Genomic DNA, 288,358 nt, shown 5'->3' with positions numbered 1-288,358 from the left:
AGTGAGGATTCCTATATGTGTATTTTGAATATCTGAAATTTCAAATACTTAAAAGGCTTCAGTTCCAACATCTTCTGTACATTAATTTTGTTCAATAGCCTAACATAATAATTCCCAAACGAAAGCTTAGGTTTTGGGTGTGGATTGTAGTCTGGTGAAGTAGTTTGGTGTTAGTAGTAATAGGGAGAAATGAGAAACATGCATGAACATCAGCTCAGGGTTACAAGGAACTCCTTAGCTGCTCAGCTGCCTTTTTGTCTCTGGAATTAGGCTTATCATAGTATTGAGCAGTGCTTTTTTCTGGGGGGACACAGGGCCGGCCAGGGATAGCTCAGTTGGTAGAGCATGAGACTCTCAAATCTCAAGGTCGTGGGTTCGAGCCCCACATTGGTCAAAAGATTCCTGCTTTGCCAGGGGTTGGATGTAGAAGACCCTCATTCCAACTCTACAATTTTATTAATCTATGAAGGCAAATCATACATTTAAACATTATAAAGGCTCATGCAGTTGCCCTTGCCTGTCATATACAGTGGTACCTCAGGTTAAGTACTTAATTCGTTCCAGAGGTCCGTTTTTAACCTGAAACTGTTCTTAACCTGAAGCACCACTTTAGCTCATGGGGCCTCCTGCTGCTGCCGCGCCGCCGGAGCACAATTTCTGTTCTCATCCTGAAGCAAAGTTCTTAACCTGAAGCACTATTTCTGGGTTAGCGGAGTCTGTAACCTGAAGCGTATGTAACCTGAAGAGTATGTAACCCGAGGTACCACTGTACATGCCTGTGGTTCCCAAACAAATGCAAATAAGCTTCGACTTGCCCCCTCACAGCCTCCTCCAGAACAAGATCTCTGGAGTATTATAACAGTACCTAGCCCAGACCCAGAATGCTTTACAGCACAATCCTGCTTTTCATGTTGATTCAGAATCCTGCCCCCCCCCCCGATAAGGCTTTAAACATCTGTAGTATTGTAGTTTGTGTGTGTGTTTGAAGAATAGAAAAGGAATACTTCACTCGACTGTTTCATCTGTAGCAGAAACCCTGGAATCCATCTTCCCAATGTTGGGAAACATCCATTTACAGTAACGCTTTTGAATCGAAGCATCTTGATTATAAAATGATTTTTTTTGTGGATGATTTGACAGCTGCTCTTACAGCTGAGACTGTAGACAGCACCCTCCCCTTTTTACTAGCATTTTCACCATCACAAAGAAAGGGAAAGTGCCTGTTTGTTCAGTTTATGACTGACAGTTTTATAGAAGTCCAGAGAGATATCTTTCCGCTCCTGGTGGTACTTAAACATGTTACCAAATCGAGGGTTGCCAATTCTACATGTGTGTATAGATGCTATTTTATTTTTTCAATAGTAATAGGCTACTTAATCATAAACGTTTGTAAAACAAATACAAAAACCAACAATGTAAACAGTGAGTTATTTTGAATGCAATTTAAAACTGCCGGAAATGACAGAGTGACTTGAAGTAAAATGTGACTAAATCACCAGCCCTGGAATGCTTGGGGAAATAGAAGTTTTTAGCATGACGACACTTGTCTGATGTCAGCTGAGAAGAAATTCCATAAATGGGTGCCACAACACTAAAGGCCCTGCTCTGTGCCACTGCAGGTTGTGCACATTCACATATTTATTTCATAGAATCATAAAATTGTAGAGTTGGATGGGACTCCAGTAGTCATCTAGTCCAACTCCCTGAACTGGGATGAGGGAAGGAAACGAGCTTGGATATGGAAATTCTGACAAACTATTTTGTGGTGTCTTCAATTACTCAAGTTGAATAAAATGCCCTAGCTCATGTGTCTTTATTTACAAACAGGCCAAAGTTATAGCAGTGTAAAAATGAGCTACCAGTTCACCTCATCCTCTGTGTGTAATTAATAATGGATTCACGGTCACCTTTTTAGGTGAACCCAAGCTTTTCTTGTTAGAAATATCATTACTGCGGAATATCCAGCAGCTATAAATCTGTGAAGATAGCAGAGCTCTTATTAAAAGTGCATATGGAAATTAAATTTCAAGTATCATATTCAGATTCATATATATATATATATATATATATATCCTGCTACTGTTCAGATATTCTTGAAGACAAGTGGATGAAAATTTGCTAAGAGTAATGTAGTGCCAGCTACCGCTATTTTGTATGAACCAAATAACTTTAATAGAGAAATGATACTTGAATGATAGTTCCCTTGCAAATATCCCCTATCACAGTCACATTAAGGAACGGCAGATTACTTTCTTTTAAGGATTAGATGCCGTGAAAACAAATCTCTGAACGGAAGACCTCATTGGAAGAGTAATACAGAGTTGTTTTCATCATTTGAAGGATATTGGAAAAAACACTTAAATCTTTTCTATCAAAGACCCCGGCTGTTTGTTAGTTCAGCTCAAGATTAAGCAGATGTCTTGTCTGCTACAAGCTAGTGGAATTGTGTTTTGGTAATTCCTTCTGAGCCAGTTGTTCAAATGTATTTGCAGTTCAACTTGTCCTGTTAAAGGGCACCTCTGTTCTTTGCTGCAGGTTCTTAAAAACTGACGTTCCTACTTTTTTTTTCTTGAGGTGCCCCCACCCACAAATAAGTGAAAGGGGAAAGGCACTACCAAAAGAACAATATTATTTATTTATATTGACTACCCTATAACAAAAAGTTCTCAGGTCAGCTTACAATTTAAAATACTTACTGAATTTTCAATAACTATAAGAGTAGCAACAAAAGTAGTATATGACGCAACATAAAAACAGAAAAATTGGGAGATAATTGGGATGGTTGCACAGGTAGGCATAAGCAACAGTAAAATTAATACTGTACCACATTTGTATAGGAAATGATACATTTCCCTGAGATTGTACTATTTCATAGCTTTCTGAAAATACCTGGGACATAAATCATTCAGAGAAAAGCATATTGAGGGACAAACTAGATGCAATATGGGAGATTTGTGAATGGATCCCAGGTGTTTCATTTTTAGACATATTAATAATAGCCCTGTAGAAAATGGGACTGGAGGAGGAGGTATTTTTACCTGTTCTTCCTATGTTATTTATTCTATCTAAATTATCCTGCTATTTGCATGTGGAATGTTTTTGGTTTTTTGCAGGTATTATTTAGGCATTTGTCATATTCATCCCCTATTCCACTGGTTCCCAATTAGCCGGACCCCCTGTTTTTCAAATCCAAGCCATGGACCCCCTATTTTTGAAAATGTTGATATCTCTGTAGTATGTTTTATTACGTGAATGGTGCCACTATACCTTCCAACATGTCCCAGCTCAAAACCAGGACGAGTGTCTTCCGGGAGAGTCACCTGACCCATGCAAGAGTATGGTTCCCCAAACCACACATCTTTGGGTGCCGCAATCTTGTGTGTTTGGGGGTGCTGTACTCTTGTGTGATGTTCGCAGAGTATCCTAGACTGTTGGCTGAGTATGTGCCACAGACCCCCTGAGTGAGTTCCGCAGACCCCCTGGGGTCCACAGACCACCAATTGAGAACCACTGCCCTATTCAAATAGTATGTGTTACCTGCATGCTTTAGTTCAAGATCTCCATGTGAACATAAGTTTCTCAAGCACCATTTCCCATATCTTCGAAGCAGCCCTGCTCCAATTTTTAATTTACAAGAAAATAACTGGAGAACCAGATCGCATTTCACATGCCACATCTCATTTGACCCTTTGATTTCAATGAGAAAGTTAAATGTGTGCTGACCCGTCTCCCTTGCAATCAGTGGGACCTAAAGGAGCCCCATGGTGGCAGAATTGTGTCGTAGGTTTTAAAACTTTAGTATTAGATCCCCTGGTAATCCATTTCGTTGTTTCTCTCTCTCTTGAAATCTATTGGCCCAAGAATGAATTCAGACTTGAATGAGCCTTGTTCTTCTAGAATCATAGAGTTGGAAGGGACCCTGAGGGTCATCTAGTCCAACCCCCTGCAGTGCAGGAATCTCAGCTAAAGCATCAATGACAGATGGCCATCCAACCTCTGCTTAAAAACCTCCGATGACGGAGAGTCCACTACCTCGCGAGGGAGACCATTTCACTGCCAAACAGCTCTTACTTTCAGAAAGTTATTTCTGATGTTTAGTCAGAATCTCTTTTCTTATAAGTTGTTGTTACTCTTGCAAAGCAAGTCACTGTACTCCTTCATACAGTATTTTCTTTTATTGCATAGAAACAAAGTCAGAGAAGGAATCAAGCTGTTCACCAGCGGCTCAGGAACTGATGACAAGACTGGGATTTTTACTGGGAGAAGGGATTCCAACGTCTGCCCATATCTCTGTGGAAGAAAAGCGCGAAGCTATGGTATGCTAATGGAAACAACTTGTAAACAGTAATCTGTTAAAACTAGAGATGCCAGCAAATACTGTGCTTTCAATATATTTAATAGCAAACATGCTAATAGACAACAAAAACCACTTACATAAATGTGTACACAGTGCACATTTGTAGGAAGCACTGAAAGAGAAAGAGCTTTGGATTAATCTTCACTGTTCCAAGGAAATTCTTTATATTGGATGGGGTTGTGAGAAAATCATGGAATGGTTATTTTTCACTTGCTGCTTCAGGCAGTTGCGACTTGGAAGGATTATTTAAAAGCAACTTTTGGATTTTCTCCTAAGGTAGGGGAACCTTGTCCTTGCCGATGTTGTTGAACTACAACTCCCAGCAGGGCCAGTAATCAAAGCTGATGGGTGTTGTAGTCCAATAACATATAGAACGCCACATGTTTCCCACTCTTGTCTTAGGCAATAAAGATCACCACAGTGAACTGAAGATGTGGCTTTTCGTTTGATCAGTATACAGGGAAGAGCTGAAAATCTCCCTCTTGTGAAAATTCACAGCAGATCATTTTTCTACTTTTGGCCTTGGGAATCAGATTTCAGTTTTGTTACAACATTTTCTCTCGTTCTGTTGTCTAATGTAGCAGCCATGGCTCACTCGCTTGTACCCATCTGTTTTTGCGCATGTGTATTTTTAACTGAATGCCTTTTGTCCCATAGGCACTTCTGGCTTGCGCATTCCTTACTGCTTGGTTTATGAGGCATAAGAACGTGGGAAATAATCTGTATGACTCTCGCGAGATGCTGAGAGGAGACAGTGCGTTCCGTTGTAGTACAGGAGGGCACCTATTCTAGGAGAATTCTAGCCACCTGTGACAAAAGATTTTAAACCAAATTTTGTCCACACATTTCCTTTTTGAATCTGCAGAGAAGCATATTTGATCATTATCCCAAACAAGTCCTGGGTTTTGTGTTGCAGCCTCTCAACAAACAGTGTTCCACGCATAAGGCTGTGAACTTTACAGGTCCAAGTTAAAATACTAAGGGCCCATAATCTGCTGTTGTCCTATTGCTGCTGCTTCTTTCTTGAAAGGGGCTTAATGAATCCTCTTACGATGCAGCCTTGGAAAGTTGTGTTAACTTTAGGCTTGTTTGATTTCCTGCTTAGTATTGATTCCGCCATGGACGGATAGCGCTGTGCTCTGTGCATTCATCCTTCCTTTCCTTCGTTTTCTAGTGCACCATAGCTAGCCAAGGAGTCAGTCCCTGCTCTACCCTGACGAGCAGCACCACGTCGCCAAGCACCGACAGCCCCTGCTCAACTCTGAATAGCTGTGCTGGCAAAACAGCGGCCAACAAAAGTAGTCCCTGTGGGACCATTAGCAGCCCAAGCTCCACGTTGGAAAGCAAGGATAGTGGAATTATAGGTAAGCAGTATAACTCCTAGCAATGCACTGACTTACTGCTGTCTCTATTGCATCTTGCTTCTCTGCATCAGCCGATACAGCCGCTAGGCGTACAGTGAGTTTGCTCTGAAACTCTCTTGTGTTAATTTCTGTTAGTACTTGGCTTCAATTCCAAAGTCTCCATGCTCCAGAAATTTTTTAAGTGCTCTTTCGCTTGAAATAATTTTGTCATTCTCAGTAGTTCTTTTGTGTCTTTCCTGTGGGCATTTAGTCATGGGCTGGGAGAGGGCTGGAACCCCGAGTTTCTTCACTGCACTACAGTGTATATTTGCTGGGGAAGTCTCCTGGGCAAGAGAATAGCAGTGCTAATGGGATGCAGTGATTAAGAGCAGGAGCAATTGATCATAAAGCCTCCGGTCCACATTTCACTACAGTCATGAATTTGTTGGGTTGCTTTAGGCAGTACATTTATCTCTCATCCTTGAGTACAATACTGATTGAACATGCAGGGTTGTTCTAAAGATTTACTGAAATAATGCATGTGAAGCATATAGAGAACTTTGTTAAGGACCAGGAAGTGTTTTTATTATGCTACCATTTGGGGGAGTGTTCCACCCCTTGTAAACAAAGATCCCTGCCTAGAAAGTTTTCGGTTTTTTGTATCATTGCAAACAGGTTCATGACACAGTGTTCCAGTGTGGGGAGAGAAGGCAAACTTGGTGTGGGGGGTGTGAGTGAAAGAGCCACCGAGGCCATTTGAGTTTCAATCAACAGTAACGGATCTATGCTGTACTCCAGTTGGCAACACAGATACAGAGAAAATCGCAAACCAAACACTGAGAGGCCCAAGTGGGAAAATAGGCCTTCATCTGTTACTGGAAGGACCACAGAGATGGTTCCAAACAACTTTCTCCAAGTAGGCTGAGGTGCTGTTACTAAAAAGGCCTGCTTCTTAATAGCCACCCAACACACTTCACTTGGTGGGGCATTTGGAACAGGGCCCCTGAAAAAGATATTGAGGATCAGGTGAGGTATATGCAGGAAAGGGCAATATTTCAAATAACCTGGTTCCAAGCCATTAAGAGCGTTGAAGTTTAAGATCCACACTTTAAATTGGGCCTGGAAATGGATCCACAGCAGTTAGGGTGAAGGAGGTATGCTAGTGATGGCAAACATCGGAAATATTTGTGAAATGCTTTCGGTTCTAGACCAAGAAAGGCTGATAAGTTTCATAATAACTGCAGTTTAATGATGGTGTTATGTGGAGGTTTGAATGATTAATTCATAACTGGGAATGAAAACTAGAACAGGAGAAATCAAGCCCCAAAGAGCTGGGTAAAATGAAGACTTGAGGACACATGGAAGAAAACCGCTGGGAAACCCATTAGCTAGGATGATAACGGATCTGGAAATTGTGCGCCTTCTGTTCTCAAGGCTGTTGTGAAAATGTATAGAATTTTCTGTTGTGCAACATGCTCGTCTTAAAGTAAAACACTCCCTCCCACGCATTCCCCTGCAAATCCTGAAAGACAGCATTTAATTTGAAAGCTAGCTTGTACACATGCTTTGCAAATTTGTCTTCATCTAAAGGGGGGTGGGAATGGAATGGATATTAAAATGAACTTGTATCTTACTAAGTATCCTTAGTCCCCCAAGTTATTTATAGATCTAATCATTCTACATTCATTTGGAAGGATTTAAGTGTGGAGGGCGTACGTACTGCATTTCCTAAAGCATCTCTTAACGTACGTGTGTGTGTGTGTGTGTGTGTACTCAATGTGTGCATGCAAATATATGAAGAGTATTAAATGCTCATTCAGTATACAGTTTGGCGAGTATTATCTTTTGTGTAACTGTTTTTGGCAGACTTTGCCAAACCGTGAAAATAGCTTGTTATTCCATGCTACTTAAGTAGGCTTCCATTGTAATTTCCATCCCTGCTACGTTATTCTGGGCCAGTAGGTTTTTTGAGTGGAGAGCTGCCCTTCTCCTCCCTCTCCTTCACCCGCACTTTCTGCTGGGTCAGGCTTTTATTCTTCTCTTTCTTTCTTTTTTTAAAAAAAGTTTTTATTGCCTTAGTTGAAATTGTCTCTGCCTCCGTTGACATAATGGGGGTGAGGGCAGATTTTCATCATTTGCGGTGAGCTAAGTAAGAGAGAAGTCTGGGCTAGTGGCCAAAATGAGGACGGGGGAGGCAGACTGGTGACATTCTGTCTTTTCGCTATTAGAAACTGGAGTGGAAATCTTTCCTGGCCCTCCCACTCCCCTCAATGAGTAAATCAGAAGGGACTCTTAGTTCATGATGCATCAAAAGTCCCAAGTTTGCCCCCTGCCTTTAATCAACGCTAATCATTTGGCCATACAGAAGCACACTACAAGGCTTTCATCAAAATCCTTACGACGTTTTACATTATTTAAGTTGTCAGTATTCTTAAAGCAAGGAGGTCATGCTCTGAGAGACATACCTAGTTGCAACTAAGAACATGAACAGTAGTAGCTGTACTATGATGCCCAATGAATGTTTTTGTCTCCTCGCTAAAACCAGCCCAGGAAACACTAATTTAGTGTGCCTTGTAGGAGGAGCTCATCACCTTATTGAAGTTTCAGTCTAAGAACACTGCAAACCAGTTTATTATTCTAGCATTCTTCCCGTTAGAATTCATTGGTTTCCTTTTTATTTGTTTTTAAGCGACAGTAACAAGTTCATCTGAAAACGACGACCGTAGTGGATCCAGTCTGGAGTGGAGCAAAGACGGAAGCCTCAGAGCTGGTGCACACCAAGGAATTATTCATGAGCGGAGAACAGATAATTGCTCGCCAGTTGCAGAAGAGGAGACGGTGGGGTCTTCAGAAAGTCTGCCAAAAGTGGAAGCATCTTCTGGAGATGGCCCTGTGACTTATACTCAAAGCTCTGGCTCATTAGTAATGCCTCGGCCCAATTCCGTTGCAGGTAAGGAGCAACCAAAGGGAGCAAGGGTTGTGTGTGCTCCAGCCCTTTTTTTAAATACATACTTTTCCTGTGGCACTGTTCTTGTATGGACCAGTTCCCATCAAATTGTGTCTGATCGCCACGTAATGGAAATGCAAGCTAGAGAGCCAGCACTGGTTAAGGGGAGTGCATGAAATTTAACAGAAGTAATTTTTAGAAGCAGTTGAAGCACAAAGGTCTGCGAAGCGATTGGGATGTTGCTGTGCAGAGACAGTGTAGTGTTCTTTGTGCTCATTGCTTTTTTATGTAAAGAGCTATATAAGTCCATCGACTTGAAGGATTATAGCAGGAAGCACTCAGCCTCTATATTAAGCTTTTAAATGCATATACAATGATGCAGACATGGGGCAGTGTCCAACTAAATACTTGAGCCAGTACAATGGGATTTCACTCCTTGTCTCCCACACACATCTGACACCATCTCCAAATCTGTTCCAGGGGGTTGGGTGCATGGGGGGGGGGGGAGACAGGGAGAACATTCCATTGTGCATGGAGAAATCCTTGTGCTGATGGAACTTTCACCATAGCATTGAACATAACCCATAGGGATTATGTTGTGTTGCTACTGCTTTGATGAACACAGTCCATTCAGAGCCCCATGATATTTGCACAGCCATATTCCATAGACACTCATTCTTAAGTGGCAGGAAAAAAATCTGGAAAAGCTCCCTATGGATCTTTGGTAGTAAGACCATTATTAATAACCCAAACGAATTATCTGCTGTATGGAAGGTGCTGATTTTTAGTTATTCTTCGTAGTCCCTGTGCAGTCCTGCACTTGGGTCTCTGCACAAAGCATATGTATAACTTTCTAGAACTCTTTAGTCAGAGACCAAGTTCTGCTGGCTATCCTATTGAGAGATTTGTCCCTGTCTGCAAATACCTTGAGAGAAAAGACAACTACCTGTCTACTTAGCTTTCTTCTTCTGAGTGACCTCTGTTTTTCTTCTTCAGTATATTTAGGGAGTTTTCACTCCATTTCTATTTTTAGATGGAATGAATTCCTTGTGGAGGCTCAACTGGTTGTTATTTAAACGGAACCACCCCCTTTTTCCAATGCAAATGAGATCTGGGTGGATATTGAGACGGGTGAAACTTAGTCCTGTGATCATGGCATTCTCCTTCAATGGCATCTCAGTGATCAAGGGAATTGCTATGTTCATGTGCAATTGCCTACAGGTGTACAATATGTGTACACTTATATGAAATATTAGTATATAAAGCCCTAACCACTTGGGATCAGTTTACCTGTGAGATTGCCTTACCCAATATGTGCTCACTGAAGCACTTCAAGCTGCGGAACTGGTACTGTTACAGATGCAACATAATACTCATTCCACATTTGTAAGAAATCAATCTTTTAGTGTGGCAGCAGCTACACTTCGGAACTCCCTTCCTGTTGACATCAGACAGGCGCTTTCTGTACTGTTTTTGGTGCCTGTTCAAAACATTTTTGTTTAGGTAAGCCTGTCCAGATACGTAAACTTTTAACGTGTATTTTAATCAGTCACCAGCTTATCACTAATTTTAATTGTTTTTGGGGGTTTTTTGACATTCATTTTATTCTGTTTGTAAACTGCTTTGAGGTTTGTCTGGTTTTTGTTACAATCAAGCAGTATATAAATCTTCAGAACATTGATCAAAATGACTGATTTGACTCAAAAGGGCAAATACCCTAATAAAAAGAATGTGGGGGGGGGGGTTGGGGGGGAATCTTCTCTAGATTTAGAAGATCACTCGGGTTACTTAAATATTTGCTAATGGCTGGGTGCTGGAATTTGCCCTTGCCATAAGGACCCAGACTTTGTATTAAGGTAGTCATACTAGAATGCAGAGAGCAGAGAGCCCCGTGTCCATATTATTGTGGAAGGTCTCTTCAGCTCATGAACTTTTGCTTCTGGTTTTATATCGGACACATTTTTAAGAAATAAAATTTAGATGCAGTAGCATGTTGTTTTCTTCTAGATGAACTTCCCTTTTAAATTTCATCAAGGGAGTGAAGCCATACTAATGTACTAACAAAGTAAACAAAATCCATTTGGGTGTCAGTTTTGTGGAAATCTGCCAGGTATGTGGAGTGGTAGGGTGCATGGAAAAGGCCTAAATGGGAGAAAACCCCCATTTCAGTACACATGTTCTCAAAACAAGCTAAAGTAATGTAGACAGTTCTGCAGCCCTTTCCAGGTATTGTAAAAGTATGGTATTTTTACACACACACACACGAATTTCAGCCCCTATTTCCTTGCATTTTGGTGGGTTATGTTGGGGAGATTTTCCTGGTTGGTTATGATAAATATATCAATAGGTTTGTTCCATGTGTCCATTGCATAGGCTCACAGGGCTGAAGAGACAAGCCACTTTTTAGTTTAAAATGCAGATCATGCCTCTAAAAACATCAGCAAAACTCCTGGCTGTAGTACGGTTCTCTTCTACACATCAGTTTTGTATTAGGACTACTGTTTCTAACTTCAGCTCTCTTTCTGTGTCGCTTGTTAATGCATTCTGGAGATGACCGATTTATTTTTCAGTACATTTCACAGCCTCTTAAATGCTTTTATGGCTAGTCATGTATATATCTTTGCAAAAAGGGAGGCTGAGACTCTTGCCATTAATGGGTGATTGTTGATGTTCTGGATGCTGTGAAATACTGCACAAAGTGCTTGCTTGTCTCCTTCCAAGATTTGGACAGTGTCTGCTTGCAAGATTTGGGTTGCCAATAACTCTGAATGAAATCATTGGGGCAGAAGATTCATGCTAGCTACCTTGCTGTGTTTTGACATGGAAATATTGAAGCTTTAATAAATAAATTGGCTGCCAAACTGGTCATAAAAATTCATCGTGACCCTTGTCCTCTCTTATCTACTACCCAACAGTAAATCAGCAGTTTTAAATCCTTCTGAATGTTGCCCATATATAATATATATATACATCACAAAGGAGCACAATTAATTGGAGGACTGGAACCTTGAGACAGGCAGTTTATGGTGAAGGGAGGATATTTCAAAAAATTGTCTTTCTTTTGAAATACAAAATCACACACACTTTAGGGTTGTTTCTATGCACTGAGTTATTTTCCACTGCATAATGTTTTCGTTCGTATAAGAATTTCTAAGAAACACTGGAAAGTGTCCTGAAAAGTTGATATTTTCAATGTTTAACAATGGGGGGAAATATTCACATGAAGCATAATCAATCATTAGCATTTTATGGCCATAGGGTGTAGTGATTAACACATCCAAAGGAGAGGGTAAAGTAAATTAATTTTTAACTAACTTGAAGCTTATGGCAGCTCAATGCTGTGTTTTTTAAAGTGATGGGGCTGCAGTAAGAGCTAGTGTGGCATTGCAAAGGAAAAACTCTACTATGTTTGTACCACATTCTGTCTCCCATGAGTTCAGCAGAGCATTTTAAGTTCACCACAGTTTGCTTTGTAGAGGTACACTTTCTGCTGTGCACCTCTGCATTGTTCCATGTTACTCAGCTGTGACTGGCTACTGTTTTGAGACATAATATTGAACCTCCTGCAGCCCATCCATCTGACAAGGTTCTTTGTTGTTACAGCAACAAGCTCCACCAAGCTAGAAGACCTGAGCTATTTGGATGGTCAGAGGAATACACCATTGAGGACCTCAATTCGCTTACCGTGGCACAATACTGCTGGAGGGAGAGTTCAGCAAGAAATAAAAGGTATTGGTAAAGCATGAGACTCATGGGCTCGAACCCCACATTGAGCAAAAGATTGGTCTAGATCAGCCTTGTGGTTCCCTTCCAACTCTACGATTCTATGAAATAAATAACTACAGTGGTGCCCCGCAAGACAAATGCCTCGCAAGACGGAAAACCCGCAAGACGAAAGGGTTTTCCGTCTGCAGAGGCGCTTCACAAGACGAATTTCCCTATGGGCTTGCTTCGCAAGACGAAAATTGACGAAAATTTTCGGGGGGGTTTTTCGCTCCAAAACCCCTTTTTCTGAATCGCTAAGCTGCTAAAAGCATTTTAGCAGCAAAACCGCTAATCCCCCAAGCCTTAAAAAGCCATTTTTAGCCCTTAAAATGTCAATAGCGCTAATAGCGCTACTCCGTCAATGGGCTTGCTTTGCAAGACGAAAAAACCGCAAGACGAAAAGACTCGCGGAACGGATTATTTTCGTCTTGCGAGGCACCACTGTAATGTTGTGTTGACCTGCTCTGGAGATGGCATTATTCCCTAATGAAAGATGCAAGTGTTTTGGTGCTTGCTTAGTGGAAATTAGAGGCTTGTCTGCCTTTATAGAACACTTTGAAGAGTTCCTTAATTAGCAAATATACTTGACCAGCAGCAGCTCTCCAGAGATGTGGAGCCCATTGGTTCATCTAGCTCATTGTTTTCAACACAGATTGCCAGTGGCTTCCCAAGGCTGCAGATAAGGGACATACTCAATCCACTACTTGGAGATGTGGATTGAATCTGGGGCCTTCTGCATGCAGAACAGATGCCCTACTGGTGAGATACAGCCTCTCTCCCAGGACTCACAGAACCATTATGTCTGATCAGCCTTGATCAAAGTGTCTCCAGAGTACGGTGTGATGGCTTTGGGGACAGTGGCAGCCCCAGGACATTTAGGGTGGGGAAGGAGACAGCTCTTCCCCTTCACATTACCCAGCAAGTCCTACAGATTTGGAAGCAGAGAATAAATAATTCCACTCAGAGCATTTAACGTTCTGCTCAAGTGGGACATGGTGTAAGGTAGGGTGCATTGCCTTAACTTTCTTGCTTGCCTTTTGGTTTTTTAGAAGCAACATTTCCCCAGGACTTTACTTTGGAAGCTGGCTGTGTCTTATAGGATGCCTCCACAGGCTTACCTTTATTATCTCAGAATTTGAGGCTCTAAAAATATGTACTTATGCAGATTTTTCTTTTTAGTAGCCCACACTCTTGCTGTGTATGAATCTTGAATGGAAGCCATTTAAAGTTTAGAAGCTGATTTTATGAAATCAGCTGTGTGCTTCTGCTCTGATGTACTTATGATTCAAGGCTTTGTTTACAATAAATTGTTCGAAAACAGATTAGTTGCATTTTCTAAAGTTTTGAGTGCTTTTGCCTTAAATTGATATTTCGTTGCTTAAAATATTGTCTTCTAACAAGTTTTTTCCTTTCTCTCAGCACGTTTTGTCCCCTATAAGCCTCAAGACATTCTGCTTAAGCCACTATTGTTTGAAGTGCCAAGCATAACAACGGACTCTGTGTTTGTCGGAAGAGACTGGCTGTTTCAGGCAATAGAGGAAAAGTTGAAGAATAATAAAGAGCAGGCAGAAACCAGGGGAGCTGTTGTTGTTGGAAATGTGGGATTTGGGAAGACGGCTATTATTTCAAAGCTTGTGGCACTTAGCTGTCATGGAAGTCGCATGAGGCAGATTGCTTCCACCAGCTCTAATTCTTCTCCCAAAAGTAGGTTTAAAAACAATTTTTGTAGATCATTTTTGCTAATTCAGAAAAGTGTAAACAACACTGTATTTGCATGCATATGTGCTACACGAACTGCCAAATAAGTTGCATTAGCTATTCTTAACATTGGTAGCACCTCTTCCCCACTCCCAAGTTGCTCTCTTGGTAGACTGTGGAAATGAGCTGCTTGGTTCCTACAAGGGGCCTATTGGAGGTGTAAAGGACAGGGCCTCCTTGGTGGTAGCGCTGCCAATGTTATGGAATGAATACCCTTCAGAAGATCCATCAGACTCCTTTAGTTTTGGCGGTAAAGATGCTAAGGCATCTTTCGAAATGTGTTAGATGTAGGGTTGAGAAGAGCACCATTTAACCCTCTATCTTGGAAAGGCTATTCTCTGCCCCCACTGTTCTTAAATTTTGCTGTCTTACATTGTTCTGTTTGCTGATTTGCATTTTATTTTACTCTGTTGTGCATATGGTTCCAATATGTTCACCACTTTGGGACAAAGCAGACTATAAGTAAACTCTACTAATAATTGCAGAGAACTTCATGTTTCAACAGATACTCAGTGTGTGATTAAAAATCAGCTGCATTTAAAGTTTTGGGTTTTTTTTATTTGCTGCTGTGGCTTAATACAGGGGTAGCCAATATGGTGCCCTCCATATGCTGCTGGAGTACAACTCCCATACCCCCTGACCATTGGTCATGGTGGTGAGCGTGGACCTGGAGGACAATGTTGGCTACCCCTGCTGAATTCTCCATGTTTATATTGACTTCAAAACTGGCAGTAAGTATGTCTTTAATTTACACAGCTTCTGTTTTTCGCTCACATACTCACACTCGGTTGCTTTGTTGCCCCACGGCTTTTTCCCCAAGTCCTCTTCCATGAGTTCCATTTTATTGCACAGGTGATGTGGGTGTGCCCATTCTCAAAATTAATAGCCTTACTGTACGGAAATTGGGAAGGAATGTGTGTTTATGCCCTTCAAGCTCTACAGTTCTATGAGTCTATGGTGCTTTCACCCCAACCAAACCCTATGGAGATGCTGACCTACTCAGAACAAATATATCTGTCATTCCATGCTAGTGTTTTGTTACCATAGACCCATGAAACGAAATATAGCCTTGGGGTATGTTTGGAAGGGCGTGTTTGTTACTACAAAGGAATTTTAAATGTTTTTCTTCTGTTTTTGATTTGGGCATTTGCTGTTACGGCATCTCTAAATTAGCTGAGCAGATCTTCAAAGTGATGAGCATGTGCTGCTACATGGATGAAGTCATAACTGGTAACACATGCAGGCAGGCTGTGGGATTTCAAACAGTGTTTTAACTTTCCCTGGAAGACTAAACATCACCAACATTGCAGATACATAATTTATACCACAAAATGGATCACTGCTGGTTATAACTCTGGTGTCTGCTGGTCTCTTTCCTCACAGGCAGCGACCCCTGTCAAGAGATTCCTCTCAGCCAAATACCCGCTTCTGTTGCCTCAGCGGGTACTAGTACAAGCAAAACATTCAGCTGCCCCCCAGCTCAGGAACATCCGAACCAAATGGCAGAATCTGTTAGACGTCTTGCGTCAAAGGTAACATCTTAATATTTAACAGCTCTTCACCATAATCCAAATCACACACATTCTACCTGTATATTGACCCCCTTACAAGAATTCAGAATATTTAGAAGCACTGGGTAAGTGGCCAGGCTTCTGTGCCACTAATTTCTTTTTCTCAGCTTTTAATAAATGGTACAGTTCACTTCAGTGATCTACACATTGCCAGTGAGGAGGTACTCATTGCATCATCTGTGGTGATTTCTTTCTGTTTGCCACTTTTTATTTCCCTTTTTTATCCCGATTGCATAAGGGCAAAGATGCAGTTTTACTTGAGTTTTGAGAATATTTTTTCCCCTGTCCGACTTTGGCAGATGGCGACCTCTAATTCCAAAGGAAATGACTGCCCCCATCAGCTAGTTTATTTACCGTACCTTCCTGCAGCGCATGTATCAAGGAGGAGGGAGTGGGATCAAACATTTGATCTAGGCAGCTTACAGTGTTTTCGTCACTGATGTATCTAACGGTTATATAAGCTGGAATTACCAGCAAATTGCACTAGGGACATTCTAATGCATTTATTTTTGCAGGAAGGATTGTGAAAGAAGGCAAGCCTTGCCGAGTGTTGTAAATAGCAGAGGATTTGCTTTGGTATTGAAGTATTACTTGGTACAGTCTTTATGTAAGAACTGTCCTAATATTGTTGTCGTCATCAAAGCAGTTATTATTTTTAGAAAATGATAGAATAAAGATGTATTAAGTCAGCGCTAACCACTTTAAGATTATGCATCCTTACTGAATATTAAGCTGCACAGAGCTTGATGGTGCATACTTCTGCATATGCTCAGAGTTTGCCAAAATTAAGCCTGATGTCCCATTCATCAGTGCACTTAACTTTTACAAGAGGAGGAACATGATAGTTATCTCTAGTGCATTATAAAATAAAATACAGATCTGTAACTTGTCAACATTCCAGATCTAGAACTCATAGTTGGATTATACCATATAGCCAGACAGTCTGGGAATCTGCTAGAAAGAAAGAAAAGGAGCAAGGGGGACAAATTCTGGTTTGGTTTTTGTTTGTTTTTTTAATTAAAGAAATATATATTTTAGAAGAGCAAGCAGCTCTTCTAACACAGGATGTTGTAGCATCCTGTGTTTAACAAATAGGCTTAAACTTTCTGGTTTTGTTGCCATGTTGGCTGGAATCCTTTCTGTTGAGGCCAGTACAGTGGTACCTCAGGTTACATACGCTTCAGGTTACAGACTCTGGTAACCCAGAAATATTACCTCAGGTTAAGAACTTTGCTTCAGGATGAGAACAGAAATCGTGCAGCCGTGGCGCAGCGGCAGCAGGAGGCCCCATTAGCTAAAGTGGTGCTTCAGGTTAAGAACAGTTTCAGGTTAAGAACAGACCTCCAGAATGAATTAAGTTCTTAACCCGAGGTACCACATTGGTCTGCCTTGGAACTGCTGGGTCTTCTAAGGTCTTTAGCATTGTGTTTGTCAAAGGACAGTCACCAGTTTTGGCCATATGCAGCAGTCTTTGCATATGGCAGAGTGATATGGTTATTGATGAGGGAGGGATATATTTATGTGAATTACAGGATTTGTACATCTGTGTTTACCTATTTCCAGAATTCGTTGTTTGGTGCTGGGAGATATATTTGGGAAGGTATAATATACCTTGTAAGGATAGAGAGGTTCTCTGTAAACTATGGTTTGCATATCAGAAGCTACAAAGTGAACATACTCTCCTTTTGCTTCTCTCTCTCCAGTAGTGAATTTTTCCAATTCTTCCCTTCTCCATTTTGAAGTTTTCATTACGTCTTCACCAGTGTCAGCCCTGACTGACACAACCAAGTCTTAGCATCTCCTGAGTTTTGTGCTCTAGTACAGGTGTGAGGAGGGGACGCGGGTGGCGCTATGGGTTAATCCACAGAGCCTAGGACTTGCCGATCAGAAGGCCAGCGGTTTGAATTGCCGCGATGGGGTGAGCTCCCATTGCTCGGTCCCAGCTCCTGCCAACCTAGCAGTTCAAAAGCACGTCAAAGTGCAAGTAGATAAATAGGTACTGCTCTGGTGGGAAGGTAAAGGGCGTTTCTGTGCACTGCTCTGGTTCACCAGAAGCAGCTTAGTCATGCTGGCCACATGACCCGGAAGCTGTACGCCGGCTCCCTCGGCTAATAAAGTGAGATGAGCGCCGCAACCCCAGAGTCAGCCATGACTGGACCTAATGGTCAGGGGTCCCTTGCATGTGTGAGGAACCTGGTGCCTTCCAGATGTTGTTGGACTCCCAGCTTCCATCAGCCCAGTTCGACATGGTCATTGGTCAGGAATGATGGGAATTGCAGTCTCTCTCTCTCTCTCTCTCTCTCTATATATATATATATCCACCAATGAGCTCAAGGTGGCTTATATAGTTTCCCTCCTTCCCATCTTATCCTCACAACAACCCTGTGAGGTTAGGGTGCGAGTGAGTGACTGGCCCAAGGTCACCCAGTGATCTTCATGGAGAAGTGGGAATTTGAACCCTGGTCTCCTAGGTTCTAGTCCAACACTCTAACCACTATGCCACACAGATGTTACCCATATCTGCTCTAAATCTACAATGATTCAATAGATCCCATTATTTTTACTCATGTAATTGGAAGCATCTACTATAAATACTAAACATTTCTTTCTTTTTTCTTTTTGAAAAAGGTTGTTGCCTATCACTACTGTCAAGCTGACAACACTTATACATGCCTTGTCCCAGAATTTGTGCATAGTATCGCTGCTCTTCTTTGCCGGTCCCATCAGTTAACAGCATACAGAGAACTTTTGATAAGGGAACCACATCTACAAAGTATGCTTAGCCTTAGGTCCTGCGTTCAAGATCCAGTAGCAGCATTCAGAAGAGGAGTGCTGGAACCACTTGCAAATCTTAGGAAAGGTAGGCCAAAAATAAAATTCCTCTACAGTGACTTCAATTACAAGACAAGGTTTGTGTTTTTGATGTGCCTAGGAGTAGTTACCGTATTTTTCACTCTATAAGACGCACCAGACCACAAGACACACCTAGTTTTTGGGGGAGGAAAACAAGAAAAAATATATTCTGAATCTCAGAAGCCACAACAGCAAGAGGGATTGCTGCACAGTGAAAGCAGCAATCCCTCTTGCTGTTCTGGCTTCTGTGATAGCTGCACAGCCTGCATTCGCTCCATAAGATGCACACACATTTCCCCTTACTTTTTAGGAGGGAAAAAGTGAGTCTTATAGAGCAAAAAATACGGTAGCTTGCAGACCAGTGTGTGTTTTGCCATTTTGTTTTAAATAAGGTATCAAAGCCATCCAAGAAAATAAAATATTGCAAACTAGTGTTAATCCAACTGTATTTTATATGTATGATGAGAAGTACACGTAGAAAAAGCTAAGATATTGAAGTAGTTTCCTTAAATAAATAATGAACTCCATTTTTAAAAAGTAAAATAAAAATTATTAGGTTATAATCGTACACATTTACTGATATACTTACAAGTCATCTGTAGTGCATTCTATAATATGATATATTAATTATTCATGAAGCAATGTGAATCCATTTGCAAAAATGGAACTTTTAATGGAAGCTGTGATGGCAAATGTTGTTTGCTCAGTAACAACATAAACAGCTCTGCACAAGCTGTGACTTCAGCAGTGTAGCATCTATTTAGAAATAATGAACTGCAGTTGCTATCCATGCATTTCAGAATACTTATTAGGTGAAACTAGACATTTGGTAGCAATTATGGGTCTGGAAACCTGGATTTAAACCTTCCCGCTGCATAATTTTTTACACAATCAGATTGTTCACTATTTTCCTGCTTTTGTTGTTAGTCTTCATTATTATCCTTATTTTTCTTAGGATAATACAGGGGTCATTATTAATACCATTGTGAAAGGTTATGTTTATCTATTCAATTCCTGTAAACCACTTTATAAATTCAAAGTGGGGCTGTGTGTGTGTGTGTGTAATGTATACTTCATTAGGATTTCATCGTCTTGCCTTTCAGAACAGAAAATTCCAGAAGAGGAATATATCATTTTGATAGATGGCCTAAATGAGGCTGAATTTCATAAACCTGATTATGGGGACACGGTTTCTTCATTCATCACAAATATTATTTCTAAATTTCCTCCCTGGCTAAAACTGATTGTGACTGTAAGAACGAACTTCCAGGTAATGTTTTGAAAATGTATAGCTGCAAACGTTGTTCTGAAATAATGCTACATTGAGGAGAAAGTCTCAAGGAGTTGTTTATGCTTTAATTTTAATTGGAAAGAATAGTCTGGAGAATGTGCTGTGGCTTAGACAGGTGCAGGGGTACCAGACTGAATAAAACATTTTGTTGGGGTGGGGGCAGGTAAGTAGTAGTAATCTGAGGCTCCTCTGAAGACCTGCAGCAGCTCTACTATATGTGTGGCGTAAAAGTGCACAGCCGCAACAGGAAACTCTTTTAAACCACTGTCAGCCAACACAACTTGGTGTCAAGATCCACCAGGCCCAGACTGAAGGCAGCATTTCAGTCTCTACACTACTTCCCAGCTCTGGCAAAAGGAGGGAACAAAACAGAGAGTATCCAGAGCAGTTCATCTTATGCTCTTTGTCCCCTATAAAAGCCTCCAGGTCAGACTTATTTACTTGTGTGAATAACAAAAGGGCTCTGCTGCTATTTCCCTGTTTGTCCTGCCCCTCTCTTTTTTAATCTGTCGGTGGCCGGACACTTGACCAACATTTTAGAAAACGTTTTGCCGCGTCTGGACGAATTCAGTAATGACCATAAAGTCCTTCTAAGTGAAAGTCTATTACTTCAGAGCACAGGGAGGGGACTGTATGGTTGAATGTTGCATATTACAAATATTATCTGCACATAGAAAACCAGATGTCAGGGAGGAAAGCTCTAGGCTAGCTTTTCCCCTCCTGGTGTACTAATTTTATATGTAGAGGGGATTTGTTCTACACACACACACACACACACACACACACACACGAGAAGCATTCAGCTGGGCAATTCCACCCCTTACTCCAGGTTATAATCTGAAACAAAACTCTCCAGAAGCAGTTTTACTACCTTTATCTAGACCAAATAGTTATGTTGCTCATTCTGTAAATACCTATCTATACCAAGGTTTCATTCATGCTGGCTCTTAGTCCAGCTTGATCCACCTTTAATATGATGTTCCTGCAAACTCAAATTTCATCTGTACACCTATGGCATTTGTACTGTAAAGTGCTTCTCTCTGTTCTTTTATAATACAGGAAATAATCAGCTCATATCCTTTCTTTACAATCTCCCTGGATGATTTCCCTGAAAATAAAGAAATACAGGCTGATCTGAATGCGTACATTCAGTACAGGATCGGTGCCAGCCAGGATATTGTAAACAATATATCTCTGAATGGAAAAGCTGATGCAGCTATAATTGGGAAAGTGAGCAACCATCTGATCATGAGGAGCATGGGATCCTATCTCTACTTGAAATTGACCCTGGATCTCTTTCAGAAGGGTCACCTAGTGATCAAAAGTGCAAGCTACAAGGTAGTTCCGGTCTCGCTCTCTGAGCTCTATTTGCTTCAGTGCAACATGAAGTTCATGACGAACTCATCATTTGAAAGGGCTCTGCCGGTGCTGAATGTGGCTCTAGCATCACTTCACCCAATGACAGATGACCAGATTTTCCAGGCCATCAGTGCTGGCCAGATATATGGTGAACAGGACTGGGAAGAGTTTCATCAGAGGATGGAGTCCCTTTCAGGCTTTTTGATAAAAAGACGAGACAAAACACGAATGTTCTGCCATCCATCCTTCAGGGAGTGGCTGGTCTGGAGAGCAGAGGGTGAAAACACGGACTTCTTGTGTGAACCAAGGTAAATTGAAGCTGTATATATTATATTGTGGGTGCTAATAATTGCTGATGGTTTTTGTTTCTTTTATTGTGCTACATGAGGAAGATGGTACCGATACCGGACATGTCATTGCTAAGGGGAAAATGCTGTTAGAGCCAAGGTTTTTCATTTTGTTTAGCACTGAAGCATAAGTTTTACAATAAAATCAGAAATGAGACTGCATATCTAAAAAGCGGAATTTACTACTTTCAGTAACATTTGGGCTAAGCATTTCATTACTTTGGTAGGAGAGTACACTATGGAGGAATGTGACTTTTTATTTATCTGCTATGAAGCTTCTTTATAATTCTGCAGGCGCAACCTTACGAATTAACTATCCAGCCCTGGAAACTCTTTACATTCTTATTCCTCCCTATTTGACAACAAATCCTTCTCAGGCTTATAGAGATTATGGGCACTGTTAGAGACATGATAACGTGGTAGGTGGAACCCATAGGGAATCTATTATGTTCTTAAATTTCAGATTGTTTGTTCAACAGTAACTTGTGTCTTTTATCCTGCCCCACTAATCATTTGGGAATCCTATAAGTAGAAATGGGAGTGGCCCTATAATGGGATTATTGCTGTTTACACTGACATTCATATAATTTAAAAAGAGATTCAGCATCTGAGGCTTAAGGAATCGTGCAGTTTGACATTCTAAAATTAGAACCAGTTCAAAATTTAATCAAGGGAGAGGAATAGGTTGGCTGCTGGAAACATGCTTTCATCAGCTGTAGTGCTTGGCTATTGTGCTAGGCTAAGATGTCAGCTGCATGCAGGAGCTGGTTAAAACCAGTGGAGTATGGGAAGAATGAGATCCAGTTTTAGGGGTGACCACTAATGGAAAACCAGTCAGCTAGAGAATAATTTGACTGATTTGATGCACTCAGTGGGTCTTTGGACTTTTGTAGTCTGACTGACACAACACACTTGAGCAACTTTTGAAACACAGGCTGGTTTCAAGAGCAATTTGTAATGTGGCTTGGGGAGGTGGTTATTGGTCAATGGAAAACCATGAAAGTTTCATCGAGTGGATGAAAGCACTTAACAGGCTTTTTATGTGGTTGTTCTTCATTGAGTGTCATCACACTTAGTTGTTCATTTTGTATTGTTTTTACACATGTCAACAGTTTTTTTTTTTGTACTGTATTTAAAACTATTTTAGATGTTTTCATTCTATGCCTGTAAGCCACCAAGATACATGTACATTTAATTTACTGGGTTGGATTCAACATCACACACACTTTTACCAAAAAATAAAAATGGCTTTATTGCATTTTTAATGCATATGTCTTTAAATATCTGTAAGCAATTGTGTATTTTATGGATTTGTAAATCGCTTTGAGCCTATTTTATTTTTTTGTAGAAAGCGATAAATAATAAAAAGCTCTTCAATGTTGCGGTAAGGTTCAACTCGTGTAATAATATCCCTGTTGAAAGAACCAAAGATACATAATAGTTGTGCTGGGTAGATTTATTTTGGCTACCTACAATTATATCATGTAATTTTTAGTATTAATAATTTCTCCAGTGCTCTTTAGTGTACAAAGTATTATAACGTGCACTGTTTTTAATTTACACTTTCAAACATGCAGAAAAACATAGTACAGTGGTACCTCGGGTTAAGAACTTAATTCGTTCCAGAGGTCCGTTCTTAACCTGAGGTACCACTTTAGCTAATGGGGCCTCCTGCTTCCACCGCGCTGCCACCACGCAATTTCTGTTCTCATCCTGAAGCAAAGTTCTTAACCCAAGGTACTCTTTCTGGGTTAGTGGAGTCTGTAACCTGAAGCGTCTGTAACCCGAGGTACCACTATACATTAAAAAGCATTAGAAGCTGACCTTTTTTCTAGTTACCGTGATAACATAAGATAATTATTTTATACAGTGGTACTTCAGTGCTTCAGGTTACAGACTCCACTAACTCAGAAATAGTACCTCAGGTTAAGAACTTTGCTTCAGGATGAGAACAGAAATTGCACGGCGGCAGCGGGAGGCCCCATTAGCTAAAGTGGTACCTCAGGTTAAGAACAGTTTCAGGTTAAGAACGGACCTCCAGAACGAATTAAGTTCTTAACCTGAGGTACCACTGTATTTGTTTGTGATGGTGATGCATTCATTATTGACTTTAAAAGAAATGGGAAGACTGCTGTACAGAAAAAGAAGCATCTGAACACATTATTTGCCCACTGTTTCAGAATAACGTACGGAAGTGTCACTGTGGTTTTGCAAAGTCTTGCACTCTTACCATATAAATCACCACCCGTACTCCATTATAATGAAAACCAGAAACTCTGTGTCTGTGACCTTGGTTGACCTTACCAGACACTAGTTTACATTTCTCATGACTTGGTTTGATTTAAACATAATAGGAACAGCACACACTTTTCCACAAAAAGGATTGGTCATGTCTGAGAATGAGATATTGCAAATATCTTCTGTCTTCCTTAGTTCAACATATTTTGATATTTAGATTTTGGGGCAAGAGAATGAAATCTGTCACGTTAGGTATTCAGAGGACAAAAAGGTGACATAACATTGATTAGTACAGTTTAAAATCCTCTCTGTGTGGCTTTCTGCTTCTTTGATTAGGAATGGGCATGCACTCCTGGCTTTCATGTTCTCAAGGCAGGAAGGAAAGCTTAACCGTCAGCAAACAATGGAGCTTGGGCATCACATTCTGAAAGCACATATATTCAAGGTAAAACCTTTATTTTATTTTGCCTTCTGGTATGTGTTCAGTTTGTCTCTTTTTGTGCCATAATATCATTATGTCCTCTTGTTTTTGTCCCCATCCAGAAACTTTAGAAAATGGAAAGTTAAACTTTGCTTTGGAAAACGTTCACAATGTGCATAAATGTTATTTTCACAGCAGTTATTAATATCTTGTTTTAAAGCTTTTTAAGTAACCCAGAACTAATCTCCTGTCACATGACACTGTATTTAGAGTTTAATACCTAGCCACTCTCAAAATATTCATTGCCCAGTAGGTAGAACTATGTATGGAGGAAGGCTGCACACTTTCCTAGTATTTTTGAGCTGCTGCAGGAAGTTTGTAAGGGACATTTCAAATCTTGGGCAGATGTAAATACACAGCTAGAGTATTTCTATGCAAGCAAAGGTCTGAGGATTTTCATTTTTCAAAGAAAAAAGCTATCACAATTTTCAGTGTGCAAATAGTACTATTATTTTGAAAATCTGTTTGCTTCCTCTTTTTTCATCTCTATTTATTGTATCTTCTAGGGGCTCAGCAAAAAGACTGGAATTTCTTCCAGCCACCTTCAAGCCTTGTGGATTGGCTATAGCACTGATGGTTTGTCAGCAGCTCTTGCATCCTTGAGAAATCTTTATACACCCAATATAAAGGTAAGAAAACTAAGTATCAGCTATACTTCACTTTTTCACTGTGGTAGTTCTAAACTTAAGAGAAAGCAGTTCCACACAGTTACAGGCTGTGGGCAAGTGGGGTTTTATATGCTGGCATCAGGAACTAACTTTTCTCTAAGGACAACAGCATGTCAGTTCCAGAACAAGGAAGAAAGGAGAAGCACGAGGCTTGACAGTGGCAAGAATGTGTTCAAACGGGGAAACGCTCACTCTCTTTGAATTTCCTGTGTTCTTTCTCTGCTTTGAAAACTTGTCCAATCAAGATTAGCCAAAAGCGCTTTATAGCCGTTGAATGTAAGGACTGAAAAACCAGCCAATAACATTCATAAGAAGAAGAGTTTGGATTTGATATCCCACTTTATCACTACCCGAAGGAATCTCAAAGCGATTTATAAAGCTCATGTCGATTCATGGTGCTGTTAAACTGACCAAAGTTAAAGTCCCCAAACTTTCAAAATTCAATAGTCAGTCTCTGCCACTGTCTCTAAGAAAATCCCAAAACATTTGTTAAGAGTGATTTAAAGAGGACTGTTGGTATCAGCAAGGGGAAATGCAAACGATTAGTTTTTAAGTCTCTTTTTAATGTGTGAATAGCTACGTGTATTCTCTGTAGAGAGCGAGTATTCATCATTTAGAATGGAGCAAATAGGTTTTTCTATGTAAATTAAGAAACAATCTGACAACATCCGTACAATCTTGTTACATAATGGAGATGCAAACTGATCCTGTTTCGGTCTCTAAACAAGGTGGTGAATTATATTTCCTTTCTTTTAAATCCCTCTAGGTGAGTCGTCTGTTGATTTTGGGTGGTGCAAATGTAAACTACAGGACAGAAGTTCTCAACAACGCTCCAATATTGTGTGTTCAATCTCATCTTGATCATGAAGAAGTGGTCCTCCTTCTGCTCGAATTTGGTGCCACCATTGATGGTGCATCCGAGAATGGGATGACCCCACTTTGCTGTGCAGCAGCTGCAGGCCACATGAATATAGTTTCACTACTCTGCAAGAAAGGAGCAAAGGTAAGCTTGACAACAGACTCAGCATTTGTGTGCTGTAGAGCTGTACAGAGGGATCCAAATAAAGGCTATCTCCTTTCCCTGTGAGGCTGCAGCTCAGATACTGAAGCATGTCCTAGATCAGTTAAATATGAAATTTCCTTGTGCCCTGTGCTTTAATACTCTAGAACACATAACTAAAATACGTTACCTAGGTTTAGTTAAAAAACAAACAAACCAGAATCTGCTTTGATTTTAGGTAATACATGGTTATGCAGAATCACACTAAATAGCACCAAATTAGTAATCTGCCAATTTGGTACTTTGTAAAAAGCTTTGGTGTAACAGCATGTGCAATGAGTCTGCTTATCATGAATGATATTCTTTTTCTCTCCCTACACTTCCCCTTTTAGATCAATCACTTGGATAAAAAGGGACAGTGTGCTTTGGTTCATAGTGCCCTAAGGGGCCATTCTGATATTCTTGAATATCTGCTGAACATGGATTGGAGCACTTCCCAGCAGCAGAATTCACTGACAAAGCGACAGGCACTTCAGCAGGCTCTGACAGCATCTTCAAGCATGGGACATTGTCAGGTAGCTTGCTCCACCTCTCTTCTTGAAAGTGTTTAGAATAATTCAATGGTTTCTACGCTGCTATTCTCCAATTGATATTAAAAAGACCTACATTTTAAGTGATGGCCTTTTAAACTGTGTGGTGGTGGTGATACTGCTTTTATTTGTTATTATACTGTGTATTTTTGTGTTTTTATATTGTAAACCGCCCTGTGATCATCAGATGAAGGGCAGTATAGAAATTTAATTAATAAATAACAAAGTCTGTCAGGCTACTACAAGCCCATTTAACATGAGGCAAGTATATGAATAAAGATCAAATTTCACTGCGATCAGGCAGTACTTTTCAAACAAATGAGACATCATGTATTATTCCCAAAGAGCTGGGAATAGCTGTACCATGCCACTCAGGAAAATGTCACTTTCTTTGGGAAATCAGACAAAATAGCTACCCCTTTACACTATAATACACAAACTACGTGGCACTTGCCATATACTTTCCAACAGTGCTTTTTTTTTTTAAGCTGGAGAGCGCTGGAGTTCAGTTCCAACACTTCACAGGTGTGTGCCATTGCGGGCTGGCACTCACCTCCCACTTATAGCCTTCACATACTTCTGAGTAGCCCAAAATGAACGAAATGAAATAAGTCAAAACGGAAGTGTGTGCGAGTCTACACTTTTCTCCGATCTATGACTCCACTTAACTCCTGGCCGCTCCTGGCCATGATACAGGGTGGGGCCAGTTCATAATTCCTTTTCTTCAATCCATCTTTCATGTAGTGGCAACGGGCTTTAAGCTTTCCAGCCAGGCCTCTACTGTTGCACGTGCGCATGTTTGAGTGAGGGCCCTTCTGAGCTGCCCATGCCATCCGCCTGAATCTTAAGAGAATGAGGGGGGGGGGCACATTTATTTGACCTGCACCAGAACCAGTGGCGACCCCCAAACCAGCTGGGGAGACAGCTTGCTGTAGTTTTCAGCACCTCTGCAGGCGGTGATCGTGCCTGTTGTCAAAGTGGCATCTGTTCAGGGCTGCACCAAGTCACCCAGTGAATTAACTGTAACAATTTCATCGTGAGTTCCGGCACCATTTTTTCTTGAAAAAACCACCACTTCCCAATCTCTCTTTCCTTTGTTGCTACTAAAAAAGATTACTTGTAAGGGGTTAGGAGTTGAAAGGTCCCAACTTGCTTGGTGGTGTTTTTTGCTCCATGTACTTGAGACAAGATGATACTGTAAGCTTTAGCATACTCTGTACTTGTGCCAAGTGCAGCTCTGTTTAAGATGAAAAATGCTAGTAGGATTTCTGTCTCCACAATGTGGCTATAAAGGATTATATGGCCATAATAGAATACAAAAAGATGGTTTATTCCTTGAAACCACATTTGTACTGTTTTCCATCTGCCTCACAAGACTGCAGCAGCTCTCTTAATGTATTTATTGTTTATGCAATTAATCTTGGCATGCAAACATTCGCCTCCATTATGTTTTACTGCCATTTTTGAAGCGGTTGGGGGGGGGGAGTTAAATTCTGCACTGTATACTAGTATGAAGGCAGATTGGGATTCCTGTATAAATGGAATATTCCCCCCTTTTTACAATTCAACATTTTAAACATTGCCTCTGTTTTTCTTCATAGAAATGGAGTATGGAAGAAGTATGCATTCATATTCCTCAGCTTCAGTTGAAACATTAGAAATGTTTACTGGGCGTAGTTAAAGAAACATTTCTGAGAAGATTCATAGGAATTGCCTTGCTTTGTTTGCGTGTACTTTCCTTGATTTACCCAACCACATTTGGGTCTTGTAACGGCTTGTTAAAATAATTTGCGACAAAAAAAATGAAACCGACAGAAACACATTCTTACTCATTTAATCTCTTGAGTGAGACAGAAAATTAATTTGTATCCAAAACAGTCTAGTAGTATTGATGCAATCAGAAGATGTCCATATATACAGGCATTTAGTCAAAGTTTGCCATTCCATAGAACCTGGATATATCCTTGTTAGATCATTGAAGAGAAACTGACTTGTACATAACAAAGTGCCTCTCCTATGCCAACTTGTGCTATTACCTTAAATGCATAGTTTGAAATACCATAAATTTCTTAGCTGAAACTTACTGTGTTTACGAATGTATTGTGCACCACCAACAGAGTGCTAAGGTAAATCAAGTCCATAATTATGTAATTGCTTGTTCTTCCTTGATGGGTTTCTTTTTTAAAATGGTAGCTGATTGATAATTTCCTCCTCTTTGTAGGTGATTCATTTTCTGATGCGGATTGAAAAGGAGCCTAAAATTGACATCAATGAAACAGACACACTGTGGGGAGAAACAGGTATGTATGTATGAGAAAGAAGGGGGTTTCTCGGGGGGGCACAAGGACACCACCAAGTGGGGTATCTTTATGCTCCTCTTTCTTGGAGGCAGAAATAAAGCCATTTTCGGAGGCTTCTGTGTTGTCCCTCCCCTTCTGTGACAGTTTACCCTTCTGGCCAAAGCATACAAGAGGTTACAATGAGCTGCACTGGGAAGAGGAGGGAGAAAGTGACACGCAAAGACGACCCTTTGTGCAACATTAGATGCCACCCTTTGTCTCTGATGCATTAATACAGAGTAGACTCCTTTGCATTTTCTCCTTTTGTTGCGCTCTTGCCTTACTCTATCTCTGTACCCGTCTACATTCTCTGGTTGTTCTTGTTGGCATATTCCTGTTTTCCCCTCTTGTACTTATAATGCTAGTAGTCCCCTTGTTCTGTGGATTGTTCATGCCTAGCTACACATTTGAGCTGCCATTTCCTTCTGGCAGTTTGGACAGAACGCTTTCCCTCCCAACAGTGGCATTTTGAGTGCAGAGATTGCTAGCTGAGGGTTGCTATAGTTAAGCAGAGCTGCTTAGGATGAATTGTCACGTTGTCAAAAATGGTCTACAAGTCCTGAAAATTTGATAAATTCAGATTTGTGCCTTGCAATCTGGGGACATATTTTTCAGAAGGCAGCTCTCTGTTTCCCCTCCCCCTTTACATTTTTAATCATAGACCAGGATTGGAAAGGGACTGCCATTTAGTGGTGCAGCAGATGCTTTGCATGCAAAAACATTCCATGTTCAATCCCTGGGGAAGACTCATTTCTGAAAACCAGAGAGTCCCTGTCAGTCAGTGCAGACAATATGGAGCTAAGAGTCTGGAGAAGGCAGTTTCCTATATTCCTAAACTGTGTGTTTTGGATTTACAGAAATCCTTCACACAGATGTCAATGCACAAAAGACAAAGTGCCTATGGCACAGAATCACATTAGAAGTATCACCTTGCACACAGCAAAATGTATTAGCCACCTTACATTGTTACACATTTCCATCCATTGTTTGCCCTGTTTTCCAAAATTTCTCTTCCCCAGTTAGCACTTTCCTCAACATCTTTAACAATAGACCAAAGATCTGCCAAAGATCATATTAGTTTTCCTATAGGGTATAGTAGGCCAGCCTCATATTTTCCATTTTCCATTAGTAGTGATGCTCTTTAGTTTTCGCCCCCTTTGCTTTTTAAAGTTAGAAGCGGGGGCAAGCTATTGTTGGGTACATTAGACATATCAGAGATGGGCCTTTTCAGATTGGTCAGCATTCCTTAACATAGCTTTCCTGAGGATCTTGTTTGTTTAAGCCCACTGCAGGCTATTCTTCAGTCCTGCTTATTTCCGAATATGGTATACTTGAGACACACTGGCTTTTTGTATCTTAAGTGACCCCAGGAGCTGTGGGTGATAGTGAGATAAGGCACAGGGCTGTTTTTTGTTTTTATAACACAGCTATAACCTTCGTGTTATATTCCCAGCAGTTATAAAAAATCTGTTTAAAAACAAAAACAAAACTGTCAGCTTGTTTAGGTCTATATGCTCAACCTAATCCTTAAATTAATGGTGCTACCTTGTGTGTCAGTTGCCATTAAACAAAAATCTTATTTCCTGTGGACCAGCAGATGACTGCCTTTGCTGCTAGGGTTACAGTGAAACGAAGAGATTAGAATTGTAGAATCATAGAATTGTAGAGTTGGAAATGACCCCAAGGGCCATCTAGTTCAACACCCTGCAGTGCAAAAATCTAAACTAAAGCATCCATGACAGATTGTGACCTACATTATTTTTTTAACAGTTGTGAGAGTAGAGAAGGAATTCTCAACCATTGCTGTAACTAGCATTACAGGTTACAGTTAGGGGGATTTTTTGCATATTGCAGCCTTTCCCAGGGACTGGGAACCTCAGGCCCAGGGGTCAGATGTAGTCTTCTGGGACTCTCTTTCTGGCTCTTGAGACTCCCAGTGACCCTGCTTCGTGCTCTCAAGGGTTTGTCTGGCTGGATTGCATCCTTGAACTGATCTTGCTTCTTGTTTGCCTAGGTGGAGAATAGAGAGGGAGTGGATAGGTGGGTGTATGCACAAAGCAGCCTACTGTACAAGGGTAAAATTTGCATTCATTGCTCTGGCATGTGGCCCTGGGCAGTGGCAAAAAAGGATGCTCAATGGTCCTTTGGTCTGATTCAAGAGAGCTATTCTTACATTTTTAAAAGGACGTCTTGCCACTCTTGACTCTGTAGGAAAATTTTGAGTATCCAGGACCATGTCATTTTAATGGATGTTAGTATCTGGGAATACAAGGAGGGTTTTTTTGTACAAGAGGAAACATTTATTGGTTGTTGGACTAACTGCTGATAACTCTCGGGAGGAATGCATAGAATGCTTTTAGCTTAATGTCTTCTCTCAAACTTGTTTTCTCTTTAATTCTGATAAACTAAAACCTTTTATTTCTTTTTAGCTTTGACTGCTGCTGCTGGGAGAGGAAAGCTGGAAGCATGTGAACTATTACTTCAACATGGTGCTCTAGTAATGAGAACTAATAGGAGAGGGATCCCTCCCCTTTTTTGTGCTGTGCGCCAGGGACATTGGCAGGTGGGATGAAACTTTATGATTAAAATGGCCAGTTTCAGCTTAATTTGTTAAATGAAGGACACTTCTCTAACCTGCAGGCCTCCAGATGTTGTGGGATTCAAAGTCCCATAAGACCCAGACAGCATGGCTGATAGGGATAATAGGAACTGTAGTCCCAATGACAGCTAAAAGACCACATGTTCACCATCTCTGCTTTAGATGGCAACAGACCTTTTTGAACTGTTTTGAAAAGGCTATTAATCCCTAGGACATTTGCTTATGAAAACAGTGGCCCAGTGAGGAGTCTTGTTGATCAAATAAAGATACGGTACTGACTTGAGTGCTGCTCTGTTAAAGCCACACAGATGAATCTAAAAAACCAGGAAGCTATGTGTTTTATGCTCCACAAGCATTCTCCTGCAGTTATTGGGACTTGTGTATGGAGTATGGTCGAAATGTGAATTGCTCTTGTAAGGATCAGGTTACATATTGCCATTATTTATTCTAAGGTTGTGACTTTACAGTACTGTGATGGGAATATACTCATTTTTTTCAGATTGCAAAACTTCTGCTGGAAAAGGGAGCTGATATAAATTTAAGTGACAAGCAAGGCAGGACACCACTCATGGTAGCTTCTTGTGAAGGACATCTGAGCACTGTTGAATTTCTCATCTCCAAAGGTAACGAATGCACTGTTCAAGATTTTTTTCTTTTAACTTGCCCTATTCACTTTTCATGCCTTTTAAGATAGATAAGTGAGCCTGACAGCCCAACATTGAAAGTGTCTTGATGCAAGTTTTATGAGTTAATGCTGAAATTACATCATCTCAATAGTATTGAAGAGAAAGTTCAATAATTTTTCACTGTGTTTAATTTTTGGCTTAACGTGGGGCATATTTTAAGTCTTCCCCTTCAAAATCTGGTATTTTTGGTTTGTGTTTTAGGTGCAGACATTTCATTGCTGGACAAGGAGGGCCTGACAGCACTGAGTTGGGCTTGCCTCAAAGGACACAAGAGTGTGGTCCAGTATTTGGTTGAGAAAGATGCCACAATAGACCAGACAGACAAGAATGGAAGAACCCCCTTGGATTTAGCAGCTTTCTATGGAGACTCGGATATTGTAAGTCAAGTCAAATACTGGGCTTGCTATAAGCTTTCACATTCTGAAACTAAGCCAGAGCACTGAGATCTTGCCAACTAGAATGCTAATTAAGCAAACTAGCCCCCTTTTTCATGCACTTGAGAGCAATACTAGAGATGATTCACCAAGAAAAAACTATTTTTCTAAAAAAAAAATGTAAGAGATACCTAATGCTTGGTACCTGTTCTTCTTCACTGTGTAGAAAGAGTCTGTGGGGGATCATTTTGATTCTAAATAGTTTCTTTTAAACAAACTGTCAGGGGTTCAGGAGCAGAGGCACAGGATAAGGAGGAAATGGAGAGTGAAGGGGAGGAGTCCGAAGGAAATGTCAGCGATGACAGCGATCCGAGGTCTCTGAGTCTTTCCAGTGAATCGGACGATTCACAGAAAGGAGCTCCCATGGTCAGGGCAAGGGGAGTGCCCAGGGGAACACCTCGGGAAGAAGGGGCCAGAGGGGACTCAGAGAGTAGCAGTTGGAAATCCGGGCCCACGTCCCCCCCAGAGTGCAGTAGGGGGGAGGAGTCCCAGGCATCGGGATCAGGTGGCGCGCTGCCAGCGGGAGAACATGAGGCAGGATTGACCACACCTCCGTCGGGGAGTGAGGAAACGCTCATCAGGAAAGTTAAACGCGCGCGCGCGCCAAGTTCAAATGTACAGGAGGGAGGCACAGTTGGCAGCCCGGGAAGAGAGCCAGGTCCTAAAGCCCGCCGAAGAGCAATATTCAATGCTTGGTCAAAGTATAAAATCTTTCACAATGGATTTTTTAAAAAACTTATAAAAATCTAGGATAGATGCATATGGCTTTTTCTACTGCCTTACTTTCTTGGTAAATGATGAGGTGCCGGAACTCTTAACTGTGGGTGCCAGCGCAAAATGGCTGCTCAGGGCAGGAGAGTGTCGGGGAGGAAGATGTTGCTCAGTATCACTGAGTACTGTCACAGAAAAACATTGCTTAGTGTTAATAAATTATATTAGTCTGCTGTGACTCGAACAAGATTTGTGAGATGTAAAGGGATGTTTCAGCACTGATAAGTATTAATATATTTTGAAATGTAAGAAATCTTTGGTTTAAGAGTTAAAAGCTCTTATAAATGGATTCTGTCTCAAAGTAGAACAGGATCCATCAGTTGGGCTTACCTTGCACCTTATATAAGCAATAATTTACATTGTAGTCTCACATGTGCTCACTTACAACTTAATGAATAGATTCCCAACGGCCTGCATTTAAATTGGACTAGAATGTAACTTGTTGGGGTAATTAAAATCATAATGTGAAAAATGCTAAACATGTGAGACCCATGCTAAGGAAATATTGAATTATCACACCAAGAACCTGTTTCCCACTATATAGTCCCAGCATTACAACTTAAAAAAACCAAAAAATCTTTTAACATAGGAACAGTCTTCAGCCGGCATCTGAAGTTGTATTAACACTAGGCTATTTTTGGCAGCAAGTGTGTTGCACAGCTGGAATGCTATTGCTCTATATGCGAAAACCAAACCTTGATAGCAAAGGAATTATCAGTGCATATCTTTAAGAGCTGGAAGTATGTGGGCTTTTGATGTCATAACTAAAACCTAAGTGGTTGCATTTTGCACTAACTGCAAAAATCTAAGTGGGAAGTTACTAAAACATGAATCTCTGCAACCAGACTATTTCTATTTAGGAATGGCCACAGCTGGAAATGAGCACTCTGCCACACACAGCACAACTGCCAAGGGGCCAAGCAGGAGCCCCCCCCCAAGCTATTCTGAAAGGTTCCTTTATAAGTTAACTGTACTAGATTTCCCAGATTTCAGGAATTAACTTGAACTGTATGAATTTATGCGTATCTTTGAAGGTGGTGTTTTCTTACTGTTTTTATTTCAAGAGCTGCACTAAAAGCCTTTAAACATTGATAGTATATGAATGGACATAATCCATTAGGAACGTCTGCATCAGCTGGAAATAAGAGCAGTTCAAGGGTGTATTACTGCAGTAGAGCTTGTGCAAGAGAAGTTCCTGGTGTGTTGCAGCCACTGCCACAAACATGTTTTTTTATTTTTAAGTGTAATTTCTCTGTGTTTAATCATTTATAGGTGCAGTATTTGGTAGAGAAGGGTGCAGTGATTGAACATGTTGACAATAGTGGGATGCGCCCATTGGACAGAGCAATTGGATGTCGAAATACATCAGTGGTGGTCACACTGCTTCGAAAAGGAGCCAAATTAGGTTAGTGGAAAATAACTTTTACTGGCCAAATAGAATGGGTTTATTTGGGAAGAAAACAATTGCTGACTCTTAAACCACCACATTAAAAGTCCCATTGTATCCTAATAATATATAAATTCATTTTAGTGCGAATAAAAATGCCCATCTAAAAACATTGACATTTTCCAGCAAAACTGGTTTTTATTTTAAATTGTAGTAATTTAAGCTTACTTAAGAGATGTTGAAATATTAACAGCCATAGCGTAGACAGAATATTTTTCTATTGCACTTGTTTATAGCTCACCTTTCAATATACAAATCCTTCCAAGTTATTAAAAAACAAACAATATGTATTTATTTATTTTCTAAATTTTATGCACTACTTGATTGTTAAAAAACCTAACAGTGGTTTATAAAAATAAGACAATAAAATGATCAGTAAAATAGTTTAAAGTAACTATTTAAAACATTAAAAAAAATTAAAATCCTCAATAAACTAAAAACAGAAATCAACCTTCTACATATCTGGGTAGGCTTGTCTAAACAAAAATATTTCTAGCAGGCACGATAAAGAGTATAGTGAAGGCACCTGCCTGGCATCAATAGGCAGGGAGTTCTAAAGTGTAGGTGCTGCCACAATAAATACTGATTTATATTTAAGTGACACAGTTACAGAAGAGAAATTCAGTCCAAATCATTAACTATCTGGTTGTTCACAGCTAAATTTCATTTGAAGAGTCCAGTATAACATTAAATGTTAACCCTTCTAATTCCAGGAAATGCAGCATGGGCCATGGCTACTTCGAAACCTGATATTTTGATTATCCTACTACAAAAGCTAATTGAGGAAGGAAACATGATGTACAAAGTAAGTGGATCCTTGCTTTTGCTTATAACCTTAAGAATTTGAGTTTTTTATGAACTGTTGCATGATGGCAGACACCAGTGGTTCAGGTGCCAAACTGCTCTTGCAGTTCCATGCATGCTTACTTAAATGTAGGGATGGTAATTACTCCTATGTAAGTGTGCTTATGATTGTAATCTTGGGCAAATGATAATTTGTAGTTGTAAATCATCCTGAATGTAGGAAAAGGCAGGGTGTAAATAAGGAAAACAAACTTTCATGTGTAAGTAGAACAGAGTTGTTTACTGTGATGGTTGTTCATGTAGTGGTGCCGCCACAATTGTTCAGGTGCACACCACAGAACATAATGTTCTAGACTATAATAATAAGAAAGGAAATACTGTATGCTATCCCTGACCCTTCCTCTCAGGTTTAGCTCTCATTACCAGTTCCTGTCCATACACACATTCACATGAACCCCCTAACTTACTCAATGTCTTTTTTTTAAAATAGCTTTTATTTTGCTTAAACAGGTACATATAAATATAAACAACCAAAAATTACAAAGGAAAATTCCTTAATAGTAATGAAAAAAACCTACAAAAAATATTGAAGTACATGACACAGAACATAAGCAACTATGGGAAATATAAAAGAAAAGGGGGGGGGGGAGGAAAGAAAAAAAGAAAAAGGAAGATGAGCCAAAGCAGGAAATCTCATCTATTGTACACTTCCGTCAAGCTCACAACAGATCATTATTCTTATCAATTAACTCTATCTGCATTCCAAAGGGAATCCCTCATCTTGGTATCAGGGAGCATTTCTCTATGCGGTATCATTCTAAACATAGCCAGATCTTTCTTGCTGAGCCCTTGTCCCCTAAATAATTATTTAAACATTCCCATTCTTCTTTCACCAACTTTTAAGGTTTATCTCTTATTGCATCTGTCAGCTTTGCGAGCTCCAAGTACTCGCACAATTTGACTACCCATTCCTCTTTAGTGGGTATATTTTTATCTTTCCAGTGTTTTGCCACTATAACCCTTGCTGCTGACGTTGCATACATAAATAGCCTAGTTTTGTTTTTGGGAGTATTATCTGAAACTATTCCTAGTAAAAATTCTTCCGGTTTCTTACTAACTGTAATTTTTATCAATCTCTTATATTCCAAAATCTTTGTATCTCTAGACAGGACCACCACATATGGTAGTATGTTCCTATCTGTTCCTTACATCGCCAGCACTTGTTATTGTTTGATTTATTTATTTGTACAAGTTTTACAGGGGTCAGGTACAGGGGTCAGGTATATTTAACAAGTCAGTACATTTTCATAAGATTTTCCCTTATAAGGAAACAAGCCGTGAATTTTAAATTTTTAGTCCATAATTCGTTCCAAATATTGGGTTTGATCGTATGTCCCAGGTCCCTCTCCCATTTTACTGTAATTTCTTTTATATCTTCCCCCTTTCTTTGCCAATTCAAAAGTAGTTTGTACATTTTAGAAAGTGTCTTTTGATTATTATATAAAATATCCTTCTCCAGATAGGATATTTTTTTGTCAAATCCTTTGGTTCTTTTATTCTTTTCAAGGGCGGCTTTTAATTGATAATACTCCAGCCAGGTTATTCCCTTCTGTTTCAATTTACTTAGGTCCTTTATTTTCGGATCACTACGTTTCCTCTACTAAATCCTTGTATGTTAGCCAACCGACATAGATTCCATTGGTGACAGCCACCATGGTGTTTTGGTTACTACTGATTTTTTACTCCTTTCCCATACTTCATATAATGCCCTTCTCACAATGTCTATAAAGCTACTGATTTGTGGATCTTTACTAGGGACAATTATGCACTGAGTTCTGTTGCAGAAGTGGAAATTCCTGTGTGAACAGGGCAACTTTGTTGGATCTAACTCTTGGAACTTAGTAGGACTTACTTCTGAGTTCCTTTAAATTTTATTCCAAGTAGTTTCTGGCATTATCTTACTGGGAAGTTGCACATTAGGGGATTGTGTATTACTGCTATTTAACAGTAATGTGCAAGACAGGACACTGTCTAAACTGTAAAGAAATAAATCTGCGGCATGAGGTAAATTTCATGAAAAACTAGAACACTATACTAGTGTTTTCTGCAATAATACATTTACCTATATCCCTCATGGTCCATATATGCGATGTGGCAAATCTTTGCTTACACAGAGTCAGGCACTAGGTTTTATTATTGACTAGTAAACGATTAGTATCCAGGATATACATTCCACACCAAGTCCCAGTTCAAGAAACTGTTATGCATTGTATATGCTATGGCAGGAGGGGCAGGTCCTATTGGCAAAAGAAGAGCCGGTCTAACATAGGGAAATAGCTGAATAAAATGTTGCTCTTCTTTTTTAACCATGAAATCCAACATTCAAATTTGTTAATCTTCTCGCCAGCGGCATCTGTTAACAAGTCAGTTTATTTTTCATTTGAAAGCAACATTTAAGAATCAAATTGTCACACTTCTATGCTCTTCACCCTGCAGAAAGGGAAGATGAAAGAGGCAGCACAGCGTTACCAGTATGCCTTACGGAAGTTTCCTCGAGAGAGTTTTGGAGAAGAAATGAAAGCTTTCAATGAGCTCAGAGTTTCCTTATATCTAAACCTCTCAAGGTGCCGCAGAAAAACAAATGTAAGTTCTTTTGTCCAAGTTTTTATGCATTGTGACTGACTACATGGAGACTGTAGGAACAATTGATGATGCCAATTTTAGGTGAATAGATCTGCTAAAGAGTGCTTGCATAGTCAGTGTGTGCTAAACTTTTTTTTAAAGTGATGTTAATAAGCAATATTAATACTACACATCATCAAAACATGTCAGCAGTACAAATTTCAATAGCAGTTAGCAGAAATTTGATTAGGATGATACCATGAGGACTCTCTTGCCCAGTGCAAAAGTGAAAGAGCGAGGGAGTTCCTCTGCACTGTAATGTTTCATTGCAGTAATTTTTTAATTGAAACTGTTTTATGGTTATTCCGGCAGGATTTTGGCATGGCAGAGGAGTTTGCTACCAAGGCACTTGATCTCAAACCCACATCCTATGAAGCGTATTATGCTAGAGCAAGAGCCAAGAGGAACAGCAGGTACCAACAGTTGCCATGCAGCAACAGTTTATTTCATAGTAATATTCTCTTTATGATAATTGCATAATCAATATGTTTATATTTATGGTAATGGAAACTGCAGTCTTGTGGGATACCAGGAAAGGGTTGCAGTTGTAGGACAAATATTGATATTTATTAAATGATCTCCTCTGTTGGGGGGGGGGGGTAACTTCACGATGATCTAAACACTAATTTTGGATAGAATGGGGGGCAGGAATAGGATAATTTTACACAAGGTGGTGGGTTTTGTTAACAATGCCACAAACAAGTATCATTCCACTGTGACCAACACTTTGTCTATGGTGTTCAGCTTAAATTCAATTCCTTCTGCTTGCATCAGATTGCTTGCAAGGGAGCAGTCGTCCAGCTAGGGCCATGAAGTAACCACGTTTAGTTCTGCTAAAAACAGTTTTTGCATTTTTGTCATCTATACTACTTTTCCCCAAAGGTAATCTTTTATAGAGAAAATGTTTGTGTTTGTTTCCTCCCCAACTTCTTAGGCAATTTCATGCAGCCCTTGGTGACTTGCGAGAAGCCATAAAGTTGTGCCCTGGAAACCAAGAAATAAAGAGGCTGCTAGCTCGTGTTGAAGAGGAGTGCAAACAACTCCAGAGAACGCAGCAACAAAAACAGCAGTGTCCTCTGCCAGCCCAACCGAGCAATGACTCTGACAATGAGGGGGAAGCTCTTGTTCAGGATCACTTCAGTCTGGAAGAGATAGAAGAGGAGGAACTTTTGCATGAAGACGAGCCTGGTCCATCTGGACAGAGGCTGCCACTTTCCCAGGCTAATACATCAAGCAGCAGAAACTCTCAGGAAGGCAGCCAGCAGAAATTTAGACCCATATCCCCTCCAAACAGAGCAGGCAGTAAATACCTGAGAGAGCCTGGCTTAACTATGCAGCCCACAAAACAAGCACAGATAGTAAAAACCAACCAGCACCTGAATTCCGTCCAGTCTGTGGCGAGAACTGGATCTAGTCAGTCCAGCACAAAGACTCAGCCTCTTCAATATCTTCCTCCAAGCCCTGTGACCTCCAGGCACCTCACAAATCCAAGCTACAATAAAAGCCAGCATTTGGATGGGACAAGTACACTATCAGGAAATATCACCACGGGCAATAACAGCTCAGCAGTATTTGGTGAAAGACCGACAGCAGTCCAGGTTCCCTACTTGCAGCATAGTGATAAAGGATCGCCTCATTCCTTCATGAGTAAGTCCAAAACGCATGAGAGGCTAGCTATCCACATTCCTGCAAACATCGAAAACATAGGTCCATTACAATCTCAAGGAACTGGTGAGTTAAGGCAGCAAAACCCTATCTGTCCTGGTCTGCTTTCTGTTAGCATGGTAGCTTCCAGCTCAACAAGCAGCCTGTCCTCAAGCAGCAGCTTCTGCGAGAGTGTAAAAGGGCAAGGTCCAGATATTCGGCTCAAGGAAAGCAAAGGTAGTCAATGTCAGAGTGGAACAGCAGAACATAGGCCTCGGAATACTCCCTTCATGGGGATCATGGATAAAACTGTGCGGTTCCAGCAGCAGCAGCAACAGCAGCAGCAGATAAACCTATCAAATCGCAGTTGGCATGGCCAAGCTGCAGAAGGGTTCCTGAAAAGTGCTGGAACAACACTGACTTTGAGCTGTGAGCAGTTCTCTGCCAAACATGCAGGCAGCTATGGCAATCCTGCAGCTTGCTCTTCAATACCAGGAGAGAGCATCCAGAACGGAACTCAGCCTAAAGAACTAGAGGAACTACAGTGCCAAGCATCTGCCTGCTCACAAGATAGCAGGATAGGTAAGCCTGTGGCTCATTTGTACCAGGAAGCTCTCTCTAAACAGCACACTCAGCTTAATAAAGACATTCATTTGAGTCACGTGACTTCTACAAAGCCAAAGCGATCTTTCGTAGAATCTAATGTCTGAATAATGCTAGCCATTTTATTACAAACTAATAATAGTGATGAACCATCTCCCTGGTTGTTAAACTTAGTGCATAGTAGCATATAAGTTACTGATATTAATCACTAATATTTTACAGGGTGCATAACAGAAACCAGATCATCCAGCCACTTCTTTAACGCTAAGACTGTCCACAGCATGCCTGTGACTATTAATCAAGAGATGAGTGGCCACCATAGAGTTAAGAAGCTATTTGTTTATGTAGGAGAATATGTTTTTTCTAAGAGAGGATTTAAACAGGCGTGCCTGCTTAACTAGACTGGTCAGTAAATCAAGCTGAGTCCTTTTGAGAAAGGCAAATACAATTATTTTGTACAGCCATGTATATCCGTTACTGCTTGAAATGAATTAATTCCTGCAAGGTGGTGGGATCCACAGAACATCCAAATCTGTCCATGAATGTTCTTTATCAGGAAGATTGAGTAGTAGTATTCCAGTTTCAAAAGGATTCAGGTGTAAACCTATCACCTCTGTGCAAATCATTCAGCAGCCAATGTGCAACTGAGGTTGACTTTCATTACTGCAATTTAGGAGGTAAATTACGGGATATTTTGCATGAATTTTGTCCAACATCCTGGTTATTGCACTGAGTATATAATTATGACATGTTAACAACATATAACAGCACTTTACATAGTTTATTCAAACACCTTTTGAGGTGCTATGTCAGTACAAGATGGAGGATAAAGAGGAATACAAGCTTTGCTAGCGTTTTTACAGAACACTCAACAAATGTCTGAGGAGTATAGCATGTGCATTTACTTTATAGGAACGACATCTAATACTTTCCTCAGTGTTTCACAGTGGAAAAAGCTTTCTTTTCAATTTCAAGGGTGTTTTCAAGATGGGTAGTTTGTAAGGACATTCCTGTGAGGTTGGAGTTATACAAGCTTGGAGTATTCTGTTGCCCTTTAACAGTGATTTCCATGTGTACAGTATGTAGGTACATTATAACAGCATTCTTGTGTGATTTTTAAAAAAACTCGCAATTTAAAAAATGAATTGTTATTCTCTACTCTAGCTTATTTATTGTTTATCTTGATATTTGTACAATCTTATTTTATTCTCTTGTTCTGTAGATCTATTTTTTGCACAGCTACTGTATTTTCCCATATGAAATAAAAGACTATTAATATAATTTCTGGTTGGGTAGTATACATACCCTTTCACTGATCTACCTTCTCCAGCTGTTGTGCCAGTCAGTCATCACTAATGCAACTTCAATAAGGTTTTGGTAGGAAACCACCTGGCCCTCCAAATGTTCCATCATCCACAGTCAGCATGGCTAACGGTCAAGGATCATGGGAGTTGGAGTGCAACAGCATCTGAAGACCTATAGTACACCCTTATTCTATGGGTACCTCTCTGCACCAAAGGTATATCATAAAAAGTTATTGACATGTCCAAATACTACTGTTAACAATGCTGGCTCTCCAGAAGTCCTCACTGAGGTACCTACTGCATACACATGGCTGCATCTTCAAGCCCCTTGAAGCCAAGCCCCTTGATTTATGAACATCAGAATTGTAGAAAATAACACTGAAGATGATGTGCTTATTTAATTAGCCTTAGTTTGAGAAGTTTGCCATTTAGTTCTTGGACCATGCTTCACTGAATATAATAGTCAACTGCTAATTAAGCAAGCATGATGTCAATGTTGGCTCCTAGCCAAAATGATCCTGCCATTCACTGCTGACCAGTACCCATGCCACATCTAATCAGGGCATGCAAACTCTTCAGCCTTTTCATCCTTTATACTAAGCCCTACAGTGCTCAGTATACTTAGCTGTATGCTCCAAAATTAAACTTTTGTTGACAAAGTTCTTTGCATATTTTTAAATGATATAGACAAGAGCCTATGAAAGGTCATTTTTAAAAATGATTTATTCCAATAATTCTCATTAGGCCCCAAAATGAAATACTTAATTGTTGGAGCTGCATAATTTCTAAATTATATTTATTATTGAACATAATCCAGCATATGCTTGGCTCTCCTACTGAAATTAATGGGACACAATGCTGTGCATGTGGATGTCCCACATGCATGTCATTAAGTATCAATGGAAGTTACTAGATAACTATAAAATTTTAACTTTAACTTGATCGTGCTTAACATGATTTATACTTGCACCTATAAGTTATATTTTTTATCTTAGGTAGCAATTTGAATTCTGATCAGATTAAATCAAGGGGCTAAATTTATACAGAGGTACAGTGAGAGGCCACAGCACAAAGATGTTTACTGTTGTATTCACCTACCTTCAGCTTCATTCCCACTTGTTTGAAAGAACAATCATACTGTTTAGGGAGACTACTTTTCATTATATTTTGGCTGAGTTTCCAACCAGCGATTGATAGCCATTTTCAAAGTTCTGTTTGGGGTAAGTATAAGCCTCTGAAGAGGGAGATTTGTCATGGGACTGGAATGCCTTTTTTCGGTGATCCACTTTTCCATTGCTTCCTTCTCATAGGAATAGCCATCTGAAAAGAGAATTACAAACTTTACTGGAAAAGGGTATATGTATGCATGCCCTACAAAACAAACAAACAAAAAAACCTTAAAGACATTCTAGAAAATTGCCTTGGTAGAATACAGAGTTAAAAGGCCGATATGTAATTGAGCTGGGCAACATTGGTGCCCAAAACCTTGGAGAGCTACTGCCAGTTGCAGAAGACTGGAGAAAATCCTTTTCCCCTTTTCAGCACAAGGGCTGCATTACAATTTGGTTCACCATCCAGGGACTGCATGTCTGCAGTGGCCAGGGCCAACCCTCACATGCATCCAGACTCTTGCCTCTCCTCATGCAGGAATTAACTTTTTTTAAAAAGCATCAGAACTTTTTTCAAGCTTAAGTACTAGAAGGGTATCTTTGTGGGCAAGGTGGTAGTGCATATGGAAGGAAGCTGCAATCCTCACATAGCAATTAGGCTTTCAGTGGAAGGCTTTCTTCCAAGTCAGTTGCTGCACAGGAAGGGGGTTTTGTAGCAGAAGTATTGGAGAACATAAGGCAAGAGATGATCTTCGCCCAGCTATAACCCCCAGCAACAGGCCTTACAAAGCTTCCATTCACACCCACAGAGGTTTTGAAAAATCAAATCTTAATTACTGCAGGGAAAGAGCTAATAGGGAAGCCCTGCAGGCTGATCATTCTCCACCTCTGCAGTAGTATCCTGGGCTAGTTGGAGCCCGTGGTTGTTACTGTATGAACATTGGAAGCTATTTCGTGCAGTGAAAACGACACTTGGGTCTATCTGCTTGAACATACAGTAAATTAGATTGCCAATATTGTACCCTCCAGATTGTTGTAGACCAGGGATGTCCAACTTCCAAGACACTGCGATCTACCACCACTATAAAAACTCTGGCAGTGATCTACCCCACTGGTTTGACCAGAGTTGTCGAGCTTTTTTTGGGGGGGGGGGGCCTGATCGAACTGGATCACACAATCGACCAAGAACAGCATCAGACAGCATGACCAATCATCAGGGATGACTGGGAGGGAACCATGTTGGCTATTGTAAACAATGTAAGCATGAATACAGAATTCCCTCAACCGTATTTCTTAGGCAGAGGCACACTTGAAATCACCACAGCATGTACATTCAATATGGCACTGAAGCTCTTTGCAACTCTAATGTTTTCGCAAATACTTCTCCAAGTCATAATTCTTGTAAAATGGACCCCACTCCTTATTCTTGCCCCCTTTCTATTGTCTCAACTACAGTGGTACCTCGAGTTAAGAACAGTTTCAGGTTAAAAACGGACCTCCAGAACAAATTAAGTTCTTAACCTGAGGTACCACTGTATACGTAAAATTTAGATTTTTCTTTTCATTTTGCATATGAGACACTATACTGCAAAGAGATATGAATGCTATTTTATAAGTTCAATAACTAGATACATTTATACTCATAGTTTATGTTGCCTCAACCATGATTGCAATTGCACTCCTCATAGGAGTTACAATTAAAAGAAAAAGATAAGACTGAACACTGTTTTCTGTTGGTAGAGAAAAACATTCTTCCACCAACCTTCTCCAAACATTTGCTGAATGAAAGCTGGGATTCTATGCACATCTATTATATTACTTATTTTAATATGAGCTTTAAAATTGGTTTCCCAAAGTTCATCACAAAGCTGTCAAAAGAATCATCAGAGCTGCTATGCAAGGTCCCTTGTGCCCATTGCCTTTCATGTATAAAACAGAAGCACCGAAACAGTGACGTGACTAGGCAGTAAATTGCCATTGACAATCTGCATTTTAATAGCCCTCATTCAATACTGATGCTTTTTTAAAAAAATAAATGTATGCATTGCCATTTTATTGTAAAAGCCATTGTTTACTTCTGCTTAAGTCGCATACACTTTTCCCAGAAGCATGAACATAGTTTTATTTGGACATTCGCTGAGCACTCATCAAAAAATGTGTGTTGGTTGCCTTTACCTCTTCCTTTTTGAAATAAGAGGAAGAAATGAATCACAATATTTGGATTTAGCACTTTCCAACATAAGATTGATATCAAAGTGAGAAAATGTAAGAGGCACTAAAATATTACTCAAACATTTACTGTAATATCTAATGCATTCTGTAACAGTGAGTACTTCCCATTGTGCGAGAAATGAAAGGTGACAATGGGGAAAGCAGGCGTGTATGGAAGAGTTCACATCTATGCTTTCAAACAGTAGCAGCCTGCTTCACTTCTATACCTTTATTTCCCACAACTACTTTTTTTTGGGGGGGGGGGCAACAAAACTATTGCTACTGTTCTTCTTTGCTTTGTTTGTAGCTGAGAACAAAGTGATAATTCATAAAACATTGCAAGATACCATGAAATATACTGCTCTGAAGCACTTACAGTAGCTAATTTTGCTCCCCAGAAGTAGCTATGACCTGAAGCGTCTGTAACCCGAGGTATCACTGTATATTACTAACAACCTCTTTCAGCCATCGAGATCTACCAGTGATCAAATCGCAACCTTACAGCAGCACAAGAATAATCAAGCATATACACTCACTATAGTGCAACTCTCTATAGGTTGATTCAGAAGCAAGTCCAATTGGGCTCAATAACACTCCAAAGCAAGTGGATATGGGAATGCAGCTGAAGTTTGTGAACTAGACTTTGTAACAGAAGAGTAAATGTCTTATTTTCTGTCCCATTATTCCCAAATATTGTTATATGATGGCCATTTAAATGAGAGCAATTGTGTTCTGTAGGGACTTGTACTGGCACCTAGAAAATTTGAGCACATTATTCCTTTTTTCAATTTCACATGCAGCTCTACTATTGTTTTGTTAATATATTCACAGCAATGAATTCTCTGAAACATTTTAAGATACACCTTTTTGCATATCATCATAAATGTTTAGTTGCAAAACCAAAACCCAGCCTCTGGATAACTCATTGGGGCTGCCATTTTGTCTGGAAGTATATGGCAAAAACAGACAAAATGGCAGTGTCCCTGTGACATGTCTGTACCCAGCAAGCTGTTGACCATCTGAACAACTTCACTAGACTGTGTAGATAAAATGGCATTCTTGGGCACAGGGACTATGCAAAGGCATAAAGAGCCTGCATGCAAGACTTTGCTGTATTTACCAGAGAAAAGGTTTCCCTTGCTGTTTGGGGCAATGCTATAAAAATATTGAGCACTAAAAGTTTCCTGAGTAGTTTTATATCATAAAGATAAATTATTAATACCTGAGCCTTTTTATCTGAACTGAAATAATAAAAACATACAAATCACTTTCATCACACCTACCTGCAGCAATGACTGGCTCTCTCATAAGCTCCCTTGTTATGGGACATAGGAATTCATCAGGGATACCCAAACTGGCAGTTTTCATTTCAGTCCTCAGCTCCTCAATGTTACGCAATACTTTACTGCGAAGACCTAGCGATTCTGGAAAGGAATTCACAATAATGACCACTTTAGAGTCTTCTTGGTGCCACAATCAAACTTGAAAATGCTTATCTTATGCATATATTGCATAAAGCAGTGGTTCCCAAACCTTTCACCCCTTGGATCATTTTAAAATCACTGGTGAACAATTTAATTATTTTTCTGCCTGTCATAGCAATTGTAATGCACTGTGCTAGATGCTGTATGCTTTTAATTGTATTTGATTGTATTACAATTCAAATTGTAAGTGTTCTTTCCACAAATGCCATGAAGCACTTCTGGTCTAAGTTCATCTCTTCTTTTTCTGTAACACTGAAAAAGTCTAAATGTACCACTTGTGATACCTGGACACACATTGCCCCTTCAAACATTATGGTATATTAGAAGAATGGCCCAAATGCTGCTGTTGTATAGTCTTTAAAGATGTCCTGAGACTACAGAGTGAGGATAGGGTAGGGGTAGGCTGGAGTTCTCTTTTTCTGTCATTCTCTGATGCGCCTCATGTTCCCATAAATTACTGTATTTTTCGCTCCATGAGACGCATATTTTTCCTTCTAAAAAGTAAGGGGAAATGTCTGTGCATCTTATGGAGCGAATGCACTGGACGGCAGAGGGATCCCTCGGCTGCCACTACAGTAGCGAGCTGAGGGATGCCTCCGCAGCCAGAGCCATGGCTTCCATCTGTCGCTTTAAAGTGAGAGCTGTGCACAGCCTGTCAGCGGCTCTTGCTCTGCTGGCTTCACAGCAAGGCGGGAGGAGGGACGGAAGGGGCTCTGAGCAGCTCTTGCTCTGCTGGCTTCACAGCAAAGCTGTAAAGCAAGCAAAGCACCTGTCCCGGTGTCGCCTCCTCCTTGCTCCGGAGTCACTGCGCTTTACAGCGAGGCAGGAGGAGGGATGGGCAAGCAAAGTGAGAGCGGCGCAAAGCGGGACAGAAGCCATGTAAGCGGCTCTTGCTTTGCTTGCTTTAAAGCAAGAAAAATGAGCGCCGCTTACATGCTCTGCACAGAATATTTTTTTTCTTGCTTTCCTCTAAAAACTAGGTGTGTCTTATGGTCAGGTGTGTCTTAGGGAGCGAAAAATACAGTAATTGTAGGGGAATAATGTAACTGCAAAGACTAAAAGGCTACTTGCAGATAGGAAAATAAGCCCCCCCCCCCAGATTTATTGCTGAAATATTGTCAGAGTGAATGTAGATACTGCAGCAGCATAACACTATTTTCAACCAATATCATCCAGTGAAGAACCTGACAGGAGAGCCTTTTAAATCACATTGCAGTCAACTTCAGCAGTATAAAAGTATTCAAGCAAATAAAAAACAAGCCTGTTTCAAAGTTGTCATTACAACTCATTAGCAATGCTCAGAATTCAGTCAGCAAACTATTAACTCCCAAACTGCTTAGATGCCCCACCACAATCATTATTTGAACCTTTTATTACTTTCTATGTGGATTCTCCTTCACGTGTGCAAAAGAAGAGCAGCTGGACTCATTAACTATGTTTGTACAGGAATTGATATTCTAGTGATGTTTTAGAAAGAAAGAAAATAACAGGTAGAAGGAGGTAGAAATAGTGGCTGGTGGGTGTATTAACATACCTTTACATTCTAATGTGTAACCACACTGAATTTGAATGAATGTGAAAATCCTGTACTTTATTTCCATGGCCTTTGCTGTCCTAATTTAACTAATGTTTATGTAGTTACATGGCAATTAGCTTAGATGAGAGGCTGTTTCTATTTGCATGGTAATAAAAAATTGTTCCAAAGAAGTGTCAAAAACAAACAGACTAATGAAATGCTATGTAAACCATCTGCTGGTCACCTTTTCAATTAAGAAAGAAAAAACTAATGTAACAGGACAAGCCTAGCCAAACATGTAGAAGTTACACATGTTTTACCTCTATATTCTGTTGATTTTAAGAATCTTTTGAACATCTTTAGAATTCTTGTTAAATGGTTTAAAACAGATATGTAATGCTTAATATTTTTGTAAACCACTTAGAGGTTTTCTTACAAGCGGTATATACTTTTTCTTATAAATAAAGTTAACTAAGCTAATATGGTGCACCTTCTAGGCAGGTTAGACTACACGTGAATTTTAGCTTTTAGTTTCTCCACAGCATCTTGTCATTAGATGAGCTCAGGGAGCACCTGAGACAGCAGCATGTGTCCTGTTCTACCATGAAGCCAGGAGGCAGCTGGTCTGCACAACTCTGCTAATTTCCAAACACCACTAGAGTCCACAGAGGAGACTGCCTAATGCTTATGGCTGTCTATATTATATTGTCGTTGTTTTGTAAACCACTTTGGAATCATTTATGTGGAAGGTGGCATATATGTGATTTAAAACAAAGAATTTACACTATAACAATAGCTTTTTCATGTGGGGTAGAACTTAAATAATCGGATACCTCATTAAGCATCTGGTTGGGCAGAACACCATTCCCAACACACACACACACATATATGTATGTGCCTATATCTGTATCTTCCTGTGATATATTCTACATTGTATTTATCACATTATGGGAAAGTCCATTAAGTAATATCTGCTATTGTCTTATTATGTTAATATTGTATGAATTATGGAAGACAGGGATTTCTGCTAACTAAAATATTTTAAATTTTGTTTACCCAGTACACCACATAACTCATCTCATTATGACATGCTCTGCCACATCTTCTATTATTTTCTTATTTGTAGCTTATAATTAGTTCTCAGTGGTGTCATTAAAAGTCCTAGTACTCAGGCAACAAGCTATTATGTTGATTTTTCCACAGTGGTAGTGTGTACGCTAGAGGTCAGCCCAGCTAGGGACTTCATCTTCAGTCTCACTGCTTTTAATTTTCATATAAGCCAACTATCAGCATTATCTTATTAGTTTCAACTGATAAGCTTGGAAACTTTTGGCCTCCTTGAATAAATAAATGTACACAAAAGCAATTCCTCTTCCACGTCTTAAAAAAAGTTTGATACAGCATGTAATTTTTTATGGGTTCCAACTTTTGGGTGACATACAGAAAGAAGGTAAGGATTAATAGTGAATTTTAAAGGCTAATGAGATCATTCACTCAAACAGCTTTGTGCTTCCCACTCAGGCAGTGGCTGTGCCACCACTACTAGGCAGAGCAAAAACCAGAGAGATAAGCAAGACCATTGAGAGGCTATATACACACATACATTTATAGCACTGAAGAAAAGGGCACATTAGAACAGTTTGGTAACTTGTGCCACCACCCTCATGTTCACGGCACAGAAGAAGTGAAAGCAACTTGCAATCATATAGGCCCATCCCCTGTCCCATCTAGCTGTCCCTTGCTGGTTGGGGCCAATGGAAGTTGTAGTCCAACAACATGTGGAGGACAACAGGTTGAGGAAGGCTGTACCCTATGGCATAATTCTCCACACATAATTTAATCTACTTCATAAAACTTAAAGTGGAAAATCAAAGAACAGTTCTTAAAGTAGAATATGACAAAGGAACCCGATTCAAAACAGGTTATACAAGCAAGCAAAACAAATCATATGCTGCAGAGTAAGATGAAACTTACAGGCCACAAGACTGGAGAATGTTCCTTGAACACTCTAGAGACAAAAGTGTGTTTGAAAATACAGATCTAATACTACAAACATGCAGTCAGCTGTAGCTCACTGCTGCATATGCAAAGCATGTTGAACTCAGTGTGTATATGAGGAATGGTCCACAATATATATATATCCTCCATTCTTCTAAGATGAGTGGACAGCATTCTCCTCCCCGCTTGTCAATAGCCATACTCCCTTGGTGGTAATCTGATGGGAGTCTGCATGATCGCAGTGGGCAAGACCAAAGCTGAAAGTATGCAGGGTTGGAGCCATAAAGGTGGCACCATTCCTTTTTTACTACAGTGGTACCTCTAGTTACTAACTTAATTCATTCCAGAGGTCCGTTCTTAACCTGAAACTGTTCTTAACTAGAGGTGTGCTTTCGCTAATGGAGCTTCTTGCTGCTGCTGCGCCGCCAGCACACGATTTTCATTCTCATCCTGGGGCAAAGTTCTCAACTCGAGGTAACTCTTCCAGGTTAGCGGAGTTTGTAACCTGAGGCGTTTGTAACTCGGGGTACCACTGTACCTCCTTTCCTCTCTTTCTGCTACCCCACCTTGCCTTGGTTTCTCCCATCATCACCCCACTCCTTGCCACTCACATGAAATTAGGGAAAGGGAAAAAACTCCTAGTTCTTCAGACAATCTCACTTAGTAGTAGGCCATTTAAAGCAAAACTATTTACGTTGACTCGGAAAAAGAGAATAGAGGGAATGAACTCCTAGGTTCATGAAGAAGCTAAAAGCCTCCTGACTTTGAGCTCTGTGCTCATTTATTTGAATCAGTTTCTAATACTACAGCCTGGATAAGGTCAGTTTATATGGTCATCTCAAGAACAACAGAGCCACCGGAAAGCAGGCAACAACTGTTTTGTGCAGGGGTTGCGTTCCCGACACACACACACATCAGTGGAGCACGTGTAAGCCTGCCTCGTCCCCTTTTCTGGCCACTTCCAGGTTGTGGCCATGAGTACATGCATTGAACACACCTAAAACAGTTCTTGCCTGTATTGACTGCAGCAGCCTTTCTCAACCTGTGGGTCCCCAGATGTTGTTGAACTACAGCTCCCATCACCCCTAGCTAGCAAGGCCAGAGCTCAGGGATGATGGGTGTTGTAGCCCAATAACATCTAGGGACCCACAGGTTGAGAACCGCTGGACAAGAGGAAGAGCAGAGCCAGATAGCTCTGCCTCTTTTTACAGAAAGCACTAAACATATGAACTGGGCTGTGAATTTGTGTACTTGGGCTTAATAAGAGTCAAACCACTACGGCAATACTAATTTACTAATTAAAATAACCCCACATGGCTAGCACAGCACAGAGTTATTGTGCAGTACTGATTCCTCGGCATATTTTTTAAAGAAAGGAGAAAAAACATTTTTTCTCTTTTTTATGATCTCATGTTAACGTGAAATTATATTAGTTATCGTTAGTAACAGGAAAACACCAAATGAAGTAGTGTGAAAATATATGTTATCTCTAATACTGCCAAATAATTTTTCAAGAGTGATATTCACAGGATGAATAAACAGCATTAATCAACCTGGTTCCCTCCAGATATTTTGGATTACAACTCCCACCATCCCTGAGAGTTAGAGTCCAACAGCATCTGCAGGGCACCATGTTGGGGAAGGCTAGCACAAAAATCCTAAAAGTATTAACAAATATTTATCTTAACAGTCTTACCGATTTTTAAATCATCAGCCAAGCTCTCTTTTGTGAGATTAAGAAGTTCTTTCCCATCAATGTTGTTCCTTTTGAAAATCTCAACTACGTCTTGTAAGCCATGTGTGCACAGCCAAGATGAAACCTCTTCTTCTGACCAGCTCTCTGCAAATATCTTTGGCTCCTCTATTGCTGACCTTTCTGGAGCAAAGCAAAGGAAGATTTTATACAAGAAGAACATATTTCAGGTGAAACAGGCCACCCTTTGAACGTTGCTCTAAACCTGACTCTCAGTGTACATTTACATGTTTACATGTTTTAGAAAGTGTTACATAGTGTCCTTGACTTGTTAGAAGACAAATGCTGCTTTATTTTAAAAGGGCACAGGATGTCAATCAAATCAACCCAAGGACTGGTTAAAAAGGAACGTTTCTGCCTGGCACCGAAAGGTGTATAATGAAGGCACCAGGGGAACTTCCCTGGGGAGCATTCCCCAGACGGGGAGCCGCTGTGTTGCCACCCTCCATACCTCTTGAGGAGGCACATGAAGAAGGGCCTCAGAAGATGATCTCAGGGTCTGGGTAGGTTCATATGGAAAGAGGTGCTCCTTGAGATATTGCAGTCCTCCGCCATCTAAGGCTTTATAGGTCAAAACCAGCACTTTGAATTGGGCCCAGAAACTAATTGATAGCCAGTGGAGTCGAACCAGGATCGGTGTAATATGCTCAAACTCTCTTGCTCCAGTGAGCAACCTGGCCACTGAGTTCTGCACTAGCTGAAGTTTCCAAACCTTCTTCAGAGGCAGCCCTACATATAATGCATTACAGTTATACCTGCATTGCATTGTTAATTTATTTAACATTTATAAGGATTTTCTGCAGTCTACATTTCTTGGACTTCAGCACCATGGAAAAGACCTGTCTTGAGACTTTGGAAAGCCATTGCCAGCCAAAGTAGTCTAGTCAAGATGGATCAATTATCAGACTCAATATAAGTTTATTCACATACATTTCATATAGATTATATCTTAACAAATGGTGATGTAAAGTTTATAAAGCACACGACAAAAGCATTCCTTTACTAACCTTTCAGATGTTGCTTTGGTTCAAACTGCCAGATGTTCACAGATTTATCCATTGACCCCGTAGCAAATAGTGGCATATCTGGTGCAAAGGCACAAGTTGTAACATATCTAGAAATAAAAGTAGCTTGCTAGATACATTTCACATTTTACATATCACATTTTAACTTTTCCTCTTAGCTAATATAATGAAAACTGTTGTACTAATATCCTACCTGGTATGCTGAGTCAAAATGTGTAAGGTGTTCCCAGTGTTCTGCAAACAACAAAATATTGTGTATGTTAAGACAAACAAAAACACAACTACAACCAATAATCTAAATTTCTACTGGAAAATGTCTGCTGGAAGTTTCACAATCCAAAAAGGACAGATGTAAGGAATGTATTTACAGATATTTACAACTAAGGACAAGGTAGTTTGAACAATTTTCCTGAAATTACAATAGAATCATTAGCTGCGGCAGAAGAAAATTTTATAAATGCATAGACATCCCTCATCTTCCACTTACAGAATTCTACCACTTAATATTACAGATGAACTGATCACTTAACATTTTATCACTGAAGATTATTTATCTAGAATTAAGCCAGACAAGAGAAAAAGCAGGAACTGGAACATTAATAGAATTACGCTACAGAATAAAGAGCTTGTGGTTAGCATACTTGGCCACTAGATGTTACCCTTCACAAACATATCTAACATTGTTTTATAACAATTACCTTCCTCTTAATAAAAATAGTATCTCTAAGCAGTATTTTCAGAAGTCACAAGATTCAGTTCCCAAAAGAAACATAGGACATATACCTCCCTAAGTGATGACTTCACATATGTTTTAACCATAAAGGTTTACGGCACAATAAATCTGTGAGTCTAAGTTGCTACATATGCCAACATTATTTCTGTAACAGACTAATGAACATACCCTCTAAAACAAGTGTGGGGAACGTTTTTGACCAGGCAAGCCAAATTTTTATCTTCCTCTAACCCACTGAGATCAACTTTGATAGGTAGTCTCCCATTTGTCAATCATCTGATGCTATGATGGCATCAGGTGACTGATAGATGGGTAGTCCCACCTAACTATCAAAGTTGGCCTATGGGGAAAGTGGTCTGCTTTCCCCCATAGAAAACATGCTAGTGAAGCAGCACCCAGCAGAATTGAACCCTCCACTCATCAGTTTAATGCACCTTGCTGCAGGGATCTGCTTTGCCACCATATTCTCTGCAAATGAATGCACTGGTGAAGCAGATCCCAGCATAATTGAATTGCTGGGTGCTAGGGTCATATTCCCCAATTAAGACCAAATCTTAATTGCTATTCATTGTTTGTTTCTCTCCAATTCTGATTCTAAACCATGAGCCCAGGGTCAGACAACACAATAACTCAAGACTCTGGCTTGGTATGTCCACAGCAAGGCAGTAGAAGTTTAAAATTATGGTTTAATGTGACATGTGAACTAATAAAAAAAGAAAAGAAAAAAGAGGTATTTCCTTCTCCAACTCAATCTTTCCAAGTGTTGATTGGATTATAAAAAACTTGGGAGCCCAGTGCCTCGCTTGAATTTCTTTGGGTCAAGATTATTACAAGAAGTGCCTTTAGCATATTTATTGTTCAGGTTCAAACAAAATTATGAAATAAAATCCTGAAATTACATACTGATAATGTTCAGAGGTTGATACACTGGTGCACGATAGCATCATTTACTATGCTGACTTTAAGATGTAAACAAGACAGTGAGCTATTACTGTAATTTAAACATTTTATTATGTTTGCTTAGCTTCTCAAAATGAATAATAAAAATATGTTAACAGTCCAACCCTATGCCCTGTTTTGTCTCCAAGAGTAAAGCCTCTATCTAATTGCAATAAGTCCTGCACCACTGAAAAAGCTCACAATTCCTTTACTACACTGCTATTTTTGCAAAATTATGATTAATATCTTACATACTTACAGTTTCAAAAATCATTACTGTTTTGTCCACAGATCTAGGAAGAAATAAATTAAATGGGGTATATGTAAGAGAAATGTAAATGAGATACAGCAACATTTGCCTTGCAACAGAGATAAGCAACAGTTTTATATGCAGCTTTTACGTGTACCAACTCAGTAAGTTGCAATGCTAGCACTCATATTAGAACTCACTGTGGTACTCAAGACAGTGATTCAGGTTTTTTTTCACCTTACGCTAACATATGGAGTTCTGTCTTCCTTTGAAACTTCAAGAAAATTAAAAAAAGGCTGATAGAATAAGAACAGAGCAAGCAGTTCTAAATGCCAATGCCTTAAGGATCCAACTGAGTATCTAATAATCAGCAAAGCATAATCACCTCTGCAACAGAAAGCAACAACATTTCCCAAATGCTTTTGCCTATTCAACTTCACATTTAGCCTTATATTCTGGATAGCTTTGACCTGATCCTCAGTTGAAGAGGAGTAATGTGTTCCAAATTTTGGCAAAAGCAACTCAATATACTACAGAATGTCTCATAACAGGAATTCACCGTGTGCTGAACTACTGCATAGAGAATGATGTTTCATCATGAATGGATGTGATTTGTTAAAGAATCCACTACCTACAGCTCGAAAAATTTGCTCCATGTAGCTCAAGCAGCAAGGTTGACTGAATTCACGTTTCACTAAATTTCAGTTTAGCATGATGTGCAAGAGCCACAGCCCTCCCCACTCCCATGACTGAGAGTTTAGCAGCTTTTTGTTTTCCCTTTTGTTTCATTGTGGTTTGCCATGTTGCCCAGAGCAACCAACTGTGGTTAACAATATGGTTAATATTAAACAAGTCAACTTCGAAGATAGCTTGTTGAAACTAACCAAAGTTACTGCTAACCACAACTATGGATCCACTTCTAAATTCCTCTTTTCAATTGCAGATGGGCAGGGGGAGCGCATGAGTCTGAGACTGGCTGCAGCCAACACAACGTATTTTAAGTGTGATGTGCAAATGTGGCCTTTAACTCCAGAAAAAATAGTGCATTTGTATGTATATTTTAGCTTACAAACCTTTTAATAAGTGTAGGGGAAGTGGCCCATTGTGGGTTGTGAGGGCAGTATAAATGCTACACATTGAGAATGGCAAGTTCCATTATTTTAAATAGTGTATATCCTGAAAATGTGGCACGTGTTAAAATGAACTGCACTCAGGGACACCATGCGGACCCCTACATTTTCATAACGTGATACTGTAGCCATTATGACATCATATATAGGCCCATCTTCATTAATTTGGAATGGATTTTAAATTATATAGGAAGCTTCTATATAATTACAGACACAAATAAATTAAGAAAACAAGTAAACAGAGCACAACAAATGTAAAACTGAATCATAAAAATGAAGCAAATATTCTTACCCAGAGACTAAAATCTGTCCATCGCAGGAAAATGCACAAGCCAGAACTGGGGCAGTGTGTCCTTTTAACGTATATTTACATTTCAGTTCAAGGCCTATACATTTAAAAATGAACATAATTTTTAAATTCAAGTTTGGAAAGGTTGTCATTTGATACTACCATTCACTCAGCCTTTAAATATGAAACTACTTAAAATTATAACAGCTTGGCTATGTTCTGTGTCTTGACCCACATACCTGGACAAGCAACAAGTCTCCCCTCTTGGAAGGAAACAGTACATTTTAAGAAGGCAGCCTTTTATTCCAACTTTAATACCAGATTTCATTCACCCAAAAGGATGTGACACCCCTATGAGGTAGGACAGAAGGAACAAATAGAGGCACGCATATGTGCTGGCTTGGCAGTCTAACCCCACACCATAGGGGAAATGCTAGCAGGAACCTAAAATGATGATTCCTCATTAACAAAAATTCTCTTATTTAATTCTCCAGAATTAATGGCTGAGGTACATTAGCAAGCTCTAGGGCTGGGTTAGTACACACGGAGAGGGGGCATGTTCATCGCCTAAGGAAATATGACATACCCAGAAGACATGAGAGAGCATTATTATGCCTGTAACACTTCACATTTTCCATTGAAAAGGTAGCTAAACAAATTGTAAAGGCCATTATTTGTGACTAAGGTCTCACAAGTTTCCACAGTATCACAGAGTATACAAAGATTCACTCTAGTCGGTTTTACTATTACAGTGGTTTTGCTTGGAACAATATTTATTTCACTGTATCCATAGTTTAAAGACTGAGGAATATACAATATTCAGGTATTTATTTCTAGGGGAAAACACTGTAAAAGCCCACATCAAAGGTCTCAAAACAGTAAAATTTAATAGTCTCCCACATTGCAATTCTAGAAACTACTAACGCTGTTCACTAAATTACTGTGGAATATTTTATTGCTTCATGTTTTAAAGCCACAAGACACCCAGTTTTATGGTATGAAAATCATATTGTGCTATCAGAATATTAACAATATGCAAATATTTGCAGAGCATGGTACATTTCAGTATGCTGGAAGAAAAGAAAGCAGGAACGTATGGGATATATGGGGCAGACTGCAAAGCTACATTAGCACAACCCAAACAATCCTTTGTTTAGCTGAACGTGTTTCAAAATATTGCACAAAGCCATTCAAATCTTTGCTTCAAGAACTTCCTGGCCTTCCACTGTGTTATGACAAGATTTATTCTCTTCAGCATAGCTTTTATACGTAAACCATGGTTATACACATGCTATAAATCTAATGTTTATGCAACATATAAAAAGCTGTTTTAGTATATGAAAACATATTGAAGAAAGCTTTTTAGACTCAAATTATCTTCATACAATATGAAACAACAGAATAGACATCGTGCACTGAACAATGACTATTATGCTACTCAGTCAGTCATTGTACACGGTGCAGCATTAACACACAACTTTAGAAAAGACCTTCTTGTTTTTAACCTGCTGTCCCTGTTTTCCTGTTTTCATTGCTTCTTACTGCTTTCGGTGTATGATATTATTTTGTACCTTTATATCACTGTAAGCTGCCCTGAGCACTGTGGCTACAGTGGAAGGGTGTTGAGTACAGTAGAAGCAAACTCCCTTTACTTAAGGAAATGTATACTTAGCATTGGGGGTTTTTCTAGGTAAACAGCCAGAATTGTAACCTGCAATCCATGCTGGATGAACTGGGGAGTGGGCTCCACCAACATAGAGGCCCCTGCTGTACCCATTAAAAGTGTGGCAGTAATCAATCACAGTAACGCCCCCAAATGGGACATTATGGGGGAAGCAATGGAGCTGCTGAACCCAAAGCCAGCTTGTTTCCTGAAGAGGGACATAATATGGCTGCCCCCCCTCCACTTGCTGGAATGAGAAGCAGGGCTTCAGACACCGAGTCACACCTCAGTTCCATCCAAGTACTCCCAGTCAGTGCTTCAATTGCTCCTAGGGCACTCATTGTTCACTAGAAAGTGACTTTCCATTGTTTGGGAAGTGCCCTTTCTTTCCTTTTTGCTTTGTGCGTATAGTAGCCTCCATCATAACTCTAATTACAAAGCCAACGTCACCTGTGGCTACCCTACACTAAGCAGGGAGTTGGACTAGATGTCCTTCAAGGTCCCTTACAGTGCTCTCATTCTATGTGGATGGTACTGGTTGCCAGTTGGATACTTGTAACTAGGAATGTTAGCTTCATTTGCATTGACGGCATGCATCTATTCCACTCAGACAGACAAATTTGTAACTCAGGTCAGCTACTGAGATGCAAGTCTGTGGTGAAGCTAGAACTAACCACAGGATACCATACCATATCAATGTTGCCTAATGGCATGGCTCTTAATAGCAGTAATTTCCCAGCATTTTGGCGCTTGAGTGAACATGGAAATCCCATAACACAGCATGTTAAACTGATATTTTTTGTTAATTGAATATTTCTTACTGTTTGAGCAGAAAACAATTTAAAAGCAAAACAGTATGAAAGCTAGCAATTTAGTGTAAGAAGATTAATATTATTGTTATTATTATTATACATACCTGTATGATCAGTGAGTGAAATAAGCCATATCTTAATTGTGCTGTCCTGACCAGAAGATGCCATTAGGAAATAGTTAACATCTTGCTTATTACCTGATTAAAAATATATTTTTTAAAAAAATGTATTAGAAACATAGCAAAGAAAGCAAGATTTCATTTAAAAAAATAATAATGTCTACATGTAAATTGGACATACACAATTAGAATTTCTTTAAAATGTTTCCTAGGTATTAATAAAAAATATGTTCTAAAACTTCTGTATATATGTACCATTACTATGATCCTAAAGTCTGTAGTCAAATAAAAGCATGCTCTTAGAAAATTGTATATGAAGAGGCAAAGGGTGGTAATCTGTATGGAGAATATGGAGAGTTCCTTTGTTGTGCCCAATTCAAGTCATACCAACTGCTTGCCCATAATCATGTGGGCTCAGCATATCTTCAGAAACTTCACCCATATAACTTCCCAGCCCTCACACATACACTATTAATACTGCACAGAAATGGACATACCGGTACTACATGGTAAGGAACAAGTAGATGTCATTCACCCCAATCCTAACTATTGTCACTTAGAAATAACTTCTGGTTTTAATGAGGCTTGGTTCTATATATGCATGATTCCTACAGTTTCTGAGAATTTGAAGTTACAGACACCAGTGCAACTGAGGACTGCCATCAACTGGGATGACTGCCTCGAAGGAAAGCAGAGCTGCTTAACAGCAAAGGGTTATTGCAATAGCCCTATAGCTACTGTAGAAAAATAGATCTGGAGCACACAGTGAGTGGCATTCAACTAAGGTTGATTCGGAGTAAAAAGGTAAAGGTACCCCTGCCCGTGCGGGCCAGTCTTGACAGACTCTAGGGTTGTGCGCCCATCTCACTCAAAGAGCCCGGTGGCCAGCGCTGTCCGAAGACACTTCCGGGTCACGTGGCCAGCGTGACATCGCTGCTCTGGCGAGCCAGAGCCGCACACGGAAACGCCGTTTACCTTCCCGCTAGTAAGCGGTCCCTATTTATCTACTTGCACCTGAGAGTGCTTTCGAACTGCTAGGTTGGCAGGCGCTGGGACCAAACAGTGGGAGCGCACCCCGCCGCGGGGATTCGAACCGCCGACCTTTCGATCGGCAAGCCCTAGGCGCTGAGGCTTTAACCCACAGCGCCACCCGCGTCCCTACTGATTCGGAGTAGACCAGTTGAAATTAACAGACTTCCAAGGTCACGTTCATTAATTTCAATGATCCTCCTCTGAGTAAAACTTAGTTGAGTACCACTCAGTAGTTTAAGTGTGGTGGGATGGGAATCACCTCTGTAGGTTAAAATGTCCCAGGAATTTGTACAGAGTTGCAACTAGAGAGAGATTACCGTTTATTTTTAAATATTCCTCAGAAAGCCTGTAATACAAATAGACTTCATTCCAGTAATCCCCCATGGGAAATAACTCTTAGCTCCAAAACAAATTAGAAAGCAGCTAAAACTGGGATGTTTAGGCTATATTATGCACACTTTTCATTATCAGTACTCAAATTGCTGTGACTAGCCCTATTCTGCAGATTTTCTTGTCACTTCTGGAATCAATTTGCAACCCACCCTTTCTTCACTTCTGATTTTTTCAGAGGATATTTGACCATAAACAAAACACGGTTTCACAAGTGAACCACAACACATTTGACATGAAAAGAAGAAAGAGTTATTTATAGAACACATTAAATTCTAAAAAGCCAATTAGTAAACAACTGCAGGGAAAGGAGAAGATTTGCTGTAGCTGGCAAGATGGAAAAATGAAGAATAGCTTTTAGTAGTTTTCCCAAAAGGTGAGAAAAACACATCTCTAGTGAGTGCATCACTGTCAAAATCAAAGGCAAAAATATATATAATGGCTGTATACACGTCAAGCAAAAAGCAAGAAATTCCTATCAACAGAAAATGGAGATCCAAGAGAAAATTGTCTCCAATAAATCTGTCTATTATTATACAGGGATTCTTAGCTACAATAAAAATACTAAATCAGATATTTACAACACAAGTCTTCAAACAAATATAATGAAACATGATAACAATCATTTAACTGACTTACAGAATAGTCAAATGGATATGGTACCAACTGGAAGGAAATAAACTACAGTTCTAGAGCTGTACCATGGTTTCATGCCAATCATGTGCATGTCAGTGGGCTCTGGATCACGGAGATCCAAGGCTGCCCCTCCTCCTCCGCTACCACCACCAGCACCAGAAACCTGATGGTAGTATATGTAGGCCTACAGCGCTTTCTGTGGATGAACTGGGGGACATCATGTAGCATAAATGCCTTTCTGTTGAATGGCCTCCCTCTTCAGTAGCAGAGCAGGATTTGCACTGCCATTACAATTGCAGACTTACTATAGCTTCCCAAATAGTATTTTAAAGCAATTAAAATATTCATCTTCTAGGAAAGATAGTTGGGTCGAATATGTACTTAACATAATTTAAATACTATGGGGAAACTGTCTAAATTGAAAATAATATAAAAGAATTATCTTCGTATTACTTTGAATCAAAAGTTTAAATACAAGTTCAGTTTTGTGGTTTGTATTCTAAGTAGCATTTTGCGCAACTTCCACTCACACAATAGAACTTTCCCCCCTTCTCCTCTCCCTACATATGCATATCCTCCAATATTTCCCTGATGAAAATAGCGGTGTCCTATTAAATAATAAAATATTATTATTATTATTATTATTATTATTATTATTATTATTATTATTATTATTATTATCCCACCCATCTGACTGGCTTGCCCCAGCTGCTCTGGGCAGTTTCCAACATATATAAAAACATAATACATTAAACATTAAAAAAACTTCTCTTCAGATGTCTTCTAAAGATTGCATAGTTACTTATCTGCTTGGCTTGGGGGTCGCATAACTCTATACCCACAAGCATTTATCTGATGAAAATAGGGACGTCCTAAGGAAAAGCGGGACATGTAAATCCGGGACTGTCCCTGGAAAATAGGAACACTTGGGGGTCTGGATATGTTCTGGGGTTTCCAACTTGTGCATTTATTTACTTGAATAACACCTTATATGTTTTTAGCACATTGATAACCACTGCATTTATGAACTTAATAACTGGTATATATGCCAACAATTCTATTTGCATTATTTTAGATTGTAAGACCAACTATAAAACTTTACACGATGACAAAAGCAATCCTTTGTAAAATAACAGAATATCAAAGCTGAAATCTGATGCAAGCTACCTGGAAGTATATCCCACAGATGCAATGAGACTGAGGGCCAAACTAAATCGAATAATACTTTTATTTAATCCTGGGTGAGGGGAGCAATTTGCATTAGGACTACAACACATGAGGAGCAGAGGCTTATTCCTTTCCTCACCATTTATGCATCACACACAAAAGTAGTTGCTCAGACCTGGGTCAGGCAGCAGCCTGATCCAATGCCTTGAGAACAGGCAGATTCATTTCATTGCTATATAAAAGCACTGTCTCCAGTCTTCCCAACAAGGAGGAGGAGGGGGTGTAATCTAGACAGAGTCCACTTTACACCAATTTACCACCATTTCAATATGATCTAAAAAAGGATATATGCAAACTTCACTTATAGTAAGTTCAATTTCTATGTTAGATCCCATGATAAACTGCCAACATTTTTAAACAGTAATAGTAGAATATGAATATTGAAGTAGAAACTAATGAAGCATTCTCAAGGTTCAAATCTGATGGGAGATTAAGGAATTCACCTTAAAATATCTTAAACATCCTAGAGTTTATGATTTTTTATTGCTTTGCTCTACGTAACACCCACTACAGAAAACAGAACCTTTAAGATTTCCAGGATGTTGCAACCACAGGCATCCTTACATCCACACCCTTCTATGCCAATGCCTCATCTCAGTGTTTGTTTTTGTAAGGCTTCTAAAAGGGTACACACAACTTTGTGTTGTCCCCTTTCAGCTAAACTTTACACTGAGTATTAAGGAGTATTCAGGGAGAATCCAGATTGCACAATACTTTTTTGTGTACAGACTGGGCACAGTACCTGTTATGTTTATTTAAAAAAAGCCCCAAGAAGGTTGGTATCCACTCTAATCCCTGAAACCCTGGCTCACAATGAACACTTGAAGAGTTTCTCCATCAACCATCCTCTCTAGCAGGCATAGGTAATCCAATGGCTTCTAGGATGCTCTCCCAGGAACCAGAGGACTGCAACATTAATGTTGAGATAGAGGACACTAAACTTCAGCACTATGAGAAATTCCGAAAATTCTTAGAATAATTCTCCTTATCACATTCTTTCACACAGAGCCTAGATGGTCCAGTTCTATGCCAGTTCTCCAGAGCTTCCTAGACATATCCTGCCTACCCCCATTATCATGCCTAGCAAAAGGGCAACTGAAGAGAAAGGGGGGAAATCTGAAGCCTCAATACTACAGGCCTCGATGACAAAACCAATTTGCATGAGAGGTAGGGCTGGAGGAGAGAAAATATATTAAAAGGATTTATTTAAATAGCAAGTTAACTAACCAGAAGCCAGCTTTGAAGAAAAGTCACAGCAGGTGACTCCAAGATCATGAGCTTTCTCATTATACAAGCACTTCATTGTCTCATCCCAAACAGTTAAATCTCCACATGACGATCCAGTCACAAAGAAACTTGCATCAGGAGCAAATGCACAGGCTACCAAAGAGCCATCTTTAACACTGCCAGATCTGAAAGACAAGAATAAAGGATCATGAACTTTGGAAGTGCGAATCACATGAAATCACAACCCTGATAAAGTAAGATAAGCATGAATTAAACCAATTCTGAAAAGGAGAATATAAACAATCTAATGCAAAGCAATTTTGCTGGCACCTCATACACCTACAAATATACTACAAAGGCACAGATAAATCATCTAACTACGAAATATCAAGACCTGTTGTCTATTTACTTGCAGCAGGGTATGGCTGTGTTTAGCTGCAACATTAAACTATGATTTAGTATTACAAGAATGAGCTTCACTTAGCCTTGAGCTTGCTTCACCTTTCTTCTCTCCTTCTCAGGTACAGCTGGAAGGACTTTGGAAGCTTCAACTTCAGTATTAAATCAACCAATTTAGCATGTTGTCTGTTCCCTAGACTGTTTAATCCTGGCTACAGCTAAATGAGACAAGCCAACTTTATAAACTATGGTTTGAAATTGTCCTCTTTCAAGAAATCACACCTAAGACTAACTAAGGAGTCAGGTAACATAGCAAGTTGTGGTTAATCTAAACAAAAAGGAAAACTTCCTAATTCTTATTTGGACGTGCATCAGAAGAGAAGGAGGAAGCATGCAAGTGTGAGGCTTACAGTGGTTTGTTCTCATAATGCTGAACCAAGGTTTATCATTATATCTAAACAAGACCACTGAATCACATGAGCTACAGAAGAAAGCTGATCAATTTTTAATATATTAATTGCATAATAAAAACAGATTCAAGCTAAATGCCAACTACATAAATGCATTATTCCAAAATTCAGAATTTCTAGCAATTTATATTTTAATGGGACCCATAAGCACCAGAAGGTACTGAGACTTGTGGATTTAGAAACAAATTACAAGACAGTATAGCATGAAAGCAGCTGAGGGGAAGACCAAGCAATTCGAGATGGTTTATGAATCTATACAGAACTTACACCTAACGTATTAATAATAACTACATCAAACTGGTGCTAAAAATTAGAAAAACTTTCCCAAGTTCTGGCTCTGCTAGCCCTCACAAAAAACAAAAAACCTGTTGCTCTGTGAATTTCAGTGTCTCATCAATAAACACAATGGGATGCTTATTGTAATTGTTCCAGTAGCGGATATCTAAATTGCTATTTAAGGAAAGTAAGTTATCACCATTTTTATTAACAACAGAAATTATACCGACTTCATCTTTACTACTGTAGAATACAGTCTAATAGCTTCCTCCAAAGACAGAGAGGAATCTAAAAGTACTTTAAGAATGTAAAAATTGTTTCTGTCAAGTTCAGAGGTGACTCAACTCTGACCCTCCAGATGTTGTTGGACTACAGTGTGCATCATTCCTAACTATTGCCTAAGCTGGCTGTGGCTGAAAAGAGTTGTAGTCCAGCAACATCTGGAAGGCCACAGGTTAGCTACTTTTCTAGTTACTGGGGCCTGACGTACTCACCGGTATACTTTAAAAGACTGAACATTCCAAAGATTTACACTTCCATCAGCAGCTCCTGAAACCAAGTACGTGGAATTAGGGGAAAATCGACAAATTCTTACAGGATGCCTACAGGGGTGCTCCAGCACTGCCAGTTTCAGTCCATTTTGAGTTTCCCACAGAACTGTGTTGCCATCCGTAGAACATGAAGCTAAAAGGTTTCCAAAAGGAGAGAAGCAGCAGCAGTGAACAGCATATGTGTGGCCTCTTAGTGGTGAGTAAGGAAGTTCATCAAAACTGCTTAAAGAATACAGACGGATAGATTTATCCAGGGAACATGTAGCCAAGTAAGAAGAAGAGAAGGCACAGTAGTTGACATCATCACTATGATCTGTCAAGGTGCAAATTAACTTCACCATTTGGTCATATAAAGTGACCTGAAATAAAGAAGAAAAAGTTATAAGCATTCATAAATGTCTTGATTATGTTCTCTTTTATTATCAGACATTATGATTATAAGGTAAATATTTATCTTTACCACAAAAAATTCAAAAAGATGAAGATACAAACCACTTTAAAAATTGTATTTTACAGCCCAAGGAATCTTGAACATGTGACTCCAAAAGGTGTACAGCATAAATCGTATTTCCTAAATGAAGACAGTGTCACCAATGCAGAATATTTATTTGCAAAGACACCCTTGTTCTTGGGACTGCAGCGCAGAAAAGAAACTCACTCCTGCCCTATCCATGGGCCGCTGATACCACCTGCCTCCAAGGAGGAACACCACAGCAAAAGGAAGACCAGCTGGGTCCCATTTACCAAGCAGAGAAGGGGCAGCTGATAGCAATTTACTTTCCCCTCCAGGAAAAAAACATTCAGCTCCAACTTCCAGTTGCCATGAGATTACAGAACAGAAGGAAAGCACACTTTGGATCTATCTAAGGCAGTGTTTCCCAAACTTGGGTCTCCAGCTTTTTTGGACTACAACCCCCATCATCCCTAGCTAGCAGTACCAGTGATCAGGGATGATGGGAATTGAACTTTAAAAAAACCGCTGGAGACCCAAGTTTGGGAAACACTGATCTAGGGGCTGCTGGGTTATGCATTTGTACTACCTGTCTAGATCAGATCGTATTGCTGAGAGTATGAAATTTCAAGAGGTGGTAACTGAATTTGCTTGCCTTCCTCCTCATTCATTTTGTATCATGTATAGGGATAGCAGAAAATTCCACTCTAAGCAGACAAAGGAGCAGAAATTGCAGCAGTCTGCATGTTTGTGGTCAGGAACACATATTAGGCATGTGAATATGATCAGTATTGACTATTTATTTTTTAGCCTGGAAATGATACATAATTAACGACTGTGTCCACCCCTCCCCCCATTTTCTGTAATTTTGTCTCCATCAAAATAAATTGCCTTTACACTGAAACAGTGTGGAATTATGTAATTAAAGACTTCATTAAGGACATGTTTATTTACATTAAATTCAACCATAACAGACAGTAACATGAATAATATAGTTTTTGGCAGAAGCTGAACTGTTCTTCCTCAAGCCAATTTCTCATTCTGAGTGAGACGTGCCACCCTTCTTCCTCACATACTTGCCTACCCACCCTTCTTCCTCACATACTAGTCCCCCCCGCCCCTTTTTTGTATGAAAGAGTGTTTAATCAGGTGAGTCCCTCTCACTTACATTCCTAAATGGTACTGTCTAAAAATAACTACCGTATTTTTCGCTCTATAAGACACACCAGACCACAAAACGCACCTAGTTTTTGGAGGAGGAAAAGAAGAAAAAAAATATTCTGAATCTCAGAAGCCAGAACAGCAAGAGGGATCGCTGCACAGTGAAAGCAGCAATCCCTCTTACTGTTCTGGATACTGGGATAGCTGAGCAGCCTGCATTCTCTCCATAAGACGCACACACATTTCCCCTTACTTTTTAGGAGGGAAAAAGTGAGTCTTATAGAGCAAAAAATACGGTAGGTCTTCTCTCAGTTCCGTATTTGTAGAAGTGGGAATAATATTGAGCCACTTTACAGGACTGCTGCAAGTAGAATTGAAGTTTTGGCTGTACACAATTCTACAATTTTTATTTAAAAAAAGTCTAAATGAACAGTAGCAAAAAAAGAACAGCTTTAATTTTCAATACCTGTGACAATAAATGGAATCCTCTAAGCAGCTGGAGTACACACACTTCTTAAATAATTCTTAAATACTGGCTTGGATTCTTCTGGTATGTTGTTAAAATCTAGTTACAGAAGCCTTGCTGGAATAATAAAAATAGCATAAACATTCAAAACAAATTATGGCTCATGTTCCTTACCCAGTTGTACATATACTCATCATGTGTTCCACACGTCTTGTATGTCTGATGAAATTGTACAGTCATTTATCAACAATTATTTAGATGGCACAGTAATACCAATCAAACTTGAAAACCAGAATACCAAACTCTGATGAGTACTTATCAGACCACCTGATCATGAATACTGACTAGGTTTCAGCTATGATCCATATAGAATCATTTGCATCTACCTACCATTTAAAGAACTTTACCTGTGAGTAAAGTTTTTTTAAGCCCAGTCCTATGCATGTTGACAAAGTAAGTCTTGAAGCTAACTAAGAAAACTTCCTAGCCAGGAGGTAAATCAATTGGAACTCTGAGAACTTAACTGTTGTGTAAACATACTTAGGATTGCACTGCATGGCACCTAAGCCTCCCTCCTCCTCCTCCATTATGTTACAGGAGCCATGCGCTTTGAAATTACTATTACAAAACAGAAAACCATTTCTGTAACTGTAAGGAGTATATGATAAGACTCTGAAACACATTAAAGTAAGGTTACCAGATCCCCCCCCCCCCCAATTAATTCAGGGACAGTCTTCAACTTCAGTAGAAATGAAAGGATTTTGTCAGGGACTGATTTGTAAATCCAGGGACTGTCCCGGGTAACTTTACATTAAAGATAACTTTGGAAGGTTATTTCCATATACCATGGAGAGAAAAAGTTTGTATGGATGGACGCAAATTTAGAAATAAATTACAATTCAAGCAGAAAGATACATCCCACCACAGTGGGGGAAGACTGACTGCTCCCCCTCAACCTGCTGTCCGGGTTTTAACTTTTTTACAGCCCAATCCTAACCCTAGATACTCAGAAGGAAATCCTACTGAATTTCCGTGGGAATAAGTGGGGCCAGGACTGCAGCCTATGATTTCCACTTGTCACAATCTCAAGCGACAAAACTTTGTGCCGGTTGTGGTAAAGCTTTACTAGTGTCCTCATTTCAGGAATATGCGGGTTTTTTTCATTCTACATTTTGAGCTCCTAAACAAGTGTGCTTTATGCGAACTGGCTATTTGTTCTCACCAACCTTGAGCACCTGTGACGCGCGCTGATACATATACTGAATATAAAGAAGTTGATTTGAGTATCAGTCAGCGGCGTGACCCCAATGTAAACATTACTGCGCACCCCCCTCCAAAAAACCCCCCCCCACACCTGGAGCCTGACTGGCCAGGCTTTGAGAGGGCGACGGGGGGCTCAAAACAGCCATCCGTTTGAGAGGACCCCCCCCCCCGCTCCCCGAGGCTCTGAGGCGGAAACCTCTGGCTCCCCCTCTCCCAGGCGGTGGGGGGGGGCGTAGAAGCGGAGAGTGAGGCGACGCCTGCCTTAACGCCCCCTAACTGCTCCAAGGGGAATCAAAGAGGCGACGCCTGCGCAAACGACGCCAGGCTTCTCCCCCCGCCACACACACCCCACGCTGCTCCCCGTCATTACGCCGCGCGCGCAGCCACCCGCCCGCCCGCCTTTTCAAACTTGAGCGTTCGGTGGCGGCGGTTGGAGGTTGCCCCGCTCCCTTCTCCCGCCCGCTCTCCCATTTTCCTTACCTCTTGTCTTGCGGCTGCGCCGAGGGCTCCGCGTCTTCCTCTTGCAGCCTGCGCGAGCTTGTAGCTGACGGAGCACAACAACAACACTGTGGCCCCGCGAAGGTCACGTGCGCGCGCGCGACGCAGGGGGAATTCCACGCCCCCGCCGCCTCCGCGTCTGGAACGCCGGCTCACCTGCGGCCTCCTGACACGCCTCCAATTGGAAGGCGGAAACTGAGGATGCGGAGGGGAGAGAGAGTTGGCGAGCGCGGTGATGTCACCGCTGCCTCCTTTTCAACGCGGCCAAGGAGGGCGTTGGTGGAAAAGCATTCCCCCCCCCCCGGCTGTCGCCTTCCTTGCTCTCTCCGGCCCCCACCTCGCCATTTCACGCCTGCTGCTGGGGGTCCCGGGATGTGGAGAGAAGGATGCAAGGTCTCCCAGTCTAACGCACAGGCCAAATATTGCATTCCTTGTCAACTTCCTGCCCAATTAGCGCGCAGCCTGACGGAGGTTTGTCATCTCCGGATAATATAGGACAATATTTTTCACATGATAACATGGCCATGTTGTTTTCTATATGCGTACATAGGGAAGGGAGCAATCACGTTTGATCTGACTACAGGTGTGATCGAAAACCATGCATTGCATCATGCAGCTTGCTAGTTGCTATCATACCGCTATACTCGATTTTCTATATACCTCTCAAGCCTTTTATCCAGCTTGCCCAGCGTCTTGCAATTGTGGTGCAATTGACTTCCGACAAGCACACAGAGTGCGAACAAGACTGAGTGTATGGGGGGGGGGGGACTCGTTTAATTTCACTGCACACAGGTGGTGTAGTGACAATAAAGGTTTATTATTATTATTATTGCTGTTCTGAGTACAGAATAATAAGCAAACCAAAGTCACCGTCGGAGGTGATAATATGTGTTTTTGTTAGATGGGTTGCTCTTTCGGCTTGGCATAATTGTTACACATCTGTAAAAAAGAAATGGCTATTTAGGATCTGATTAGATTAAGAACAGGAGAAGAGCCTTAGCATTTCAATTTCCCACAGTGGTGGAACAGATGTTTAGAGAAGGGTCCCAAGCAGGAAGTAGAGCAATGGCACTATCACATTAAAGTTCCCCAAACTGGTACCGAGATATGATCCTGGAGAATAGTACATAGTGATTATGACTACAGTAGTAGCAATTGCCTCATGTCCATGAATTTTTCTAATCCTCTTTTTAAAACCATGTAAGTTGGCATTTAACTGTGCTGTGAAGTAGTGTTTCCTTTTGTCTGTCCTTGTTCCCCACCACCACCATTTGTAATATACACCAGTCATAAAGTTATTCATACACAGCTGTTTTCCACCCCAATCCCCCCAAGAAGCACCAAAAATTTAATTACATTTAACTTTTAAATCATTTAAAGTTTTTAAACCAAGGTATCATTCCAGAGATTGCCACGGGACCTCAGAGGCCTATAACCACGTTCTGTCAGTGTTACACTTGTAATGAAACCATGCCATGTTGATTAAAATATAAGTGATTTTCTTGCCTGTTCAACTCTAGTACATGGGTTCTAAGTTTGTCCATTAAGTCCCAGAGTTGTAAGATCCAGATCCCAAACAAGTTTGCATTTAGAGTCTTCCAATACCTTGCAATAGTAAGCTGTGCAGACTTCATGAGCTGCAAGTACAAGTTTTGTAAACAACTACATTAAGCAGTTGCCTGGGTGCCTGTGGTGTCACTTTCAGGCATTTGGGGAAAACATTCTGTTTTCCAGGTGGGCAGAGTGCCATGTAAGTGATACATTTCAAAACAACTTCCAGAGGAACAGGTTTATTATATTTTTGCAGAAAAACAACCAAAAGTCTTGTACCTCCTTCAGTACAGTGGTACCTCGGGTTACATACGCTTCAAGTTACAGACTCCACTAACCCAGAAATAATACCTTGGGTTAAGAACTTTGTTTCAGGATAAGAGCAGAAATCGCGTGGCAGCAGCGGGAGGCCCCATTAGCTAGAGTGGTGCTTCAGGTTAAGAACAGTTTCAGGATAAGAATGGACCTCCGGAACAAATTAAGTACTTAACCCGAGGTACCACTGTATTTAATATTTATTATGGCATGAGCTTACGTGGACCAAAGCCCAATATTAATTTCGTAAACTGATAAGGCTGCTTTAAAATGTATTATGGTACTTTCACTGACCTCCACACAGATGCAAACATGATACTCTACAATATACCCTCTGTTTCAGGTCAGTTTGACTACTAGTGCTTCCTTCTTTGTTTTCAGCTGTTTTATTTATCTGGGCTCTGCTGATGCAGTAGAATAAATATATCATCTTTATGGCAATATAAATGTATTTTATATCACAGCAACGTTGTTTTCGATACATTTCTAAAGTTCTTTATATTCACTAATAATAAATTATTATTATGCTTGACAGTGGTGTAAATATCAGTTGATTAAGTATGCTGGTTTTGCCAAGTTAACATTTATTCAGTATTACTCATACTGAGTGACAGAATGTCATGGGAATTTGTGGTTCAAGCCTTTTCACTAGTTTTCTTTGTAAGTTCTCCAATGTGGGTTGTTGGGTCCCATGTCCAAGACACTGGCCAATTCTGACTGGGGTTGCACTCACTCTGAAAGTATAGGTTCAGGGTCTGAGGTTTCTCTTGGATCCATCTTTGTTCTTGGAAGTTCAGATAGCCTCAATGTCCCTTTTACCAGCTACAGCTGGTATGCCACCTATAGCCATTCTTGGGCAGGAATGGTCTTGATTACTACAATGCACGCTTTGTGGGGCTATCCTTGGGTGGGTCCAGCTAGTACAAAACACTGCAGCTAGACTGTTGATGGGGATAGACTATAGCATAATGCCAGCACATATCTCCAGTGCTCAATAGCTTGCCCATATGCTACTGAACCAGGTCCAAGATTCCTGTATTAATTTACAAGGCCCTCCTGCATACCCTGGGGACTACCTGATCCCTTGTATCCCTTAATCACTGAGATTTTCAGTCGCTTTTAGTCACTGTGATTAGTCACCACATCCATGAAATGTGGGTCCAATTTTGTGAAATTCCCTTCCAGCTGAGGTTAGGCAGGCCCCACACTGTTGAACTTTTGGCATTTACTTTTATAACCTATTAGGCTTTTCAGTTGAATTCTGATTGAAAAGTATTAACTTATTATTAGTTTTACTATATTGGGTCTTCAATACACCACTTAGACACACCAAAATGTTGAGATAAATATATAGAGAGAGAGATTTCAGATTTAAATAAAAACTTAACATCGTATCTCTTTCCTTCACTCAGGCAGGGACAGTTTAGTTATAAGTAAATGAAACTTCAAGGGGGGAGGGGAGGAAAATGAAAGGAATTTTAATTTTAAAGTTACTTTTAAAATGAGGATTTAGGTGGGTAAAAAATGGGTAGTTGAATCAAGATGGTTCTCCCCAGTTTGACAAAGAAGCTAGAGAAGCAGAGATAAAAATACACAGGTAACAAAAGAAATAACTCATTTCTATGCAAAACGAAAAGCAATGAGTGATGCATTCAATTGTTTTAAAATTCACAATAGGAGTAGATAAAGTCTGATTCCTACTCAGTGGCATTTACTACTACTACTACTACTACTACTACTACTACTTATTATTATTCTTATACCTCACCTTTCTCCCTGACAGGGATTCAAAGCAGCTTACAGATAAAAAATAAGAACAGCTATAGAAAAAGTAATAATTAAAAACAAACAATTGTGAAAGCATTAGAACTATATATAGTAAGAATTGCAATCTTAGTACGTATTGACTGCCTTTGGCAACATATGCTTCAGAAACAAGAAAAAGGAAAAGGCATCTGTACACATTTGTGAATATATAAATTATGTATATTGCAAAGTGATGCACTTATCTATTTAAGTTTAATGTGTGCATGTTTAAAAAAATCAGAGAACAAGGTGAATTGTTTTCACAGCAAGAGCTTATGCAGCAGTATGGGTAGACGGCATGAAATCCACTTGATAGTCTTTTTTGTTTTTTGTACAGTTTCCTACAAATACTAGAACTTGGGACAATCAAATGAAGCTGAATATAGGAAGATTTGGGACAAACAAAAGTCCTTCTTCACAGTGCATAAACTATGGAATTTGCTCCCACAAGTGATGGCCACCAACTTTAGAAGATTAGAGAAATTCATGGGAAAGGTTCTCAATGGCTACTAGTCAGAAGGATGGCTATATTCTTTTTCCACTGCAAGAAGAGTATGCTTCTGAATACTTGTTGGAATCACAAGTTGCAGTCTGGTTCTGCTTGCAGGCTTCTCATAAGCATCTGGCTAGGATGCTGGACTATGCAGGCTTTTGGCAGAACCAGCAGTTTCCCTTCTTTTCTTATGGACCTGTTGGTGACCTCAAAGGATATTGTTACCTCTGTGGATATATATGACTTAGGATCTGCTCTCTGGAGTGGGACCCCTGAGACCTAGTCCCAGTAACTACTTAGGTGGATTTGCAATTGTTAATTGCAAATCAAAATTTGTTTTGTGGCTGCTAATACCCAATTATTACTGTTCTACTACTCCTCTGCCAGATGAATTGGCAAAAGTGAATTTTAAAACCTGATATTAAAAAAATAATAACTTTTTTTCTTTCTATTAACAACTTTACACTTTTCAGAAGCACTCATTACAATTTTCTAGTATGGAACTTGGCCATAAATATCAGTAAGTCAAGTAGAACAAATCTTCTTGTAAGACTTTGTATGCTAGAGATAAAAGACTGATTTCTAATTTGGATAAAGTAGAATTAAATATTTCTGAATAATTTACTGAAACTAATTATCCACTCTCCAGTCACATGTATTAGGCAATATAACACAGAAATAAAGCTATTCTACTATATCTAAAGAGTCTCTAAAAAGCCTTGTAAGAAAAAATTAAATCACTATGAGATTTCCTTGGAACAATAACAACAACCATTCCATTAGTAGTATTAGAGCTTGGGCACCACTGAAAGCTTTCTGATTTTGATGCTATAAATACTTTTGCCAGTAAAGGTGAATTATTTTTGACATTTTACTAGTGAAATACCATTATACAAGTGCAGCAGCCCTTGCACTTGGTTTAGTAGGAACACAATCCTACATTCCCAGGATGGGGAACCTATGGTCCTTCAGACATTGTTGAACTCCAGCTCCCCTCAGTGAAAATGATGGTTATTGTAATCTAGAAACTTTCAAAGGGCCACAAGTTCACCAATCCTACTAACTGGGATAATGTCCCCAAAATTCAGTAGAGCTTACTTCTGAGCAGACATGTATAGGATTGTACAACATGTCAGAATGAGCCTCAGAACTGCAGCATAGACCAGGAGACGCTATGTAATATAATGGATGTACACATACGGGTTTGTGCAGAAAATGACTGTGCCTGTTCCAATAAAGTTTCTGAGCCTTTTGAACCACAAGGCCTTTGGTTTAGTCCTGCTGTAGCACTCACATAACTGAGTAATTCCAACTAGTATTGGGCTTCCATTAGCCAGCATTGTTATTTCAGACAGGCCTGAATGTGCTTTGGCATAACTTCACAGAACGGGTACCACGATCAAAAGGCATTTTAGCATAGCTCTTTCCAGATCCTTTCCTTACTATCTCCTATTCACAACTGCTGGAGGTGGGGTGGGGGAGATCTCGCTGCTAATTAGCAGCATTTTATTTATTTATTAAAAAAAGATTACTATAATATATAGGGAATTAAAATAACCAAGGAAAAAAACTGGTTTGCAAAACAGTCTTTTATTGTATCCGTGCCACACATACTAGTGAAAAATAACACTCCTAAAAAAAAGAGAATGCTACCTTTTCCACAACGTTTTGTTTTAAATGAAACTTCAAGTACTCTTACATAGGTACAAAAAAAATTCTGATCTATTTGCCTCCAACAGGCCACCACAACACACAGTAGATAAAACACAGTGGTTACAAATGTCTTTTTGTTATTTCTGTGGCAAGGCAAATGGAGGGAAATGTTTTTATGAAAAAATACTGTGTGCGTAGGAAATTGTCACAATTTTATTCCACATGGATACAAATGATTATACTTGAATCTGAGGCCCTGGTGGCTTGAAATTATATAACAAAATAGAAAAATGGAAAACTAATATCCCCTACACCCTGTTTTAAAGGCAGGCACTACAAAGATTAAGGAGACTCCACAGTGTTGGTAGAGGATAATTACTGTACAAGCCATATATCTATAATTACCTTAAAACTAAAATAAAATGCTACAGTCCTTCTAAGGCATAAACAATAATGTCTGCAAACAATATGTACACATCATACATATTTAAAACAAGACTTAATATAAACAATAATGAACAGTATATACATATGTCTCATTTTCTTCACTGTCTTGAAATACAATTTAACTACACAAGTGATGCAGCAACATATATATAAATGTACTTGTAACTCTACAGTAAAGTTTAATTTTTCGTGCTTTTTACAGCACATCAGTGTAAACAGTTTTACTTGGCTTTGTTTTATATTTTAAAACATTCCTTGTTGTATTTTCAAGATTTAAAGCAATTTTATTTTCTAATTCTTCCTTTTCACAGAAAACGAAGAGTCTGGATGCTATTTAATCATAAATAATTCATAAAATTAAATACATTTACTAAAAAATAAACTACAAAGTAAAAAAAAATGAAAAATAGATATTTATTGAAAGGGAAAAGAGAACATTTTTCCCTAAGTAGAGCTCTGGTGGTTGAATATTCAGTGCGTTTTGATATATTTTAAATTGCTATTGCACTATTACACCCCTTATGTTTAAATTCTTTGGGTGTGCTTCCCTGTTCTACCTAAAATAGTTTGATAAAACACACAAACCAAGAACCAAGGGCCATGGTTGCTGTAGGAGTGAAGCCTTAGGAATTAGTACCACTCCCCAGTGATACTTTAAGGAAAAATAAAACAGTCATTAGTTATGCATGTGCCTTGTACTTTAATGTAAATACAGTTCACATTGCTGGTCTCATTTATCCTCATTTAATAAAAGAAAACATGTTGGACTGTGATCACTTCAGCTCACTTTGAAAATCTCTGTCCATTTTTTTTCAAAATGTTTCCTCATGTTGTGGCCAGCCCGGCCTATGTCAGAATCATCTTCATTAAATGTTTCACAGTTGTCAAACACAAGCCTGACATCTACAGCAAAGGCTTCAAGATTAGGATACCTGAAATATCAAAGAGAGCAAAATTTCCTTAAAATACTGAACGGAAGCAAAGGATCTAAAACCTTCACCAAGGAGGAAAGATATAACAGGATTAATTTAGAACTGCACTTTGTTCATCTTAGATTTAGCCTCACTTCTTCGCTACGTGTTATCTTAAACACAGCAGGTGCTGAATGATACTGGCACCACAGCTTTCAATGAAAGTAAAACTGAGTGAGCACACCTGGTTCGGGTCCATCCAAATGAACAGAAAGCCCATAAACGTCTGCAGTTTTAATGCAGTATGGGCAGCCATTTTACCCTACATAGCTCCAAAACCTCAGAGAGACTGAGAGAGAATCACCACAGCCCCCTTTTGAGAACAAACACATTAGACTGGGCATGCATGTTATCTATCTGTTGCTTTTCAACAGATACTCCAGCCCTGACAAAAGCATATCCTTTTATGCCTGCACAGGATGTGGTACAGAAGCTCCTCCATTTGGTTTGTATGGCTGCAGCAGCAACTTAGTCTGCCTCTTAAATATCTATAGCTTCATCCTGAACAGTGGCCTAGCCTAAATGGTCATTAGCACAACTCCCGGAATCAATTGCACTTTTGGTCTACCTCGCCAGCCATCGGAGATGGGCACTGGCTGGCCGATTTGTCTACTTTTCCACCTACAAATCCTCTCAGCACCCCAGATTGTTCACCTAGTGTTCTGTTCCAGTAACGGGGGGGGGGGGGGAATCTGATTTTACCCAATTTTTAAATTTAAAAAAGTTGATGCAATATTACATTGACTTTTTGGGGGTGGGGGAATGGCAGTTCCTTTGATTTTTACTTACTGTCCATTACTTAGCTTCTCTCGAATGGTGGAAAAATCCATGGGTTTCTTTATAACTTTCCTATAACCGGGAACAAGTTTCAAGTTTACAGGAAGCAGGAAAGGCCATGCATCTTCATGAGTTTCCAATTCAGACAGCAGAACACTAAGAAAGGCACACGCAAAAAACAATCAATTGCTGAACAGCTTGGTGCCTCACATGATATTGTCTAGCTATACTTATCTATAAATACGAATGCTGCCTGCTGTGAAACACACTGTACCAGTAGATAATAATTAAGTTTTATTTAGATTTTTAAAGCAAAGTTTCAAAGATAAAATACACATTACTTGGGAGGAGAAATGAAAAGTAGAAGAGATTTCCACTAGTGGATGATAATGATTATTATTAAAATTTGTATAATGCAGAGGGGGAAAGGGACTGAAAGCCTAAATCTCAACAGGAAGTGATCTTACCATGACAATATACCCCACTTTCAGATCACCCTCTCCCTGCCCAGCCAAGAAAACAAGGTTCGGAATTTGACGTGTCACGTGTTGGACCAATGACATGTTGGGACAGCACCATGCCTGTCATGGCAGCCATGATGTCCAGAGCCACCCCAGAGTTAACCGCTTGGGCATGGATGCTGAAGTTCTCCAACCTCAGCAGTCTGGGAGTCCTCAACACTGCCTCTGAGACTACTGGGCAGTGAGGCAGGAAGTAAACCAGCAGATTGCCTAAACTGTCACTAACTGCCCATGCCATGTACCCCTTTGCCAGGCCTTCCCTCCCTTCGCCTTCCACAGTAATTGGAGTTCCCCTTGCCCTCTCCAGATCCTCTCTTCCCAGGCACACCTTATGCCCCTTAATATGCAAAGCAACAACAATCAAAAATTTAAAGGCACACAATTTTAAAAAGCAGTTAAAAACAATTTAAAACATTTTAAACAAGTAGGGCAAGGCCATACCCCAAGAAAACAATGTTATGGGGGTGGCTTTTGTTCTTGCCTTCTCCCAAAGTAGGTTATCTCCCTTGGGGGCATTGCTGCCCCCATTGGCCCTACTCCCCTGGTACACTGAACGCAGGTGGCCTCTCAATCAGTCCGTCAGCAGAGAGGGAGACCTCCCTCTGCCGGCCAAAGGTGCAAAAAGGCCAGCTTCCTCAAGAGGAGGAGTAATTCCAGGAGCTGTGGAGGAGGGCCAGATGAACAGCTCAGCTTCTCCACTGATGGTCTCTGGCTGCTGCTACGTTTGAGAGTGGAGTGTCAATTCTCTGGATATCTGGAACCAACCAGCTGTCACCGAGCCTGGGCAGCTGATCTGTACTATCAGATGACCCCCAAAAGAGCTGGCTCAGGCAGAAATTACATGAGAGTCTACCTCAATCACGTATAAAATGAATGGGTGCCCCCCCTTTTAAGAACAAAAGGGACACAGGGGGAAAAAGAGCCACGCTTATCTTCATGCAGACCATCACCCAAACATCATTTTCTCCACATCAGGCTGGGGGAGAGGTAGCAGGGAGGTAGAATGATGAAGTTCATTCATTCAAGCTTTTACTCTACCATTGGGCCTCCTCCACCTCTTTCTTACAAATGAATGGGACAGACCCAGGTTTAAACAAATAGGTCAACTGCTGCAGCACTGTGTGTACTTGGAGGGTTTCAACTTGCCTATAAACAAAACTGAAAATGAATATACCCAGCCAGCCGGTACCTGCATATAGCCATGTCCTTAGATTCATCACGTTTAGCTTTCTTCACAGGAGAAACACTTTCCTGTTTTGTTGGGCTAATAGATATATTTTCATCCATCTTTCTCTTCTTCGAGTCCATTTTCCCTCTTTTAACAGAGCTGCTTGTAGATGCAGAGTCCTCTTCTTCCACTTCTGCTGCTAATGGCAGTTTCTTGCCTTTCTTATGCTCGTTGCTTTTCTTCCCTTTGATCTGGTTTTTTTTCACTTTTAAAGTTTGACCACTTGCCTGTAGCAGGAAGAAGAAAAATCCCAACAAATGAAGACAAAAACCTAATGGCCAAGCAAACATGCTTGGAATGCTCCCCCCCCCCCCCCCCCCGCTAAGGTGAATGTAGGCACATCACTGTTTTCTTTTCATGCGCCCCTTCCAGAATGCCCTCCTACCAAGAAAATTTATCGGCCCTTAGAAATGATGGGCATATTCTTCCTGCATTTACCCCATAAGTCAGTGGCCAGAATCAAAAGCACCGCAGGCAAAGGCTCTGCTTCTACAAGGGGGCTTTTCAGCTCCTCTGTCCAGCAGAAGGTTCCCCTCCCCCTGCCTTCCAGAAACCCTGAAGCAGCACCCTATGAGACACAAGGACTGCTGGTGGAAAGAAATATCCCATTTCCTGTGCACATACTGGTGCTTCCTGCTTGTGAATGGGGAGGGCAGGGAGACGTTACATCTGGTCTGTTTAAAAATACATGAATATTTCAGACAGCAAAATATTTGGGTGGCGGTAAAAGAGAGCTTGATTTCTAGAATCCTCTTAAAACCAGGCCAGTTTCAAGGCCACTCTATAGAGTTCTACAGACATTGCCAGACAGATTCCCTTTTTCTCAGAGTGTTCAGTCTTCAAAGAAAAAAATTTAATCACTATAACTGTTGTGACGATTCAACACCGCTCTATCAACTTTAAACAAAGGCTGTAAATTTGCAGTAAACAACAATGTACCAAATGGAAGCATGTAAATGGAAGTCTGTTTAACATTTTTACTTTTGTAGCAGGAAACCCCCCCCCAATCATTCAGTTTGTACAGACTTCACACACACTCACACTCACACACTACATACGCTACACTTCTGTTATAAATTCATAGAAAATCAACCATACATCAGATTTGCACTGTTCCACTTTTATTCTACTCCATATCTCAAGGACTAGCTAAGGGGGGTGACCTGGTGACGGTCAGCCATAATCCCCTGTACTGCACCTGGAGGGGCATGACAAGCTAGATAAGCATCCTGATGGGCTCAGACTCACCGCCTTCATGAACACAATGGACTGCATATGATTGTATATTCAGGGCAGACAGCAACAAAAGGACCATGGCCGGATTCCCCTCAAGGGGAAGGAAACTGCACCTTTTCTTTGTTATTCACAACTGGTTCATGGGAGGGGGAGAAAGGAGGAACCAGCCAGGTGACAGGACACTCAGGTTACTACCACAACTCCTCCCTCAACCCCTCCTTTCTGTAATGTATGCATGATGTTTCTGGGGGTGGGCTTGACCTAGAGGAGGGGAATTTCAAAAGTTTTTATAAGGTCTTGCACACCATTGTTCTGGGTCTTTCCTCTCTCCTGCGAGTGAGAGGAACACCCTGCTGCAACAGTACAATAAAGGCCAAGCCTACAGGCTGCTGATTTGCTCCAAGTTACTCTGGTTGGTGTCTTTACTTTTGTCCAAGGGAGCCCTCGGATTTTTCCGGTAACACTTTAGATGTGGAACAAAGAGCACACTAATTAAACAGGCGATTGATACTAAAATGGAAGAAGCTGCAAATGAAAAGGAGACCAAAGGGGGTAAAAACCACCAATAGACCCAGACAGATTACAAAACAATGCTTGAGAAAGCTAAGAAGTGAGATTCTATGTGACAAAATAAAGAGCCGTATTCATTTGAATCCAAATAGCTTAACCATGCTGTTCAGCATAAAAGGGGGGGGGGGCGTTTTGAGAACAGAGAAAATATTATACAAAAGTTATGGCTAGAAAAACACACACCATGATTTAAGGTTATATACACAAAAGCATGCAGTAACTTAATTGGATAAAAGCAGATTTCTTCCAGGAATAAAAGAAATTTAAAATAGCTATTAATTGTAGAGATCCATGTTTTTTACATGAAATAATAACAAAAGCCTTGCAGCATCTTAAAGACTCACAAATATATTACGGAATAAGCACTCATGGACTACAGTGCACTGCAGAACATCACAGACAGTCTTGCTTCTTTGCTACATCTACCTTCATTATAAATGTGGATGAAAGAGGTTTTGCTCTATGCATACATTGGGAGATATCCAACATTACTCATGCTCAGAGAAGATCCACTATTCCAATGAGACTTTTGTGAATATAACTTAGTTGGATCCATCACTCATAGCAATAAAAAGAAAAATACATTCCTTAGCACTTAACTTGTCTACTGCATTTTCTCTCTTGCCGCTTAAGAAGTGTTCCCTTTTACACACTATATATCGTTATGAACACATTTTGCATGTACCCGTAAAAAAAAACGTTTAGGGAAGCTTTTAATATCTGAAAGACTATTGTATTTTAATATTTTGTTGTAAGCCAACCAGAGTGGCTGGGGAAACCCAGCCAGATGGGCGGGGTATAAATTATTATTATTATTATTATTATTATTATTATTATTATTATTATTATTATTATGTGAAGAGGTCCTGAATGGCAATAGGGAAGTGCAGGAGACAAATTATGTGTAGATATATCTAAATTATACTTCGTTTTGACACTGATAAATTCGATTTAAATAGTTTAGGGACCAGTTAAATTTAAAACCATGCTAAAACGCATGGCAACTTAATCCTACATCTCAGTTTTCTGTGAAAGGCAAGTACACAAATCCAACAAGCAGTGGATTATACATATGTAAAAATTCTCAACCCTGCCCCAACCTTTCTGCTTCAGTTTTTCTTAGTTATCATTTTCTAATTCTAAATTCACTTTCCCAACATTTCCATGTCTGATTGCAATTTTTTTAAAAGAAAAAACCCCCTCAGAAATTACATCAGTATTTTAGCACATTTCACCTAATGTTCATTTTTGCATGCAATTTTCCTTAATATACAATTTTTACAAGCAATGCTCATAACAGAATTCATTTTGTTTGCTATTTTCACTTATATATGCATTTTTTATAATCCTCTGTTGTTGGGAGAACTACATTATAAATTCAGAAAAGGATAGCTGTATTTCAGTTCACACATTCATTTCGAGAGGTGCAAATTAGCTAGATTTGCATTAAAATGTGAACTGAGCCAAATTTATTCCCAGTACTTATTTGCCAAACATGTGACTATTTTTTCAATGAAGTAGCAGCTTGAATGGATGTTGCTTCAACACACAATGGCCAATATCCAGAGGAATGTGCACGGTTCCCACACACATCAGAATGATTGTCAGAGGATATTTATGCTTCTTCAGAAACTACCCCACAATATAAATAAAGCAGCACTTAAACAATGTCAAGCACAGAAGATGAATACTTTTTATACAGTCGTACCTTGGAAGTCGAACGGAATCCATTCGGGAAGTCTGTTTGACTTCCAAAACGTTCGAAAACCGAATTGCGGCTACTGATTGGCTGCAGGAAGCTTCCTGCAGCCAATCAGAAGCTGTGGAAGCCCTGTTGGATGTTCAGGCTCCAAAAAGAATGTACGCAATCCGGAACAATCACTTTGCAGCATTCAGGAGCCAAACCATCCGAGTTCCAGGGCATTGGGGATCCAAGGTACGACTTTACGTATCAACAGGTTCACAAGATAAAATTACAATATAAAAACACAAAATAAATAATCAAAATATAAACAGAAAAAGCAACCCCCCCCATAAATACAGTTTAAAACAATTGAAACCCATTTCTAAAACATTTAAAAGCACAATTAAAAAGAATGTAAACAGTATTCTCTGCTGGGCAGAGAATTACCAGATAGGGAAGCATTTGTTCAATTTCTTCCCACGTTTTCAAGTCTTCCATGTATCATAGATGAAAAACAGAGGCATGTGTGAATGGTCACCCTATCAGAACATTTAATTTTTTTTATGGAAAGCTAAGTTTTGCAGAGTCTATGTGCAATTACTGCATGCATGGCAATTGCTGGAAAGCAACAGAACACTGAAGTGGAGAATTTCCAAGGATTCGCCTTTAAGTTAGAATTACCTTTGCTATGCAGGCGGGACAAAACCAGTCACCATCTGGAATAGTACTGATCTTGGGTCTATGGCAGTAGGTATGGCAGCCTTTGTCACAACCATCACAAAGGAGAAGAAGCTCCTCGTTATCTCCTTTTCGACATATTTGGCAGTACTACAATACAGGGGAAATACTTTAATTATGGCATGTAGAAACATTCTATGCACGTATTAGAGAATAAAATGCAACTGAAAACTTAGGAAATTCTGAGTGTCTAAGGTTATATGGCTTGTTTACACCCAGTGTGGAGCCAGAGAAGTACAGAAATGGCCAGTCAATCAAACATTTTTCCTCTCAATTTTTCTCTTTATTATAGACTAAATTATAGACTTGATAATATATCTATTACAGATTAAACACTCTGCTAGGGATTCGCTCTTTACTTTAGGACTGCTCAGTTTGGGGGAATTTTAGGAATTTAAATAATTTTGTAACTTTGAACAGTATTATTTCCCAAGACACTTAACACTGACATTCTACTGTATAGTGTGACTGCATCATACACATGGGTTACATTCCAGGGATGGCATGTATACACAAAAATGTGTATACTCAAACCACCCCTGAGTGAGCATCCTTACCTTCTGGACCTGGCACATTGAGTGGGCCTTACCTCCACCCCCCGCCCAGCTCAGGCCTCCTCAGTGCATGGGCTCTGAGATTCTCTCGCGAGATCTTTCAGAGCCACTTTAGCTCTCGGGACACCTCACAAGAGCATCCCAGAGCACACGCACCAAGTGGGACTTGCCCAGTAAGCAAGGCAGAGGAGCTTAGAAGATCTTCCCATGCTCGGAAAACACAGTGCAAAAAAGGCTTTTAAGCTCATTTAATTTGCGTGGTGTCAACTGCCTGGGCTTTCAGCTGCACAAGGCTTTCAACTGCACAATCACACAAGTTAACTGCACATAGGACTCAGCACATGTAGTTCTGCTGGTGCAACAGGATTTCTGTTTCCTGTCCTCCCACCATGCACCCCCAACATCTGCTCCAGAGTGTCCCCCAACCCTCTGGAGCTGATTTTTTGGGCACCCATGGGGCTGGGTGGGACAGGAGAGATGGGTAGGTCTGTTGCACATACGGAAGACCATCACACCAGCAGAGCTGCAGCAATGGATATGTCCCTAAGTATTTTTGCTATTCTCCCTTATTCTGATATGGAATCTCCTAGGAACATTGTGCTACTCCTTTTTCATCTTTTCTTAGATTTGCAATAATTAGGTCAGACAAAAAAGCGAATGCTACTGTAATCAGACTAATGTAGGCGGGGGGAAATCAGGGGGAAAGCACTAGGAAATTTCAGATTATCAACATGTGGATAGTGAACTGTGCAGAAAGTAGATGTGCATTACAGAACACCAGCAATTCCAGTATCCTCAGTATTTTTTTCATTTGGCCAAAACATGAAGTAAATAGATGCTGATTTCAGAAGCCACACATCTAATTTCAACAGATCTAAATGCCAGAGACCACATGCTATTCTGTGCACAGAGCTTGTCTCCTGATACGCCTCATGGCAAAGTTAGGGAATCATGAAAATAACATGCAGAACCCAATGCAACAAAGCATTCTTTTTTTGAGTGTTTGAGGTTTAACTAGGGGAATGTCAGTTTTGTGTGGACTGCTCAAGTCCTGGAGCTCAACTCAGAAGATCCCCATGGCAGCGCTAAAGAGTCACAATTGTCATCAGTCCCAGTAGTAAAAATAGGGGTGATTACATGCTGTTAAACAGAAGCAACGTTTACACTTTGGGAGTGTGATGGGATCCCCCCCCCCCCCATTTTCATTTTAATCTCAGTGGAGAAACACAGTACAGAAACTATAGCATTTATAATGCCAGTGGGAAACTGTCTTAAGGTAAGCAGCAGCAATATTTACTTATTTAGTGGCCATTGCCCATAATATAGATAAAATGTATGCTGGTAACATCATGGGTTATGTTATCAGGTAAACAGTAGGTTTATAAGTTTACAGTAAGTATAAAAGTTGGAGAAAGAATTAGTTAATTCAACAGTTCATATATTTCCATTGTTTAATTGTTAGCATTTCCCATTCATTGCTATAGTATAAAAAGCTTAATTTTCAGAAATCTGATGCCCAGGATTCATGCAAAATCTCTTTACATGCATTTGCATGCCTTTCATGAATATGCAATTAACACAGCAGTGCTTGTTAATTTGTCATTTCTATGCGGAGACGGACATTTCAGCCTGTGCGCCTGTACACTCGTCCAATCTGCACATACAGTTGTATTAAGTGGGCATGCAAAGAAGCCATGCACATCTTTTAAGCATGTACTTTGCATCTCATCTTTCTGAAAAAGCCTTTAATTGCAGTCTTTGACACTGAATCCCCATAATGGCAACACAGAAGGGGTCATTTTTTCATTAGCCTGGTGACCTCTTCCAGAGAGAGGCACAGAAATGGCCATTCTAGTTTTTGGTTTTTTGAATACTAAGGTCAGAATATACCAGCAGAAGGGCTATTTGTCATAAGAAAGTTCAGAATGCTGAATTTGGCTATAAGAGAGCACAGCATGTGAATCAATGTAAAATGCACAATTTAACTTTGGTCTTTTTCACAGGCAGCAATGAAAGATACACTATCAATTGAGGTATCTGGAAAAGGAGGAAAATAGGATACGTAAAAATCAGTTCACAACACTTACAACTTTCATAATAGATTTTTCCCATGCTATTGATTTCTGTAACTGCTGAATGCACAGAGCTACCTGTGCAGCACTGCGAGCTTCTGACAATGCCCTTCTCCATACCCTTAGCCCTGGAGCAATATCCTCTTCCATTCTGCATTGAAATATAGAGAAATTAAGCAGGTCACATCCATTTTCATCAGTTTCTGAACGTGGAACAATCATTGTCACATCGAAAGCCAAGCAATGACAAAAACGTACACAGCCAGTAAGGGTAATAAGGCTTAAGCAACTAAATTTGATGTAGTGCACAGACTGTGGCTACGTGCCTCAAAGCTTAGTCACAACCAGTTAAATGTAGGATAACTTTGCAGGATTAACATACATAACAGGGGGAAAATAAATCTTACAAAGCACCATGCATAATAACGTGATCCGTGTGGATCAAAGACATACAAGAAGATACATAGATAAACACACAATAGAAAATAGGCTCCAATTAGCAAAGAAGCACAATAATTTTTCAAGTTAATCTCAATAACCTACCCGTCACCATCACCACTAACGGATGGTGCAGGAGCAGGGACAGTAACTGTGCCCACATTATCCAGTTTGATCTGAATGGTGGTACTTAAGGGGCTCTTCAGATACCTTCGCTCTATGTTCCGCTCCAAGTCAGCAAGTCTGGTTACAGCTATATCTAGAGGGTTGTCACTCTTCCGTTCTAGAGTACTGCTACTGCCTTCTTCTCCACCAGCACAATCACCATCACGCTTCTTGTGTAATTTAGTAATTGATTTATGTTCATAATATACCAGGTCTTCCCTTTCCGATGCAGGATCAGGGCACATCCAACCCTACATTTCAATAGAAAGGTTTCACATGTTTGTTTGCTACTGTAACCACCTAAGTATGATCAGTGGATTGTTTGCTTGAGTTAGCCCTTACACTGTGCTTCTGTTTCCAAATGCTCTCCGGGAGACCAGAAGCTTCTTTCCTGTTTTGCTTCGACTGGGATAACGTTTACTTTTAAAGAACAGAGCTTTACAGCAGCAGTGTTCTCTCTTTACATTGTTTTGAACAAAACAGGCCATCAGTAAGACAAATTTTACATGAATGGTGCCCCTGGATCACACCCAGAAGCCGCTCACAGCATGGAAAGAACATACCTAACTCAAGGCCCAGCTTCACAGTTCTAGCAACTTGTACCTTTTTAAAACCCTGCAATAATTTTGAGAACCCAAAAGTGGCCAGATACGTAAATTCACATTAACCACTGGTGACATCTAATGCTATCTTATTGATTGCCATGCCCAATGATGATGAGAACTGGGATCCTGAGAGCTACCTAAAAGTATGACCAAGGCATACTCTTACTCAGTAGGATTTTTGATTACTTCTTAAACAGAGGGCCACAAATGATTAGTTAAGTCACTGGGCTCATGGAACTAGCAGTATCACGCTTCTGATCCTGACTCATATTCCTTCTCTGAAAATTCTAACCACTGAAATGTCTACTTTATGTATGAGTCATTTAAAAAGGATGAAATCATTTTAGTCTAGGTGATATTAACCTAATGAAACTGTATTGGATTTTTGCCCCCCAGAGATGTTACTGAGAAAAGCACTTATCCTCAACTGTAAAAACAGCTGCTCATAACAGTTTTGAATTATCGCTTTTTGCAATGACGTTACCGAAGAGAGGTTTTACTGAAGCACATTTTACCTTGATTTGCAAACTAGCTGATGCCACTCTTCTCTCTAAGTCTTCCACCTGCTGAAGAATAGCAATATCCATATCCATGGCTTGCTCTTCTATGGACCAGTTTTCTACAATATCCCGTGTTACCTGATTTTCATCGTTTTCATTTACTTCAATAATTGCAGCTGCATTTGGGAATCAGATTGGGTTTCTTTTAGTACAACTTCAACCTAATCAAGTTTGCAAGGTCAGGAATTGCTTCCTGGGGCAAAACATGTATTACGTAAGAGGCCAATGACACCGAACTTTAACAAAGGGAAAAAAACCAGAACTACAGTCTTTCAACAACATTCCATTTATATTTTAAGAGACTCAAATTATTTGAAAAGGCGTTGGGGTAGTATAGAGAGATAAGACACACTGATAAAATCCATATAAAAAGGTTGAGAAGTCACTAATTACTTAAGAATTGCCTGGATGAAAAGTACCAGTTATATGCCATTTTGGCTCATCAACGCAATCTTGAAAAATAGCAAACATCTAATCATAATTATGTAATAACACTACAAGTGAGTGTGTTTATTTCAGTTACATACCATCTTTATTCTTGAGGCAGGCTACAGTAATATAATCCATATGTTTTTGTATTTGCTTCTGTAAGGCCTTTTCTCTAATTCCCCTGAGATGCAACACTTTAAGCAAAGCTTTTAGATCCTCTGGGTCAATAATTCTCCACCAGCCAAACTGCATTTCTGAATCAAAACATGGAGACAATATTTATAAGTTCTTGAAATAAAACACACCTTTGGCAACATTAAAACTCCTTGGCTTGGATCTAAAGGTACGTCTACAAATGCACCTGAGGCGTCACTTGAAAGCGTTTCCAAGTGGTAGTCAGAAGTTATACCTTTCTTGAAGAATATGGTACTTACCCTCTGGGATGGGCTTTGGAGTAGGGTAATCAACTGGTTTGGCTACTTCAACCACAGCAGAAGGTACAGAAGCTTGTTTCTCAGCTTGCGGCACGGGGGACTCACTTTTGCTAGGTGTCAAGAATGAGTTGCCATTGCCTTCTGACAACCCTAATCCTGACCCCATACTAGGCAAAGGGGATGAAAATTGAAGATTTGAAGTAATCACTCCAGTTGGCCATCCACAGAACTGAAGTCCCATTACAGGCAATCCTGTCTTCATGGGCTATGCAAGGAATATTTTGGAAAAATAAGGAGCCATTAGTTCTACTGAGATTGTACTTAGAAAACTGAAACCTGGAACAGGATGCTTTAGTACCAAATATGTTACAAACATATAGGAATTCTTGACTTGTAAATCATTTTAAAAGATAAAGTGACTACAGCTGATCACTAAAACAAAATAAAAATAAATCACACAATATTTGAATACAAAATGAAAAAATTAAGAAATGTTACTTTTTAAAAAAAGAAAGAATCTCTGGACATTTTATTACAATAGCCATAAAACTGTCATACATGCTTTTAAAAAAAATCAATATTTAGTGACATCAGTATAAGTACCATATTACATTCATGCAGAATTTTGCCCATGAGCAAAGTATATATATAAAAAAAATAAAAAATTGCCATGAACTCTTCCTCTTTCCAGAATGGTCACCTATATATGGTGTTTTGTTTTAACGTTCTTCCCATTCTGGTTAACTGCAGCTGCATCTCATGCATCCAGGATTAAGAAAAGTGTTTGTGCGCTGGATAAAACAAATCGAGCTGATTTAGATGCAACATTATGTGCATGAACCTCAGGTTGCACAAGCTACCCCATTCCCTTCTCCTCCTGTGGGGATGCTCACAATGAGATTTAGGGTAATATCCAAAGCTCAGCACATGTAATTCCGCTGGTGCAACAGGACTTTTGTTTCCTCTCCTCTCTCCACATGCCCACAAAATCCTTGGAGACAACACCATCTGCAGTAAATTGCTCATGGATTGATCAAGCAGGAAGAATAGGTTATAATTCTATCACATAATTTCGGCTAACAGATAATACTCCTAATAGAATCAATTCACCTTAACACTAATAGCTGCCTACATCGTAGCGTTGCATTCAATGTGGCAGTAAGGAGATCATTCCATCAGCGCAGGCATTTCTGCTTGTCTGATGGAACAATCTCCCTTCTGTTCCATAAGCTGCTCTGGGGCTTCTCCTGACCCTCTGGGGGAGATTTAGCAAGGGCACAGGGGATGTGCAGGGGAGGAGAGAGGGAAAAGACCTGCTGCACTAGTGGGAATCATTGTGCTGGCTTTGGCTAGTGCAACAATTTAGTTTAATATGGCCCTTAATTTGCAGCTCTTCACCTCAATATGTAAAGGGGGGGACACACTGGATTTTGCCGGTATGAAGAATACAAGACTGAACACTTTTAAGCTACAATTTAATACTTACCTGAAGAGGTGATAACGCAAATGGGCTTAATCCCATTGGACTGGGGGAAGAGGCAGAGCCAATAATTGGGGATGGGACAGGTGAGGGTGACTTGGATGGAGGATGCGAATGAGGAGTTAGTGAAGAAGAAGAAGCGGCAGCTGGTGACTCTATGTGGGTAATGGATGTGTCATCACAAGGAGTTCTAGGCAGAAGGCTGAACCACTGTCTGCTCTTTTCTGTAAGAGTCTTTAACAACTGGTCATTTGAAATTAATGGGGAGCTGTAAAATTTCCCTGGTCCAGTTGAAGCAGTATTAAAGAGATTATTCGGATCTGACTTTTCACCACTGCTTTGTGATACAGAGGCCTGGTGGCTGCAGAGTGAGGCTTTGGAGCTGTTTTGATAAGGCAATGAGCACCCATTTGCTGCACTGCCATTGGCTTTCTGGGCTAGAATTTCTGAGTCAGGAGGCATTTTTGCTACCTCCAACAGCTTGCTCAACTTTGAAAAAGAGCCAGGCTTTTGCAGGAACAGATTCGTGCTGTCCTTCTCTTTGAGATCTTCTTTCTGATTACACTGGTTTGTGGTTAAGCAACTTAATTTTTCTTCTGAGGTCTCAAACATTTCTTCTTTGATGTGAATGCTTTTGGCCTTTTTCAGCTTCTCTTTTTCTTTTGCAATTTCCTCCAGACCTGTATGCAGAGAAAATGCTCATTAAATTACCATCCACGACGGAACCTTTCTGTTAATTACAAATTGCTAGAAAAATGATGTTGTCAGCTACCTTCACACACCTAGTGGGAAAACGTACTCCTGATTTACAAAGTAGGTTTAAAATGGGAAGAAATATTTACTGTTTGAACTGAAAATGGGGTAGGATTTCCAACTATCTCATAATCAACTGTAGTAAACAAAAGTTTATAACCAACATGCCTAAGGCAAAGGGGTGGGTTTGACCCAAAATGTGAAGCAAACCAGAATCTTCTCCATTTCAATGTGGATGTGTAACATCTGAATGTACACCACATTTATGTTGAGTTCTTCCTGGCAGACCAAAATAGATCTGTGTATGGAATTGCTTCCCATGCACAGACACGATTCTCTGGATTGGGGTTTTCATATTTAAGTATTCTGAAATACATATAACCAGAAACCTTATTATCTGCTTAAAAGATGAAGGGCCTATTTTTTTCCCCCAGAAGGAAGGGACCCCCATAATTTCCCTTTTCTTCTTCTTCTAGCCCTTTACCATGTGTCAACAAGCATTAATAAAGAATCTTCGCAAAGAACAAAAGAAAAGGGAGAGTGGCAGGGAAAGGAGCAGACCGACAGCAGGGAGAGGAACAGCTCTGCATGGCAAACCATTTGCCTGCTTAGTTTCTGCATCACTTAGTACAGCTGCATAATTACAGATAAGTGGAGGTCAGTGTTTACGGTCTATGACTGCTAACACCTGCAAGGGTGTTTGCATTTTCTGCAAAATTTGAAATATTATTTTTTCTTTGAGAGGGAAGATAACACTGCTTTCATCTTTTGTGCCTTCTTCTCAGCAGTTTCTAAAGGGTTCGTCCTTTGTGGTGATGCTGCTGCACCCAGGCATCAACAGTAAGAGTAATTTGCAAAAGGAGCAGATTTACAGGGAAGAAAAGTTTGATGTGCTTGCAGCCCCCATTCAGTCCACACCATTTCCCCAAGGCTGTCCCTAATTAGATTCCATCTCAATGTGTGGCTGCTAAGATACAAGCATCTCATAAGACAAGTGTTTGCTTCCCCTGCAACGTTTCTAGTGACGTGTGCTCAAGGTATCAGGCTAGGAACATAGCCGCAGTAAGTTTAAAACAATAGATTGGGTAGATACCTGAAAGTGGAGACACTCATAGGTACTCCAGCCATCAGGCAGTAAGCTTTGGGAGCCACCACACCAACATACTGTTATGTACAGTTATTTTGCGGTGAGAGAACAATGCTCCACTATGTGAAAGCCTGCAGAAGGACTGCTCCAATGGGAAGCTTCAGCATTTGCAATCTTTCCCTGCAGCGACACCAAGGACCTCATTGATAGCTTATCCTGGGCAGACCCTTGCTAGGGGAGAAACCCTGAGCAAAACCTTCAAATGATCTAGGACTCAGCTACACTGGCAAAGAAAAAACGCTTTAAACACATTATTTTTATGCATTCTAACACTGTGACAGCAGATGGCGCTGTGGAGTCCCGTTTTTTGCTTACCCGATCTCTCATACAAAAGTTTGCAACGTGTTCAACTGAAATGCTTCTTTGATGTGTCTAGATCCAGCCCTAGTCATTCCAAAAACTACATCCTTACCTTCTCCACTTTCCATGCCTTCAACAAAAATCCCCCCGCACTGGGGCAAAATCCAATATCGACGCCTGTAACGATCCTGGCCAAACATCATTGAACGTAAAGAATGGGAAGCTTCAAACAGCTTTCTTCTGTACTGATTCTGTTGCTGTTGAGTTTTAAAAGAAAGGCACTGTTAGGGTTACAAAGTTTTTTCTTCAATGTTAAGCCAAAAGGTTAGCCGGACGTTGAACAGACGGGGCCCCTTACTGAGGTTTTTGGCTATTTCAGAAACCACGCCTTGATTCTGCCTGCCCCTACCCTTTAGAAAACCAGAGTCAAATTGGTTATGAAGTATCCAGGGCCAGAAGATCCCATTGTGTGGGGTGAGGCTGCCACCTTAAGCAGTGGAAGCCCCTGAGGGAGCACCCCACAGGTACGCCCCCTGCTCTGCTACTGGCGGAGGTGGAAGGGCAGGTGGTGTAGGGAGCGGCAGCAGCAGGTATGCTGGCACTGGTGACGGCAGCATGGCACTTCCAATTTCACCTCAAGCAGCGAAACAGGACACGCCGCCCCTGAAAGTATCGCATCAGACAGATTTGAGCCAGTTTGAAAGCTGCCTTCTGCAAGGCTGCCTTCTGTATTTTGTTACGAACAAAAGGACCAATGGTTTTCATTGCACGACAGCAGATGAAATCTTATTAATCGTGCAACACAACAAATGGTGGGTGGGTGGGTGTGCATGTGTGCGCAGTGGTAAAACTAGCCAGGCCAAGGTGATACTGTAGCTGCTGATGTGAAATTAATGAGCTCTTTCAACTGACTCTGATAAATAAACCGTGCTTGAATAAAATAAACAGATAAACCAAGTTGTGCCTGAACTCTTGGTGCTGTCATGATTCTGACACTTTCTTGCTTTAGCTGAAGCAAGGAAGCTGAGATAGAACACAAATCATTCATCTTGACAGGAACAGCTGGTCAGGGACAATCACCCATCCGAAGCATGGATGAGCTGGAGGCAAGAACCACAACACAGTGCTGCTCGCTTGAGTTGGATATGCATCAGGCCTGTGTATGTGCACTACTGCAAACCAAGCGTTGGGGGCCAATAGTGGAAGGATATGAACCAGGAAATCCAGGAAATCAGCTTGTTGTCTGATCCTAAATTCCATTTGGTTTTCATTCTACCACTGGGATCAGGAAGCAACTCCCCTCAGTTTCAAAAACAGCTTGCTATGCAGCGTTGGGTCTGCTGTTCGGGGAAAAAAAACAAGTCTAAAGCCCTCTTTGGCTCACAAACTGTTTTCACAGTTCTTTTGATCCTGGCAACTGACTTTCACATGAAAGATGGATGAAACAAGGACCACTATCAGTGCTATAAGGTGCAGTGGTTCAGCACACCCAAGATCAAGGATGAGGTACCTGTTGTGACCCTTCAAATATTGTGGGCCTCCAGCTCCCATCAGCCCCAACCAAGATGAATGGAGCTGTAGTTCAGTAACATCCTGCACCCTCACTAGGACTCCCTGGTAGTCCATATGGCAGACTAGGGCATTATCAGTCATGCTATAAAAGCTGCAGATTATACAGCGACACAGTGCAATCATTTTATTGTAGCACTCTTTCAATACCCCTGGTTTAGCACAACATCACATCATTCTCAGCCATGAAGGAAAGTGTCGTTTAGATTGAGCTTTGCATTCCTGCACTCCCTTTATTTCTTCTCATAGGTTTAGATTAAGTTAGGATGCTTCCAGGCAGCTGTTTATTATGGGATGGTTAATGCACAAGTACACATTTTTCTCCAGAGTGTCCAAATAAGGTTGGCATAAACCCGCTGCCCCCAATTTAATCCAGATTTGCCCCTTCTGGGGAAAATCTAGTAAGGAAAACAGCTGAAATCTGTTGGCAATGAATCATTCGTGATATCTGAATGATGACTTATTAACCCCCCCCCCTGGAAGCACCCTCAGGTCCAGGGCTAGTCTTAAATATTTTGCACCTAATACTAATGGCCCTTCTCTTCCCGTAATCCATACTAGAGCCATTCTGTTTCTTTCTGTTGTCTCACTGTAAGGTTGACCCTGGTTAAGCCAATGCAGTTAAGTCCAATTATTTCAAATGAATACTAAAGACCTATTTAGGGAAAATTGTCAGCTATCTAAATAATGCACACTTAAATAAAAGGCACAAACTTTTAATTTACGGAGGCAGCTTACCTTAGTCAGTTTGTCAATCTGTTTCTCTAGCTCCTCCACACTTGCTGTCTGGTCCCCATCATCCTACCACCAATAAACAAAATGTGGTAGGGCATTATTCACTGTATACTAATCATGTTTTTATAGGCTGCTATTGTAACATCAGAGGCTCATGGGATATGCCTTTAAAAAAGCACGAAAGCTTAACAAAGACATGTATTTATCATGGGATCTTTAATCTCTGCAACAACTTCACACACCCTAATTCCCTTAGCCAGGCACAAGTATGACAGATGAACAGGTATGGCAGCCTATGCTGAGGCTGCAGAGAAGACCTCACTGGCTCACAAGCCTTGGCTGTATTTCCCCAAAACTCAGAGCTTTGACTAATGGCTTGGGCAAGGATGGAATGCTGTGCTAAATGGCCACAGTACTTTTTTAGAAGAAGAAAAAGAAGAGTTTGGATTTGATATCCCGCCTTTCACTCCCCTTCAGGAGTCTCAAAGCGGCTAACAATCTCCTTTCCCTTCCTCCCCCACAACAAACACTATGTGAGGTGAGTGGGGCTGAGAGACTTCAAAGAAGTGTGACTAGCCCAAGGTCACCCAGCAGCTGCATGTGGAGGAGTGGAGACGCGAACCCGGTTCCCCAGATTACACGACTACCGCTCTTAACCACTACACCACACTGGCTCTCACACTGGAGGGTATGTTTTTTAAAAAGGGCAAGACAGTTAAGAAAGCCATGTGATACCCCCTCTTTCTTCCTCTGCTGAACTGGTGAATGGAATGTCAAAATCTGTACACCAAACACACTCTACCTCCTTTCACAGTATTTCAAAACAAACAGAATAGAACTTTGATACCCACGACAATTGTAGCATATGACTTTCAACCGGAGGAACCACCACTGCCTTGAGCCCTTTAGTGCCTCAGCCCTAACTCATCCCTCCTGTACCATCTGCTCCTATCCTAGTACTCTATCAGCTGTCACTGAAATTGCTAGTTAGTGGTCCCTTGGTGATCAATACTCTTGACTCCATCCTTTGGCATTCACCTGAGGACTGCAGCCCAAGGATGTAAGATATTCTAAAATATAATTTAGTTAGCAAGGATCTGTAAAAAAAAAAAGCCATGCTCCTTGAAAGTTCATTCCAAGCATTTTTCTCAAAGTCAATAATGGACTCTAAGCCTTTGGAGAGAATTTAGAAGTGTATTTCAACATTTGTATGAAACTATAAGGCAACTTCATGAGATAAATTTGATACAAATTTATTGACACTTTAAAAATAAAGACTGATTAAAGTTTAAATTTTCCTTGATGGACAGAAACATTGGAATTCTTTAAGAAGAATATGAACCTAGGCCAGGATTGAAAGAACAATGAGATTAGCTCAGGGGGCTTCATGCTCTCCCTTGCCCCCAAACAGCAGCCCAGCAAATAGCTTCTAAAACTGACGGAAGTTTCGAAAACAGCTGGTCAAAAAAATCTAGCACAAACCTGCAGCTCTTTGTATCTTGGCCCTAGCTTAGAAATGCCTCATAGAATTATGGTTCTAAGGTGCTCAAGTAAATTACTGGGAATTATATGCTCTCTTAGCACTTTTAGAATAAAAATGCAGTCACTCTTAAAGTTTCTTTTAATCCACAGAATTCTAACTAGATTTATTTTAAAGGCTACTTCAGGGGTACTCAGTGCTGCGCTTTCCAAATACTCTTGGAACTCCAGCTCCCATTAGTCCTCAGCAAGCATGGCCAATGACCAGGGATGGTGAAACTGGAATCCAACAACACCTGGAGGGCACTACGTTGGCTAAAATTGGTTAAAAACCTAAACACACGGATTAAGCAATTGAGTAGGCATTAGAATTCGTCACCTCATCTTCGCAAAGATCTGCTTTCTTCCCCTTCTTGTCATCCTTGTCTTCATCATCCTCATCATCTTCATCGGCTTGATCATCACTGTAGTCATCGTCGTCGTCGTCATAATCGCTGTCTCCTCCCTTCCGTCTCCGTTTTCTGCCTGGCGTGGGTGTACCCAATGAATGCTGTTCTTCTCCCAAATCACCTCCTCCTGTAACATCTCTCTTGCCTGTTTTCTTGGCATGAATGATTCTAAGCCTTTAAACACACGGCAGATAAACGGTATTACCAAATGTTGCCGTAGCATACGGAACTCCTCCACACTTCACCAAGGATAAGTCATATGCTTAGGCTCCTGTTATTTAGCAATTTTCAGTTGCCTTGTTATTTGCGACCATTGGCTCAGCACAAGAGAAAAGTAGTTCACCAACATGGATTCCTATCTGAGATGAATATTTACTTGGTGCAAAACGAAAAATCTTAACTGTTATTTGACGTGAATGTTCAGGAAACAGAAAGCTTCTGGCTCTTCAAAATTGAATTTAGTCCTTCACTGAATATTTTAGCTGTGTTGTGAATTTTACTGCATGTACAAAATCTTGCATAAAGCACTCCATGACAAGAAGAGGTTTCAACAGCTGTTCCTATAAGCTGAAGAAGCAACTCTTTTCATCCATTTATAAATCTACATCATCTCATTTTTTTAATGTACGTTTTTAAAGTCAACTCGTGTTAGAAAGGTTATAAGAACTGGCTTACGCATAGGTGAGAATAGTATAACATTTGACTGTGGAATATCTGAACACAAAACTTTCCCCAAGTGTCTGTATTCTAATTCACATAATTAAGCAGGAAAGAGCGTTATGCAGGAGGCTAATCTTGAAGCACTGTGGGCGGCAGAAGCCTGAGTTTCATTTTTTTATGAAACAAAATAAACTTACATACCAGTAAGTACAGTTGTAGTAGCCCTTCCTCATCTCTTACCCTACAAAACAAGATCCCATACAGCAGATGTTATAGCTCTAGCTACCAGGAATCTATCAGGCAAATATACTGAAACAACCTAGGAGGTATTTTAATAGCCAGGCCAAATATCCATTTGTAACATTCTAGCATATAACGGAATTTGGAGAGATATGAAAATGTGTGTGCTTGGAAAAGGGAAGGATTTTAGAAGGAAGGAAAGGAAAGGAAAGGAAAGGGGGAGAGTACGAATCAGGGTGGCAAAAGTAGGTAAATTATGAGAAACCGATGCTGCTATGAATTTTGCCGTCTCTTATTCTTCCTTTCTTCTCCTGCCTTAACAAAACAGTATTCCATACAGCAAGTAGAAATGATGCAGTGTGGCTGGCTTCTTAAAAAGTAGCCATGAATAAGCCTATAATTTAAAAAAGGAGACAAGTTTGAGGGTGCTCATCAGTTTCTAAAGTGTAAACAAAGAATCAAGGATGGCCTAATATTCTTAGCCATTCTTAATAAATAGTTCTTAATAAACTGTTCTCCCAGTCCAAAATATGAACTAAAAAGAAAAAGACTATCATTGGCAGACAGTCAAGCTGCTTAGTTTATTGTTTATTTTATTTTATTTAAAAAAAAAACAGTCCATGCAAAGAAATGTAGGCACCTCAGGTGTAAACATCTGCATCACTGTTATTGCAGAACCAGTTGATGTGGCATTTTTGATCTTGCACTGGCATAGCTCTTGGAATATTTAAGGCTGAGATTACAGGTTTTAGGACTGGACAGTGAGCTTGAAGATTTTTTTTAATCTGCAACTCCAAAACTCATTAATTTTAAAAATGCATATTTAATTCCCTTAGGATTTCACGGCATAGTGGCTTAGGTAGCTCTGATGTGAAGGGCAACCCAGTATGAATTATTCTAGTCTTCTAAATAGGTGCTGCTGACTTCTTTGTTTGTTTGAGTTCTAACAGCTATGAGTACACAGATTTTGCCTTGTGGCAAAGAGGCAAGTATAACAAACTATGCCATCAGTTGACTGAGAGCCAGAATGTAATGTTAAAATAACAGTTTTTTCTTCTGCTAAAGCTAAGGACTGAAGACAACATGTAAAGGTACAAAGGAGCACTATAGCATCCAGGACACAAATGAGGGTCCCTATTAGAAAGGAGATTCTGACTAAACATCAGGATGAACTTTCTGACAGAAAGAAGTGTTCGACAGTGGATCAGACTCCCACGAGAGGTGGTGGACTCTCCTTTCTTGTATATTTCTGTCATGTATTATCTAGTTAAGATCCCTGCATTGTAGGGGGTTGGACTAGATGACTCTCGGGGTCCCTTCCAATTCTACCATTCTATGATTCTAAGTCATGTCTCAGAAGTGGAGTGCGGTCTGAAAGCTGACCAGTAAAAATACTTCTCTGCAAGACTTCAACAGATGTACAGCAAGAATGTTTTTTAAAGGTAGTGATCATGAGGTAAAAACCAACTTGCAAAGGGAATTCCTGTTGAATAAGTAGGAGTCCTCAGCTCAGCCACACGACAGTTAAGAATAAATGGAGATGGAAGGAAGGAAGGAATTAAATCGTCATGTATGATGGGTGGGGGTGAGGAGAAAGCTAAGGATGATGGTAACTAAGAAGGAAAGATTTTAAAAAGCTATGTTTATATAGGATTGTTTGCCAACTTCTTGAAAGGAAAGCCAAAGGAATGAGAGAACCATGAACTCCCCACCCCACCCAGCAATCTAGTACTTACAGGAAAAAGAAGACTTAAAGTTGCCCCTGAGGTAAGAGGCAACAAGGAGGCATTTTCCCAAAGTGGGCTGCTGGGAAACATCAAATTTTCATTTGCCCATGGACAGAAAGATGGAATTTATATAGTATAGGGAAGTTAATGATTGGACATGCCCCCACAGACACAACCATGAACCCTGCATGAATTGGGAGCCATTACTATCAGCAGAAGTTCACATATTTTTCTTCCTGAAATTCTTTTAAGTCTCATTTTATTTCTTCTATTTCTCTGCTGTTGTTCTCCTTTACTTCTTCCTTCTTTCTTCTGAGGTGCATTAAGGGAGGAGGGGAAGGTAGAAAAAGGATTAAAGACACAAGCATTGGAAGCCAAGGACTCAAGTAAGGACTTCTTTGCTAGACAAGAAAGAAAAACGACTGAGGAAAAGGAAATGAAGCCTGGCTATGCATACCCACATGGCCATGAATACCTCCTGTGATTCACAATCATTTCAACTTAAAATTCTATGGTAGATGGAGCTGTTATACTTGCTGTATGGAATTTTGTTTTGCATAATGGAGAAAAATAGGGGGAAAATATTATCATCCTTAAAAACTTGACAGTTTATGCTTAGCAAACAGATACTGATTACCTCAGTAACTGAACTATTCCCTAGGTGTACCACAGGAAATACTCAGTTTATATAGCAAAATCTGGGGTAATTTTAATTAGTTACATGAATGATTTGCAAGTTTTTCAAGGTGATTAGGGATTAACAATCTGGCCCTGCAAATCTTCTTGCAGAATGAAAGTTCCAATCAGCTTCTACTAATGCCAATAACAATTTGACAGCTCCAGACACCTTCAAATGAGAAGTGATATTGCTTCTTAAAAAAAAAAATGCAAAATGATTTTCTTCTCATTCTGAATCCTCCTAATCCACCAAACTTCATGTGTCTTTAATGGATTGTGAAAGATAAGCCATGGGCCTTTTAAAAATAATTTCACATCTTAATTTAATAATGGGAGTTACTAAAAGTTTTTTTCTTTCTATCACACGATTCCTGTCTTTGGAACTACTCTGTATAACAAATTTAAATGAATGCAAAATACTGGAACATTTAAAAGAAATATCACTTACTTCCGAAGTTTGCCTTCAACCATCCACTTATCTCTCCTTAAATTTGACATATAATCTATGTTCTTATCTATTTCACTGTTAAAACAGAAAAAAGTTTAATTACTTAGATAATTAATTGAATGATATCATCTATTTAAAAAAAGTCTCAAAGGCCACCTCACTATACACATAGGCCTACTACATATTACATGTATCACGAATAAATATTATAGTTGGTTAGTTGAAATATCACGTTGGTAAAGAAGCATGATGCCCTGACAGGGTTTCATTAGCCAGCCCGCCTTAGATAATTAGATAACACTTACCTGGCTGCTACAGAGTATTTAGAACAGGCGTGACAAACCTGTGGCTCTTCAGATGTTGTCTGTCTACAACTTTCATCCCTGATTATTGGCCCATGATGGCTCATGTAAGTTGGAGTCCAAGAACATCTGGAAAACCACAGGTTTCTCATCCCTAGGTTTTGAGGTTCAAACCTTATGAAAACTTTTGCCGATTTGTTGTTATTTATTTTCTTGTTACCAGAATCGAAATATAAAATTCACAGCATGCACAAGGCACTTACCTTATAACACTTTTGCTACATGCTAACTCATTAACAAGGAAGGCAAGTACGGAGGCTTTCTGAGCCGGTGTGTGCGCCTGAAAAGCTTTGGTTTTCAAGCTCTCTGTGAGTTCAGTTTGCCCACAATGGCCTTCCATGAAAATCTGCAGAATTTCAGATACGTTGTCTCTGTTGATGCCAACGTTCAGCAAATGGTCCCCGAGGATCGTTTTGGCCTGAGAAAGAAGTGTGCTCATAAAATAACTGTTCAGAATGGCAGCATAAATGCATTTTTGTTATTTGAAATCAAGGGGAAATAATGCTAAGGCAGAAGCCAGGGGGAACCACCATCCATTGACACCCCAGAATTTCTTATTTATTTGTTTAGCTAGTTTGTTTCCTCTCCACAGTTTGCTCGCAGACCCAAGAAGCTGGTTTTTAAATTTAAGTAGTTATTTATATTACTATGCATACACTTTTTGAATGAAAGTTCCTTCCCTACACAAAAGCAATTTATACATTCCTCCTGTTGACTTTAACAGTTTGGGGGTTTGTGCAAACATTACTGAAAGGACAGAAGCGAAGAGGGGGATGAATGCTTGACAACAGCTTCATTCGTTGGCTCGTAAAACTCGGGATTGATTTAAAAACAAAAACATGAGTTTAATAACCAGTTTGAGGGGTCACATGAGGGGACAGCTGCTCAAAGGAAAGTCTCTGAAAAAATACATTTAGGTAATTCTTGATTGCAATCATAACCTTAATATGAAACCAATTCAGTGATAAGAGACAAGCTTATAAACCAGTGTCTGGAATAACTTTTGATGAATGGATTTATAAGGCTTTAAGAGCTAGATTATACTCACCCCTGTTGAAATCCAGAGATGAAAGCAGAAATTGTCTTTAACAGTTAATAAAAACAGTAATCTATTCTTTGATGACATCTGATGCCCAGAACTTGTGCGAATTACAGAAAACTAAACGACTAGGAATATTGCACTACCATGTAGCCATAGCACTCCCTAGATTCTTGGTACTGCATTAGGTGAAGGAGCAGGGAAAGCAGCTGCCCCAGAACAAAGAACACGAGAAAAGCTCCGCTAAATCAGGCTAAAAACCTACATATATATTCCAGCAACCTAGTCACATAGTGCCCAGCCGGAACTGCCTATGGGAAGTCTGCAAGCAGGACTGGAGTGAAAAATCACAATGACCTCAATAGGGTTAAGTGAGCAAATGGTTGTAGCCTTGTTTTACAACAGAAGTGCTGCAGTGGCAAGGGGGGTGGAGGGTAAGTGGCTGTGGCACTCTCCCTTTGACGCCACTGCCCTTCACCAGGGCAGGAGGAGGCAGCAGTGAGGCTGGAGGAGGAGCTCTGGACTGGCAGCACTAGCACCCCCGCATTCATCCCACCCCATCTCAGCAAGTGGCAGCATCACTGTGTCCAGGAAGAGGCCTGAGCCACTTTGCTTCCCTGCATCCCTCCTTCCCCCCTGCCCCACCATGCCGCTGTTGGATAAACATTTATACTTCAACTGGCTTTGGCAGGCTATGTGTGATCAGCATACCAGCTGAGCTCTCCTCAATTTCTTGCTCTCACTGGTAGTTTAGTAAATTGCAGGCCAAGTTTGCAAGGAGATAAAATGTAATCAAACCAATAGCAGTCTCAATTATTATTATCTTTTTTGAGGGCCTGAAGGATTGGGGAAACCCCAAGGTTTCCATAAATGGTTAAAAAAGAAAAACCTATATTGTTAAAAAAAACACCACTAAGTGGGGTAGAAATAGAATGCAGTAACCTTGAAGAAAGCATGGCTGGCTGGCATAGCAAACTGGACAACTGCACACTGTAACATTTTGTTGCACGTCCAACCTGTTCTAGTAAGAATACACTTTGTCATTTATAGATGCCCCTGATGCATTGCTTGACAGCAGATGAAGAGCTAAACCTGCCTTTTAGGCAGTACCACTTCAGGATATAGCTGGGACTCCCATGACCGAATGCTCCTCCATACAATACAATAAAATAAAACCCTTGCACATAGAATAGGTTCCAGGGACTCACGCTTCCCTGACACGAAAGGGTCTCTACCCCCCACCTTGTATTTATGTATAGGGATTTATGTTTTGTTACGAAGAGCATTCAATTACTACAAAATCTGGGATTTTGAAGTGGTATAGCCCAGTCACACATTTATATCATCCTCTTCTCTTTGTGAAAACTGGCACATGGATTTTTTCCCCCTTGTCTCACACCAAAGTTACCATAAAGAGAATCCATTACCTTGTATCCTGCTATCAGTCCTGGATCACAAATCGCAGCTGAGAGCAGCCTCACAAGCAGGTCTTGTACTTCTCCCATGCTGTCGCCTATGTTCAACAACCCCTCTTGAAGGACACTTAAGCTGGGGACATCCAGGTTCACATCAAAGCCAAGGACTTTACCAAAGTTGCGTAGAAACTGCACCACCATGAGACAGTCTGAAAAAGTACTTCCGGAGAGAACCAGGCCCGGGATGCGAGGCAACTCTGGCAAAGGCTGGAAAACAGAGAAGTGTCACCTTGAATGAAAACCGCTTGCAAAGCTAATGCAAGGTAAAAATCTAAAAATAAATACATAAACCCCAATTAGTGCCTAACGACACTCACACACTCCAAATCACAATAGCGCAGCTACTTCGGGGGAGGGGACACACACCCATATTTTCCCAGCAACCATATATTTATTATTATTTATGAATGGTATTTCTATGCTGCCCCATAATCAAAGTTCTCCAGACTGTATACATAAACACTATTGCAATACAAATGCAACTGCAGATAAATTTCAGTTTCAGTTCTGGGAAACACGACCTTCTCTTAAGAGTACTGCTTCCCTGAGGTATCGTGCAAAATAAGCAAACAGAAGCCCTACATCAGTTGCACTACTGATAATCCAGAGAGAGAGGAGAGAGAGAGAGAGAGAAGAGAAGTTGCAGTATCAGACCAAAAGCCTGTCTAATCCAACGTCCTTTTTCCAACAGTGGGGCAACTGGATGCTGCCTTTGGAAAGCACACAAGCAGGAACGATGGAAATAGCTGCAATGCAAAACTTTTAAAGAGGCATAATGGAGGCTACTGGAGAATTCTAAAAGAGCTGGCTTGGCAAAAGTCTGCTAAATAGGCCACCTGAGGTCCAAACATTCAAATGTCCACTGCTGATTAATAATAAAAAAAGACAAAGAATGCCATTGTCCTAATATTTACTTTAGAATTACAATTTGAATGTAGACCACACTTGAAATAATATTATCAAGTAATCTAAAGTAAAAGAGGAATGGTTGGAAAGGCAGCCACAGTAAGAAAAATTAATTATTGTAACAATGGCAGATGAAGGAAAAGAGGAGCAACATAAAAAGGGGCAAGGAAGTAAAAAGCAAATTTACATTATTCTGATTACCTTCTGGTCTGCTAAGCACATATCTTCATTAGGCTTCTTTAGCTCCTTAGCCATTTCTAATTCCAATCTTCGCTGTTCCAGTTTACGCTCTTTATTTAATCTCTTTTCATCACGTTTCTCTTGTTTTAACCGCTCCTTTTCCTTAAATAGCACAGAAAGGATAGAAAATTAAAGCCGCACATTCTACTTACAAAGGAGCAATTTAAGAATTTGAAAAGCAGTAGTTATACAATCTTAATAATCACTACAGCAATTAAACCATGTGGATTTAAAATAAAAGGCAACACACAGAAACCCCAACTTTTTTAAAAAAGGAAGAACCATCCTGAGAGTTAGATGATCTGCAATGCTGCTTTTTCAAGCAAATGCCCAAGTCTGCAAGAGACATCCATTTTCCTCACAGGACTTTAAAGAGACAGTATACAGTATATGTCAGGAGTGCTCTGATGGTGTTTCCTGCTTGGAAGGGGTTGGACTCGATGGCCCTTGTGGTCTATTCCAACTCTATGATTCTATCATTCTATCATTCTATACAGATGACCTGTCCAATGCTAAATTTCTGCCATTGCTCAGTAGTGGTCAGCTCTAGGATGTGCTTTCAATGTCATGAATTAATCCTGTAGTATGTAAATAACATAAACAAGTGTCTCATGAATACTTAAGAGTGTCTTTCTCTCACTACTGGAGAACCCCAGCCTGTTCCTAAATCCTTAGGATTAAGGAGGTTTCCCAGAGTTGTGTAGCATGGTGACTAGGGCAGGTTTGGGCCTCAGCACCTCTTCTTTTCGAATAGATTAAAATAACTAACTAACTAACAGTGGTTGAGAGGGAGAGTAAAAAGGTAAAGGTAAAGGGCACTTGACCGTTAGGTCCACTCGCGGACGACTCTGGGGTTGTAGCGCTCCTCTTGCTTTATTGGCCGAGGGAGCTGGCGTACAGCTTCCAGGTCATGTGGCCAACATGACTAAGCCACTTCTGGCAAACCAGAGCAGTACACGGAAACGCTGTTTATCTTCCCGCCGGAGCGGTACCTATTTATCTACTTGCACTTTGATGTGCTTTCGAACTGCTAGGTTGGCAGGAGCAGGGACCGAGCAAAGGGAGCTCACCCCGTCGCGGGGATTCGAACCGCCAACCTTCTGATCAGGAAGTCCTAGGCTCAGTGGTTTAGACCACAGCGCCACGGCACATGTACTCAAATGTGTGATTGCTCCTTAAGTAAAATAGGAAGAGTGTATTTGCTACGCACCATGGAGGTGCACAGATTTTTCAACCCCTGAGGCTACCAATCATGGGTATATGCCCAGAGATTTGCTCCAAAAGAAGACAAGTCTTCAAAAACAAGAAATGCTCAGGATGCTCTTGTGCAGTGGATGGGCGGCAGCAGAGGGAGGAGGGAATCTTCTCTTCTGCTGCAGCTCCTAGAGAAAGATGGCACCCTGTTTTGAAGGAGTGGATTTCCAAGGTACAAAGGTGTGCAGGGAGCTATAGAGGAAAGGGAGAGGTGGGAAAGGGCCATTTTGTGGGTTAGGATCAAAGCCACTGTCTTAATTTACTTTTTAGGGGGGCGGCAGGATGTCGTTTCATGTTGCCAGGATTCCAGCTAGTAGTATGGGCAACTATCAGCCATTAAGGTGGTTTTACAGAGGTGGTTGCAGGTGGTCATATAATATTGTGGCTTTTGAAATAATGCAGAATAATATATTTGTTCAGCCAAGTCTTCCTCTCAATGCACTGCCTTTTCTTGCCCATATTATGTGTCCCTCACAAGGCAAATATCAGATTCAGGGGGATAGCAATCTTCATGGAAACCACAGTGCAGGGGCCCAAACATAGCTCACCGGCGACTGCAATTTAAATAATAAAAATGACGCACTTGGAGTGGTGTTTATAGATTTAACGTATTATCCATGCCATAAAGGGGGAAAATACATAAATAACTTGTTCATTTTATCTACACAAGCGGGGGGTGGGCAGGGCAGGAAAATAAGTGTTCTTTCCAGAGGGATGGGGTCTACAGTGAGGAATGTAAAATTATATTGTTTGTTTTAAGACAACACAGCATTATGGAAAAATATAGGCAATGCAAAGGAGTGCTTTGACCAATTGCTATAAAACTTTACAACATCTATGACTGTAAACCCTTTCTGCCAGTGCATTTGCAATATCACCTCTGGTATATGGTCAAATTTTTTTTGCCTTTTATGATGCTGCTGGGTACCTTAGATTTTTGTTCTGGGCTTAATTAAAAGTGAGAATCTGTTTTCTGCGACAGTGACTCGCACTCAAATTTAAAAGGCATAAATTTTAAGATACAAGGGAATACTGGAGGTCGCAAGGAGAATAAAAGAACGCTAATAAAGCAGAAGTTTACACAAGGCAGATACAAAGGGAAAAATCCCCACAAATACTGGACAGCCTGGCAGAAGATCAAACCATGGGTGCATTGCAGAAACAGGCATGTTGGTGTGTGTCTGTGTGTATTTACCACCCTTTTTAACATTTATCCCAGGATGCTTTCCAAAGCAAATTAAGAAAAACAGCATAAAGATATAGAATAATCAAACCAACTACAACAAAGATATAGGATCAACAAAATCAACAAACAAATAACACATGGTGGCTAGTTAATAACCAAATGATGGGCCTTAAGGCATGTGTAGGTATCACTATACCAGTGGAAAGGAGCTTTGTCAGTAGGTCTTTCAACCTGGTTAGTATATATGCCAAGAAAGAGAGAGCTCCACAGTCTTAAATATATACATCCACAGGCTTAAACATACCACCAGTAGAATGCCATTGGCAGTAAGGCTTGAAAGAGGGCAGGGTACTGAGGTCTAGGATCCACAGGATCAAATACCTCGCCCCCCAGCCCCATTCTCCTAAAAAGGCCAAAATACTATGCTAGCTCTGCAGCTGCTGTAGCAATTTCCTCTCTCATTAATATCAATAGAGGGGGGAAATGGGGGAAGCCCAAAAATGTGACCCCCCCCCCACTTTCTGCCCTAACTGGACTCAGTCAGGAGGACTTAGGAAGTGGTGGCTCTTCCACCATGGGATCTCTCCCGTCACCATGTGCTATGATATTTCCACCCTCTGCCCAATATTGGCTGTGACAATGGGGTCTGGGCCACTGGGTGTATGCTTACGAGCAGGGGTGCCATCTTGTCCTCAGGATTGTGGGTGCCCGCCACCACAACAATCCATGTCCAAGCCCCCCCCCCAAAGGGTACTTCGCTGGCTGGCTGTGGAGGGCAGAGCTGGACTGCTTCTCTCTCGGAGGCAGCATTTCCATGGTCTACCGTATAAAGAAATATTGCATGGCAAAGGTACAGTGTGCAGGGGGGAATAGTCATGGGGAGAGTCTGGGCAATAGATGCAATCTATTGGTGCATTTGTGCATGGCCTCAATACCTTACACGAGAGCACACCGGGTAGAGAAGAATCACGCCGATTGGATTGCAGTGCAATTTAAATTACCTGAGTACCAAAATACTCAGCTTGCAAATAAATAGTGCCACTTCTTTGTGTTGCTCAAAGAAGGTGCTGTGCATCTTAAAGGCTCAGGAAAACACATTTGTTGGCTGCACACAACCTGCAGGTCCTACTGTACTCCCCCCCCCCCCCGAAGTCATGCTATTCTTTCACCATTGTGCTGGGGAAATGACATTTAATCATCTGCAGTGTTACTTACACCAACTTCAAATTAATAAAACATTCTTGGCTCTCGCACTCAATTTTATCGATTTTAAACGGTCAAAGTGTATACGCAGAACACTTAAAACTGAAAGATGGGTTTTGTTAAGTAAAACTAGGTCTGGAATCCCGCACGGCATGTTCAATAGGAAACGAGGTAATATAAATCTTTAGCAATGATGGAATATCCACAGCGCAAGAATCACCCGGGTGCTGTGAATTTAATTCTGCTTTCAAACTGCTTATTAGACAACTTGTGAAACCTGAGATACACTCCCATATTATGACTGCCTACAAAACTGCTGACAGAGCTGCTTAGTGATAAATGCATGTTTAACAACCTTTTGTTGTTTATTGATCCTCTGAGAATTGGGTTGGGGGGAACCTATAGCATAATGATAATATTTTGCTACGCAGTTTTATGCAAGTAAAATGAATTTAAGTTTGTATTTGCTATTGTCTGGAATTTTAATGGCTAAAATAAGAGAACTCAGGAGAGCCCCGAAAAAATATATAATCATGGCAACACAGCCCATACCATAAACCACTCAAATAGTCCACAATTTGTCGTGATACTACCAATACAGAAGGGAGGCCATAGTGAATGTCCTACTGGTGGGCATGGTCAGATGTACAGTGCCATCAGACGTACAGTGCCTTCTCAGCACTGGCACCCAACGGAATTTCCTCTCCAGGGAGTGTGAGTAGCCCCTTCACTCTGGAGAGAGTTGATTGTTCTTATCATGAGGGCCACTACAACACTTATGAAATGGTTTGTATTGCTGTTATTTTAACACATTTGGATTGCTTTCTAATTAATGTTTATCATAGGTGCCAATTCCTTAGGGCCCTGGGTGCCCGAGCAGAGCTGTCAACTAACAGATTTGAAAATAGGAGACCAGCAGCCTCGAAAATAAGGGATCAGCGGCCAAAATAAGGGATTTTGTTGTTGTGAAGAGTTACATACATTGGTAGGATTTGACAGATGCTGTCAATCCAGCATGAGGCGGGTGCGGTGCTGCTGTGGCTGCTGAAGCACCGCCCTTCTGCGTCCCTCCCCACCCCCTCCTCTTCCTCCTCCCTCAGGCCGCCTCCTCAGCTGCCACCACCGCTGCCGCCTCCGGGCTCGCGGGAGGCGTGGGTGAGAGTCTCTCTCCCTCCCCCCCTCTCTTGGGTGGGGAAGGGCCGATGGAACTCCTCGTGCCAGGACGACGGAGCCAGCGCTCTCTTGCGCGCGCGGAGGAGGACCCCGAGCCACTGCTTCCCCCCGGAGCCGGGTGAGCATGAAACCTGGGAAATTTAAGGGACATCATCAATAAGGGACAGAAGCGGGACACGGCGCTGGGATAAGGGAGTTTCCCGCCAAATAAGGGACGGTTGACAGCTATGTGCCCGAGCATCCATAAAATTCCCCATAAATAGGCCAGGCACCCACAAATTTTGGTGCTATGGCAATGAATTCTGAATGGCAACCATGGCCCTGGGTACTCATGGTTGCGGGGCCAAGCTGACACACCTGATGTTTATTATCTATTTGTTTCTGTGGTTGTAAATGGGATTTTTTGTTATTTAATGGATTTATTGCAAACCACCCTGGGATCGAAGGGTGGATAAACAATGGAATAAATAAATATTGTCCCATTTCACTTTGCTCGTTATTTGTCATTTGCAACTGGAAAACTTGAGATATTGATTTAACATATACCATCCCTCTTTATAAACTCTGATGATTCCTAAGGCACTATCTCATAAAAGGTTACCTCCACTTTTAATTAAAGTTACATACAAGAGAATGCACGGCACTGAACAAAAGCAGGGAAACAGCAACATAGTGCAGGGCTCTGGCAATCTTTAATCTGGCCCTGTCTACACAATCCAAAAGCCTGCTTGAATAGGCACTTCAAACATGGTACTTCAAAAGGTATGAAACTCCCTTCCATTTTCAAAAATAAAGGTAATATTTTGGGGTGCTGTGCTGAACACATCTTTCACAGTTGCTAAATATTTTGTTTTAGTTCAGTTTAGTCCTTTCTGGAGTTCAGTGGTAAACCACCTGTTTTGCTTACAGAAGGACCCAAGTTCAGTACCAGGAACCTGAAGTTAAAAAGTTCAAGTAGCAGGTGATGCAAAAGACCCTCCTCCATCCAAGACCCTGAAGAGTCACTAGGAGTCAGAGTAGACTGGGGGTTTCTTTAAACATAATCATAATTATTATTTGTTCCCCGCCCATCTGGCTGAGTTTCCTCAGCCACTCTGGGCGGCTTCCAACAAAAGACCAAAAATACACTAAGATGTCACACATTAAAAACTTCCCTGAACAGGGCTGCCTTCAGATGTCTTCTGAATGTCAGGTAGTTGTTTAACTCTTTGACATCTGATGGGGGGGCGTTCCACAGGGCGGGCGCCACTACCGAGAAGGCCCTCTGCCTGGTTCCCTGTAGCTTTGCTTCTCGCAATGAGGGAACCACCAGAAGGCCCTCGGTGCTGGACCTCAGCATCCGGGCAGAACGATGGGTGTGGAGATGCTCCTTCCGGTATACTGGGCTGAGGCTGTTTACGAGCTATAGCATTACTAGATTTCCCTTACAAGAGGACTCAGAAATAAATTCCACTTGCTCTTGTTTCAGACGAGGGAATTGGCATGCTACAGTTTGTTTCTTTTGAAATCTGAAAAGCTTCGCTGAATCAAATTTTATCTGTCTCATGCAATTTAAAAACGTATCTGAATGGATTTTTCCTCTTGCTGCGTTTCACAACACTGATATAAATTCCCTTTAACTGCAAACTGTTTAGTTATATGTGATTTTGCTTTACTTAATCATCTCTATTTGCAATATGTCCAATTAGATTTTTTAGAGAGATTTGATTTGGAAAAATAATAAGAATTTTAAAATGAAGTTGCAGACTTTTTAAATGCTGGCCTATGGATGTGTGATCATTAATAGCGCACACTGCAACTGGGCCAATTTGCTCTTATTTATTTTATAGGCTGTTGTCATACAGTGTATCTCATAATTCTACCCTCTGACAGCCTTTTCTAAAAAAATCCAACAATGAAGCACTTTATTTAAATAAAATTAAGTATCATATTAAATAAGGGCCCAACCCTTAAATATTTTGCTGCAAATCTCATACCTCTAAAATTGATGGCACCAGTAAAACAAGAATGAAATAGGCATTGCTATATAAGCACTGTCAGTGCAAGACCAAGGCTTGGATCCAAAGGTAAGCAGAGCGAAGGATGCTCATGAAAGGAAACTTCCCCATCATTTCCTCTCCACTACAGCCACCTATATCCCTACCAAAGCTTTGGAGGGCCTTCAGATGTGGAACGCAGCATGGAATGTGGAACAGGGCATGGGGGATGTTGGTGAAGGTGGTGTTGTCCGAGCCTGTATCTCATGCTCGATTTAGAAAGGAAGATCCCTTGTCCTTTGAGATTGCCTTTCAGAAGGGTCTGACAGAATGTTAAAAGAGCTTAAAAGTAAATCCTGAAGGATATAAGGTATCTAACGAAGGAGGGCATGAGAAAGTGCAATGCATAACTTGGAACAGATTCATTAATTTTACATTAATCAGGACAAAAGAAGGGTACAGTACAGCATGATGCTTTGAAAATAAGGTGGGAAGAAAATGCCATACCCTACCAAAATGCTGATGGCAAAACCCACCAGAGTTATAGTCTGATTCCTCAGGTGCAGGGGATGAGAAAAACAAACACTGCTTTGGAATATTATTCACAATGGTCGATCTGCCCCCATGATTTACAAATAGTTCATGTCTCCAGTGTCACTGTTCAAAAACTTTACACGGTTTATGAATTAGAACTTACAAATTGCTTTGATTTACATTATATAGGTCAGTGACCCCTGTGATCAGCTGCAGGTTTTCAAAACCTCCACTAGTGAAAGGCTTCTTCCTCACTACTCTAAGGTTGCGTATTATATATATTCTAATGTTTTTACATCAGGTCTAGGACCCCATAGTTTTGAGAGTGTTGTGTACGTTCTATGCCAAGCCTTGTCTCTTCTGCATACTAGGTCAGACTACACAGGCAGGCAGGCAGATTATGCATCTGTATAATGAACCAAATAGTTACCTCCATACTATGGCAATTTTCAGAGTCCACAAAATAAGACCAACAAACCTAATGGAAAGTACTATATATACACTTGGGGAGAAATAAAATCACATTTTGCCACATAAAATTTAGAAGTATGAAATGACGTAACTGCAAAACACAGAGGAAGCAGATACATTTTCCCCATTCAATGTAAGATGATTTTGAAGTTATTTATCAATTCAGATTTTTAAATATATATATATTGTAGATCAACGAAAAGCTTCGATGTGAAGAACGGGGGGGGGGGGGGGCAATCACCCCATTTCAGAATTGTGGTTCATTTTTATTTTTTTCCGCTGTGCAAAGAACGAGGAAAATATCCCGTTTCAGAGTTCTGTACTCACCTCAGCTTTTTTGCGTGCCTCCATGGCTTTCATAAGCATCATATGCTGCCTTCTCCTTTCCCGTTCCTATTAGAGCAGATAAAATCAGAACAAAGCAGTACTCCCACCTCAGGCATCACATATTTTTTTTTCTTTTTTTCCAAAAAGCTCAACAGGACATGTTTAGCATTAATAGACAAGTCAGGGGTATATGCTAAATAAAAGACGAGAATAGCCAAGTTTGTGCATGTTTTAGTTCAGGTTTAGAAAGCAAATACAAGGACAACTGAAAGCAAAAAAGGTACAGCGATGAACATGGAGACAGTGTAAAACAGAAGCATACAGATTTACTTATGGTCAGTTGTGAGGCTCCTTCAGAAGCTGGCAGAAAAAAAAGCATAATGGTTGGCTGGAACAGGTCAGTTACCTTACATCTGCTATAACGGAAAGCCTGCAATTACTAATAGGAGTGGCCAATTAAGCAAAAGACTGTTAATGCAGATACTTTGAAAAGTAATCAAAAGTGTTTCTTTTAAATTTAAAAAATAAAAATAAAAAGCATTTTGACTACATATTGGTAGTAAATATGTATCTCTGAATATAAAATTAAGGATGCAGTCGATGGGGACTGAAATCAAGCTGTCAGTTTTAAAACTAGTTTCAGATAAAACTAGTCATACACGAATAAGAATGCAATAAGCTGATCATGTTTACTGTTGCGCTTAGGTAAGACACAGAAGCCGCACCATAGATTAAATTAAGGATATTGTGTTGAGTCCTGGACTGAAACACAATGCAAAAGAGTACAAAACTTCAAGATTCATTATCGGACCAAGATAATGTGGGTTTACTTTATTTTTTTCACATTCTGAAGGACAGCATGCTCTTCAATCCAATTCAGACTAAGTATTCCCAATTGTGCGATATTATTAAAAGTTTTGAAAAACAAAATTTTGTTTGAAAAATGAAACAAATAGGATTCCCAGAATCAAATGCAGAAGGTGCCTAGTGAAAATAGCTGGTAAAGCCTAATATATGCCGAACACATAATTTTTTGAATTTGGCTCCAAATATGTACTGCGGTCCAACTTAGTACTATGGCAACAATAACCCTGATATCAAGGCAACAGCCTTGCATAGAAGTCATAGGGGTCAATTTATATAATAAGGTAAGTCGTGTTGTTTTGCTTTTACAGACAAGACAAGCAGATGTATGCAATGCACTGTGCTGGAAAGCCATGCAGCAGTATGTAATATGACAGCAGCCAGTGCTACATTTTATGCATTGCTATGACAACCATATCACAACCAAATCACAATGCGGTGTTAGATGTACAAAAATAAACATACCCATACCATATCTAGTCTATGCCTCTCCAACTCCTGGTAGAAAGAGTTGGCACAATATTATGAAACAGAAATCACAAAGAGTCAAAAAACCACTTTATAAAATCCCCAAAAGTTCCCACTACCAAAGCAAAGCAAATTTACCCCATAAGGTGAAGGAAAACATTTAAGCAGAAATAAATAATTTTTTAATTTTTTTTTTAAAGTAAAGAAAATTTGAAGATTTGCCCTCCAAAATAGTTTAGCTATATTGCATTAAAATAGCATTTATTTTTCTCATTAAGTGTTCGGTACAAACCTGATGCTTCAGAAGAACAGCTTGCTGTCTTCTCATTTCCTTTTCCTTAAAAACATGAAAAAAGAAAATCAAATATATGATAAATGACTCTTTCCCCATCCCCCCCCCACCATCATGTAGGTTTTTCATGTTCTTTAGTCCCCGTTTTTCTGTTTCCCCCCCTGTAATAACCTGAATCAGCGTATTGGATACCTTGAAAACAGAATGAATGGAAGAGGCACTGGAATGAATATTAAGTCATGTCAAGATCAGGAGTAAGATTACACGCTTTCCAAATGCTGCAGGTCAGTGATCAAGTACGATTTTCATATTCTATGCAACACAGAAGTTGTATGCAATTATCATCCAAATCCTAGTTCCAAACTTACTGCTTGGTTCTCAGAAAGAACCCGAGTTCAGGTTAAAAACGCAAGGGGTCCTTTGTGAACGCACAGCTCCTTCTATGAGCAGAGCAGTAAATTTGGACTCAAACCAGGATCCATCCCAAGAGCTGCATGTGCTTCCATTTGCACAAAGAAGAGTAGCTGACCCTGTCCCTGCTACAGCCTCTCAGATGGTGCATCTGATCTGAAAGAGGAGTTTGCACTGCTTGGGACAGAAATTAAACTAAGGGGTTGGGAAGGTGAAACCCCAAAATCCTTGTTGTGCAGTGACAGCACATTGGTACACTGGCCTTGGTGTTTTTCATTTAAACCATCGGTGCTGCTCCCCAAGAAAATACCCAGAACTAGTACATGCATTTTTCAATGATTTTTTTTTTGGACTACATACACACAAACTGTACCAGGTAAGCTTACAAACGTAGTGATATTTTTCTAAACACTTCATGTACACATACAAAACATACAGAGACACAGACACATATGCATAAAGAATAAAAGATACTGGATACATTCCGACGATCTATTTCTCTTACATTTTTGACACAATATCATTTGCTTATGTGTTCAATCATACGGTCGTGTATGTGTGTGTGTAAGATAAAAACTCTGGTGCTTATCTAAACTAACCTTTATTCGTTTCTCGGCCTCCAATAATTTGGCATTTGCTGCTTCTTCCTTCTTTTTCTTTTTTGCCTGTGCATGCAAAACAGGTCCCAAGGTCATGCAATGGCACCACTACAACTTGAAAGTAATCTCAGACTAGAACAAAAGCTTCATGCCTCACAAGGTGCGAAACAATACCACATATAATGTGTACATCATAACAGATTTCTTCCTCAGTACATTCTGCATTGTGAAAAACTCATGAGTTTCGGTGGCAGAGGGACTGGAAATGTACAATCAAGGAACACTTTATATATCAAAATGGAAATGTAAAACATTACTGGTGAGGACTGAACTTTCATTACTTTTCTTCTAAAATATAGCAGGGTTTTAGGGAGCGGAAATCATTGGTTGATCATTTAAAGCTTTCTAGTGATTGAATATACCTAATCTGTAGACATAATTTCGAGAGCTTAATTAAAGCCAGGGGTAAGGAACTGCTTACTGGCACATTATCAGAACATTACTCCCTGCTTAATGTATTAAAGGACTAGTATGACAACTAAGAATAAAAAGAAATCTGTTGCCAGACAGATCAGAAACTGAGATTTGAAATAGAAATCTTAAATTTAAATTCCCTCTGACATATTTTATACATGGCATGGATACATTATACAAACCAACTGTTTACGAAACAGAGACTAACAAATCTTTTGAAAGTATAAACATGCACACTTTTTAAGATTAGAAACATGCTGTTCAAATGTCAGCTTCAAAGGTGCTTTCTTAATCCTTGTTGTTTGTTCTGATAAGTCAATCAAATCTTTTTATTTCTCTTTTCTGTCTTTGCATTTTAATTTATTGAACACCTATAGAGTTGGGTCCAGAGTTTATGTTCTGCATAGGGATTCCTTTGTTTGCAGATGGGGCTGCAATCCCATGGAGGCTCCTGCTAGAGTAAGGAAATAGGATGATTTTCACCAATTCTCCCTCCTCCTGCACTCTCTAGCATCACCTCCCATGTTCTGTTCAGTCCCTCAAACCTCCAGAAAAATTTTCAGAAGACACAAGGAGCTGCAGAGAGAAGGCAGAATCTCTGATAATCTTCCCCTCCCCCCCCCCTTCTCCAGCAGGAGCATCCCACCGGCAGAGTTCTGCTCACGCAAATTCTGGATTCAACCCACAGTGTTTTAGGTACATCTCAGGCTCCAGAAGAATCCCAAAGAGTACTTATACACTAATGTGTTTATTAAAGGTAAAGGTACCCCTGCCCGTACGGGCCAGTCGTGACCGACTCTAGGGTTGCACGTTCATCTCGCTCAAGAGGCCGGGAGCCGGTGCCGTCCAAAGACACTTCCGGGTCATGTGGCCAGCGTGACAAAGCTGCAACTGGCGAGCCAGCACCAGTGCCGCACACGGAAACGCCGTTTACCTTCCCGCTATAAAGCGGTACCTATTTATCTACTTGCACTTAGGGGTGCTTTCGAACTGCTAGGTGGGCAGGAGCTGGGACCGAACAACGGAAGCTCACCCCGCTGCGGGGATTCAAACCACCGACCTTATGATCAGCAAGTCCTAGGCACTGAGGTTTTACCCACAGCGCCACCCGCGTCCCTAATGTGTTTATTACTGAAGTCCAATTCATCAGATGTAAAATGAATTTGGTGCACATGACAAAATGAACCCAAGTCTTTAACGTGTTCGTCTTTTATGTGCTGCAGAACACTTTGCTGTTTTAGGTCAAACATGCTACTACTCCCATGGATATCCAGGACGCATGCGCTTCCCTAAAATTTGCATGATCAAATGGTTTTACTGATGTGCCAGACTTAAGAATTTGCAGGTTTAGAGCCATAGTTTAAGGATGGGTTGGGATTTTTTTTTTTTTTTTTAAATGACAGACAGTGTGACACTCTGATACAACACTTGATGAATTCCTCTAACAGACTCTTCCTTGCATATTCCAGTAAAAGCTGGCTTCATTGAACTGGTTATACCTCTAATATTTGCTGAGCCCGAAGTTCTTTTTCAATTCTGATTTGCTGAATTCTCTTAATCTTTTCCTATGAGAAGAAAAGCTTTCATTTATTTTAAGCAGCAGTAATAACGGATCACAACCTCTACAGCCCACCCATCCAATCCTGTTTCCAGGATGCGACAACATACCACATTCTGTCAGGCTTCACTAGATAAGGCAGGCTTGATTTAATGTGCTTTGAACTAGCAGTGCAGTGGCAAGGGCCATACACCTGTGACATGAAGGGTGCAAAGGATGAACTTTTTGCTCCAGCTGGTTAGGGATTTGCAGGCACTTGTGGTGACAATGTGGTGTTAAATATCTCAAAGGGCTCATCCAGACTTCCACTTGTCATGTCTTCGTCCCTCCAGAAAACCCGGGGGCCTAGAACTTCATCTCTTGTCATCACTATCTGCCTCAGTTCATCAAACTCCCTGAAAAAAGTTAGTTCAGGCAGTGGGGTCTGACCTATATCTTCTGCTGTGATAATAGATGCAAACAATTCATTTAGCTTATCTGCTATCTCCTCATCCTCCTTTAGAACACCATTAATCCCTTGTCATCTGAAGGTCCAACTGCCTTCCTAGCTGGTCTCCTGCTACTAATGTATTTAAATAATTTGTTGTTGTTGTTTTTATGTTTTATTTTATAGCATATTAACCATTGAATCCTATATGCTTCTGCTCAGTGGGGCTTACTTGCGTATATTATTGCAGTCTGAAAATTTGTTTTAATGAGCAGCCCCATTTTGTTTAATTATCCTAGCATGGATTACTGAAATTTATCATAACATTTCCCGTAATTTTCTTTCAACTGCACTTCCCAATCTGTTGCATGCAAATGGAAATCAACCACCTGAGACAATTGTTGAAATATATTATGCATTTATAGCAAGCATCTTATAAAGACAAATATTCAATCCTGCGTATTCCCAGGTAAGTGTGTATATGTTCATTTATGTGCAATACAGCCTATTGACTTCCACAACAGTAACGTCTGAGTTGGCATGCACAGAACTGGGCTGTAAATTTCCTCATTTCACATTCATGGTATATTGTGCCTTCATACTGCCCAGGTCCAGTGTAAGGATTCCTGTTAAAAACTGTACAACCTACTTCACAACCTTAAGGTGCTAACTGCAAATTGCTGTTAATAACAGGCGCATAAATGAAGACCAGAATCTAATACTACTACTACTACTACTACTACTACTACTTACAAAAAAGATAAATTTAACATAATGCGTTTAAGATCAGGGTGAAACTGGCAAGGTCTCTCAGATAAAACGCGATGGAACAAACACGGTAAAAGTCTCATTCATGCTTTGTCTGACATTGCAGTTTGCTTAATGGTTTATTAGCCTGCTCGTGCCTTCTGTCAGATAAAACCAGAGTGATTTAGTCTTTGTCACAGCTAACTTATAGTTAAGGAAGACTCTGTTTTGGCAGAAATCCCAGACCAGACCTTCAGATTCTAATGAGTTTGTCATCTGATCCATTACCAAATATATTTAGCAAGAAAAGCCTTTAAACATGGCTGCCGACATTTTTGACCATTTCTGCTCCCCCTACCCTTTAACATCAACTTGATCTGTAAACATCCATCAGCAGGTGATGTATATCCATGTTTGAAAAGCAGAACCAGCAAGTTTCTTCGTATTAAGCTGTGTGTGAGTCTTTTTAAAATTTATAGTTCATCAAGCTACTGTCCAAAGGACAGAGAAGCAGAACAGGCTAGGTTTTCAGCTCACAGTCCTGCTTAAACACATACATGCCATCAGAATAACGTATCTGGTAATGCTTACGGTTGAAACCCGAAAGGCATAAATTACCTGCTGTTTCATTATTTTTATCTGCTCTTTTTGCTTTCTTTTTTCTTCTGCAGCCATAATAGCTGTGAGTGAGAAAGAAAGAAAAAAATGTCAGCAGTAAATAAGTGCAGAATAATGGAAAACTAATATCTATGGATTCAAAAATTCATCTGCGAGAGTCTGCAAGGTTCTTAGAAGTTTAGTACTTACCTTGCTGTTTTTTTGCTTCTTTGGCAGCTCGGGCCTGTTCTTGCTTCTGAAGCTTTCTCAAAAGCTTGATTTGCGCTGCTTGCCTAGCAATTTCTGAAACACAAAGAGAAAAAAAATAATAAAAAATATACTAAGGGTACAATAAATATTTCTTATTAACACAAGGTCAATCTTACATAGATCAAAGAAAATATGGAAGAAGTCCGTGTTTGCTTTGTGTGCATTTAGCCTAGAAGTGTCTGATTTCAGGATTTCCTTACCCCATGATTTCATTCAAAGAACTTTTGTGTTGTTAATACCTCAGTGTATCTTGAAGGAAGAGGATTAGGTGTAAAGGTGTGTGTGTCTCTGTGGGTATATATGTGTATACACACACACACCTCAAGGCATCATGCAATTTCCTTTTTAGGGAGCAGGGTAGGCAAAAGAAAAAGTATTACAATAATAATGACTGTCATCTCGGATGCTAAAAGATCAATGAGGGGATTCTTTTTATGTGGAAGTGCCTCCCTTCCCATTTAAAGCTCAATGAGGGAATTTATCAGAATGGAGAGGCTGAAATTCAGCTTGCATATACAGTGGATTCATAATCACCACATCAAAAAAAATGATTCTGAAACAGCAGCAGGGACCTTATGGCCCTCTAGATTTCGTTGGCTTCCAATTTCTAGCAGCCTTAGCTGCTTCAGCCAGCGTGGCCAACGGGAAGGATGATGGGAGTTGCAGTTCAGCAACATCAACACAGGTTTCCCCATCCCTGCTATTAGAAATGTACCTAAAATGCAAAATTCCTCCCAGGTGGGCATGTAGGACCCCCAAAAGAGGACGTGTCTGGGAATTCTCAGATGGATGGCAACCACAGCATGTGCTGTACTTGATAGGAGCCATTCCACCCAGCAGAGGCTGGTAGAGCAGTTCATTGCTAGCAACCACTAGCTGCCACTTCAGGGACACAACAGGGATGGCCAAATTCCTGTATTTACCAGAAACTACATACACGGGAGGCGCTGTGGTCTAAACCACAGAGCCTAGCGCTTGCCAATCAGAAGGTCGGCGGTTCGAATCCCCGCAACAGGGTGAGCTCCCGTTGCTCGGTCCCTGCTCCTGCCAACCTAGCAGTTCGAAAGCACGTCAAAGTGCAAGTAGATAAACAGGTACCGCTCTGGCGGGAAGGTAAATGGCATTTCCGTGCGCTGCTCTGGTTCACTAGAAGTGGCTTAGTCATGCTGGCCACATGACCCGGAAGCTGTATGCCGGCTCCCTCGGCCAGTAAAGCAAGATGAGCGTCGCAACCCCAGAGTTGGGCACGACTGGACCTAACGGTCAGGGGTCCCTTTACGTTTTACATACAGAAATGGTAGCGAAGGCAGTGGGAATCTCAACCAACACCATGCAAGTATGCAACTCTGCATTAGCCAGCTGCCTACACTACAAGGAAGGTCAGCTATTCAGTCAGTAACTGAATAGCATATTGCTGCAAGCAGAGATATGTCCCTTGCCTCCATGGACATCTCACAAGGTTTTCTAGTAGCAACAGGAATTAACCTTTCCCCTTCACCCACACTGGAGGTTTCTGCCCTGCTGCTCCTACTATAACTGCTGGGCTTGGGGGTGGGGGCGGGAATAAAAACAACAATTGTGAAGAGAGAGTTGCAAAAACTACAACTATGCATGAAATGTTTATACACAGCACAGCACAATCTACACGACAAGTTATCTTACAAAAAACAAGACTAGAATTACTGGCAGAATAGTTATGTCACAGAGGCACCTACTTTGGAATCTATACAAATGTGCCAGTTTATGGAATCAGGAGCCATTGAAACGAGACTATTCAGAAGGTTGGCATGTCCTCTAAAGCATGTGCCAAAGACTGGGATAATTATCCTCCTTCCGTAAGTGTTATGAGCTTGAACTCAGCTCTGTGGTGTTCACCTTATTCCGAGGCACTTATGTAAATATACAAGCAGCACAAATACTGATGACAACCATTTCCTGCCCCCACCCCCAGGGTGAAGGTAAAGTTCCTTCCATTCTTTGGAACCTATCCACAGAAATTCTCTCATTTGGGGTAATGACAAGGCAGTAAGAGCATTATATTGGGAAGTAAGTAGTTTTGTAGTCTTCTAGACTGCCAAATATTCTGTTTGCTACTCCCCCTCTCCCCTGAGGAGTCAATTATCTCTAAGGGGTTAGTATAATAAGAAAGTTTTTCATTATCATTGTCCTAAGTAAGGTTTTGTGCCAGGGATAGCAAGCTTTCAAGAAGATTCTACTGAATAGATGTGCACACTGTGTAAGAGGCGCATTTACACCTTGGTCATATGCAATACCTACCATATTTTTCGCCCTATAGGACGCACTTTTCCCCCTCCAAAAATGAAGGGGAAATGTGTGTGTGTCCTATGGGGCAAATGCAGGCTTTCACTGAAGCCTGGAGAGCGAGAGGGGTCGGTGTGCACTGACCCCTCTCCCTCTCCAGGCTTCAGGAAGCTATCCGCAAGCCTTGGGAGCCCGCAGGAGTTCCCCCCGGCTTGCGCAGAGCTGCCTGTACCCGAAGCCCGGGCACGCTGAGCAGTCGCGCGGGGGCAGCGGGAGGGCTCCCCCGGCTTGCGCAGAGCTGCCTCTTATCCCGAAGCCCTGGCGCGCTGAGCAGTCATGCCGGGGCTTTGGGTAGCTGTGCGCAAGCCGCGGGAGCCCTCCCCCGGCTTGCACAGAGCTGCCTCTTATCCCGAAGCCCCGACGCGCTAAGCATTCGCGCCGGGGCTTTGGGTAGCTCTCCGCAAGGCGCGGGCTCCCGCGGCTTGCGGAGAGTTGCCTGCATGCTGAAGCCTGCGCCGCTGAGCTCAGCGCTCCCAGGCTTGGCACAGCTCTCCGCAAGGCGTGGGAGCCCGGCGCCGGAAAATTCTATACCACCCTTCATCAAAAGATCACAGAAAAATACATACCATAATAGCAAACGAAAACAAAACCTCCACAGGTATGTATTAAAATTCATACATATTACCAGGGACATATGCCAAGTACTTGCCAAGAAACAGGACTGAAGGAACAATTAATTGTATCCTATCCTCCTTTGTTCTTGGGTGGCATTTAACCACGCTTCCCTCAGAATAGACCCACTAAGATTAATAAAGTTAGCTCCACTAATTTTAATGGTTCTACTCTGAGTAAACCTCAGTTTAATACCACCCTTTGAGTATAATTTGCTTCTGGTGAAGCCAAATATTTTATAATTTTGACTAATCAGAATTCTCCGGTGTTTTGGAAGTAATAATATATTCTGTTCTTATTTGCTGATAGTATGAAAATGACAAACTCTTAAACAAACAGATAAAAGCTTTTGTGGATGTGTAACTGATAACACAGGCAGACTGTAGGGGAGTAAGGGGCTGGATTAGGTGGCGGTATCCCTCTGCCCAGATCTCCTGACCTCCTGCTGGCCACCAAATGGGCAGACAGGAGCCCTACTAACACAGGCCAGTAGAGAGCCCCAAAAGTGGGACATTTCAAAGGAATATTTTGGAGCTTGAGTGAACACAATACAAAAACCAAAAGGCTTCTTTGCTTATTGAATATAAATTGTCTGCAGGTACCTTTTACTACGCGTTGGGAGAAGTTATAATAAAGTCCTTACCTTGGGCTTGTAACTTTCTTAACAGCTTAGCATCTGTGTTGTCAAGAAACTCAGTGCTACCAACATTTGGAGGTCGACCTTTGCGACGCCTCATTTTCGATTCCTCTTTCGCGCGCTGTCTCTCTGGGTTCGGCGGCCGCCCTCTACGTCCTTCCATAGCTCTGATACGAGGAAGGACTTCCTCTTCTTTCAGCAAACACCACTGCATCCCCTTTGTAATTAATATATTTCACAGGAAGTCATTATAAACGCAAAATGGACAACAACAAAAATGTGCACTCAGCTGACATGTAAAAACGCACACCGAAGCATATGTCTATATATCTGTGTGAGAGCTGCAAGCTTGAACTGATCAAACTGGCAGATTAATCAATTTAGGCTTTAATTGCGGCCTAGAATTTTCTCCCCACTCCACCCTGCATGGAAGTTGCCCTGCTCTCCACTTCTCTCCCATTGACACCAATGAAAGTGAAAAGTATTGCTGTTTTTTTTTCATTCCATAGCAGCTGCATCTCTTGGCTGTTTTTAAAGGTGTCCTGGGGGATGAGGGGTCTTGTGATCCACTCACCACCCTCACTCCCGCCAGTGGAACACTGTCAGAAGTAGATACAGTACATCTTTGCCAGCAAAACTCTGTAGGCAAACCAGGGTCTTTTCTGGGGAATTAGCTGCTGTCCTGTCAGCAACACATATACATTTAAAGCCCCCTCAGCTAGCATTGGAGTATAAACCTGATTCAGCATATATCTCAAGCCCCTTCGCATCCTTGTACTCTTATTTAAGTTCATTCGTGAAGTTCTGAATAGCTTGTTTCCAAATGAAATTACTTGGCAGTAATTAGTATTTAATGAAAGCGATTAGCTGTTGCTTACACATCACTGTTGCATTGTCTTTGCTCTGTTTTGTCTAATTATTCCATTTGGAAGGGTACATTGAGACAAAAGGCGAATATGTTTGCTAAAAATGAAGTCTCAAATTCTTTGGTCAGCATGATGAAACTATCTTTGATAATTTGTACTAGGGACATTCTTACAATCAATTCACACTGAAACTCATTATTGCCTTACAGTCTTCTCAGAAACACGTTATGTTCATCTATGGAAATCAGTTTCTACCTACCATAAAAAAACATTTTTAACTGATCTGAAATTTTCAATTTATTTTAATCCCTTCTTCTCACTATCTCATTCTGTGGAAACCTCAGTATTTCTGCTGAGAATGATTCCATTTGCTTACATTTCACCATGTGGCATCTGTACCCTCCATATCCTAAATTCCTGTAGCTTACAATCACAGCCTTTAGTTTAGGAACAGCTTGCATTTAATTTACACAATAGGAGCCTAGTATTGTGTTCCTTTATCTAAAACAGCACAGATGTCTGATCTCTTCTGAACTGTGTATCTCATGGTTTCCTCATAACCCAGTTCTCACTGAGGGGATAAACCAAAGGACTGTAGCTCACAAGTAGACCAGCTAGTTTGCATGCAGATAGTCCCTGTCTCAATCCCTACCATTTTCAGATAGGGTTGGCAATGTCCACTACCTGAAACCCTGGAGAGCTGCTGCCAGTCAGTGTGGACAGTATTAAGCCAGATTGACCAATGCATCTGTCCGGTCTAAAACAGCTTCCTGTATTTCTCCATCTGTGCTGTGACACTTCAGTCTGCAGAGGATGGCTTACAGGACTGGACCCCCCCCCCCCAGCCTCTATACAAAAAAAGAAGAAGATCCCTGTGCATAGAAAACTAACATGCCAAGGAAAAGGCTAGACTAGACATCTAGTTTCCATTGCCTTTTAAAATAATTAAACAAACAAACAAACAAACAAACCGTATGGCCACAATTACCGTATTTTTCGCCCTATAGTACGCACCGGCCCATAGGACACACCTAGTTTTTTGGGGAGGAAATAAAGGGGGGGAATTATTCCCCCCCCCCACGCTCCGGGCAGCTGGCTGCTATCCGCAGCCTAGGGAGCCCTGCGGGAGTTCCTGCAGGGCTCCCTAGGCTGTGGATACCTGCCTGAAGCGCGGGGCGCTCTGCTTCAGCGCGCCCCGCGCTCCGGCCAGCAGGCTGCTATCCGCAGCCTAGGGAGCCCTGTGGGAACTCCCGCAGGGCTCCCTAGGCTGCAGATATCTGCCCGAAGCGCGGGGCGCTCTGCTTCAGTGCCCCCCTGCGCTCGGGGCAGCAGGCTGCTATCTGCAGCCTAGGGAGCCCTGTGGGAACTCCCGCGGGCTCCCCAGGCTTGCTGATAGCTTCCTGAAGCCTGGAGAGCGAGAGGGGTCGGTGCGCACCGACCCCTCTCACTCTCCAAGCTTCAGCGAAAGCCTGCATTCGCCCCATAGGATGCACACAGATTTCCCCTTCATTTTTGGAGGGGGGAATGTGTGTCCTATAGGGCAAAAAATATGGTAATTTATCACTGTTAACCTTAGAACCAAGAACACAATCTGCCGGCTACCAAGCTCCCTTCTAAAGAAAGGGAGCCTTACAAGACTTCCGTATTTGGATAAGTAAACTGTAACAACAACAGGCTAAATTTATACTCATTCATTCGATCCCTCCCTGTACCAAAAACACACATCCAACCCAATGAGGCTCAGATGAGCATTGCAGTGTGCATGAGCACCTGGTACTGCAACAGTTAGAATTCAATGGGGCTGATGCTTCCAAGTAAAATACATATAGGATTGTGCTGTGCACCAGCTGCACATGTAGAATTCTGCTTCCACACACAGTTCTCATTTCCTGAGTTGAGTTCACTTATTGCATAATCTCATATTCAACATTTTGAAGCATACAAATTGACCAAAGAAACCAAACGCTGGTAAAAGTAAAATTAGGACAAAAGGGGTAGTATCTTGCATACCTTTGATTTGAAGTTAATTACATTGGAGTCCATCGTTCCAAAGTTAATTTGTGTGCTTTAAAATTAAGCATGGTAACTCACGTGTAACTGGGAACAAGGATAGATTACCAAGGAGTTTACTGGTGACGAAGAGCAGTGATTCAGTAATCCCATCACACACAGTAACAAATGCGGTTTGCAATACCAGCTGGGGCTTGTAGAAGTCACACATATATAGACATATGAAAGCATGTACAACAAGCACATTTATGCTAGCAAACACTGTAGAAAAAAAATAAGCTGCTATTTTGAATGAAGCACATTGCACTTCTCATTAATGCACACACATTTCAATAAAAAGTTCCCTAACACTGAAGAGTTACTTACCTTCATTTAGTGTTTTCCAAAGTTCATATTCTGTATTGCTCCATTCTAACTCTAATGCACCTGTTCTCATATTTTCCAGGGTTCTTAAATGGCTCCTGCCTCCACCCAAAGTGAAAACAAGTGTCATGAATTCAGAGCTATCACCCTGAATAAACAGAAGGCTAATCTTGCTTGCCTGGCTGGAATCGATCTAAATGTGCGTCTGACAAAATCTAACCAATGATGTACCAAGAACTAGACAGTGAGAGTCTCCTTGGGAAGAAATCTAAAAGCAATTTGATAGAATTGTCCTCCTGGTTTTCAGTACATGTGCTTGTATGGTAATGTCATTTCAATGGAGACATCTCACATATTTTCTTTTTGGTGTGAAACCGTTTCTACTAATCAAAACTGGAAGAAAGATTACCTGGAACCCTCACATCTCCTTGCACACGTAACATTTATTAGCGCAGAACTCTTTCCAATGTCCAATAACACAAAGTTGCTAGGGGAGCATTTCAGAAGGCAAAGTACTCTACGCACAACTTTCAATGCAGGGAACCCTGCACAAGAATAGCTAATAATTTGGGGTGTGTCTAATAACACTGCGGCCATGCAGTGTCTCAAGAAGAGACTCAGACTCATAATGCATAGGAGTTTGGCAAGAAATGTTGAAGGAATTAATTGAAAAAGTACATGGTGAGTAATTTGTAAAGGGAAACTTATCAAATGGTCCCAACAGTACACTAACATATCCAGACTGCAATCTATAAGCCAAACTGACTAAACCATGATCTATTATCCTTCTTCATCCCAATTTTAACTGCCATAGTTTTCCCCAAGGAGAATTAGGAATTGTTGTTCCGAGATATTTCTGCGAAATATTAACCAACTGCAAATATTATACACCGCTATAATCTCCATGGCTGCCTGGGTGAATCCATGACAGTAAAAACAAGGGGGAAACCCAACTACCACCAATGTGTAGCGATGCTATGTCCTCAGGGTAACTTGATAATTTTTATATAATGGCTTTCTGTGCAGAATCCTGGGAACTGTAGTTGGTGGGGATTCTGTGAATTTGCTGTCAAAATCTATAGCCTTGCTCCCAGAATTAAAGTTTGTCATTAAGGAAACAATGACTGCTATAGCTGCAGCAGTACAGCCATACCCTGAGGCCTTGTTCTCTTAAAACAGCAGATGAGGTGGCAAACTTGTTCCGTGAACATTCCTCACTGTAAAAAACAACAACAATAAAACCCCTCCACAAAATAAAACTGCATGTCAAGGAGATATGCTCTAGCCAGGCTTTTTCCCTGTCATGTTGGCTTTATATCAGTAGAGAGGTTTTTGAATAGACAAACGTCAGTCAAGTGAGCCCCAATTTGTAGTCTGAAGTTGTCAAGAAAGAGGTTTGCCTCCTCCTCGGCTGTTTATGTGAACTAGCCCCAATATCTGCAATGACTTACATGTACAGCTATGCTCTACTGACCACTTAGAGGGCTGAGCACTAGCAGTGGAAGCCGTATTGTTCAATTCTCCTTCACCTACTGGACAAAAACTGAGACAGTGTGTGGTTCTGCACCATTTCATGTTGTTTTTGGCAACACCTGGCTTTGTAGGGTGTGCCCTATGTGGGGAGGGTGTAGCAGGCTAGAGACATGAGCAAATTGCTCCAATAGTTCAGGGTAGTACTTGGGAGCACTTGGCAGGTATCTGCACACACTTAGTTTGTACCTGTGGGAAACTTGCCTTAAAAAAGGGGGAGACCATATACAGATCCCATATTCCCAAACTATAAGGAATGAAATACTGCCTAAAAATAATAATAATAATAATAATAATAATAATAATAATAATAATAATAATAAATAAAATTTATTTATACCCCGCCCTCCCCAGCCAAGACCGGGCTCAGGGCGGCTAACAACCAATAATAAAAACAAGTTGATTAAAATACAATTTAAAAGATTAAGATACAGCATTAAAACATTAGGGTGCAATCTCTTCATAGGAGGAGAAAGGAAAAAGAAAGAGGGGGAGGGAATCAAACTGATTCTAAGCCAAAGACCAGGTAGAACAACTCTGTTTTACAGGCCCTGCGGAAAGAGATCAGATCCCACAGGGCCCTGGTCTCAAGAAACAGAGCATTCCACCAGGCCGGAGCCAATGTTGAGAAGGCCCTGGCTCTGGTTGAGGCTAATCTAACTTCCTTAGGGCCCAAGACCTCTAGGGTGTTGCTATATATGGACCTTAAGGTCCTCTGTGGGGCACTACACAGAAAGAAGTTATGTACTCAATTATGCAAGTAGTAAGTGATGTAAGACAAAGTATAGGATGCACAAAGGCACATTTAGGTTAAGAAAAGGTTCCCGTTAGAGAAGTCAAAATAAGGTAAGACAGAAAGGAGGAGGACACACGTATATCCTTACAACTACAATCCGGTGTATGTGCACGTGAGAGTAAGCCTCATTGAACTCTGTGGGACTTAATTTCCAAATTAACCTGCAAAGGATCATGCTGCATGTTAGCTAAAACAGAGAACAGTGTCTCACAGATGAAGAGCACACACAAAAATGTCCTTAAAAACACACATCTATCATATCCTCCCTGGGGTTTATTGTCCCCTCCCCAGTCTTATTTATGTAGACTTTGCAGAATTCATCATACATTCTCCACACTGAACAAACAACTCTATGTTTAATTCTATATTTCAGCCAACACCACAGAGACAGCTAAAGAAAAAACATATGTATGTGAACACAGCTACTTACAATTACCACATATATGAAATAACAAAGTTGATCTCAGAAGCATTTAAACTGATATACCAGTGCTCAAATTACAGAGAAAAGAGGAGACATTTTTAAATGAAATGTATAAGCCCCACCCCCTGACTCCTCCCAGTTTTAGCCGAATCATGCTTCCCATATACTGTATGGCCTTCTGAAAAGAGGGCCCACCTAAAAGGCAAAGTGGGGAGTGTGGACTTGTAATTCGAGTACTGGAATATATACTCAACCTCATAGGCCAATGATAACTAGATGACTGCAGTTTCCAAATTTAATTCTGCGAGATGCTGAGCACCTGGCAAGGTGATAATGAATTGTGAAGGTTTTTCCAGCACTTTCCAGGCGTCAGGTGCTCAGTCATTCACAACTACTATCATGAAGTCACACATATGACTGCAAGAATGAACCAGCTAACAATAGCAATGCTCCAGAGTGTAGTAAAAAAAATATTTCACTTAAGATTTATGATACTACGCCTTGGATCAAAGACTTTACTTTTTTAAAAAGCGGATACCTGCGGTCCATCTCTGGCTTCATAGAAGTCACCCACTCCTATTTTTGCACTGAAGCTGAAATTGTCCCTTGAGATATCCATTATTCCATTTCTGCTGAGATACTGAAAAAATCACATATTTTTCCACTTCAGGTTTTAAGTCATTACAACCCAGCTTTGATGTACAAGCTAATGTTAGAGAGAAGTCAAATATGTGTGGGGTTTTTTGGTGCATATTCTGGCAAGGGGATACGAATTTACAAGAGGTCATTTTAGAGGCAGGTTTAAGGTACATTAGCCTCACATCACGGGCCATTTTGTATCAAGGAACTTTAGTGGAGGAAAAAGTTCATTTAAATAATTATGTGCATGCTTAATAAGAAACAGAAAGCATAACGTTTAAAATATACCTTTACTACTTCAGGGTACTGCCTTAGCTTCTTGCCACATGGTGCATAATATGCTACTTCCCCTTGAAGGCGGCCACCGAAGTTCCTTATTCTTGTTTCTCTTTGCCAGCTGCAATTAAAAAAAAATTATATATAAATTTAAAGAGGAACAGCATTATAGCAACACATATGTTGGGAGGAAGTCCCTTTGAACTTACCTCAAAGCAAGCATGCATAGAGTTGGAATGCACAGCAGTAATGCTATGTACAACTTCCTGAGAGTAAGAGTCACGGAGTTAAATCACACTTACTTCTGGGTAATATATCCACTTAGAGGTGTACTGTAGCTCAGTGGCAGAGCATCTGCCTTGTATTCAGAAGGTATTGGGTTCAATTCCTGGCATCTCCAGGTACAACAGGGAGAGGCCTCTGTCTCAAACCCTGTAGAGCCTTTGCCACTCAGATGAGATAATACTGAACTAGCTGGATCAATTGTCTAATTCAGTATAGGGCAGCCTCCTACGTTCCTAAGTATACCAGGTTCCCAGTTTGCCAATAAGCTGTGATGGTGACAGTCATAATATTTGTAAACTGAAGAACCAAGTTGGAATCTAAGAACACACAACTTCCATTATTCCTGACCAGTGGCCATGCTGACTATGGCTGGTGGGAACTGGAGTCTGACAATATCTGGATGGCACCAAATTGGCTACCCTAGTTTAGCTTTTCCTGTTGAAATAATCTCAAGTGGTTTGGCTGAGAAAAACAAGGAAGAGTCACTGCTAGTCAGAGTTAATGGCATTGGGCTAGGTGAGTTACAGTACCAGGAAGGTCAGAGAGCCTGTGGCGCAATAGGTCAGTGTGTCTGGCTGTCAACCAGAAGGCTGGTGGTTCGAGCCCACCCAGGGACGGCTGTGGGCAGAATTCCTGCATTGCAGGGGGTTGAACTAGATGACCCTCAGGGTCCCTTCCAACTCTAAAATTCTACGATTCCATGACTCCCCAAGTCACATGGGCTATTAAACAGAGCTAGGCATATTGTAGCATGCAGAAAATTAAGCACCAGGAAAAACGTGCCCCTGCAGTCACCCAAAGTCCAGAAGTTCCCCCTTGAGGGCAAACAACTGCTACAGTGCAGCTTACTGAAAAGAGTGTGTGTGAAATCTGAACAGCTGAAGCAGATCAGGAAAGTTTCAATGTAAGGAAAGAGTACAATGTGAGCTGCTGTTTCAGATTTCAGTTGTAGGATGCAGAGAAAGCTGAGGTGTTGGAAACTGATCCTTAGCCAGGGCCTAGTGAGACGTAGCACAAGAGAGAAGCCTCTGAGAAAGGCCAAAGGAAAACATTGTATGCAGTTCGTTACCTAGTGACTGCAGTAGGAAGAAAGATGTGGGCAAGATGCAAGCAATGGTGAATGTCAGTAAGTAGAATGAGGGCTTGAAATATAGCGGATGCTCTACTTCTACAGCAGGGACTAACATGTCTTGCCAATAATTTAGTTACTGGAACCCATCCCAAACTTGGCAAGCCCCCTCAGAGAAACAAAAAGGGATGGCCGACGCAAAGCACAAAGCATCACAGGAAGCTTTATGACTCTCTGGGGGGAAATTCACCTCTTCAGAAAATTATGTATGAGCAATTGTACCTCCCCCCTCACTCCCGGAACATATTCTGTGATTTGTGGGGTTTGGGTCTGATTCTTAATGAAGTACGAGATCTCAGCATCTTGGTGAAGATTCAGAACTGAACATTGCAAAGAAAACATATGAAACCCAACTCTGTTTTCCCCCACAAAAGGCAAATGGGGGAGCAGGGAGACTTGCAGAGGTGCATCAGCCAGAGGGTAGCGGCTTAATCGTTCCAATGCCCATAATCTCAATTTAAATAGTTCAGCAGGTTGCTTTGAATCATTTCCAAGTTCAGACTCCAAAAGTGACAAATGAGCTAGAGAGAAAAATGGGTTTCAGGAGATGATATGTGGGTTTGGGTTAAGCCCCTTCCTACCCACAAATTCTCACACGTGCCTCTTCCTTCATGTAACTGTGGAAAACATGGGCCTGGGAACTTGCATTCGCCAGGGTAATTTTGTCTTCAGTGTTAATAACAACTCATCATGGTCCAAACAAATTGCAAAATCACTACCTTTAGGAATGCTACTACATTACAAGAAACTGGTTTCACAAGTTTAATTCAAAATTGTATCTTACATACCCATACTCCAGAGGAATGCGCAGTTCTTGCTCATCTGTGACTCTGCGCCTTTTTGAAGTCCCTTAAATAGAATTTAATGGATTAATTTTAGAACACAGAAAACCCAAATTACAAGTGTAATTGTTCTGCTATTTGTTCTGCAATATATTCTGCTATTTTTTTTAACAAAAAGAACAAATCAGCAGAGGCTGTTTATACCCCTTTACTTGCTTTCTCCTTGCAACCCCTGTCTTGCAAAAATCCAAGAAATGAGCAGAACACAATTTGCTAACAATTGCTAGAGTCTATTCTTACCCAGAGAATTTAAGAAATCAACAGATTTAGGAACAACCGTCAACCGAACTATAGATCAACACCCCAGTCCTGAAATCACTTATGTTAGCATGTTTAAGTGAACTAAAAGAAACCCTGTTTCTAGATAATGTCCCCAGTACAACCCAGGGTGCCTGCGGCTTGTTGAACTGCTGATGTTACAAGGCAGAACATCACATGACACACAGCATTTCAGTTGATTTCCATGGAACTTCTTTTCATTCAATGGGCACACTTTGCAGATTTGTGTCCCAGGCTGGTAAAGACATTTTCCTGTTTAATGACTTTCCCTTTTTAATCTGATTTTTACACACACACACACACACACACACCAAGATTCAAAAAGGAGTGGGGGATTGGTAGGTAAAAAAGCAGCTAAATGAGAAACTGGGAGGGTGGGGAATCTGATGAACACAAGGAGGAAGGTCCTTACTACCACGGTTCAGGGGAGCTCATTACTAACCCAGCAGAATCTCCATTTTTATTTTTCCCCCTAAAAGGAGCCTGACAATTCTCTGTGCACACAGTTTTTAGGGGAAGAGAGAGACGATGAAAGCTTTGTAGGGCACACATTGATGTTGTTGCACACCTATAAGGGCTCATCTGCAGTCAGCGTTCAGAGGAATGTGATTATTTGTGTCTAGAAACAGGATGTCAGTGTACTAAACTATTTCTTTACAGCTCCCTTTTACAACCTGAATGAGCTTCGTTTTAGTAGAATGAAGGAGAACCAATAACGTTACCATAAGCACACTTGCTTATATTAATATAGTTAAGTGGAATTTTCTTCCACGTACTTTTAGGATCAATGTGTCATGCAGCAAGCCCTTAACCAATGCCTACCTTTCATAGGAATTTATATGGCTCAGAGGTAACAGGTTCAACCCCAAATCCTGGTATCTCCAGGTAAAAATGAATTTGTCAAATCCTCTTTTAAAGCTATCCAAGTCAGTGGCCATTACCATGTTTTGCAGAAGTGAATCAGGCATAGTATCAATGCCTATCAAGCTATTAAAGAAACAGCCCCATTTGTGTTTCAGAAGCAGGCAACTCCTGGGGATAATGTAATGGTACTGCACTGTTTCTACAGTGAAACATTCCCTGGGTTGTTTAAAAGTTTGTCATGTGGATCCAACGTTGGAGAATCCCCAACACTGTCCAAGCCCTTTGGCAAATACAGTATCCAGGTGTTAATTTGCAATGCTCTACCAAAGAGCAGAACCAATTCAGACTCAGTTGATGCTTCTCTTCTCTTGAGTCTTGGGATGGAAAGGAAGAGGATAATATGGAATAAGTAGAGCCAAGTCTGGTAGCCTACAAGGAGAACAGGGAAATCACTGTGGGGGAGTACTGAGTTATTGGAAGTCATGGTTTGTATCAATTTCCCACTATATCTATCTGGGGTGAAATCGACACTCTGCCATTCACACATGGTGAAGATCACTCTTTTCCCAGTACAGAGATTCATCTTTGTATCAGAATATACAATCTTAAGTAGTGATGAAATGCAATAATTTAATTGAAGCAAGGCCAGATTCTAAGAAGTGCTAAACCAGCCTTCCGCAACCTGGTGCTCTAACATGTGGCAATGCTGGCTGGGGCTGATGGTAATTGGGTGTCCAACAACATCTGGAAGGTACTACTAGGTTGCGGAAGGCTGGGCTCAACAGGTGTGAACCCTTCTAGATTTCAATGAAAAGCATCTCTCTGATATAGATAGGGATTTTGTTATATAAAATAAATTGCAATACCGCTGTGGGTACTTGAGGAAAGCCCAGGAGAAGGCGTGCCCACAAAAGCTGGTGAGGGAGACTCGGGGCATAATGCAGCTGGAGCAGAACTCGGTGTCTTTGCTGCTTGGATATTAAGTAGTGTCGAGCAAGCTGCAAGACTGATGGAAGAGCTTTTGGCAGAGGATGCCGTTTTGTTCAATTTAATCGAAGACTTCTCTCCTTCCGTATCAGTCTCTGATTCATCGGGTTCTTTATCATCTTCTTCCTCATCATCTTCAGATCCTTCAGTATCAGACCCTTCCGAATTACTATCAGATTCTTTGGGGGAAATGGAGAAGACCATGAATTACAAGAAATTGATATATTCTCATTCCAGCATTCATTGAGACTGGGGGTGGGGGTGGGGGGGACAGGCATTCTGAACTATTTAGTGAGGGAACAACCAATTGAATGTGATGTATGTTTCAGACCCATTTATTGGTTTCACATCCTGACTCAGATATATAATCACCTTCTTCCTTTGCAATTCACTGTCACCACCCTTCTACTGAAAGTACTTAAGACTTTGGCAACCCAAAGAAGACCTTTCCTGGCTTGTCCAACTTATGACCCAGCAAGCCAAACACAGCTCCACCAGCCACACATTGTAGCCTACTGAATGCTTGACCAGACCCCTCTGCTGTTCTTTTAGAAGCTTCTTGGACTTTGCATGGGCTACCATACATGTCTGGTAGGTAGGCAGCATGTGGCTTGGTCATTCACAAGTTGTGCTGGTCTCCTAGTGCAAAACATGCCAGCTCTTCTCTTACCATATTAGGCAAAAAAATCAAGATGCACTTTATCTAAGATGGTTTTGGCTCTGCTACGTAGTTTTTAATTAAAATGCTGGCTCCTTCTTGGGGTGTACAGAGCTGCATACTATGCATGGGGGGAAATGTCCCTTATAACCATAGTATAACACCTAGTAAAACTTACCATTAGGGAAACCTTATTTGGAGCACTAACACCACAATCCTAGGTGTTTCCACTTAAGCCCACTGTGTTCAATAGGGCTTACTCCTAGACAAGCATGCATAGGACTACAGCCTAAACTATTTAAACTAGTCCTTCAGACCCTCCTCACTCATCTTCCCACACCGTTTTCAAGGCTTCGCACTAGTAAGAAACCTCCATGCATCTGAGCAGTTATCCACTATGTCTCACCCCAGCTACATGGCTCTGTCTCTTCACTATCTCCTAACTTAAAAAGTCATCTCCTCTAAAGCAGCATCAATAACATTTTGAATAAGCTAGGTAAATCAATGTTTTGAATAAGTTAGCAGTTGAGCTGGCTCATCAGTTAATGTTTTCATAATTCTCATTGCAAGATTATAATTTCCATACAGAAACCAGGCGACAAGAATTAACCTTATAGCATTTGCAGGAGGGCAAGGGTGCCTTTAGAAGGCTAAAGACATGCAAAGAGTTTCTTTAAATTAAATAAACCTGATTGACTATCATCAGAATCCTCATCTTCCTCGTCTTCATCCTCATCATCCTCATCGTCCTCGTCGTCGTCATCATCCTCATCGTTTGAATCCTCAGAATCTTTACTGCTAAGAATGTCTGAATCAGTTCCTCTGAATTGTTCAACCAATGATTTTGTGGAAGGGTGGTTGTGTTGTGTTTTCACTGCTGTCATTGTATTATTGCTGACTGCCTTTTCCTTTGCTGGGCCAGGTAATACAGGAGAGGTAGAAGACATAACAGGTGTCCGGTTGCTTGGTGTCTTTTTCCCACCCGTGCTTAAATTTACTGGTGAGGAAAAGGTTAAGCTGCTGGAAGTAGATACGTTTTCATTAACCTTGGGCTGGGATTTGGATTTGGTGGTAAGTGCCAGAGGAGCTTCCTGAATGACGCTCTGAATCACTCCATTGGGCTGATGATTACCTAAAAGTGCATTGGTCAAGAAAGGATTAGAATGGTTGTTTTCTAAAGAGGTGTGTTTTTGATGGGCTGGTGGAGAACTGGTTGGCTTTGGACTTGATACTGCTGCGATAACCTTCTTCAGGTTCCTAGATGATTCGTGGTGTTTCTTCAACTGTGCTGGGAATGTCTGCTTGTACTGTTCCTGCAGAAGCACAAAAGATAACAAAATATATAGCTAAATGCCGTAAGCAATGGCTTTAGCAGATGGGCTCTGAAACTTTCGCTTCCAAAAGACAGGCAGATAAGATATAAATCTGTGTGGGCAAGGAAGCTGCTTTGAACTTCCTAAGTGAGGCAGGTTGCCTTAATTAAGAAATTAATAAAGACTGACTCATTGAGAGCTGTGACTCACTAAGAATTTTGCAGGTACAGAATGCATTCTTTGTCATTCTCAACAGTCACTACTAAAACTGCAGAATGGAGAGTCAGAAGGTATTCCAACAGTTAACGATGGAAGATTCTAGTCTCTGAGACATTTACCTGATAAGGGGAAAGGAGTCACAAAGATTTGTTATGAAAGAAGAAGGGTTAAGGTATGGGGCTTACATCTGAGTAAAAAGGACTCAGGAATGGGGTGTTAACATAAGTCTTAGGGTTGGAGAAGAAAGGCATAAAGCAGGCTTTAATTGTTTAGAAGCATTTGTTTCCATCTTCCCAGCGTTCCCAAAAACCTGCCCATTCAAACCCTTCTTGTCAAATATAACCCATGTGACTGTACACCAAATGAAAACCACAAGTGATATCTAAAGCCTAGTTCCAAATACATCTGCATATAACAGCAAAAAACCAGAACCTGGTAATTGAGGATTGTACTGTAGCTGTGAAACAGACAGCATGAGCTGTCAGTAAGTACACTGTTAAGATACACTTTCATGCTCTCTGAAAAAACTTGTGAGGCATTTTATAAATGTGTCTATTTTAAAAACCAAAGGAAAACAAGGGTCTATCAATAGGCAACTAGTGCTTGGCTGTTATGTATCAAACTCTTTTTACATTCATGCAAGTGAAGTTGTTATCACTATACCTTAAGCATGCTATTTCAAGGGTAATGAGAATACCATACCTTCTGCTGAAAACAGTAATAATTACTGAAAATATAAAATGAGTAATCATGCAGGATTGTCATGGCAGAATTATGAATGTATTATAAAAAAATGTCCACTATGTAACCCAAACTAAGAAACCAAGGGCAAAAATTTAGGTTAGACTTTTCTAATGGGGTGAATTTTCAATTTCAATCCATCAGTGTTTAGACACTGAGATTCCTAAACAGAATCTGCATATCCAACATCCCAATCTTTCATTGCAAGCATGTCATGAATGGATCACAAAAGCTCCACCTTCATATTCTATTCACGTTTTTCTGAAAGCTTTCACACTTGTACATGACAGCATAGTGTTCAAAAAAGCAAGAATCCACCAATACCCTGAGAAGGCATGAAGAAAAATGAAATGTCACTTCAACTGTCTTCCTGAAGACCGATTTGTAAAGACTTTGTAAGATAAGTACCTTGGCATTGTGCTCCTCTTAAATTTTCCAAGGTTGGTAGCGCATGTTCATTTTTGCTCCATCTATTTTTCCAAAGGACTACAGTCTACAGATCTAACAGAGGTTTAGGACATTCCAAGTAGCCAGTAAGAAAGGAACCTGGGCTTTCTTTTGCCTTGCTTGTGAGTCTCATTTAAAGAGAGAGACGTTCAATCTCTCTCTGTAATGGCAGATGAGCACACACACACCTTTGGACAAGCATGGAGCAAGTTCCTCCACCACTGGAGCAACAGTATCAGCTCTGGAAAATGCTGTAAATCATGTGTCAGGATATTTGTTGCATTTATATTCTCCCTGTTCTCTAAGGAGCTCAAGGCAGTGTACGTGGTTCTCGTCACTCGTCTCATTTTGTACTCTCAACAACTCTGTGAGGTAGGTTACAGATGAAATATGGTGACTTGCCCTAGGTCACCCTGTAAGCTCTGTGGCTGAACCAGGGATTTGAAACTGGGCCTCCTCAGACTCAGCTGAGCACTCTAAGCACCGCATCACAGTGGCTGACATTTCTAGACTGAATTCTTACTATCTACAGGAAAAATTTTCAGCTACTGATTCTGAGAAGCAGGTATTGCAGATGAACATAACACAATTTCCAAAATATTGTTTTAAAATTCTAATGTTATACCATTAAGGCTGCATTCCTGAACACACTTACCTGGGAGTATTGTATTCAATGGCGTTTTACTGCTGAGTAAAGGATTGCACTGGAAACCTTAAACTCTTTATAGTGTACCGTTTTAAAAAGCAATAGTGTTTAAACCTTCCACTATGTGCAACTAAAAGATCACCTTAATTTTTTATGGATTCCAATAAAAAAATTTTAAAAATAAAAAACAACAAGACAACAACAATCATGATATTAATGCAATATGAACCCTTCCACAGAGTACAGAAAGCGTACAAAGAAAACTTATATATTCTCACCCGGTTTGATCTTACATCAATGGTCAATGGGCTAGGTTCTTCAGAGGTATTTTTATTCCCTGCCTTGAGTAGATCAGGAGAAGGAACTATAAGTTTTAAGAAAGTTTCCTTTTTGGCTTGATTTACCAAAGACAAAGGGTTCACATTGGGCACCAATCCCGTAGACTGTATTACGCTTGTGTGTTTGTTCACAGATTCCTCCTTTGCCTGAGAGCTTTGGAAAATAAAGGGAAGCTGCTGTGACAAAACCTGAGGCTGCTTCTGCTGGGACTGGAATGACGGGTGAGTCTGGCTGTCAGACACAAGAGGTATTGGCTGGTGTGTTCTCTTTTCCTGGGGCTTTTCCTGGGATTTTTGTCCATCGGCTTTCATGTCTGGTCCGCTATGCATTAGCACCTGCAAATACAGAAAACGTGTATCTTGATTTCTCCTTAGCTGCATTGGAAGAAGAAGAAGAGTTTGGATTTGATATCCCGCTTTATCACTGCCTAAAGAAATCTCAAAGCGGCTAACATTCTCCTTTCCCTTCCTCCCCCACAACAAACACTCTGTGAGGTGAGTGGGGCTGAGAGACTTCAGAGAAGTGTGACTAGCCCAAGGTCACCCAGCAAGCTGCATGTGGAGGAGCGGAGACGCGAACCCGGTTCACCAGATTAAGAGTCCACTGCTCTTAACCACTACACCACACTGGAAACAATATGTAGAAAAGTGAGGTACTGGAAACATAGTGAAATAGAAAATAAATATTTATGTGTGCGCGCACACACACACACACACACTTAACACTGAAGATCTAGTCCATAAGGCTTGCTAAATTAGTCCCCAAAGTATACAATACAAACATTGAGACTGCCACTGGCATACTTAGAACAAACAAACATCCACAAAGCATGTGCGCACACACACACACCCAAGACGTACAACTTCTTTACGGTGTAATAAACTTAAAATAACCTTACAGTATATCTTCTTCAGCTTATTTCCTGTAAGGTCCTTTCACTATGTGAAGCTAAGGTTTGGCTGGGAAAGAGAGCTTTGAAAATTCAGTTACTTTTGAATGTATGCTATACTATCAACCTAACGGAACCCTGGGGTTTGCATTCTGGTTACTGGTTACTGGACGGCGTTAACTGCTATGTGAGGAAAAGAGCAGCTGTAAACAGAATCCAGTAGCCATGGCAACACTCAAGAAGACATCTCAACCTTTGCGACACAGATTAATTCATTTGCCTGATGTCTACTTTATATTTTCCCAGTTTACAATAAAATAAAACGGCACTGGGGTTAGCTGCTTCATAGATTACTGGGCAGCTAATCTCTGGTGCCTTAGTTCTATCTTACACCTTTTAATTCCTTTGGTAAACCATTAACAGCCACGGTTAGGATGGCTTGTTTCAGCTGAGGAACTGAAGAAAGATAGTCATTTCCTATCCATGGTTAAAAGGCCTAGAAAGGCTACAGAACTATTATTTTTTATAAAAAAAGGCTTCTTTTTAAGAGGAAAAATAACTGTGGTTGTCTCTAAACCTGCTGTTTATTCTGTAAGAAAAACCATACATACCTAGCTTTTACACATATGTCCACTTAGTTTAAAGCACAGAGAGGATGCCATTGCCAATGCCTGGTAGTGCAGTGTTTTCTGTGTTTCTCTTTTTAGACTTGCTTTGTGGTGTTTTTCTCTTACACTACAACTGCAGTGCCAGCATATTCTGACTGGCTTGGCAAAGCACAATGGAAGCTTTTCAGGGCTACTGTCCCTTTAGTTAGTAGCTTCCTCACCTTTTTCTTTTAAAGCCTCCAGCCAGTGAACCAGTTCAATTAATACATATTATGTTTCAAAAATTCTGAGAAAATCTGACGGTTTTTGCCATGCCTGCATGACAAAACAACAGCAACTTTAAGTGCTGCCAAAATAGGTTTTGCACCAACCAGTTCCTCAGTCAACCATATAGAGACTGGCCTGTAAAAAAAATAAAAAGACTATTCAGTAACATAAGGCAGTTCTTAACATTACCACACCTTGTTCTTATTTTTCTGCTGTGCTTCACTCTCTGAATCAGAGTCATCCTCTTCGCTTTCTTCAGCACTTTGATCTTCCTCTTCCTCCTCTTCCTCCTCTTCATCTTCATCCAAATCATCTGAGTCACTGCTACTAATGCCTTCGCTGGAGGTGTCTGAAGAGGAGCCAGAATCACTTTCACTGTTGCTGGAACTATCTACTGCTTTCTTTCTAGATTTCTAAGAAGAAAGATAAAAGGCTGTGCTTTAAATAATGTTTTAATGATATGAATCACCAGCTTTTACAGATGGCATTGCAATTAATTTCATTCGCTTATTACTTTTCTTTAAAAAAGCAAAGGAGGGAAGCATATTAGTGTCCAGTTCTAAAATGCACTATGAACATAATTAAAAGTCCTTTAAGGTGCACTTCACTTTAGTCAACATGTGCTCACGGACAGAGAGTTGGGCTTGAACCATATGAACTCTGTTCAGGTCCTGCCTCTACCATGATTTCATCATGAAGTACGTGGGAAATTCATTACCCTTCTACTTTAGTTCTCCATCTGTAAAATGGGGATAATTGCGGCCTTATTCTGAAGGAATTGTGAGATGCAAAACAAAACAACTAGCAACTCTGAAGTATTATATAACGGACATTCATGCTGATCTACTGGGCAGCATGATTTTCAAAGGATTTGTCTCAATCAACTAGTTCTTCCAAATGGTAGCTTATCAAATTGGAAGACCATTCTCCTGTTAAGCATAGGGGTACACAACTGTAACTATTTCGATGTCTACATAGCTGCCCTGTCAAATATGAACTAACACTATTACTAGGCATTGTTGTTGTTCTGATGTGTGCTACTGCACAGAGAACTGGGCATATGGAGGAGGCTTCCATGCACAGGTTCTGCTGCTAGATCAGAAGCCCTATACAAATATTGGGTGCAGACACACCATTGTTTTGGACCATGCAGATGTTTAGCACCTATCAGCTGATTAAATTATTGGACACCTGTATTTAACATTCAGTCTAGCACAGTGGTTCTTAACCTGTGGGTCCCCAGATGTTGTTGGACTACCACAACCTGGTCATGCTGGCTAGGAATGATGGGAGTTGTAGTCCAACAACATCTGGGGACCCACAGGTTGAGAAACACCGCGAACCAGACCAAATGTATAGCCTGTTCTTGTTTAGTTGGGAGACTAAGACCCATTAAGTTCAATGTAAACTACTCTCCAAAAAGTGTGCATAGGATTGCAGCCTTTGTCACATCGTTACTACCTAATCAGCATCCAACAGTGACTTTCCTGGTCCTATGTGCCAATAGCAGTATTTGGGCATTTTACTCCCAAGTGGGGTTGAGGAGGACCAAGCCACACCTACTTCATTCAACTTTGGGTGCATTTCCTGCCTTCAGATGACAGGTGAGCCATAGCCCATGTGATCGGCCATCATCCTGGGAGAATACATGTATTACAGTATCAGTCCTGTGTGCTAATAGTCCTATTCAGGCGTTTTACTTATCCAATGCACAAGAGGGGCTGTGCTGAAGAGCCTCACCTTTATGCCATGTGCACTTATTACCCCCTCCTGAAAGTAGGGTGCCTTTGCACATACAGTTGTACACAAAAAGGCTTCCATGCAACCTGGAAGTATGTGCAATCACCTGAAACGTCTAACGTGTTGGATCTTTATTGATACGCTCTCTTCAAGCCTGATCCGGTTCTTCTAACGCTATACATTAAAAGTGTTGCATGCAACTAGTGACCCCCAAAATATGCACATTCCTATCAGCAGACACATCCATCAAGCTTCACAGGGCTGTGTGCATACCTATCTCCTGTAACACTGGCTGTGTACCCAGTTTCCAGTTGCTAGACTAAAGTGAATACAGTGGTACCTCTGGTTATGTACTTAATTCGTTCCAGAGGTCTATTCTTAACCTGAAACCGTTCTTAACCTGAGATACGACTTTAGCTAATGGGGCCTCCTGCTGCCGCGCAATTTCTGTTCTCATCCTGAGGTAAAGTTCTTAACCTGAGGTACTACTTCTGGGTGAGTGGAGTCTGTAACCCGAAGTGTTTGTAACCCGAGGTGTTTGTAACCCGAGGTCCCACTGTAAGACTTAAATTAAGATTCATCACTGTGATTACCTTATCTTTAATCTTGTCAGCTCTGGCATCCAGAATCTGGTTTTTATTTTGTTCTTGGTTACATTTGCGACTTCCCCCCACTACGGTTATAACCTTTGCTTGTCCGGCAGAACTTGCAGTGGTGGTAGATAATACAGACGTGTTGCTGCCCGATACTGAAATGGTACTGTTGCCATTTACTGAACCATTAACACCTTGAAAAAGAAATTTTAAAAGAAAATTGAACTTCAGCAAACATAATATCGAAGTTAAGAGTCGAACAGGTTCGTGCACTAACTGTAATGGTGAGCATTTAAAAGAGGGTTCTGCATACATGTTTGAACACTATTAAGTAAAATAACACAATATGCTCATTCTGGACATGTTTTAAAACATCAAAACTAGTTAAATGGAAACAATCAAGTAACATCAACAGCAATAGCAGGAATTTTGCCAGGAGTTGTTAGGCACATTTTCTACAGCAAACTTCCTTAATCTAAAGGGCAAAGCTGTAAATAGGGGGGAAACAGAAAGGTAATTAAAGAAACATATGCCATCTCTCAAAAAGACCCTTCCTGCAACCACTGAATAGAAAGCTAAATATCTGAATAGCAGAAGGTAAGAAACCCCAAAAATCTACAGTACCTCATCTGAAAATGGTATGAAGCTATTCTATACCGAGTCAGACCATTATAAACTGAGTACTACCATATTTTTCCGCCTATAAGACGCCCCCATGTATAAGACGCCCCCTATTTTGGGGGACTCAGATTTAAGAAAATGGGGCAAACCCTAGTCTTATATATGGAAAAATACGGTATCTTTTTTTACTAACAGCAGTTTCTGAAGGTCTTGAGCAGCGTTTGGATACATGAGACATTTCACATGAGCTGCTGTGGATTAAATCCAGGACTTTACACATATACTGCGTTAATATGCACGTTTTATCCAGTGATACTGGGAAAATCCAACTGTTTCATGGGAACTGTCTGCCTCATGAACCAATAGTCTTATTCAGGGCTTTTTCCCCCCAGACAGAACTGAGTTCCGGCTCCTCAGGTGGGCATCATTGTAATTATAAGAGAACAAGGGAGGCGTTCATGGTGAGTTCCAGCACCTCTTTTCCTACAAAAATAGCACTGACCTATTTCCATCTGTATTAAAAAAAAAAATCACTGTTTTTAAAACACAAAGCGAGAGGATGCACAATGACAGTGCAGTTGAACTAATATGGACAGTTTATCCACAGTGGAAATAATAAACATTTACTTGCTTTTTAAAAAACAAAAACATAGGAGATGATGCACAGTGACACTGCACTGAAATACATCTATACCATACATTTCAAACAGGTGCGCTTTAGTAAAACAAATAGCATATTCTGAAGGCTAACATTCATGGGCATTTTAAAACCCAGCACTTAGAATTATAAACAAATAGGCTTAATGCTTATCTAGTATAATGCCTGAACTGAGATAAAAGGCTTTGGTTTCTAGAGAGAGAGAAGGCTAGCCCCATCCTACAAAAAGAAAAAGAAAAACCTTTTACTTCTCCTCTGCGTTTGCTAATTGCAAGTAACACGCAGGCTGCAGAGATATAAAAAAAGGTTAAGAAGAATAACAGAGCAGGAAGACCTGGTGGCTCCTGATGAAGATCTACACTGCAATATTTCATTAACTGAAACTGGAACAAGAAGGGAGATTTCCCGGCCGCGCAGCTGCTTAAAAAGGGTAAACCATGCTACCCGCCCCCGGCCAACCAGGTCTGCCCGCAACACAGCCGCACCTGGAAGTGGACCAGCCTTGCCTGCAACATGCACATATGATTCAGGTGCATCAGGAATATAAACTTCACAGGGAGAGAGGATCAGCTGTGGCACACCTTATTTACATTGGTGTTTCTGAGGTTACCTTACTTACATTTTATGTTTCACAGCTTACCTTTCTCCAAACTGCCTCGGGTACTTTTTCCGGCAGTCCTTGAATGGAATGAAGTGGAATCATGATTTTGAGCGGGAGGAGCAAACAAAGGAGATATTCCAATAAGGGATGGGAAGAAAGTTGTGCCAGTACGCGAGTGCATGTCTGCATTTCGCCACCATTCTGTACAACCAGAGCAAAGAAAACGAAGAGAGTTATTTGAGGATTTCCCTCTGGACAGTTCCTTACACAGTTCCTGAGCAGATCTGCTGCTGGACATTAATAGTAACCGGAAGTCCTGCCTTTAAAATGCTCAGGTGTTATCATTTTCTGTATTGTTACTTTTTTTAATAAACAGAGTCAAGGCACATCTATCAACTTTGAATTAAATGCAATAAGCAACTTATAATACCGCTTGTGGGCTTCTCCAGACAATCTGTTTTTTTAGCATTCATCCCGATTTTGCTGGTACAAAGCTTATGCAGAAATTGTTGTTGTTGTTAAATAAATTTGTATACCACCTTTTATCCACTTGTTCTGGTTAGCAAAGTTTTGAACCTTGCCTGTAAAACCAGAGCCACATTTTAAACATGACATAGGGATGCGTTTTTTTGACAGCAACCCCCAAGTCATCAGTAATGCACACTAGTATCTTTTTAAATGTTCACATGGAATCAATGTGTGTGTTTGTTTTTTACAAAAGCGTTAGCAGAATAGAACGCTAGTTATTGTTTCGTGATTTAGAAGGAGGACATTATAAAATCTACAGGAATGTGCTCCCTATAACATGTGAGTCAAGTCAATCAGACACAAGTTTCAAAATATCTGAGATGTGCAGAAAAAAGGGGGGAAAGGCAATCCCTTTCCTGGTAAATGAAAAAAAAAACTGATTAACAGAGCTTTCCCTTTAGGGCTGCCTGGGACTTGCAAACAATGATTTTTCTAGAGTGATGTTAGCAGCTTTTGCTATGCAACACAATTTGATACATGTCTACTCAGAAGTAAACCCTATTGAGTTCAGTGGGACTTACTCCCAGGGCAGTGTGTAAATGATTGCAGCCTATGCCGGTTAAAAAAGATGAAAAGATTTTAAAATATACAATCTAAGTTATTTATCTTTTTAAAGTTCTTCCCACTGCTGCTCATTAGCCCAAATCGAGCATTGATTTTGGAACAGGCTTCTAAGGGAAATAACAGTATCTCTATTACCTACCATGATTAAAAATATAAAATGGGCAGAAAACTAGAAAACACCCAGTAGGGAACAATCTACACAGGCAAGTTTGAGGAGCAGATGAGAAGATGTTCTCATCTTAGAAATTGGTCTTGCAAAGATTCCTATGTGCAATTTTGCTTTTTTTATATATAAAAGATAAACTTTAAAAGGAAAGCAGGCAAGCTTAGAGGTGATGCCATTCAAAATCTTTATGTAATCAAGTTTGCTCTAAAATCTCCCTTGCTCCCGGTGCTCTGCAGGAGGGCTTTCTACGGTTCATACATCAAGTTCCTCAGTGAATGAAGACAGAAATTGTGCCAACAACAAGCAGTCTGCCATCATTATACGGAAGCGAAGCTGGAATCCAGCAATTCTAGGCAAGTTAATGGAATTAATTTACACCTAATTTATATCAATGTTTTTGATAGCAGGTTTCAGACTACATATCACTCAGCCTGAAAGGAAGGTAAGAAAAAAGTAGGAAAAGTTGATGGTAGGTAATATAATGTCAGGACTATTATGTTATGGTGGCCACTTACGAATTGCCAAAGAGGAGGGTTAAAAAACAACAACCCAATTTGCATAAAATCTGCATGTACTAATTTATATGTATAGAATTACTCAAATTTAAATAGAACAGCAATGCATCACACCATAGTGGGGAGGCTGTGATCAGGTGGCCTGTGAGTGAGTGTCCTGTTGGGCAGGACTTACGGATGAGCAAAATCAAAGTCCCTGCTCACCCTTTTTAGGGTTCTTGATCTTTACATTGGACCACTCTTCTAATAGAGAACTCTTTCAAATAGAGAGTGGTTCTCTGATGTTGGTTTGTTCTCTGGATGGTCCTCTAGAAGTAGGAGTGGCATTCACTGGTTTCGATCTATACCAGCAGGAATTCTCCCTCCCTGCAACATCCCAAATCTGCTTTATGGGGTTGGGTGAGTGTCCAGAGATGTGGGGAGCACAAAGGGGCTTCTAGGGGGAAGACGGGGAAGGGGAAGTCTTGAGTGAGCAGATGTCTGCTTGAACAATGTTAGACATCAGCCTAGGACATATATTACGCAGAAAATTGCAGACTTGGAAGAGAGCAATGACACAAACACAACAAAAGAGGAAATAACTAAGTGGCACGAAAGTAACCGGTAGTATTGTTTAGGAAAATGAGCAAAGTAAAAATGGGTATGTGAAAAACAGGAACTATCTAGGAGAGCAGGCCAGAGACCAGTGTGCAACAACTCCTTGTGTAGGCAGAACTTCCTACTTGTGTAAGGATTTTCCCACCACCACCACCCCTGCTCACTTTCATCATAGAGATACCTTTAAGGTTAAAGTCATACCCGCACTATGCATTTAAAACTGTAGTTTAGCCCTCACAGAGCTACAATTCTCAGCACCCTTAACAAACTGCGGCTCCCATGTGCATTGAAATGTATGGTATCTATAACTGTATCTCCACTGTATTTGGAGTTTTGTTGGTACCAGAATAACAGCAATGGTATTCCTACTGCTCATGTGGGAACTGTATGTGAGCATCATAGGTCCATAAGGAGCTATGGCATGCCAGTAGTCATGAAATCGCTATTCATGGTGATAACAGATGTGCCACCATGTCTGGGATGTGTCTGAGATGATATTGTACCAACCTGAATGCAGGCAACCTAAATCAGTCTTCATCCATATCCATTACAGTGTGCAATCCTACATGTCTAATCAGAAGGAAGTCCTATCGAGTTAGAAAGGACTCACTTCTTAGTAAAGTGGGTACAGGATTGCAGCCTTACTGATCAAATATAAAATATTGCAATATTATCTACCTTCAAATTGTTTTCATGCTCAAGAGAACTGTACCTTATGAATGAAAAGAAAATCTATATAGACAGGGTGGCCTGTGGCTAGCTAAAACATTCAAAAAGTCTTAGGGGTAAGGTCTGTTGCTCTATAGCGAATTACGAAAGGTCCAATTCCTTAGAGCACCCTAAAATACAAATGCTACTGAAGTATAATCAGTTATTTTCTAGAATGGAAAAGGATTTCTCATCTCTTAGAGCAAGACAGGACTGCTGATTAACTCTCTGAAACAGGATGAGCAAATATGACACAATTCAAGAGCAAAACCTTTTATAGACAAAATTGGGACACTTGACGTAACCAGGGGTGGGGGGAGGAATCAATGAGCTTAGGCACTGTCACAGAAACATCTGCTGTGCTAAAAAGAATTGTAAAAATATGTTTTCATCATTCATGGCATATTCAAGCCACAACCAAGGCACAACTACACTTATGTCCAAATAAATAACAAAACTACAGTGGTACCTCGGGTTAAGTACTTAATTCGTTCTGGAGGTCCGTTCTTAACCTGAAACTGTTCTTAACCTGAAGCACCACTTTAGCTAATAGGGCCTCCTCCTGCTGCTGCTGCTGCCACCGCACGATTTCTGTTCTCATCCTGAAGCAAAGTTCTTAACCCGAGGTACTATTTCTGGGTTAGCAGAGTCTGTAACCTGAAGTGTATGTAACCTGAAGCATCTGTAACCCGAGGTACCACTGTATATGCTATCTTAACTGTGGGGAAAGATTTCTAACAAATGAGGAATACATTATTTTACCACAGTATGCTCATCCTAAATTTTCCATCATAAATGTAAGTGGTACCATCTTTATTCATGTTTACCTGAAGACACTGAGTTCAATGGAGTTTACTCCCAAGTAAGGATGACTGCCAAGTGTGCAAAGGATTGCAGTTCTATTTGTTGTACCCATCTTTGGCATAATCTCTGAGAGCCAACTATCATAAAAGGAAAGCCATACCTAATTTGCATATTTTACTGTAGTTTTCATATTGTTTTCATAAGCATGACAGAAATCAAGCTTCAGTTTCTGCCAGCGTGCACCTATTCTACCAAAAATGTTGTTTATTTTTTTGCTTGTTAATTGTGATGCTAAAACAATCACTCAATAATTATGATTCGGTCCTTGAAAAAAATATTGCACCCTGAGGCCTCTGAAGTACAATGATAACCACCTTTTTATTGTTCTCCTCTCTCTCCCCCCTTTTCCCCTGGTCTTTCTGCCACCACATTTTCAAGCCTATTCCTGAAATCATGAGAGCTAGAGACATGCCTGTATTTTTAAAAATTGGATTCTCAGGCTCTAATAATAATCCGTAAGATAAAAACAAACAAACATGGTGACACTGAAGATAGCTAAATTAAAGCCACCCCACCCATCAAGAGTGTATAATTCTATAAACATGATTTCTTGAAAGTAAACGCTTGAAATCTGAAATGAATGGATACTAGTTTCCAAATATTGTGCCAAGCCTGAATTTTTTTATTACTCTGGAACACTTGAATTGATTTTGACCATTTGGCTCCTGATCAGGCATTTCCAGTTCTGCTTATGTTCATCCAAACTGCCTTTATTAAGACTGAAAACATGGGTTTTTTAAAATTGTTTTTTTAAAACAAACAAACAAACAAACAAACAAACAAACAGTAAAATACAAATTTATTCTTGGGCTGCTATTCTACCCTTAGTAATGGAATATATAAAATTTGCACCTACTTAGGTTAGGAACCTTCACAGTCGCACCTTGCAATTAGTATTTCTTGTAATGAGTGCTTACCTGGAAAAGGTGCTAGTTGGGGATGTGCTGCTAAGGCTGTGGGTGTACCAAGTGTCCCCAAGCCACCAAATTCTGTATGCCCTGAGCTGGCTGTATGTAGACCAAAGACTGGGTGGCTGACCATTGGGAAGGCACTCGACACTGTGGACAGGTTACACGGTTGATCCCCAGCTGTTCTGAATAAATGTCCTGAAGGGGGAAATGCAACATATGAAAACACACTACAAAGACACACACATTCTGCTCTTGTGACATTCTTCCAAATATATCGGGTGGTATTCAACTAAGTTTCACTCAGGCCAGGTCCACTGAAATGAATGGTCTTAATTTAGGCGTGTTCACAAATTCTAATGGCCCAACTCCGAGCAAAACTACTACCCATCATATTAATTGTTCTCCTCTTCTTAAAAGAGAAGCTTTCGTTGATTTTTTCAAATATTTATTATCTGACCTGATCTGAGTACAAAAGAAAACTCAAGTTGCCTTCCAACTAAAGGGATCATAATAATTTTGACATGGTTAAGGTGCTATATTCTTTTCGTGTACCTGCGAAGGATTAAGTGCTAGATCTTTCTATAGTTAGAAAATACACAAAGAGGAGCTTTCTTCTCCCATTAACTAACATACAAATCTTTTATTTTACCTCAGTGGGACAATCCAAATAATGGCATCTTCTCCTAAACAGAAAATAAATCTGAAGCAAATGACAAAGCGATGCATTGTTAGAGCCACTATTTTTGCTCGCACACTCAAAACATCTATTGTGTTTAAAGCAGAATTAAAGCAATTTAATGTTGATGCACAAAATATTCCATTCATTTTTTTAATAGTGATTCTGCATGTCAGTTGCTGGGGAACTAGCAGAAGAAGAGGACTGTTGCCCTCAGTCCTCTGGTTGGCTACTGTGTGGGAAACGGTGGTTGCCCTCAGTAGCATCTGGTTGGCTACTGTGTGGGAAACGGTGGTAGACCAGATAGAACTAATTCAGCAGAATTCTTTTTAGATTATTGAGTATCAGACTTGGACCAGGAAGACTTGAATTCCAATCCCACTCTGCCTCAAAGCTCATTAGGTCGCCTTGGATCTGTCAATATTTCTCACCCAACATATCTCACAGGTTATGAGGAAGAGGTCAATGAGGAAGAGGTCACTTGATAGATAGTAGGTATGAAGAGCGATTCTATTTTTGTTTGCATTTTAATGAGAAATTACATATTTTACACTTCTCATACTAATAGGCAAACCAATACACAGCTTTCCTTCAAAATTTGTACTTCTCCAAATTTTGCGAAGCAGTTCTCCAATTAAAAGTCATATTTTAGTGAAAATAACATTGAAAATGTATTTTATTGGGGAATATTGCTTGAAAAATATGTGTAGTAGCCAAAACGGCATACAATAATGTGTCTATTAGGAGTACTGAACTTAAGACTGACAAAAGAAGAAACTGAACTGCCAGATTCATCCATCCCTCTTGCTTCTCCCTCTCCCCACTTTTCAGCTGCTGTTTCTATTATGCTGAGGGATAATTCTTGTGATGTTTATAACTGATCACTAGGTGGTACTATTTGCATCCTCAGAGCATTTGCACATAGAACAAATCCCTTTACTTCCAAACATCCTTTACTCTTTTGTTTTAATTGCCCATGCATGGTAAAGACAGGGGGAACACTGCAGTTATCAGAAGAAACACTAGCGTTGTCCCATTTTCCAAGAAGAGAAAGAAGTCATGTTGTGAGCTCCACCTAAGTGGCCTAGAACTTCTGGCGTTACTTAAGTGACACAGGAAGAGCAGTAAAACAGCAGTTGCACATTGCAAACGTCAGAAGCGATGCAAGGAAAGCCATCTAGGGGAAAGGCAAAGGAAAGCGTATTTGCACATGAATTAAGGGAAGTAAGTGCAAACAGCCACAAACAGGCCACTTATAATTGGTGTTGGCTGCCTCTATAGGGCAAGTCATTAATCTGGGCTAACTCAGAATGCAGAGAAGTCTTCTGTCCCCATGGCCCTTCAAACCAACACTTCTGTGAGACTGTGGCCTGACGCTAGCTTCTTTCTACACTGGATCACTAAAAACCCAAAATTTGCTTAAGTAAAGATAATTGCAACAATAAATCAATTTAAACCAGACTTGCCAGGGTCAGTGTCCATGTGTATCAGAGCTCTACTATGACAGAATATGGTGTGAGTTAGACATGCTTATATGTTATTGCACATTTTGTGTCGAACACCAGCCCTCTCAACATCGAGGGGCACCAACAGTAATTTCCAGATATATTTTGTCCATTACCATTAGACTGAGTGCAACAATTTTCTCAGGCAGCAGATGATGGGAAGCAACAGTGGCAGACCTCTGAGCTTTTTCTCCTAAGCCACTTGGTCATTCCCGTCTGTTGGAGATCTGAGCCCTGTGTGCCACAGCTATGTGGACTGACCTTGTATTCAGTGTAAGCCCAGCAGGTCTGTTGGTAAATTAGCTCTAACTACTCCAGGGTGAACTCATTATGCAGACGCTTTAGCCTTATGCTTAACAGAACCATATTTATAAATCCAAATTTGAACTACTGTACATGAAGAGGCAAAGGCATCAAAGCGATCGTGCAAACAAGCACTGAAATCATTTTAAATTCAAACAGTAATTTTAGGATGAGCCAAGTCAGAATATTGAGCACAATTTTGCTACACTTGCAAAGACTCATAAAAATAACACTCTGTAACATGAAAACATTACAATCAGGCTCTTGAAAACATTTTTCCAGGATATGCAAGCAAGAACCAAAGATATTAATTTTAAAATATGTGTTTTAAGAAAACATAAGAAATACGTTCAAAAAGGAATGTGTTTCTGGCTTGTCCTCAAAGCAAGTCATATGACAGCACGGTGAATTATACCGATTCTCTCCTTTCCTCCGACTCATTATCTTTTTGTTTCCTGATACATTAATATTCTGGCTGGAGATGAATATTTGTATTTCCTTTCATTTTTCGGTTTTAGTTTTCGTTCCCGTTTAAAGGTGCCAGCTTTCTGCATGCATGTTTTGCATAATGAAATTTAATACAAAACTACATTGCTTAAGACTCTTGACTTACATTATAATAGGTTGAATATTTTTCAGCAAAGCTTTTGAAATTCTACTAGCCGGTACATAGATAAATGATTGAAAGTATTACCCAAAAGGCCAGCATCCATTTCGACAGTGCTGGTGTCTTAGTAACAAGGAACGATAAAGGCAAATGCCTTTATTAATATTAATGAATTTTGTGCTGCACTATAATAAGCCTTTTCAAAAGAACTAAAAGGGATAAATACTTAACTAATGCCTTAAACATAAAACATTGGTGAACAAAATCCTTTGCAAAGCAAGAGAGGCACAAATTTGATCATCTAGATTTCACACACACACCCATCCCACTGCACCCCAGTAGTTGCACATTTAAGATACTGGAGATATGCAGACATTCTCTTTTCCAAGGGCTTCAGAAGGCAATTCTCATAACCACATAAAGGAGAGAAAGTGATACCTTTTACTGAGGTTACCTTTTAGTTTATGGGAGTGAAAGCTTCATTCCTATGATTCTTCTCATTATCTGATTTGCACATAGAAATAGCACCCAAAAACCATGACTGTTGTTTTCCCTAAAAACACTGATCTTTGAACAGCTTGTTGTAACATGCCTCTCAATATTAGAAGCGTAAAATTCACAGTAGTGGCAAATGTGCCTTCTGTGCTTTAAAAAAAATATTGAGAAGAAAGCCTAATCATCAGGAGTGACTGCAGATCAAATAAACATCTATTTTAATTAACATTTGTAGTAATTGGGTATCAATATTTAAAAGCTATAAATAAAAAAGAGGGGTAAGCATGAAAAAGACTTACATCAACATGCATGTACTAATACAGTGAAGGGTAAAATGTGTGCTCTGGTTGTAGAAAGTCTAGGTATATGTATTATATTAAGTCCAAGCATACATTGAAGGAAATATATGCACCTCACTTTTCAAAACATCAGCCATGAAATAACATGTACAAATTCAGAGCTGGGGTCTAGATGAGAACATAGGAAGAGTTGGATGAATCAGGCCCATCTAGTTCAGCACCCAATTCTCAGTAGCCAACAAGATGCCTATGGAAAGCTTACAAGCAGGACACGAATACAACAATACTCTGCACTCATCTACGATTCCCAGCAACTGGTATTTGGAGTATAAAGCCTCTGACAGTGGAGGCAGAGCACAGCCATTGTGCCTAGCCAAGGCTGATAGCCTGGTCCTCCATGAATTTGCTTAATCCTCTATTAAAGCCATCCAAGTTGGTAGTCACTGCCTCCTGTGGGAGCGAGTTCTATGAGAGCAATAGTCTTAATATAAGTGTTTGAATTTGGCTGATTATTGGATTTGAGTTTACAACACGACTGTAAACAAAGTTGTGTACTAGGTAGTAAGTCACTTTCATTTAATTTCATCTTAAGTTAAAGTTCATGCATTCTGCTCCTGCGGGTAGCTATCCAATGCATGAAGGGTCTTCCAAGAAATGACCTTCTAGCCCTTTCACATGACAATGTGCTATGCCCCAGCCAGTACAGATGTATATGTGGAGGGCTCCGTCCATGAGGACACGAACACTGGCCAATCACAAAGGCATGCAGACTGATAGCTGATTGTGCATCAGTCAAGGGAGACATGCCATCACATGCATTGGAACCTGGAGGACAGGGCTAGCTGGATGCATCCAATGAAGCCCATTCATACACTCTGTAGCCGCAGGTACCAAACACCCAAGCAGTTCCAACTAAATATGCTCAGAACCTTGATGTAAGGTCAGAAAGTTCATCCAACCAACAGATTTCATTGTACAGTGGTACCTCTGTTTACAAACTTAATTAGTTCTGGAGATCAGTTCTTAACCTGAAATTGTTCTTAACCTTAGCTAATGGGGCCTCCCGCTGCCGCTGCACCGCTGCCACGCGATTTCTGTTCTCATCCTGAGGTAAAGTTCTTAACCCAAGGTAATACTTCCGGGTTAGCGGAGACTGTAACCCAAAGTGTTTGGAACCCAAGGTGTTTGTAACCCGAGGTACCACTGTATAACTAATGCTCTGAACCATGTAACCATATTTCCACATAGGGACTTGTTCAAACGTAATGCCAAACTATGGTTTGGCACTATGTGAACCTTCTCCTCCTCTTTCCCTCCTTCATGCATGTTGAATCTCTCCCTCCTTTTCTTTTTAGTACAGGGATCTGAACTCAGGTGCCCATTTTAGATGTCATTATGTTTACACATTTAGAGGTTGTGTATATGCCAACCTGTAATTCAGGATAACACCTATCTGATGAAATGGACTGCACTGTATGGAGGTTTATGTCATAATACATTTCTTAACCCTTTGTTCCATTTGTAGGAGGGTCTTACAAGCATATCCCCAGTAATTACTTATAGCATAAACTTTGATACAGCCCTCAGGGACGTGCCACTGAACTGAACTGTATGGGAATACTCAAAAGACTACTCTTGAGTAACTGGCTCCTGATTCAAAAAGGTAATGGTTTAAAAATACAACAGAAAATATATGTGTAACATAATTACTGTGCTCAAATTACACCCATTTGAAAAAGTATTTTTTCCAAAATCTCACTGTACAGTTATAGCTGATTTCAAAGTACCCACAAATAACATATTATCTGTAATACAATCTCTCTGGCACAACACCCTGGGTTCTAGCCTGGGCTCAGTCTCTGCCTTGGGATTTGTGTGGCAGAATTACTGAAGTTTATTACAAGCTTGCTTAATAGACTATTGATTACTGCAAAGAAAATAATTATATTGAACTGGAGGAAACCTGAGCCTCTCTAATTGCAAGCCGAGATGAAGGTGTTTGTGACTTTATATCACAGAAAACAATAGCTGCTAATACTGTAAAAGATAAATGGTGAATTATCTAAGTAGATGTTTTTCTCCTGTACTTTGCACACACTGAGATTGGTAAACTAACAAATTATCATGTGCGTCTCAGAGGTCACGTGAACAATGAGACTGGGAGTTTAAAAGAAAGGTAAGGATGCAATTGTGTTCATATTGGAGTATCTAGTAAATTTAGCATTTACTAGATGTTATTGAACCATGCAGAGGGAACAGCAATTGCATAAGTGTTGCTGTGGGATAACAGCAATGAAGCACTGGTGTGCTAATGTTTTGCTCTTGTTCAAAGACCTAACCATACATCTGAGAACATTCTATGTAACACTGGTCTTGCCCACTGTGTTATGCAATTAATCAGCAATTAAACACAAAATTCAAATTCACCCATCACAGGCGCAATGCAGCCCAATTCAGGAGTTCAATCCGAGTGATTAAGAACAGTGTGAAACAGGGGCATGTGGTTGACCAGTTGGTCACATCCCTGCCAGCCCTCCCTCTGCCATCCATCCATTGCACCTGGACTACATCCAGGTGTAGTCTTTGCGTGTACAGCATTAGACAGGCAACCATATCAGTTTCCTGTTACTCCATGGGGCAAATATACAGCACCTCCCCTCTTTTTTTGTAAGCTCTTCTCATCAAGCAAAAGTTCCATTGTTCTTTTAGCATTTACTCAGTTTCCAAACATGCAAACAGGGGTGTCTTGCCCATAGAGGGTGCCAGGGAAGAGGGAGAGGCTGGACCCTCACCCGCCTCCGCCATGCTGCTCCGAAGCAGCGCCGCACCCAGAGCGTCCGTCTGCCATGGCCACAGCGGCACGAAGCAGCCAGCTGAGCCGGGAGGTGCCGTGTCCAGCCTCTGCCTCTTCCCCGCCAGAGGAGCTGCCCTCCAGCTGTTGCCTGCCTCCTCCAGCCCCACCACCAGCACCGTCCTCCCTAAAAAACTCTGGGAAATGGGGGGGGGGGAGCCGGAGGGAGCTTTGCACCACGGTGCCGGATATGCTTAAGACAGCCCTGCATGCAAAAGTCCTGAAATAATCTTTTAGGACAACATTGACCCAAGCAAACCACATTGTAAAAAAGGAATTGGTAAGGCATATTCACCACAGGTGTTGATTGTGGAGCTAAGTGAGGCAGCTCCAGAGGAAAGGCTACCTTTGGAAACTGCTGAAACAACAGAAGAGGATGAAGATGCTGGAGACGACGTCGCTGTAGTAGAGGAAGCTGATGCTGCTGTTGATGTTAACCGCTCTCCAGACTCCATATCTATAATAAAGAGGACACATTATTATTTAATTTCTTCTTCTTTTCTCCTTTGGCGATCACTCATAGCTGAGTAAGATTGTCTTCCATGAACACAGTGTTAACAGTGTGACTGCGGAGGCCAATTCTGGATATTTAATTTACATACCACTTGATACTGAAATAATCTCCTGAGCAGTTTACGAAGTATAAAAACTTGTTACACAGAATAGGGATGGGAGAAAACTAAACCCACTTAATGTTTAAAGACAAACTGAGGTAATTCACACATTCTGAAAGCATATGAGAACGAAAACACAGCCATCCTTCGAAATCACGCTTCTCTGAATTTTGTGGTGCAGTTCTCTGGCCAAGTAATATGCACAAGAAAACATATACTGTAGTAAAGTTTGCATAAAAATGCATATATTAGATTAAGGAACGTACCAAAATTAGGCAAAAATTCCACTAAAAATGTGCATATTAGGACATATTTGCATTAAAATACTAATGAATTTTCATGAGGAATTTTTTAAAAAAGAAAATGCAAACAGATGTCAAAATGTGGTCTTTGTGGGGGGGAGGGAATGACAAACCAAGATAAAACTGAAACTGACAAATCTGCCTATCCTTAACACAGATTCTATTTCACCTGATAATAAGTCTACAAATGATCAAAAGTGCTGTCTGTAAGAGACATGTTCATAAATTAAAAGCACTGCACATGTAATAGGCTACTGCAAATGCAAGACTGGCACTTGAGGTTGGCACTGCTGGGCACTTGCTAACCTCCACATTCTAGCAGGGGCTCCATTGATGAACCCTAGAGGTTCATAGCCCTGCTGCTGCTGCTGTTCACCTAGCCTCTCTGTGACAGCGGAGAGAAGGGGCAGCAGACTCCACTTGCCTCATCTTTCTGGGTGGCAATGCAGGCTGAGCCCAGAGGAGAAGGGAATTGAGCAAATAAGGGTGACAGTGGTGAGTTTGGGCACTGAGAGTAACATGCCCAAGGGCCCTTTAAAGCCTACAACTGACACTGTGCAGATGTGAAAATGATGGAAATTATCCATTTTCTAGAAGTCCCAGTTGCAAGTATGGCTCTGGTTACTTATCATTACAGTCGTACCTTGGAAGTCCAATGGAATCTGTTCCGGAAATCCGTTCAACTTCCAAAAGATGAAAGTCCCAATGGACGTTTGGGTTCCAAAGAACGTTCGCAAACCAGAACACTCACTTCCAGGTTTGCGGTATTTGGGAACCAAAACGTCCGAGTACCAAGGCGTTCAGGATCCAAGGTACGACTGTATTTTAAATCTATAAATAAGGTCTATCAGGAAAAAGAGGATAAATTCTCTTGTATTTGATGACAGGTTGCAACATCTTATTTTTATTATAGTTTCCTCTATGATGATGAACATTGGGTTGTTTTGTTATGCTGCCTGTGACCTTGGGTGGGGTTTGAAGAGAGTCCATAATCTCAACTAGCCCCCTATTTCTGTGACGACAGATTAAAAAGCAAAAATTTCATACAATTATACTAGTACTATTTGGACATGGCACACTCCATTCAAAAATGGTTTATACTTCACTGACAGGGTCCATTTGACACAAACAGGTAAACAGAATTCATTTCTACATGTGACTTGTTTACAAAGGTGAATCTGGGATCTCCCCACATATTGCTGGTACTATTTGGACATGGCACACTCCATTCAAAAATGGTTTATGCGTCACTGACATTTGACACAAACAGGTAAACAGAATTCATTTCTACATGTGACTTGTTTACAAAGGTGAATGTGGGATTTCCCCACATATTACAATGGATCATGGCACTATTGTTTGTACTACAATCTGCTACCAGGGGACGGGGAAGACTCAACAACCCTTGCAAGATCAGGGGCTCTCAGATGCCTCTCTAATTCTGGGATAAGTGATCCTATAAACAGCAATAAGATTGCTATGCGTGCTGGAGGAAGCCCACATTTATAAAGAGAAACAAAAGGACTTGAACATACTTCAAAACACATATTTCCTATGCAAATTATTATTTCGCTGCAGAGGGGGAAAAGCTAATGTTATACAAATGTGCTTGAGAAAAACCATGCATTTATATTATCAGCAGTGCTCAACATTTTAAAGTTTCTACTAAAGACATATCTGCAGAAATCACTGGAGTGCCGCTTTGATGGATTTATTTACAATACTTAGAACGTAGGCCTGTGATTCTGCTGAATATATTAGCACTTCCTTTCTGTTTAATAAAATAAGAATGTTTCAGAAATTGTGCCGCCACTTTTCCTGTTCCATGTTGGCAACTTGCTAATTATTCAATCGTCTAAAAATATTCTGTATGAAATTATATAGTCGACTGACCTTTGATATACACAGTAGCCCACTTCACACATTATGATTAAGTAAACAGACTGGTGCGGGGGGGGGGGGGGGAGTGTGTGCTTGTTCAACTCTCACCATCACCATTACCATTGTCTTACTTATGGATCCACATGTGCTTTAGAACTATGGAAAACCATGGAAAGCCTCCATGACAGAACAGTGGCAGGGCAGATCTAACACATTTGTGCTCACTACCCCTCTTAGATGTTTACTTAATTCATCATCATAATGCCTGAAGATTCTGTCGGATGGACTGAACTGAAGCACAGGTCGCAACGAGTAAAACCCATCACCAGAAAAATACCAAAAGATCACAGAAATATATACACATAAATAACCTGGAAGGAATATTACTTCAAGCAATATGTTGCTTTTTTAGGGGAAAGAGAAATTAAAAATAAAAGAGTGTTTTAACTGTGAAAAGAATTCTGGTTACATTCAGCTCAATGTCTGATAGGGGCGAGCCAGCAGTAAATCATATGAAGTAAGTGGGGTTAACTCTTTATTACAAAAAATAGGATCTGCACAAGTGTTTCAAGCCTAATAAGCACAGGTAAAGGTAAAGGACCTCTGGACGGTTATGTCCAGTCAAAGGCAACTATGGGGTTGCAGTGTTCATCTCGCTTTCAGGCCAAGGGAGCTGCCGTTTATCAACAGACAAATATCCGGGTTGTGTGGCCAGCATGACTAAACCACTACTGGCGCACGGAGGACCCTGACAAGTGCCGGAGCACAGAGAAACACTGTTTACCTTCCCACTGCAGCAGTACCTATTTATCTACTTGCACTGGCATACTTTTGAACTGCTATGTTGGAAGGAGCTGGGACAGAGCAATTGGAGCTCACCCCGTCATGGGGATTCAAACCGCCAACCTTCCGATCAGCAAGCCCAAGGAGCTCAGTAGGTCTTGCTCCCATGAAGCAGCTGTCTAAATCCCCTCCTTTTCAGGGTTTCCCCCAGGCAATCTGAGACTGCACCTGCATGAAGCTAACTTCTCTTCCGCTCTCTTCATGCCTCTCCTGGTTCTGGGAGACTGGGAGGAGGGGAGCTTGTCACAGCTGGAGGGGGGGCTTCCGTGCTTCTTCACCACCCTGCGTCCACTCTGTTACTTCAGCACCCCCCTCCAGTCTTCTCCCTCTGACCACTCATTGTTGTCCCTAGCTCTAGTTCTGAGCCTTCTTCTTTTGGGGCTTGTTCCTCCCACCATTCCTCTGTGTCCAACCTGTCCATGTCCATGTCTCTGCTTCAGTTAAAGTAAGTTTACATGATATAAGTCTATCCTGCTATATCCACTTTCTTGGAAGGAATCTCCACTGAATAACCAACCATGTAAAGGATTTCACTCTTAGTTACTCATGAATTTGTCTCATTGGTTTCAGTGGGCCTGAGCCATGACTACATTTAGCTGGCTTGCTGGCCAATTTCTTTAGCATTATTGAATGAACACATTGACATTATCATGGACTAATATTAATTAAATATAGAAACCCCAACCCAAAGCCACAAGCATGGTGGGATGTGCATGTGGTAAAAGGATACGCTAGGTACTAAAATAAACATTTATCCCATTATCCCAGCTGATATTTATTCCTTTCCAACACTCCTATCAGTGCACATCAGCATAACCATAATGCTGCAACCTAGACAATAAAACCACTTGCAATATTTTCACCCAATATAATTTGTGACATGATATTTTATAAAATGTCTCAAAAATGCAAGAAGTTTAGAATATTATGGGCAACCGTAGTATTAATATTTTTAGTATGCAACAGATTTGGCAGAAATTACTTTTTCCTTTTTTTCAGAGGGGAAATGGGAGATAATGGGATGGACACTGGGAAACGTTAAGGCTAGCATTTATATAGAGGGGGAGAAATCAACAGAGAAAAAACATCCTGTTCTTTATATAGTTGAATTATAAATGCGGTTGTTTATTTTTTTAAAAATACCCCTGCTAATTTTCAGAGAAACTAAAGGTAGTTTACAATCCAAAACAGAAAAACAATAATAAAATATATAAAACCATCCCCATTAAAATCACAAATATTGACATCAAATCTACGGCTGCAAAACAAAATCCAAAACAGCCATCAAAATTAAGACATCAAAGGAAACATGTCAAAGTAAATGTTGATCAATGTAACTATAATACTGACATGACACTGAGGCTTTATCCAAGTGTGTTCCGAGAGACATCAGAATTTTGTTTTTAACTTAAGACTAAACCTTAATTGTACCCAGTTAGTTCATTACTCTAAACTGTAGCAGATGGCTGACATTGTAAGAGATAATCCCTGAAAGAGTCATTAGTGAGGATCAGCAATAATTAGACTGCAACCCCAAAGGTTCACAAGAAAGAATAAAAAAAAGTATCAATATATGGATGAAAAGCAACAAGTGCTTATTACATTTTTGTTCTTCTGCCAATGCCAATGGCACTGGCACGTAGGCCTGCATACAATTAAATAACCTTGTTAAAGCTAAAACACGCTTTACATAATATAAGGACTTCCCTTCCTCTCCCTCTACATCCAAGTTCCATCATCTTTGCTCTGGCATGGATGGAAGTTTCTCTTCACCTCACTTAGTGATGGGGGAAGTGTTTTTTCAAGGGACACGGGACCCCAGCTGAACTAAAAAGAATGAACTGTGTGCAGCTTTCAAAACAGCTACCCAAAGTATTCTAACTGCCGTATGAATATTTTAAAGGCTAACTGAAACACACTCAAGCAAACCAATAAATAAATGATGTATTTCATAAAACCAGCATTCCAATCAAATTAAAAACTGCATATTCTAGAGCAAGATGACTGCATTAAGTTCCAACATCACCATTTTTGCTTTCTCATGTCAAGCATACTAGAAAGTGTTGGCTTACTCTGTATTGTGAAGTGCATCTCACAGAACTGGCTTCATCCGTATTTCTATCATGTAGTTTTAATTTTCTCAATGTATGAATTTTTAATTGTTTTAATTTTTAATTGTTTTAATTGTTTCAAAAAACAATTCTGTTTTCAGCAGCTTCTATTTTTATCTGTAAGCCGCCTTGAGTGCCATCAGGGAAATAGGTGAAGTATAAATAAAGAAGAAGAAGAGGAGGAGGAGGAGGAGGAGGAAGAAGAAGAAGAAGTAGTATGATTTTCTAATTACTCCCTGTATTACAGGTTCTTGGCTGGAATATGTTGGCCACTGGAGAGAACTGGTCCCATTTATCTACATTGACAAATGGTCTGCAACATAAGTTAGCATATTCTCCCTCTGTATGTGCTTAGGGTAATTGAAGTGATCAATATGAATATGTGCCCAAAATTGCTTTGTATCCTTTGCATGTGGTCCTCAAAAGGTTTTCCATACACACATACACATACAGTACACCTCTCTCACATCTCCTGAAACGTTTTTGGGTGACTGAAGGTATGAGATTGCTATAAACATATCGTAAGGTGGTTCAGATTCACAGACTTGTCTTATACTCCAGTTTGTGTAGAGACTGAGTAATCATAGCTATGTCTTCCAGCAGCCTCTATATTCTTTTCCATATCACAAAAGGTATCTGAGAAAGATTTGCAATTTAGTTTTAAAAGGTGCCTTTTAAATAAAGAATCCTAATTTATCACCATTTCCAATTGCTTGTTACCATATATGCTGCCGCATCAGGTTTTTGTTTTGTCTGCCTCATACTCCTCTTCCCGCCCCCCCCCCCCCGCTCATATTCCAGGCAAGCACATTCAGCAGTGCCAAAATTAGGAACCGGTCCTTCCGCTCTGTAAGATTTTACTAAAGGTAGTTACACAAAGACGGGTTGGATCAAGCATTAGCAGTACTTTTATATCATGCCCATGTCCATGATTGTGAATTGTGATGCAGCAATGAATATTTTTCAGCACTAGAAGAATTGGGGTGGGAGAGGCAGGATGATTAGAAAGGCGAAACCTCTGGAGAAATATGAGCTAAATGTCACAACACATCTCTACCCTTGCACAATAGACCCTGACTCTCAGGCTCATGCTGCTGTCTTCTGAGAACAAGAATTACAGGTAATTAATTTTATTCCTTGACACAGTGTCTTCATAATTGGCATAATGGGAAATGAAGTACATAAAATCTACAGGAAAATGTTTAATGAAGTTTTACTAAAACAGATATTTCAAGTTTGCCAAAGAATTGTGGAGGATAGTTACTCTCACAAATGTAGGGCTGATATGCTGCTCTGACATTTTTTGCTAGATGATTCTACAGCAGTTGTTGGCATTTAAAGTCCCAAAAGTCATGGCATAATGGGTGATAAGGTCCAGAACAGGCTTCCTCAACCTCAGCCCTCCATATGTTTTTGGCTTGCAACTCCCATGATCCCTAGCTAGCAGGACCAGTGGTCAGGGATGATGGGAATTGTAGTCCCAAATATCTGGAGGGCCAAGGCTGAGGAAGCCTGGTCCAGAACCTCATCACCCTTTCCATACATGTGAGCAACGAACATAGAGCATTGTATAGTACCCAGGGTTTGCTGAGATATGATAAGATGCTATATCCCCCCTATTTTTTCAGTAGACACTGTTGCTTTCATATGGCAGAAAAATCTCCCTCTGCCAACTGGGCTGCACTTCCTAACCCACATGCAAACTGACAACACACACTATTATTTTGTGGATCCATGGTGAATTGGGAGTGATCCCTGAGCCCCTGAACCCAACAGGATCCAATAGTGAAGAAGGTTGCAGCGATCCAGAGTTACAAAATTTTACAAAATTTTATTTGCAGCCTTAGGACTAACTTAAATACTATGGGTAGTATTCAACTAAGTTTTACTCAAGTAAACTTATTAAAATATGATGGATCGAACTTAATCATGTTCGGTAATCTACTGGGTCTACTCAGAGTAAAACTTAGCTGAATGCCAACCAGTCAATTTTGATGCATCTACTCAAACTACATCTGGAGCCAACCCTTAAAGTTTTGGATGTGAACTGCAACCTGATGCACACTTACTTGGAAGCAAGTCCAGTTGAGTGTAGTGAGACTCACTTCAAAGGAAACATGCATATGATCAAGCAGTACAACTGCTTATTTATAAAGCACTGTATTGACAGTCATTAAAATCTGCATCAGTTGCCAAGGCAACCACTTAACTCTCAAGAAGAAGAGGTGTAGAATTATAATCCTCTACTGGCATCCTGGACTCTTAGCATACTGCCCTCCTCGTTTCCACCAGCGCCACACAGTGGAGCAAGAAAAAGTGCTAACACAACACTGCCCAATAGCTATGGCTAATGTTACATTATCACTGGCACAAGACCATGACCATATATATGCCGTACATTGAAGTCTGCCAGCAATACAGTTGGTGGTGTGTTTTTTTTTTTGTTGTTGTGTCACAGCACTGCAACCGAAGCTTGAATCCAATTAGCAAATATAACAAGTAAGCTACTTGAGAATAACAAATCGGGAATGATATATTTGTAAAGCCTAATTCCAACCTAATCTATTGTTGAGCTATCCCAAAATACAAATATAAAAATACCAAGTTAATGACTGTAATTTTCCAATTGCTCACTCTGAAACAGTCCCACGGAAAAGCAGGGAGATTTTAGCTCCACTTATCATTGTGTAGAATTGTTTTGTTGCTCAAGATTTTGATTGAAATATATATTGTACCCTAGCATAGCAGACCTTCCTGCTACTAGCAAATTGTACACAGGAGAATCTATCAACCTTCTCCAACCTGCTGTTCACCCAGCTGTTTTGGACTATAACTCCCATCATACTGGTTGGAGCAAAAAGGGAGTTGTAGTCTGGAAGACACCATCATAGGGAAGATCATATATCATTACAATCTCTCCCTCCCTCTCTCTCTCTCTCTCTGGCATTCTACTTCACCACATTCTTTCTCAAAATGTCTTCTTGTATATACAACAGGGAAAAAGATGGCAAAAATAACTACAGCCATCTGACAATAAATAAATAAACAAATAAAGTTGGCATAATTAAGTGCCAAAAGTTTTGCTATCAACCAAGTCAAGATAACACTTCAATTTCTATACATCTAAGAAAGTATATGCACAGTTAAAATTAGATTATAAGCAGTTCTTTTGTGATAACTGATGATGGGAAGTTGTTTTACTACTGTACCTTCAAACATAAAATATTATTCCATATGTCTTGAGTCCTTACAGTGCATGTCAGAGATAAGCCACAGTTACAATATTTTAGGAACGGAATTGGGGAAAGGACAGAGTCTTCTTGATAAAAAAAAATGTGATGGCATGATAAAGGCAGCACAATTTTAAATTCTTTCACACTGTTATAAAATTTCTAGAAGAATGAACATGAGGCTTATCCAGTCTCCAATGTTTACCCTGGAAAACGAGGAATGGTGGTTTTAAGTGTTTGCACTAGAAGTGGTATTGTTGGTGCAATATCAATGTAAGGCCATACTACCAGAACCTAAAGCCAAAGATTTGTTCAAGTACTTGGCTATATACACCACTTCTCACCGGCTACTTCCCAGACTTTTGGACTGCTTTTGAACTTCTTCTCATCCCCTTGGACCACATAATCTCCCAACCACAGCTTCCTGAGGAATGTGTGGAAAATGTGTGGGAAAGCATTTTATTCAATACTAGGAGGCACTGATGATGTCTACAGCAATTTTCAATGAACATTTTCATCTAATTTACCTTTTTCTCACATGCAGGCCCAAACTTAATGTTCATCTGGTAGTAAGCTCCACTTACTTCTGAGTCCAGAAGTAATACTTTGAAAAATGTATTTTGAAAAGTAAAACTATTTTCTCTCTTTTACATTTGTGGTGGCTTCTGTTTCAGCAGTCAGAAACACTTCAGGCAAAAGGGATGTGAGAAATCTCACTGAGGATTCTGCAGTCTGTTCAGATAAATATCTGGTATATCCAGAGGACATGAGGAAGGAGTGGGGGAGGGATTAAATGCAGTTTTGAAACATTTAAAGGGTAAATAGCTTAGCCTGTTCTAGTAGTACCAACAGGTACCTATCCTCTAGCTCCAGGAAGGTTTCAAGGACTTGCAACACTGAAAAGGGATCAATCAAGGTCTAAGCTGACAGCTAATTTTGTCTTTTCCCCTTGACATCACTGTATATGGGAGAATCCAAAAGGTGTTGTCATGCAGGAGTTAATGTAGAAGAGGGTATTTCAAAGGCTTGCCTAAACTGCACAAATACAGAACTTTGTAAAATACATTACAATAAAACTCCTCCCTTGCCTGGAAGACACAGACATTCTTTTCTATGGAGTTGCTTCTCTAAAGGAACCCAATGTACAATATAAACCATTCTTAGTAAAAAATAAAATTCTAGGAAATAGGAAACGTGATTTGGATTTCAATCCTTTGCATTGTTACCCGGGAGTAAGCCCTGCTTGAATGCAGTAGGCTTTACTTCTGGTGTAAACATGCATATAGTGTTCTGCTGTCGAGCTTTTAGTACTTAACAATTGAGAAAGAGACTTCTGAGAAGTCAAATTCAGTATGTTATCGTCAAACTCTGAATTACTATCAATGTGGGCAAGGATCAGAAAAGCACCTCACTTCCTTCTAGACTAGCAAGACCTGTAATACTTCCGATAGAAATCAGGGACTTGGGAAGCCTGACTACAGATCCTTGAGGTAGGGCAGCAAGTCAACAGAGCTAAACATGTTCACTCAAGTCCCACAGTGTCTAATGAAATGTATTCCCATGTAATTGTGCACAGGACTGCAGTCCTAGTCTGCTCCTGAAGCTGCAATGCCATGGTCCCAGCTGTAGTTCTTCTCGGTAGCACATGATGCAATTAGATGATGGCTCAACATGGGCAGAGTCATGCTGAGTAATGCTTGCAGAGAAAGAGGCATAAGGTGAGGCAAGGGCAGTTTCACAAACTAACTTTATGCTCCCAGGTTGCTCTGTTTTTTTATCGCCAATTGCATGCAGGCCAAAGTGGAGAAAGATGAGCTGAAAATACAGGCATGCATTCAGTGGAACCATATGGTCAAAGATATTGACCATTTTCTCTTCTTCAGGGAAGCTGCTGAAATAAAGCACAGACCTCTTTAAAGGTAACCACTTAGAATGACCGTAACAGTTTTTATCCACATCCAGAGTTGGGGAGGATCATCACACTGGGGACCTGCTGGTTGTCACCAGGCAAATGCTACCAAACTGTGTTCACGCCACACAGAGCTACCACAGTGCTGACTGTGACATGGATCACTCCCTGGTGGCAAGCACAATTCTTTTCCAGCCAAGGAGGATCCATAGCACAAAGCTAGCTGAAAGTGCAGCCTCGAATCAACACAGCCAGAACCGTCATAACTGAACTCTGTGAACACTTCTCTGATTCTGTTGAACAAGCTCTACTGAACTGCTCCAGAGAGAGCATCGAAGCAAGGTGGAGCTGCATCAAAGAGGCAACGTACAACAAAGCTATGGCCTCTTTTGACGAAAGAGAGCAGCAGAAATGACCACTGGGAGGAGAACAGAGAGAAGAAACACTATGGTGCACCTGTAGAAGCAAAACCAGGTGCTTTCATCTGCCCCATCTCCTGTATCGATCTCTACAGCCACAGCAGGCACTGTAACTCTCCCAACAGTTTGACTTTGCCCCCAGAAGGTGCACTCTTCCACCATCTCCCAGGACAGATGCCAACAAACAATGGCAATGCCTTATGAAGAAAAGTAACTTCTAAATATCTCATATGAGCTAATTTACTTTATTATCAAAACATTTCTGTTGCACAAAGCAATACCCAAAGCAGCTTTCAATCAACAACCTTTTTTAAAATTAAAATATTTTTTTGAAACCAATGGTGGATTTGCTTTAACACAGCAATTAGGAATCTGTGGCTTTCCAGAGGGTGCTGGGCTCCACCTCCCACCAGCCTCTGCCAGCATGGACACAACTGTCAGGGATGATGGGAGTGCAAGTCCAGATTCTGCTTACACAAATTTCACCAATTCCCCCTCCACCTACTGCAGCCTTCTGTCCCATGCAAGTCTAGAGGGTGCAATCACCCCCAGAAACAACTGGAGGCAGGGCTAAAATTAGAATGGGTGCCCTGCCTTGCATGTGTTGGTCATTTCCGCTAAACCAAATCACCCAAGATTTATGAAAACAACCGGCAGCAACAAGGGAGGCGGTTAGGGAGAATCAGCAAGGCCCATAGGCTCACTTGAACAAGACTTTTTTCATGGCAACAAGATGTTATCAGGGAAGGGACCAAGCAGGTGTCCTGGGAAACGGTGTACCCGCCCACGAAACTTGCAGGTTTTATTGATGTTGTTTATTTATTTTTTAGTAAGAAATGCAAGGATTAAAAAAAAGGAGGAAGAGGGAAAACACAGGAAAACAAACTTTGTTCTAGCTGTGTGAATAATTTGGTGTTTCTTCCTACCGCTGCAAAGTCCTTACCTGGGGTCTATGAGACATACAATTTACATCTACTGACGCGGATATAATTGTAAACAATCAAGATGCAGGAAGCGCAGCTGAAGCTCTCTGTATGGATACTAGGAGATGAAGGCATACATAACCTATACTAAACCACTGCACCGGCTGTGATTATACTCCTAGGACCAATTCAGTAAGCTACTGTTAACCTTTAAAGCTCTCCACAGCCTGGGCCCTGCATATCTCAACAACCCTTAATAACAGCTCCCACTCATACTTCTGATATGTAATCAGACCTTGATTCCCATTTCTCCTTTGCGTGAAGTGGGAACCAAGGAAGCTAGAAGCAAGGCCTGAACATTAGCTGCCAGAACGCTACAGAATGATTTCCTCCTAGGGTGCCCACTTATATGCTGCCAAAAAAGGAGCGGACAAAAGAGAACACAGATTGGCGTAAAATCTGCATGTGCTATTTTAGATGCATAGGTGTGAATTTAAAAATAATTCCTATAATTTAGATAGAAATACAAGACACCTCTCCATAGCGGAGAAGACTGCAACCAGGGAATCTGTGCACCTGCGCAAGTGCCAAGAGTCAATAGGCAATTTCACAGCCCCAGGCTCTCTCTCCCCATCAGGTTCTTTGGATCGGACAGTGGGCTCCTTTAAGCAGAGTACTGTGACACTCCCCCCCCCCCCCAGCATGTATGGGACAGAAAAGAGTGATTTCAATTATTTTTTAAAAAAAACACTTGACATTTCAGTGGGAGGTTTGCATTCCAAAAGCCGTCTCTACTGCGAGCAGCATATGATGTGATGCACAGGGATGTGGTGAATGTGAAAAATCATGCTCTTGTGCACATATGGAAGTGCTTTCTACAGTCTTTGAATCCCAGCTTCAAAAGCCTATTTGCTTCAGTGGAATATTTTAGCACCTACTCATGTAATCAGAGGAGTTACACATGCATTTACTCTGTCCATTTGAAAACCAATGGAACTTTACAAAACTTAAGTTTGACTTGATTGGTTCCTGTGTTAAGAGAGTCAACTTATTCCGTGCCAAAGGTGCAGTGTAACTGTAGCTGGGCTGAGGTTATCTGTATTCCCCTTTTCCTTTGTGTACACCATTGATAAAGAACTAGGCATTTGTTAGTATTTTTCTCGCAGCAGATGTCAAAGGCTGTGAGCTGTTGCTGCAAATGTTCATTCTTCATAGAACAACTTTCATTAAAACTTGACATTTTAGCAGAACAAACCATTTAAAAAAAATAAATATATCATTGTTGTTATACCAGAGGCTATCAATATAATCCTGAAGGTCCCTTGAAGCTGTTCAGATTGAAGGATACAAAATGGGATATTGCATAGTGCACATGTGAATATTTAGGGCAGCACTACTCAGATGAGAACATGGCTTGTCCTACTTGACCTGTGACCCCCTGCCCAACCCAAATGGTGCCCCCGAGCCATGTCTACCAAGAAACTCGATAAACCTCTCATTTCTGCTGTCTACCTAGGACTGCAAAATCAGAAGCAGTTATTGACCACGTGGCATATCGCATTACATGGCCAGTGGGGCTACATTTTGTTTGATCAGTCATAAATTGTGAAAGCCTAGACCAGGCTGCTGAGCTAGGCTTTATCCTTAAGCGCTCCAGGCTGGTTGTTCTGGGTCTACTGCATGTGCACCAGGTCACCCTTAATTTTATGATCTGCCATGTCACAAGCTGCTAGTATACAAGCACGAGGCATTACAAGAGTTTGTGGGGAGAGGTACAGGGATGTTTCTTTGCAATCGTAACCTTGTGAATGGCTTTCCTGAAGGAAACGTAAGAACATAAGAAAAGGAGCCTGATGGTTCACGCCAATGGCTTATCTAGTCCAGCATCATGTTCTCACAATGGCTGACCAGATGCCTGTGGGAAACCCACATACAGGATTCAAGCAGAAAAGGACACGTTGCTCTCCTGTGGTTTCCAGCAGAGCACAGCCATCTTGGCTAGTAGCCACTGACAGACTTCTCATCCACTAATTTATCTAATCTTCTTCCAAAGCCATCTAGGTTGGTGGCCACAGTTTCATAGCTTAACTATGCGCTACAGTGTGTATTTTGGGCTCCCAATCCAATAAAATCACTTTAGCTTGTCATGTAAAAGAAGTAAAAGAAGAATCCTGTTTTTGGAAAGTAAACAATGTGCAGGGCTCCACCAATAAACATGATTCTGAAGCCTGTAACAAAACCAGAAGATTAAGTCTTTGGCAGGCCTTGCGTTTTACTCCTTCAAAGTGATATTAAACTCGTGTACAGCACAGATATTCCAATGGTTACAGCTGCTAAGGGTAGGTTTATATTCCAGTGCAGTGGTACCTCAGGTTACAGATGCTTCAGGTTACAGACTCCGCTAACCCAGAAATAGTACCTCGGGTTAAGAACTTTGCTTCAGAATGAGAACAGAAATCGTGCTCTGGCGGCGCGGCAGCAGCAGGAGGCCCCATTAGCTAAAGTGGTGCTTCAGGTTAAGAACAGTTTCAGGTTAAGAATGGACCTCCAGAACGAATTAAGTTCTTAACCCAAGGTACCAGTGTACTAGCAGAGGAGTATAGATTGCCTCCTCAGACAGATATTGAATAAAACTGCTGCCAGAAAGCAGTTACCAATACGTTAAAATGACCTTCTTTGGATTTTGAAATCCCGACATTGGATTGCTAATCCCATTTAAGAATTCAATTCCCCAAACTACTTATTATAAATTAACCTGGAAATAGTCATTATGTTACTAGGAATTAAACTGGACAGTTTAACTTGATTTCAGCTTCATGCTACAGGTTTCTCGCTTTTCACTTATTACCTATTTCTTGGTGTAATCTACACAAGTATTAAAAAAATGCTGTGTAAATGCTTTTAAGAAACGTTTTGAAAAATACATTGAATTTGGCATAGCTCGCTGTCGCCATCTAGTATCACATTTGTATATTGCACTTTACAACACATTTAAAACGTTTTATTTGCAGCTGTATAGCTGAGTCCCACCACACTTACAGCCACGCTTGGTGGGTACATGGGACAGGGCCTTCTCGGTGGCTGCACCCAGACTCTGGAACTCCCATCCTAGACAAGTTGACTGGCTCACTCACTGTTGTTCTTCTGCCAGAAGGGGAAGACCCTTTTGTTCCAGCAGGCCTTTGGGAACTGACTGTTTTTAATGGAAAGGATGGTGCTGTGATATTTTTATTGTCGTTATTATCTGTATCTTTAATAGATCTTTCTATATGTTGTTTTAATCCTATTGGTGTTTAACTACTACTTCTTACTTATTATATTTTCTGTGTTTTTAGCTTTTTCTATTTTATCTGCATTTTTTTACCTATAAGCCACCCCTGGGGAAAAGGTGGGATATATAATAATACCAATGATGATGATGATATTAATAATGCCTTTCCTAGGGAATTTCTTAAAAGTCCTGTTCATTCATTGATGGTTGCCTTTGCATTTGAAGATGGATTTTTTATTTTTAATCAAGTTATGCTAACACTTATATTAATCAGTAAGGATAAAACTACCTTATTTTCATAAATATTTTACCTACATAAATGCTAAACTTTCTTACAGAGCTGTTTCAGTGTTCTACAGTGTCATCACTAGGAGAAAACTACATCCCCCTAAGGATAAAATATGCTGCAGCTTGGGTGGAAAAACATGACGTTCCCACTGTGATTTAAATGCCCCTAAAGCCTCTAGAGCTACAGAAGCATTTCTCACTAATTTACTTTAAAACAAAAAAACAAAAAAAATTGTGCTCTTCAGCACTAATTTCATCAACAAACTGCATCAAAAAGTGATTACACTGCATCCCTTTCTCCATACTTGCATGTGACGTATATCCTTGCAACATAACTTTTTCGGTTAAAATAAATGTAACGTTCTCTAATTTGTGCTGTCATCTAATTAAATAAATCTTATTATCATTATCAATTGGCAAATATCAACCAATTAATTGAACATAGCTTAATCAATTAAATGAGTACAGGTGGTGCAGATAAAATTCTACTCGGGCAACAGAACTTCAACTTCTTCTCATCTCACCCCCCTCCCATATCTGCCCCATAGGGTCCCCCAGGTCTCTGGAGCAGATTCTGAGGGTACACCGGGTGGGGCTACAAGGGAAAGGAGAATGAAGATCCATCATAGAAGCAGAACAACATTGCATACAATCCTATGAAATTACATTTTTAACAGAATAGTAGGTTCTGAATAATTTTGTTCGCGTGGTTTTAGATGATGCATACATATGTCATAACAGGCACCACCTTACAAAATAAATTCCTTGCTTCCTCTAAGTTGGCACCTCCAAATTTAGTAAGAATGTGTATTAAAAACAATTAAGATTTTTTAAAAGAAATATGATGCCCAATTACTCAATAGCACATTTTTAAATCAACCAAAGCATTTCAAAATCATTAAGTCTAACTAATTCACGTTCTTGGGACGCGGGCGGTGCTGTGGTCTAAACCACTGAGCCTCTCGGGCTTGCTGATCAGGAGGTCGGCGGTTCGAATCCCTGCGACGGGGTGAGCTCCAGTTGCTCGGTCCCAGCTCCCGCCAACCTAGCAGTTCAAAAGCACGCCAGTGCAAGTAGATAAATGGGGAGGTAATTATTTTGCAGCGGGAAGGTAAATGGTGTTTCCATGCGCTGCTCTGGTTCGCCAGAAGCGGCTTAGTCATGCTGGCCACATGACCCGGAAGCTGTACGCCGGCTCCCTTGGCCAATAAAGTGAGATGAGCGCTGCAACTCCAGAGTAGTTCACGACTGGACTTAACTGTCAGGGGTCCTTTACCTTTACAAATTCATGTTCTAAACCTTACAGGCCTAATTTTTATATATTATATTTTAGCTTAGCTCAGTTATTCACAAGGAACAAAAATGAGTGGCGATTCCTTTGAAACAAAAAGCCACGCATAAAATATAAGGTAAAATACAGAATACTAGGCCAATAAGTATCCAATCAGCCCAGCATGCATCAGCAGCAAATTAATATGGCTTACAGCACTTCTAAAGGATGCCCTTACTTTGGCAATTTCCCAGAGGACAACAGTGGAACAGCCACTAAGCACTTCAGTCTTTGATCTCTTGCTGAAACAATCCTGATGGATGCATGATGTAGCCAGGTGGGCATATTTACTCCATCTTCCAACTTGCTACAGGGCATTAAGGAGGAGCAGACTATAGGTCAGTGCAGAGATAACGCTGCCCATATGCAGCTTGGCTACTGGAAGGACCAGAATTTAAATCACTACTTATTCAGCTTTATTAACTTTTTATAAAGTTAGTCATAAGTGCCATTTCCCACACATAAAACCTGAACTGAGAGCATACATAATTCCTGTGTACTCTCTTCTGACTTTTCCATCAGGTAAAAGTTTTATAAGACTATTGTAAGCTCATGGTATTATTTTCACAGCATGCACACTGTGGAAACATGCACTGGAAAGTCAAGATTCATATATTACAAGCAGAGGAGGAGAACCTGTGACTTTGAGATGTTGCTGGACTAGTGCTTCCATCATCCCTTACCATTGGTCTAGCTGGGGCTGATGGGAGTTGGAGTTCACCAGCACCTAGAGGGCCACAGGTTCCTCATTCCTATATTAAAGGATAAAGCACGGAGTCACTGAATTTTAAGTTGTACACACTTCTATTGCAGCCTCTGAACTGGCCCTAATATACAGTGGGCGCTCGGGTTGCGGACGTGATCCGTGCAGGAAGCACATTCGCAACCCACAGCACCACGTCTGCGCACGCACAGGTTGTGATTAGGCGCTTCTGCGCATGCGCCGAAACCCAGAAGTAACCCGTTCCGGTACTTCCGGGTTCAGTGTGATGCGCAACTCGAAATCGCGCAACCCAAAGCGTCTGTAACCCAAGGTATGACTGTATAGCTTCATACATGTGCCTACAGACAACATATTCATTTAGAAAAGAGCCTGAATTGGTCTTCCTATATTTTTGGTAAATTTTCTTCAGTTGGCTCTCTAGCAACCATCATTAAAATAAGGACTATGATAATGCTGAGTTTAAAATTGTATAATTTTTAGTTTAGTTTGGCAATTGAATATGCTCAGTTGTGTTTGTATATTTTTGTTCTGTGTACAGAAAATGTACAGCCGGTGGCTCATGCAAATAAATAAATAAATATCTATTTATATACAATGTTAAAATATTAAATCATTCAGGTAGAATGATTGATTCCTTGAAAATTAGCAGTGGCATTTTTTACTTTGACAGTTCTGGCATTCTGTTCTAGCAACTGCTTCCAAAGAGGAAGTATTTCATTATCTCTAGGCTTTCAAATGATCACATGATTTCTACAAAATTATTTCACTTTCCTTCCATTATAGGAGACTGTTACAATCATATCCACAATATATTGCCATAATCCAGCCCTGTACACACAGCTCTGCAATAACAGTTTTTATCACCATGATCAAGGGCAACAGCCTCTATGATAAAACACAACAGAAGAATCTGTACGAAGCTACAGTACGAAGACGTGAAGCCACACCACTGAAACCAGGCACTACCAGATGCAATAGGACTTTGGCTGGACTCCACAGATGCATGTCCTACTCAGAACAGACTCATTAAAGGTAATGGAGGTGACTAATTTAGGTTCGTTAATTTCAGTAGGTCTACACTGAGTAGGACTTAGCTGAATCCATATTCAGGAGGAAGGATGGAATATAAATTTACTTGTCAGCTTTTTGAAAAGGAACTGATGAGCTGCATGAGCCAGAAAATGACTCTTCATAAAAGACTTGAGGTTGCTTGACATTTAATGAAAATGGGCAATGGGAGATTCAAGAAGAAGAAGAAAGCAGATATCAGTACAAACCAGGACAAAAGCATAAAAGGCCAGGAAGCTGAAGCATGAAGACACAACTCCACAAATTTAATATTCCCAATGGGCAAGGCTGGATTGTGGGTTGGTTTTTTGTTGGTTTTTGTTTTTGTTTTTTGCACTTCCTTCTTTCATGGAAAATTGAACAGAAACATTGTACTGTTTTTAGAAAATGAAAATAGGCATGCAATAAAGTAAAAAAAAAAGACAATGCAATATACCCAGGTTGTTTTATAGCAGGAATAGCCAATGTGGTATCCTTCAGATGCTGCTGGACTACAATTCCCATCTTCCCCAACCACTGACCATGATGTCAAAGCTGATGGGAGTTGTAATCGAACAACATGGGGGAGCAGTGCACTGGCTACCCCGCTTTACGGCATTCAACCTTGGACAACCATTAATAGAAGGTCGGCCATGTTTTTGACCTGTCATAAACAATGGATATTCTATGGGCAGCAGAAAAATATTGCTGACAAATGTGTTATGGGTAGAAGATGAAAATTCTGGAACAGCATAAACAGGTTCATGGTTAAATACAGGCCAGAAGTTTTAAATAAGTAACAGTGGATATTTTGCATAGACATTTGTGAACAGCATTTCAGTATAAGAAACAACCACAGACACATCACATTCTGCATGCAAACACTAGCATACAAAATAAGCTTACTCTAACTGCAGTGTCGGAGTCTATTGACAACTGGAGGAGAACAAAGGATAAACATTTTGTATATAGTTCCGAAGCTAGCTGTATTGGACAAGGGGTGTGTGTGTGTGTGTGTGTGTGTGTGTGAAGTTACCTTCCTTGTTGGTTAAAACAATAATACTGTAATAAAATAGTTTATACAGTACTTATGTAGCTTTTGGCCAGATTTTGAAAGAGCGGCATGGAATTTTGCTTAAAGTGGATTTTCAAAAAGTTATTTTCATTTCACTCTTTTAAAATCAGAGTATTTTCCTGCTACTATCAAGTCCAGTTTTAGTGTAACCTTTTGACGTAAATAAAAAATGGATGCCCTAATGTGCACATCTAGATGCCCATTCTTAGTCTCCCTTCTACTTTGAGGTTTTCCACACTGCAACATGTCACTTTTTTACTAGCTATGCTTGGTAATAGACACTAAACCAGGAACCATACATTCTTATCCCTCCTTGGGAGGGGTTACAGGTCCTAGATTTAATTTATAGCATCTTCAGTTTAAAATAAAAAAATATATGGCAGCAGAGGCCTTGCAGAATTGCTGGCAGCTGAAATAAAGAGTGTCCTAGGACAGACAGACCAACAATAACCTCATGAAAGGTAAAGGTACCCCTGCCCGTATGGGCCAGTCTTGACAGACTCTAGGATTGTGCGCCCATCTCACTTAAGAGGCCGGGGGCCAGTGCTGTCCGGAGACACTTCCGGGTCACATGGCCAGCATGACAAAGCCGCATCTGGCGAGCCAGAGCTGCACACGGAAACGCCGTTTACCTTCCCGCCAGTAAGCGGTCCCTATTTATCTACTTGCACCCGGAGGTGCTTTCGAACTGCTAGGTTGGCAGGCGCTGGGACCGAGCAACGGGAGCGCACCCCGCCGTGGGGATTTGAACCGCCGACCTTTCGATCGGCAAGCCCTAGGCGCTGAGGCTTTTACCCACAGCGCCACCCGCGTCCCCCAATAAGCTCATATATTCATACAATTACCGTATATCCCCAAATCATGCCACTAAACTAAAGCCACTGACAGGGTTGACTTTCACTCGTTCTCTGCTACTACTGCTCTTTAGGAAACAACTTGCATTCCGGTATTTGGGAAACAGCTTACAGGACTGGAGAGAGGGGGGCGGCGGGAAACAGCACATTGCTATTTGAAGTTAGTAAATTCATGCAGGCTATCTGTAACTAAATGTTGCTGAATCAATAGCTGAGATAACATCTTTTCCTTTTCTTTTGCATAGCTGCCAGGGCGCATTTACAAAGCAAAACTAATTTTCCAGCTGCTTCAACAAGGCCTTTTGGCCCTGCACTGGCAAATGACCATAGAGTTGACTTTCACCTGTTCTCTCTGCCATTGCTGCTTTTCAGCAAACCTGGCCTATATCTGTCCTACAGTTTGTCCCTGATCACACTGTAGGCCAATTTAGTCTCCAAAACCTCATGGCTTCCTGACACTTTAGCTTCAAGCAACATGCAACTACCAGAGGCAAAGAGGAATTCCAGGAAAAATAATATGCTTACAGTGTGATCCTATGCATGTCTACTCAGAATTAAGCTCCAATGAGTTGGATAGGAGTTAGTGCCACGTGTTAAAGAATTGCAACCTTAGATTACTTTTAAAAAGAAAGAAAATCCTACTCATGTTTGGAACTTAATCTACGCCCAATCCATAAGAAATAACCATAGAGCTTTGAGGTCTGTATCTCAACCATTAAGAATTATTTATTACCTTTGGTTTGCAATGCTTTGGTTGCTGGTAGAGCAAACCGAAAATAGATACCGGTATTTTCACACTTCAGCTTGAATTAGCTTGAGTCAGTTTTAAAACTCTGAAGAACAACACAAGCAGCATAGAAATATTTGCGGGGTTTGTTTGCGTGACACAAAGCTCCACTAAAAATTAAAACAGCGTTTCTATTCTCACAAAGCAATGCAGTTTTTAAATTAAGGCACAATGAATGAATAAGTAAACACAGTGCCAGGCTTCAGCCTCAAAACCACTTACTCTGAAGTAGCCACGGTAACTTCACCGGAACGTCTCCGGAGTCAGCAGACTGAACAACTGTGGTCTACATCTGTCTAACTGTAATTTAAATTGTGAAATGTCCCAACAAACAATGATGTGCTAACATCTTTTTCCTTCTTCTACGAAGTTGAGTTTCCTGCATTCAAAACAGGGGGGTTGAAGTATTCTTCACGTAGCTTTGACATTGTCACAGCAAATCTAGGCAATGAGTTGCTTGGCATTCTGTGTTTGGCTTGTTTTTCCTCACGCAAAATATTGATGTTGTTTTAACAAGTACAGTCATTGGTCTTTTCATCCTCTAGGAGTTAAGCAAATCCCATGTTGTTATAAACTATAGTGGTGACTAGGGCCGGGCCAGGATAAAATCCAAACACAGGGAAAAACCTGTAATTAACATGTTCAAGGAACTAAAAGATGCACAGAAGTAGGAAGGACTGCATACATATTTGCTTGCTGGTACAGGCTATAAAGGCCCAGCAATCTGCTGCTGCCTCAAATATTGCCAGAAACATAAATTGTGTAAAGAACCTCCCTCCAAACACAACAATCAACATGAACTCTATGTCAGAAATTAAATTGGACAAAGGTTAAACGTCTGTACACACATAATGCATGCCAATATGTATTCGCGGGGAAAAGGCTCGAAGAGTCTGTCCTCCCTCTAATCATATTCAATAAAACTTAAGAAACTTTATACGCCTGAAAACTGTATGTGACCAGTGAGTTGTTACACTGTTATGTAGAGAGGAGTTTGGGATTTCAGTGCTAAATACTATCCAAATTCACTATCTAAATGAAAACATTGAATATGGTGTTTCTAACTGAATATTATGATGGGTGGCAGGAATTCAGAGTGATTAAACAGTCAAGATCATTCCAGTTCCCTGGAAATTCCATTCTTTTCTGAAGAACCATTTATTATTTAATATTCAGCAGTGGTGAATATGAAATTAATCAATCCATTTCACTTTATCCATTAGGCATTCTAATCTCCACTTCACCATGACAGGGACGAGTAACAAATTCCAGTTACTATTCGTCCTTCTTCCTTATTGTACAAAATCTATACAATAGAGCTTTAAATGTTTCATAATCAGTGAAACTGCTGGGAGGGATCCATCTCTATGGAACCCTGTTTCTATTTGTGGTCCCCTGCCAAGCCCTGGAAATTACACATCAAATTGGCTTTTTCTGTCAGTGACTCACCAGGCTTCTTTTAAGTCGGTGTCCCAGAAAAAAGCTAGTTTGCCATGACCTACTAGTTGATCCTGACCAAGCACCTAGGAATCAAATTAAGTGATTTAAAAATAAATAAATAAGCAAAACAACCTGTTTCATAGTATGCTATTCTGAACCCACAAGATAGCTGCCCAACTCTCTACAGTTTAAGATAAATCTATAAAATGTTTCTGTGGCAAAGTTCAACCTTGTCTTCAATTTAGGAAGAAGCAGTTCAAAGAAAAAGAATGGAATGTCATTTTAACCCATTTTAACCTGAGCTTACCACACCCCTGATAATCAATACTGGGGATTTAAGTCCAAGCTCTTAGACTTAACCCAATAAAGATATCGTGGAAGGAAGTGAAAGAGAAGCTGAGGTGACTATTGGTACCTGCCTCTCTCCATACTATGAGAATGGCCGTCCTACTTCAGAGGGAGACAACCTCTGGCCCTCCAGATATTACTGCCCTCCAACTCCCATTAGTCCCAGACTTTGTAAGCTTTGGTCAGAAATGATTGAGCTGTAGTCCAACAACATCTGGAGGGCCATCCCTGATTTACTTCAAACATTGCTTATTATAAACCATCTTACACAAGCAATAGTCATCCACTTTACTAAAGGCTGAATTGTTCTGCTATGTAGAATTTTGCAGTGCTCCTAACTCTTTATTAAAAAACCCTTAGAATTCCAGAAGACAAATACATTGAAAATATTAATATTATAGGGAAAATATTATAGGGAGAACATAGCATGACATCCAACCAATGAGAAATCTCCTTCTTTTCTGTCCCTTACATCCTCCCTAAATAGGCTTCAAGGGTTTTTCCAATAATCCATATCAGATTTTGGGGGTGCACAGGGGACTCCAAGGGGGAGGAGAGGGAGGAGAAGTATCACTGAGCCAGACGAAGGCCGTTCCACTGGCAGACAGCCACCAATGGAAATCATGCATAGCAGTCGGTTCTTGGAATATATACAACACAGATAAAGCAAGTAGCCAAACATACATCTAATTTCCAAAGCATAATGTTTGATATCCTGCACTTTGAACCCATTAACAATACTATAATCCATTAACAATACTATATTGCTTTCATTTTTTTTTAGGATTTCAACTGACTAGATAATAGTGCACATAGACAGGACTAGGGTGTATGTTTAAGGATGAAAGCTATTGCTCACAGCTAACAACAATAATTAAATGCACTGTGTGTATTTAGTCCCGCAGAACAAGGTCCTCCCAGCGCCCACCCATGGAACCATGTAGGTGATTTTCTACTACAGTGGTACCTCAGGTTACATACGCTTCAGGTTACACACTCCGCTAACCCAGAAACAGTGCTTCAGGTTAAGAACTTTGCTTCAGGATAAGAACAGAAATCGGGCTCCGGCGGCGCGGCAGCAGCAGAAGGCCCCATTAGCTAAAATGGTGCTTCAGGTTAAGAACAGTTTCAGGTTAAGAACGGACCTCCGGAACGAATTAAGTACTTAACCCGAGGCACCACTGTATTCTTCTTCCCTCCTTATTCTCCTGCATGCTAAAAATATTCTGCTCCAGAAGGTTAGATGATACTCTTGAATAGGATGGAAGGGACTGTGTGGGCCTGCATGGAAGACAAGGAATTGGAGAAAATTGTCTTCCCCCGCCCCACACTTCTACTAGTAGGAGCCTTCACTGAATCAAAGACCTTTGCATAAACAAAAGGACTTCTTCCATGAATATGAAACACCAGGACACCACTGGATCCAACCAAGTTGTGTTTTTTTGTACTTGATTTGGCAAAGTCTGCTCAGAGGAACTCAGGTATCTGCTTGGTATTCACAAGATTTCTTAGTGAGCATATATGGGGAAAGCTTAGTTCTTTCCCAGTTTGTAATGTTGGCACATGTATGTTGATGGTGCCTCATGCACATGATTTATTGTGTTGTTTGCTATGCACTGTGGTCCCTAGCACCAGCCTTGGTTGAGAATAGCTTGGAACTGAACTCTCTATAACCTTCCAAAAACAAGCACATATGTGAAAACAAGAGGGTCTAAGATCTGGATGAGAGACAGCTACCACATAAAACAACTAATCAAACTCAGAAGATATATCCTCACACAAAAGTCCCTTGGTTAGCTGGTTTGGTCACACAGTTCACCACAATCAAGATGAGCAAGTCAACATAACTTTTGCATGTATACCTAGAAACCATGTTTGAGCATGAACCACACATGTTCGGAATCTTACTTTACATTCTGAGCGGGGCAAATTCATATTCCAAGCCAGATAATTATGATCTTTGGCAACAGCTCTACTTAGCAGCTTTTTAAAATTAGCTTTTCAATCATTGCTTTCAATCCAATAATCAAATCAAGTATGCTCAGTGTGCCTTTATTCTTATACCATCACTTACTTTCAAAATTCGTTTCCACCTGATCTGACACTCTAATAGAACTTACTGCCTGATCCACACACTTACTTACTTAAACGTTTGCCCTGCTAAGTTCAATGGGGCTTATTCGCCAATGAAGTATGTGCGGATAGCACTACGGTCTTACACTGGAGCCAGAGGATCAACTGCCACATCCATCACACTGCCAGACTTCCTTTCACCAGCAAGGTAGGAGTGAGGGCAGAGCATGACTCTTATGTCCCTGTGTCCTCTTATGAGGTTTTTCTTTGTGCTTTACCTAATCCCACCCCAAAATTAGGAACAAATCTGAGGACATGACAGAACACTGAGAAGCCTACAGCACCTTTGGATCCCAGCCTTCCCCCAATCCACCCGCTTCACATATCCTCATCTGCCAGTGAGACTAAGGGCAGGACTATACTACGGGCTCGATTTAACTAACCTGGCACACAAGTGGAAGCCATTGTAAGGGCTCCCCCAACACAATGGGGCTTTCCCTTTCTCCATTCCCTGCATGCCCCCTGCCTCCCCACAATCTGTTCTGGGCGGTTCAGATAACCCCCAGAACAACACACAGCAGCGAGAGAGGGGGACTGTTCTGTCTGGCAAAGAGAAATGCTTGTGTTGGTGGAACAATCAGAAGAGCGCGACACAGAATTCCTCCCTTGTGCATTCAAAGCATATCCAGCACCTATTTAAAGCGCATGACCTCCCCCAAAGAATCCTGGGATCTGCAGTTTCCCCTTCACAGAGCCACCATTTTCAACACCCTTAACAAACTATAATTTCAGGACTCTTTGGAGAAGTCACGTGCTTTAAATGTGTGTGGAATATGTCTTTAAACGTACAGTGTAGAATAGTCCCAAGACCATGGACATTGCCTGCCCAGGTGCCACAACCCCCTGCCACCCCAACTTTATGGAAAGAACCAGACATGCCACAACTTTGGCGATTACAGATGCAAGAGGTTTGGCATAGGCATTGGATACAATCATTGACATCCAACCCTCCTGCTGAAAGTATGTTATGTTCCTAGCTCCCGCCTGGGCATCTAGACAGAAGCAACTCCTCCCAAATGCCTTTAATAGGATGCCTCTTAACTTTGGACGGAAGGCAGAGGCTACAACCTCCCAACCAACACTAAGGCTTACCCAATGCCTAAACCACCAAGAGTTGTGACAATTGCTATGAGGTAGGCAAAACCACCAGCCATAGCCAATTGGTCAGATGCAAAAAGTTCTGCCCAGCCCTGAATATGGTGACCAACAATGTCCATAGCAAATTCAAACACAGTACAGATTGCCAATAACATGAGGATAGGTGGGAAATCTAAATAGGAACTGCCTGCATAGGAAGAGGCAAGCAGTCTTATACACCTGCAGAGCAGACCCAAGTGAAGCATGCCGGTTAAGTTGAACCCATCCTACAGGATGAGCTTCCCTCACAGCTGGACTGCAATTGGCCAATTTGCAGGCAGGCTTGTATCCAACTTCCTGTCTTGTGTGGAAGATCACTTGGCTTCCTGCTGGCCAGGAAATCCCCCACAGGCAATTGTCCCACATTGGATTACACCGGGTGAGGCAGCAACATCACTGAACCTTTGAAGATAAGCAGACTTTCTGCAGTGGTGGGAAGAAGACCTATACAGTCGGCTTTCCCATTCCAATAGCAGACCTTTCATATCACCTTAGGATAAGGAGATCTGCTCTATCCTATGGCCACAGCGACCAAAGGTTGCTTGACTGATTTTTAAAAAGTTGTTCATTTTAATTTGGCATGCACCCAGTGGCATCAATGGCAAATATTCTTCCATGTAGCACTATGTAATATTTCTCCTATGAACTTCTGTTTGGCTTTGAAATAATATAAATCAGCTAACATTTGCCCCTCAATGTCCAAGCTTTTGTTGGTTTTGGGTTTTTGTTTTTGTTTTGTTTTGCTATACAAAGGAATGTGTGAATTATGGTTACAAACTGAATGAAAATTAAGCATGTTTAAGTCCTGTTGATGTCAGTAAGAGAATAACACTATCAATTATCTCTTACTGAAATTAACGTGATGATGCGGCTTAACTTTTGGCTGGATGTATTTGGATATTCAAAAGGCAGTATGACATACAGGTGACCAAAGCAAAGTTGTATATACCTGCTACCCTACTTTTCCAAATGTATACTGGCACAGTACCATGTAAGCTACATGGAAATCAGTGTAACAACCACTTACATGCAAAATCCCAAAAAAAGGATCATGCTTTAGAATTCTAACAGATGCATAAAAAAAATTCCACAGATGAAAATATAACCTACTGCCTAAAATGCCATGTCTTTTTCAGCTCAAATAACATGGCAAGTATTTTCCATTGACTCTTCCTAACAATATCCGGTATTTCTTTTTTTAATACCTCAAATGCAAGTATCATTAGCACACAAGTTGTGAAAGGCAGGTAGATGGATTTTAAACATTACAACACAAAGACAAATTCAGACATGCTTGTATTAAAATATTTTTTTCAGCTCCTAAGTATTGCAGAGGTTAAACAATTTCCTTACTTTAAGAAGAAGAAAACAATCAGGAGAAAGCTGCTGTAAAATGAAAGCTTTTAACCCACATCCCATAAACATTTTAAACTGACAATTCCCCGGTTAATTTTTTAAAAAAGAAAAACACTGAGCACTCTTCCCTTCACAGGCGAACAGAGATGTAATAAGAACAGCTTACTGTGGATAGTGGTTTAATCAGGAAGTAGCCATTATCCTTTCGATACAGAACAGTGACAGCACTCCAAAACAACAAGCCGTGATATTTCTTTTTTTCAGTTCAGAGGAATGGAAGAACACATACTATTGTATCCCAGTTTTACTGACCCCAGAGGTCAGCAGATGTCTATTATCAAGAGCTGCAAAGGAAGCATAATCCGAAGGCAAGCATTTACAACGCTCTATTTCTGGAAATACCTAAAATCTCTCTAACACAACCTCTCTCTCCCTGTGTTACTCACAAAACATGGCTGTCTTATTCAGAGATTAGCAATTATTGTAATGAGATACTGCCGGAGAGGGTCAAATAGTACTTCCTGCAGTTTACACATCTTGATTTCCTGGTAAACAAACTGAAAGGCAGGTGGAGCACTTAAGATCACCAGTAAACATCCAAGCTCATGTGACCAAAACCAGCCCAGGTGAAGTATGTGCCTTGCAAAATATAAGGTAGAAATTGTTCTGCCTGAACTGTGGCGACACCCTGCCTGAAACAATTAAAACAAAGCAAAACTACAATCAAATATTTCTCTCTCTCTTTGAAAAATGAATAGAAGCTCCCCCCCCCCCGCTACAATAATAAAGTCTTTTAAAATTTAAATAAAGCTTAAATGTGTACCAGGAACAAAAAAAAAAAGGGGGGGGGAGAGACTGCCAACTTCTCAGAGAACAAGGAAGCTGTATCCATTTTACGACAGAAAGATCCACAAATATGTCTTTCTTCAGAAAGCCTTTGTACAAATGTAAACACCATGTGAAAGATCATATATGTGGGACATGAATCTTTCTGCAGAATCGGATCCATGAGCGCATAGGATGTACAGTGGTACCTCTGGTTACGTACTTAATTCGTTCCGGAGGTCCGTTCTTAACCTGAAACTGTTCTTAACCTGAAGCACCCCTTTAGCTAATGGGGCCTCCTGCTGCCGCTGCGCGATTTCTGTTCTCATCCTGAAGCAAAGTTCTTAACCCGAGGTAATATTTCTGGGTTAGCGGAGTCTGTAACCTGAAGCGTATGTAACCCGAGGTACCACTGTATAATCAAATGAGGTAAACATCCTGAAGCGTGGTTTAAAATGGTACCAACATGAAAATGAATATACAGTATAGAAAAATGTAAAACCACGGAGCTGAAGTGCTTCCAGTCTTCAGTGCCAAGGTAGGGTACTCACCCACATTACAACAAAAGCATTGCAAGTTGCTAATAAACTGTCCCAAATGTAGCACCACAGGTAGAAAGCAAATGCACACGGCAACCCATATCAGAGGTGCCTGTCCAGATAACCTAATGTAATAAACCAATCAGTTTCAAGATCATGCAGAGTCAAAGAATCACAGGTCTCACTGACTGGAACTTTTCAAAAGTGTCACTGGCAGTTGGAAGGGGAGTTGACTACTATAACAACTAAAAAGTGCATCAGATAAAAATGTCTGATTTCCCAAGCAAACACAGAGAACAGTACAGTGGTACCTCGGGTTACATACGCCTCAGGTTACAGACTCTGCTAACCCAGAAATAGTGCTTCAGGTTAAGAACTTTGCTTCAGGATAAGAACAGAAATCGGGCTCTGGCGGCGTGGCGGCAGCAGGAGGCCCCATTAGCTAAAGTGGTGCTTCAGGTTAAGAACAGACCTCCAGAACGAATTAAGTTCTTAACCCGAGGTACCACTGTACTGAATGTTAACTTCTGCACTGGATTCATTAAAAAGTGTTTAAGCGGTACTGAAGCAAGCAGTCTTACACCGTCTTCAGTATAACCTTTAAGCACAAGCACTAAGCACCAGATTGCTCTATGGGAAGAGCTGTACAACTAGCATGCATCTTAACCGGCAGCCCAGTTGACACTGACTTGTGTAATATCATCACCATTGCATTGTACAATCTTCACCAACATCACTTATCATGGTGGAGACAGGGAAATGCAAACCATATTGGCGTCACAACATTCTGAGATCATGGGTTTATTATGTGCCCCCCCCCCGGAACGTCCATGGAAAAAGCCAGAAAAATAAAAGCCCTAAAACTTAAATATGTTATTATATATTGTTCCATATCTCCTTCAAATATTTCAATAAGTTGAATATTTGAGCAGGGCAGGATTGGTTTATTGAAGTGATAAGTCATACTCAGATTCGACCTATTGAAATCAATATCCGTTGATTTCAATGGACCTACTCTGAGTGTGATCAAAGTTGAATATCACATATGTTGCTTATATGCAAAATATGTTTCTTTGTGTATGTGGGGTGTGTGTATTTATTTGTGTTTTACATTGATATCCTACCCTTCCTTCTAAATCAGCCCTGGGTGGCGAACACTTCAGCGATAAGAATACAGTTTAAATAACATAAGGTAAAGGTACCCCTGATCATTAGGTCCAGTCGTGACCGACTCTGGGGTTGCGGCGCTCATCTTGCTTTATTAGCCGAGGGAGCTGGTGTACAGCTTCAGGGTCATGTGGCCAGCATGACTAAGCTGCTTCTGGTGAACCAAAGCAGCGCAGGGAAACACCGTTTACCTTCCCTCCTGAGCGGTACCTATTTATCTACTTGCACTTTGACGTGCTTTCGAACAGGAGCAGAGACCGAGCAACGGGAGCTCACCCCATCGCGGGAATTCAAACCGCCAACCTTTTGTTTGGCAAGTCCTAGGCTCTGTGGTTTAACCCACAGCGCCACCCGCGTCCCTCTTAAATAACATAGAAAACATCTAAAACTAATAAAATGCAGCAGGAATATACAGAGTTGTAGTAGGAAAAATTACAAATTACAGATGAATGTACTGATAAACATTCATCTTCATCCTGGCCCTCACTGTTGGAAGAAGGGAACTCCCAGTGTGGTTTCTATCAACGTCTTTAATGCATAAATCAGATCAGTATATAGGCAAGACACAGGTTACAAGGTGCAGCAGATGCATAAGAGATATGATACATGGCTCAATGCAAGCTAAGACGTCAATGAAGATGTTGAAGAACAGGGCAGACAGAACTCTTAATGTGGCAAGCAGCCAGTCTCCCTGCACTGGGCAAGCAAGTGGGTACTCCTTCAAGTGATTTGGGTCTGAAAGGTTGGTTTGCACCAGCTCTGGGGTCTTTTGTGTCCTCAGAGGTGGTGTTGACACTGGTTCACTTTCTGATTTACTTAGTCACATCTCCCAAAGGAGGGGGCTCCTTACTGACAGGAAGGGGCGCCAGGGGTGGACCACAGAAGGAGGTGTTGGGCTTTTTCCTCCAGCCAGAACTCAGTTCCTCCACCTCTCAGGTGGGGGCCATTGCCATGATAAGAGAACCAGGGTAAGTTCTGGCACCTTTCTTTAAAGGAACAATAGCACTGGGGAGGTGTCTAATGTCACAAGGACTGAACATTCTTCTTCCAACCTGTTTGGTTTCCTCCCCTGAATTTTAGCTTTCTACGGCCCCCTCCCTCAGCCACATCAAGGGGTTCCCCAGTCACCTCCCCCATCCCACTAGGATCCTCTCCAGGGTTACCCAGCTCCCACTCCCTGAGGTGCTCCCATTCTTCCTTGGAATCTGACTACCTCTTCCATGGCATCCCCATGGAACTCATGACAAAAATTGTGATCATTTGAAATAAAGAACTTCCAAAGGTGGGGCAAGAACAGCAAGATACCTGTATGTATCTGATAGAGACGGGCAGGGACTCATTATGAATCAGTTTCTCCATTAAACATGACTTGGGAGTACAGAGTATCTCTTTGGAGCTCCTTGTTCCAGGATTCAACCTGTTTTATTATATTTATATATCAGCTGCCCATCTGAAGCATCCCAGGGTGGACTGTTTTACACACATAGGACTGTTTTACACACACAAAATAAAATACTTAAAATCACAGAACTGAAAGCAATGACATGGCACAGGGGTTGCCAGTGTGGTGCCCATGGGCACACATGCACCCACAGAAGCTTTCACTGATATTGATTATAATCTCCCTGATATTAGGCATGAAAGAAACTTTCTCTCATACAGTGGTACCTCTGGATACGAACGGAGCCCCATTCACATCCTGAAGTAAATGTAAGACGTGACTGCGGGTCGCATTTCGCTGCTTCCGCGCATGCGTGTGATGTCATTTTGAGCGTTTGCGCATGCACGAGCGGCAAAACCCGTAAGTAACGTGCTTCGTTACTTCCGGGTCGCCACGGAGCGCAACCCAAAAATATTCATCCTGAAGCTACTTCAACCCGAGGTATGACTTTACTGTACAGTGGTCAACAGAACAGGTTGTGGGGATGTGTGCTTGGTTGTGGTTTGTATGCATGCGTGTGAAGCCCACAACAGTTCACCCAGTTTGTAAATGTGCCCACAGGTATAAAAAAGTCTGGTGGCACATGACATAAATATCAGCGCAGCTAGAACCCAGAGGAAACGTATATTCCCAAAGCCCAGACAAACAAATAATAATAATAATAATAATAATAATAATAATAATAATCTATAATGGACATGTAAAAATTGAAAGCCAGGGGTGCAGGGGGATTTCAACCACACATCTCCAGGGACGAGGTTCCAAAGCTGAGGGAGGAGCTGCCACAAAGAAGACACTGTTGCAGATGTACAGCTGCCACATTCTTACAATGCTAATTCCTACACCTACCCAGTTCTGTTAGCACAGTAAGGCTGTGATTAAGGTTGGAGGAGAGTTTTCACATTTAGAAGTAAACTGATCACACCTTCTGGGCTATTACATGAATCAGAATGAATTCTATATATTCAGAGCTCAATACATTGAGATAAATAATAATATATTTAATGATAAGGTATGTATTTAAATAGGTTTTGGGGTAAGGATTTAAGAAACATTTTCAGATTAATAGAAAAATGGGGCAGGACAGACTTAGGAAGGAACACATGGAAAATTAAAATGGACTGGACTGGACTTAGACTGATCTGTACACATCAGGACTAATGTTTACTACCGACTTTGTTTCTATTTCCGTGGTGAAGAGCTCTTACCTAATGAGTACTCTTTGTGATGCATAACTGCACAGCCAAATTATTTGCAAAATTATTCACTTCCTATCGGTGTTTTTAATGCAAGGGACAATGAAGAGTTCATTCTCACAAGAACTCCACCCTCTCCTGGAAGCCACACTGCACCCTCCTGTTTGCCTGCAGTAGATTTACTTATACGTTGTTGGGCTAGCAAAGCAAATTAGAATTGTATCCTTCATTGTTAATATGATTAATTCCAGTCAGTTTCAGAGACTGAAGTTTCGAAGCAACCTATCATAATGCAGAACCTCACGTTAAGACTCTACAGTGGCATCAGTCTCGCACCATAATGTGTTAAGAATGCATCCATGTTATTCAGTGCACACCAATGGCTACTTTGAAATATTAAGAGGATACTGCCACAAATTGTGTGGGCTTTTAAGCATGCAATCATTAAACCTAAATAATAATAAAACATCACAATGAAATTAAACTTCCGGCCAGAAGAAGGAACAAGCATGAAACAAGGAGGAGGTGGTGTTTATGGGGAACGCACTTGAGAGGTGCCCTGTGGGCGGGGAGGTAATGCCCATGCTTGATGAAGCAACAGCTAACTCATTTTCAGGGGAAATAACCTGAAAAGCCAGTTTCTATGGAGGTGCTGCTTCCATAGAGACACATCTGTATGCATTTAGACCAAAACCTGTGCACATGACATAGTATGCACCCACCGAGACACAGTACTATCAAATGCTGTAAATATGTAGGCTTAGGCACAAGGACTGCTGCACCAGAGCAATGCCACAAACTCTATTATCATTGTGCTGGCCCTGTGACGTGACCTATGACGATGAATAAGCACAACTAACTCAGGATGTTGTTGGTACAATATACGTCTTTGGCCACAATGACTCACATAGGCATCATAAGTCATCAAGTCCCTGCAAGCCCAACAAAATATGCTTGTGTTGGCGTTAAAGACACTTGTGCATAACAGCTTAGTAATCCAAGTCTGGGCAGACATTATAGATTTTTGTATGTGTGCAATAAAGCTGCTATTATTAGGGGTGGGCATGTTCTTCCTCTCCTCCTGCTCACATCAGATTGGCGCAGTTATGAGCCAAGTTATTATTTTTTAATGAAACAAGTTAGCTTGTTTTCTAAGCCAATCTGTAGCCACCTCTCCTACACCAGCGCTCCCTGATCTCCATCTGCTAGCCCAACACCAGGTTTCCCAGGTGTAGGAGGCAAAGGTCAGTGATATTTTCCAAGAAAAAGAGGTGCCGGAACTCACCATGAGCACCTCCCCTGTTCTCTTATAATGGCAATGACGCCCAGTTGAGAGGTGCCGGAACTGAGTTCCATCAAGTTCTGGCTGAAGAAAAGAGCTGGCAATGGCAAACATGAGGGTGGGGGGCTGAAGGGCACAGAGAAGTAACTCTGCCAGGTTATTTTGGAACATGAGGGAGTTGCTGCTGCATTCCTTCTGGGGATCTTTAAAAGTGATATGCAACTTTCCCCAACCTCGTTCCCTACAGATGTTGTTGGGACTACAGCTCCCATGGCCAACTCCCTGACCACTGCTCCCTGATGGCTAGGGCTGATGGATGTTGGGAGTCCAAAAACACCTGGAGGGCACCAGGTTGGGCAAGGCTGCTCTAGAGGCTCCTGTCAGATCACAGGGGTCTCTGAGGCAATTATCCATCTCCTCATGGAAGCAAGGTTAATGGCAGTGGAATATGACTCTGCACACTGCAACGAGCTGACAGGCTAAAGTGAGCGCTCATCCCACCAGGAAATGGACCATCACTTGGGGGTGATCTCCCATTTCTCAGTGGGAAGGTGCCTAGAAGAGGCAGTAGAACACATCTCCATTATAATCTGTTTACCTTCCTGCTGGTCTAGCATCTCAGGTCAGTGGCTCAGTCTCTGCCAGATGGTAGGCCTTGGCAGGTGCTGATTAGGCTGACCCTTGACACCAGCCTTGACTTAAAAGTACAGTCATACCTCAGGGTGAAGTAGCTTTGGGATGAATATTTTCGGGTTGCACTCCGTGGTGACCCAGAAGTAATGGAGAACATTACTTCCGGGTTTCGCGGCTCGCGCATATGCAGATGCTCAAAATGACGTCACACACATGCATGGAAGCGACGAAACAGGACCTGCGGACGCACACGTGCAGGTGCGCAATCGCTTCTTACGCTTACTTCAGGATGCGAACGGGGCTCCAGAACGGATCCTGCTCGTATCCAGAAGTACCACTGTATTTTTATTCTCATATGAAATATTGTTTCAAGCTTCTATGCAGACAACTCCCCATTTGTGTGTGTTCAGCACATGCACAACCACTGACACATTTGCAGTTTTTGGTACCAAAAGAGGGTGGGGTAGAATGGGACAAATGGGGCAGGCTGATGCACACGGTGCCTCAGAATGCAACCCCCATGTAAATGGGGAGTTGACTGTATTGAATTATGATGATTTATTCCCAAAGAAACAGAGGCAATCCTTTCGGGAATGGTGCAGACAGAAGTACCCAGATGTCAGGGGGGAAAATTATTCATGTATGCAACTACAGCAGCTTGGATTTTGCTAGCCCCAAAATGGCGAGTGAGTGAGGTCCCCAATAAGGATTGGCAACTTAAAATGATAGAATATGCAGAACTAGCAGATCTAACAAATAAATAAGAAAGCAAGAAGATGAAGTATATAAAGAGGAGTGGGAATATTTGTGGAGTATTTGGAAAATAACTGTAAACAAGTGAAAACACCAGCAGGATTGAGATGAATTCAACAATGTAAATAAAGGGAGAATAAGGGGAGAAATTGAATTAAATGAATATATAAGAATATGCAGGAGTGGTGGGAAGGGGAAGAAGGGAAGTCATCAAATGTATTATTATAAGGGATGGTACTAATGGTTGAAAGGTATATTTGAATGTGAGAATTGTAATAGTGAAAATCATAAATAAATATTTTTTTAAAAATAATTATTTCCTTTTTCTCTGTAATCTATGGAAACTTCTATTAAGTTGGTTGGTGCTTAATATTATTGCTCTGCTTCTGCATTCTGGTATTATGACTGATTGCTATGAACAATTAATTCAATTTTAACTAAATGCTAATTATTTGATATGTCTTATATTGACTTTTAATGTGTTCTAAAAAAATAATAGCAACTTTCAGCTTTAGTGCCACCATGTGGAAGGCACTTTAAATTACTCCAGGTGGTAGCTGTCATGTTATTACTTAGGGTGTTGTTGCTGCTGCTGCTACTACTACTACTTTATTACATTTATATCCTGTTTTCCTTCCATCATGTAATTCAAGGCAGTGCACATGATGCTTCCAGGAAGTCTCCTATTCATGCAGTGACCAGATTCAGACCTACTTAGCTTCAGCAACCTGCATCATATGCCCTCAGACCATCCCTGGGGCAGCTGGACATTTGTGGCGGCACTGCATTCAACAGTGATCCACTGCATATAAATCCCATGTTCTCAGCCACTGCATGAAGCAGCTGCCAAATAGCACCCCACAACAAATCAGCGACTCTTTTGTAACAGGCTACAGAAAATTGGACATTTTGTATTTTAAAAATTTTTTTGTTGTTGTTTAGTACGCCACTGTAAGTACTAGAATGCAATATTTGCACCTAAACAATGGGCTCGGAGGTACCTACACTGAGAGGAAGGGTTGGGTTCCATGACAGAAGAAATGCAGGATATAAATGTAAGAAAATAAGCCTAGTGGTAACAAGGCAGTCCTCAACGGGTTTTGTCCTGTATCCCTATCACAAATCTTCAGAGTTGGATTTGAACTGGGAGCTCAGGGACCATAAGAAATACACCACACCATTTCTCAAGTCCAGCTGCCTATGCTTCTGCCTTCTTTCGCGCTTCAGAATCAAGACATGGCAGGATAAACAATTTAACACACGCTTCTAAAATTCCCACCCCCTACTTTCACTGCTTGCATTATTACTAGACCCAAAAGGAGCATTCAGATTTGTAGTTATAAATGTGGGCATTTATTTTATTTTTTGTTATTTTACTAGTTATAAGGAAATTAAATTTCTATATCGGCTTTACACAAAGATGATAGGAAAAGATCATATCGGAATATTTGCTATTATATAGATTAATAAACCTCTGCTTGCTCAGACTGACAGCTTTCAGAAGGCTGCTAGCCTAAATTTGCCCCCACAGTACATAAAAAAGAACTGAATTCACGCTATCTCCCCTGTAATGCTAGTTAATTTGTACTGGATACTGTGTATTAAAATATTCATTAATATACAGCTCTTAAAAGCTTTAAGGACGGAAAAGGGGGGGGGGAATACTGACGCAGAAGCTTTGTGTTTTTTTCTCCTGTAAAATACATAAAAGACTGTGAAAAGCAGTAAATATATATCCTTTCATTTATCCATCAACAGAAAATAGACACGCAGCCTGTGAGAATACAATATTCATTTTGCTGCAGAAGAACAGACATTGCATAACAATGAGATTTGCTAATGAAATCAACCATCAACCTGGAATACATATGTATTAAACCAAGACCTCAGTGTCATTTTCTTTTTGCATCGTTTGTTCTTTCTCTGATTCCTCCCCCCACCCCCTTTCAGTATTTTGTCCTCCCTTCAGTTATCACGGCTTCAAATATAGCACTATTGTACGACAATGCGTAAATATTATAAAGCAAAGCTTTTTATTTTAACACTTTTCTCCTGTTAAATGTAGATGCCAACTGCATATGTTCTATCAGCATTGTTAATGTACAATTGAAGGAAAAATCAATGGGTGCTAAGGAGACAAAGGAGGTTTATTTCTCTGGAAAACTGTTGGGAGTATTTCTCATCAAAACTGTTTGCCATTTAGACTGTGTAGATGTACAAACATTAACTCTTAATAACTAAAAGAGCATCTTTCTATACTAGTTTGAAACAGCCTTTTGTGTTCCCTAAAAATTACAAATGGCTATAGTGAGGAACTATAACATGCAATTACATTTTAATTCACTGTTACACAAGACTATAACCATCTTATTCAATGTTAGTAAAATAATCCTAAAGATCCCATAATGCATGCAGTCTACAGCCTTTCTGCTGGGTGTATATGTAGCTGTGTATCTGAAAAATTAAAGAGTTCAAAAACGTTATTTTAAAATTATTTGCTTAAATTATTGATAAGCAACATTCTTGCGCAGATGTGAAAACAGCAGCTCTTTAAGAAGTGATTCATTTCAAATGCACAACAATGCATGTTTTAGTTTTACTGAAATATATTGCTAGAGTGCATAAACTGGGTTTAATTAACCTGCACACCTAAGGAAATTATCGGTACATCCTTCTGTTGATGTAATTAATCCTAATTCATGGCACCAATAATTTCAGGGATAGCTGTATGGCTACGAACTAAGGGAGTAACTCATCAAGCATTGCTGCTGCTGCTGTAGAACCCTAATTCATACTGACACAGCTTGTGCAGGAGCCAGCACAAACACTGAAATTCATGGAGGAGCACTGGGTGGTAAACTGTAGCTGGGAACTAAAATGTCTCAGGTGTTGGCTGCCTTCATTTTTTCACTAGTCCCAATTCACACTTTAAGGCACTTCCACATTTTAAAAGCCACCGTGGTAGTGATAAACATGGGCTTGGTTGGAACGATCATCCATCTAAACCTTATTATTGTTTACAAGGTACAATTCATCACATCTGTTATTTATTTTCTGACATTTCTTTCCCATCTTTCTTCCATTATGGAACCAGTCCTAAACCTGCTTTGCTTGAGCAAAGTGGTGCCCTCAGTCCGTACCCTAGGATCTAGTACAACCAATGGATATCGCTATTGACACCACGTTGTTTGCATCCTGGCATCCTATTCCTGAACACTTGTACTGTGGTATTAGCATAACATTACAGTTGCTTACAATGGGGTGCAAAAGTTGCTTCCAGGGGCGCATCCTAACCAATTGTACGCTTGCTTGTGCAGCAAATTTTACGAATTAAGTTACAAGCCTGATATTTCCTATATTACAGAATATTAAATTATTTCTGTGAACCTATGTGTCTGTTTTCTTGAACAGCAACTCCCCCCCTCAAAAAAACCTCCGCCTTTGTTTGGTCTCGGAAGGCAGGAGGATTTTGAGGTGAAATTCAAAAGCAGTCTGTCAGATAGCATATTGGTTGTTCAAAGTTTTGTTTTGTTGAAAAAACGTTTGGTGGAATCCATCCCACTCACAGAAGGGCTCTTGGCCCAGCAGTGGAGGGAAGGCCCCAACAACGCCATCAAGTCAACTCCAGAAAGTTGGGGTGAGTGAAAGGTGGAATGGAGGGCTGAAGAGGGGTGAGGAATATGCAAATATTACCTGCAGAAGGGATTTTTTTTTTTTTACACACACTTACCATTCTTTTCGATTACATTCAGATTACCATTCTTTGCTGAGTACTCAGTGATTTTTCTTATCTTCAAGTCAATGCCCATGGTAGTGCAACACCAGGAAGGTCTGAATTGTGGTTTTTTTGGAACAGCGCTGCACAGTCTGAGGAAGCACAAATTGCTGAAGCTTTCTCAGCTTCCACAGGTCAGCAAACTGCAATATGAGCACACCTCAAAAAAGCACTCGCATCAAATTCCTTTAATGCAACCGTGCTTCCTCACACTTCATGCACTCGGAAGTCAATCTTGCATTCCTTAAGGGTCCAAAGTTCTTGCCAAAGTCACAAAGGGCTGGTGGAGTTCAAGGATTTTTAATGTCAGTTTCATTTCTGTCAAAAAAATTTTTTTAAAAAAAAACTTTGCCCTTCACTCTCAAGCTTGAAGTTCAATGACAGCTGATAAGAGGCTTCCAAACATCTATTGTAAAGGCAGGTCCTCCTAATGCTCATTGAAATGCAACACATTTCAGGAAGAAGAAGAAGCTGAAGAAGAAGAAAGTGACATAAACGAGTAATCTGAGTCACCATAACCAAATAATTTCCAGGCTTCTATTTTTCTCCCCCAAAGAAACCGGTTCAAACTACATTTACAAAGGAATGGTACACAGATAACGGTTAAATCAAATGGGCTCACATTCTGGAGCAAAAACTACAACCTCAAGAGTTTGAAAGAGAACAGATTTTAATGCAACAACCTTGACCCTGGAAAGCATGGGGTCACTTTCCTTAGTGATGAACTGTGATTGCTTTCTATAATTCTAACAATTGTCAAGTGGGATAAAGTGCAGCCCAGGAGGCTTATAGTTATGAAGGGCTTGCAATTTTAATTTTAACAATTATTTATTGCTCTGCAATATAGGTCAACCATCCAATTGAACATCCTTTACATGACGTTATATGCTCTTAGGGCCAAATGCAACTCCCATTGGCACCAATACTTCCACCACAGATTAAAGTAAGCAGATGGCCCCTTAGAAAATACAAGAGTGATATCAGTTTAAAAGATTATTATTACCTGAAGAGAAGAAGATTCTAAATTACCTAGTTAGAGAATACTTAAAAATTACATGAACCCGATTTACACAAATGTTTGAGGAATTATTCACGTTTCTGTATAATACATTAATCTTTCACAAAGCTACAGGTTAAAATCTGAATTATGGATCATAGTTCAGTGCTATGAAGTGAGCTCAACATAATTTGAAGATGTTAAGATACAATGCTGAACTACTTCCCTTTAAATGAATGGGACAACTCGGGAGCAGGTGTTTTGAAGCAAAGAGTAGTCCTGCAGGCAAACTCCTTTTTTAATTTGTTTAGAAAAATCTTTAGAAAATCTTTGTGTTCAGTTGTTCACAAAACCAAATTAGACCCTTTCTGAAAACAATCACAAGACTTCCATGCACAAGTGCATCTATATATATAGTCTGCATTCATATTTTCCAGATGAAGAAGGCATCATCTTTTGTACACATAAAATAATTCCTAAGTGCTTTCCTAAATCAATTATGGCAACTACCATAAAGCAGTAAGACCATTAGGGGTGTATATACAGGATTAAACATTAGCGGTATTTAGTCTGATATTCTTGGTTTGTCATTTAGCTCTGATCTGGACTAATATAAGCCATTATAGTGTAACACACAGAGGATACCAAAGGATGACTAAAAGTTCTGAACGTGTTCACAGTAGCATAATTTTCACCATCCCTGTTAGTCATAGACATTTTTATATTTGTACTCCTATATATTTTCTTTTCTTTTCTCTCCTATCCCACGGGTATTCAGGAGCAATGCTAGCTTTGGGGGATCTTGCCATCTCCTTTGTATATTTTTGTCCCTTTTTATTTTAATCACGAGACCAAGCTAAAGCACATTTCTAGTGCTCCCCCCTCTCCCCCTTCTCATTTAGAAATGCAAGCACACTTAAAAGCTGTCGCTTAAAACATTTAGGTAATAAAGCAGGCTTATGCTTCTTTTATAATGAAACAGCTCAATTTGTCCTGAATTATGATGACTACTATTTGTCTACTTTTAAGGAATAAAAAGCAGGGGACAATTTATTAAAGCAAGAACATAACTCCTGAACACTGGAAGGTCACAGCCTGTGAGTTGAGCTGCTAGCAAAAACATCTCTGATGCTCCAGAGCTGCCATTTTTCTTCCTTGACAAAGACTCCATCTGCCACAGAGCCATTTACAGCCTCAGAGTCAGAATATCAATGATTTCCAACCATTCTGCAAGTCTGCTTTCACCTTGACATCACCTCTGTAACACATCTAAAACAGATGATACATACACATCCCTCTGCAAACTCCACATCCATGCTTTATGCAGCTGATAGGCATTTAAGCCACTTCCCGATGAACCATTTTATATTCCCTGCCAAATTGGAGAAGTTTAAAACTGGAACAATTTCCTGCTATTACATTTTCCCAACGTGCTTTAAGACAAGTTACTGTTACCTAACTTCAAAAAGTGGGGATGGGAATTATTTGAGCCCATCGGCATATTTAGGGCATGTTTGCACAAAATTTGGAAGAAGCAGGCGAGGGGTTCTGTGTGCTGATCCAGTGTATGCCATCCTTAAAGGTACCATGGCATTCTGCACAGACTGCACACCTAGCCTTGGGTGATCAGTGCAGCAAACTGGAGAAATAGTGTGCCCATCAGTGAGTGCAGTTCACAAGGAAAAATACAAGAAGCCATAAACAGCACGTGATTGTTCCTCAGTTATATCTTTTGACATGTGTTTATTAAAAGAAAAAAAGGATGGGAGGAAACATTCTGAAATTTTGAAGCTGTTTTGTGGTCTTTCTTGGTGCATGTCTTACTTTAGTTTTACACCCATGGGGAAAATAGGGAGATTCTTAGGAGTACGGTAGGTTGTTGCTGGTGGTAAAGGTAAAGGGACCCCTGACCATTAGGTCCAGTCGTGACCGACTCTGGGGTTGCGGCACTCATCTCGCTTTATTGGCCGAGGGAGCCGGCGTACAGCTTCCAGGTCATGTGGCCAGCATGACTAAGCCGCTTCTGGCGAACCAGAGCAGCGCATGGAAACACCGTTTACCTTCCCGCTGGAGCAGTACCTATTTATCTACTTGCACTTTGACATGCTTTCAAACTGCTAGGTTGGCAGGAGCAGGGACCGAGCAATGGGAGCTCAACCCGACACAGGGATTCGAACTGCTGACCTTGTGATCGGCAAGTCCTAGGCTCTCTGGTTTAACCCACAGCGCCACCCGTGTCCCATAGCTGGTGGTATCACCACTTAAATAGGCATAGTTAGGTCAAAGGCTTCAATCTGTTTTGCTCAAAAAAACCTGAAAAGTGTAGTCTTTATGAAGTATAAGTAATAAATAAGCACAACAAATGTTCTTAGAATACACTTCTTGCTTTTTTATTTTTTTATTTTACCTAGAATTGATCCAAGCATGTGCATCTGCACCTTGGCTGCTTTAAATCTTAGATCTCTTTTGAACACCACTTCCCCATCTGAAATACCATACCTGATCTTGCACTCAGTGCATGTATTACCAGCCTAAGACCAAATGACAAAAGACCTACAGGAACGTAACTGATTTGCAACTCACGAAACTCGAGTTCTTTCACTGGTTTGGAGTTGGCACTGGGTGAGAACAGGGCTCTTCTACCTTTAATAGCCTGTATGGCACACAGATTATTACCAGGTTATACCTTTTCTAGTATGAAAATATAATTATGGGGAAACTTTCACCTGTTCAAATTATGTATGTCAAATGTCTTATTACTTTGTTGAGACCTCCAATTTATTTTTGAGCCTCCGCCCCACACGCCAAAAAGAATGCACAGTTGTGTACGGAAATACCCAATGTGTATGCAAATGTGTGTCCTCTTTTGTGAGTGGAACATGCACATACAGTATACTGGGCTCAGAAAACCAAAGCATAAAGCTTCAATCTAAATGTGTTTTGGATTATCATGTAAATGTCTATTAAAATGACAGTAGGCATATGTGCCTTTTATAGTAAATTATATACATTGTATTTCTGATGTTTGGGTGAGTATTTTAGAGTAACAATGTTTGTTGTTGATGATGATAAATCCACAAGAGTATATAGGCTACAATCAAGTTGCTATTTACCTGGAAGTAAGCCCCTTTGAACTCAATGTGGCTTATTTCTGACCAAATCTGTATAGGTTGTGCTGTAAGGCAGCAATCCGATACACACTTATCCAGCAGCAAAAGCTGAACCCTGTATATATCTACTCAAAAGTAGGCCATTTTAAATTTAATGGGACCTACTCCTAGTCTCAGCTATGTGTGTGTCTCTTTGAACTCAGTGGGGCTTACTTCCGAGTAGACATGGATAAAGTGTATTGTGCCTATTTCCTAAAAGGGATAAAGGATAGTTTTTCATTGCTTATTGTCAGCCAATGATTAGCATCTGTTGGGTGGAATAAGTAGTTTATGAAGCTTTACTGTACAGATGGCAATGAGAATGATTCAGATGTAAGCGGAATTTTCAGTCGCATCCTTTTATTTTTAAGACAAATTGATTTTATTAGTTAAACAGCAGTAATATGTTTGAATATAACCTTGAGAATTCCTTTTAGCTGCTACTGCTTAGGAAATGCCAAAACCTTCCAAACAAATTGTTGTTTACAACAAAGTTTGTGTAACTTGCTTATGCAATAAATATGCTAAATAAATATAGGGAAGGCAGTTTTAAATGTTAATTTGTACAGACAGCAACTGGGTTGATCTCTCTGCTGTATTTTAGGATGAAACAATCAGTGTTTTCAGTTCTTCAAGAAATACATTCTGTTCTTCTGTTTGCAAATAAAGTTGCTGAAACTGCATGCCTAAAGAGGAATCAAGCAAGACATGAACAGACACAAGCCTCAGCACATATGGGGTGGAAAATTTGAATTTGCTGGGTTAACAATCGCAAACGGTGCAATCCTCTGCATGTCCACTCAGGAGTAAGTCCCATTGAGTTCATTGGGCCTTACTTCCAAGACTGCACTACCAGCCTTTTGTGTTGACACAAAATGAAAATTGTGCTTCACTCTTCTATTGCAAGAAAAGGAAAAAGCTGTCGGTTTTGTGCATGTGGGTTGTACAATGTGTTCAGAGTTTGTCAGGAAAGTTGGTAACACTGCCATGCCCAGCTACAGAGAAAGGAGAAGAGAAGAGAAGAGAAGAGAAGAGAAGAGAAGAGAAGAGAATCTGGCCAAAGATATGGATCCCCTCATCATGAAAATGCACATAAACACATACACATAAAATTCTGCATACAATTTATGCAATGGGGGGAGGGGCGGTCTTTTTTGTGCCTAGTTCATAGACCCACAGAAATCCATTCATAGACCCCCACGGGGCTTCACTGACTACAGGTTAAGAACTCCTGTTCAAAGTATGTGTTACCTAGACTTTATATTTTATTTGTTTTGAAATATTTGTATTTTATTTATATAGAATAATGAATAGATATACACGCACATACACAAAATGACATGGTCTTTAAAACACAGCAAAGGCACAGCACAACCCCCATGCCAATCCTATTGGTGGATCACTGTAGAGTGGCAGGGCCATTGCTGCATCTGCAGCCCTGCTCTCATGGCAGCAGCAGAAGGTTGGGGGAAGGGCAAGACAATCAGGACATATGTTGACCCGACTGCCACACCAGTTCTAGGCTGGCGCAGCAATCAGGAATGATGTCGTTGCACGACAGCAGTGAAACCAGCTTGGAATCCAGCAGACTCTGAACAGACCTGGAGCCATCCAATGGTTACTGAGGTAGACAGCCCTCCAAAGATGTCTGCCCACCTCACACCCCATTCAGCAGAAAGGAGCAGTTTGGTGCTCTTGTGTCATTTCTGCCTGGACAGAAGAGCTAAGTGGAAGGACTAACCTCCATATATTTCAACCCCCTACACCAAGAGTTTGGATTGCTCTGTAATCAATTTGGCAAAGTTTGGTGCTTTTTTGTTTTTTTGGTCCCAGTATCTAATTAATAGGAGCAAATGTTTCTCAAATATTTATTTCTTCTTCTTCTTTCTTTCACTCTCACGTCGCTGGCTAATGGGAAACATAACAGCATAATCAAACAGTTTATGTTGAAACCTTGTTTGTCATCTGGTGTTTTGCATAAAGCACCTCAGATGAAGTAACCATGTAATATATGAATTCTCAGTTTTTGCACTTCAAAGTTTTGGTGCAAGGAAGGAGGAAGAGAAGGAGATTTGATATTTTAATGACTATACTATGCAAAAATAGTTTCATTCTCCATTGCCAATTTTCTCCTTTGAGCTAATCTGTATTCCTCAGTCACACAATGCAGATTTTGCTTAATCTTTACTGCTGATTTGTCAGCAAATGAGTCTCTGAATTACAAACACCAAGCAGCTCCATATTCATTTGCAGTACTTCAACCTTAATATTTGTCTCTTTTTAATCTACATGTATGTTTTGCAAAACTACATTCTTTTAAAAAATAATCTTGAGATGTGTAATTACTTCTTGCCTTCCATTTTAAACAGTTTTACTTATTGCAAACACTTAAAACGGTGTGCAGAGATCTTATTCTTTTAGGTTTCTCAGTTATAATTATTGTTATTATATAGAAGCAAAGGTTTAATTAAATCTGCAGGTGCTGTGCAAATAGAAAGTGGTGGATTTTTAGTTTTCTTTCTGAACCGTCTGTGGGAAACAAGTAACAGTGTTTCCATAATATTTCAGGATATTAAAGCAAAATTTGTGGTTTCATGCTGGGTCTGAGAACACACTATAACCAGAATAACATGAATCATCACCCTTAAGAGAGGAAAGAGAGGCCATTATTTGGGGTAGACTCCCTACCGACTAGTAAGAAGAATTCAAAAAGACCTACACTGAGTCAAGATTGCCCTGAAATAATTAAAATTTAAGACTGAAATATCGTTTTAGAAATTACACATTGACTTTCAAATTATTAAAGGAGGAATTAAGAAGGGGGGAGAGAAGGATTTGTGCTGGACAGATTTTTTTTATATTGTGTATTTAAAATAAGAGACATATTACTAGCAAGTGAGGAATATGCAGTGCTGTGTTCAACTAACCCTGCACAACCTAGCTTCCACCGTCTTCCCCCACCACCGAAATATGTTCTGGAGGATCAGGGAAAACCCCAGAACAGCACACAAGGGGAGGAAAGGGGAAAATTGTGCTGTCAGGCAAGCACAACAATCTTCTTGGGGCTACACTGAATTCCATGCTGAATAATAAAGATGTGTCTTTTAAGATTCTATGAAAAATTCCTTCTTCTGATCCGACGTTACACTGGGCAGGGTGGATTAATACTATGTGCCACCCATCCATCTAAGGAAATATCTTTGCGTTCCACACAGAGCAGGAAAAAGATTGGGGAGAGTGAAATGACAGAGGGGTCAGCCCTTGTGTGTCCTATGGACTACTAGTAACATGGGAGGGTCAGACTTGAGTAACCAAATTTGTTCTCATGGTTTGTTAATTAAACACAACACACTTATAAAGAAGTTATTTAGAAGAAGGTGACAAGTTCTGGCTGACCTGGAAACAACACAAGTTGGACATAAGAATAAATGGTAGGACTCAGTAAGTGTATAACTGGCTCTCCATTTGCTCCCATATTCAGGATCTAGCCTGTGTCTGTTTGACAACAGTAGGATCCTCAAGGACATTTCTGAAACCACACTGTGGCTATTCTGAACCCGCTATTAGGCTCTGCCTGTCTGTACTGCAGTTGGGCCAGAACAACAGGTAACCCTATTGGTCCCAACAATCCAAGAGGAGGAAGAAGAGTTTGGATTTGATATCCTGCTTTATCACTACCCTAAGGAGTTGCAAAGCAGCTAACATTCTCCTTTCCCTTCCTCCTCCACAACAAACACTGTGTGAGGTGAGTGAGGCTGAGAGACTTCAGAGAAGTGTGACTAGCCCAAGGTCACCCAGCAGCTGCATGTGGAGGAGAGGGATGCAAACCCAGTTCACCAGATTACGAGTCCACCGCTCTTAACCACTACACCACACTGGCTCTCCAACAACCTGTGCTTAGCAAAAACACTCATGCAGGTGTGAGGGAAGCTCCAAAGAGATATAAATTCTGTGTCAACAGCACCTAAACGAAGTCTGCTATAACCTATGCCTGGCACTAGTCTTGGATACTGCACTGCAGACCTGCCCAACTTGTGTTCCACCAAGCCACACACCGCCTCGGTCATGTACCTCCTGTTTTGCTGTCCCAAGCAAGAAATAAATAACAGGTTTATTGAGGCCCTGATTTCAGGCCGGTGTGTTATAAATTATGCAAGCCTGCTGTAGGCGATTCTCCTTTGCAGTCCCTCAATTCTCAAAATTATACGTCTATTCACTCGTTCTCTTGCACCAGAATACTGGTGCAGGAATTAACCCATTGTCCTCTCTGCCTCCTATGTGTCCCTAACAAACATTCCTCCTCATTTGTTGGGTCAGAACGTCCACAGAAGGGAACAGCTCTACTTGACTAGACTTGCCACAATGTTTTAGAACCTTGGATTTTATTTAGTTGCCCAGAGTATCTAGTGTAGACATTCAGCCACCAACACATGGGGGGGGGGGAGGCTGCAGGGCAGAAAAGTGCAACGGGTGGTAGGGCCAAGAGCCTTTTAATTCCATGGGTGGGGAGAGAGAAAACAAATAAATAGAGCTTATCAGGAGATCTTACACTGTGATGCGGCAATAAACTGTTGCTAGCAATCATGTGCACACCTCACACTTACTTTAAAAACATAGTTTCCACTTACCTAGGAGGACTTGAGATGAACTATTAAACAAAAAAAGTAACATACATTGCCCTGTACTGTTATAGACCCTATCCTAAATATGTCTATTCGGTAATTATGGGCCTTACTCCCATAGGGTTCAATGGGTCTTAACTCTCAAGAAAGTGTGCCTAGGATTGCCACCTTAAAACTTCAACACAGCGCCCACCATCTTAAGTAAATGGTAGCTGTTCTTTTCTAAAGTTAGGTGTTCTCTTCCTCATCTTCATGGGTTCATTATAACAAACCCTCACCCCTCTACTTGCCTAGTTCTGCAGTTTCTGTGGTTACTTCCATCTTACATGTTGCAGGTTATCTTATCTTCCTCCTGTTTTGCTGTCACATCACGGGCACCCTACTAAGCAATGTATTCGCTACAAAATTGTTCTTTTGACCTTTAAATCACTCCCCCCCCCAACTATTTAATAGATTTGCTCTCTCCGTACGAACCTGGCTGTTCTCCGAAATCAGCAGATACCAGTCCCTTTTCCATTCCTAAATATTTATTTGTAAGGTTGCATGGAGAGGTTTTTAATAGCTTCACGTTCGGCTGTGGAACATGCTGTCAGTTACAAGCGGAAAGCATTTCCAACTTGCGGGCCTTTCGAATCTAACCTTAAAAATTATTTCTTTTAGTCAGCATTTCTAAAATGATTGTTTTAGCAATTTTTTTTCCTCCTGTGCTACCAGATCTAATTTTAACTTTACTGATTGTAAAGCACCCCTGGGATGCAGGCATGAAGGTCGCTACTGAAATACAAGATTGCAGAGTATCGTAAAATATTCAGCTTGTGCCGAATAAGGGAAGCTAAATGTTACCAGGCACAATGTTGCCCAAGTGAGACACAGTTAAACACAGCAGCAAAGAATAAATGCCCACTTTTTATCTTAAGACGGCAAAAGACAAATAACAGCCTCCCTTTTAGCCATTCCATACTCTGTCTTGGAGGCATCCCTGTTTCTGACAATCAAAAATAATGAAAAGATAACAGATCTCTTTGAAGGTGCCACCTACACACCCAACATGCACAGACCCACTAAGACACAAAATTTTCTATTTTCCTAGAGCGTGATTGATAAATACATGCAGCAAGGGAGTGTGCTCTGACCCTTTTCTCCCCTGCTCCAGTCTTGAGGAAAATCCCTCTTCTGAAACGAGTATTTGCCGAGGAGTGAGAGGGGGAGAATTGTTCATAGGCTCCAAATATCAGCTATAGAGGAATGGTCTTCCTCAATACCAGAGCAGGGGAGGGGAAAAAAGTCAAATTCCTTCCCTATGCCTGTTTTGATCCCATTAATTATCACACCACCACCAAGCTGGTGCAATTTCCATTTTTAAGAATCTGCACAGAGGCAGTGTATACACGATACATTTTATAGCACACCCCCCTCCCAAGAATCCTGGGGACAGTATTTTACCCTTCACAGAGCTTCAGTTCCCAGGACCAATAATAAACCATAGTTCCCAGGATTATTGGGGGAGGCTATGTGCATTGAATGCATGGTGTGAACACCTTTAGCTGCAAAGCTGCATTTAAGGTCGCCTGTAGTTTGCCCCAGGAGTTGCCTTGAGAACAGGCTGCCTGTGGCTATAGGAAATAGTTATTCAAAGAATAGGGCAGGGAGAATGAAGTGTGGAGGGGGCACAGGTAGCAGCTCTGCCCCTGGTATCACATCCCTCCCCCCAGCCTCAAATTTTGCACACTGAGACCCAAGGTCTGAAGTGTGTTAGGTCCAGTGCTATTTAACATTCATCAATAATATGGGAGCCGGAAGGAGCAGTGAAGAAGCCAAGATCATGGGTGACACCAAATTATTCAGGGCACAACCTGCATATCTTACAAAGTGTTCCAAAAGCGTCTCAATCAACTGAGTAGATGGTCAGAAAAATGGCAAATAAGGTTCAGCGTAAGTGATGCAGACTGGAGCAAAAAATCCAGTTTCATATGGTAAAGGTAAAGGTACCCCTGCCCGTACGGCAGACTCTAGGGTTGTGCCCCCATCTCACTCAAAGAGGCCGGGGGCCAGCGCTGTCCGGAGACACTTCCGGGTCACGTGGCCAGCACAGAAACGCTGTTTACCTTCCCGCTAGTAAGCGGTCCCTATTTATCTACTTGCACCCGGGAGTGCTTTCAAACTGCTAGGTTGGCAGGCGCTGGGACCGAACAGCGGGAGAGCACCCCGCTGCGGGGATTCGAACCGCCAACCTTTTGATTGGCAAGCCCTAGGCGCTGAGGCTTTAACCCACAGCGCCACCTGCGTCCCCCAAGTTTCATATGGTATTAGGACACAAAATAAGGTCATGTTATCAAGGAAGAGGGCAGAGGCTGTTTTTATTTATTTATTTATTTAGGTAATGTTCAGTTCTGACCTTAGGTTTACAGCCTTATATCCCAATCCAAACGTACGGAGTGAGATCCTACCATGAGCACTAGAGGGAACCAACAAACCATAGATTACATTAAGCACATGATTCATGATTTAACAGGATGCAAATTTAAAAGGAAAGACCCAAGCCACATGTGGATGCCTCTACCGTGCAGATCCTGGGGTCACAGTCATTATTAGAAATTAAGTCCCGTTCATTTCAATGAGACTTGCTTCTACACAGTGCAATTAGGATTGTAAAGCCAGGCCCCTGATCTTGCACTTAAATGTGACAGAAACCATCAGATCATAACATTCTTCCCCCCGCCCCCCACCAACAGTTTTCTTTCAGCTAAATGCAACTTCCGAATGAAAACGAAAAAGTACCTTGTTAATTTGTACCAATGACTGGAAACTGAATTTTGTCAGCAGCAAATGCAGCAAATGAACCATAATAATGATAATATCAAACAGCAACCAGTGTATAATTTCACTTAGAAATGAGGCCACCATTTCCATGTGTGACAATAGCAAGAGTGAAACAAGGGGATAGGTACTACAATGTGGACATTATTGCTGCAATCCTGCAAGGATGAATGATCTGTCAAGAAGAACAAGTCTCAGTGCTTCGTTGCCATTTTTTTAATTCTTTCCTACTTATGACGCTGATGCTCTAGGAGGTAGACCCCCTCATTCACCAGCCAGCACCAGGTACACAGTGTTAAAACCTGATACCTCTGACAGTACTGATAATTAGGGATTGGGAGATTCTGTTTCTTGGTCCACTTATTTAATATATAAATGAGAACATGTATTTTATGCAAACCTCATTTTTTTGGAGCGATGCATTTCTTATTTTTTGGTTATACATTAAGCAGCCACCCCAGACATGTAACATTTGTACAACACAACATATTGCATTAACTACTATGAGTGAGACTACCACTACACTGGTACAAAGCACTAGGAGGTGCCATATTATTCAGTTAGGCGTGCTTAAAGGCTCATCCACACTTGTCCAGTGCCTAGAAAGCATGGGCCAGAGTGGTTTTCTGTTTGCCACACTGCTTTCCCAGGGGGAAGACAGCTTTTTAGTGCTGAATCAAGTACCCATCTGCAGAAAACCCGGCTGATGTTTGCTCCAATTCAGCAATAAAGATTGGGTTTTCCTTGGGGGGAAATGGCAGGACAAGTGGAATTCTGCATGAGCCCCAAATCTGATTGAAACTAATTGGGACATGAAACCCCAAACAATATATTTAAGTTGCACTGATTTCTGGAGTGAACCCAATGGTTTTTTTCGTTCACACTTCTGTTTATACTTCACCACATGATTCACACTTCTCTAAAAAAAGAATTATCATCGTGTCAGTAACTGAAGAATAACTTACTGTGATCAATGTGGTCAGTTCTGTGGCATCACTGTTTTGCAAGCTGAAAAACAAGAGAAGCAGTAATGTTCCAATGAATTACTAACGGATGTGAAACAATGTTGGATAAACACATCTAATGTAATACATAGGAATTCCATAAACAATCAGAAGATGACTGCAGCACAATGAATATGCAATAACTAGAACACCTGATCACACACACACACAACGCTTAAATTAATTGCAGGATAAAGAACGACACCACAAAGGACTGTAGCATAACTACTTCTTTCAATGACCTACAACCCACAAGCCAGGCGCAGCACTACTATACCAGCCATTCTTATATTCCAGTGCATTTGTGACAAGCTGTGCTTCTGAAGCTCACTCATCCTACGCTGGTATCACAGGTTGGCATTGCTGGGCACCAGCAGAAGCACATACCCCAGGAAGGGGCCCACTGCCAACCACTGGGGTCCCACAGGTTGGCATTGCTGGGCACCTGCAGAAGTGCATACCCCAGGAAGGGGCCCACTGCCAACCACTGGAGTCCCATGCCTATTCACCTGCCCTCTCCTAGAAACAAAAGGAGCAAAGAGCCTCTGCCCACCTTGCCCTCCTCCACTGGACAGCTGTGCAGACTCAGCAGATAGGGAGAGGCATAACAAAGAGACCGCACTAGTGATGTGGTAAGCCTACTCAAGGAGGGGAGCTACTGAGATGCCCAACAGCTATTTCCAATCCAATCCGATCTCTATTACAATCACAGATCAACCATCCAACAGCTATCTCAAACCTGGAAACAGCACTGTGCACCTCTCTAGCACTGCACAAATGGAAATGCACCTGCTGTGAGCAGCCTCAACACAAGGGCTTCCCATGGACATACAGTTTGCTGCTGTCCAATGCAAGATGCTAGACTAAATAGGTCTTTGGTCTGATCCAGTTCTTCTTATCTATTTAGGGGTCTGTAAAGCAACGGGCCACTGGATGTTTTCAGAAATGGCCAGCGGGGAGGAGAGAGGCCGCTGAACTGGCCTCCTGGCAGCAGACTCACTGCTGAGCGGCAAGGGCACAATGAGTGCATTGGAGGGGGTGCTGGATTGCCTCGGCTAGGGCTGTCCCCCTCGCCACCACCTTGTCTCTGCACCATCCCAGTTTGTGGAAGGGACATTGCAGCACTGTCCCTTTCCTCCAGCCACTCCTGGATGTTCTTGAGGTGAGGTTCAGGAAACGCTCTGCAAGTGAGACACATGTGGGCGGGTGTGCATGTAAGAGTTGCGGATGGGATTTGAGGACTAACTGAAGATGGGAGTTGTGGTGGGGACCTAAGTTTGAGAAACATGGCATGAATAGGCATTCACTCATATGTTACGTCCTCTGTACGTCATATGTCACGTCATCTATGTGGTGGAGGAAAGGAGGAAAGCAGCTTCTCCACACACAGAGAGAAAGCCCCATATATGTGACCATGTGGACAAGATTACAGGTAGACAACATTTTCTTATTTCTGACATGCGTGGATGGCACAGTGAAAAGAGCTAGCATGAAACCGGGAGGTGAATCTTGCCCCCTCCACCACTGCAGAAGCAGCTCTTGCTCCTACCTTTAGGAGTCGAAAGGTAAAATTATAGTAGAATGAAGATGGAGTCAACAGGAATGGGGTCTGGCAGAGCCTAATTTAGCAGCCAAAAGGGAGTTCCACAGATGCACCATAGCATTGGCATCTGATTGGGGGTGGGCAAGGTGGAGGGGGGAGGGAGTATGGCCAGCTCTTCTGCCTTTAAGAGCAGCTTAATCTGCACAAATTGGCAGTTGATCCTTTTTTATGGCATGGGAATAAACATTATTGCCAGGCTAATGGCTGCAGATTAGGTCAGTTTTAAGAAAAAGTTGGCAATCCTAATACAGAGGCTTTCTTATTCTCCTTTCAGTTTCCATTGAGACTCCTGCCTAATTGAATCACAAAAACACACACACCTCTCTTCAAGCAGAAAATGCCTGAGAATTTAATCACCTGCTAGCTGTATTTGTCCTGTATCTTCTTCCTGGATTCTGGCAATGAAAAAAGTCAACACTGAAGAAGAAACAGTGCTCCCTTTATTCAATACTGAAACAGCGTTTCCTGGGGTTTTGGAGGTGCTACTACAGCAAGCAATCTACTTTGTCCTCATTAAGCTTAGAATAGCCAGCATGCAGCCTTGCAATATATTTATTTATGCTCCATTGAAAGTAGCATCTCAAAAGATTTTCTGAAGGTCATTTTTGAAGTCAAAAGCCTCTACTATTTGAGCAAATTTAACAACATCCATAAGTGAAATGAAAAAAACCCAACCTTGAAATGAAATATAGTACAATGTTAGCAAGGGACGAATGGCATAACAGAAGAATATTTTAATAAAGCCTACCAGAAAACAGAAAGGACTTTACAAGCCCATCTGCTCTGAGTGAAATCTTCCCACAGAAATTGAAAGATGCTTCATCTGTCTCACTTACAAGAATAAAGGTGACACCAGAACACTGGAATCGCAAAGCAATGTCATTCCACTAGTGTTGCTAGAAAACATTCTTACTTTCAAATTTTTCAACAGGTTGTGTCTGCTACCACCCAAAAAATTATCATCATCCATATTGCATCAACACAGTAGATCATGATGAAATGTTATTCATTCCCTGCTATACAATTCAGAGGCAAGGACTGATAGCCTAGCTTTACTAAGCCCACATATATTTAAAAGTTGACATAAAGATAAATGCTGAAACTTCCTTCTAAATACACTGGTGTCTATCGCACTCCAGTCAGTATACTTGCGTGATCATGCAATATCATGAAGGGTGGCAAGATGGATGCCTGAAGGTAACTCAACAAAGCAATATCCATCACAAATTGTGCTAAGGTGGTTATGGCTTAGTTCCTTGGCTGTTCTGCAGCCATGTCACCAACACCCAAACAACAACCTGTTAGAAACTGACTCTAACCCAAGATCGTAAGCTTAATTGGTGTGGGTAGGCTGCTGGACTTAGACCATCTAACAAAACTTTAATACATAAATAAATATGTACAAGCAAGACATCCATACAAAGATAGCAGCAGGAGAATAAAATATAGTGTAGTCCTGCAGGTGTCTACTTAGAAATGAATCCCACTGAGTTAAATGAGACATATTCCCTACAGCCTAACTTCTGTATTAAAGTGAAATAACTAAAAAGGTATGGCCAAATAAAATAAGCTTTTCACCTGGCCCTGAAAAAGCACCAGATCACCAAGTGAGCACTCCTTTAAGTATGATCCAAAGTTTGGGCACCATTATTGAGAAGGACTGGCAATCTCCACTCATCTCACCTCTGAAGTAGAAGGGTAGGGAGTCTGCAATAAGGCCCCTGCAGCAAGTCTTCATAACTGGGCAGGTTCATGCAAAGGACCTCTACACATATTCATGTGTACGTGCATTAAGCCCCTTCACACAGTCAAATATATGACCTGTGTGTAGTGTGGCTAATATGTATTTGTCTGTAGTTTGTGGACTGCAGTTCTCATGCATGCACTGGTTTGTACTGTGCATATATAGTTTGTGGTCTGGTCTGTGAACAATACTGGACCGTCTATACCTGTCCAGCTTGTTGGCTCTATACAGGTCTGCTTTGTAATCCTCTCCTTAGTATGTGTGTTTGCATGTTCTTGTGCATGTATAAAATGGAGGGAAAGGATGTCGAGGATGCCGGCATCCGCCAAAAGCCAGTTACTTATTCTTTGTCAACAAGAGGCCAGCAGAGACCTATTTTATATTACTGGAATTTGTTCTTTCCTTTTGATAGACTATAGCAGGATTTTTTTTTGTTGTTCACACCTAAGGTTTGCTGCTCTTGAGAGCTGCTTGCTATACATTGTTAATCACAGCCAAGGGCATTTTACAAATAATCCTGCTCTTCAAAGACAACATGTCCATATTTCACATTTTTAAGAAACTGCTCAACTATGTTTAGAAATTGATCATTTCCTTGCGCTTTGCCATTGTTTCCAAAGCATGCTGAACACTGCAAGGTCACAAGTTAAAAATGATTGACGAATGACTGCTAACAAATGTCTTCTAAGGCAGAAGTTAAATATATTCCAAGTCTCTCACCATAATTAGTAAAAATCGTCATGCTCTCATTATATTCTTAAAATAACTCTCTTTAGGAGAAATGATCACACTGGAAAGAGTCTGGTTAAGATTTCAAATGATAAAGATTAAAGCTACATGATATATTTGCATTATGCTCTGCATTATGTATGAGAATTTAGAACTTATCCTCATATAGTTTAGCTCATTGTGGCTTTTAGAACTCTCCATGTCTGTATTATTCATTCTTACAAAGGCCATTTTGGCTCAGCAATCGCTTGCTTTGTTCTTTAAGAACTGAGGACTGAACTCGCTAACCACTCTCCTGACTTCACTGTGATTGGTCTGTTGTGGTCCCACTGCTTTACAGTTTGGTCATGGCTGCTGCCTTCATTACATCTCAAGGAAGCAGTGGCCACAAGCCAAACTGAGCATAAGACTTTGCAACCCATGTCAGCAGTGTCGTTTTTGGTGATTTCCCTGTAAAGCAGCTCAAAAACTTCATTTCCCCCCGAGATTTTGCAAAAGAAGCTCAACAACTTTGGCCAGACCAAAACTCAATAACTTTTCCGTCCGGATTTTCACTTTTTGAAATATGGCAACCCTACTGTAAGTGTACCGCTGTAAGCGTGTAGGATCTTCTCCCAATAATGCTCCTGCTATTGCACATTGAAGGTGTGTCATGTGTACATACCTATGTATTCCGCAGAGTGGTAGAAATTATTTGAACACCTAATTAGCTACATTCTGAGGGCCAAGCTACACATTGCAGCAGCACCTTTGGGGCAGCGAATAGCTTCTGGAAAAGGGAGTTCTTGGGTGAGAAACGAGCACAGGGAATCTGATCTAAATTAGTAATATGTTCCAGATCATGGCCCAGCTAGCTTTTCTTTAAAATAAACGTATCTGGCTTAAGCACACTTTTTAAAAAACATGAACAGTATGACATGAAGTGTGGCCCTGAGGCATTTCTTTTCGGAACTGAGAATGGGCATTCAGGCCATTTCCTCTATGCAGAAGACCAAAGCAGATTCTGGAAAATGCACTTAAAAAGTAGTAGCATAGCTAATTGAAAGCTGCTACAGCGCAGTCACTTGGGGGGCTGCTCTGATACTGCTGCCTCTTCATCTCAGAGGAATTAAGATCTCTTCGGGCACAGGAGAAATAAGTGCTGAGGGAACTTTCTTTCCAGCATCAGCAAAAGGAGGAGGCAGCAGCAGCAAACAGGTTCCCTGCACACAAAATGAGGAGAGGTTACTCCATATTGCAAGTGTTGACATCTCCTGCTGGGCAGACTTTACTTCTGAGTAATTGTACATAGATTTAAGAAGCAACTATGGCTGTCACCAGGGCCACTGCTGAGTGGGGGGTGTCCATGGGGTCTGAGCCCTGCTATGTATTTATTGCAATGAGTACTGAATTCCCTCCCCCTACTCCCCTACTTTTTTTGAACATTTTGCAAGAAGAAGGGCTGGACATGCTCCAAGTGCTGTGCCATTGAGACCTTGGGTACCCACCATCTTAACTTGTTCAGATCCAAATATGTGTCAAGGACCTGTGCCCCAAGACTTTTAAGTACACTGCAATGTCCCTGCGTGTTCCTAGAGGCATACATTGATCACATCTCATTTAAACTGAAGAGGTAGATACTGGGATTCTTTGTCTTTTACAAAGGTTGCCTTTGCATAGACAATTATTTGGGGGCGGGGAGCATGGTGTTCAATAACTCTTAGCATCAGTTCCAGCCATGTTGGTTTTCAAGTACTGAAAAGTAAAGCAAATAAAGTTGGGAATCAATTGACTCCATTCTGGAGACTGTTTTGTACCTGGGGGGGGGGGGGGACGGACGGACGGATGGACCAAACCCTACTGGCTAGCCACTTTGAGCCCACAAGATAAGAATGGGATAGAAATCTAATAATTTTTTCTTTAAATAAAATTAATTCCAAATGCTAAGCAACTTGGCTGCAGGTATATAGTGATATGAAACTGAGATATATAGATATTATATGCTTGTACAAGGCTCATTTGACGAAAGGTATTATTTAAAAACAAAATACTAACAAGGATTGAGAAACCAAAGGTAGGTGGGCTTTTTAGATTGCTCAATTCATCCCTGTGCCAAAATACTTGCCATAGACTCCATTGCCAATGCAGTTGGCAGCCGTTCCTGTACTAATGCCCAATTGTCCCAAACTGGGATAGTGCCAGCTTTCTTGGGGAACTACTTTGCTGCCCTTATAAATCTCACTGTGCAAAAGTTCTCTTGATATTAGGCCTGAATTTACCTCGCCTTTTGTCCCATTATCTCTGGTCATGCCCCCTCAGACTTCGCTAAACAACTCCACTCCACCCTTCCACTTAACTCTTAAAAGAGAAAGGGCAATGGAACCCACTTATGCTCTCAATGCCTTTGAAAACATAGACTGCGTGCTCCAAAGAAGAGCATTTGTATAGCAGCATGTCTGAGCTCACAGCTGCAAAGAAGGCTGCAGGAGGCGCATGGCAGTAAAGCCATCTGTAACCGAGCAAGGGCAGTCTGTTCAATTAGGAGACATGAGAGGGGGAATTATATGCTAGTGCAGCATTTCTGTCATGGATATTTTCTACGGACAGCTGGGTATAGGCAAGACATTCAAATCTGCTTTAGCAGACTAATAAGAAAAAAGCAAGTACTAAGGTCGAAAACAAGAGCGTCTTTTTTCCACTGTGACCAAATTATTCTTTTTTTTTTTTCTGGCATAGTTACCAATAACTGTGCTAGAAATTGCACCTTGAGAAAAGCTTGTAACAGGAACTATCCATACTGTACCTGTGCTCCACAAATGCAAAATGTGGGCAATTCCATTAAAATGTTATGAATGACCCCAAACTCAATACATTAGTGAAGGCTGACCGTCAGGCACATGTGATTCATCCATATATATCTAGCAAGTTCTTCTTGTTATAAGGATGAGGAAACGTTCTACCTCCACTGGTCCTTGAGGTATTTCTATAGTGGGCACTGGATCCATTCTGAGCTCATTCCAGAAACACCTGCAATAGAGAGGCAGTGCAGTCCAGGTTGTCCCTAACATCTCTGCTCCTGTCTTCTGCACCTGGGGACCTTTGGCATATCAATGGAAATGTGATATTCTCCTCCCCTTTCATGGCAGAGACCTTATTGTAGACAAAATGAGAGCCTAGGAGCCTAGGAGGAGCTCCCCTACACCACTCTAGGCAACCTCTTTTAAAATGTTGGTTGCCTTGCTCAGATGTTACACCTGAACAAGGAATACCTGCACCCACTGTCCCTACACCTGCTGGCTCCACCCACTCCACTCTTGCTCATTCCATGCTGAGCAGAAAGGGCTGAATGGGGCTTCTAAGCACAGTCATCTGAACATGTTTCGAATCCTTCTTGCCATCAGGAATTCCTGATCATCGGGAGGCTTCTAAGAGCATTCAGTTGAACGTGGTTAGAAGCCCCCTTCAGACCTTGCGAGTCAAGGTAGGTTCAGGGGTGGGTTAGACAGAACCTGGGAAACTGGGAGTGGGGCTGGAATACACAGCCCAATACATTGGTATTATATGCCCTGAAGAGGGGCTAGAGTTGGAAGGGACCTTGGCAGTCATCTAGTCAACAACCCTGCTCAATGTAGATTCTGCAATGCAACTACAGCATCCCTGACAGATAGTAGTCCAACCTCACCTCAAACACCTCCATCTCCCCAAGCAGTCTGCACCACTTCCCCACTTGCCAAGGATGGTGTCAAGCGGGTGGCGATATCATAACCTCCCAATATTTTAAAAAGGGAATCGTGGCACTTATACATGTGGACCTGTGCAGGGGCACCTAGCAGCCTCAATACATATGAATAATGACAACCAGCCAAGTGCTTTGGGGCATATGCATAATAATACATTTCCTTTACCAGCAATGGCCTATTCACCCACAGTTGGGGTTAGGATCTGGCCAAAGAGCATGATTCGGTCACCCAGCCAGCCTATCAACCTACCTTTTAGTTTACGTTTATTTAGATTAAGCAATATCCTTCAGGACTAGACATATGAGAATTACACATCTGCATGGCAATTTCAAAATGAACATAATCCGCAACTGCCATCTAGAACTCAGCAATTCTTTATCTCAGTATTTCTCGAAACAATCCCATAAAATACTTTCAGTATTATTATCCACATATCGCAAAGCACAGCTGAATCTGAAAGCCGGTAGCTTGCTACCCAGTACGCTTCAGTAATGAATTTAGGACTTTGGACTCCTGGTTCACAGCTTTGTCTTTGACCCACTACATTTTAAATAACTAAAATGCTAGATAACCACACACCAGCATGTTTTTATGGCCCTTCTGAACCGGAGGCTTTATCCTCCAAGAGTATCTCATTGGCATATTTATTTTAAATATGCCAATGAGATACAACCTCTTGTTCGGAATCACAACATTCCCCTTTATAATGCAAGGTGGCTTCCGTCTTTCAAGCCCTTTCAACTCAAGAGCTATGTGATGTGCTTTGGGGTGCAAAGTCCAATCAGTACATCCCACCTGTAGATCATGAAAGCTCTGCATGCAGAAGAGCAGACATTACAGGGCTTTTTCTGCAGTGGCACCTTAGTTACAGAACACCTCCCCTTGGAGATTTGTTCTAGCCCCTATCCTACGCATTTTTGGTTGAGTTGTCAAGGCTATGCTGTTTTGCCGGGCTTTTGAGCTGACATGATAGTTGTGTGGCATTTTTTTAAACTGACGTGTGTTTCCTGCTGTTGTATTGCTTTTACAGCTATATTTTATCAGTGCTTGCAGCTTGGTTTGAATGATGCCTTGGGGGCCTTTGGGCAGAAGCATTTTATTTGTTTAAAATAAATAAAATGTGGACCATGCTCTGACCCCAATATAAGGCTGCTTCACTGTATACTTACGTCTTCCTGCTGTCACGACTAATTGTGCCCTCAGTTCAAGGGTGGGGAACCTGTGGTCCTCTAGATGAGGTTGGGACTCTCAACTCCCATCAGGAAGAGCCAGGATTCACACTCCTCCTGCTGAATGCTGATTTCTCTCTTGCTCCTTCTTTTATCCCTGCCCAGCGTGCAGATGTTATACTTTCCTACTCCAATTTTAATACTATAGCTGCTGGTGGAACAATACCCTTCCCTGACATACTAGGAATGCCTTTGTGCAAATCTCTGAAGGAGGGGCTTATAGCCACTTACCTATGAGGCAGACACACTTAAATCAATGGGACTTCCTTCTGAGCAAAAATGCACAGGTTTCCACAGGTATCTGAAGAAGTGTGCATGCACACGAAAGCTCATACCAATAACTTAGTTGGTCTCTAAGGTGCTACTGGAAGAAATTTTTATTTTATTTTGTTTCAATTACGGCAGACCAACACGGCTACCTACCTGTAACTAGGTTTGCACTGTAAAGCTTCCTCCATGTGCAAGAACAATGGGACTTAATGGAACATAAATTAGGACAAAAGCAACTATGTCCACAAGTTGTAATGCTTGTGAGACAGTTTAGCTTGCTTTCCACTTCACACCCACCCAGTTGCCACTTTGCCACCTAAATTATTGGACTTTTTATACACTCCAACTAACTGAAGCCTAGGATATGACATTAAGAGAAATTAACTAGTTGGTTCAAAATGTGACTGCAGTGCCCTCCAAAATTCAACTTCTCTAATACTGCTCGTCTGAAGGTTTCTCACCTTGACACTCCCCTTTCTAGAAAAAGTTGTATCTTTTAGGTAATGGGCTTACTGAAGTTTGCAGTACTGCTATAACCCATAAAAGTCAATAGCCACAGCAGAGCATCCCAGTGACTGTATATTTATGGGGGTCCTGGTGACAAAATAAACTGTAAAGAGACAACCCTGAGTAGCTGGTGCATATCGTCAAGAACAAAGACAAGCAAACCCAGCTTTATGCTCACAGTATGGACCACACTATGTCAAAATTATTTTTTTAAAAATGTGTTTTATTTAATCACCAAGGTATTCATTCCTTGCTGAAGATTCACACACATGCAGTTTTAAGTCAAAATTACTTCCAGCAATTTGGTGAAGAGAGCATACAGCAGCAACATTTATTCACCATTGGGGGGAAATGTGTTTGCTTTCTGCTTTCCCTCCACAAAGATCTCTGAAGCAAGGGCCAGCATAGCTATGCTTTAACTTTTATGACATCATAAGCAGTATAATCCCAAACACAGCCCTCTGTGCCATTTGTTGTTTTTGTTTAAATCCCACAAAATATGTATTATCCCTCACCAAGGTACCTTTTTAGAACATGTGGAGGCCAACATTTTAGAAATATTTTACGGCCTTTCCAGATAATATATACTTCACACAATAAATGCTCCGTTGTTATTCATTTGTTGAGCCAGATGTCTTTTCTCAAGGTAGCACTTCTCTTTTGTGTTTTTATTTCTCAAAACAGAAATACGCTGTGTTTTTGTCACCAGGAAAATTCAATTCTTTCTCCCAGAGAGCGCATTAATTCAAATAACGAGCACTATATATAGGAAGGATGTGGTTTCTGAAGTCCTACAGGTACTTACGGTGTAGTGCCTATGTCATTATTAATGATGAATGACAATATCTCCTGGGTCATTTACATTAAAATAAAATTCTTTAGAGGCTGACTCCTCTGATGTACCACTCAAACACATGAGTGTTAATGCATCCCATATAACCCTCTTAATAAAAAAATTAGCAAGCAGCAGCAGTTCAGCCCCACCTCGACTTCCATCCACAATAGTAATGTTTTGCTAGTCATGAATGTATCTCCCTCCTTTTGTTCTCTGAAGGTTGATGAATCACCCCCTGCAGCAACAATTATACCATCTGCAGCCACACCAGGGCCAGGCCACGATGTTTTGCTTCCTGAGGCAAAGGGGAACATGGCACCTCCTCCATTCTATGCATGCACAAAAGCCAACCCGACTAGCAGCTGAATCTTATTTCAAAACAGGTTATGAGGCAGATCATCCAGCACACCTGAAAGCAGGAGGGTAGCTCAAGAGTGCACAGCACAATGCACAAAGCACCAGGGATGGGAAAGAAATTTGATTCAGTTCGCCTTTATAGGCACACCTACCTAATTCACACTGTCCAAAACAATATGCAATAGCTACCCTTCGAAATTCACACTTATCTGAATTCGCAATGCAGTTCTGCAGTCAAGCAATGTACACAAAGAAATGCATACGCTAGGGTAGGGTTGCCATATTTCAAAAAGCAAAAACAGGACACCCCAAAAGTTGTTGAGCTTTGAAATCCCGGTAATGTCTAGGAAAATCCGGACGTACGGCACCCCTATACTAGGGTAAAGACCATCATCAGCTACCTGCCGGGCCGGATCAAGACCTTTAGAGGCCCAAAGCACTTTAAAGTTTTTGGTGCCTCCATCTATATCTAATTCAAAATGTAAACAATAATAAACCATAAAATAAAATTCGGGTTACATGGTGTGAAAGTTGCATTATAATAATAGATACAAAATGGACTTTTTATTTATTGCACAGTGCAATAAATAAATTAAATAAGTCTGTTTTGTATCTATTATTATAATGCAATTTTCACACTATGTAACAAGTTTAAAAGAATGTTTGAAAGCACGGCTGTCCCTGCTGTTAGGCAGAGTGAAACAGTTGCCTCAGGCAGCTGTTTTTTACGTATCATGAAAGAGCAGTAAACTGTTAGTTATTTAATGTATTATTAATGTATATTCAATACCAGAAAAGGGAGAGCCAGTTTTGGGGGTTGTGGGATTATCTACCTCAGGTGCCAAAATAACTTGGCCTGCCTTGAATATTGAAAGTTCATTGCCTTGGAGTGGGAAGCGTTTGCTGGTCTGCCTCAGGCAGGGAAAAAATCTTTGACCAGCCCACTTTGAAAGAATATTTTTTACTTTAATAAACACTCACTAGCCAAACCTTAGGTCGTGGCAGTCTGCTGTACCACAAAACCAATGCTCACAAGCCATATTTCTTATTAAGATATCCCTATTATCTTCATTTACCAACTTAAGACAAAACCTATGTTACCAAAAGCTGTATCAACTGCATTACAACTGATCAGAAAGTCTGAACCCCTCATCTAGCGTTTCCACATTTCAAGCTTTTTCCCGCAAAGAAGTTGGACATTTTGGAGCTATTTCTGAGGAAAATTGGCAAAACCAACACTGCTGACATGGGCTGCCATACACCCAGATTTTCCCGGAAATTTCGCCAGTTTTCACCTGACATTGACTGCAGCTGCTGTATTCCGGATATGTCTGGGAAATTCTGGAAGTATGGCAATCCTACATCGAAGATTCCTAGCCCAACCTGGTGATGCCTGCTGAAATCTTCAGCATTCTTCCCACTCTACCTCAAGGTGTTGCTCACAAGTAGGCCCATAAAATCACTAATCCTAGGCCTGCTCTCTCAACAGGAAGGTTCCTGTGTGGCCAGAACATGCATTATTTATATTTATATATTTATGCCAGATACTGGTCATGCCTTTAAATACCCACCTGTTGTTTCCCTTAGATATAAGGGGAGAGAAACCTATATTGTTTTATTCAACTACTGCTCCAACTACTGTCTAGGCTTAGCTCACTTTTTGATATTGCAGGGAGTCATTAGACAGCAAACTAAATAAATAGAAGCAGCCCCATCTGTGGAAAGGTTGTGGGAAGGCCCTACATTGTTGGCAGCTAGATTTCCAAGGAACAAACATACACACAGAGGCCCCTTTCGTTTGCTATCAAGAACACAAAACGCGAGGGCCACTAAATGTGGAAATGAAGCGGCAACTCCCACATAAATCTGTCTGAGCCACATTCTGGAATGGCTTCACACAAATGGAGCTATTCTAAAGCAACAGCTACAATTGTAGATTTCAACAAAGGGAAGGGGGCTTATGCAGCATAGACCAACAGAACAGGGTGGAATGGTGGGAAATAATCGCCCAAGTTGAAAAAATTGCTGTAAGTCATGAAAAGCACAAAACTTTCACATAGGCCAAACAGTGTCAGATTCCATGAACATTCAATTAGCCTAGAGGGTTGGATCCAGACTGGGTTATACTTAGTGTAGACCTATTGATTTCAACCTAAAAGCTATGCTTAAGCATGGAAAAGCCTGGATCCAACTCAGAATTTTATAAATGCAGGAAGTAGGACTGGCCCTTCTGTTATCCATAGTGAGAAAGAGCTAGGTGTTTTAGAGGCAACCTCATAAAGGCATTGTAACAAAAATAAAAATATTAGGTCTGTGGTACTCTCCCTCAATCACTAATTTAGTAGCAGGAAAATACACAGACTTGTTCCTCCATTAACTTTTCCTTCACAGCGTTTAAAATACTAGATTGGACTTTGGCTGCATGTAGCAAGACCATATTAAAACAATGCCTCTGGTAGGCAGACTTTATAACAAATGGAAAATGAACTAAGACTCAACTGTAAAGATGTGATCTGGCATGCAGTTGAGGAAGTTACACAATACGAACATGTTTATACAATAAAAATATCAGTCAGAGGCATAGGGACTTTTCAGATTAACTGAAGTTTATTCTCAAAAAGGCTATTGTGCCTATGCACGCAATATTTTAATGTGAACATTTTTCAGTACTAATAAGAGTCATACGCTCACGTTTGGGTCTTTATTAGATTTTCCCCCTCCTTCTGCAAGTTGATGTGTGTGCTGTGTTACTTCATTAAAAGATTGATTTAGTGCTGTTTATTTTTAGGCCTCATTAGTACAATTGAGCACATAGATAGACTATCTAACAAAAACAAAAAGCAGCTCATGCAATTCTACAATTCCATGGCTACACAAGTACATTTCACAAAATGAAGATCTGCTTCCAGGCATGATCACATTTCAAAAGATTATGCCAATAATATTTTGTGGTAGATCTTTTGTAACTTACGTTGTAATTTAGCATCAAATTAACCCATTGCACAATGAACCAGCTCCTTACAGACTCAGCCAATTGCACATTGGTTTGGGGAAACTACATCACAGCAGAGCTATCCCCACACATTCCTTCACCTGTTCTGTGGCAAACACCTGAGGAGGGTTAATGCCATCGCCAAAAGCTTAAGGCTGCACTGTAGGGTGTTTATACCTCTAATTTCCTGTGATATTATTCAGATAATAGAAAATGCCAAATCTCAAAAGCTTTCATTAATGTTGGAAGTCTGTTTGGTTGTGTCAAGGTGAACGTAAAGTCAACACTAAAAAAAATAAATCATAATTTCTCATCCCAAACTCAGTATGCCCAAACCCTCCTCTCTTTTGTTTATTCTCCTTATCTATTTACAATGTCACCATCTACCCTGTTGTGGGCACAAAGCCTCAACTTTATCTTTGACTTCTCTCTGCCCTTTGCTCTTCATATGTCACTCGCCACTGAGTCATGTTGCTTCTCCTTTTACAACACTGCAAAATTACAGCCATTCCTCTCTGCCCCTTTAGCAAAAAATAAAACATAAAAAATCAATTCATTGAACCCGGAAAGAGCGCTGTACTGCATGGTCTCCCAATCCCACCTTTGTGCAGTGGTTCAATACTTCTGCAATTGTTAAACCACAGTTTCTTGTGTTGTCCAAACCAGCTAAGTTGTTTGAATACTCCCTACAAACAAGGCTATCAAGACAGGTTCAAAATGGGTTTATATTTGAGCTTGGAGGGACTGCTCAAACCAGTTTTCAGATTTGGACAACACAGAAAACTACTGTTTAATAAACCAGGAAGGAAAGAAGGGTGTACCTGGGCACATAGCTTATTTCAGTGACATTGCTTTCTATTTCCTCCAAAACCAAAGTACACAGTCCTACAGCTTATTAAATGAAAAATAACAGCAGCGTAACTACTCCATTATAGCTTGGCTATCTCTCCTGACAATTACAGAACAGTGTTGTACTATGTGGAAGACTTGAAAGAGTACTCGCAATTGACTTGGAGCCAGAAAGTACTCAAGATGTCTTCTAATTACTTATGACTATAGATGTAGTTCATAAGTATCCGTAGTTTATATGCAGTTCATAAGCAGGGCTTTCAAAAATATGTAGAGAAAAGCTTTCATTTGAAATACCTATCAAGGCACTGACTGTGAAGTTGTTTCGACTACTCTAATACAAAGCAGCAATATCCTGTGTGTATGAAGTGTTACCACTCTAACCAGGTTTGCGTACACAGCTGGCCCTACCATTAGGTAAACTGAGATAGAAGCCTCAGGCAGCAGATGCTGATGAGCAGCTCTCTTCCAGGCATTCATCCCCAGCCATTCCCCATTTCTGGAAATTAGAGCTATGTGTGCCACCCACCTGTCATATACACCATATAAACTAGCCTGGTGCCTCAAGTGCACTGGAGGACATTCTCCCACTCAACCATCAGTCCAATTAGATCCTTTAATGGGTGATGGGGGGGGTGTTCTTTGCCTTTGGTATCACGCAGCAGAATGTCTTGGGCTTCAACGTTCCCTGCTATACTCCCCCCCCCCCACAAAAAACCAAAAACACCACACACTGTCATAGCTTGAAAATCTTTCAACATCCTGGGACACCTATTTCTGCTTCTCTAAAAGCACATGCCCTCCAAGTTAAGAGTGTTAATCAGGGTTTTGTTTTCAGTTATAGGGAACTTTCTCTTGTATCTTGGTTTTTGTGTTCTTCTCTGAGTACTGAAATGGCTCCCCCCCCCCATGGAAAAAAAAGTAGAAAGCAGAGGACTTCAAGAGAAGTGAATCAGCAATGTCCACAAAGAAAGGACAGAAAGTAAAGAGAGAATGGTAATGAGAAAAGAAGAAGAAAAGCCATATCAAAGTAGTTCACACAACTCTATTCTGGTGGGCACTCAGCCAGTTTTACTGTGTTGAGCAGGCTGCAATGAATAATGGAAAATCCAAAGCAAATAAAATGTAGAGAAGGCAGAACTGGTGCACAAATCTGGTTCTCAATAAACGTAAAATGTACCGGTAGATTTTAAGGCCTGCAATATTCTTCTGAAGGCTCTTTTCCAACCAGAGCATGAATATGCTACAACTATAATTAGAAAAATTCACATTTGTGCATAAGAGATCCTTAATAAAAAGACTATTCCAGTATACAGAACAAAATACATTTGCACCTGGCTAGTTTTATCATCTCACCATGAATTTAGTCATTGCTAATGCAAGGTAACAGGTATTCCATTTTTTCAACAATTTCAGTTTTTATCATTAACTTTTAACTCTCATATCTAATACTCCCCCCTTCCAACTAAATTTCATTGCTCAGACATAACCTCATCAGGCTGCAGCAATTCCCCAAAAATTCTAGCAAGAAGCCAACAGACATAAACAGTAAAATGACATCATGAAACAATGAAGAATGAGATCTAAAAACCAAATGAATCACGCGTACAGCACCAATAAGGCACTATCCTGCTTTGTGAAACCGTTGCAAGATCTTGAGTAATTTTGAAATTGGATCAAATATCCCTTCCCAAGGATATTTGTGTGTGGATCTTGTGCTAGCAAACCATATAATGGCTTTGCATGATATGGAACTAATGTTACAACAACATGATACAGGTGCAAGGAGACAGGTGGCTGTTTCTCTGCATCAAAAAGAAGGGCTCAAACAACATGTGTGATTGTTTTATTGTAGATCAAACAACTAACATCAAACTCAGTCTTCTGCCACTCCAACTGTATTCACAATGGAGCAAAATTCCATTCTCTGTAAAGATACCATTGATGTGTGAAGTGTGCCATGCTATCACAATATACGCTTGGCAGTTCTGGAATCAACCGCCTGAAGAAATGGCTAGCATCTGCAAACATGTCAACGGAGTAGCATTATTTTCTTCCCAGCTTTATAAAGACCCGCCTCAACAGTCTTTCAGGAGAAAAAGCTACAAAGGTAAAACAGTGCTGCTGCAGGTTCGTTTTGCTGATCCTTCCACAATACACCTCCCCAATTCATCTACTGGAAGCCCCAGTAGTTTGAAAATAAAAGTTTAAAGAAAATAAAAGACTTTGCGTATCATCAAAGCTCCACCAGCACTTCATCAGACACAGTCAAGCCATGAACCTCGCCATATTGCAGCCTTCAATGGTTGGAATGGATGGAGTTGATGATGTCAAGAAAATCTACAATGCAGATGCTACATCGTGTGCAGGTATTTTGATCAGGATTCATACCTAGCAAAAAATGATCTTTCAGCAAGCTTTGACTGAAAATCTTGTACAGCTATTCCAGCCCTCAGCCCCGCTTTTCTTCACATCAGTGAATTCACATTCAACTGACTCAAACATTCTACAGTAGAAATGTTCTCTTTCAGCGCAAGGATACCTGATGAGCACATTCTGCAGAAGCAGAGTAACAGAAAGCTCAGTCTCTCTGCCAAATTTTCCACAGGTTTGCATCTACTACCTCAGTACGGCCCAAGATAGTTGCCAATGCTAGCCACACAAAAATGGAAATAGTATAAATTAACAAGTACCATTGCAATAGCAGTACAAAGTAATATTGCCAATATGAAGTATAGATTTACCTAAAGTTCAATTTTAATATTACATTACTATATTACTGATTGATAGATAGATAAGAGGGATTATTTTTATTTGTCCTGCTGATATTTAATCAAGATGGAGAGGGAATGCCCTCAATGATCTTTTGGATGATTAATTTCCTACAATTGTATGTGTGGCCCCCCCCCCCCAATTTTCTGCAGTGCTAGAGCATGTGCACAACACACACACACACACAGAGAGAGAGAGAGAGAGAGAGAGAGAGAGAGACTTCCTTCATGCTCCACACATGCTGTTAGAACACTCTTTTTAAAATGAAGTGGTTTAAGAAACCTCTCTTCTCTCTGTGTGTGGAGAAAGAGAACAGGGGTTTCTCTGTTGTTAATTGCTTGGGTAAAAACTAATTCAGACACAAATACTGTGAAATTTTATGGGCATTGTGAGTTTAATTGCAAGGCAAAGAGTTCACTGTACTACTAGTTGAGACTTGCAAACATTCATCTTCTCCTTTGGAGAGAAATAATTAGTCTGCTCTTCTGCATTAAAGGTAAAAAGAATAATGTTATGCAACCCAGGAGCAGCACATCACAAAATTCTTTGATATTTATTGACCAGGAGATTTTCTGAACTTAGAGATTCTGCATGAAGTGGCCTCCAGATCTTGTGAGCCACAACTGTCAGCCTCGACCAGCAATGCCAATGGTCAGGGATGGTGAGAATTGTTGGCTACCCTGGGAATACACCACCAGACTAAAGTCTGAACAGCCACAACATGGGAAGTTTCTGTGTACTGTGCAGGGGGTCAGGTTTTCACAGAAAAACAGAGCAGAATAAAGCTCTGCAAAAGACTAAAATGTCTCCAAGAAAAAGGGAACAAAAGGACAGAATAAAAGAAGGAAAATGACAAGTCTAAAAATCATTTATAATTCTTGGCTCCCCCAGTGTGGTTTCCGAAAAGTAATTCAAACCCATCTTTATTTTATTTTGTACCACTCATAACTAAGAAGAGGCTAGAGGCTGACTTATGACATAACTCATTTTGTGGGCTTGGACAAGGTGTGATATAGAGATAGCAAAATGATTGCCTTAGCAATATCCCTTCCCTGCCCCCGTTTTGCTGACTGTTCTTTACAGAGTATGAGAAAGACGTCTGCCCTTGGTGGGAGAACAGGAGTGACAACAGTTCTGTAACTCTTAGCTCCAACTCAGTGTTCATTGAAGGGAATGAAAATCCATTCCACTGCCTGATGCAGGATAAAACCTACGATGCCCTGCTACTTACTCCTGCCAACCTAGCAGTTCAAAAGCATGCCAGTGCAAGTAGATAAATAGGTACCGCTACAGCGGGAAGGTAAACTGCATTTCTGTGCGCTCTGGCACTCGTCATGGTCCTCCATGCACCAGTAGCGGTTTAGTCATGCTGGCCAAATGTCCCGGAAAACTGTCTGTGGACAAACGCCGGCTCCCTCGGCCTGAAAGTGAGATGAGCACCATAACCCCATAGTCGCCTTTGACTGGACTTAACCGTCCAGGGGTCCTTTACCTTTTTTAACTTCCCCTAAACCTCCTTTCTGGTACCAATGCTAAATAAACTCTGTGTTTTCATGTTTTCATGCAGTGTGCAGCAAGCAAGCTTTTGGCTTTTAAACTAAAAAAAATTTATTTTAAATTATTTTATGATGGCTTCTTTATAGAACAGCAACAACGAAAGTTAATCCAGAAGCTCACATCACTTTTAAAATATAAGTACATCCTCACAGCAAAACACATCCAAGGTTCAGTTATTTCAGTGGAGCTTACTTCCAAGCAAGTGTGCATTGGAATGCAGCCCCTGTACCAAACCGTAGTCTTATATGGGGCAGCAGCTGAAATATCTGGCATCTAATACGGGCTCAACTGGATTTCCAGTAGTTGTCTGTCAGAGTAATCAGTTACTGACAAGTTCCCTCTCTAGACTTAATAATCGGAAGCTAAAAGATTACTTCATTAGAAAGGTGTCAAGAATATATATATAACATTAGCTCCTTTCACCTTCTTAAATGCATGGCACTTGCATATTCAAGGCATGGGAACGCTATAAGGATTCTGAATACCATATTTCTTTTTAAACCACTATTGATTCCACCCTATCTTCAAAGGCATTTACTTGTAGGTGAAATTCTCTCTTTTCCCATTGGTCTATGTTACAGCAATGTTTTCTTTTGTTTGTTTTTAAAAATGCTGCTGTTTTCAAAATGAGCAGAATCGCCAGCATGTTCAGGCCTAATGTTAACCCAGGTGTGGGGAACCTTTGACCCTCCAGAGGTTGCCAAACTACAACACCTATCCTTGGCTATCCTAGGTGGAGCTGATGGGAGTCGCAGTTCAGCAACATCTGGAGGGGTACACACTTGCACCAAACCATTGCTTGGTGCTGCGATAACAAGCTGGTGCAAGGCTGAAATCATGCATTTTCTCGCCTCTTCTTCTCTTGCACAGCTAAAGACAATGGCGACCTTGGCAGCAATTACTTTCTGTTTCCCCGAGTTTTGATGTGTCATTTTGTCTCAACTAAGAATCGTAGTTTATCATTAACTATGGTCAGATTCAAAACAAGCCGATTTCCAACCCGCAGCTGAGGCTACAAGTACATCTCATTGACAGTAACAGAAGGGGAAAATGTTGTGCAAGAACAAGGGGTGGCGTGAAACGCCACCATCAACAGAGGCAGAGCCATGAACGGATTACAGCATGAGTGTTTTTCTCCCATGTGTCACCCATGGGTCTATCCCCGTTAGGCCATTCTGCTAAAATGTATCTGGGTGTCCATTACTAGCCCATAACGAGGGAGCTGTGAGCTAGCTAAACAATAAGGAGCTCAATAGGAGGATGTTAATCTCCTCAGCACTCTCACTAGGTTAAGAGGATTGTATTCCCCACTGCCAATTCCTCCTCTTCTCCTTGGTCATTACCCAAAACTGAGTCTTCCTCCTCTCCCTGTGTAGGCCCTTGCATCTGAGAAGACCCCTGGTGGCAGAGGCTTCTGGAAACACAATGGGCAGTCCTATGCCAGCCCCAGGCTCCCAACAGGTCCTATGCAGTCTTTGCTCTTCCCCACCATCTGACAAGCCTGGGAAAAGAACAAGCCCTACCCTGGGTTGGTTCTCTATCTCGCAGCCTGGTAAGAAGGGGGAGAGTGAGTGAATCAGGCTGTGTGGGAGGGGGAGATAGTATGGTGGACGGCAAAAAGGTTCCCTCAAATCTGGCACTTCCATGATGAGGGCTGGAGTCAAGTTAGCATAGTCAGGCATTTGCTGAGACCTACACTCCAGCAAGAAAGTGAGAGATTTTACTTTCTTGGGCTCCATGATCACTGCAGATGGCGACAGCAGCCACAAAATTAAAAGACGCCTGCTTCTTGGGAGAAAAGCAATGACAAACCTAGACAGCATCTTAAAAAGCAGAGACATCACCTTGCCAACAAAGGTCCGTATAGTTAAAGCTATGGTTTTCCCAGTAGTGATGTATGGAGAGCTGGACCATAAAGAAGGCTGATCACCGAAGAATTGATGCTTTTGAATTATGGTGCTGGAGGAGAATCTTGAGAGTCCCATGGACTGCAAGAAGGTCAAACCTATCCATTCTGAAGGAAATCAGCCCTGAGTGCTCACTGGAAGGACAGATCCTGAAGCTGAGACTCCAATACTTTGGTCAACTCATGAGAAGAGAAGACTCCCTGGAAAAGACCCTGATGTTGGGAAAGATGGAGGGCACAAGGAGAAGGGGACGACAAAGGACGAGATGGTTGGATAGTGTTCTCAAAGCTACCAGCATGAGTTTGACTAAATTGCGGGAGGCAGTGGAAGACAGAAGTGCCTGGCGTGCTCTGGTCCATGGGGTCACGAAGAGTCGGACACGACTAAACAACTAAACAACAACAACAACACTCCAGCAGGGGGCTCCTCGGACTCTGCCTCCACCTCCTCACTGCTGCTTCCTGTTCACCTGTGAGCAGTGACCAAACAAGGAGAAAGAGCACCAGTCTTAGCTTCTCTCATTCTTGCCAGTGGCGTGGATCTGGCTCAAAGGAGAAGATACACAAATGGGCAGTGGTGAAAGAGGGGGCTTGCTTTGGGCAAGATGCCCTCAGTGGGCTCCCTTCCCTGTTTTGGAAGGAAATGAGTTGTTAATAAGCATTGTACACAGTTAATGGAAATTTAAGTTAGCTCCAGAGTTTTATGGCTGACCATATTTCTTTCCATGTATACTACAGTTCTGTAACCAATTACATAAGGAAATAGATGTTTCCATTGTCAATAGGCAAGTGAATCAATCCGTTAACACATACTGTGTTTTCTTCTGTTCCCAAGTGACCAGCAACAGAGAAATAACATCTACACAGAGCAAATCCATGACTACCACAAGTGGGGGGGGGGGGGGGTTTGTAACCACATATAGAACCACATAACGCACATTATGCTCTGAGGTATTTCAGGGAGAAGTTGGCTAGAGTGAGAAATCTCATTTCATTTTCTGTCTGTCTTTCTAAGTTTTTTATTAACCTACAAGCCAGAACAAAAGTAAAAAAAACAAACATATCACATGGTATTCCCACCCACCTTTATAATATGTCAGTGGAACAGACTTGTGGCTATTGATATTCTCCTACCTCCCTTTACAGCATTATCTATACAAGGCCAGAGAATCCATATGGCAATCCAATTACAGTCCATATTACATCACAAGAAAAATGAAGTCTCTCTTGTAGCACTGTGACATTCATAGTTGCTTATTTACCTAAAAATCTTGTCTTTTGTCCTGTTTCATTAGGGTATGTGATCAAATGCCACCCAATGGAGTTGGGTGCTGTTGTGGTGGTGGTGGTGGTGGTGGTGTTTATTACCCACTCTTTACCAAAAGATTCCAGGGGAGGTCACAGCAATGTAAATGAAGCATTTGGGTCAGCTCTTGTCAACTTTGAGAAGTCAAGAAACTTAAGGTAATGGTTGGCCAAAATAATAATAATAAAGTTGCTATATGGCAGACATGTTTTTAGCGCCTCAGTTGCCTGTGAAAATGTTATTATGAACAGGCAAAGCTTCTGTTTAATCAGATCATTAGTCCATCTAGTCCAGCTTTCTCCAACCTGATGTTTGCAGTACAACAACCATCAGGTCTGAACATTGGCCATGCTGCTTCGGACTGATGGCAAAGCATTTAGGGAAGACCAGGTTGCGCTCATCTTACTGCAATGCTCTGTTAGCATCTCTTTAAGGTCTTGGACAGAGATTTTCCCCTTTTAATTGGAGATGCTTTTGCATGCAAAGCAAACCACTGGGAAATGTCTCCCTCAGAGATCCAGTATAATATTGAACTGACATGGGCAGATTACTTTAGAGTTCACATCCAAGTGATGAATTGTCTGTTTTCAGAAGCAACAGAGCTGCCAACTGGACCTTTTGGCTACAATTCCGCACATGCTTATGCATTTGTAGTTCCCACTAAAATTAACAGGGCATGTATATAAATCTGCAGCCACAGTTTGTGTTAGGCAATGAACCAAATCCACCTTCTCTTTTTACAGAATTAGCCAGTATGAAATCTTCAGACAGAGATACAGTTTGCACATGTTGCAGAATGGTCTTCAATAACTGTATCTCTAACAGCTGTAGTCTTACACCAAAGTAAGTCTCACTGAACTCCCAGGGATGTGCACATAGGATTGCACCTTAATGAATCTGTAAGGACTATATATTGGAGGAAGGAGAATGGAGTTCAATGTTTGCAACTGTGCCCCATCACCACCCTAATTAATACATGGATAGCTAATCATAATAAGACCCCACAATAATTTCTACTTTCCTAAGCGCTGCTTGCTCCTATCATTCCTGCTCACTGACAAACCCCAACAAAATCATATTCCTATCCCTCACTTCTACAAATACTGCTGGACTCCCAATTGGGCCAATCACAGTTCACGTCTCGTGGCTATACGTAGACTTAATTCACAACACAACCTAGACACAAGCCCTGCAGACATATCACAATCTTTGATTGAAACCCAGCACCTGATGATAACTTCTGTTTCATAATGGCTTGAACCTTTTAGAAGAGACATAATCAAATTAAAGAAACTTGTGAACCTAAATATACATACCAGGTAGGCCCACAGACCTGACCATAACCTATTTTTCAACCAACATATTTAAGACTAGGCAGTAAAATACAGTTGAAAATAAAGATTATTTAAATACTGTGAAAGAGGCAACATTCATTTTATTTATGCCAACAATTACATATCCTGAGCAACCCTAAACGTTATGCTGAAATTTTCTATACATTTCTCTATTAATATTAAACAGCTTTCTGTTCTCAGCTTTGTGGAATATCTGGTAAAAGTACAAACCACAGACACATAATATATAGGTTACAACTGCTAATTAACATATTGCTAAAAATCTGAATATCAGCATCCTTATTTGGGTCGCAAATTACAGTGTACATTACATTTCAGCATGGTCCTTAGACAAAGCTGACAACTTGCTTCACAAAGAAACAATGTTTAGGATGGGTAGAATAAAAAGGGTTTATTAGCCAATATGCCTGTTTTAAAAATATACATTAGATTCTATACATTTCTGTTTCAAAATCAAAACAGCCATTATTGTTTCAAAATGAACGACGGAAACACAGGAAATTGGAATATAATGAAGGAAAACATGAGCCACTGTTTTTTCTCCAGACTGCCTTTCTTTGCTAGAGGTTTCTATAAAGAGAAGCTGACTATGAGGTCTCCAAAATTAATGAATAGGAACTGAAGTGTTAGCTGCTAGCAGCAAGATCCTCTAGGTAATAAATTTTAGCATGACAAAATCTAGTTGTTTAAAAGTGGCTGTCAGGTTTTTGAAGCTTCTGTTGGTATCACATGACTCCAAGTATAATAGAAGGTTTCAAATGAATTAAAAGCACTAATAAACATGACAATTAAAGAGAGGGTAGGATTTTATACGGTGAAGAGTTGGTGTGCTCTACAGTCACTCTATGGTAAAAGGGAAGGTAGCCATTTTCCCAGTGAAACTCCAGTTCTCTTCTCAGGGTGTGGTTGTTACCACAGGTATCACAGGATTTTTGTTTCACTAAGGCCGTGAAGGCACTCAGCACTGAAATAAAAGTATGTGGAATATACAGAAAATGTATAGATAATACCACTTGGTTTTATTTCTCTTTTTTACTTACTGTCCTGTGTTTTTCAATAGTGTCTGCTCTGTGACCATGGGCATGCAATGGTCCTTTCTATAGCAAGTATGCTGCAACAGAAACAATTATATTAAAGACTGGTAAGCCTCTCTGGGGTTGAGGGGACACAGGAAAAGAGGCATTAATGTAGTGCCATAACAGCATACGAATCTCCTTGTCGGATCAGACTAAAAGTCAATCTAGAGCAGCAATCTGCCCATACATGGAAAGAACCTGTATCAATGGCTTTCAAATCAACCATGATACGTAAAGTAAAAGGTAAAGGTAAAGGACCCCTGGATGGTTAAGTCCAGTCAAAGGCGGTTATGGGATTGCGGCGCTCATCTCACTTTCAGGCTGAGGGAGCCGGCGTTTGTCCACAGACAGCTTTCCAGGTCATGTGGCCAGCATGACTAAACTGCTTCTGGCGCAACGGAACACTGTAATGGAAACAAGAGCGCATGGAAACGCCATTTACCTCCCCACTGCAGCGGTACCTATTTATCTACTTGGACTGGCATGCTTTTGAACTGCTAGGTTGGCAGGAGCTGGGACAGAGCAACGGGAGTTCACCCCGTCGCGGGGATTCGAACCGCCGACCTTCTGATCAGAAAGCCCAAGGGGCTCACTGGTTTAGACCACAGCGCCATCCACATCCCCCTAACCATGATATGTATACAGGTGTACATACAAGGCATGATCAGTTGAAGATTAATATTAATCCCACGTAAAAATCAGAAAAGGAAGAAATAATCTTGAGCACCATACTGAAGCTCTTAGGAAATATTTCTTCCAATCCATCTAGAATGGAAGAGATAATTCTGATACAGGATACTGTTGTTTTTCAGGGACAGTTCAAATTTGCCTTCAAGTTCAGTGGTGCCACTTTGGATATGACTCTGGGGCAAATTACCAGGGCCCCAACTCAGCAGAATGAGTAGGAAGACCCCATTTTCACATTTTGAAGCAAGTGAAGGAATATTCATTTATCATCTAAAATGGGGACCCATCAGAAGACCTTCAAGTCCAAGCTAAAGACATATGTAGAATGACCCCAGCAAAATGCCATTAAGTTCAGAATCTGACCTTACCTAACTCCACCACTGTCCAAGCTTGTCCCTCCAAGCCATGCCCAGCCACAGGTTCATGCTTTCAATGGGAGCAAGAGCAGATAGCTACAGAAGTTGCTCACCAGTGTAAGAGCAGACCCAGGCTGCTGTAGCAGCAACTGATCTGCAATTTATAATTGAAATAGTGGGTGGCACAGTTCACATCACGTCCTGTGATCTTTTACCTGCTTTTTCTATTTATATTTTCCCTTTTTCCTTTCTTTCTGCATGAGAAATCCTTGTTCTCATTTTAAAAATCTGGGGTGAATTTTTCCGCTGTGCCTCTTCCTGGGCACAGTCCCACCTCTCCTGGTTCCTGAATGGAACCATTTTCTTTTGAATCCAAAAATATACAAACTTGAAGTTTTACAAAAGCAGACTTAGTTGGGGAGACCATGCTTTTTGATAATATTACATTTAATTGATTGGAGTGTACGTGTGTGCCTCTATCAGGAAGAAAACACCAATATATTGTAATTATTACTGTAGCAGCCAGGATTGGGGCTAATGTTGAACAGATTATAAAAAACATTTTTCTCAAAATCAGAGCTAGGAATTAAGGATGGGAAGTTAGCTCCTCCAGCCAGCGGAGGTTGGGAATTTGGCACACATTTTGCTCTCAGCTGCCAGGATGGACCATGTTTATTTTTGCTTCCCCAAGAGTCAATTCTTGGAGTGGTGGTGATGTAAGACTTGGCCATGTTCGACAGAACTATACTGGCTGTCTAGCAAAGTGGGCAAGAGATGAAGGAGAGAGCAAGATAAATAAAGTATAAGGGGGAAAGGCTGAAACGTAAGAGCTAAATGACAACCATGCAATTTTATTTCATGCCGCTTACAGGTTTTAAATGTATGGCCCAAGAAGTATGTGAAAGCTCCTAGCATATGTCATTGATTATAACGGCGAGTAAGAGCTCATGTTACATACCACTGAGTCTGTTGCTGTCATTACTGAATGGTTACTCTGGATTTGTTTTGTTACAGTGCTCACCTTGTAATTCTATTTATTTTTTTCTAATCTGTGCTTGTTCAGCCCAAATGCAAGCACGGACTAGACCCATGTGCTTGCAATGACAAAAGCAAGGTGGTAAAGTAATCACTAGGGTGGTGGTTGTTTGCTTCTTCTCTTAGTGCAAAGCAGTTGGCTGAATCTTCCTAAAACTGTTGCAAACTGGAATCCATATGTCAGTAAAATCAGAGGTAAAAGAAGGGGTTCTATTTTAATTAATAAGGAACAATTATGTGCACTGTCTCCTCCAGGGGTACCTCTAGTTTATTGAATGGTGCTCATATAAGATAACTCCCTGTTAGATGGGTTCCAAACTATGTATAACACGCCGAATAACGTAGGGAAACAACCTTGCTGGTTTTGGTAGGATTTGTAGAAGTTCTTAATGCCTACTGTGGGGAATATAGTATTACTAGTATCAGACTGAAATGGGAAATAGCAGTTCATCATCTGGCAAAGGGAAATGGGATGAGGAGCTCAGGAAGAAATTATCCTGGAAAAACTAGGGGGGCGTAGATTTTGCACACACACCCCTCCCCTGCAATGTCAACATATCAAAATGCTAATAGTCTGCTGGCCATCCCACACGTTCCCCAAGGTCCCTACACCATGGGAAATGGATCAGCATAGGCTGAGCTAAGCACTGCATGAACCACTGTGGCATAAATTTCTATACAAGTTTTAAAGAATAAATGGAGGGCATGGGAAAGTTTCATGTAGACATATGCAATTTGATTGAATCATAGCTGTCAACTTACAGATTTGAAAATAAGGGACCAGCAGCCTTGAAAATAAGGGACCAGCAGCCAAAATAAGGGGCCTGCAGCCTCACCTGTTCCAGGCACTCCAGTCTTCCTGTCCTCCTGCAGTCTGGTCAAACTCATGCTAGTAGCTTTGAGAACACTGTCCAACCAACTTTGTAACCAGAGGTTCAACTGAATAGAATCTGAATCACATGCACCACAAGGCCTATGCAGCCTCAACTTAAGATGGCTCCCCGGCCTGGCTTTGCGCTGCAAAGTTTGCAGCAGCATGTGCAACAAAATGGCGTCCAGCATTCAAAAACCCCCTCAGCTTGCATTAACTAGCCACACACAAAGCATGCAAGCTCCACCCCCCCAGTCGTTCTTAGACTTCTTATTGGGTGAGCAACACAGCCAAGCAACACAGTTGGAGCCTCCCTCCTCCCTGGCCAGCAGGGAGGGAGGGAGGGAGGGAGGGAGAGGATCTGCTTCCTTTGAAATTTAAGGGACGTCATTTAAGGGACATTTAAGGGACATCCATCAATAAGGGACAGCAGTGGGACATGGCGCTGGAATAAGGGACTGTCCCTTCAAATAAGGGACACTTGCCCGCTATGGGTTGGATACATCAAGTGATTCATCATGGTACTGCAAGGAGGGAAACAGCCCCCTTAGTATCAACCCTGCATAAGTTTCAGCCCACCAGTCTGAACACAGTCACATGCTATGGCCCACTCAGTGTTTGGCACCTTCCCCTTTGCCTCAGCAAAGTGCCCCATGCGGCAAAGCAAGATTTTTATCAAACCCTGGTGGGCTGCCATACATAACCCACAAAATGTCAGTGCAACTAATTAGCATGTTAGGATTAAAATTAGTTAAGAATCTTCCTCTATGACATCTGATTTTCTATATACTGTACAGGAAGTGTCCTATATCAAGGAACATTTATTCCCATGGCCTGCTCCCCATAAAGTGGTACAGTCCAGGAACATTATTACCATGTGTTCTGCTGTTTCTGTAAACCCCTCCCCCAATGTGTTGTCCTTTCCCAACTACCCCCTTGTATTTGACAAGCTGATGAACTAAAGTTATGGCTTTTAAAAAAAACAAAAACTGCTGATGAACATTATTTCTTTGTACATTAGTTTAAAATGTTATGGAATAACTCCAGCAGCAAATTAACATTCCTCTTCAGATTTACCAATCCAAAACACTATAAAGATTTTTTATGATATAGAAATGTCCAAGTTTTATTAGACCAAATGTTTCAGTTTTCTGAAGGCTGTAGGATGTGCCCAATAAAGTTTCAGTGGATTTAGTGTTCAATTTCTCATGACTATTTTCCAACAGGGAAAAGGTTACTGATAACTTTCCAACTGTCAGCAAAAGTTAGTTGGCTCAAGCATGTATTAATAATGTGATTTAAGTGATATTAAAGCAAGGGCTGGTAAAGGTTTACTTAAATCTGTCAAAAAGGTTTGAATCTTGCTAATCTAGTTTACAGTTTAAAATATGAAAATGAATAGAAAATCCATTGTAAGCTTGAAACCCAGCCAAAAGCTTTAAAAATACATTCTCGCATGCATTACAATGAGCGGCTATTAAAAAAAGGTTTTATAATCTGCAGTTTTCATCTGAATCAACAGTGACTGATTAAAATTAAAAAAGCCCTACTTTTATTAGCAAAATTACAATCAGCTGCGCATATGGCAACCATGCAGATGAAATAATTTCATGAGACACAGACACAAAACCTAAAATGAAACTTATGCAAACAGAATACTTGAAAGCCTGTTTTGAAAACACCCACCCCAGTAATCCAATGAAGAGAACAAAAAGAGGAAAGGTTGTGTGACCGCAAGACTCCTTCAATGAACTGCTATTTCCCACAGGAGTTTGCATCAACATAGTTAATGTCTCTCTTACACCCACCCACCAACTGTATATAGTCTATTTCTGAGCTTTCCAAACTTTCCATGTTGGTGACACACTTTTTAGATATGCATCATTTCGCGACACAGTAATTCAGTTTTACTAGCAAACCGAAGGTTTAACTAACCCCTTTCTAGCCCCGGGAGGGGCACAGGGAATGTTCGCACGACACACCTACACACTAACGTGTCACGACACACAGTTTGGAAAGCTCGGGTATATTTATTGAAAACCACATGAGGCAGAATCATCATAAAGTGACTTACCCTTCTCTAACCAGCAAACACAATTGATGTAGATTGGAGATATGGGATCTAACTATGTGATAACACTGTGTTGAGTTTTACTTTTACGATGTGGTGATGCCCATTTCTGTGACAAATAAAACACCTAAGAAGTCTGGTGGTCACACAACCTTTCCTCTGCAATTATCTTTTAAAACTAGTGCAACCTTCACAAAATCTAAGCACACTTGCTCACCCATCTAGTGAGAAAAAGACACAGCTAAAGGAGCTATAAAGAACTGTGTAGGAGTAGGCTCACTCAAATACACTTCAGAGTCATTTTTGAAATAGGGAACAAGAATAACTTGTAACTGGCAAAACTAGATTTTTTTAAAAGTCCTTCCCCTCCTTTCAACGAAGTTTTCTCATGCAGAGGGAATGAATATGAGGCAGAGCCCTAGACAGCTCATCATCACCATACCTCAAATTGAACTCTGCAAAGCATATTCACTTAGTCTACAAAAAGAACTGCCTTCCTATACCAGAACATAAGAAAGCCCTGATGGATTTAGAACAAAGGCCTATCTAGTCCAGCATTTTGTTCCCACTGTGGCCAACCAGAACTGTATGGGAAGTTCACAAGCAGGACAGTAATGCAACAGAGCTATTCTGCTTGTGCTACCTTGTAACTGGTCACACACACACACACACATGACTAATACAGTGGTACCTCTGGTTGTGAACGGGATCCGTTCTGGAGGCCCGTTCGCAACCTGAAAAGAACGCAACCCGCGTCTGCGCACGCGCGGGTCACGATTCACCACTTCTGCGCATGACGTCATTTTGCGTGTCTGCGCATGCGCGAGCAGTGAAACCCAGAAGTAACCCTTTCTGGTACTTCTGGTTCGCCGTGGGGCTCAACCTGAAAACGCGCAACCTGAAGCAAATGTAACATGAGGTATGACTGTAGTTAATTATAGCATTAGCATATAAGAATCTGTCTAAAACTATCCAAGTTAGTGGCCATTGCTACATTTTGGGAGCTCACTGGGGACAGAAGAGTTATCATTTGTTGAAAGGAGGGGAAAGACTGTGGGTGCTTTCAGACTGTCACTATTTTCAGGTGGTATTAACAGGGTGTGTGATTATTGGGAGGTTTTGCGTAATAAGTATTGCTTCCCCAAAAGATTGGGCTTTTTGCAGTAAGGAAAGTGACAGGAAATTGGATAACACTTTCTTTGACATGATATCACCTAGTCTCCCTGTAAACAAATCAGAATGGATGATCAGCAAACAGGTTGTCTGGAAGCACACTGTGAACTGCCCTAACCCTAAAGAAAGACATAAATCTAATAAATACCTTTTTTTAATGTTAAAGAGAAGGAATTGTGGTTGCTGAAATCTTTTCCTCACCACTCACTTCTAACTCGTTCTTTCCCATCCATGGAATGGGAATGGAAACTCTGAGGGCCAGCATTAGGTACTTTTGGAATGCTGATGCAAACCATTGTGTCATACAACTAGCACTGACCTCAGCGCTGTCATTAGTTGCAGCCCAGACACTTAGAATAGTAAACCCACACTATAAAAACATCTGCAAATATACTACGTCTATTTTAAATGTCTTACGTTTAAAAAAATAAGATTAAATTGGGCTCCAGCAATGCAGATATTTAAATACTACTATGATAGCCTTTAGATATGGGACATCTACACCCTCTCACTCTCACACACGATGCTAGAGTTACTGCTGTTTTTATAGCCACCTGAAAATGTTTCAAAGTAGTCCCTTTGATTTAACAAAACAAGTATAGGAATATGAATAATAAATAACTTTCCTAGTTCAAGGAAATTTCTCCAGGCAACTCCTCTTCCATTTCAGCTCACAGCTGTAAAGCATTACTAGGCTTCTACCATCTCCTAGCCCTCACAAAGTAATGTATTTCTGTCTGCCAACTCCATTGTGAAAATGCTGAACTTGCCCATGCGTGTGCTGTATCTTGATTGCAGACACATGCCAGGATTAACCTACCAATCTAAGGAATGGGCAGGAAAGGAGAAGGCTTTGGCACAAGCTGCATACATATGATTAATATGCTGGTAAAATTATACGGTACCGCGAAAAGATCAGTAATACCCAAGGAGAAGGACTGACACCCAGTCATATTGCAGCAGATTGAGATCATCATCCACTGACCACATATCAAAGCTGGGAGACGTGCATTTGGCAAAACAATGCATCCATAGTAAATATGGATTTCTGTTTCAACTCATGCTCACTGAACACAACGCTGTTTTCATTCCACTGCACTTCAGCTTCTGACAAACATTCCATAATTAGTCTTGCTGTCTGCTGCAGCGGAACTGATTATGTAATTAACTACACTATTCCACACCACTCATTTCAATGCAAAGAAAATGCAATACCAATTGGGAGAAATCGTCAACCATTACGTATTGTCTGTGGACCGAAAACAACAACAGAGAATAGCAAACATCAGCAACTTCCACTCCTGTTTTCTCTCAGAATTCTCCAAATTCCCTAATAATGTGTCCCAAAAGAGCAGCATGCAGAGGAAGAACAAGCATACTCCCCGTGGTTGCAGAAGAACCGTGGCAGTACACTGAGCATACGGCAAGAAATGCAGACAAAACGTAAAGCTTTGCCAAGCCGATCCCTAAATGTGTCACATGCCGCTCCTCAATGCTAGGTGAGTGAATAGTACTTTGCCAGTCTGCACTTGAAAGGTTGGCACTGAATTATACTGCAAGCTGGGGAAAAAAGGTTTCAGACCTGAAAAGTGGAAAAACAACAGAAAGTAATGTCTTGGCAGCAACACAGTCTGGAAGGCTCAGAATAGTTCATTAACTTTACCTGGCTGCAGAAGGGCATCAAGGTGGGGCAGCCAGTGTTGTTGAGCAAGTGCTTTGGAAGGTGGCACATTCAAATCCTAGCATCAGTACTCCGTGGGCTATGCTGGTAAATCACATACTATAAAGGTAAAGAGTAAAGGGACCCCTGACCATTAGGTTCAGTCGTGACCGACTCTGGGGTTGCGGCGCTCATCTCACTTTATTGGCCGAGGGAGCCGGCGTTCAGCTTCCGGATCATGTGGCCAGCTTCTGGCGAACCAGAGCAGCCAGGTAAACACCGTTTACCTTCCGGCCGGAGAAGTACCTACTTATCTACTTGCACTTTGACGTGCTTTGAACTGCTAGGTTGGCAGGAGCAGGGACTGAGCAACAGGAGCTCACCCCGTCACGGGGATTCGAACCGCCGACCTTCTGATCGGCAAGTCCTAGACTCTGTGGTTTAACCCACAGCGCCACCCACACCCCTTAAATCACATACTACACATACAGAAAAACCTATGTTCGATCCCAGCTAAAATCCCAGTGAGGTGCACTGGTCAGAGTGCTGGAGTAGAATTCAGAGATCAAGGTCTAAGACCCCACTAAGCCATTTAAGTTCACTCAGTCTGGGTCATTCACTGTCTCTTTCAGCCTAGTCTACCTCACACAGATTGCTGTGAGGATAAAACGGGGATAGGGGAAGAATCATGTCAGCAACGCTCTTTGGAGGAAAGGGAGGAAGTAATAAAATAAAATAAAACAACAGAGAGTTTCAGGTGATGTTGGAGGCTGCCCCAGCCTCAGACCTTGGAGAGGCACCCAGTATACATTACTAATGGTCTGACAGCATAGGGCAGGGGTCTGCAACCCGCGGCTCCGGAGCCGCATGTGGCTCTTTTACACCTTTGCCGCGGCTCCTGGGCGGATACTAGTGAGGGGAGGAGGCGCATTGTGCGCCCCGACACTCCCCACTGTGGCGGGCGCTGTACTGGCTGTGACGTGGCATGGGGGGGTGCGTGCGTTAGTCATGCACCGTCCCAACGTCACCTTCCCGCCCGCCCGCTACATTGTAAGGGGCATGTACGCTGGTCACTGCATTGAAAGGGGGCATGTACGCTGGTCACTGTTTTGAAGGGGAGTGAAGAACACACACACACACACACAAAAAGGTAACTTTTAATTTAACGTTTATTTCTATGAGGAGGAGTAATTCTGAGGGGTCAAACAAAGAAATAATAAAAAAGTGACAAAAAGTTATTTTTATAATGACGAGTTTTGCGGCTCCCAGTTTTTTTTTCTTTGGAAATGGGTCCAAGTGGCTCTTTTTGTCTTAAAGGTTGCAGACCCCTGGCATAGGGATATTTTGAACGTTCCTATGATGTCAATTTTTAAGAAGAGAGCTAGTCTGAGTTAGAAAAGTCCTAAGTGATATTTTAACTGTCACTGGGTTTTTTTTTATTATCAAAAACCAGTAGGAACCTACAAAGATATATTTTGTTCCTAGAGGGAGTGCCTTCCCCATGATTTTTAAAATCGCTATGTAGATGACAGCTTTTGGACTCCTGGAGCGTTGAAGGAGGCTCCCAGACAAACTACCACTTTAGAAGTTCTTCTCTCACCGCCGGTTGCTGAAACTCACACACACAAAAACAACAACCCGCATTCTCATCTTCCATTTGGAAGTGGAAACAGGTAGAGCGAAATAAACATATTGCTTCCAAGTCTTAAACTTCTTTTTCAAGGTAAGAATTCGGTTTCCATGGAAAAGGGGAAACAAGAAACACAGGAAAACAGGACGAAAAACTGTCAGTTGCACACCTGCTTCCACTTTTATTACAGTTTCCAGTTTCCGTGGCAACCAAGGTAGCATCAAGTAACATTGTACAAAGTACAGTTTTAGTGAGGAAAGAAAATGTTAGCTTTCAAAAAAACAACAACTTTGTGTTATAGAATAAAGCCCTCTCTGATCTTAAGCCAGCTAACCTAAGTGAAAGACTCAGTAGAATAATGCATGGAGTTTCCAGTTCTAAGCAGGATTATATGGAGATAAAATGCACTGAAATCAGTGGCACTTGCTCTGAAATATCTATGATTTTAGGACTGGAAGGAAAGTGTACTATGGAATAATGGGCTCCTGCTTTACCATGAAGAAACACATACAATTCTGTTATCCTTCCAACTTGACCCCAAATATGGAACTGGGTCTTTCCTCCTGTGGAAGAAGTCTTCCTCCGACACGGGGAGTAAACCTTACGTTTCATCTCTCAAAACCTTACCGCACAAAAATTTCACGTAAAGTTTGGTGGGTTGACATCAAGCCTGGAGATAATATTTGACTCCTTCAAGAAGTCTGCAGCAGCAAAAAAATAAGGGTGGGCACAGGTGTGGTTTCTTCCACAACAAGGCTCCACTGGTCCCTTTGCTCATTCACCCTTCCAGGAGGACTTTTCTTTTGCTTCAAAGGAGGTAATAATGAGGCTGAAAGGACCAGAAGAACAGGGCAAAATAAGCTGCGCCTGTTTCACTCTATTAGAATTGCAAGAGAGACTTGCACAGGGAGAGATTCAGGCTAGCACTAAGGTGGTCATTCTGTCAGGGCAAGGAAGTTCGGCTTGCCAGATGGAACAAACCCCCTCTCTTCCTGCCACACACTGTTCCAGGGGTTCTTCCCACCCCTTGCCATCCCATTTTGGGGGGCACACAGGGGATGGAGAGCAGGAGAAGCCCTTGTAAGTCCTTGTGCAGGGATTCTGCTGATGGGACTCATTAGTTGAATCCCACCCATAACATCTATGTTTAAATCTGGCAACTGTACTGCCCATACATTAGAGAAAAGATGCCAACATCAATTTCAGGTTTTCCCCTTTAACGAGAGGTGGACTGAGCTAGGAATGATTGAGGCATTGTTCAGATTGTCTCTGTACACTAGCACCCTACACAAGCAGTCCAACCTGGGACTCAAGGCGATGATATACAGAAACAATAAGCTCTTGGTAGGCTGGCAAATGAGAAGTAATCTCTGAAATCTACACTGCTGTTGCTCCAGAAACATATTACTGAACAAATATTGCTGAACAAACATGCTGTACTTTCTAGCTGCAGTTCTCAAACTCATGAACTTTTGAAGATCAATAGGCAGCTGTTTGAAAGTTGACAGCAAATGTTTTTAAAGAACTTCTTGTGATTTCTTTTTAAAAGAGCTCATTTTATAGATTAAAAGAAAAACTGTCCTTTTTTTTTCATTCGTCAGGCTTGCAAATGCTGAGTGCTGTATCTCCCTCCACATTAGGAATAGAAAATGACCAGGTGTCAAGGCATTAGTGCTACTAAAAAAAGTACAGTGGAACCTCGGGTTGCGAACGTGATCTGTGCGGGAGGCACGTTTGCAACCCGCAGCGCCGCATCTGTGCACGTGCGGGTCACAATTCAGCGCTTCTGCGCATGTGCAAAGAGTGATTTAGTGTTTTTGCGCATGCGCGAGCGCCAAAGCCCAGAAGTAACCCCTTCTGGTACTTCCGGGTTCGGTGCATCCGTAACCCAAAAACACGCAATCTGCAGCGATCGCAACCTGAGGTATGACTGTATATGCATTCAGAAATTTAAACCTTTACTCCAATCTTTCCATGCATGGCAGAATGAAGTATAGCCAACTTGGCTCTGTGAAAATGTTGCACTGTGAGCCGCTCAGAGTCATGCTGGCTGGAGCTAATGGGAGTTGGAGTCCAACAACATCTGGAGTGAACCATATTGGCTACCCTATCATTCAATACAATCGCCTAGAAATTTTAAAATCCATATAGACCTTGATTCTACTCCTGCTGCTCTCAGAATATAGCTACACCCTCAGGTACAATCTTAAAACAGAATAACCATTATAGTAAGACCATTATATATGAAACTCCCAAGGTGTCTACAATGTAGTCCAAAAACAGCAGGAGACCCAAGTTTGGGAAACACTGATGTAGAGGCTTAAAGCTACACAAATCTATATCAGCAGAAGCCAACAGGATCTGGCCATTGATATTTTCTTGGAAATCCACATGAATGTTCAGTTCTGATGCCATTTTTTCATTTATTTCCTGACCACCGGTATTACTCTCAAAGCGGTCCAATGGGAGAAAACATCACAAGTTTAATTCTTAAGACTCATTATGTCATTATGTACAATCCTATGCATGTGTTGGCCTCACTATTCAGTAGGAGTAAGTATGTTTAGGATTGGCGCTTTGCTTCGCTTTCCTAATTTGAATTGCAAATCCAATATTTTTTTTCTTCTATACATTCTGACTAAGTGTGCAAACAGCTTGCCCAGAGTAATTAATTTAAATATAGTATTAATAACACCCTACTTTGTAGCTTCTCTTCTTAGAGGGATGGCCAATGTTGTGTCCACCAGATATTCTTGGGACTACAGCTCCTATCATCCCTGACCATTGGCCATGCTGACTGACACATCCAATGACATGTGGATAGCACAGAATTGGCTATGCCTGCAGTTTAATACACACCAAGTGAAACTGTCTAGAGACATGTACCTGCTCCTTGTATTGTAAATCAGCTGATCAGCAAAACAGGGGAGAATTCATAGCTTATACTTATTCCTTGTTTCTCTGTCCCATAAAAATTATTCTATGAATAATTTTAGCATAATGCTATCTGGTACATTATGTCATCCAGTAATGCAACAATTCCAGTGGTATATACAGCCATTAAACAAAACCTGTCCCTGTCTAGGATCTCTCCCTATTTAAGATTACTGACGTCTGAGAAAACTTACCAGTAATCAAATCTACACATATTAGTGCAGGACAATGTCCAACATGTTTAGTGTAAAGGCTGAGTAACAGAATGCAGCCTTCAGAACACAATGTATTCATATATCAAACATATTACATAGCTTCTATCATCTTTCAGGGAGAATCGGCCCATAGTTGGTCTCTGCTAGAAGATATGTTTCAGCCCCTGTTTGAAAAGAAAAGGGCCGAGTGTGCTGGGAAATAGACATAAGAGAGGATTTATTAAGACTGGTTGGCATCTGTCTGTCTCAGGAGACAATGGAAGAGTGTGCCTTCGGGGGTGAAGCCAAACCGTTGGAGAGTTACAGTGCCTGCTATTAAGAACACATTGAAAATAATACAGCACAGCTGATTCACAGGACCTGGGAGCAATCTTCCTCCAGACTGTGCTGCAAGTTTTCTACCAGATCAAACCAGGACTGATCTGACAAGCATTTCTGTATACACTGTCCCTCATTTGCCCTCACTTTCCAATACATTCAGCATACACCAAAGCAAAGCTATATGTGCACAGCTGAATTAGCTTATAACTGACTTGCCTTTTCACCTGAATTGAAGGCATTTACTGGAAAAGCAAAGAGAATAACAGGCATTCTCTCAAGCCTGCATGATACTCAGAATACATTCCAGGAAATGCAGAATCCATGCATTTGAACACCTCTAGAAATGCATATATCTGTTAAGCCAGAGTGTGTTCCATGATGACATACATGATATAAAAGTAAATAAAAAATGGCGTTCTCTAACTTAACTGGACTACAAAGTTAAGGTCTACTCCTAAAAGTAGGATGGAGTGCACACTGTAGTAAAGTCCCAAACATTATGCTTGAAATTTTAGATCAGTGATACATGAAGATATTCTAGCAGATGTTTTTAGGTTTAGAAATCATGTTAGTGAATCAATGAATTTTTTCCAAGAAATGATTCATGGTAACTGGCACCTGCTATTCACATCTCGCAATTTAACTTCTGCAAACACAAGGTAAGCATTATTAGTAGGGACAACCCACCTTGAGTAAACAAATAATAATAATAATAATAATAATAGCAGCTCCAAAGAGGGGAGCATTTAGAAACTAACCACACAATCACATATAGCACATGGTTTATGCTATCCCCAGTGTGAAGCTCCCTTCTGTGGTTCTGTGAATATCCTCTTAGAACAAGCAATATTTCGCATGTCACATTTTTAGCCCACTGTATCTGGAGGGTCCAGAAGCAGAAGGCTATTACACCTTGGCGCTTGAAATACGCAAGGACGTGTTTTGGGGGCAAAACAGATTTGAAGATCAGACCAACTCTTTCAAGTTTGAAGCAGTGCCCACATTACTGAGTTAAAACAAAGCTAGGTTGCTCTTTTTCTCAATTCAGATCAAAGTTGGTTTGAGGAGAAAGTACATCAGAACGCATCCGTCTGTCTCGGGGGACCATGGAGGAGTGTGCCTTTGGGGGTGAGGTCAAGCTGTTGGACTGCTGATAACGTCATGTTACTTCCCAAACCAGCAGTGAAAGCACAGTGAATACAGAGCAAACGGGAGTGTGTGCACAGCCTTGGTTTTTGTTGTTGTTTCACTCCCATCGCTTCCAAATTTGATCAGAGCTAAAGGGTGGGGAGAAAGGAGCCCTTCTCCTTACATAGTCGCTCCATATATAGTAGGCACTGTACAGTGGTACCTCGGGTTACATACGCTTCAGCTTACATACTCTTCAGGTTACAGACTCCGTTAACCCAGAAATAGTGCTTCAGGTTAAGAACTTTGCTTCAGGATAAGAACAGAAATCGTGCTCCAGCGGCACGGCAGCAGCAGGAGGCCCCATTAGCTAAAGTGGTGCTTCAGGTTAAGAACAGTTTCAGGTTAAGTACAGACCTCCGAAACAAATTAAGTACTTAATCCGAGATACCACTATATATGTAAGACAACTTAATTTGGGAAAGAGTTAAAACACCCCACCTACCAGTGGGTTAAAAAACAGAGGCCATGGATACTGTCCTCTACAGCTCCAAAACAGTTTGAGCTCTGGTTACTGATCTCTGAACACTTGTGTTTTTGGCTGTTCCTCTAACTGCAACAGTGAGTCAAAGGGCAGGGCTGAGTTTTGCCCCCCCCCCCCCCAGGAGTGACTGGCAGCCACTTGTATGGGTAAAGCAGAAGAGAGAACTTCAGGTCATTATTGGTAATGTGACCCAGAATAGGAAATTGTGCAACATTATACAAAGCTGCTCTTGAAAACCAGACAAGGTTGCAAAATGCTTTTATGCATAATGAATATGTAAGTGCTCAGCTGGCAATTTAGGCTGCACATTCTACATCCACAAAGTCTAACAGTAGCTACCATTGGACTCGATAGGGCTTACTTCTGAAGAGACATGTTTAGGATTGCACTGAGAACGACTGACTGTCCTATAAAACACCTAAGCAGATCAGCAAAAATGCACGGACACTTCCTGAGAACTGGAGTCCGTTGCTTAACTGGATTAAAACTTAACTTCCTCCTCTCCTGAAATGTGCTTCATGAAGTTTGAAGAGAATCTGCAGAGACATGAATTCCTGCAAAACTGAGAGAATGCACACTGCAATAAACACAGTTGTCAGATCAGAGCCAGCAATACTGGCCTATGTGGAACTCCACTTTCAACCAGCAGCAAATGATATTTATTGCTTTACCGCCGGCTCTTTATAGAGATTCCTAAACACACTAAGCATACTTAGCAAGATAACAGTTGCTGGCATTGAATGCATTGTACAGGATTTTCATTCTACTATGTACTATGTCAGATTACTGATGCTCCTACCCACCTCACTCTGGACCCAAGTCTATGAGATAAAAGGATATCACTTGTGCTCATTATTTCACAAAGAGATGCTCAGTATGAAAGGCCTTTTTTCCATGCTTCAAGAAAGTAGGTCTTTCCCCCAAAGTTACATCAAGCTGTCAAATTAAAAGATCCAAAATGTGCATTGTACTCTACACTGAAAGGATGCTACCCTAAACATAATTACTAAGTAGTAAATCCTACTGAAACAAATCAGAACCATGGTTTAAGTCCTGACTGTAAATTTGCATCTGTAATCAAGACTTTCCCATTCACCTACCCCATAAGTGCCGCTTATCAGCTGACCTAGGAAGAACCAACAATTGCATAATCAGAATACCAGATAAACCAGAATGCTTTTTCAGCTAGGGTCACACTTATGTAGGGAGTGGGGAATGACACACACAGTTAACTTGAGTAATGAGGAATTTCACCCAAAAGAGGTTAAAATAAAATGCACACGAGTACCATTTGGAATTCCTTAAAAGCAAATAAAACCCCAGGCTACAATATTCAAACTAATTATAAGGATACAACTAAAGTTCAACTAGTGTATTGGTTTGATCATGGAAGGCCTAGTAGGGGTGGGCAGAATGTAGACTGGGTCCAAGTGGTTGATCACATGGTGATTTGCAGTAGATCAGCAAGGGTGTCTGCGGCAGCAGACAATGTGGGACAGTGTGAGTTCTCAGCTGTCCTTTGGTTGGTTGCATCACTGCTGCTTACCAGGAGGTAGGGGGAAAGGGGAGAGGCAGCAGTAATGTCAGCGCAGTGCAAACGTGCCGCTGTGCTTTTGCACTGCACCAACCTCTCCCCCTACCTCCCAGTAAGCAGCAGCAACGCACCAGAGCTCCTATGATCGCCACCACCCCACCCCACCGTCCATTGCTGGCTTTCTGACTTCCATTTTTTGTAACACCACCAATAACAAAATGACATTTTCTACCTAAATTATGCTGCGAATATGAATAAAGCTAATCAGGAACAGACTTTGCAATGCATTTAGTTCCGGCACTGAAAACAAATTCTCAGGTTCAGAATGTATTCAGAAGTAGCCTGTTCTTCAATTCTAATTGTATGTATTTTGCTGCAGGCTCTGGCTGGTAGATTTAGGGTTCTAGTAGAAAGTGAAGTAGACTTGAGAAGCCTGAAATCTGCCTGTTTCTGTTCTTACCTAGCACTTCTCTGCATTTCATTTACACATGCGCACATGCACACAAAACACAAGCAAAATCTGTGTGTGTGGCATAAGCACAAAAGCGCTGCACTGTATTTTAAGAGCCGTGGAGTCAAGTGTGTAACCTTGACTAAATCCAGCAGATTCCTTGCTCTTAACCACATAAGCAATCAAAGGACTCAGAAGGTTGCAGAAACGTGTTTCCAATAAACAGGCCTTTTTGCATTTAAGATTTGTGTCACTACTGATCCATGCAGTTTGTTTCTTCAAAGCCTGCACTTTATCATTTTCTTCAGCATTTAGTTAAAATTAAATATTTTAAAATGGAACCTCTTGTATGTTGCAAGCACAGCTGAAATGAAAGGCCTCCTGGACAGCAGTGACCAGATTTTAAATGCAAGTTGATCAATAAGTGGGGTGGGGGAGCTGAGCTCAAGACCGGGTTCCATGTGCGAGTCGAACCATCTATAATAGCTTGCAAATGACTGCGCGCTGCCTGTAACCAGCTGTTCTTAAATTATGAATATGCAACCAATTCATGTTAAAACCAAATCCCAGCACTATTTCTACAGAGAAATCCCAGTAGTTTTTCCTTGTTCTACATGTTAGCTCTGTTAAGGATACAAATAGCAGTAAGCTTCAGAACAAATAGGGCCAAACTATTGGCATTTCATGCACTAGGTCCATTATCACAGCAGGGGTTGTCAATCACTGAAACATTCCTATAACAGCTCGGGCAATATGACAATGATCTTCCAGGAGGAAGGAGGGGGGAATCAAAATCTCTGCAGCGTACTCAAAGTCCCCTTGCCAGCCTAATGCTTTTTTCCCCTTTTTTCTTTTTTGGCATCAGCCAATCAGATTGTCAGCCCTGACCTAGTAGAAGACTTGCATCAAGCTTCAAACATTTAAAAACATCAATCATAAAAACAAAGACAGGACATTGAATTATGCAGTATTAACCTCCAGGGTTTGCATACAAAGACCTTAGATTTATTTATGTCCCAGCGCGTTAAGAGCTTCAGTACACCGTTCTTTGCACCAAACCGGCTGCCAATTTGATGAACCTCTCCGCCCTCAGCAGGAGTGCAGCGTCTTTGATTAATGAGTGCATGCTTGTGGAAAAGTGTAAGAACAGAAAAACAGGGTTAAAAACACACAATTATGTCTCTGCACATCCATTGGACCAATGCAATAATTATCTTCAAGCTGAATTTCCCGTCAGAGGAAAAGAATTAAGCACGTTTTGCTTACAGCACATATTTGTTCGAACACTGCAGCTGTAATAGCCTTTCTGAATATTTTCTTACAAATACAAATGTTATCCTTAGTAAATGCACACATATCTCAGTGCAACCGTTTCTCCACCACCAGCATAACAGCTTGTTGTTGGTTTTTTAAAAAAAATGCATTCTGAGTCTCCATTTATTTGAGTCCCCATTTTCACATATTAAGGGGGAATGTGCTCCATTGTATGTAAAGAGACAACCTCCTTAGAAACATTTAGAAAAGTGTGGATGTAGAAGTTTTATTTTTAATGTTATGCACCTCTATCTAGATATTCAGCAATCAAACCATCAATAGGTATATTTATCTCAACCTGCCTTCTAATCACCATTGAATGATGGTCACCCAAAATATGGCCATATGAAAAATCTCCAACTGAGTGGTAATCTTTTAAAGTTTACAGCCATCTATGAATGTTCCTTTTCTTCCATCTTAAATTTTTAAAGAAATATGGACACAGCAGATGTAATTGCAGATCCATCATTACTCTGATCCTACCAAGACTAAGAGACCCAGTGACTGCTAATAAGGAACTGTACTGAATCCATTTGGGTTATTTTCAATTATCTTCAAGAGTAGAAATTTCATAAATTAATTTATGGCTTCTTGTATTACCTTTACTACATTATGATGCTAAAAGAAAGATCAATACTGACATGTTTATAGAGGTATGTTTTGGAAAGGATTGTATATTAAAAGAAAGCTTCCTCTGTAACGAAATATGCCAGATTTTAAGCAGAACAAGATTGCAATCCTATGACTGCTGTACATCAATGCTTACCTGGAAGTAAGGGCCGTGAAAGTTAATAATAAGAAAACATGCATAAGGACTGAACTGTAGATGTTTTAAAGCTGGAAGTGATTTCAGAGAACACTCCTTCCTAATGGTACCCCAGCAAATTAAAAAAACAGAATGTCAAATTTCAAAAAGGAAGACTTCTGGTCACTTAAGGTTGCAATTCTAAACATATTTAATACACAGCAAGTTAAGCTTAGAGTAAGAATGCTTAGGACTGTCCTCCATTTACACTTGCTTAACTCTGTGCTGAATAGTAGCCCTATATTTTACAAAAAACAAAACAAAACAGTATGCATCTGGTTACCCTGCTTTGTATCTATATGTAGAAAACTAATGGAAAGCGCCAATTAGACCAACATGGAAGGGCTGCTGAATGCACAGAAGCAGATGGAGGAAAATATTATTCCATTTGTTCCACATTGTGCACACATAGTCACACTTGCAACAATATGAACACAATAAGGAAGAATGAATAGGACAGTGTTATTTTAAAGGATAATTTGATCTCGATCTTACAACTGTATCAGTGAAAACTACAGGCCTAACATGTAAAACAGAAAACCTTGAGCACATCACAGAAATTTATTTTCCTTTTCAGGAAACTATTCATCTTAAATGCTATTTTACCGCCTACTCATACAAAACTGGCCTGGCTTGCACGTAACAGTAAGCCAAAGTTAAACAAACTATGGTTTACCAGGAATAATCTGGCGCAGGAAGCTCAAATCACGCCCTCTCCCTTTTCTCTTTCCCACTCCAGGAAAAAACAAACCAGAGCACTGGCTTATACTACATGCAAACCAGAGCTCATAGATGGTTTCTCTTAAAACAACTCACAGGAGTTGGTTCCCAACTCCTCTCTGGTCTGGTCTGTCTGGTCTGGCACTCTGGTCTGTTTCCTCCTGATGTGGCAAAGGGGAAATGGGAGTGGCAGACATAATCTGAGCAGCACGCACCAGCATGTTTGCTCCTTCCCAGTAAGCCATTAACTTCAGCTTCCCATTATGTGCAAACCAAGCCACTGTGTAATTCTGTGGTGCTTTTAATTGTAATTTTTACAGAAAAATGGTTTATAAGTACATGAACAGAAGTGGCAGTTAATATATTAACTATTACAAAAAGGTTTATTTTTAGATGAGCTAACCAGCTATTATGTCTTACGTTATTCATGACATACAAATTCGTGAAGCGTTCCGTATTTTTTATTAAACAATCTATGGCCTTTTAAGCTGTGAGGTGGATATTGTTCTTGTTTGTTGCTATGGTGTGTATTTTTGTGTTTTTATATGCTGCGATCCTCAGATGAAGGACAATATGGAAATTTAATAAAATTTTAAAGTATCAATTCAGCATACAGGGAGGCAGAAGCAGATTAGAGTGGAGTGGCTGAAATACATCCATGTCAGAACCCTAACGAAGAAGACCTTATGAAAGAAAATAGTACATATGAATCAAAGTACCATCCCGAACTTTTATGAAAATAAAATTTAAGTAGAAAAGATCAATCTGACAGAGTTATCTATCCAGCAGGTGTGGCGTTGTGGCATACTACAGATTCCCGTGCATGTTACATCAATAATATACAAGAAGATGCCTTATACTATCTCAGACTATTTGTCCAACTAGCCTAGCTTTGCCTCTGACCAACAGTGATTCACCAGAGTCTCAGGGCCTTGCACATCATCTGCTCCTTGAGCCTTTCAACTGGAGACACCAGGAGTTGAGCATGGGACCTTCTGTGGTCCCATGAACCTTCTGTGGACCACTGAACTATGGTCCCTTGGAAACCAATCTCACAGAGTTCAATGCGATTTATGCCCCAATGAGTTTACTAAGCATTGCAGTCTTACAATGGGAGCTAGAAGGTCCTGATTTGAACCTCACCCGGGTTACAAATTCATTAGATTACCTCAGGCAAGTCTTTATTCTCTTAGCCTCAAGCCTCCAACTGCAATATGGGGACTTGGTTCCCTTACATGCCTATTGTTAATTGTTACTGAGATAATGTAGAGTGGAGTGCTTTGAACACTTGAAACATGCTGTAAATGCTATGCATTTTGATGTTTATTATTATTACTATAGTTCACTCAACGTCCCCCCCCCCCAACTTATAAAAATAGCACATGAAACAGTTTTCTCAACTCTCTGTCTTGTAGAAATGTTCTCCCCTTGATTTCATCCGAGCACATACTCATATGCAGATCAATTTTCAACCAGCTTTCCAACGTGAATACATAATTCTGTCTTATTAACTTTGTCAGCAGTTTTCTTGCCGATTCTAGCACTTTTATTTATTTTATTTTATTTTAAAAGGTCACAGCCCACTGCCGAAAACTGTTCAACAGAAGTGTGTCCCCATGGTAAGTAAAATTTGGGGGCCTCAGCAACATTTTATAAACACTCAGTTCTGCTGCTTCTGCTCCTCACCAAAATCGACTTCAAATGCACAACTTGCTTGAATAAAGTTAAACATCATTCAACCCCTATTCCAGTTTTGAAAACCAAAAATCTCTATAGATCGAGATCACACTGGATCAAGATGCAGCCTACCACATGCAGGATCTATAAGTGTGTGCTGGGTTGTGATAATTACTTTTAAAGCTGGAATTCACCCTTGAAAATAAAGAGAAGCACGAGAAGGGGCCTATTTTAACAACAAACTACTGGCTGAGAAGGAGCATGGCACTGATTCTAAGGATGCTTTGACCCTATCACGTTATTTCTCATAAATTTTATTTTTTTTATTTCTGAAATCTCCTGGGAACAAATCCTAGTCATTCTAGTTCTTGATCTAGGCTAATATTTAGAATCCAGACGCAATCAAATACCAGCACATCGTTTCACTCATTTAGGAAGATCAGAAAGAAAGCGTGAACTTTCCTGCAACTGTGGTATTCTGCATCTTGTGTAGGAACACAAAAGTAGCAACAAAGACATTAACAATTGCAGTTCAAGCTGGGAGTGACTGTTCTGTTTCAATTCAATGACACCACTAATGGCTTCTTAGCAGCTCCATGAAATCAACCAGCTGTCAAGTCGATGCATCAGAAGGAACAGTTACGCACTCCCCTAAGAAAAAGCAACACATCAGGATGTTTGGCAAAACATCTGCTCCTTTACACTGCAGTTCTATAATAAACATGCAAACAAAGAAATGAAAAAAGGGTAAAGGCAACCAGAAATCCAAGGCTTTCATTACCCTTTTATTTGAATGTTTAATAAGTGTCTTGCAAGGAAAGGAAAGGGGGGGAAGACTCGCAAACTATCAATTTGTGTGGCAGGTCTTATCTTACTATAAACTCATAGACAACTAGAAGGTACACTATTTTGTTTATGTATAAATATCCTTTTAACTCCAACTATGTTCCCCAACTATTATTCACATTTCTCTTTTTCTCTCTATCAGACACATATAGACAGAAACACAAACACACATACACGCAATATTAGCAAACACTGATTTTAACCATTTCACAATACAAACTATTATACTAAGCCTGAACTTTAAAAGTTAACATCACTTTCTTGAAATATACACATGCAAACAGTTCAGATATTTATTTGATTTAGATAATAGATAAATATTAGTATTATAACCCTGTGGTCCAAGAGAAATACTGTTCACAGATATATTTATCAATTGAACAAAAATCACAACAATAAAAAATATTCAGATTTCCAAAATCCTTAAGCCCCCCACCACCACTTAGATTCACAAAACCACATGCATGTATCTTATTTCAGATGCTATTATTTCAAAATCAGCAAGATGCAAGACATTTAAAAAAGCTTCTTCCTTGCCAGATTAGACTTACATTGTGTGAAATAATCTTAAATCTAAAACATACCTCTTAAATATTTAAGCTTCCCACCCCCACCACACACATCCAATATAGAAAATGCTTTCAGCTACACTACGGTTTTTGTGATATTTCATGCTATATTGATTATGCGGCATTGTGACTAAAATGTGCACACAGTTTACAATAGGTGTGGGTATCAAATGTACTTAACTACCATTTTCTTAAACTGCTTATCTTCTGTTGCTCACCGTTTATAATCTGCCAAATCTTCCAGGCCTTTGTTGCATGTATAATTTAAAGCCATCTGTTCTATGTGCTTTTAACTATTTCAACATTTTCTTCCATCTAAGATTCACATAACTGGCAGCCTTTCAATTCAGCAAGGCTTTCTAAAGTGATTCCTGTTTTTAAAAAAGAAAATGAAAATAACACACTAAGGTAAATTGTTTACTTTTGTAAACATGAAGGCACATTTCCTACTCAAGCATAAAAATATGCTAAATCTGTCATTCAGTTTTTAGTGTACTGAAGAAAGGAACATCTTGATGTTCTAAAAATGTTCATATTAGTTTCCATGCTAATTGTAGTCAATGGTGTGCCCCCCCCCCCACTATGAAGACAAAGGGAATGCAAATTAAACACAGGGAGTTTCATGTTGTTAGTGCAAGTGTAAATAGGTGGAAAGAAAAACAAAACAAATACAGGAGGCAGAATGGAAAAGTAGAATTCTGTTCAAATATCCAATTATTTATGCACTATTCAGAGTTTCATTAAGTTTTGCCCTGTGATCAAGATAACTTTTTTTATAAAATCAAAAGAGTATCTGTTGAGGAGAGGTAAATTAAAAGCACAATACTTTTTGTTGCTTCTCTATTCAAAACTGGAGACAATAAGAGCTTATAGCCAGAGGTAATTTGATTTTTTTTTTCTAGGTAGTAATTTGGAACTTAGCATACTAACTGCATTTTGAAAGCCCCAGACAACAGCATGTGGGACACTATCTACAGTGCAGGCAGTATCTACAGGTCCTGTCCCTCTAGAATTTTCTAAATTCACAAAGAGTGTGCAGGTTAAAATAAAATGAAAGAGACCTACAATTTTTGGAATTTATTTTGGGGTTGCAGGAAAGAGTTTGCTACTCTCTTTGCCATCAGCTATGCAGGCAAGGTTTCTAAAAGGAATGTCATCATCTCTTGCGTTTGGCAATGATAGAGAGTCACTTGCAAAGCAATTTAATATTTATCCATCAGTGAACTACCATATCATATGATATGTTTTTTTTAAAAAAAAATAAAATAACATGACATGACATGCCCTGGCAGTTAAAAGAATTTTTTTGCATGTGAACAAGTGAAAGGTCAAACTGTGAAAGAAATTAAAGCCTACAATATATATAAATCCAGATATTTCTCCACCTGTTAAGCAAAAATACACAGGCTAGTCCTCTCATGCCAATCCCTCCTGCACGTTTTAATAAGCTAAAATTAGACACTCCCTCTTCAATACAGCTTAAAACTTGTTCGACCAGAAACCTTTAGAGAAGCAACAAACACAAACATACACACACACACCCCGTTGGAGGTGGGGTCCCTTTAAAAACTTCACATGACGTCACCGTCTGTACCCTGTTAGATTCCCTAAACTTTGTGCCTTATCCAACAGGACGTGAAGGATTTCACCCTTTTCAAAGAGGGAGACACATACACATATACATACATACACAAGACTTGGAATCTTTTTTTTTTTTTTTTAATGCCCAAGATGGCGAAAGGCTTGTTGTTTAGAGGGCAGAAAAATGGAGGATATTGTAATATACACAAAGGGATAAATTTCAACAACTCGGCCAAGGGCTGCAGCTGCTTCTCTGGCTTTATAAGGAAGCAACACACACAAAAGAGAAAGGGGGACGAGGAAGAGAGAGGGAGGGAAAAGAAAGCAGCAAAGCGCCGAGAGGAGCCCAGGCGAGGGTCCCCCCTTGGCTTCCTCGCCCTCCTTCCCTCCGCGCTTTTCCCAAATAAAAAAGCGGAGTTTGGGGCAGTGGAACCTTTAAAAAAAATAAAAATAAAAACAGGGAGGCAAATAAGAGGGTGGAGAAATGAAAGGAGCGAGGCGGGGGGAGTTTACTGTGGGATCCGAGAGGTGGGGAGGAGAAAGGCGAGAGGGGTCTCTTACTTTCCTGCTTTCACGCCCCCTCCCATCCACTATGGGGCAAACCCTCTCCTGGCTCCGAGCGACCGGCAGGGGGAGGCATAAGGGATGGGGCAAGTAAAGGAGCCAAGGGAAGGAAAAGGAGGAGGGCGACGACCGCACTAGGGTCCAGGTCTCCTTGGCTGTCATGCCCAAGGCGACTGGAGAAAGATCCGAGAGGGAAGGGGTGGGGTGGGGAAAGGGCAGCCAAGGAAGACACAAAAGCGGTCCGATTTGTGAAAGAGGTCGCCTGCATGCCCTGAGCCAGCCTTGGGATAACCCCGAGACTTTCTGCCCAGCTATTGGGGGGGGGGGCGAGAAATAAAAAGTTGAAGGGCGCCGGAGAGAGAGGTGTAGTGCGGGAAGCGCCTGGCACGGGGATCTCTCGCGCGCCCGGCGGAGGAGAGCTGCGATTTCCACCCAGCCCCGCACGCCTGTGCCAGCCCACCCGCCCCTCCTTGTCCCGAGTGCACAAGGTCAGTTTCACTTTCCAGACTTGGACCTCCTCCTCCTCCTCCTCGCCGCCGTACTATTACGGACGCGCCGGGGCTAATAATAGTCATTAATACATTACGCACAGGCTTAAAAAAAAACAACCCCACACGTCCCTCCGATGCACGAACGCGTCAAGCCCGGCAACAAAGAGATGTTTTGGGGAGCCGCCGCAAGACACTCCGAGGAGAGCCAGCATTCTCTCTCTCCCCCCCCATACCCTCCCCCGCCCCATAGTCTCCTTTACATCCCCTCTCTCTCCCCCCCTTTTCCCTCCCCACCCCAATTCAGACTTCCACCTTAAAGCAATTTCTCTGCCTTCCCCCCCCCCCAGCCCGCACGCCGGCAACGCCACACACTCCGCTTCCCCGAAATCGATTCTAACTCACCTTTACAGTTTGGAAGAGAGATCTTGCCCCCCCCCCCCGTACATGCACACACCTCTTTTTTGTGTGTGTGGGGTGGGGTGGAGTTCAGGAGGAGATGGATGCGCGTTATCTGGGTGATGGGGACGCTGTCTTCCCCCAAACAGCCTGAAGAAGGGAGTGAAGAAAGAGGCTAGGAGATCTAACTAGGAGGATTCATGATAGTGTAACCCTCTCTCTATGTGTGTGTGCGTGTGTGTGCGCGCGCGCGCGTGTGCCTCCTCTCTCCTTCTCTCTCTCTCTGTCTGTCTCTGCTTTAGTTCCTTAGAGCGGCAGCAGCTTGAAGCAGATTCTCTTCTCAAGGTTTATTCAGCTTCACTTCCAGGCGAAGCCTTCACCAACCAAAAGTGACGTCAACCAACTCGGCTCCTCTCTTTCTAACAATGAAAGTTGCTGTTAAAGAAGGGGGGGGGGTGTAAAACAGAGAGAGAGAATGGTTTCTCTCATTTCAGCCTCAGTAAGAAATGACTGGTCAGATTCCTTCTCTCCCCCCCCCCCCCGCGCACCACCAACGCTTCCCCCCCTCCCTCAAAAGCAGAAACAAAACAAAAAAAGCTGCAAGGGAACCAAAGGCATGATTCTTACTTCTTCGAAGTTCACCTTCAGTTCATTTAGTGAGCAAGTGTCCCCCTCAAGTTGTAAGAAAAGTTGAGCTTGGTTGCTTTGTTTTTGCTTTAAAACCAGGGGCTCCTGCAAGTGTGCATCGTTTGGGGCTGGAAGGTAAATCCATTAGCTTAGCCCCGCTGTTAAATAATCACTTTTAAAAAAAAGCCACACGTGAAGATTTCGGGAAAGGGCTTCCCATGAAAAAGAGGCAGGGAGGGACTGGGTTAACTCCCTTTGGTGTAGGAAGTGTGCAAGCCACCCCAGCTACACAGAATTCTTCCAAGAAGCAGAAAAGGGAGGGCTTGTGGAATGACAGTAAACCTACCAAATAACCCCCATCCATAATTTTTTAATGCAATGGAGATAAAATTACAATCATATCAATAACAATAACAACAACAATGTGGGATTTTTATTATTAAGTTACTTTAAGACAAAGGTTTAAAGCTCTGATCCACTTTCTTTGAAATAAGACACCACTGATATGAGGGAAATGAATTACGTAGGCTTGAGATCATAGGAGTTCTTCTACTGACCTTCCTGGGGAAAAAAATATGCCTGAGCCATTGCAGTATACTGAAATGTGCTCACTGTAATAGATTCAAACTCTTAAATATTTCTTTGACAAAACACATGGCACTCCACTGAGTCAATAGTTTACTACTCATGTCATTTTCTCCTCTCATGGCATAAAAGTCAAGCTCAGTCAGGGTTAAAGTACACTGCAAACAAAGAATTGCTTCCTGTAATCTATAAAATTAAGGGCCTAAAAATACAGCCAAGAACATACTTTGACTAGAAATAGAACGTGTGTGTGTGTGCGCGCGCAAGAGGATGTTTTCTTGCACTCTGAAACTGGAGCATGTAAGTTGCTGACGATGCTTTGCACTGTCAAGGGCCATTTAAAATGTGAAGGTTTTTAACATTAGATCTGAACAAAAGCTGGTTGGAACATCAAAATAATATGCACATGTAGAGAGATACTATTGTTTTGTGTTTCCTCTTCCAGGCACTGGCTGTGATTTTAATTGTGCTGGAGGATCTTCATTAGTATTAGCACATGGAGAGATTTCACAAAGCTGCTTCATTAGGAGGGGGGGGGGGAGCTTGGCAGACTAGGTCTTTTTTGCATGCAATGAGAATGTCAGCCTTACCTCGGTCATTTGTAACATAATAAGTGCAAGCACAATGATTGCAATGCAGGAACACTGGGGGGGAAGGGCAGAAAACACTGCCTGTCTAACAAGGATATTTGAAAAGCTTCTCATTACACAGGAAAATGTATTCCAAAAAATTTAGTAGAAATTATGTCCTGACAGGCTGATGAAAAATCAGTTAATGGGGCTATGATTTTAATTGTAATATTCGTACTAGTTTATTTTGTTCCTAGGACTCACGTTCAGCAGCAAAATTGTGCTAGCATTTATTGATTTTTTTTCACAGCCACATTCCCGGAATACAGATTTTAATCATTTCACTACACCACACTCAGTAATTTCATTAAAAAGCTGGAACCTTCCATCCCCAGAAAAGCATTTAATTTCAATGACACACAATTTCTCTTAGCAGCAAACTGTCTCAACAGTAAAAGCTGGCCTAAGGTTCAAATGCATAATTTAATCCTGAGTTCTTCATGCTCTGCATTCCTTTGAAGCTATAATTTGACTAACTACCTAATAACTGTAATAAGGACAATGATTTCCTTATAATATATTATTAACCCATATTTAATTAACTCAGAGGCCAAGCTCTGTACATGTTTGATTGGGTCAGTAGTTCCATAACCTCAAAATTTACTAATAATATTCTTGGAGAAAAATGTGGCATAAGAATATAGCTATGAATATACCCAATTAGACATTTCACCCAGAATGATACCCATCAGAAGCTCATAAATTTTATTGGAAGGACAGTATTATCTCTCAAAAGATAGCAAGATTTTAAAATCCACAAAAAATAAACAATGCATTTAAATAATCCACGCAGTGAATTGTACTGGTGTTGTGCCGATACTTAAAAATCGACAGCATTACAACTTTATGATTTATGCTTATCATACTGGGACAAGTTAAAGTCAGTTAGTTTAGAATTATTACTAAGGAGCACATCTACAAGTGTAGTTAAAATAAGTCATCACATGTTAAAGAGATATATACTAACACTTTTAAGGTGCAGTCCTAAAAGTTGCTTTGCTGGCAGATAAATGCATAGAATAGTAAGGCATACAAACTGCTGCCCCTGTGCCATATCAAAAAAGATGATGTGATAGAAGCATTGTCAGGACAGCCTGTGGAACAATATGTCCATTCATCTAGATATATAAGATTGATGCAATTACTGATAACCATATATACAACTGACAACATCCATCTATCCTACGCATCTCCGACAACTACATTATATTCAGAGCATCTTGGTCCCTCCCATGCTTTTATTTTACAAATATTTTTTTTACAATAATTTTTCCTCTGAATCATTACAGATTTCAGACGATACCTGTCTCAATTCACTGGAAAACAATCTATTGATTTTGGCTTCAATTAGCATTTTAAAATATAGCAAGATCCGTTAATGGTGTTTGTAGTCCACATCAAATGGTATTCCTTTAAGATAAATGGTAGCTGTTTTTGTTTGTTTGTTTGTTTCAATCACTACTGCAAAGAAATATACACATAAATATTTCACTTACATGAAAATGTTTATCATATTCCTAATTAGCAGAAATCCAAATAACTGAATACTGTTGATTCATTTGGGATAAGCAAGTTGGTGCATTTGGGATGAGCAAGTATGACATCAAAAATATTTATAGTCACCTGTGGTTTTCAGTTTTAGAAACAAACATTGCATTTTTACAATAACAATATGATGAATCAATTTTTAAAATTATTTACATTCTTTTTCAATTTACTGTGCAATCACTACTCTTAAAAAGTCCAGCAAATATATCAGTAATGTACAGGAGTAATCACTTGAACTTTTCCCTTCCTTCCTTTTCTTGCTTGTCTAGGAAATCTGACAGTTCTTCTATCAATTTACTGCAGCCTTTAGAAGGGTTACCAATTCTATGGAAATAACTTGAAAAAGACAGCTGCAATTATGAGAGTCTTGCAAAGTTACCTATAGTTTATATAGGCCAGGTATCGCAAAGTTATCTTATCTCAGTATATTGGACTACATATATATGGGTGAAATTAACACATACCCTGGCTGCATTACAGTTTTTAAACTGGTGAAGTGAATGTTAATGTAAGAGTTCTCCCATTCTTCCCACTCTCCCTGTGCATCCCAGAAATCTCTTTCCTGATGTTGGGGAAACCTCCAGAACAGTATGGAAAGTAGGGTAGGGAGCTGCAGCAGGAAGGGACATTAGAGACAGTTGCCTTCCTTCCTCTTTTGCTAGTGGGCAAGCCATGGTTTTCCCAGTAGTGATGTACGGAAGTGAAAGCTGGACCATAAAAAAGGCTGATCGCTGAAGAATTGATGCTTTTGAATCATGGTGCTGGAGGAGACTCTTGAGAGTCCCATGGACTGCAAGAAGATCAAACCTCTCCATTCTGAAGGAAATCAGCCCTGAGTGCTCACTGGAAGGACAGATCCTGAAGCTGAGACTCCTCCAATACTTTGGCCACCTCATGAGAAGAGAAGACTCCCTGGAAAAGACCCTTATGTTGAGAAAGATGGAGGGCACAAGGAGAAGGGGACAACAGAGGACGAGATGGTTGGACAGTGTTCTCGAAGCTACCAGCATGAGTTTGACCAAACTGCGGGAGGCAGTGGAAGACAGGAGTGCCTGGCGTGCTCTGGTCCATGGGGTCACGAAGAGTCGGACACGACTAAACGACTAAACAACAACAACCTCCCTCCACCAGATCAAAAGCTGTTCTACAAGTAGAACAGCAGCATTGGATGTCAACCAAAGGTTTTCAGTGTTTCTTCCCCTAAGGAATTCCCCCCCCCCCAATAGTTTGCGTGCTGTTCACATCCATGCTACACATTTAAAGCACTCTTGTGCCACTTTAACAGTCATGGCTTCACCTAAAGTTTGTTAAGGATGCTGGAAGTTTTTAGGAGACTCCTCACAGGGATACCAGTCCCAGCACCCTTACCAAACTACACTTCCCAAGATTTCTTGCAGGAGCCATGGCTGCTAAAATGTTTTGAATGTATGGTGTGGATGTGAAACTGCCACAGAACCCCAACTTATTTCAGATAGTTCTGGGATGTGACCTAGAGTGAACAAACCATTCATCTGGGGCACCAGCCAGGCTTGCTGAATCTGAGCACTGCCTTGCTTGAATTGTTCCCTGGAAAACACCCGCACTGCTGCCCACCAACTGTGGACTGCAGGAAATCAGTAATGGCGGGGCAGCAGGATGAAACTGTCTTTCAGAGAAACACGCCTGCCATTACTTATATTCTCAGTGAAAGACCTCTAAACTTCCAAGGAACCCTGGGGTTTCTTGGACCATAGTTTGAAACCATCTGAGTATAGTTCACTAGAGTCAGGAACCCAGCTACCAAATATTATGAGGCCTATGGTGCACGCTCTATGAAATCAAGCACATTTTCTATGTATACCGTTACATTTATTCATATGAGCAATTACGTGGCTGCAATGGAGGTGAGGGAGCTGGCCACATCATATCATCTATGAATCAGCTATCAGAATTCATCTTACATACACAGCAAAAGCTACCCCCACTCCCACAAGGACTATGCGTCTAGTAAAAGATGGAAGCCGTTAGCATGAAGTACATGCTATTAATAAAAAAGAAAGAAGAAGCATTGAAGTTGATTTATTAAAAAGCTAAATATTTCATTCAATTATGGTGTGCAATCTATGCTTTAAAACATTATGCTTAAAAGTGATACCTCAGTGGAAAGCTGTTAAAAGCATAACCTTCGTGCTCAGAAAATTTACTCTGGGTTTAAGAGGTTTATTCTTATCGCAGATACTTGTTGGCACAGAAGAGCTTATGCTATCATTCTCTGAGGGCTATTTATACAGTTTAACATGTCTAAGTACTCCTGCTGCCTTTATGCTGTTACACACCCTGTTTTATGATGTCACCCTAGAGTAGTCAAATGAATGAGAAGCTACTTCATTTAAGCATAATCAAAGAGTACAGGAGGACAGAAAGCTGGTGAATACTTAAAAACAAAATGCACTTTAAATAACCGCATATAACACAACTTTAATAGCTTTGCAGCTAGATTGATCTGTCGTTGATCACTGTGACTTGCCTGCTCTGAAGAATTCTAATTACTCTGCTAGAAATCAACCTGAAAGAAATCCTACTGGAGAGAGTTAGTTCTCATAGATGGTTTTCCATATTTGCGGGAGACTAAGAGGTTTGTGGGGGTACTGTTGCATGAATTGGATCCACCTCTGATACACTCCAATGCTAGTTTCTTCCCTGCTCCATCCTCAGTTGTCTATACTGCTCTCATCGTCAGCCAGTACATTGCAAACTGAGACAATGCTTGTGCTAATATGGAGAAGGAACCCAGTACACAGTGGAGAAAATGTGAAGGTAAGGTTTATACATTCTTGCTCCTGCATAAACCAGGTTGTATTACTAGTGATGCCACAGACACCAGCCCATAGGTGCCCTTGATCATCACATAACCGTGTACACAAAGCAGTCTCTGTAGAAACAGAGGGGCTCGCTTGGGGTGTGAGAGAGTAGCATCACTGAAATGTGGTTTAAATAATGAGTTTGTTACAACACAGATTTAACTTGGTAAGAAGACTGTTGTTTTGATATACACCATTTCAAGTGTACCATCATATCTTCCAAAAAGTAGCATATGTACAAGCTCCTGTTGTAATTTTGGTCAAATTACCTGCATTTTGCCAAGAGGATGCTGTTGAATCCTTTATCAGATTAAAATTCCAAACAGCCACCAAGAATGCTCAACATATCACAGTTTCCAGCCATGAAGGTACACAAACACGTGCAATTATTGCAGGGGCACATAAGACAGGAAGGACTGCAGCCTTCTTAATCACTGGAATTGCTGAAAACATTTTCAGGTCACTCCAGTTACCTGGAGATCCAAGTACTGTTGGGCTTCCTGAGATATAAACACAGGTGACGAGGACAGTCAAACTTAAACCCCCAAGTCATACGTTTAAAACAACAACAAGACATGTAGGAGCAGTCCAGTTGATACAGTCGTTTGGGGGAAGTAATGGGTGTTCTGATCTCTGAGAGATCGTGTGCCTGTGATTTCTCCCCCCACTTTTTGAGGATCAGGCATCAGGGTGGACACCCATCTTATATATGATACTTCTCTCATCTCTATCAGACACACCACAGTGACGTTTTTAACATAAGAGCAGAGCCTGGTGGAGGCAATGGATTATGAGAAACCCTATGTCTTTTCCCATACTGCCCAGCTCAGTCAGATTCAATTTCAATCAATTCGTCTTCATCCAATCTCAGTAATCGTAATACTTGGAGTAAGAACTGAGATTAGAGGAGCCAATGGGAAACAAAAGAGGGTAAATAGGGAGGTGAAGGTTGAAATGGTGCATTAATATCCAGGGGTCTGGCAACATCATATAGTTGTGTTGTCAAAGATGGGGATGAGACAGAATCATATGGGACCTACAGTGAAATATTGCGAAGACTACAATGAATCGCACAGCAGAAGCTCCCTGCACCACATGCCTGTTACAACACCAATACCTTTCAATCAATAGCCTTAGAAGGCACTGAAAACTCGTTATATGGTTTTAGCAGAAGGGTTATTAAGAATTATATGAATATTAAGTGTTAATGTGTAAAATTGGAAAATTGAAAGTTAAATTGTGTTAGGATAAAATATAGAACAAAAATTGAAGAGGAGGGAAAGGATTTGTTGAACCAGATAATTTGAACTAGAATACAAAAAAGGGAGGTGTGAGGAAGCCGAGGAAATAAGCTAATGAATTTGGATATAAAATTTAGATGTGTGTTTTTGGGTTTTTTTCTTATGTTGTATTGTTGTATTGTTTTTTCTCTTTTTGATTGTTGATGTATTGTTTGTTGAGTTTATGTATTGTTTTTCTTCATTGTTTTTCTTTTTATAATTATAAAATATCTAATAAAATTTTATTAAAAAAACAAAACAAAAAGAAGGCACTGAAAACTCAAATGGTATCAAGGGAGTGAACTTTTTTCTATCTGTATTATTGTTAGTGCACACAGTCGTTTAGGATTGGAAGTGAAAACAATACTGTATACAGTTAAAACTACTGGGGGATTAGATTAGACAAATACAATTAAGCTAGCAGAAGTTTAGCTGGGTCACTGGGATTAATAACTGTGTTCTTGGAGGAAATCCCACAGACTTTTTTTAATTACTACATAGTAGGGCTAAAAGCATAAATTAATTAACTGATGTGATTGACCAATTAATGGTTTGATTTCAGATTTAAAATGGAGCTTTTACTAATCGGGGCAAGCAATCTGTTCTCTCCCATTCATCCTGCCTGAACCCATGACTCCTCTGTTGTCGGCTTCCTACTGCTGCAGCATAACTCCTCACTGATAAGAAGCCCCTATAGACTTATTTTGCCAATACTGTATGGTAGACATGCAAGTCAGCAAAGAGGGATATGAGGAGGCGAATAGGAGCAGTATTCCCCCCCCCCCCCCGTAGAATTGATCAGATTGATGGAAGAGTAAATAATGGAAGATTTTGAGCCTATCTAGGGATTGTACGCTTTCCGTTCCCCTGTGGTGGCTAACCATAGTTTGTAATTTCATCTAACTATGGCAAGCTTTCATCTAACTTTCTGCAAACCATAGTTCACCACATTTGGATAAAACAGCAAAATTACAGCTTGCCACAAACTAGATCTCTAATCTCCTTTTCTCACATACAAGGGAAGGGTAGAAGAGAGCGTGTGAGCCTACAGTTTGCTGTGTGTGCTCATCCTTAGAACTATGTCCAAGCTGAGTGTTTTAGTTTTTGGTTACATTGTGAAAGATTCTATATAACATACGGTATGCAAAATTGTACCTTTTATTTGTATAATTATCTTCTCTATAGCAATTGCAGCAAACTTTTGAAGGTGCTCAGCAAGAAAACACAAGTGAGAATGTATTACTTAGTTGGTATTAGGTTCCATTGAACTCAATGCAACTGAGTACAGTCCTACCTCGGGTTACATACGCTTCAGGTTACAAACGCTTTAGGTTACAGAACTTTGCTTCAGGATGAGAACAGAAATCGTGCTCCGGCGGTAGAGCGGCAGCAGGAGGCCCCATTAGCTAAAGTGGTGCTTCAGGTTAAGAACAGTTTCAGGTTAAGAACGGACCTCCAGAACGAATGAAGTACTTAACCCGAGGTACCACTGTAGACATGTAGGATTGTGCGGTTGTTCACATTCATATTTCTTAAGCATGCAGTCCTTTGAACATTTATTTGCAGATAATTTTAATTGAACGCAGTTGGAATTACTTCTTAGTAAACCTGTATAGGTTTGCACTATTATCTTGATATAATGGCCTCCAAAGTGTCCAGGGTACGAAGGCTTAGGGAGAATACTGGAAAAGAAGTGATGCAAGCAGCATTCCTTCCCTGGGAAATGGGCATGCTCTCTGATGTTCTTTTTACCTGCAACATTATCTTAAATATGCAATGTAGAAAATGTATCTGTTCTCAAAGTTGTGAAGAATGGGACTTCAAGGTGTGGAAAGAGAGAGGTAGAATACAGTTGCCGACACCTTTATCTTATCAGTCAAACTCTCCACCACCTATCTTAATTCAAACCATAATATGAAAGGGGGGAAGAAACTTCCCACATTTAAAAAATCCATTTTTAATGAATATGAAAATTAGGTAGATAGGAATTTTAAAAATAAAAAAAGTAGTAAGCGGGGGTCTACACAAAAATTATTAAAATTCACCCCTCAATATGTGTGTAGAAAGAAATCACTTAAAATTAAATTTAAAAGTTCCATTTAATTTAAAAGAAAATATATTTAGATAGGAGGCAGGATCTGGTCCATATCTAATGTCTTACACTCTTGAGTACAGCAGTAGAATTGCTTTTTGTGTGTAATAATTACATTCTGAGGGACATTTTTGAATAAAGAGATAAAATTATAGAGCAGCACTTGTTATTTATAACTGCATAATTGTTTTACACACAGTAAGATTTTTATAATCAATTTATCCACCTCTCTGTGCAATAGGTAATTATTATTAGTTCACCTTTGTAGAAGTAGGCAGACTAATTAAGCTGCAGTTTGCTCCAAACTCAGTATCACTTCTAAAGTGAGAGTGATGAAAAGTCCAATTTTTGGAGAAAATGGATACGGCAGCATGACCAGGAAGAGGGAAATAGATCATGGGGGGGGGGGGGGAATTAGGACAAAAATGACAAAGGTTGCATTACGAGTGCGTTTGCTAATTTTTATGTATAGATGCACCTCTATAAATAATTAAAGGTACCCCTGCCTGTACGGGCCAGTCGTGTCCGACTCTAGGGTTGTGCACCCATCTCACTTAAGAGGCCGGGGGCCAGCGCTGTCCGGAGACACGTCTGGGTCACGTGGCCGGCGTGACGAAGCTGCTCTGGCAAGCCGGCACCAGGACAGCACACGGAAACGCCATTTACCTTCCCGCTATTTATCTACTTATCTATTTATCTAAGGGTGCTTTCGAACTGCTAGGTGGGCAGGAGCTGGGACTGAAAGACGGGAGCTCACCCCGCCGCGGGGATTCGAACCGCCGACCATGCGATCAGCAAGCCCTAGGCGCTGAGGTTTTACCCACAGCGCCACCCGCGTCCCAGCCTATAAATAATTACTATAACTTAAACAGAAAAATACAATAATGCATCTCACTGTGACCAAGTGACCTGTGTCCCTGCACATCCTGCCTCACCTGTTCTCTCTCCATATGTTCTTTATTTTTAAACCAGACATGAACACTCTGGACCAGGCATAGGCAAACTCCTGCCCTCCAGATGTCTGGGACTACAATTCCCATCATCCCTAGCTTACAGGACCAGTGGTCAGGGATGATGGGAGTTGTAGTCCCAAACATTTGGAGGGCCGGAGTTTGCCTATGCTTGCTCTGGGCAGTGGGATGCATGGCCACCCTGCACAAGGAAGAGATGAGTGATGGTGAAATGAATGGTTGGCTCCTTGTAGATCTTCACCTCAGGCACTTTCCCCTCAGTATCTTTCCAGTATCAAAAGGTAGTACTGGGAGAGAGGCTGTGTAGAGATAAGATGAAGGCATGGACTTGCTCTGCTTGTCTAAGAATCAGAACTTGCCTGCTCCCATTTTGTATATAAATGGTGTTTTGGGCGGGGGGGAACGAGCCTGCTATCAGCATATGTGTATTTTGAGACTGAGAGTAAGGCCAAATCTTCTCAAAATAACAGATTAGAAACCCAAAGAGGATAATATTGGAAGCAAGTCCTAGACTCTAATCATAGCACTAAAACTCCCTCTCTGGAGGGAAGAAGGAATTAAGCTCAACTTTCCACAACCATTGAAAAATGTTTACTATCCATTGCAAAAGTTGGTTTTCCCAGGGATTGAATGTACTTCAATACAATAAGTGTAAGAAGTTCAAAAGTATTTGTTTTTATCTACCAAGCACATTCACTGCACATTGCAAAGTGTTTTTAACAAAAATGGTTTGTCCTATATCCATGCCTTCAGGAACTGCTGCCAATCGGCTGTTTCTTAATCTGAGCACATTTTCCACTCCATCAGTTTGATTTCTCAGCTTTTGATACTTGTTCGGCATCCTGGGTTAGGATGGCGTCATACAAAATGAGTGGTCTTCACCTCCTTCTCATGTCTCTCTCCCCCCCTCCCCCGCCATACTCAGGACTCTTTAAATCTTATACTAAAGCCTGGGGGAGGGGAGGAACTTAACCTGTTGCAATGTTTATTTCAATACTTTTCAATTGGATGCTGCTAATATGTTCATTCCAATAAGGACTTCAAAGCATTAAATTTGTTTCTATTGCTGATATAGAAGCACATGCTTGGCAGGCTATGTTCCCTGCTCGTGGGAGTTTAGATGTTTTGGACGCTTGCAACATACTCAGTTTAGTTTTGAGTATTGTATAACCTCACCAAAAGCTAGTTTTTGTAGAAGCCCCTTCAAATAACAAGGAAAACAGACATTCTGTGTTGTCTGCAGACATCTATTTTCTTCCCCCTCCCTATAACTTCTTTTAATTAACTCCCTTTGTTTCAAGTTGTATTTGAGCCACAGAAATTCATTGCAATCCCCTACAGAGAATTTTTGGCAAGACTCGGTGAGAGGGGAAAACTTGTCCAAAGCACTTTCTGGCACGGAGTGACATGGAGCAATTTGTGGTTCAGTGAAGTGATAGAAATTCTCACAAGTGGGAGAATTTATGTCATGCTTGGGCATTCTTGTAACTATAATGTTTGTTGTCTTCTTGACAGTGAACTGTTCCAACCCAAATCTTGGCTGCTAAAAATAAAATAAAAATTAACCTTTCATATCACCCTCAGACTGAAATGGAAAAATAAAGGCCAGCCGGTGGGATTTGTGGGATTTCTATGATGTAATTATTTGATGAAATGAATTGGGGAATTTATCAAAGAGGAAGTAAAAGGGCAAGCAACAAGTCCAAGCATGAGGCATTTTTATATATTGAATCATACACCATGAAGTCTTTCTGGGAATAATTAACATGTGGTCTTTTTGGGAATAATTAAAAGTGTACATTATGTATACTTCATATATGCACAGCTATTAAATATTTACATTTCATGTACACTCCCCACGCCTTCCATTCCCATAGTCCCAGTAGAGGTGGGTTCTCTACCATGTCAGCCATGTTCTTATTGTCTACATCAGGTTTCCCACCAACTCTTGCATGTTCCTGAGTGACTGGAACCCCACTTCAGACAATGGGCAGGAAAAAAGAGGTGAGAGTACTCTGTACTGATGAGTACCATCACAAAAAAGCAAATGATAAAATTAGAAGACAGTCCCCATGTTTCAAACAGAGGTTAAAGGTGGGTCCCAGGTCTTAAAAAAAAAAAAAGTTGAAATTGGCTGTCCTACATAATTACATATAATTATATAACCATATTTGTTTATGTGGACAAAAGTTCTGTGTTTTTGTCTCGGGGATCTATGATAGCATGAGACAGGAGAGAGGAGTAAGAAAAACCAGCTCTGCAAGGTGCAGCTGCAACAATACGAACTGTGGGAATGGTGAGCAGACAAGCAGAACTGTACTAGAAAAGCAACCTCATTGTGTCACAATTGTTAAACAATTTGGTGAGGAGCAGTCCCACTGTACACAACATGGCAACTCAAGTGCAAGTAGTTTGGGAGCTGAAAGCGCAGGTTAAGCATTAATTGTACGCAATTATTTCCAAGTGGGGAAGAACAATCTTACTGAAGTATCTGGTTGTAATAGGATTTGCACCATGTAAGAAACTTGTAAGAGCACAGCAAGCGCGCTGCTGCAGATGGTCAACTTGGGGTGGATAACGGACAGAGACCGAGAGTGGGGGGAAGTTAAAGCACCTGTCCTTCCACTCGCATGTTGATTTAACCCAGAAGATGAATAGCTGAATAGGGCTATAGACTCTTCTATACTCATTTGAGAATAACAGCAAAACTGCAACCAAGATACACACCATGAGAAAATTAAGAAGTGTGAAATAAGTATTTGCAATGAGGGCTAAAACCTTTTAAAAGTGTGCTGCATCGAGACACTGGAACAGTTTTCACTTGATGAATCCCATGAACTGAACTCGGTAATGTACGGCTTGTTCCTCGGATAGAAGGACATGGTTCTCCTCACTTTGGTATTTTGACACTTAGATGATATAGAGTAGTTCAGTGCAATTACATTAACATGCAGTTAATTTATGTAAGAGCAGAACCATGCCAAGTGAGTGGGGAATTTACACAATTGCCATTTCATTATATTATATTATATTACCAGTTAGGTAATAGGCAAGGTAACATTTGAGTATGAGCATATGTCAGTAGCTAGAACTACCAGGCATGTGTCCAACCGAGTGACTGGGTAATATGTATCACCTTCGTAGATGGTTTAGGGAGTGTCCCTGATAGACAACTTTAGCAAGACTATAAAGGTGTTTAGGACTATGTGATTAGGTGACTTCTGCTAAGATGGCATCAGATCACCTTTGCATCTGATTCCTCACTCCTTCCAAGACCCTTCCAAATTCTATAGCTGTGATTGAACCTGCCAGGTGATATCAACTTCAGTAAGTGCTCCCAGTGCAGGGGATCGCTTTTAACCATCTGTGAACCCTCTGACTGTAGTTTCTGGAAAACAGATACTCCTAATCTCAGCTATCAGCATTTTTGGCACTTTATCCAAGGTAGGAAAAGTGACTGTCTTAGTGTCTGGGTACCAGTTAGATGTGGTGCAGGGAGATGTGATACAAAACAGAATGTCACTCCAAACTTTTTCGGATTTCCTGTTCTAATCTATCATCACCTCCCGGGGTGGGAGTATGTTGAACCCTCCTGCTTCTATCCCTCAATCCTAAGAAGCAGGGGAGTTTCAATAGATCAGGGTTGTCTTTGCCTGGGCCCCCCTAATGCTGTCATTGGAGGCAGGAGGCTTCTACAACACAAAGCTCATGCTCAAGGCAGCATGTTCCTTCTTCCAACAGGATGTTTTGTCATGAGGCATCTGTTGGTATCTATGACAGCTGGAACTGGAAATTTTAAGTAGATGTCCTGGAGGCAAGAGCTGGGCCAGAGCTGGAAGTATAGAACCAGGGATGACAAGGATTTTGTTTTTATTTTAATTAAAAGGGGAATCAAAATAGCCACCAGTGCAGAGTACCTCAAATTTCCCAAATATGGATGATTTCGTTTTGACTGTTGATGATATACTTTTGCAGTGTCCATTAATCACAGAAAGATATGTCCTAAATTACTCAACCATCTGACATAATATAGTCTCTTATTGCACCTTGGGTAAGGGATCAATGAGAGATTGACTTTCTTAATTTAGTCAAATAGATTTTTAAAATCAATTTATAATTGGATATAACTTTGCAGAAACAAAAGAAATAATAAACACTGGGGATAGCAAGTTGTTAAGCATCCCTTCCACAGTGGAAGTCTTCCAGCTTCCGTTTCCTCCTTTTGACTAGGGCTGGGTATTCCTTGACTCTGTAACAGGATATGAGCTCTCCTTGCTTCCTCTCTCCCTTGGATCTGGCCAGCTGCTAGGTCAGTTTGTGAATGTCTATGAACTTACTTATTTACTTATTCTTCGTATGCCACCTTTTAGGGCAAAGCCCTCCTACGGCGCTTTACAAAAGATGGTTAGTTTCAAACAAATACAGCATAATTTAGTTTCATAAGCATAACTAATGAACTAATCCAGATCAGTGCCTGGATGAGAAATATTGTTAGTGGGGAGGGGGCTACGAAAAGCACTCTGAGCTTTCTGGAGGAATTAACAACAGTAGGACAATGCCTTCTTTACTAGACCCAGTTAAAATGTCACACAAAATAGTGAACAAGCCTTCAAGTGCCCTAGAACTCTTCTTGCTGGACATTAAAAGATGGGTGAGAGGGAATAAAAAAGTAGGAGGCAGGGGGAAAGCACGACAATATACAGGTGGCCCAATCTTAAGATGGAAAGCAAGAGGCAGAGGACAAAAGTGACCACGTGTTTGGGGTTAGGGCAAGGCTCCTGCACCTTGGTAGAACAGGGTATTTCAGTAACTGTAGTTTCTCACTGACAATTCCCTGAAATGCCTTCTCCCACAAAACCACTAAATATGCAGAAGCCCTGTCCTCTCCCAAACCTAACTAGTCTAGGTCTAAGGTGGCAAGTGTACAGGAGAGGATCTATCCACAAGAAAAACTGACCATTACCCTTTGGGGAATTTCCATCCACATTTGGGAATGGACTGTTGGAGTGCTCTTCCATATTTGGAAGGAGTCTTCCATTCATGAGTAGGCCGCTTTGCACGTCACACTTGGATGTGGTGCAAAAAAAGTGAAACTAAAGCCAAGAATGTTATTTTGTTTGCACAAGGGTTTGCTTACACAAGCTCTTGCATGAGTGGGAGCATGAGAATTGCTATAAAATCTATCTGTAATAGCACTGCATGAATTCACCATGAATTGTGTGTGAGTCTTTTCCGAAAGAGTGGTATGAGTTATTTTCTTTCCCAGGGTCTTTGGATCCAGCCCATGGGATGCTGATAGAACAATATTCTGCACTCTTTCAAATTCAGAAGGAAATCCAGTGGTGGAACCTTTAATAGCACTCATTAGCACAAGAGGACACGGGTTGTGCGTTACCAACCACACGATGTCTTCTAACACACTTAATCCAAATGTAGCTTTGGCATCTTTTGTAGTAACGCCTAATATAAGCAGAACATGGAGACCATGTGGTGGTTACACTGTACATTGAAGGAGTATTGGTAGAGCAGTTTTTGTGACAGGTGGGTTTGAACAGATCAGAAGATCCCTGGAAGTGATGAGTCCTAATCAGTGGAGGTTGGTCCATTAGGACAAAGTGCACTGCCAACCCCAGCCTGCTCCCACCCACCTGCCTTCCTCCTTACATTCAGTCCAGGAAGTGTCACTGCCTATCAACTTCCTCTTTCTCCTAATAGAGTGTCGCCCTAATAGAACACAGTAGAGAGGAAGATGGGGACCAAGCTAGAATTCGTTTCAATTTGCTGGAAGTTGCCCAGCAACCCAGTCAGATGGGTGGCATAATGATATTGATATTGTTATTGTTATTAATATTGATAATAGCCTCTGGCTCCACCTACTGTTTAGATTTCTTGCTTTCTGCCTTCCCAGTCACCAGCTACAACTGGCCCAAATTTAACAGCACAGTATAAACTAATTCGAACTTTCCAATTTCTGTTTCACAACTTGCTCCCTCTCTTCCCCCATCCATGTAAACTTTCTGTGGCTTACATAGACAACCTAACATAAATCCTCTTTTCCCAAGCTTCATGTGGCCTTTCAGATACAGTGGTACCTCGGGTTACATACACTTCAGGTTACATACGCTTCAGGTTACAGACTCCACTAACCCAGAAATAGTGCTTCAGGTTAAGAACTTTGCTTCAGGATGAGAACAGAAATTGTGCTCTGGCAGCGCAGCGGCAGCAGGAGGCCCCATTAGCTGAAGTGGTGCTTCAGGTTAAGAACAGTTTCAGGTTAAGTACGGACCTCCGGAACAAATTAAGTACTTAACCCGAGGTACCACTGTATACTATATATATCTAATGAAAAACGGTGGTTCTCAATGCAAAACGGTTAAATAGGGATTCAAATGTATGGAAAAACTAAATGAAATATTTTCCATTTGTTTTGTCCAATATTTTTTGTTCCATTTGCTTTCAATATAAAACACATTAAAATGAACGTGGCACCTTCAGTTGTTTTTCTTCATTTTAAAAACAAATCCCCGCCCCTGTTTTAGATGCCCCTGGACACAGGTTCTGCTAAAATAAAAAATAAAGAGCTTCAAGTCCCAGTTTCCCTAGATGGGCCATTGGTCTGCTCTAGCAGAGCTCTTTTTTATGTTCTTAAGTTCTTATGTTCACAGCATAGTATAAACAATGTTTTTTCTACGAATTACTTCAGATTCAAAAGACAGTTCCTTCCTTCCTTGTAATGTCTTAGAGCAGAAAACTTTGACTTGTTCTTCTACATGTCGAACACTTCTGACTTTGTTTATGCTTTCCATTAATTTGCCCAGAGCAGAAGTTAAGCAAATGGGCCTCTAGTGTTCTGAATTCTCCTGAATCCTTTTGCACATATTTATCTTATCTTGGCTACTTTTCAGCTCTCCAGTGAGAAGGCTGATTTTAGTGTCAAGTTGCATATTTGTGTTTGATTCCATAAGTTCCCTTAGTCACCACAAGTGACTTTTTAATTTGCCAGTTTGCCCTGGAATGTAATTTTTTGTTAATTACTTTTCAACTTTGTTTTGCAGATGCCCTCCTGGTTCAGGCCTGGTTCTGTCCAACGTCTTCCACAGTAAAGACCAACACAAATAATTAATTCAGCCTCTCTGAAATCTCCCTGTCCCCCTTCAGTAATCCTTTAACACCTTTGTCATCTAACAGTTCAACCTTCATGTACTGTGGCAATGTCTAAACTCAGACATTTATCTGCTGTCAGCAAAAGATGTCAGCAACAGCAGAAACAATGCGGAATTCTGTTGAAATGAAAGCACAGACAAGGGCAAACTGTCAGCAATTAGTAGATTTCACACCATTTTAGAACCATGTTCAAAGGACTAGATTCAGCAGATGTGTCTCTTGCTCAGCAGGGAAGACATTAGTAATCTGGAGCCAGGTACCGGAAGATCAAGAGAAGCCAGAGACAGGAGGAAAGAGGCTAACAGTTGCTAACCACCTGTAGGGTTGCTCTTGGAAAGCTGGAATTAGCAGCAGGGAAAGCTACTAGCATGGAGTTCCTGTTGTTAGAGTTGTACAAGTTGTACAACCTTGTCAGTCAACAAGACCTTTGTGTCAATCTCCTCAGTCTCTTTCTTTCCATAACACTTTTCGGAAATGTGTTGATTGAGAAAAACAGCACTTTCTTCTTCATTGTTGACAATAAGCTTTCCACCCACTTGTCTAAGACGAGGGTTTATTTTCAAATCTAAGACCTTGAAATTTTCCTTCATTTTCCAAATATTTTGGTCTGATACAAAGTGTATCTTGCCTCTGAAGTTCTGATTATTATAGTGCCATTGTTAAGAATTTGCAATTGGAAAGGGACATAGTCTTTTATCAAGTGTATATTGGTTTTATATTATATTGTTGTGTTGCTGCTGTTCTAGCTATAATAAAGAATTTGATGTTACATTGTTTTAATAATTGATTATGATGTTTTGTATGTAATTGATGTGGTTTTTACTTTGTTTTTAATATATATATATATATATATATATATATATATATATATATATATATAACTTGCCTGAGTATAATTGAAGGGTTAGCATATAAATTCATTCATTCAATCAATCAATCAATGAATCCATTGAGCCTGGGATAGCTCAGTTGGTAGAGCATGAGAATCCTAATCTAGAGACACAGGTTCAAGCCCCATGTTGGGCAAAAGATTTCTGCATTGCAGCAGTTGAACTAGAAAACCCTCGTGGTCCCTTCCAATTCTACTATTCTATGATTACTGAATTCCATGGCACTTAGTCTGGCTAAGACATGCATAGGATTTCACAATAAGAGATACAGATAATGGGACTACATAGCTAAACAAAATAGAAAACAGAGAATGGAGAAGCAAGAGAAACTTAAGCTTTTTAGAGCTTCTGAATAATTAAGGTTGCCAACTTATGAGATATATATTTAAATCTCTGCATTGGGCTGCCATACGTCCAGATTTTCCCAGACATTACTGGGATTTCAAAGGCGGAATTGATGTCCAAGGGGAATTTCCAAAAGGCAGTGCTTTGTCCTGGATCTTAGGCAAGTCAATAGAAAAAGTGTGGGGTGTTTTTGTGTTGTTGTTTTTTTGGTGTTTTTGTAAAAAAAAAAACACAACTTTGGGGTTTGTCTTTAAAAAACTCAACCATTTGGGGTTTTTCCTAAAAAAAAGCTCAACAGGAATGTCCTGGTTTTTACTTTTTGGAAAATGACAACCCTATCTCTGCAGCATCTCTGGGATCCAGCATAAACATGTGCCAAAGCTTTGCACACCGTTAATGTGCGTGTATAACTCCTTTGCTCCACCTCTGTAAAGTGAGCCTCATATTTTGGCATTCATTCAATGAAGAGAAAAATCTGGCCATGAAGAGGGAGATCTGGGAGGGGAGGAGGAACAGCTCGTTGAGAACCATATGAATAATGTTGAATATCCAATGTAATATTATTTCTAAGTCGGATATAATTATATTTAATAATAGCTTACTTGACCTCTATCTGCTGTTTAAGAACACTGCTGAGCACTTAAAGTATTTCCTAGAAAACTTAAAACATTTACTTGTGAAAATTATAGCACTGCAATTACAAATTAAGACTTTCACACACATTTGCACATCTAAATTATAGAAAGCAAAACATAGGAATATGGTCAGGTGGAGCAATGGAAACAATCTCTCCTCAACTGGTATATTGCTTCTTGCTACTAAGTTCATGTTTAAGGGCTTTTCTATGCTTCCCATTTATAGAAGAATAGTTTCTGGGCTTTGGGGGATTTTTTTGGCACATTGCCACAAAATGTCGACATTATTCATCATGCAATCTGGAAAAGTGTGCTCAAAAACCTGCTTCTTCTTATCCTGCAAAAAATAAATTTAAGAAATCCAACTTTTGTTAGAGATCTTGAAAATGGGTCCTCCTGGTTTTCAGTTGTACGGCATATGCGCAAGCATCATCCCAGACTCTGTGTGGAGGGATGTGGATTGGTGGGCATGGTGTGGGAGACATCTGTTTCATGCTACCTCCACCTGAGAAGTCCAAGCTGTCAGTTTACGAGCTCCGTCCAGAGGAGAACATAAGCAGAGCCTGCTGGATCAGACCAATGGCCCATCGCAGCACCTTGTTCTCACAATGGCTAACCAGATGCCTGTGGGACAGTTCAATATGCTGGTGCTTACCTTTAAAGCCCTAAATACCACGGGTCCTGTATATCTCCTATATGTGCCTCCTTGTTTGCTGCAAAAGCCTGGAGGGGCCTCCATGTTCTCATATTCACCACGTTGTATTATTCAAGCGTGTGGGGCAGAGCCTTATCAGTTGTAGCACTCACACTTTAAATTGCCCTTCCAAGAGACAAAGGCCTATCCTGCCACATTTCATCACCGAATCACAGATTTATTAGGAAGGGAGGCATCTCTCATTCATTAGAATATTGACGCCAATGTGGAAGTCTTCCCCATTTGCTAGATTTTGGCTTGTCATCTAATTACTATGTGCACAATTGTTATATTTCATGTGACTGTTGGTTTGCTTTTTGTTGTTTGATATGGGGATGATGCCATGATTTTTAGCCTTGGCTGTAGGTTGCTTCAGGTACTTTCAAAGCTGAAAATGTGACTGATTAGCTTTCTGAATTAACTGAATCAGTGCATGTATGCGTGCATGAATAAATACTATTACCACCTTGAGCTTTACAAAGCGAGCTATTGCAAATCTTAAGAAATAACCAGGAACACACACTGATACCTTAAAAGTTAACAGATATGTATTCTACCATTGTCTTTATTTGATCCACAATCTTAAACTTCAGTATGGCCACAAACATACAAAGAATTTTCTTCTTCTTCGCTGTGTATAACACATTATTTAAATTCAGTCCAAATATTCCTTGTTCAGCAATATGCTAAGTTCTTTTATTACAACCTGAGCTGAGGAAGAGTGATGATCTTGAGGAAGAATCAGTGGACAACTGAAAAGCCTATGACGGATTTCAAAGCTAGCTAGGGCCTAATTGGTTGAGACCCAGAAGGTTGGGGGGGGGGATGTCAAACGTTATGATTCTTGCTCGATAGAAAGTGTTTTCTGAGTTACAACAGACAATCTTTAACATTGATAATGACATACAAACAATGAAACTGGTGTTTCTGCCAGCAGCGACAGAGCTACATGTTTTATATGTGCAAGGCAGCGGAAAGAAGTCTTATGTGAGTGGGGGTGGGGGGGAGAGAAGACAATCTAGATTTATTAAAAGACAGAAGCCTGGACATTCAAGAAAGAAAGAGAGTATCTTAACCTCAGAATATACACTCAATCATTCAAGTGATGTAAAAAGTGACCTTGTCCTCCTCACATTACACTGGGAGAGAATGCATAAATTACACTACACAGCAGTATGATTTTATTTTGTTTTTTTGCAACAAAGCAATTTTCTGGAAGGTATTTAAAGTCAGATTCAAATTACTAGGGAATATCTCAGTATGCTTTGTTTGTCCGTGGCATTGTCAGCTCTTTATGTCAATGCTACATAAAATTAAAATATACACTGTTGTGTGTCTAGGTGTGTGTGGCTTAGGATCCTTCAGAGGAATGATTTCTCCCAGACTGAATAAAATGTAAAACAGAAGGAGGCTCCAAATGAAATTTTATAGCTGCCTGAAGTTCCTGATTTCCCTATTCTTTACTATGTCAACTTGGAGCTGATATGTCCATACAACGAAGAGGGAAACAGGCAACAACAATGAGAAAAACAGACATGGGGGAGACGAAAAAGAGAAAGCCCTAAATGGTATTGTATGGCTCATAATGGGTTCACTGAGCAGAGGTTACTTTCTTTCAAACTATGAATAATTTTATTATCTCAATTTGTTTTAAAAGAATTTTGTAGCAAGGAGATGTTGCCACAAAAAACATATTTCTGTATTATGGATTTACCATTGTTTGCCTTACAATTTTTGTAAGATGTAGCTTCAGCAAAGCATAAAAATGCAATAAAAAATTTCTATATTGTTTACAACCCCACCTAGTGGTCTTCTGTTTCAAATTTTAACAGTAATTATGCATTGTGTATTATAGGCATTCCTCAGGACTCTAAAGCTTTCTAGATTTTTTTTATTTTTAACATTCTGTAAACATTTTAGAACTAAAAAAAAAAGGATTTTAGCAAAAAATTTCTGGTAAAAATACCTTGATCACACACTATATCTGTTTAACACTGTCGTATTTTCCTTTTCTTCAGGGCTTTTTTCGCAACAGTACAAGTTCATTGAGATTCAAACATCATAAAGAAATAAAAGAAATATATATAACTTAGGTGAGATAACCACCACCTATTGCAACTTTTAGAACTGTCATTTGTCTGTCTCAACATGTTGCTTTCATGCTGAGAGCTCACAAGGGACTTTTCTTGGCTAAAGGGAAAGGTGATGGGCTCAAGATAGGAGGAGAAGGAAGTCAAAGCATCAAAAGTGTATTGTAGTATAGTAACTACCAGGTTACAACTGACAGGTCAGCTGGAAGTCGATACCAGGAAAGCTCCTAGAACAGACTATTAAATGGTTGGTCTTTGAGCACTTAGAAAAGGATGCTGCGCTTGCTAAGATCCAGCATGGGTTTCTCAAAAAGAGGTCATGCCAAATAAATATCACTTCCTTTTCTCTTTTCTTTTTCTTTTCATTTTTTGCTAGAGTTACAAGCTTGGTGGATCAGAGGAATGCTAGACGTAGTGTTTCTTCATTTCATTAAGGCTTTGGACATCATCCCCCATGGTATTATTGTGGATAAACTGGTAAAATGTGAGCTGGAGTTAGGTGGACTTGTGGCTGGTTGACTTACCCAACCCAAAGAGTGCTCACTAATGATGGTTCATCATCCTGGGAAAAAGGACTAAATGGGGTGCCGCAGAGTACTGCCCTGGGCCCGTTGTTGTTTAATGTCTTTATAAATGATTTCGATTAAGGAACTGAGGGGATGCTTATAAAATTTGCAGATGACACCCAACTGGGAGTGGTAGCTAATGCCGCAGAAGACAGAATTGGGATTCAGATCACCTGAACAGATTGGAGAACTGGGCCAAAACTGACAAAATAAATTTCAATAGGGACAAATGTAAGAATCTACACTTAAGCAGGAATAACCAACTGCACAAAAGTAAGTGTCATGAACTGGCAGGACAGCGGGGAGGAGGAAGAGGATCCCAGTGAGGGGTGTAGCTGGGACTGGGACACACCAGGACAAGCTGGTAATGGGGAAGGAAGTACAGGGTGACAAAGGTTAATCCACAGGAACCAGGGCAGCAGGACCCATTGCCAGAGCCAGAGTGGCCCCTGTCCACATGAACATAGCAGCTAAGGCGTAGGGAGCAGCGAGAGTGGTGCTCTAGGAGCCTGAGGCAGGCAAGGACCCCCAGGCCAGCTCCCTAGTTGGCCAGGTGGGGCTCACTAGCTCTGGGAGGAGGGGTGTGATTCCTCAGCTTGAGTAGGCTTGGAACAGGTGAAGGTCACCTGCCTCATCAAGTCCAGATGCTGCAATCAGCAAGCAAAGTACAAAAGGGAAGCAGAACTGAGGTGCTGTGTTTGCTCAACTGCTCATGTTGATAGGCCTTGGCCTGGATGCTCCTAGATCTCTATGGGGCTGTACTTTGGGTTTGACTCTGAACTGTATCCTGACTGCAGGACTTCAGACTTAACTACTTGGATTAACCCTGGACTATATGGCTTGACCGTTGGACTTTGCTTGTGTCACTTGACCCCCAGACTTTGGACTTGACATACTGAATTGCTGCCAGGTAGGCCAGGGGTTCAGGACAATAAGATAGGAGACGTGGCTTCCCAGTAGTGCATGTAAAAAGGATCTAGGAGTCTTAGTAGACCACAAGTTTAACATGAGTCAACAATGTGGTACAGCAGCAACAAAGAGAGCTATTTCTATTCTAGGCTGCATCAACAGAAGTATAGTATCCAGTTCAAGGGAACTAATAGTACCACTCTATTCTGCCTTGGCCAGACCACACCTGGAGTACTATTTCCAGTTCCTGGGTGCCACAATTTAAGAAGGATAAGCTGGAATGTGTGCAAAGGCGAGCAACCAAGATAAAGGTTCTGGTATGTTTAGCTTGGAAAAGAGGAGTCTGAGAGGAGATATGATGGCCATCTTCAAATAGCTCAAGGGCTGTAACATGGAAGGTGGAGCAAGCTTGTTTTCTTCTGCTCTGGAGGACCCAAACCAATGGCTTCAGGATACAAGAAAGGAGATACAATTCCAGTACAGATGCAGAATGGGGAAGATATCCACTTAAAAGGCTTGCAGAAAGAGGAAAGTATTCAGTAGGTGCTGAAAAGTCAACAGGGACAGTGTCTGTCTAATTTTAAAATGCAGGGAACTCCAAAAGGTAGGCAATACCCAGAGATGGCCGGGTCCATTTCATCACCTGAGGTGGTTTCCAGCATGGTATTGAGATCTTCTGGAGATCTTGCTGGGAGCCACCGGCACCACTTCTCCTCGCTTCTCTGGCAGTGGGCAGGGGCACTGCCCCTAGAGATTTTGCTGTCTGAGGCGGCTGCCTCAGTCTGCCTTATGGGTGGGCTGCCCCTGGTGCTACCACATTGGAGACCAAATTCCTATTGTAGAGAATGGACCTCCTGATATATAAGGAATGATATGATCTTTCAGGTATCCTGGTCCTGAGGGCTATATAAGTGATACTGAACAGGAGTAGGGGTTGTCAACCCAGTTGCCCCACATCCCCTTCAAACTACTACCACTTTGCAACGGTTTTGCAGGGCAGTAGGGAAAAATATCTTAAAGAGCCCATTTTACAGGGAGCAAATATATTTGCAAAACACACCCCAAGAAAAATTGCCCAAAGGGCATGTTTTACATTTGCAAATGCATCTACACCCCTTCAACACATTTCCCAATTGGAAATCAATATCTAATGGGGCAAAAGTGGGAACATGAATGGAAGTGTAAGCAATCTAATGGAATTTACATTCTTATATCAGCCCGTTCCATGAAAACAGAGCTTGGACTTTGTGCCAAGATAACACTATTTTTACACCCAAGAGCAGCTTGGATTTATAACCTGGATAAATTACTTACTTTGCATGTTTGATTCTGTTTCTGTCAGTCATAGAGAGCAACAAGGAACACTGAAGCTTTACCTCTTGATCATTGCCCCCCCCCCCCCAGAAATTGTTCAGCAAAACCAGAGAGTAAAAGGAGACACAAGTTTGCATAATGTTGGCATTTGCTAATTCAGTGTATAGATATAAATTTTAAAGTGACTAATTTTAACGGAAATATGTCCTACCATAATGAGCAAGGCTATGTGGCCAAGTGACCTGTGGGTTTGCTTAATCTGCAGGCCAGGGTTTGTTAACGGCAAGCTTCAAGGCCCTCTCTTCTTCATGCCTGCCTTGGGAGACATGCCTAGCCTCTCCTGACATGACCTTAAGTTAAAAAAATAAAAATAAAAATCATTCAGGCAAGCCATGTCTTGTAGAGTTGACTCGCTGTTTCTCACTGTTTGATTTAACTGGGTGTGGTGAAAGTTTTTTTTTTTTTTTAATTAGTAGGCTGCTTTTAATCTGCTTTGTTTGAGTGGCTAGTTTTGTAATTTATGGGGTTTGCTTCTTATTGATTTTAATGATTAATGTAAGCCACATTTAATATTATGGTAGAAAGGTGGGGTTACAAGTAGATTAAATCAATCATGTTAGCTTTTCTTTGGCTGCTGTTTCTTGCTAAATGTGTAGCATTAGAACCTTCTTGTTCATTACTTGAATATCTCTGCTTTCTTAAGAACTCTGGCTTCTCTACAAATAAGACTTTTCAAGCTTCAATTAATTCTTTTCTACATTCAAATTTAATTGCTTTTTAAAATACATTCTTCCACTGCCTTCAGATGTGGTATCAATTGATCAATGTATGGTGTTCTTCTCTACCTCCTCAACTCTCTTTACTATTCCAAACTCCTTTGTTAGCTTTATCTAGTCCATTTATACTCTTCATTGCATTACTTTTAGTCCCATATTCAAAGCTTTGCCTCCACTTCCACACTTTTCTCCACGCTTTCCAGGCATGATCCCCGCTTGCAAGCTCCTTATCCGAACTTTTTTTTCCTTGCTTCAGAGCTTTCCTCGCAAAACCTGCTCTTTACCACTGAATCGGAAAAACGCCAAATTGCTGTTTGATTTAAAGAGAAGGCTTCTGCAGCGAAAACTCTGGGGTGGGAAAAAAGAGCGCTTGGACACAGCTTTAAAGCACAGGTCTGTACATGGAAAGTGTGGAGCAAAAAGTGTGGATAAGCCCCAAGTCTCCCCTGGAATCATGCTGTTATTAAATATGAAGCACAACAAATACAAAACCCAAAGTATCAAGCCACAGTCAGAAGGCCTACTGCATCTCTCCATTCTTTGGTGGGCTTTTCAAGTCTTTACTAGACAATCCTGTTGTATTTTCCCACATGGCTCTGAACACCCCCACCCACGCACCCCCTGGTATCCAGACACAAACCTTTACTTTAAGTTTGACTCGCTTTTTCGAAGAAGGATAATAAAACTAGGACTATAGTTACCAGGATGTGATGATCTACTTTATCTTAAGAGCTCACAGCATTCCTTGTGGAATAACTCTTCAAATAGCCACTCAATATTTGCGTTCTCAAGCACGGCTATCTGCCAATTGGCAAAAAGACCTTGATGATCCCCCACTGACCCCTGGATCCCAAGCAGGTTTTGCTTAGAAAGGAGTCCAGTAGGGTTGCTACACCAGTGCACACAACTTCCAAGAGAAAATAAAAAAGGCTGCCTAGAAAATGGAAATATGAGTAAGGAATGTGAGTAGGGTGCATTGCTATCCCTTTCTCCATTGACCACCCATGCACCAGCCCCAATATGCTAGTGCTATTCCAGCCCTAGATGAATTGCTAAACAATTCTGTATCCAGCAACCCGCAGCCTAGTGCGCAGGACTCCATGCACCCCCCCCCCATATTTTCAACCCACATACAGCAAGCCCTCCTTGGGAGCTATGAGACTTGATATTCCATAGCTCCTGGGGGGCGGGGGGACAGGGCAGCCTATAGGATGGATTCTTCCTCCATCCCTATTTTTCATTCAGCATTGACACAAACGTAATCCAAAATATGAAAGCAGATCCCGAAATACAAAGCAGAAAGCATTTCCCACCATCCTCACGAATGAATGAAACAAGTAGTTCTTCTGGTACAGAGCTATGTAGTTCTGTGATGCAAGACCAGCTCCATTAGGCCTTCTCTCCATCAAATGGCACTGGCCACTGCTAGTAGCTGCCCCAGCAGGTTGCTGCAATGGGAGAGATGGGAAGCAGGACCATTTCACCAGCTCTGTTCAGTTCCATTGGGCACCTCCTGTCCTTGAACTGTTACAATTCCAGTTCATTCATTAAAAGTCTGTGTGGGATGGTCTAAGGCAGGCATAGGCAACCTCAACCCTCCAGATGTTTTGGGACTACAATTCCCATCTTCCCTGACAACTGGTCCTGTTACCTGAGGACCATGGGAATTGTACAGTGGTGCCCCGCAAGACGAATGCCTCGCAAGACGGACAACCCGCTAGATGAAAGGGTTTTCCGTTTTTCAATGCGCTTCGCAGGACGAATTTCTCTATGGGCTTGCTTCGCAAGACGAAAATGTCTTGCGATTCTTGCGATTTTTTTTCGCTCCCCACCCCCTTTTTCTAAGGCACTAAGCTGCTAATAGCCTTTTAGCAGCTAATCCGCTAATCCCTTAAGCCTTTAATAGCCGCTAATAGCCGCTAAACCGCTAATAGCGCTAATCCGCTAATCCGTTAATTCGGTTGCTTCGCAAGATGAAAAAACCGCTAGACGAAGAGACTCGGGGAACGGATTCTTTTCGTCTTGCGAGGCACCACTGTAGTTCCAAAACATCTGGAGGGCCGAGGTTGTCTATGCCTGGTCTAAGGCTAAGCAGTTTCTCCAAGCCAACTTCTCCATCACTTTCTTCCAGCACACAAACATACTTAATTTTGTTCTTTACAGACTACATTTTGCTAATAAATAAATGCTATTCAGTCACCTTGAAATCCTGTTATTCTATGAGGATCTACTTGGAAACATTTTAATCTATTGATTATGATGATATATTTACTATATGTATATCCCACCCTTATTCTAAGAAGCTTCCCTCCACCCCCATATATTTTATTACATAATGAATGGATTTAACGAACTTTGCAAAGAATAAGTCCATGACCTACAGAATATACAATAATAACAATGTATCTAATGTGAATATGATTGCTTGGTTAATATTGTATATCCTATACCCCACCCTTTCATAATATGTTATAAAAATGCATAATGTTCATTTAGTACAGTAGCTTGAGTTCATTCTTTTGCATCTATGGCTTGGGCTGGAAATATAGGTTTGTCTCCCCCCCCCCCGCCATTCTCCATTCTATCCCGCATAAGCCTGTGAGGGAGGCAAAGCTAATATATCTTGATTGGCTAAAGGTCACTGAGTGATCTTCATGGCTGAGTGGGAATTTGAACCTGGGCCTGCCCAGTGCCACATCCTGACTACTACACTGCACTGGCAATAAGTATAATTACATGGAAAGACAAAACACTTTGTACTGTCCCTGCTCCTTTCCATGTGCAGTTGATAAAATAAATTGCAAACAGGTTACCTGCTCCCATTCCCCCTTGGTTTGGCTTTGCCCAGTTATCTGTTTTAACTGACGCAAAGTTCAATTTCTTATATACTCAGTTTTGGAAATAGGATTGAAAGAAAGCCCTGGTAAAGAAAGATTATTTTATTTTATTTTTTGCAATTTGTTAGAATTAGTGTGAGATGCATGTATCTCTTATGAAACTTACCAAACTGAAATAGTACAAAAATTGCTAGATAAAAAAAACTTAATTTCAAACAACCTCAGCACTTTATATTAAAGTTACAAAGAGAGCTTCAATTTCACATCAGAGTTGAAGTAGACAGTTTCTTGTTCTTGTGTCTGTAAGGTAAAGGTTGAGGAAATTATAGTGGAACTCCCAATGTGTTAAGCTCAAATCTCTGCAGACACTCATCTCAGTGGGAATGACTACTGCCGTAAATCCATTACGTATTTTAAGTGACCTCCATTTTTGTAAGGGAATGTGCCTTATTTTACAAGATCAGCTCTATAGGACATAACGAATGTTCCTTATTCCAGTGAACCCCCGTTTTCCAGCACTTGGTAGAATTTAACTTTATTAGAGAGTCCCTTACTAATTTTTCAAAGAAAGTTTAATCTCTTACAACTGTATTGCATTGGGATCCGGTGTAGCGAATCGGAATTCTAGTGCTAAATCGAAATGGTTTAGTAATCACAAGCACATTAGTACTAGGTAAAAGGATCAGTATTGCATACGTGTGAGTTCTCCAGCTTATCTTTATATTGCACTAGAATCCAAAGTTAACACATTCTAATCTTCTAAACAGAAATGGCTTAGCAAACTGCACACACAGTTGTGATTGAGCATAAGGATAAATGTAGCATATTTGTGTGTGTGTGTGCCTGTGCAGAGTCTGAATTCTTTTTATGTATCTTTATCTTTAAAATAATTGATTCAAATTACCATCACAATTGCACGTTAATCCTATGCAGTATGCCTTTCTGTGAGTAAAATGCTAGCGTAAAAAGCCTTGCAAGAGAGTGCAGTATCATTAGCTACATTTTTCTTCCTTTGTATCATGCATATGTTAAAATGTATGCTAATAAGATCTAAGAAGCTTTGGAAGTTTTATGCATGAACTTTGAAAAGGCTGTTTTCCCAGTTCACCACAGACAAAAGAACAACATACAAGCTATTTAGTATTTAATATTTTCCAAGTAGAAAAACACTCCAGTTAATTATGAAAAGTAATAATTCCACTGTCACTTTGTATTTTAATTCATGCATTTAAAAACTGTTGAGCACCCTAAAGCACTCTAGTAGTTAATGTGAGAAGAAAGCGGCTATAAAAGATCTTAGCGTTTCGCAATCCCCAATCTGTTTCAAGTATCTAGAAATATATTTACAATGAGACACACAACCAAATACCATAGCGAATCTGATAAATAATTGGAATTTGCTTCTCTGGTTTTAAAGGTTTCTAAATCTACTGTACCCAATGAAATGTATT

The 288,358-nt window shown here is 40.8% G+C and overlaps 3 protein-coding genes across 46 annotated transcripts in view; 1 reads left to right on the top strand and 2 right to left on the bottom strand.

Annotated features, from left to right (window-relative positions):
• Positions 1-41,858, top strand: part of TANC1 (tetratricopeptide repeat, ankyrin repeat and coiled-coil containing 1) — a 137,406-nt gene extending 95,548 nt beyond the window's left edge. For all 4 annotated transcript variants that reach the window (XM_083405148.1, XM_083405150.1, XM_083405149.1 and 1 more), the window contains 22 exons: positions 4,186-4,316; positions 5,532-5,721; positions 8,390-8,650; positions 12,251-12,376; positions 13,832-14,116; positions 15,554-15,702; positions 18,370-18,601; positions 19,698-19,864; positions 20,945-21,552; positions 24,166-24,274; positions 24,817-24,939; positions 25,745-25,981; positions 26,371-26,553; positions 28,790-28,868; positions 31,337-31,470; positions 32,006-32,129; positions 32,394-32,569; positions 34,670-34,802; positions 35,558-35,649; positions 38,145-38,291; positions 38,643-38,743; positions 39,265-41,858. In XM_083405148.1, coding sequence (XP_083261274.1) covers positions 4,186-4,316; positions 5,532-5,721; positions 8,390-8,650; positions 12,251-12,376; positions 13,832-14,116; positions 15,554-15,702; positions 18,370-18,601; positions 19,698-19,864; positions 20,945-21,552; positions 24,166-24,274; positions 24,817-24,939; positions 25,745-25,981; positions 26,371-26,553; positions 28,790-28,868; positions 31,337-31,470; positions 32,006-32,129; positions 32,394-32,569; positions 34,670-34,802; positions 35,558-35,649; positions 38,145-38,291; positions 38,643-38,743; positions 39,265-40,684 — 5,207 coding nt within the window. In that variant the 3' untranslated portion in view covers positions 40,685-41,858. The remainder of the gene's footprint in view (positions 1-4,185; positions 4,317-5,531; positions 5,722-8,389; positions 8,651-12,250; positions 12,377-13,831; positions 14,117-15,553; positions 15,703-18,369; positions 18,602-19,697; positions 19,865-20,944; positions 21,553-24,165; positions 24,275-24,816; positions 24,940-25,744; positions 25,982-26,370; positions 26,554-28,789; positions 28,869-31,336; positions 31,471-32,005; positions 32,130-32,393; positions 32,570-34,669; positions 34,803-35,557; positions 35,650-38,144; positions 38,292-38,642; positions 38,744-39,264) is intronic.
• Positions 23,032-69,471, bottom strand: WDSUB1 (WD repeat, sterile alpha motif and U-box domain containing 1). Of its 12 annotated transcripts, none has more exons than XR_014504382.1 (15): positions 68,942-69,470; positions 67,199-67,315; positions 65,064-65,479; positions 63,425-63,609; positions 58,898-58,990; positions 56,322-56,415; positions 54,909-54,942; positions 53,171-53,211; positions 52,960-53,066; positions 51,896-52,075; positions 46,485-46,625; positions 42,980-43,201; positions 30,662-30,917; positions 28,653-28,852; positions 23,032-25,962 (listed from the first exon to the last, which is right to left on the bottom strand). XR_014504382.1 is itself a non-coding variant. In XM_083410880.1 (12 exons), exons 3-12 carry the CDS (start codon positions 65,459-65,461, stop codon positions 43,032-43,034), a joined length of 1,443 nt encoding a protein of 480 aa, XP_083267006.1. In that variant the 5' UTR covers positions 65,462-65,479; positions 67,199-67,315; positions 68,942-69,470; the 3' UTR covers positions 37,824-43,031. The 12 variants fall into 12 exon arrangements, 6 of the variants coding, with proteins under 6 accessions (XP_083267006.1, XP_083267007.1, XP_083267008.1 ...); XR_014504386.1 differs by lacking the exon at positions 68,942-69,470 and adding an exon at positions 68,425-68,801; XR_014504383.1 differs by lacking the exon at positions 30,662-30,917.
• A 5,224-nt stretch (positions 69,472-74,695) lies between these two features.
• On the bottom strand, positions 74,696-258,996 carry BAZ2B (bromodomain adjacent to zinc finger domain 2B). 30 transcript variants are annotated; one of them, XM_083404519.1, is made up of 39 exons: positions 258,743-258,996; positions 258,122-258,550; positions 207,698-207,740; positions 155,861-155,971; positions 148,785-148,973; positions 143,965-144,126; positions 142,046-142,239; positions 139,907-140,125; positions 137,888-138,283; positions 134,932-135,556; positions 133,465-133,764; positions 131,402-131,462; positions 129,212-129,320; positions 128,823-128,924; positions 122,302-122,512; positions 118,665-118,757; positions 118,476-118,537; positions 116,625-116,690; positions 114,652-114,717; positions 113,642-113,686; positions 113,353-113,379; positions 112,018-112,083; positions 103,855-103,995; positions 102,700-102,954; positions 100,437-100,651; positions 99,872-99,946; positions 96,049-96,292; positions 94,194-94,256; positions 91,999-92,143; positions 89,693-90,366; positions 88,207-88,471; positions 87,871-88,026; positions 87,299-87,459; positions 86,119-86,429; positions 85,591-85,726; positions 82,893-83,039; positions 78,683-78,948; positions 76,985-77,128; positions 74,696-76,156 (listed from the first exon to the last, which is right to left on the bottom strand). In XM_083404519.1, the coding sequence occupies exons 4-39, from the start codon at positions 155,967-155,969 to the stop codon at positions 76,003-76,005; spliced, it is 6,654 nt and encodes a 2,217-aa protein (XP_083260645.1). In that variant the 5' UTR covers positions 155,970-155,971; positions 207,698-207,740; positions 258,122-258,550; positions 258,743-258,996; the 3' UTR covers positions 74,696-76,002. The 30 variants fall into 30 exon arrangements, with proteins under 30 accessions (XP_083260645.1, XP_083260639.1, XP_083260646.1 ...); XM_083404513.1 differs by lacking the exon at positions 258,743-258,996 and adding an exon at positions 178,572-178,645 and having other exon boundaries at positions 155,810-155,971; positions 258,122-258,524; XM_083404520.1 differs by lacking the exon at positions 258,743-258,996 and adding an exon at positions 178,572-178,645 and having other exon boundaries at positions 258,122-258,524.
• Between the last annotated feature and the right edge of the window lie 29,362 nt (positions 258,997-288,358).

This window comes from Podarcis tiliguerta (genome assembly GCF_965153285.1).
Source record: "Podarcis tiliguerta genome assembly, chromosome: 1".
Classification (NCBI taxonomy): domain Eukaryota; kingdom Metazoa; phylum Chordata; class Lepidosauria; order Squamata; family Lacertidae; genus Podarcis; species Podarcis tiliguerta.
The sequence above is the reverse complement of the archived record's forward strand: the minus strand, read 5'-3'. Positions and strand labels throughout refer to the sequence as shown.

Coding starts and splice junctions, on each gene's coding strand:
- WDSUB1 (XM_083410885.1), bottom strand. CDS start 65,461: ATGGTGAAGTTAATTTGCACCTTGACAGATCATAGTGATGATGTCAAC. Junction 56,416..58,897: donor TTCACTCACTGATCATACAG/GTATGTATAATA, acceptor TTAAATGTATAG/GCCTTGAACTGAAATGTAAA. Junction 46,626..51,895: donor GGCTGATGATTTAAAAATCG/GTAAGACTGTTA, acceptor ATTCCTTTCCAG/AATCGCTAGGTCTTCGCAGT.
- BAZ2B (XM_083404502.1), bottom strand. CDS start 155,969: ATGGAGTCTGGAGAGCGGTTAACATCAACAGCAGCATCAGCTTCCTCT. Junction 96,293..99,871: donor GTTGAAGGCAAACTTCGGAA/GTAAGTGATATT, acceptor GTGTGTTTAAAG/GCTTAGAATCATTCATGCCA. Junction 83,040..85,590: donor AAAAATCTATTATGAAAGTT/GTAAGTGTTGTG, acceptor CCTGTATTGTAG/TACTGCCAAATATGTCGAAA.